Genomic DNA, 288358 nt, shown 5'->3' on the forward strand with positions numbered 1-288358 from the left:
TTGGAAAAGTGACGATTGGATAATGAACAATGGGTATGGAAAGTGTTTTTGGCCTTACGGCTCAAAAAACAACAACAAAAACAAAAACACATAAATGACAAGTTTGGACACAGATTATAGGTTTCCATTCAGAGATATTGAAGAGGAAGAATTTGATTATGAAAAGGACTGTCAAGGTGGTTATTTTGCCACACACGCTGAGAAAACGAACTTCAAAATGTTTAACTATGCAGAGCACAACATGCATGACCCTGAAAGTAACATTGACCCAGATACCCACTTCTACAATAACACCAATAATACTTGTGAGTACTATACGGATGACCAATTCAATATGAATATTAAAATGGCAAATGCATTGTCGGTCATACATTTCAATAGTAGAAGCCTGTATAAAAATTTTTCTAAAATTACAGAATGTTTAAGTAAGTTAAAAAAGTTTAATATAATTGCAATATCAGAAACATGGCTCGATAATGAGAAAATTAGTGAAATGGGACTGGAAGGATACGAATTATTTACAATGAACAGGGTGAATAAAAAAGGAGGCGGTGTTGCCTTATATGTAGATAAAGTTTTGAAATGTAGTCTGATTGAATGTATGTCAAGCACCATAGATAACGTATTGGAATGTGTCACTATTGAAATCCATGTTGAAAAAGCTAACAATATAATTATAAGTTGCATCTATAGGACACCAGGTTCATGCCTTGAGACATTCAATGAAAAACTTGCTGCTATGTTTAGCAACCTAAATGATAAAAAAGTGCAAATAATTTGTGGTGATTTTAATATAGATTTGCTAAACCCAAATGGACATCAGAAAACAACAGATTTCATAAATACAATGTATAGTAACTCCCTTTTCCCTGTAATTATAAAACCAAGTAGAATAACAATTGATACAGCTACATTGATAGATAATATATTCACAAATAAAATTGACCATGAAATAGTAGGTGGACTTCTTATAACTGATATAAGTGATCATCTTCCTGTTTTTGCAATTTTTCAAAATTATTTTGGGATTAAAACTAAACAAAAGAATCAAATATTTGATATGATACGACTTAGAACAACAGGAGCCATTGCTGCCCTCCAGGTGGACTTAAAGGAACACAATTGGAATGAGGTTTTTGCAAATGAAGATTCAAATAGTGCATATGATGCATTCTTATCAACTGTAATTTCACTATATGAAAAACATTGTCCTTTAATGAAAATCACTAGAAAGCATCACAGATCAAATAAGCCATGGATCACAAAGGGGATAGAAGATGCATGTAAAAAGAAAAATAATCTATATAAGAGATTCATAAAACAGAGGACAAAAGATGCTGAAATAAAGTACAAGTTATATAAAAATAGATTAGTAAATATTATAAGAACAAGTAAGAAAGAATATTACCACACATTATTGGAGCAAAGTAGAAGTAACACACAAGAAACATGGAGGATATTAAATAGTATAATCAAAAAGGGCTCAAAAAATAAGAATTATCCAGATTATTTTAAAAAAGATAAAGATATTGTGCTTGATAAAACTAAAGACATTGCAAATGAATTTAATGATTTCTTTGTAAATGTTGGCTTTAATTTAGCAAAAGAAATTCCAGAGTCAAGAAATAATAACGACCTAAATAAACATATTACTCAGAATGTGTCCTCCATGTTTATTGGTGCTGTAACTCATAGAGAAATAATTAATATTGTGAAGACATTTAAAAATAAAAAGTCCACTGACTGTTTTGGTATTGACATGATATTAGTTAAAAGTATTATAGAATATATAGTGCAACCTTTCGCATACATTTGTAATCTGTCCTTTCAAACTGGTGTATTTCCCTCACAAATGAAAATAGCAAAAGTTATTCCAATCCATAAAAACGGAGAGAGAAGTCAGTTTACCAATTACAGGCCAATATCACTGCTCCCACAGTTCTCAAAAATTTTAGAAAAGTTATTTGTTAATAGACTTGATAAATATATTGAGAAGCATAATCTCCTAAGTGATAACCAATATGGCTTTAGAGTGAAAAGGTCCACTTCGATGGCAGTGATGGAACTTGTAGAAGGGATATCTAATGCTATAGATAATAAGGAATATACTGTTGGTGTTTTTATAGACTTAAAAAAGGCGTTTGATACGATTGATCATTCTATATTAATGAATAAACTAGAGAGATATGGCATAAGAGGGTTAGCATACAAGTGGATGAAAAGTTACCTGGATGACAGATATCAATATGTCGAATTCAATAATGTAAAATCTAAGCAGTTGAAGGTAACTTGTGGTGTTCCTCAGGGCTCTGTGCTGGGCCCTAAATTATTTATATTATACATAAATGACATATGTAGCATTTCCAAACTGTTAAAATGTGTATTGTTTGCTGATGATACCACTCTGTATTGCTCAGGTAAAAACCTGGAACAGCTTCTGACTACAGCGGAAAAGGAGTTAAATATATTAAAAAACTGGTTTGATGTAAATAAGTTATCATTAAATATAAAGAAAACAAAATTGATTATTTTTGGCACTAGACAAATGAAAAATGTATCTAAAATCAGGGTTAATGGAATTGAAATTGAAAGAGTGTACGAAAATAAATTTCTTGGAGTGATAATTGATGATAAGCTGAGTTGGAAGTCTCATATAAACCATGTGAAAACAAAAATGTCAAAAACCATTGCTATTCTCTATAAAACAAAGCATGTCCTGAACAAAAAATCATTATACACACTCTATTGTACTCTGTTGCTTCCATATATGACTTACTGTCTGGAGATATGGGGTAATGCATATAAAACGAACACTCTTCCTATTTTCAAGTTGCAAAAAAGAGCTATAAGAATTATAAACCAATCAAACTATATAGAACCAACTAACATTTTGTTTATTAATCTGAATACCCTGAAATTTTATGATTTAGTTGAATATAAAATGGCACAGATAATGTATAAAGCACAAAATAGCTTGCTTTGCCCCAGTACTCAGAAGCTGTTCAAAGTCAGAGAGAGTCAATATGACTTAAGGGGAACAGATTTCTTTAAAAAAAACAAGATAAGGACAAATATAAAGCAGAGATGTGTTTCTGTTAGAGGAGTTAACCTGTGGAATAGTTATGACAGTGATTTAAAAAGGTGTAGTTCATTTTCCTTGTTTAAAAATATGTTTAAAAATAGAGTATTAGAAAAATATATATATCAAGAATGAAAAGAGCAAAAAAAAAAAAACAAAAAAAACAAAAACAAAAAACAGAAAACCTCTTGATTCTTTTGCTTTGATGTAGTTACTTACTAAGGTGGTGGTGTTTTTTCTTGTTTGTTTGTTTGTTTGTTTTGTTTTTGCCTTGTTTGCCTTCTCTCACCCCAACCGGTCGCAGCAGATGGCCGCCCCTCCCTGAGCCGGGTTCTGCCGGAGGTTTCTTCCTGTTAAAAGGGAGTTTTTCCTTCCCACTGTCGCCAAAGTGCTTGCTCATAGGGGGTCATATGATTGTTGGGCTTTTCTCTCTGTATCTATGAAGCGCCTTGAGGCGACATTTGTTGTGATTTGGCGCTATATAAATGAAATTGAATTGAATTGAATTTTATTATTTGCTTCGAGCCCTGTGTACAGGAGCTGCATGCTAAAAGATCTTTTGTTAAAAGGGTTGGCGTAATAAGCAAATGCTTCAGCCAATACCTTTTGATTAGCCTTGTCTCATGCTTTCTTGCTTTGTGGTAAATCTTTGTTCTGTCTTCACTGAGATATTTGAATGCTAATCAATAAACATATCAAACATATCCACTTCTACCAGAACACACCATCTTCATCCTGAAACTAAACGACGTGAAAAATACTACAAGTTTATTCATCGACTGATTTGGACCAGAGTAAATTAACCATAGGCATAAAAACACCCTTAGTTAAAGTGATGTAAACCATCTCATTGGTTTTATTTGAGGCTTACCTTGCCATATTTGGACCCAAGAGTTAACTGCCAAGTTATTTAGTTAAATCAGTATATCATCTGTAAACTGTAGGAGAGCAATGCAGAGGCACAGTAAAGACAATAAAATACAAGACAATCAGTCACTAAAACTCCACATGGATTTATACAAACATTCAACCATCTATAGATCCCAAAAATGTAAAGTCGGGAATGTTAACATGTGACTTTGTGGGGATTTACTCACTTTTGAAGGCAGACTCAAATGTCCCTTAGAAGAACTTTCTTTCTAATAACCTCGGCAGCCTACTTTTGGGATGCTGCCAAGACACTGAATCTTAAGATTTGCCAGTTGGATGTGAAGATAGGTATGAGGTGATGCGGGCTGGCATATGAGATCAGATGAAGTGCCAGGTTTTGCAGCTGAGCTCGACTTCATGACCTGTCTGAACTACAGCTGCTTGATTTTATAGACAGATTTTATTTCCCGTGTTTATTAGTTGCTTGTGCCAGACTTTCAAACAGGATCACATTCAGGATCAGTTTTATCTTCAAATAGCAAAACAGTGGAAAATTATTTCTCACAAGGGGCCTCAATTTTAATTGCATCACTTTGCAAACTGTACTGGTAAGCACAGGTGTTGCTCGTTTGGCCCCAATCGTGTGGAAATCTGGTTGTTGGCTCGTGTGTTTCTTCCCTCTGTAGGCTTTCTGAAGGCGCTGCAGTTTATCAGAAGGCTTATCAGTGCTGATAAACGATGGCCAAGTGACAAAAACAAGACGAAATTTGAAGTTATCCTTTAATATTACCATGAAAAAAAAAACAACTGGAGAAAGATATGGCATAATATTTATATAGATATATACAAAATAATACTGTACATGAGCACAAAAAGGAAGGAATAACAAGTTTTCTGATTTCTGAGTGTAAATATGAGCGAAATTCATGTACAGCATTCTGCATCATAAACATTGGAACGGTTGAAAACTATAGAAAAGCTTAAGAGCTGGACTCAATCTGGACTGTGCTCATAATATATATATATGTACTGCTGCATTCAACCACATTCTCTCTTTCTCTTCCTCTCTCTCTCTCTCACACACACACATTCACACACACACACACTCACACACACACACAAATACATTCACGATTGGGGTGAAATCCAGTCGCTCTGATTGCAACACAGGCACACCTGGACTGGCTAAGATTTAACCACCTGTAGTGGCTTGTATGGCTTGTTCAGCGTCACACTTCGCACATTGTGTCTGCAGCACACACACACTTGCTGCCTCTGTGAGTGTGTCCACTGTAAAAAACAAAACAAAAAAGGAAGGTTTTATGTGTGTGCGAGTTTGTATTATTAATGCTCCTCTGTTTGTGTGTCCATATTCCCTCCTTCTGTCCTTCTGAGGATAAAGTGCTGCAGAGGAGGAGAAAGTGTCGCTCAGTTCTCGGACATGCTGCTGAAATTCTTGAGCTGCAGCAGCGACAGCAAAGAAAACATTTTCTTGACTCCTATATGAGAATGCAAGAATTAGAGACAGATGCGAGATGGACGTGTCTTAATGAAATTGCGTCCTGTGTGCTTTTAGCTCGTGCAGTCTGCCACTAGCTTTGAGCTCTCGGCAGTGGAAACAGGCCGAGAGCTCAAAGTCCCCGTCCCTTAAAAACCTGCTCTCAGACCTGTGCGACCCAATAATCCACACCTAGAAGATGGGAAACCAACATCCGTCACGTCAGCTGTCCATCCGGTGCTGTTTTTCTAAATGACCCATCTACCAATTGCAGTCTTTCTTGAGTAAAGTGAGAACTTTGCGGCCCAAACTCGCTTTCCAAGGCTTGACAAAGCTCTTCATGTTGACCAGGAAGCGGCCCCGCTTACGATCCAAGTGGCCAGCCACCAGGTACTCCACGCCTGTGAGGAGAGGTTAGAGGGGTTAAGCACATTTTGGATGCTACCAATGAACAAAGTTGGATGTGCAATTCTTGCCTGGATTGAGGATAGGGCAAGTGCAGCCCCGTGCGGTCCAGGACTCGGGGTAAAGGGTGACGCGACCGCGCTGTATCTTCATTTTGGTGTTCTGACTGAGTACCTTCTGAACTTTGACCTCCACCTCAGCATGGGAGCCCTTATCGTGAGCTGCTAGCACTCTCACCTTCAGCACTGGAAGTCAGGGAGAAATGCAACAAGACCTTCAGAGCTGGAGTGTTGTTACACCAGAACAACTGCTTTCTGCATTAAATGCGACAAAACAATGTGATCCATGAAGGAGGCTGTCGTGGAAAGTTTGGTTACTGGATGAACTTCAAACAGTTTTAATCGGATCAGTTTGAAACTCAGATCAGGTTTTCTTTTCCCCCCGAGGGGCTGGAGCAGAATTAATCATTCCTCTGAATGCTGGGACTTTTTCAAGTAAAGAAAGTGAATTGTGATGCTTTCTTCAGACATCTTGACTTTTATTTTGTTTTTGTAATTTTTTAATGAACCATTTTATTACAGGTTCTGTTTAATGTTTTGGTTGCTGTAACATATTCATTTACCAACTTGTGGGATAAATAAAGTGCGTATAATTAAAATACAAAGACAGACTGAATCAATGAGCATGAGTATAACGATGTTAGACATAAATACAGTAAAATAGAGGATTTACATTTAAATGCATTAAACTAATCAGGTAAAGCCAGGCTTACATGAGTTACAGTGCATGTTTGGAGATGTTTGAATGCTTACCGTATGCATAATTCATGGTGCAAAAGAGTTTGCTGTTGGTCAGACTTTGCTCTTGGCACTCACACTTCTCTGCAGGGGGGACATGCAAGAACAGTTTCATATTTGTAGCATAAATAAATAACTTTTTCTCTATGTGTGTGTACGTGTTGCCTCAGATACTATATGTGATGTCCTAAGACTAATAATAAGTACAGTGTGTGGCGTCCAGTGAGGAATGTGCCAATAAAAGCTGGAGTTACAGTGTGGTGGTACTGAGGGTCTGCGAGAAGAGACCTCCACTTGGAAACTGTCCTTGCACACACACACACACACGCACGCACGCACGCACACACGCACAGAGTCATGTTTCCATCCTGGAATCTGCATACCTCAACTTTCAAGCATGTCTTCATACAGCAATGTAATGATTTAAATTACGGGGACTTGCCTTTTGTCCCTAATGTCCCCACAACATGAGTAAAACAAGCACACACTCACACACATGTTTGTTCAACGTCTTTCTGAGAGCGTAGCCAGACTTTCATTACTTAACCATTAACGCTTGGTCAGTGGACCGTGAAGGAGGATAAACCACACACACATGGACGCACGTACACACACACTCTCTGTATTGTACCTAAGTGAAGAGCAGAGAAGAGTTCGTCCGTTCTGAAGATTCTGACTGACTCACTGGCGTTTCTGTCCAGGTGGTACAACTCCAGATCAGAGCTGCAACACAACATCGGCATACATGTTATCATAAAACAGGAATTATAGCATCGAAATATACTTAAAGTCCTTAAAGTCAACATCTCTTTAAGCAGAAAAAAATTATATGTATATTTAAGGCTACGTATAATTACATGAAAAACATGTTTGACTATTTTAACAGAGCAGACATACTGTCGAGTGATGATACCATACTAACATATTCTCAGTCTCGACCTGCCTTTGTACTTGCTGTACAAAAACTGGGCAGATATTTGATAATATAAGGACACAAGGTCATGACTAAAAAAAGTTCAGTGCTTCTGTTTTTAGGCGCTACAGTTTTGTTATCAGGAGATAAAAGTTCTTACTCACCCAAACATGCAGTCTCCAGTAAACGGATCACAGTCTCCTGCACATTCACATGGACGGCATCCGTATTCATGAAAGCCCCAGTATCCCACCATGCACCTGTCGCAGTGGGCTCCACCGATGCCTGGTTTGCAGATGCAGTTCCCATTTGCGGGGTCACAGAGCGAGCCGTCTGCCAAGTGGAAGGGCATTGAGCCCATGGGGTGACAATTACATGCTGGGGAATAAAAAGGGTGAAATTAAATTAGATTGGAAGGTTTTTAATGGTAGATGATACCAAAACATCATCCTTGCACTATCTGAGAGGCGAGGTACATACTGGACATGTTGTCAGTTCATTACTGAATTCATAGTCATAAATTCTTATGTGCGTGGTATGTTGTTGATCTGAATAATTCAGAAACTGATTTTCCCACACAACCATAACTAGGGTTTATAGAAAATGGTTAGAAAAAAGAAAAATATCAATCATTAGTGATTCTCTGGGGTAAATATTTTTTGTTGGAGAATGGCCAGACCGCTTTGACCTGATAGAACTCAATTGATCACTTATTAGAGCCAAAAGATGCAGAAGAGCATCTCAAACCTTGAAGCAAATGAGCTACAGCAGCAGAAAACCACATTAAGTGCCACTTTATGAGGAATGTTTGCAGAATCTTATTGAATCAATGCTATGAAGAATTGAGGCAATTCTTAAGGCAAAAAGAGTGTCAAATCTGGTACCAGGTTTAGCTCAGTGTGTTGAGCAGGTGACCACATGCCATACGGCTGAGAGTGGCCGGCCTGGGTTCGAGTCGACCCGCTGTCCTTTGCGGCATGTCTTCCCCCCTCTCTCTGCCCCTGCTTTCCTGTCCTGTTTTCCCTGTGTCCATCAAATAAAGCTGAAAAAGGCCCCCCAAAAATCTGGTACCAACAAGGTGTACCTAATGAAATACCTGTTCAGAAATACTATACAAAAGACTAAAGAAAAGCAGTGAGCAGTGAGTCCAAAGGTCTGACAGTCTGCTGATTAGCAAATTACTATTTATCACCTGCACTTAAGTATTTCATCAATTGCTCTATCGTCTGCTTTTGTGGCAGCCACTTAAAACACAAAGGCGTCTCTGTTTTTTTAAATCACATGAAGACAGATGTTTAAACGTCTTTATTTGTGATTAGGTGATCCTAAGATCCTAAGCTTTTTCCCCGAAGTCGATCAATATGCTTTTAAGGTCTAAAACTCAAATTAATCCTCCTCACATGGATAGATGAACAAATGCATACAGTAAAACTCTCAGCCCTCTAATTGTGTACCGATAGGGTGTTTTCCAACAACCTCCAAAAACAATGAACACACCTTATTAAACACCCACCCATGTTTCCATTGGACGTCTGAGAAAACTGCTATCTGCTGGGACCCGGAGTTGTCAGGCCTCCCCCATAAATAAACCGCAGAGAGAAACAAAGAAGGGGTGTTGTTTGGAGTCATTTGTCTTGTGTTTAATGATGCTTGAATCCTTACTGCCAGTAAATGACTACTTACTGTACACCCAGAAGCTCCCTCAAGCTCCTTTTTCAAATAAATCATGGTGGAGAAAAAAGAAAAAAACAACAACTTTAAGCCAGAGGTCTGAATCAGGCAGTTTTCTCAAACCGAACTGAATGTGTTAAATTCACATCGACGACTATAAACAAATGAGATGGCGTGCTTTTAGAAACAAAGATTAGAGTTCATTCCTGACCTTAAAGCATGTTTGCCTTCAAAATGTTATCAGAGCACTTCACGGACTTTATTTGATAAATTGTTCCAAAATAGAAATACAACAGTCAACATGAAAAGTTTTTAAAGCTTATCAGTTTATATAGGCGTTTTCCCCACCTCAGCAGTGAAATGCACATGAATGCTTGAAGTTTGTAGATAAACAGAAGAACCACTGAGTTTTTATAATTAAACTGCAAAAACTCTGAGTGCTGGTATAGCTCGTGTGGGTTAAGGAGGCAACACATATGCTTTGCTATTGCAGAGTCTTGGGTTTGAATCTAATGTTGCCCTTTTGCTGCTACTCTCTCTCTCGTCTTTCTGTGCTATCAGAAGGTTAAAAAGCCTAAAAATGCAAAAAAACAACAACAAAAAAACAAAAAAACAAAAACAAACTGTATGCTAGTTAAAGTTTGAGATAAAATTTGTTTTTTTCTGCTCATCTGGGGCAAGGTCTCAGGGGCAGCAGCCTAAGCAGAGAAACCTAAACCTTCCTCTCCCCAGGTCTTAGGCTGGCTAAGACCTGAGGAGAGGAAGGTTTGGAAGATGTAATCTCCTAAGTTTGTCCTGGGTCTGGTTTGGGGCCTCCTCCCGTGAGGAAATGCCAAGACCATCTCACCCAGGAGCCACCCAGAAGGAATCCTAGTCAGCTGCCTCCTTTCGATGTGGAGTAGTAGCAGCTGTATTCCTAGCCCCTCCTGAATAATTGAATTCTTTATCCTACCACTAAATGTAACTGAGCCTCCGGGAGCTCCACAAATTATTTTTTTAAGCTCTTAACAAACACTCAAACAGAAACAAACCACAACAGTCACATAACTTACTTGGCAGAAACAATAAAGATAATCAATATCTATAACGTAAGCCATGTCCCAGCACACAGTTCTTTTCAGTTAGCTGCTCCCATTAACTGATCCATGTTGGGAGGTAAGCTAATGCCAGTTAAGATTAGTCACAAGAAATCCATTTTGTCTAAATAGTTTTATAAAAAGGAACACATCATGCCATGATCTAAAGAAACACCTGACAAACAAAGTCACAGACATCTATCAGTCTGGAAAGGGTTACAAAGCCATTTCTAAAGGTTCAGGCCTCCAAGGAACCATGGTGAGAGCCATTATACACAAATACAAACAACAGGAAACAGTGGTGAAGCGTCCCAGGAGTGACCGGCCAACCAGAAGTACTCCAAAAGTACAGTGGTGACTCCTCCAGGAAGTCATAAAAGACCCCAGAAAAACACTAAGGAACCACAGGCTTCACATGTCTCAGTTAATGTCATGAGTTCCGAATCCTGAATCCGACTGAGATCCTGTGGTATGCTCTTAAAAAGGCAGCTCATGCTTGAAAACCTTCCAATTGTGGCTGAATTACAACAATTCTGCAAAAGATGAGTGGGCAAAAAGTTCTCGACGGCGCTGTAAAATACTCATTACCAGTTACTGCAAATGCTTGTTTGCTGTTGTTGCTGCTAATAGGTGGACCAACCAGTTATTCGGTTTAGGGGGCAATCACTTTTTCGCACAGGGCCATGTAGGTTCCCCCTACCCTTAATAATAAACACCTTCATTTGAAAATGCATTTTGTGTTTACTTGTGTTATCTTTGTCTAATATTTAAATTTGTTTGATGATCTGAAACATTTAAGTGTGACTTGAATGCTAAAAAATAGAAATGAGGAAGTGGGCAAACACTTTTTCCACACCGCTGTAAATACAATAACAGGTGATGGGAGTTACATGACCCAAACTGTGCCTTTGACCCAAGAGAACGATGTCAACTGTCAAACCAAACAGTTTATCAGGCAACTCACCCACACAAAGATAAGATTGAACTCCATCAGAAGACCTAGCAATACAGTACCAATAAAATCATAAAGATATCACATTTATATCCTTTATAGATGTGGGCATGTAAAAAAGGCCATATCAGCACTCTTTCTTAGGAAGCATCCTGCACAGGTAAATAATTAATAGAGATCACAGTGCCACCTCAGCGCCATTTAAAACCAAGACACGTGTGACGGTGTGTTTGGCAAGCGTGTGAATTTTCATATTTGTGTGAAAATTTATGACCACTTGAAGGATTCACAATGCAACAACTCCTGTAAGCAAATATGTGCGTCTAAAAAACCTGTCAGCTGCAAGAGCTCTGACAATAAAGACTTTATGAGCGTGTGCTGAGACATGATACGACACCTGCCCGAACAACCACGAGAAAACCCACTACAGACATAAATCCCCACACACAAACACACACTGTAACTCTCCCTCCTGATAAACTGCTTTGGTGTGTACCAGCTTGCGTGAAGCTTGACAAGAGTGTTTTCTTTCGCGGGCCCCTCAGAGGCTGGAATGAAAAAAATGTTCCTCACAACGGAGGGAAATTCCTCCATTGTCAGCGAGCTGCTGCAGTGGGATTACACAACCTGAACCTTCATTTTAGGGGTTCTCCAAGCATGTTGTTGCTCCTTTTTTTCTAATCAATCAGCCTTCATTAGTTATTATCCCAGAGGTGAGTTTTTGGGTGTAAAGCTCCGAACCTAATGACTGAAATCACACCTGCTGTAAAGAAGGCATGCATCTGTTTCTGTGACCTTATCGGAGATGCAGAGATATGAGAAAACATCAGAAAATCTGGAAGGACAATAAATGAGGTTGCATAAGTCCATACAGTATGCAATTCATCAACTACTCACTGTTCCTGAACTGCCAGACAGAACAGCAAGAGACTTGGAACAACATTTATGCTAATGTTGCCATACGAGGCTAGAAGAGTTGACAAGCTTAAAAAGTTATGGAACATCACAGGTGGCATGGTCTCCATATTTCAGAAGCTGCTTGTCTACTGGAATTTTCCCAAACATCCATCTCTTGGGCAACAGTAACTCAAATAGCCACCTGCTACAAGCAAGGGATGCAGAAGAGCATCTCAGCCCTTAAAGCTGATGAGCTACATCAGCAGAAGACCACACCAGCTGCCAGTCCTGTAAGTTAAAAACAGGAAACTCAGGCTACAATCTGCATAGCCTTACTAAAACTGGACAATGGTCATATAATGAAATATATGGTGATATAATGGTGTTTGTTTAAACACCGCCTGAGCATTGTCGCTGACCATGTCCATCTCTTTATGACCACAGTGTTCCCATCTTTTGATGGCTGCTTCCAGCAGGATAACACAGGACAATGAGTTCACTGTACTCATATGGCCTCCACAGTCACCAGATCGCAGTCCAATAGCGCTCATTTAGGATGTAGCGGAACAGGTGATTTGCATCATGGATGTCAACATGGACCAAAATCTCTGAGGAATGTTTTCAGCAACTTGTTGAATCTGTGCCACAAAGAGTTAAGGCAGTTCACAGGGCAAAAAGGGGTTCAACTTGGTAGCAGGAAGTTGTACGTAACAAACTGGCCAATCAGTGTCTATAAAAAACAGACAAAGCCACTGTGACATCGCCCACTGGTTAGTGAATTCATACACAAGTGAAGCTTTGAGATGGGTTTCCACCATTGCTATTTTAGTGTACTGAAACCAGACATGACAAGTGGATCTGAAACCCAGAACACTGCACACTCATACAGTAACAATTTATCAACCATAAGGTGATGGAGAAGCGCACCCTGTTTTATCCTCCTGTTTGTCTCCAATTAGGAATATGTGTTTAATAAATGACTATAAATCCTGATGAATTAATCATCTGGAGCCCTAGTTTAAAGTTAATTTTAACTGTGTTTACTAAGGTCACAGATTCAGGGAGCTGAAGGGTTGCTTTTGATTTTTCTTGCAACCAGAGGAGTCCCCCCCTGCTGGCTGCTGGTTTCATGGCAGGACTTTCTTCTAGAATAACGCTGTTACGTTAACTAACAGCGACTCTAACTACAACTCTCTAACTACAAAGAAGTTATTTTTTAAACTTCATTGTTAATTTTCATTCTATTTTTTCTGCTCATGAACTTCTGTTTTGAAGTGTTGAGTTTGGCATTTTGCCTCAGCTATCTTAGTTTGGATAAGCGAGGTGTGGATCCTCCTGAACAACCTAGGACTCTGCACACTCATACAGTAATAACCCTTCTGTCACAAGGTTTCTCCAAATAATACTGTCGATTATCATTTATTTTACTCTAAATAGGATCATAATTTCCAAAACGCATAAGGCTGTGTAGTAAAAATAACTGTAAACTACTGAATTATATTATAAACTAAACTAATGTGTTAATGAGGTAATAAATCAGGGAAGAAATTGGATCATTTTGGATTCGAATGACCAAAATACTCCCCACCCCTCTGGTGGCCATTCATATACAGTCTGTCTTTTGTAGAGCAGAGCTGCAGACACTTTTTCTTGTTTTTCAGACATGATTTATTCATGCCCAGACACAGATTTGCTGCTGAGTATTTTACAGGTTCTTATAAATGTCTGCTTGTATTTATCTTGAAATGAATCTCTTGAATTATATAATGCACGATGAAATCAAACCCTGAGAGACGGCAAATTGGGCTGATAGCCAACATGTTCTTCCCTCTGTGTTTTTGAACGGTCTGCTGCTACTTGATAGTCTTTAGGTTTTAATGAGATTTGCTTGCTTGCGCACGCACGCACGCACGCACACGCGCGCGCACGCACGCGCACACGCGCACACACACACACTTTCCTTGGTGTTCATTTCCAGCATACCTGTGGGAATGAGTTCACAAATCTGACAGATAATCAGAGGGAGACTGTAGCCACCGGTCTGTGTTTATGGATGACTATCTCATGTTTACTTAAGACTCACCTCATCACAACCCCCCCACACACACACAGTGACGGAGAAAGGACCGTCACACATTCACAGCTAACAACCAAGCTCTGAGTCACATCTTAAAAATGGCAGAACAAACCGAGAAGGACAAGCAGGAGTTTTATGATGAGCTTTGAGTCAAGACGCAAGTATGCCTCCATCTGATGATTAACTATGGAGTAACTGGATGGAGAATGGGGCATCTGCTGCCTCTGACACACACACACACACACACACACACTGAGTGAGGACTGAGTGTTATGCAGCATGTTCCGGCTTGTGATCTCCGTCCTCTGCATTCCTGAGAAAAATCAAAGGGCTGTGCCAGTGTGGTGCATTTGTCACCACTGGTCTAATGCTGTGACTCCATACTGAATGTCGTGTGCCAGTGAAATTCCTATTATCATTCCAAATAGAAAGCAGTTTTATAAAATATACTGTAGAAAGTAAATGGACAGTCAAGAACACGGCTGAGCTTTTAGCTGCTCTTTCACATTTAAAAAATACTTCAGTAGAAAGCAACTTGATTACTCGTTTCATCCAAGGTATGGATGAAACGTTAGATGGGCTACTGCAGCAGAAGATCACACCAGGTGCCGCTCCCATTAACTAAGGCTAAAATTCACACCCGCTCTGACAAGACTCTGTTTCCGCTACAAGATTCAGATTGAAGGGTCAGAATTTGCCATGATTTTCACGTTAATATGGACTTCTGACCTCTATGAAAGCTCCGAGAAATGTTTCCAGCACCTTGGTGGATCTGTGACATGAAGATCTAAGACAGCTCTGAAGGACAAAGGGTCCAACCTGGCACCAGCAAAGTGTTACCAATGAGGGTATATAGACTTACATCAAGGGTGTCTAACATAGATTAATTCATGGGGCACATACAGTTCATTTTGTGGGCTTGTTCATTTTAAATTTACATCTGAAACATTTGACGATCTCTCTGAGCAAACATATCAGTTACAAACACTAAACAAGTTGATGCCACCAATTGTGCTCCTAGAAGTCTGCCTCCCACTGTAGTTTAGTAAAATGTGTGTGCAGCTTACGTTTGCAGGAGTCGGGGACGGCGTGTGGCCGGTTGGGATCTCTGTAAAAGCCTGGCTTGCATTTCTCACACTGTCGCCCTTCGGTGTTGTGCAGACAATCGCAGACGCCTCCGCTTCGCTGGCCAGACTCTCGCCACGCTATCCAATCAAAGCGGCAGTTCTGAGCGTGTCCGTTACACTTGCACTCTGGTGTGAGAAGAAGAAGATAGCCATCAAAAATGAAAATATCAAACTGGCAACTGGCTATATGTACAAATATTTCAGAGAGTATTTGGACGCTGTTAGTTCTGATATTTTAATAAAGTATGAAGATTTTAAATAACCTCCTGGATTTGTTCTAAAGGGCAAATATGGCCGATTATGAATAAAGACTGCTTTTAAACCATGTATTCTCTTCCCAGATACCTCAAGATGTTAACCTGAACTCAATGGCCCTGTTCACCTTTCTGACCTGATTTGCCGCTTCAGGTTTGAACACTGTGGACTCTTCCAGGGAAAACTGGTGTTCGCACTCATGGCCATAGCCAGAGGCCAAGTTGGGTCCATTTGCTCAGTTGTGAGTACGTGCAGGGAGGGTTTGAAACATAACAGGGGCGTCGGGACTGATGCATGGCTGCTCAAGGAGACAACCTTGAAGAGCCAGTTTTATATCAAATAAGGTTGTTGTTTTTTTTTTTTATATGGGAAAAGAACTTTTCGATTATTTATTATCAGCTGCATTTAACTTTGCTTTCACACATCACCAACAGGGTAAAACCAGCCTGTCTCACGATGGTCTAAACCCAGCTCACGTTCCCTATCACTGGGTGAACAACCCAGCACTTCACAATGATAGTAAGAGCCGACACCAAAGGATCAAAACGTTTTTCTACGGTAGCTTTTCTGACATGCCCTGCCTTGAAGCACCATGAGGTCCTGCTTTCAGCATCTGTATTCATACTTCAAATCAAGATGAGGGGAGCTCTTGCTTTTATGCTCAGGTTTCTGTCCTCTCTGAGCTCATTTTAGGACACCTGCATTACAGTTTGACAGGTGTAATGCCCCCCAACACCGAGATGGCGATTGTGAAAACACATCTCGAGGCTTTAAAACAGGAGTTCGCTAATCAGCGGGAGACACCACTGTAGTTTCAAACTCCACCTTTATATGGATAACATGTGACCCACACAATACTTGTGGGTAACCTGTGGCAAGCCCAGCTGTAACTGACCAACAAGCACTAAAGGTAGCCAGGATTAGACTCAAATGTTTGCCATTTGTGCCATCTAGGTGCTTGGATCTAGATTTAAGATTTACAGGCTAAGTTTTAATACAAGAGTCCTGTGGTGGAAAAAGGTGTGAACAATTTTGTTTGACTCACTCCGACATTCATGTGGCGCTCCCGTCAGTCCATCGGCAGGCTGCCATGGTCTGTCGTTGTACAGAGGAGCGCAGCGCTCGCAGTGATCACCTGCAGTGTTGTGTCTGCACACACACTTCCCATGGACCTGAGAGAGAGAGCTCATTAGCAACAAGCAGCATGATAGACGGAGGTAAAGATGGACGAATAGCAGGAACAAAGAGGTCAGTGTGATGGAAAGGACAAGCTTCTTCACTCTCTCTTAACCACTTCCTTTTTTAATCGCTCCTATTCTCTTGGTCCAAAATCAGTGAATGGAGATTTATTGTTTGGCTTCATTGCATAGAAACGGGAATGGGCCTCAGCTCTGAAAAGCCTGCGTGTGTTTATGAGTATGTGTGTACGAGTGCAAGTATGCAGCACTGAGAGCACAATAACAATCTCCTTGTCATTCCTGTGAGCTGGAATGCCATGCATGCTGGATAATGATTGAATGGGGGGGCAAAGCATCTGAGGAAGCTCTTTATTTGTTTGTGTTACACCGTGCAACCGCAATGTAGGACACAATTACACGGCAACTGCAGGGGTACACTCGCAATAATCAACGTGCACACAGGCGTGCAAAATAATTGCAAACGCACACCGATTCTTTGCACTCATTTCCCACGGTGTCATAATGCGTCATACTTTGTCCCCGGTTCAAAAATCCTATAGGAGCATGGCCACATGGAGCATGCCCTCTGCCTGAACTGACCCCAGATCAGCCCCGCAATGTCGAGGTGAACACGCACACACATGACTGGTTTCACACACCGGTTTTAATCACACTAATAGGAGGAGAAATTGCACAAATGAGAGGTCCGGGTAATCAGGAGACATGATTACAGCAAAGAGTAGTGATTAATATAAAATGTGCAAAGAAAGGAGGGGAAAGAGGAGAAGCGGAAAAAGCCAGGAAAAAACTCTGGCTTAAGTCCAGACGGCTGGTATTTCAACCCACATGTTTACCATACGGCGATATGCCATAGTTAACACACACCCAATGATGCAAACTCATCCAGACTGTGGACAAGGGGGGCTGGACTGTCTGTGCATTTATGCACTTTTACACAAAGACCATTACCGGTTCCCAAAAGTTCCCAAAGAAGTACAAATATTTTAGTATTTGCACGGCAGTTATAAGTAAATACCACAACTGTAGGTGTGCTTGATTTATCTCCGTAACAGCTCCACAAAAGCTTTGAGACAGATGAAAGCATTACAGGCTCATTAACTATTACCACTTTATAAAATGCCTTTTCTGAGTTCAGGTTTTACATAGCTGAGGTTTTCTCGTGTTAAATGTAACATAACAAATAAAGGCCTATTACACCTCTACCAGGGCCTGATGTGACACTGGACTGGTGGGCGTGTCTTGCACCTTAGGACTGTTGATTATACTCAAAACCTTAGGCTGCAGTCTCAAAGGCCTAGAGACAGGAAGTCGTCATCTTCTCTCTCACCGGAGCCTTTTGGTAATGGAGCAGTGAGTCACCCAGGCAGTAAATGGTGAGTGTAGCTGCCAGCAACCGCTCGCCAACCGGTCAGGAATACACATTCTTCCCCAGGGACCGGAGGTCACCAGCTGGTCTCTGGCTTGTGTTAATGAGGCCTGAGGTAGAGCGCTTGGCAGCTGACTCCAATCACCAATTAGCTGAGGAGCGCTGAGGCTCCAGGAAAGGACAGTGCCTTTGCAGGATTGTCACTGTGTGGTTTGTGATGGCATGCTGCTGCTCAGCATAGGCGACAGTGTTTTGATAATTTAACCTTTAAACGTATTATTTTGTTTAGCGATAGTAGCCGGTCTTTCTCCAAGTTTAATTAATGATAAAACCTTTGTTTGCTCTTCAGTTTCCCCCCTTCTTAACCCTAACCCTTACTTTACTTCTACAGAAACTGGAGGATGCTTGTAAGGCAAACAGGCAGTTATTTGGACTGTTATTTTTAAGCACCTATCTAAATAAATGATGTCACTGAGACATAGAGAATGCATAAAAATGCATAAATAAAAGGTTTAAAAGGCTTTTTTCTCCCTTCTTCTACTGCACATGTACAAAGTTACACAACATTTTGGCTTCATTTATAGCTTAATCCTGAGCCAGCATTGAGCAGTGTCTCTGGGTCCTCTCAGAAGAGGAAATTAAAAAAATATGAACGTTGAACTTTTAACCAAATAGTTATTATGTAATCTCACTGTTAATGCCATATATTTGTGCACATCTGTAACACTGATGGACATTGGCACAAAAGAAACCAGATAAATGCTGCAATGAGTGATACCCCTCTTGTATAAGGAGTTAGTGTGAAAGACAAACGAGGCAAAGATTTAAGTGAGAGAAATGAAAACAGTCGGATGGACAGGAGGATTGCTCATTAGTTAAAGTGAGTGTGGCCCCTGTAGTACTATTTGTTTAAGTAGGGGCAAGCACATCTGATCTGGCTTTGTATTGGTATTTATTTCTAATATTACTTAAAAATGGCAAGTTTACATTATAAGCTATAACCGAGCAAAGTGATCGAACATCAGACTGAATTTAAGGACATATACAGTCGTCGTCTCCATCGGCTCTTACACCCTGCTTTCAGCTTCTCCTTCCTTGACGCGTCTTCTCTGTTTTCACTCTTTCCAGTTTGATAGTTGTCCCCTCGCTTTCTCGCTCGTCGTCTCTCACATTTTCTCTGGCTAATTTTGAATCCTCCTGTTTTTCCTCACAGTTACCGTCAGTTACAGGTGTATCTGACAGCTCAGGTGAAAGCAGGATTCATACAGATGAGGGCTCGTTTAATTTAAATTATTCCACTGTGTATTATTGTTGTCGGGACATCATTCACTCCTTCACAGCCTCACTGGTTGCACTCGTCTCTGAGCTGCTCTCGGTAGGTAATTACTGAAATTAACTGTTATTAAATCACCTGAAGAACTTTGCACTCCTTTTTTTTTCATGTTCCCATGGCTCACTAAAAGCCTGGCCATTATTTATTTTATTTTATTTTTTTTTTCATTAACATTTAGGAATCACTGTACAGTACCATCAACTTCAGCAATTTGTTACTACACGCATTTTTCTTTTTTCTTTTTTTTTAACAACAAAAATATCCATACAAAAGGGAAAAAACAAAAAACCCACAGAACAACAACAACAAAACATGTGGAAAGTGAGATTTTATTACCCTTAATATAACTAATATATCCTCCAGTCTTCTAGTAGTTAACAAAGTCAAAATCAAAATCTGGCCTGCGTTTTACTTTGCACTCCTAGCAGTTTTTTTTAACACCAAAACAGGGTTTTGTGCCAGCATAGATCTCATAGTATGATATCTTTGCCACTTATTTTGTGTGCATAAAATGGCGTGAAAATGACAGAAAATTTCAACAACATAAGCTATATATTAGGGGTGCAACGATACTCGTATCGATATTGAACCGTTCGATACAGTGCTTTCGGTTCGGTACGCATATGTATCAAACAATACAATTTTATCAACTTTTCTTCTGACGATGCTGTCTGTGTTGAGCGTTCAGTGGATCTGCGTTCGACTACTCCGCCTAGGCTGCACTGTCGAGGGCAGATCCACTGAGCGCAGCGCAAGCTAGCAAGACAGAAGCTAAGCTCGTTGCAACATGGCAACTGCCTCAACGCTACCCGAAACTGAACCTCCCCCACCCTCATTCAGATCTGGCGTTTGAAACTATCTTGGTTTTCATGTGAAGCATGACCCTGATGGTAAGCGTGTCATGGACAAAAGTAAAACAATATGTCGTTGCTCAATGCTCAATTGGTGGGAACTAGTGCGTTAGCGCAGTTAGCTTGTTAACGTGTTGACGCCGTCCAGCCCTACTCACGAGGCGATCCGCGGTAACTTGTTAACGGAGATTTGCGGCATTATGGCGTTAATGTCATTTTAACGAGATTAACGCTGACAGCACTAGTGGGAACACAACGAATATGACTGCACATTTACACCGACATCATCCTAGCGCAAAGACAAGTGGAAGCAGACAAAAACAACAAGCACGCATGCTACAAACTTTACCCGAGTCATTTAGACAGCCGTTAGCACATGATTCTCCTTATGGGGACCTGATATGTTTAATATGCTGCTGAGAATATAGCCCAGAAGAAGCGTATAGTATAGCTTTTATTTTGGAAGAGCCATTTCTCTGTAATAAACTCTCTTTTCCAAAGATGAATGATTTCTCGATCAGATAGATTTATTTTATTTTATTACTTTGTTGTTTCAGCAACATTAAATTTAAAAACTGTACGTTTGAGTTAAAATATATATTTATAATTTTAATAAATGACAAATTAAAAAGGCATGAACATTTTTTTGTATCGAAAAAATATCGAACCGTGACACCAAAGTATCTAACCGAACCGTGAATTTTGTGTATCGTTGCACCCCTAATATATATATAAATATATTTTATAATCTTTCTTTGAAAAAAAAAAGTGGTGGAATGTTGCTTCCGTGCGTTTGAGCAGCTCTGCTCCTGTGGGTCCATAAATAAACTGTCTTATCTGTTTTATCCATGTTTTTAACTTCAGTTCCTGTCACCTGCATTTTGTCCCTCTCGGGATACAGCTTTATCTTTTAAAAAAAAATTTCAAGTTATTAACTGAAAAGATGACTCAGATTAAAATTACTCTTCCACCCTCTCATGTTTCTGAAGTGGTTCCACACTTTTAGCTTGTTTATTTCGGTCTGAATCAGATGATGAGTTTGCAAACTTGTGTTTTGGTTCCTTTCACAAACAGAAAACTCAAAGTGAACCAAAATGCATCACTAAGAACCTGAGTGCATCAGTCTGGGTTGGATTATGATTTGAATCACGTTCCCACCATAAATGAACTGTTCTGGAGATCATCTGCAGCCAAACTTAGAACTCCTTTTTAAAAGGTGCGGTTGTTTTTGGTCCCCACCAAAGTTCGCACTGTGTTCATGTTGGCAAAAAACAAACCCCATCAAGAGGCGGTGAAACCAGAGCTTGATTCAAATGGACTAAACAGCACGTGTGAAACAGGCCCTGCTCTTTATTGGATGACAGCTTTTTCTCATTCACTTGCATGCTTAATGGTCAGCAGCTACTCTGGAAGTGAAAACTCATCCCAGAGCTCAGGGTCACACTCAGAACACAGTGATCCCTGACAGAACTGATTTCCCCCTGACAGTTCAGTTGCAGGCACGGGATGCCATTAAATGTGCTTGTGTTAGCTTTGTGGCTAATCACGCTGAACTACAAAGCCCCCAGTGGGTGGACGGGAGGACAAAACCAACAAACAGAGCAACCCTTCAGTCTCTCAGTGACTATCAGAGCCACTTTCTCTGCTGATTACGCCAAACAGGCACACTTAGAGCAGACAAAACACTGCATGCCTGAGAAAACGTGCACACCTAACACACACACACACACACACACATACACACACACACACACACACACACACACACACAGCAAACCATGTGTGATAAAAGTACACATTTGGATAGAGAAGTGAATACTGCATTGTTTGCTTAGCATACAGAATGGCAAATTTAGAAGTTTGCACATGTTTACAGTATGAAGAACCCCAAAAATGCATAACAACACACACACACACGCACACATGCACGCACACACAAAGCTTTCTCAGAGCGATCACTAATCTCTGCCCTCATCTCCTGTCCTGTGCAGCACTGCTTGTTTGGGTTTTGTCAGAAACAGCAGCTCTGGTTTGAAACGGAGACATAAAACAAACTGCTGATAGGCGGGACAAAAAGGCGTTTATATAACCTCCCCTGTGTGTTTACCGAACGTTCCCGCATGGCACACAGTGCAACCACGCTCCAATGACCTGAGGTAATTTTGTGAGGACCGTTAAGGCAGATTTACACTTCGAACTGTAACGCTCACGTGCAGCTAGAATAATACTTGCTGTAAAAAAAAAAAAAGAAAGGAAAAGAAATTAAGTATTATTCTCCACAATTCTACATTCAAATGATTTATTGTAATTATCTTAGCATGCAGAGGAGGGTTTTTCTGCCCTGTCCTTTAAAGTCTGTTTCAGAGGATTTTTCATCCCACTGATGGAGGAAATCCTGATGAAAATACTCAGCGGACCTACTTGGAATTTCTTGGCATGCAAACAGTCAGATTAAAAGATTGAAAGAGCTGTGGTCAATAAATCGTTTATCACCAGCTTCATGGCAAAAATGCTCGTATCAGCAATAAAAACACGCTCGAACGACCTCATTCATTTATCACGCAGAATACTGAACACGCTCGCTGTTTCATATCAGTTTAAAAAATTAGCACTCTGGGTTTTTTCAGCTGCATGTCTCAAGGGGATATAACTTTATCATTTCATGCTCCGCTTGACTGATTAATTAAAAGGATAATACATGGACGCAGCAGTGCCCACTTCACTGGGGAGCAGCTGTTTCTTGGGGTCTTCTTTAACAGGATGGAAAGAGTGGAATGGGAGAGAACTTAAAGCGTAGCTGTGGATTTACCAGTCAATCTACGTTACTGCTATCACCTTTGACCACATGTTGTGGGTAGTGACAGAAAGAATTTGATTTTGGATAAAAGTGGTGGAAGTGAGGCTCATCTGAAGGCTTGAGCTCACCTTATCAGGTGGGGAGCTCAGTCATTCAGGAGGGAGTTTTTTGATCCACATAAAAAAAGCCAGCTGAGGTGGTTCCAGCATCTGGCTAGGATTGTCCAATTATAAGGACACAGTGGAGAGATTTTGCCTGCCAGGTGGTTTAAGAATGCCACCACGACCCCCCTGGAGAGCTGGTGGTTGGAGCCCACACCCGGATAAATAGATAGAAAAGGGAAAGATGGAACCATGTAAAGTAAAGAATGGTTTAGTTTTTCAGATTTCCTTTAAAAAGTTTTATCCTTTTGCACCTTTGGACCTCTTCTAGCACTGCTAATATCTTTAGATCAGTCCCCAAACACCTGCATGTGCACACGTGTGACGACTGTGGATCTCAAACTACTACAAAGAGGAAACCTTCTGTATCAGACTGGCCTAACTTTCACGTCACTGCTAATGAGAGCTTGGTTAGAATCCAGAGACCGAGTTTACAAAGGTTACAGTCTAAACCCTAAAAACTGAGCATCAGATCAGGGATGATGCTCACCTTTTCTGATATTCTGGTTGTGCACTAACAGAAAAACAAAAAACAAAACAGGAAGTAGAGCTTGAGGTGGAAGCTCTACTTCCATTTTCAAAGATGAAGATTATTACTAAGAAGACAATGAAGACGAATAAAATGAAGAAAAAGACAAAGAGTGTGAAGAAGACGAGGGTTATGCCCTGCTAGGGTCAGATTGTTAAAGAAGAGTTCTACTTAAAGTCCTGAGACGTGTCAAGGAAGCCGTTTGCCAGAATGATGGCATCGTATACCCAGCATGCTCATGAAAAATTCAGAAGGTTTCTGGGGTCAATCCAAGAATCTGCCCACCAGATTTGGCTTCCTACAAACTCATCTACTTCCTTTAAATGAAATTCAAGATGAGGGGTGGCGGTTTTGACGCACCACAAAGGGTTGCAAATACAGTGTAAGTGGTTTGTTGCAGTAAATTATAATTTGTTCTCTAATTTAATCATTTAAAGATCAAATGAACAAAATTTATCTCTTAAAATGATCCATTTAGTGAGAAGAAAATAAGTTTTTATTCATGTACGGGCTACAGCTTTGATGTAGTACCACTGTTTATCTGTGTAAATGTCTCTGCTCACAGGCTGCAAAGGAAACTCTCACTTTCCTGTCAGGCATGGCTGATTGCAGCAGAGCAGGCGCTCGGCTTCAAAGTCGTCCGGCTGTGTTTGTTTGTGGAGATGGCCGTCATAGGAACTTGGCTTTGAAATGCTTAAGGTTGATCTCCAGCAAAAACATTGTCACTTCACACCTTCATCGACACACTTGCTCGCATCAACACCACCATTAAACCACAGGTTGAACCGACATCTCCATCTCTTGCGTTTGTAATCACACAGAGAGCGGCAGCCGGAGTCAGGAGCAGAGGAAGCAGGAGGGAATGAACGTGACCCCTCCTTTAGTCTGTTTTCTTAACACGACTGCCAACATGATGGGAAACAAAGCTTGATTTCTCAAGAGCGAGTGAAAAACGAGCGCATGGCGTGTGACTACGTGGTCAGAAGAATCAAAACAAGTGAGACTAGCAACAGAAAAAAGATGTATGTGTGTGGAAAAAAAGAGAAGATGAATAGTGGTGTGATTAGCACTGGAATTGATAAAGGATTTAAAAACAACCAGAAACAGGCAGTAACCGGAGTTTGAGAACATTAACTTCTCTCCTCTTACCACGTGGTTGGTCCGGTCTCTGATGGGCTGGTATCCCGGCATGGGGACACACTGATCGGCGTGGCCGTTACAGAAGCAGCTCCCCTTCACTATCAGGTCGTAGATGGCGAAGTGTCGGGTGGGGAGGGGTTCGTGTGCGGAGGTGAGGTCTTTGGCCTGGCAGGGACACTTCTGATGCTTCAGCAGTCTGATCCGGATGTTGGTCACCTTCAGCTGCTGCTGGCCCTTCAGCCCGTAAGGATCCAGGGACTCCCACTTCGGAAGGGTTCGGTAGATCACCTGACATTTAGAAAGAGACAATCAAGGAAACAAAAAGAAAACAAAAATTAAATGAGCAAAACACCAAAAAATGGAAATTCCTCTATTTACCCAGCTCACTGTGATCTAATGGAACTAAAAAGTCATTTTGTAAGACACGCATCATTTAAATTACAGCAATGATTGACACGGGTTTACTTTTTTCATGCTACATCTAACTGGAGGAATGTGCTACTCATTGTCTGGGACGTCTTTCATGGAAAATGTCTTACAACTTATTTTACAGCTTCAATGGTATACTCTTCCTATTTTATTAACCACTACAAACACATTAGAACAGATTTTAGAATACATTTTTACAGGCGTTTGTAGATTTTCAGGGTTTGATTGATTGCCAGCTGCAACTTTGTCTCCTTCCTTAAAGTCATGCATGCTCTGCGGGTCTCATTAGGTGTACATACAGGAGAAGAATGTCAGTGATGACAGCCCCAAAGCATAATGCCACCACCATGCTTTACAGTTGCTACAGTGTTCTTGGTTTGAAAGCCTCGCCTTTACTCCTCCGAACATACTTGCAACTTGCTAAGGGGCATACTCGTGAGGGAGTATGTGTATATTTGTATTATTTGTGCATCTAATTGTTGTTTTCAGTTCAAAGACACCACTCAAAGCTCATAATTCCCATGAAAATGTATGCCCATGACGAGTGTATATAAATGTGGTTTTCAAGCCTCTTTGGTTCTTCAGGTGTATTTAGTTACAGAAGTGGATAAATTTATATCACTTATGTCACCACATCTGTTACATTAAAGGGGTTTGTTTTGGTTTCATTCATGTACCAAACTTTGACCTTACACCCGGCCATTATTGGTCATGTCCTCACTTGGTAATGTGGGTTCTGTGCACTGCACCCCTCCTTTTACACTCTCTCGTCCATGGACATCCTTCAAATTGAAGATCCCTTTATGGGCTGCCATCTCCATGGCTACTGCTGCCACTGGCAACCATCGCCGCTGCTGTCGTCGAGGTGAAAAAGTCGCTTTTGGCCCCGACTCTCACTATGAAAGCAGCGTGTGAGTTTGCAGTGTGCCGAGCTGTCACTGATATCATTGTGTGAGTGGTGTGTGTTTGTGTGCAGCTGAATGTTTTTCTTTGGTTCAAGAAAAACAACCCTGCTGCTTGCTGATTGGCTGGATGACTGGCGGAGAGTTTGATGGGAGGAGCACTATTAATTTCCCTGTTGTTGGAAAAGGTCACGAGGTCACAGCATTGTGGTCCGCAATTAAGAGAACACGACAAATAGGATGAGGGGCGCTGGTCCGCGGGAGAGCACGGAGAGCAGGGTCAGACAAAGGCGGGGATGGAGATGCAGCTCCACATAACTCAGAGCTGGACAAAAGCCTGCGACACCCTAGCGACACCACGGCAACACCAGCACACACACGCACCCACATCGACATGCACATAAACATACGCTGACAACACAAATCAGCGTCGCCTGGAGCTTTTACTACTGCTGCCCTGGAAAACAAATATTCACATTTATAGCTATGCTGATGACACCCATGTTTATCTTAATCCATGATACACACAGAGATGAAGCCACAGTCTCCTCAGGTTTGTGTTGAAGATACATCCTAGCAAGACAAAAAGGTTTGTTTTCAAGAACCCTTTCATATCATCCTTTATTGAGTGGAATACACGTGCCACTAGGCGACTCAAATTTGCAACCTCAAGCGCTGAACACAGCTCTGCCTCTGACATCTTATTACTGTTAAGTTAGCTGTTAAATTTGTTTCAGGCCCCAGTCATGCAGGCCTAGAGACTGGTTGGTTACCATTTGGCAAGACCCGGTTGATAGAAAAAACAAAATTATGTTTCTCAACCGGCTTGTGGGTGTTTACTTCCAGGTTTTGGTTACTAGTTGAATTAGGGAAGTGGCTTACTTACGGTAATGTTTTTGACTTGGGTTAATTGCTCACCTGTCAACTGTCATTTGGGTTTATACTTTGCTTTATCTTTTTTGGCTTACTTACACAGCACAGGGCCACCCATCCACATACTACATGAATGACCTATGAACATAATCAACCTTTTGTTTTTTAATAAATTTGCTTTGCATATATGAGCTGATACACGTTTTATTCATTTGAGGTCCACATAAGTACAGCTGGCAGAAATATGAGTTTTCAAATAGTCAAAAAGACCAGAATATATCATTAAACCATGAATGTCTCACAAGATTCCTGTATCCAATATGACAGATTTTGAGGATAAGAAATGTATTATTGAACTTGCATTTGTAGCAATGCATTTTAGAAAAAAAAATAAAACCAAAAAACCATCAGTGTAAATATGCCTGCACTGGCTGTTTTTGGTCGGGGGGGCAAACTGATGCGTAAATAACTTGGTTAGTCTGCATTAGTCTGCATGTAGACTGAGAGTCTTTGCACTTTGCAGGATATCAACTGTTAATACACTTATGGAAGCTGAAAGTCATGCTGAAACCTCATACCGCACTTGGGAAAGTTTTCCACCTGCCATTAAGCTATGTAACAAATTTCCGGCTCTGTGAGGCGGCAGGATCACTGAAAACCTTTCTTCCTGTTTCAGCCTGCAAAATAAAGTAAGCCTGCCTTTAACAGGCCTAATTCCATCAAAGCACTGTGGACTGTAATCTGGTAAACAGGCACAATGGGCATTGATGGAAGGAAAAAGACGGAGTAGGGGGGATGGGTGTCTAGCCAACAGTACCAACATCCATCAGAGCAACGGCACTTCCTTCCCAGCAGACAGAGGAGAGGGAGAGCCGACTGTAAGTGTTTATCTGAAAGGGCACGGATGAGTGTGTGTGCGCCCGTGCGTCGGCTGGTCTGCGTCCCTCTCTCTTCCCTAAGGAGGTCAGTCTGGACAACAAACACTCACATTCTTCCAGCCCAGCTGACCTCATAAATAAGACAAGCAGCCCTGAATACACACTCTCTCTCACACACACACACACACACACACACACACACACACACACACACACACACACACACACACACACACACACTACAGGTGAACACGAACAGCTTTCAACACATGAGATGACATGCTTTCATGTTTGCGGGTGAAAGAAGAGAAGAAGAGAGCTGAGCATACCTGCTGCCTGTAATCGCTCCCAGCTATGACCCCTCCTCCCCAAAATTCACCACAGCTCTCACTTATCTCATCACACAGCCTCAGACACTCACATGCAAGCAAAAGAAACACACCGCAATCACACACATGCATACAATCAAACATCACTCGGCTGATGCGTCTGCTATTCATCTTGCTTTATATTTTAGCGCGATGGCATTTTTTCATTGACTTTTCTGTTTCTGAAGGAGGGTCGGTACTCTGTGAAGCCAAAAAAGTTTCATTCTGCAGAAATAATCTAAAACAGCAGTGGAATATTAATTTCTTTTGTCAATTTAAGTGCATTAAGCGCAACCAGAGTCCAATATGACATCTAAAAAGCTCCATAAAAGACAAGCGATGGCATGTCTGTTCAGCGGTCACTGACGGTAAGTGAGTTTATGTAAAGTTGACTAAAAAGTCATTCAAGTTATTCATTTCTTTGTGATAACAGCCACAACATGCAGCTGGACCCTCCTTAAGCTCAAATTAAATAAAGGTGTTATTGAAGCCTTGGGAATTTACGTATAATCAGCAATGTGGTGTGGGCAAACCTTGGGGGTTCGGTCTATTCCAAAAAGTTCCCTTTGCCCCTCAGAGAGGCTGAGATGGTTTGGACATGTGCAGAGGGGGGGATAATGGATCTACTGGACAAAGGACGCAAAGCGGTTGACCTCAGAGGACATTCATGGACGTAGTAAAGGAGGACATGGAGAGGGTTGGTGTGACAGAGGAGGATGTGAGGGACAGGGTGAGAGATAGATGATCCACTGTGGTGTCCCCTAAAGAAGAAGGAGGTCAGGAATAAGTCACATCTTAGTGCATCCGTAGTGAAAGAGGACAAAACGATTCCCACACAAGCAAAGTGGCTGATGTTTTTCAAGCATACGTGAAAGTAGGACTTTTTGAAGAACCCTTCGTTATTAAAAAAGTAAAAGCAGAATTCGTTACCTTTTTCAAATCAAAACTGGAAAAGAAATCCAAATCCGAAACTCTGCACTCATAGTTAGTTAGTATTTATGAGACAACAAGTGAGATTAGCATGGAATAAAGCTCTATATTCGTACAGTACATACATAAATATGTCGTGACCTTGACTGTCAGTAGAGATGATGTAGAAGCAAAAACCAAAAGGTGCACAGACCGTGTGAGCAGCTGAGCAGCAGCAGCTGGTCCGTCAGTGCACTACTTAACCTCTTTTAACCCCAGGGTCACCAGTGGAGAGGTTAAAGGGCAAACAGGTCATGCTCCTAGCACAGGTGGCTCACCCAAACAAGCCGGAGAGAAGCAGGAGACGGAAAACAAGCTGCTATTTTCACACCTTCACGCACAAAAGGAGACGGAGAGGGGAAAAAAGACCTGAGCGCCTCACGGAAACACCTCAGAGTAGCAGGGAAGAGTCCACATTTCATATGAAAACGCCGCAGGGGAGCCCGGCACACCATCGGGTTTGGCATGTGCCTCAGCACACATCTGCAGAGCAGCTCCCGACACACACTGCTTCAATTAAACATCAATGGAGTGCAGGAAGCCCTCTCGTGCTACAGTCAAAGTACGCCTATTAAACACTCAATCATGCACTCGGGGAGCTTCCCCCACCTGGCTTTCCCTCTGCTCGGCGTGTTGTCTGTGCTGTGTGACTCTTGAATGTTGCGTGACTTACTGCAGAAAGATCTGACTTTGCTCCAACAGGAGGGGTTAAATGATGGAGAGGCTGCCCTTCAGGATTGGCTGTTAAGTAGCTCGCTTTACCTGTCACCCGTGGCATCATTAGCACTTCATTCATGGAGGAAGAAAAAAGCTGCTCGATGAGCAGGAAAGTCTGTCAGGCCTGCAGGTGTGCATCCGCGCTCCTTCCCACCTGCGCTAACCTGCTATCCGAGCAAGCTGGCCGTGTTTGGACTCTGAGGAAAGGTGGGAATTCGAGACCTGATACAAATCTGATCATCAAAACTGCTTCCAGAAAGAAAGCAGGCCAGTCGAACAGTAACAGTGCAGCCTTTAAACTTCAAACTGTTGCTGTTATCTACCTGTACCGTGCAGAATTTTACTTTTTTCTGCTTCAGGCTGTGCTTTCATGAGGTTTCCCTGATTGCTTATTTTCCTCTTGAGGCTGTAATCATTATGATTTCAGAAGGAAAGGATCTACTCTCTAGGTCACCTTTGTACCTGCTGTGTATAAATTGGAGAGACCACCAGGTTGCTTATTTGTCAGGAACAACCAACAAAGAAAACTTTGGGTTTAAAAATGTGTTGGATTGTGTGTTTTAAGAACCAGACAAGACCTTTTATCTGGTGCACAATGTCCAGAAAAAGCAAAAACAAAATTTAATTCCAGTGAGTCCCATCTGTGCTGCTGCAATCTGAAACATTAAATTTTATCCATCACAGAGACTGTAAATCCCTCTGAGATCTGCTATGAAAATAAACCTCACACAACCTTTATTTTGACATATACTCCCAAACTGGACCCCAACCAGGTTAATCCTTTAACCACTTTAAAAGATTCTGCAGTCTGCTAGAAATGTAGCCCTGTTAATGCGATACAGGTGCAGTTTATGTTTTTTCCAAAGATTTATTTACTAGAAGGTTGTGAGCAGTAGACCCAGGCTGATAAAACTAAGAAGACATGGTCAGAGAGTCATTTCAGGACTCGGTGACTGAATTAAGAAAAGCAGCTGCATGTGAAAGGCACAGAGGAACCTTGGGTGCTGGTATCGATGTTACTTTGACACATCCCATCCACCTAAACACTGCAGCTCCAATTGTAAGACACTTCCCACCAGAAGTGAGCACATAACACAAGAAAGAGCCCAGGCCTCCAAAATCCTCAGATCCCAATTCAATCAAGCATCTGCAGTATGCACCAGAACGAGCCCAATCAACAGCCCTGCCCCCAACGGGACTCCACTGCCAGCGCCTCAGTGCCAGACCCACAGGAAACCCCCAAAGGTCCATGCCCTGACGTTTCAGAGCCATTTTGGCAGCACCTAAGGGGATTTTTTTTTTCTATAAAAGCTCCAGTGTTAAGAGGAGATAAAAAAAAATACCCTGTCTTTGAATACTGTGTAAGAGATATGTTTGGCTTCTCTTCTTTCCATTGCCTTTATATGCTGGGATCCTGGATCTGGAGCATAGTCAGATGACACAGGAACCAGTATTTTGGGGGTTTCTGGGAGAGATCCAGGCCAAAATGTCCCATTTCATGCATTTGTTTAGAAAGCTAAACTGCAGTCAGATGATAGCTGATGGTTTGGAGATTCCCATTTGTCTCTAAACTGCTTTACTGATCCCTACAGATTCTGCATGCTCAAATTCAGAGATTATATGCAAATTAACCCTGCTCGTCTCCATGCTTTGTGGGAATATGGAGCTAGAGTTGATTTGAAATAGAATAATTCTTTATTCATGTTTAGTGTGACTGATGTCATGAAACCCCCTAAAGACTTGGAGCATCGCCTCACCTCTCCGCGGTTGCAGGGGTAGGCGCCTGAGTACTTGGACGTGCAGGTGGCGCCATCCTGGCCAATGCCTGCCTTTCCCTCTTCCAGCCTGAAGGCGGCGCTGCAGTTGGTGGCGTAGTACTGCATCATCCTCCAAGTTCTCCCGAAGTCCTGCGAGCGCTCCAGAGTCATGGCGGCAGGCCTAGGTGAGCGAAACACCAGGATGAGATGCGTGAAGTAGAACTCCGTCTCCAGGTCCAGCTGCACAGTCTCCGACTCCACCCCTCCAGCCGACTGCCACCAGGTGTTCGGGTGACGGAAGGAGGAGTCGGACATGGCCCCGGCCAGATGGGACAGGTGGGGCAGGCCGGCGTTGCATTTGGTGCACTTGGCGGGGCTGCAGGCCAGGTTGGCGTCGGGGTCGGAGTAGAAGCAGTGGAGCTCGCTGCCGTTGTTGCCACAGACGGTCTGCGTCAGCACCCTGCGACCCAAGGCGAGGTTCCCCATGCGGGGGTTGCAGGCGCGGTTCTCACAACGGGGGGCCACGCCCCCATTAAACACCACCTTAGACAGACCTGCAGGATGGAGAGAAGAAACTTTACTATGGACTCACATGACACCATCCTCAGTCACTTTAAGGAGTTACTCCACCCAAAAAAACCAACCCCAAAACAAAACACCGACCTTTACCAACACCTGGCCATGTAGATGGGATTATTTGACTAAAATATTAAAAATAATGGTTCTCACACCATCATTAAAAGTAAAATTTCTCTCCCGAGTCCAGTTTACTCTGCAGAAAAACAATATAAGCAGTTTCTTTGGGACTATTGGCAAAAGTAAAATGAGTTAAAGAGAAGGGGAATACTTTAAAGACCAGATTAAATCCAACCGAAATTATCTGCTTGGGTAGATATCACCCAATAAAGAGATATCAGTCCATCTACAAAATTGGCCCTATTAGTGTAAAAAACAAAACAAAAAAAACAAACAGAGCCTTGGATCATCTTGAAAGAAAATTAATATTTTTCTCAATTTTTCCAGTAAAACTAAACATTTTCCTATTATACTTAGATTTAAATATTCTGTTTGTCAAAAAGACACAATCTCTCTTTGTGGCAGTTTTTGTCCATTTGTGGTCTTTTTTTCTCACCACATTCTGGATGATTCGCAGCTCTTTCAGTGGTATATTTAACATCTTTGAGCCTCTTCTGTCTGTATTTCTACCTGTTTTGCATCTCTTCCTGGTTTTATTGGGTTACTTTCACTTTTCCTGGACTCTCATTCGAACAGAAACCAAATAAAAACATAAAGTGTGAAACTAAAGCTGGGCTAATGTTTTGTTTTCGGTGTCAGTGGACCAAAAATCAAACCAGCCAGAGAACAGCGAACAGACACACCTCATTCAGATATAGTCGAGTCTTAGAGTGAGTGGGGGAGCTGAGAAATGGGCTGTGTGTGTTTGTGTGTGTGTACACAAGTCAAGTGTTTTACCTCGATCGGAAATGTTATGCAAAAAGGATAATAGAGGCATTGTGCACCTGCCTGCTACGGAGCGCAGGCAGCGTGGACTCTGACACAGATAAAGTTTGGCAGCTCGGGGACGATGAGCAGCATTCAGACGCCTTCCAGACGCTCTACAACCCTAACCCTCCACCCACTCCACCCCTCCGGCCAAATGGTGTCATCCCCACTGTGGATTTATTACTTTAAAACCTGGAGCTCTCTGCTGCTTCTGTCATGTGCAAGACCTCACAGATAGGCTCACATTAAATTTTACAGGATGAATTATATTTGCACTTTTTATAGGTGGATTTTCTTTGTTAGGCGGTAGATCCATATGAATTATGTCACAGTGTTGATGGGGAGACAATAAATGGATGTAAAATAACAAAAAATCGCAGGTTTTACAGGAAATTGAATATGCTTTAATCAGAAATAATTCAATTATTCAACTATAAATAACAATATCTGCTCTTTGAAAGTGAAACACTGAGGATGGGACACATCCTCTATTGTTCTCTTCCTTCCTGGAGGTTAATGTGAAAGCTGATTATGATCATCTTTCAACATATGTGTGTTAATTATCTTAAACCCGAGAAGTGAGAGGTTAAATTGCCCCAAATTTCAAGGGAGTTCTGCATTGCTGCACTTGCCACGGAGACATTGTTGCCCCAGTGGCAACCCCCCTAATAAATTAAAAAAAAAAAAAAAACACACATCACACTGACCTGCATCTGAAAACACAGCCAGGCTGACCACGAACAAGAGAAACATGTCTCCTCTGCTGTGGGAATAGTCCAAGATATGTGGGGGAGAAAAGCGAGCCAGAAAATCCGCTGGAGTTACTCAGAAATCAGGGAGCTCATCCACAGTGGCAAAGTTTAAAAAAACAAGGCAAGTGCGCAGGGTTCAGCTCCAGTGTGGACTTTCTCTTTCACTCAGCTGCGATCCAACAGGGCGATGATAACTCAGCCGTATGAAGGAACAGCATGATCCCGGACGGTGTGAGGTGTCCCGTAGAGAAAGGAGGAGGGCCGAGGAGGAGGAAGAAAAGTGAACGGGTCTGCCCGGCTCGTCTGCTGCTCCGGGACCTGCGGCGTGGTTCATCTCCCTGCGGTGATCTGCCTCTGAGGGCGCACGGAGACGCAGAGGAGGTGCGGTGACAGCGCTGTGCGCCAGCTCCGCCTCTCCCTCCGCATTTTTCCGCGACTTAAAGGAACATTCCAGTTTGTGCTCCCAGCCTGATCTTCGCACCAGCGGGGTCCCGGCACGAGGGCCCGGGACCACGCGGGGGGGACTTTATGAGGAGTTCAGGGAGTCCAAACTTCCTTTAAAGGCGCATTTCCTCACTTCTTGTCATGCAAATTTGGATGCTCATATTAAATATATGACTTTCAATTAATGACTAGCATCTCAAATGCACTCCAACCTAAGAAAACACCAGCAAGTCGAAAAATAAAACACAACGGAAAAAGAAAAAAGTCACCAAGGCTAAGATGAAACAAAACTGAAGTGATTTAGTGATTGTGGAGAGACAACAACAACAAAACAACAACAACAAAAAAACGTGACTGACGCTGTGGAAGTTTCAAGCTAACTGTAAACGGCTAATAGCGAACGTACAGTATAACACGAGTCATGTGATGACAAAACACCTGCATCGTTTTTCATCGGGGGTGTTAATAACCTTTCGTAACAACTGTGCATTACAGTATGTAAAATATATCCTTGTGAGCCACCAGAGCTAAACCAGGGGTTCAAATATCTGGGCCAAACCCAACCTAGCAGAGGGTCCAGGATGCCCCAATAGATGACTGGAAGCTGAAAACTGCAGTAAACTAAAAAATATGTGGCTTCTTTTGTGTTTTATTTAGTTCATTGTTTCAGGTCAACTACCCAACAATGTATATTTTACAGTTTCAACCTCTGAAACTGTGTTTTCAGTGTTCACATCTCTTTATGAAGACCTACCTCACTACTTCCGTTGGTGGTGGTGTTGAGAGGGTATGTAGCACCCAAGTGCTGATCAAATGCACTTGATTAACCAATTGTCAAAAAATCTGAAAAGTCCTTCATAACAATGGAAGACAAAACAATTATTTCAAGTTATTGCTGCTAAAGGTGGTTCTACAAACAGCTGAATCATGGAATGTACTTATTTTCTCACAGGACTGTGATGGGGCAACAACTGCCAGTAAAAAAGGATTATATGTTCAAGAGAGCTAAAAGGAAAACAAATAGTTTTACATTTGGCAAGACTTACAAAATGACAGTGGGAAACTATTTGGGCACAGAGGGAATCACAACTAGAAGATCAGTCCAGGATCAAATTGTAGGCACAAAAAAGAAAAGCTTTCATATGCTGTAATTTGCTTTGAACAGTCACCATTCTGAAACAGAGTTAAGAAACGTGAAATTTTACCCAGAATGCAAAGTTCTCTATAGTGAATCATCAGAAATCAGATGAAAGTGGGGTGTTGCTGTGCATCACTGGCTTCAGACTGCAGGGATGTAAGACATGATCTGATTTTGGTTTGACGCTGTGACACTTTGAAGTGAGTTTGATGATTGCCCACCACTGGTCCTGACAGGGTTTGGACCCCCTGAGGGGACCACATAGACCCTGATGATGAACGGACCACATGAGTGCTCGTATCCACATTTCTGACTAATTGGCTTTGGATGCAGAAGCTGCGTGAGCTGCTGAGGCACTTCAAATTACACCCTCTGGTTGCTCTGCCGACCACGAGCCTTTGTAGACGACATCGCCAGTGTCCATAGAAAACCAGTGAAAGATCCAGTTAAATACTCATCCTGCTTTCCACATCATTGCTGCCCATAAAAAGAAGAGGGGAAAGCCCCCAGCATCCAGCCAGCAGGAGTGGCTTCAACAGCGTGCAGGCTGCAGGGCGCCTCCCTGTGTTCAGCGGAGGTAGAACCCCGATTTCCTCTCAGGCCCATTTGGCTTAAGCTCGACTGAACCCAGCACGGCTCTGGCTTCTCTGTCTGCGGTGTAATCGGACCGTGACCTGCTTTCTAAGCACCTGACCCTTGTCCAATAAGCAGTGAGCCAAGTTAAACTATCTCACCTGTTCACTTTGTTCTGCCTGTCCTGGTTCAGTCACCGCCCGCCTGGCTCTTTGTGGAGGAGAAAACTTTGTTCTTTTCTCACGGTTTTAAACAGTTTCCAGGATTTAGCTCCATAAAGACAAGAGAGGTGTTTTCATCTTCTCAGCTTTTTGACAGAAAAGTCAATGAACAAGTCTCCAATAATGCTCTGTGGTCTTCTTAAAGCTCTTTGTGGTCACTTTGCATCTATTTAGGGCAGTTTCTGTTTAAAGTCATTTTATCATCTCCATTGTTGTTTTCGGGTCAGTTTTGGAGCTCTTTGTGTTGGTTTTTCTTAGTTTGTGCTCATGTTTCACTCTTTTTGTTGTATTTCTGGGTGTCTTTCAGGTTATTTTTTAATCTAGTCATGTTGTGTGTCTTTCTAGTCTGTTTTCCACCACCAGCGCCACCAGTGACCAATGGATGTGTTGGTTACACTGGAGGAAGATCATAACTTAAATTATTTAAGGGTTTGACAATTTTATTTAAATAAAGCTAAATTTGTAAGAAACTGAAGTTTTGATAAATGTTTAAATTGCTGAGGCGCTTATAGGAGTGTCATTAGTGTCTGCAGGTATTCAGACACAAGCCAAAGTGTTTTAGTGTTGCCTCCTCCCTCGCCTCCATCTGTGAGCCCTTTACTGAGCCCCCACTCAGTGTTCACATTTGTCATCTTTTACTTATCATTTTTGATAGTTTGTAGTCTTATACTACTTTTCCATCTCTGTGGCACTTCAAAACCTTTATAGTCTCATTTGAATGCCTTTATCCATCCATTCATCCTCTTCCATTTAGCCTTATGATGATCACAGGGGGCTGGAGCCTATCCCAGCAACCATAGGGCAAGAGTTAGGGTACACCCTGGACAGGTCACCAGCCTGACGCAGTGTTAACACATCCCTTTTCACTAATTTTTCATGTTTTGTGGCAGTTTTGAACCTCTTTTGCTGCTTTGAAGTCATTATTTTAAATATCTTTGCAGTAAGGATGCAAAAAGCAGAGGTAATGAAGGCAGATGAGTCTAAATACCTGGGTTAAACCAGTGAAATCAACAGACAAGTGCACAAATAAGGTAAAGAAGAGAGTCCAGGCAGAGTGGAGTGGGTGGAGACGGGTGTCAGGGGTGATTTGTGATAGAAGGATTGCAACAAGTGTGAAAGGGAAGGTTTACAAGATAGTACAGATGCTACAATGTACAGTTTGGAAATGGTGGCCAAGCTGAAAATGTTACGGTTTGCTATGGGAGTGACCAGGATGGACAAGCTTTCCTATTTTAACATATTTTGCTAGTAATTTTTGGATTTCTAGCCATTTTTATTCTCTCTCTGCCACATATTTCCTTCATGCTATAAAACACACAGAAACTGACTGACGGGTCGGTTAATTACACAGAGGGCGGCTAATAGGCTAAAATGATGTAAGGACACGAGCATTTCAAATATGCAAATAAAGCTCTGCTGCAATTTCAGAGGAATTTCTGGACAATCACAGCCTCTAACAGCAGGAAGTCAGGTGTTAGTTTCATTCATCGCATCAGGTTTGAACTTGTCAGATACTTCAGAAACTGTTCAACGCTTCAGCGCAGAAAAAATGTGAGCGCGTCAGACTGTTTGTGCCTGGAGTGAAATTGCTGCTCAGACTTACAGCCGGCCGACTCGGTTATTACAGTTATTTAACTTTTCGCCCCCAAAGAGGCCACAGGGTTCAACTAGTGAGCAGTTTGTGAGTGAGGGGCATGTCAAAGTGACATAAGTAGAGCAGGTGTTGCACCTACAGGATATGTCATTATCCATCTGCCTTCAGTTCAGCTGAGGGCAGGTGGAGGCACCGACAGTGATGCATTTATTTCCTTTGAACAGTAATCAGATCACAATTTAACTTTTAAGTATATTATCACGAGGCAAAAATAACTTTAGTTGTCATTTTTATGTGTGTTTGGGATCGTTGTCATGTTGGAACGCTGAGTTATGTTTAATTTTCAATCATTTAGTTGTTAATTTGAGCTGAATTGAAGTTTATTGAGGTATTCATGCTAAATTACAATGTACCAGAACACTGGCAGCAAAACAGCCCCAGAGCATGATGCTACCACTGCCATGCCTGACAGCTGGTACAGGGTTCTTAGGTTTGATAGCCTGACCTTCACTCCTCCAAACATTCCTCTTGTCATTGTGGCCATTTAGCTTGATCTCTGTCTCATGTGACCATAAAACTTGCTTCAGAAGGCATTTGTCATGTCTGTGTGGACATCTGCATAATTTCATTCAAGCTTGAAGGTGTCAGTTTTGGAGGGGGGGACTTCTTTCTTGGTCGATAGCTATGTAAAACTGGCTTCACTGGCTTTGGGGAGGAACCGTGCCGTTCTCTGGCAGGAAGCACCATGCCCTCCTGTGTTTTAAATGCACTTTAGAACAGCACGCAGCAACACTACATATGAGCGGGTGGAGGGAGGTTTGAGGTCTTCACTCACCCCCGTTCTGTTAACCGTCGGGGCTGGGGGGCTGGGGGGCTGGGAGGAGGTGCTGGCCGTCGGATTGGGGTCTGGGATGCAGGGCCTCCCTGCTACTGCAGATAAGGAGGCGGCCTGCTTTCCTCCACCCCAGAGAGAAGGGTTACATCTCCTGATGATCCCATTGGTAAAGTAAATCCGCTTGGCATCTTTCTTGGCCTTCAGACAACAATCCTGATGGCTAAAGATCCAAACGGGACAGGCACAAAAAAACAAACAAAAACAAAAACAAAAAAATGGCTTCACTGTGGACAGAGATGCAGGTGTCGAAGTTTCTAGTTCATGGCAGGCTTGAGCCTTAGTGGTTCCTGGGTTGTTCCTGAATGTCCCGACCAATTTTCTCTCATCTGAGAATGACAGTTGGGGTCTTCTTCAAGACCTCAAAGTGTTGACACATCCAAATGACGCATGCAAACTGATGATCTTTGAATGTGCAGTTGTTTACAAATGGCTCTGAAAAACCTTTGTAAATTGGGTAAATCTTCAATCATCTTTCTTGGATCTTTACGGGGTTCCTTGGACTTTCCTATTATTCTGAATCAGAAACACTTATTAAAAGATTTAAGTTAATTTATATATTTGAGACAGTATGTATACTTTTGAAAATCCAAAATAAATTCAAACTTGCGCACCCAATTATTTTTTAAAGTCATTAAAGATGTATACTGTACAATCGTTCCACTCTAGAAAAACTAAAATTTAAAGAAATAATTAAAACCTCCAAATTATTGGGGGTCTGACCACACCTGTACCTATTTCTTATTTACCATGTTCTTTGCGCCACCTGCCTGCAGCTGATTGTATTGAAGATTATAAATGGTTGCTATCCTGTCACAAAACACTCCAGACACTCGTCTCCACCCGCTCCATCCCTCTTTTTCTCCTTTCTTGTGCGCTGTCCCTTGCTTTGATGGTTGACCCCCAGTTTGTTTTTCTCATGTTTCTCATGGTCTTAAATGTTTCTGTTCTGCTCATGATAACCAATAAAATAAATAAATAAATAAACAAATAAAATGAACAATACGGTTTGGGTGTGGTGAGAACCTCTGACCGCTAGGTCGCGGTGTGGAAAAACACGCAGACTCCTCAGGAAGTAAAGTGCAGGACTTCCGGTCGGCGGCAAAGCGTGTGCTGCTGTTAAGTGCAACGTTATTGTGACGAAAGGATACCAAACGTATACCTTAAAACGCACAGTGCTTATTTAATTTGAGCTAAAATGGTGAGTAAAGCTCGGAAAACATTACCTTTAGCTTCACCGGATGTTTTGGGGGATATTTTACTCAGAAGGGCGCGGGAATAGCGACTAGCCTGTTAGCTGGTTAGCATAGGCGAGGCTAGCGTCTCATTCATAATTGTAGAGATAATGAATGAATCCTCACACGGAAAGCAGCCTCACTTTTTCTGGTTATCTACGGAAACATAATTAGGCTGGTTTCAATGCTTCCTGTTTATTGGCTGTTTGTTTATTGGCGATTTTCTTCCTGCTTGAATCTGTGGAGAGCGTCGCACCAAACTTCATTCAGAAAACGTCTAATTTAACTGCCACACAAATATTTTGAAGCTTAATACTTATAATAACTTGATAATCATAAAATTCACGGTTTATTTTTTAATCGTCTCTGTCTTTGGAAAACTGTGCAAACTGAAAGGAAACGTGCAAGATCTCTTTTTAGAGACCTGATACCTATTATAAGATCACAGATCAGAATAAGTCACTGCATATGGTTTGGATTTGACATGTACGGGTATTACGATGCTAAACTGTAGCTGTTTGTTTCATTGGTGTCTGAATTTGATGTGTGTGTATTTATCTCTGATTGGTCTGCTTCTCCAGAGTTTACCTCTGAACCCGAAGCCCTTCCTGAACGGCCTGACAGGAAAACCAGTGATGGTGAAGCTGAAGTGGGGCATGGAATATAAGGGCTACCTCGTGTCTGTGGACGGGTACATGAATATGCAGGTGTGGATCATTTGCCTTGTTCAATTACCTAAAATTTGTTATACGGTCAAATTTTGCATTGTTTATAGACTAGGTATTATGGTAAGAGAAACTGAGACTCTATTTCAAAATAAAAGCATTTTTCAGCTAATGTGATTTTTAACATTGACAGGCGCATTCAGTTTGGCATTAATGCAACTGCTGTAGCATGACGTGGATTTATTTTTCTAAACTTGGTGTTATTCTGTATCCAAGTAAAAACAACTGTTAGCCCAGAGTAATGTGTTACCTTTGCCTCCTCTGCTTCTTTGTCGCTGTGTTGGAAGCAGCAAACAAAACTCTTCTCTTAGAAAGGTTGTTTTTACTGTTGCTTAATGCAACACAGAACTCCTCCAAGCTGTCAGTACACAGTTCCCCTGCATTACCCAGCAACAGAAAATTCTTTTGTGGGCAGGGATGGGGCAGGGATAGCTCAGTAGATAGCATGGTCGCCCCATGATCGGAAGGTCGGGGATTCGAATCCACTGAACGGCTACCCTGAGGTACCCTGAGCAAAGTACCTTCCCTACACACTGCTCCCCAGGCGCCTGATTAATGGTTGCCCACTGCTTCACTGAGTGAATGGGTTAAATGCAGAGAAAGTAATTTCCCCGTGGGGATCAAGTATACATTATTATTATTAAAACTCGAGCAATGTGTTCATGGGGTCACACAAGAACCTGTAGTATTTTCCTGTTGAAGGATAAAATGACATCATTGCAAGGAAGCATCATTCCACTGTTGGGTGGTACACCAGTGACCAGACAGTCACAGAAGAAGGGACTTGTGTTAACTCAACACTGTCCTCACTTGTAGTTCTAAACATACACCCTGATGAAAATACACACATATTAATATACTTAAGACAACATCAATAATCCAGCTCAGGGAAAACATCCTGATACTTGATAATTTGTGAAGTATGAACAGTTTCTACCCATTAAAAACGTCACATTTATAGAATTACACCACAGAATGGCATGCTAGGCTATGCTAAACTTAAAGTCAGAGTTTTCTGTATCACCAAAGTGGCTCTGTTTTTACCTGGTGAAATCAGGTGAAAACAGATTACATTTTTTTATTATTTTATTTAGCACATGTTTTAAGTATGAATTTGTGCAACTGTGGCGACTGATCATTGCCATTGTCACTAGTCTGTGCTGAATGTACAAGTCATTAAATCTAATTAAATTTTATTTAAAGTCCAATTCTGGTGATTTGGTGTCCTAAATATTTATTCAACTATCTGCCACCAGATGGAGCTGCAGCAACAAGATTTTTGTAGAAAAATGCCATAACTTCGCTAGTCTGGGCCTGATCGTATTGTTATGGCTCTTTTTAGTTATTTTGATAACTGAAAGGAGACAGTTGAGGAGGTCACCTCCTGTGTGAGGTGTTCTGGGTGGACACCATGGAAGCACCGGAGAGATTTTATCTGTCAGCTGGCCTGGGAACACCTCAGTGTTTCCCTGGATGAGCTGGAGGAGGTGGCTGGGATGAGGGAGGTCTTGGCTTCTCTGCCCCACCAATGATCTTACCTGACCTTTGAACTTTGTTTTATTTTTTTTATTTTTTTTACAGCTGGCAAACACAGAAGAGTATGTGGATGGAGCGTTGGCCGGACATCTCGGTGAGGTTCTCATCAGGTATGTGAATGACACTTTGTAACGCCACAGAGAGAAATCAGTGGGAGTCTGAACAGTTTGAAGTCATCAGACTTGACTAACTTGTGTTAATAATTAAGTGACTGGTGAAAGGAAACACTTTCTCATGCTGTGCTCGACCTCCACAGGTGCAATAATGTTTTGTACATCAGAGGTGTAGAAGAGGAGGAAGAGGACGGCGAGATGCGAGAGTGATGCTGGGCTGATGTGTGTTTGTGTTTTCACCGTGTGAAACAAATGAACGTTTGGGGTTATTTTTCAAGCAGCTTTGAATCTTTTTTTTTTTTTCCTACTGTATGTGAGACCAGTTTTATGTTGTGATACAGACACAATAAAGTGATCATTGTACCCTTTCTTAAAAAATATGTGTGTTTGTGTGTCGTTTGATTTTTTTATTTGTTTTTTTGGGGGGGGGGGGGGGTGCAGTAAGCCCCACCCCCCTCTGTGCACTTTAAACTCTGCTGTTTCTCTCCTGGGCAAATATTTGCCTGTTTCCTGAGTTGGCTTCAACACCCTCTCTCCTAAGGTTTGACTTCAAATGAGTCAAAATGTCCAGACCTTACAGACTGCTGGTTAAAAATGCCAAACAGCTAGTTTTGATCTGCAAAAACTCTGAGAAGTACCTGACCAAAGATGGGATGCAAAATCTGTGCGTGATTGAAAATGGGAGCGTTGTAATAGGAAGGTAAGTTTGTCACAAATTATGTATTTTATAGGCACATTTTCAGATCTCTAAGCTTTATAAAGGAGATGTCAAACATCTGGGTTGGGGGTCGAGGTGGGCACAAAGTGAACATTTTGCAAAAATGACTACTGCTTCTGGTGTGAGGATTTAAACACAGTAGAAGAAATCTATGCAAGGTTAGAAGCTTGTTAAAATCAAGATTTTTGAATTATAAAGAAAGTGGGATTGTTTGGGTCCCAAAATTTATACATGTGCATGCTTTGTGCTCTACAAAAGCACATAAACTGACAGGAAACTGAATAAATGAGGAAAATTAGGACCTGCTGTTGAAGCTGCACTTCCTTTTCCCTTTGACACCTTTTGCTTTACGCCATGTGATGGCAAAAGAAGACAGTACAGGGATTATTGAGTAAAAGATTAGGTTTTGACTGTCAAATGTTTACTGTCCTGTTAAGTAAAATAAAGAGTAGATTTTAAAGATGACTAAACTGGTGATAGTTTTTTATTGCACATGTAGCTGCACAAATGCAAAATTTTAAAGTCTCTTAAATGTTTGATTCAGAGCCTCTTCTACCATCTTGCCCTACAATTAGACAGGTTTGGTATTTTATTTATACACTTCTTCTTATTGTTGATATTTTCTAATATATCTCTAATTCACAGACCAAGCTGCTTTAGTGAGTGAAATGATGAGCATTCCCGTGTAATGTTAAATGCTTTTAAAAAATGGTTCTATTTGTATTTATCATATCTCTGTCTATCACAGATGCTCTGAAATGTTCTAATGCAACTTATTACTTTCAGTCATTTTAATGCAAAGAGTTCATCCAAAACACCGATGTAGGTCTGTTAGCTATATTACAATGCCAAACATCAAAATATAGCAAAAGTGGAAAACTACAATAGAATTACTGGTTCTAATGTTTAAAAAAACAGATCTGTTTTGGAGGTTGACAAATACATTAGAAAATGCTTAAAAATAACACAGGCACATGAATAAATATGACAGGAGTCATAAATAACCTCTGTTGAAGGTTAAGAAGCTTTATTAAAGTCTCAGATTTCATCAGAAAGATGGAAAATATCTCATGTAGCTACAGAAGTGAGCAGAGCTTGTTAGGAGCTGTGCTGTGCTTTTGAGCACCAGTTTCAGGTTATTTGAAAAGCGATTTCTTAACCTGACGACCAATGATACACATACCCCTACAGGCTCTACAGACTCATAACATGTCAGAGAACAAAGTCACTGTGGATGAATGTGTGCTTTTCCCTCACAGTGACGGGCTGATTAAAGCTGTAGGGCCTGCAGAAACCATCAGAGCTCAGTATGCAGAAGCTTTGTTTGACAAAGTGATCGATGCTGCAGGAATGTGCGTCCTGCCAGGTGAGCATCAGCTCTGTATCAGTTCTGTTGGCTTAAATATAAGCAGTCAGACGTGTGAATTGTTGAGAATTTCTTGCCTTAGTATAATGTAAAAAATACTTGATGTTCTAAAAAAAGGCTCCCAGACATTTATTTTGTTTGTTTTCTGTTTTCTCCCATTATCATCATCAAATTTAAAGACTAAAGATGCTAAATTTAAATGATTTGTTTGATATCAAGCTTGTCAATGTGAAAAATATGCAAAAAACTAAGAAATCAGGAAGGAGCCGAAGTCCAAAGTACTTTTAATGTTTTACCTTTTATTTCTGCCTCTTCTCGCAGTGATTAACTGCTGCAAACTTCTTGTTTCAGGCTTGGTTGATGCTCACACTCATCCAGTCTGGGCTGGGGACCGGGTGCATGAATTTGCAATGAAGGTAAATTATTCTGCTTAACTTCACTTCGCTTCACTTCGCATCTGAACTGTTGATGACATGCTCAGCGCTCCATCTGCAGCTGGCAGGTGCCACCTATATGGACGTGCACCGAGCAGGTGGAGGCATCCACTTCACGGTGGAGCACACTCGAGCCGCCCCCGCCTCGGACCTCCTGGCAACCCTCCGCAGCAGGTTGGTGCGGATGCAGCGAGCGGGCACCACCCTGGTGGAGTGTAAGAGCGGTTACGGCCTGGAGCTGCAGACCGAGCTGAAAATGCTGGAAGTGATCGAGGAGGCCCGGCGCTCCCTACCTATAAACATCTCTGCCACCTACTGCGGAGCTCACGCAGCGCCCAAGTAAGTATAACTATTTTTGCCTCATATTCCATATCTCCTCCTCCTCCACGTCTTCCTCCTCCTTCAGAGGGAAAACAGTGGCAGAAGCTACAGAGGACATTCTGAGAGTTCAGCTGCCTCGGCTGAAGGAAAGGATGTCTGCTGGGACTCTCAGAGTCGACAACATCGACGTGTTTTGTGAGCAGGGAGTGTTTGACCTCACCTCGAGCCGCTCCATCCTGCAGGCAGGCAAACAAATGGGCCTCAACATCAATTTCCATGGAGATGAGCTTCATCCCATGAACTCTGCTCAGGTATCTGCCGAAGCTTATGTATACACTGTAAGCTACAGCCTAAAGATGAATATTCACCTCTGAACCACATCATAACCTTCAGTTTCTGCTCACCGGATCAACAGTACTCATTTTAGTTTACACCAACTCCAAAGAAAAATATCAGCTAGTTTCCACCTTTGTGATGAAAGCTAGCATGCTTCATTACCATCTTTACTACCAAACCTACGCTCTTCTGCATCTGAATAGTCTCCAGATCCCCGTACAGATGTATTGAGAAAACAAATGTTCACAGAGTCATGTGAAGTAAAAATAGTAAGTATGATTGGGAGCTACAGTTCATTTTTGTGGCCTTATTAAACAGTTTCCATACACCCATATGTTCGTTTTCTAAGAACATATGGGTGTACAGAATATATGTTATTTCAGCTGCTGATAATCTTTGACTTTCAGAGTAATACAGTCTAACACATCCAAAAACATGTTCAGGAAGGCGAGGGAAATGTCACTATCGACAAAAAAAAGACACTAAAGGCGCATAAAATATAATTGATGATCCGGGGCCAAATGCAGATGAACTGCACGGAGACTTTTGGATATTTATCTGAAACCTAACTGTTTAATTGTTTATTAATAATCATCTGAGGCCCTGTCTTGTTAAACAGAGTGTGCATTTATTTCAGATGGGGGCGGAGCTTGGAGCCTTAGCCATCAGTCACCTGGAGGAGGTGACAGATGCAGGAATTGCTGCCATGGCCAAAGCAAAAACTGCCGCGGTCCTCCTGCCGACTACAGCTTATATTCTGCGGTACTGTAACACACACACACGTACACACACACGCACACCCTTTAACCAAGTTTTTTTTGATTAATACATTTATTGATGTTTAGGTTGCCCCAGCCTCGGGCCAGAGACATGCTGGACGCCGGAGTGATCGTGGCCCTCGGCAGCGACTTCAACCCCAACGCCTACTGTTGCTCTATGGTGAGTGCAGGATGTCTGACTCCTCCTTTGTCACAGCCACACTCTGTATATAAAGGATGGATGTAAGTACTGTGACATTACCCATGAAGCCTAAACATTACGTTTCCATTTTTCCTTAAGCAAGAATGATAAGTTATTAGCTTCCACTGAGGTGCAAACTGCTGCTGTAAGCATGTAAAGTTGGACATTTTAACATGGAAGTCTGGAGGGGTTGATTCACTTCAAGAGTCTGCCTCAAGTGGCCAATAGTGGAACTGCAGGCTCCCCTCTGCTTACATCCCCCTCTGTTCTTCTTTTTCTCTCCCTCAGCCGATAGTGATGCATCTGGCCTGCGTTAACATGAGGATGTCCATGCCAGAGGCTTTGGCCGCCGCCACCATCAACGCGGCCTACGCCCTCGGGCGCTCCCACACACATGGATCGCTGGAGGTCAACAAGCACGGAGACCTGCTGCTCCTCAACGCCACACGGTAAGCCCACCCACAGCAGAGAACACTTCAAAGACCAATTTCATGTTTTTATGGAGCTTAAAAAAGTTAAGGTAAAGTTTAAAGAAACAGCTGTGTGTTTCTATTGTGGAAATAGTGCAATTATTTACTCTGTGTGTTGCACTCAGTCACTCACTGCTTGCAGTTTAGTGCTGCCTTTAACTGTAATGTTATATTAATGCATGGTTTCATCATTTGAACCATTATTTTACCAGGTAGCTTTATTAATTTTTAGCAGTTTTAGTGATTCCTAATCAGAGGCAGAAACTTTGGTGTGTAGATGTTTAGATTTGGTGTTTTTCTGATACTTCTGATTTCTTCCTACATTGAAAATCTAATATTGTATCAGCTTTACATTAGAAATAAGAAATAAAAATAACAGAGCCTGTCCTCTGTGTCGTTCTGCAGGTGGGAGCACCTGATTTACCAGCTGGGAGGACATCAGGAGCTCATCCGGTATGTCATCATCAAAGGTGACGTCGTCTACGATAACAACAAAATCCTGGACTTGTAACTGTGGAACTAGGTTAACAGAGTGAAGTAAAACTATATAAAAATGTAAATGTGTGCTTAAGGAGCTAACTAAAATAAAGTTTTAGTCTCTTATCTCAGTGTGGTCACACCTGTCAGCCCAATAAGCACTGGGAGGCTTCGGTCCAGATGTTTATCTATGTTCATGTTGTGCTCTGTCCAAGCATGAAGCAGTGTTGGGACTAACGCGTTATTAAGTAGCGCGTTACAGTAACTACGTTATTATTGTGGTAACGAGCACGGTAACTAGTTATTATGCCAAAATCAGGAACGCGTTAGTCGTTACTGGGATTTAGATAGGGTCGTTACTTCGTGTGGTGGCTATCGCGGAGCTTCCACAGATTCAATAACATTAGCAAGTGTTGGAGGCAGCAGGTGGAAGAGAAGGAAAAGAGACCCGAGGCGGCCGCCGGTCCAAGTGTGAACTGAACTTCAGGTAAGAAGTTATGACCTGCAGTCTATCTGGGTCAGATATAAACCAAGTTTAGGTGGAGTTTATTTTCGTTATTCTGACTTTTTCCGTACTGCGTACTAGCTAGCATGACGGAGTTTCTATACAGCTGAGTGGGTGCTATGATGTTAACGATGTTAAACTTTATTTTGTTCATAAGTTATTAGAGTTGCCAACCGTCCCGTCTGGTATTCAGAGAAAATATTACGCGTTTCTTATTGAGGTGAAAAGGAACAGTTTGTCCCGTAATTCGGCTACATTGAAAAAGACACAAAGCTGGAGTTATTCTGTGTCTTTGCTGCACAGCTGCCTCTTCTTCTCTCATTCTCCCCCCTCCCTCTCCTGTTTCTACTTCAATCATGAAAACTGATCAATGATCAGCTGATCGGCTCTCTTGTTTGTTTATCGCCCACTTTGCGCCAGAAAGAGGAAACCAGCCGATGTCGCGTTAAACAACAGCAGCACGTTTAAGCTTGATCAGCTGTTGTTAGGATTTATTTAATATTAATTCCTAGTATCAGCTGATGTTTGCTGGAGCCACAGCTGCAAAAAAGCTGCTGGTCATGATGTCGGTTTGTTTATCTGGTGAGAGGGAAACATGAAACCAGGAGATGTCCTTACTGAATCATCAGAGCTGAACAGGTGATGGAGATACAGGTTTACCTTTTAGGTGACATAAATGAGTTGAAGGGAAGTTATGAACTGTTTCTGAGAGACAAATAACCCCAGGATCCTTTTTAGGTAGCTGACAGCTGGTAACTGTGCAGGAGCGGATCTAGCAAAGTTTTGCCAGGGGCGCCAGGTGGGGCATTAACAGGGAGAGGTGGGCACAAAGAAATACTTTTCTTTCTTATTCTCATTTAAAATGTCTAGCTTTTAAAAAATAATTATCTGAATCTTACAACAAACGATTGATGCATATATACCATCAAAACAGTGAACATCACTGTCACAACAGCGTTTGTTTTCATTCAAAGGCTTTATGATTTTTCCTATAATGGCCGGTCTCTAGTCAAAATGCCCGGGCTGATTTTTTGTCCCCGTCCAGCCCTGTATGCAGCTCATCTGCAGTCTGGTGTTACCTACATCTTCCTATTCAGAAGGCAGAATTTCCAAGTTCTGAGTACAATCGAAAGCACCACGACTGCAGTTTTTGTGTTGGATGTAAAAGGCGCACATGATGCTGTGACGTAGGCTAGAATCATGGCAGCAGTCAATGACGGTCCAGGCGTGGGATTTCTCTCGTGGAAATATGTATTATCTTTTCCTTTCTATTGGTAGGTGGCACAGTGCACTTGTGGCAAGTAAGCAAACTAGAAGACTGGCAAAGTTATGGAAGCAAGACATTAACAAGAGAATTCTGAGTAAAACCAAAGTTACTTTCCCTAGTAACTAGTTACTTTGAAAGTAACGAGTAACTTGAAGTAACTGAGTTACTTTTGATAGAAGTAACTAGTAATGTAACTAAGTTACTATTTTAAAGTAACTTACCCAACACTGGCATGAAGCCATATTATATCAAACAGCTCTCTCCTTTTATCACAGTCCCTACATTTAAAATCCTTCCACTCCTACATCTCCTTCTTTCACTGCCTCCTAATATGCCGTCCCCCTCTCCTCTTCCTTTGTCTTCAGGCAGCAGTGGTATTTTTGCCCTTCAGACCAACAGTGCCACCAGTCTGGGACTGTTAACAGAGGCCTCAAACAATCTGAAATCTCATGTTGATAACCATTGTTTAATCTTGATTTATTTATTTTTAAATCAAAGCCATAGAGAGCCACTGAAAGTGGGCAAAGGTTCATGACCTAGATCAGATCACTGCTGTTAGAAAAGCTGAGTCAGGAGAGAGAGCTTTCCCTCTCAGGTGATCAATCAGTTCACTGAATTACCTGATCTGACCTCTGTGAAGCCTGCAGAGGCCTGAAACTCTCTCTGCTTTTATCAGAGGATTGCAGCAACAAAAGCAAATTTCAGTAATCATCACCTGGAACAAAAAAATCTCTTCAAACCGCATTTCTGTAGAGTGCTCTTTATCTTTATTGAACATGTTAGTACACAACGCTTGCCTTATCTAAGCATTTTTCTCACACGCGTGGCTTTCAACGACTTGATAAATCATTCCCAGTCTTTCTTTCTGTTCTGATTTTTCTCGTGTTATCACTTTACATAAAAAAAAACACAATATATTGTGATTTTTATAAAAGCTAACTATAAAAAAAAAAAAAACAAACTAATTTAAATGCTATTCACAACAATAACTGGGTGCAGAGATGGAAAAAAGATATAGGTTTGTAGTGGTACACATAAGAACTGGCTTTTTAAAAACTATAACGATGATATAGCTCAGCTGTGTGAAACACCTCCATTAATCCCCTCAGGCTTCGTACTTCTTCCCTGCCCGGTGGATCTGCTGGTAAAGTGTCATGGAGAAAGCCATGCCGAGCAGCTGGAAACAGAAAAACACTCCAGTTAATAAAGAGCTGTGTTATGAGGCAGGATTTAGTGCTTAGCAAGTTAACTTTAGAAGGTGATTCCCTTCTTAACCAGCCCGAAACCGTTTCTGGAGCCTGATAAGAGATCAACATGATCAAATCAAGGCTTATTGGCCGATCAGTTCCCTGGAAAATTGTATCACAATTCCTGGAAGATAATAAGATGGTCTCTAGGGTTATGGGACAGTCTGAAGTTTTTGTTTTTTCTTTCATGAGTAAGAAAATAGATCCCTGGGGGAAGTTTATTTACTGTTGTTCTTTGAGCGTTAATATATTGAAACCGCCCTAAACTTTTGCCTCGTTTTACTCTTGTCAATACAGTCATGTTGGAAGCCCATGAAGACTTGCTGTAATGTGCCATATTAACACTCAGCAGCAACCTGCCAACCCCAGTAGCCTTAGACAGAACCTCCAGGTAGCCTGGGGTAGTATCTCACGGCTGTTAGGAAAAGGGTCCCTAACAAAGTCTTTAAAGGCACATGGCCTTAATTGGTAGTAAAATGTCTTAAATGAATTTTTATTTAGTTTTTTGTGATTCTGTAACCCTGAGAAAGTTAAGCAAATTACATCCTGGATATGTTGAACTTGCTTCACAGCACAGACCCTGTGAGTATTTAAAGTCTGGATGTGACCACCGGATAAAGTGCTGCTCACCTGTATGACCAACACACACATCGCAATAGTCCCCAGAAGGTGCTTGTTGTCGTCCAGCCACTCCTCAACCTTCTCATAACAGCCCTGAAAAGACGAAGGAAACCAGATCATCAGGAGACATCTGGTCACAAAAACGCTTTACACTGAGTTCACTCTGAACACTTTTCTCCTTTTGTTCCTGGTTACTAACATCTGTTGTTGTTTCTGACACATTCAAACACAACCTAATGCTTCTTTAAATTCAAATAAAACAAAAACAGTTTGGGATTAAGTTCGAGGTAAAGAAATAACAGGAAAACTGGAAAACAGGAAAAGAACTGTAACACCAACTCATTAACTATATGAGTCGTGGTTGTGCAGCTCATTTTAAACCAGACACCTCTTTTTAATTGTTTGAGCCAATAGGATCACAGTAACTGTGCCACGTTCACGTCACTTCAACCAATCAGAAGTTGCAATGCCAAAACCCACGTGGGCCCAAATTTACTGCATGTGGCCTCTGTCCAGTCACGTGTCTGTAGGTGAGTCTAAAATGGAAGTTGTTGACGGCTCTGATGTGGCTAGTTAGGCGTGGTAACTGCTGATAATCAGGTGGCTACCGGCAAAAAATGGGACGGTAAGTCAATTTCTGTCTTAGTGCATTTGCGCTGCTATGTGTTTTGTGGTCTTCTTTTGCGGCTCATTCAGTAAATTTTGGTCAGAGTGTGGTGAAACTTGATGTTTGGCATTGGTGATAGCTCCAGCCTTTCTTTAGCCGGAGTCTAAAGAATTTCTGGTGCGGTTTTGTTTGTTTAGCGAACTTGTGTGCATTTATGTAACTGCTTGTTTAATCATGGCTTGTAGAAATGGTTTATATGAGATTTTAACTGAGATTTAGAGGTTTCTGTGGATACCACACACGTCGGGACTTATATTTCTGACCCCGTGTTATAACCGATTAAACGTGATCTACTTCTTTTTGCCCCCGGTACCGGGGGCGTGGGGCTAAAGTGGTTAAATTTATTGGGCCTTGTTGACAAAAGAAGGAATAAAACAATCAGCAGATTGATAACTTCACTGACCCGTGTCCAGAACACATTGGAGGCGTTGCGTCCACAGTCCGGGTAAACCTGCTGGCAGCAGCGGTCAGGAACCACGTCATCATGGAACGCCGTGTGCCAGTCGCGGTGGTTCGTCACGCCGCAGCACTTCCACTAGTAAACAAGCAGGAGGGGAGGAAATGACAGTGCATCATTCACTCAACAAGCAGCTGGATTAAAGGGTTGTCTATAATGCATCTGCTCACCTCTCCCTGTATCGTGTTCCAAGCATCCCTCAGGCCGGCGTTGTTGTCCGTGTTGTACAGAACCAGGCCTTCTTTCAGGTCCTGACGGGCATTTTCACTCACCTGTTCACACGGAACCAGAGAGGTGGATCATGGGATATGAAGGCACACTCATCTGCAGCCTGGGAATGAGCATGATGGTGCTAGCGTTTTGCAGTTTTACCTTGTCGGTGTAGACAAAGAACAGGATGAGGAGGATAAGTTCAGCCAATAGGATGATCAGGAGAACGATGAAGAACTGAATAAAAGAAGAAAAGTGTCAACATAAGATGAACAAAAGTTCATTTATACCAAATACGGTAATACACTCACACTCAGCAGGAGGCACTTGTTCTCCTTGATGGCACCCAGGCAGCCCAGGAAACCCGTCACCATGACTACGGTGCCGAGGGTGATGATGAGGTTGGCAGCGGAGAGTGAGGGGAAGGAGGGAGAGAGAGTGGCAAAGCTGCCCTGAGAAACCGAGAGCCATACGCCGACACCCAGCAATCCACAGCCTCCCAGCTGAAACACACAGGAAACTCAGACACTTCCTGCTGATTCGGTGACGATAAATTGCTTTAATCTCTTACTGCCGAGTCGGTGTGTGTGGAAAAATTACCCAGAAGAGCAGGTTAAAGAGGAAGAGCATGTACTTCACACAGCAGATGCAGCCGCGAGCCATGACTGAACCAACAGGCACTGAATAAATGAATAAATAAATAAAGATTTTTTAATGGCAGATTTATAATAACAGTCTAAAAAAAAGTTACTAAAGCTTTGAAATAAACTGATCTCCAGAATACTACCCAAATTCCCCTTTAGGACACCACTGTTCCCACTGTGCGCTGATAAAGTTTCTTGAATTATTTTGGTCTGTGCAAAGATACAACCACCAGTATTTACTTAATTTAGCTCTAAAATGAACTTTTATTACGTAGAGCTGCACCTACATCATAGTCAGTGGCAATGTTTTGAATTTTTAAGGGAACAAAACATGATTCACTTGTTGTGCGTTGCTTGTTTGCACAGAAAAACCACAAGTCACAAGTTACAGTCTGCTTTGATGCACATTATGCAACACTGACTGTAAACAGTTTCCTCTGCAGGGACTCAAAGTACAACCACAGCACAGCAAAGAGGAGATGAACTCACCACTTTAACAAGCAGGAGAATGCAGAAGCTCTAGTGGTTTACCTGTGACACACAAACGTACACGAGCATTAACACGGCACCTACAGGTGTAAACAAGTTTTTAATACCACTTTAACTGATACTGAACTTACCACACAAACAAACTGTTGTCACTTTAAAATGAAGGGTATGGTAAAAACAAAAACAAATAACAAACAAGTATGTGGTTGAGTTTAGGAACATTTTTAAATGTGTTTTGTTTGGTAGCATTTAACCTGACAGCTCCACACATCCTTCACCTGTCCAAAGCGTGGGAGTGGTGAATTTGTCCTCTGCTTTTGTTATTTAAATAAAAACTTCAAGACAAGAAGGTCACATAAATAACAAAAATGACTGAACACTCAAAAATCCCAACTATGCCTCGCTTCTAAAACTATTTATACATAAGCTTATATTCCTGTTCTTACCATTTTAGAAATATTCAAAACAGCCTGAAACTGTTTTAGTCAAACTATAAAGGACAAACTGAGCAATTCAAAATTAATGATCCATATTAAATTTAGAGGCAGTGTAAATTTAAATTTAATGGAAATTTTCATGAGGTCCAGTCATAAAAAGTGTAATAGATTTTACTCTTACTTGTAAAATTGTATTTAGGATATTGTAAATTTTTTTAGGCACGTGCATTTACCCTGTAAACTGTAAAAGGTTCAATAAGTCGTAAGTGTGGTTAACAGATAACTGACTAATAATCAGTGTTGGGACTAACGCGTTATTAAGTAACGCGTTACAGTAACTACGTTATTATTGTGGTAACGAGCACGGTAACTAGTTATTATGCCAAAATCAGGAACGCGTTAGTCGTTACTGGGATTTAGATACGGTCGTTACTCGTTACTTTGTGTGGTGGCTATCCCGGAGCTTCCACAGATTCTGTAACATTAGCAAGTGGTGGAGGCAGCAGGTGGATGAGGGAAAGGGGACGCAGAAGGAAAAGAGACCCGAGGCGGCCGCCGGTCCAAGTGTGAACTGAACTTCAGGTAAGAAGTTATGACCTGCAGTCTATCTGGGTCAGATATAAACCAAGTTTAGGTGGAGTTTATTTTCGTTATTCTGACTTTTTCCGTACTGCGTACTAGCTAGCATGACGGAGTTTCTATACAGCTGGGTGGGTGCTATGAAGTTAATGATGTTGAACTTTATTTTGTTCATAAGTTATTAGAGTTGCCAACCGTCCCGTCTGGTATTCAGAGAAAATATTACGCGTTTCTTATTGAGGTGAAAAGGAACAATTTGTCCCGTAATTCAGCTACAATGAAAAAGGCACAAAGCTGGAGTTATTCTGTGTCTTTGCTGCACAGCTGCCTCTTCTTCTTTCATTCCCCTCCCTCTCCTGTTTCTACTTCAATCATGAAAACTGATCAATGATCAGCTGATCGGCTCTCTTGTTTGTTTATCGCCCACTTTGCGCCAGAAAGAGGAAACCAGCCGATGTCGCGCTAAACAACAGCAGCACGTTTAAGCTTGAGCAGCCGTTGTTAGAATTTATTTAATATTAATTTCTAGTATCAGCTGATGTTTGCTGGAGCCACAGCTGCAAAAAAGCTGCTGGTCATAATATCGGTTTGGTTATCTGGTGAGAGGGAAACATGAAGATGAAACCAGGAGATGTCCTTACTGAATCATCAGAGCTGAACAGGTGATGGAGAAACAGGTTTACCTTTTAGGTGACATGAATGAGTTGAAGGGAAGTTATGAACTGTTTCTGAGAGACAAATAACACCAGGATCCTTTTTAGGTAGCTGACAGCTGGTAACTGTGCAGGGGCGGGTCTAGCAAAGGTTTGCCAGGGGGGCCAGGTAGGGCATTAACAGGGAGAGGGGGGCACAAGGAAATACTTTTCTTTCTTATTCTCATTTAAAATGTCTGGCTTTTAAAAAATAATTATCTGAATCTTACAACAAACGATTGATAGATTGGTGCATATATACCATCAAAACAGTGAACATCACTGTCACAACAGCGTTTGTTTTCATTCAAAGGCTTTATGATTTTTCCTATAATGGCGGGCCAGTCTCAAGTCAAAATGCCCGGGCCAATTTTCTGTCCCAGTCCAGCTCTGTATGCAGCTCATCTGCAGTCTGGTGTTGCCTACATCTTCCTATTCAGAAGGCAGAATTTCCGAGTTCTGAGTACAATCAAAGCACCACGACTGCAGTTTTTGTGTTGGATGTAAAAGGCGCACATGACGCTGTGACGTAGGCTAGAATCATGGCATTCTCTCGTGGAAATATGCACATTATCTTTTCCTTTCTATTGGTAGGTGGCACAGTGCACTTGTGGCAAGTAAGCAAGCTAGAAGACTGGCAAAGTTATGGAAGCAACACATTAACAAGAGAATTCTGAGTAAAACCAAAGTTACTTTCCCTAGTAACTAGTTACTTTGAAAGTAACGAGTAACTTGAAGTAACTGAGTTACTTTTGATAGAAGTAACTAGTAATGTAACTAAGTTACTATTTTAAAGTAACTTACCCAACACTGCTAATAATACAACTACTCCAAGTCCAAATACTTTCCACATTATGTTTTAGGTGGTGTCTTTCTCGGTCTCCCCACCAAAAGTTAAAAATAGAAAACTGGAAAGACATTACTCACAGGAAATTAATTCATTTAAGGACCAGCAGACACAGACTGCACACTCTAATTTTAGCCGTATTGATATCGTCAGTAACGTTGGTAAACACAGAATTTAGCCTCCAAGTACAGACCCTAGTTTTTACATTTATTGAACCTTTTATGAAGACAAACTTGTCTTTTTAACAATGCATCTCCTTCAATTGTAAATGTGATTTGTTAAAATTGTGCGTTTTTAAAAAGGTTAACTGAGCCAAATGTGAGGAAAAGAGAAAAGAGATGGGTTGTTTTTGTATTTGTATTTACAGCACAGAACAAAATATCCACATTAAAAAAAAAAAAAAGACTAACTACACATAGCTATTGATTATTTTATTAATTCATTTATAAACATGTTAACTTTACAAATATCCCAATATCCAGGTAAACCTTTAAAAATGTGTATTTTGTCTGAACAATAGGGCTGCTACAAACAATTATTTTGATACTACTAGTCGCCAATTATTTTTGCGATTAGTCGACTAATCAGATCATGCACCCATTGGACGTAAAACGTACAGCTTATTGCACCAGCATGCATCTGCTCTTATATAACTATCATTAGCTTACAGCTTTAAGTGTTTAAGGTATGTGCTAACTAAAAATAAAGACAAAATGATAGTTTATTAAATTTTAATGACATTTACAGATTGTTTCGGTGAAGTTTAATAAACTCCTTGCTATCTAAAATATAACAGGACACCGGAGTAAATTCTCGAGCATCTCACACTTCTGATAATCAGTTGTCTGCTTGACGTTTATTCAGCTGTGTAAAAACTAAAACTTTAATCTCAGCCAAACCGATTTACTCAGGAACAAATAAAATACTAAAAAAAGCCAAACAATAACATTTTTAAGTTATTTAAGTGACTTATATATCATGTTTCACCTGAGTAGCAAGAGACGGCGGTGGGTTTGAAAACTATTTTCCGGGAGTCCGGTGTTCTCACGGGCTCTAGTGAGCCTTGCCCCCGGCTAGCTATCGAGCTAGTGGGTAACAGACGTCTCCGAAAACGTCGGAGCACTTTGGAAAATATGTGGTGTCTTGATAAACTGAGCAGATATTAGAAGTTTACACAGTTACATTCTTGCCTGAAAATATGTTAAACGTTTATTTTGTGACCCAGAAAGAATAATAAGAGTAATATTAAAACTAACTAGCTGCCGCCATTGTTGGAAACTGAGCAGGGCCGTGCTATGAATTCTGGGATAGGCTGGGCCACGAAGTATACACCCGACCCATCCTTCAAATCTGGGGAAATGAACGGCGCATTTGTCGGAGTCTTCGAATTTGGACAGTCTTCGTCGTGTTGCTGTAACGTAATTGGCCTACAAATGGGGGCAGGAGGATGCGGTTCCTGAATTTGTACACAGCTATGATACTGGACGCTGCTTCTTCTTCTTCTGGGTTTAACGGCAGCTGGCATCCTTGTACATGCAGTGCTGCCATCTTCTGTTTCAGTCTGTTATTACACTCTTAAATCCTACTACTTATTCCTGCGTCTTTTGGGATCTTACAAAGCTTCAAACGACGCGTCGACTATTCAAATCGTCGTCGACAATTTTGATAGTCGATGTAAACGTGACTAGTCAACTAATCATGGCAGCCCTACTGAACAACAACACAAACTCAGATTTTCTGTCAAGTATTTATTATTATTATTATTATGTTTATATATAAACATTTTTGACAAAATTTGATTTTTTTAACAGTTGTTTTTTAAATGTGGTCAAAGCATGTGACAATTATGGGAATAAAATATGACAAAGAATCTAAACAAACTGAAATAGTAGTACAATTTTAAATTCAATTAATCACTTTTGTGCGTGTGTGTTTCTCTACTACAACATTTAACGTCATACACACTATAGTAACACAGTAGCAACACAATAACAAAAACCTATCAACCAGAGACAATAACTTTCTGTTATTTTAAAATGACTAATAAGTAAGTAAAGAAAAAAAGAGCGTGGAAAGAAAGCGACAGGACTTTAAGTTTCCTGAAGATGTTTCACTTCTCATCCGAGAAACGTCTTCAGTTCTAAGACCAAATGGTGGAGAGTCCCAGGTATGTTCTTTTCTTTTCAAGAACAAATATCACAAAGTGATTTACAATACAAAATAAGACAACAATTAAACATTTCAAACAACATTCAGCATTTAGATGTTAATAATTTCAACAATTTTTCTGCACTGTGTTTTAATATCCACAGAAATTTAGAGACTTTTAAGATAAAAAGCAAAGATGGGTAGAAGAACAAAGACCCAATATCAGTGACTTGCTGAACATGGAAAGTAGAACGCCAGGGCCCATTATTTTTTCCTAATTATGTTAAAAAGATATTACGATGTGGCTGAATGCCATTATTAAAATATAACATTTAAAAAACATTTACTCTGAGCAATTCCTTAATATTTCTTACATTATTATCATTATTATTAATTTGTAACAGGATAACTACATCTATGCTGAGAGTCATACTCTCAGATAAATAATATGTTCATTATAGTGAGCCTGCAACAAACTAATGGTACTGTTACACACTGGTACACAGTTCAAATTCATTCAGCAGTGGTTAATGCTGTAACACAGTTTTCTGTTTGTTAGCATGATTAAATCAATATGTTATTTTTTATTTATTTATTTTTGAACACAGGTAAGATTTGAATCAGCTTACAAGTGATTAACTTTTGGAGTTGATCCAGATCTGGATAGGTCTCTTTATCATCAGTATTGGTGTCAAACACTCACCTCTTGTACTGTGACCTCACTAAAGGTAGCATGAGCACATTTTTAACTTTGCTTAGCTTAACAAATGCCATTAATTAATAATTATTTGATGACATTTTTAATTAATGTCATTAAAAAAGTATTTGCATACACTCCATCAGGGGAGACACGGCTCACTTTCCCATAACCCATCATACTACTGGAAGTCTTTTTGCAGCCAGAGAAGTCGCCCCCTTCTGGCCTTTGAAAATAATGACATCTTCCATCTTTTATATACAGTCCACACAATCACATTTTGAATGGGGCTTTCAGACGTGGACACTACAAAAGTACGTAATTAAATACATTTTAAACTTCACATTTATATTAAATCTGAATTTTAGCCCTGTAGTTTCTCCCAGACATTTTAACCGTAAGCCCGTATTTTTTCATGCCCTCTGGCTCATACCATCACAAACTATCCCAAAACATCGCCCAACGATACAGCAGCTTCCAAATTTAAAAACTAGTGCGTGCAATAAATCTCTGCCTCGACGTGTTTTGACTGAGAAAAGCCATTTTGTTTTTGTTTTTTTTTTAGACATATAGTGGGATCCTCGTCCCGTGGTGACGTCATCACCCAAACTTCAGTTTGCGGTCAACAGTTTGCGCTTTAAAAAAAAGGGGGGGAAGCGTAACTGTAGCGGTGTTATTTTTAAATTCACCAACTTTATACTTTAGCGATAAGAAAAAATGCTAATGTCTGCCTACACGAAGCTAGCCCACTTCGCCGCGGCTCGGGCCGTGATTCTTTCCATGTCCATGTCGGGTAAAAGAAGAGGAGGAGGATGAGGACAAAAATGGGAGATCACTTTCTTACCGCTGTCAATGAAATTGCGCTCATCTCCCCGCTAACTTCTGGAGGTCCGCATGGTGCTCTGCCTCACAGCATCAGCGGCTTTTAACGTACAAATCCCGCAGTTGGAAGCTACGAAGTCCGTTCGGAAGTTTCCTCTATGGCTGGAGGAGGAGGACGTTTTCTAGGGAGAAAGGCGGAGCACAGAACTGGAGGACTGGAGGCGTGACTTTCGGGGGAAGGGAAGATAGTGAGCCGGTCAAAGACCCCGGCTGGGTAAATATGAGTGTTAGAATAGTTCACATAGTTTCCTATCATGGCTCAATCCCCCGATTTTATCGACACAGTTGAAGCCCAAAAGAGCAATGATGACAGTTTTGTTTCACCTAGCGGTTAACAACGGTACTGCAACATACTAACAGCAAACAAGAGCATGAACGACCAGATATCAATTTTTTTTAAAAAAATATTTCCATACTGATTAACACTATTTAATAATGCAAGACGTTTATACTGAGTTAAGTTATACATACAGTTTAAAAAAATATTTATATATGTATGTATATAGCTACATAGGGTTTTGGACATGACTCACTCGTTGTTATTTCGCCTCTGTACACCACCACAATGGAATTTAAATGGTCATCAAACGCATCACAGTGAGTTTTGAAGTGCAAACATTCATCTTTAATTCAAAGGGTTTAACAGAAATATTGCACAGTCCCACATTTTCAAAAACATTTTAAAATATTTAATTTCTTTGCCCTGAGAAAGTCTTAGGTTGCTTTTGTAGTATGCTTTTGGTCTTTAATCACTTTCACTGTGAGGCACTGTCTAATCAGTTTAGCCCTGTACACTCCTATCAACAAGCACACCATCAAAACATGACGGATAATAATAATAATGAAGAAATTCGCACAGATTTTTAAAAAGTGTATTTTTTCTAACAGCCAAATGGAGGTGACTCCTCTGGCTGCAGAGACACTTCCTGCGATCAGCTGTCCTCACTCTGTGACATCAGTAACACTTCCTTGCTCATAGGGAGTTGCCTGATTGCTGGAGTTTTAACTGGATTATTTTAAGCTCTCTACCGTACAATAAAGCACCTTGAGGTGACTGCTGTCGTGATATAAATAACAGTGAACCGAAGAACACCAAGCTGGCTACATCCATCTTTATCATTTATAATACCCATGTACCAAGCTCACAATAAAAGTATGGCCTTAATTCAGGAATACAATAAAAACAAGCTTTTAACCTTCACTCACAATTACAAAGGTATACATGCAAATTACGTGTTAAAGGTGTTTGACCTCAGCCTACTTTAAAAATAACAGGTGTCTGTTAAGGAGGCAGAGTGGGTGGATGATGATGTCATATAATTAATGCTTGTATGTGAACCCCAAACATCCACACAGAAATCCCCAAAGCCAAAGAGAACTTTAATAAAGGTTTGACATCATAACATCAATATAAATACGTGACTCTTAACAGAAAATACCAAATTAAATTACAAAATATACAAAAAGCCCCAAACATTAAAAGCTTGTTTTCCTCTCTCTGTAACTGCTGTTGAGCATCCATGGTGATAAAGCAGGAGCTTCCTGTGTATTCCAGGGTGGAAGAGTTAAAGCCATTGTCCATACTGTCCACAAACTGGGGTGTGTAGAGGTGCCCCCACAATGAAGGAGGTTATAAGAGACACGTAGGGAGGTGGACAGTGAGACCATTGCTAACAGACTGTTCCTCTGTTGTGTCAGCCCAGCCTCGCTCTTCCTCTGTTGGCATCAGTTTAACCCAGGACCCATCGATCAGACTGTGAGGATTTCAACTGCACAGACTCGCTGCTCTCTCCATCCTCCTGCTGAGACGCACATATTAGAAATGTTACGTGTAAAATCAAAGAGACAGAGGAGAGGGTAAAAAATGACTTTAGCAACTGATACATCAAATTAAAAAAACATACATATGCACCAATGACTGCATTTTCTTATCTGCAGGGGTAATCGTGATATAAATTAAAATGCAGGGCAAATTGACATGCAGATGGTAAGTCTTTACACGTGAAGTAAAATTTACTTCATGCACACCTTGTTGGCAATGGCGCGCAGTTTCCCCAGCAGCGAGGGTTTCTGGGCATAGACCACGTCGTCATCGGGCTCCTCTCCTTCAGCCAGGCCACAGCTGTCTGCAGCTGGCAGCTCACACTCTTTGTTGGCAGACATTACCAGACGAGAGTACTTGTACTCCAGCCTGGCCACAGACCACAGGGTGTGAATCACAATCAGGCAGTGTATCATTTAACATCAGACAGCATCCGGTACGAGTGTATTTTTAACCAGGAATTCTTTCGATTGTCATGACTTATCTATTTGACTCAGCTTTCTGGAGAAAATCACGCCCCTTATGTACTCAGTCACCCCCTTCATGCCCGGTTACTCATCCCTCACAGAGCTGCTTTTCTTTTTTTACACTGATGTCAAATGATAATAATTTTCAAAGCCTAATATTAAGACAATTTCCTTTGTGGGATATTGTTGACACTTTTCCATATTTTTTCACCATATTCTCACTTAACTGAAAATATCTTCGTTCTTCTTTCTTTTGTTAAGTGTAATTTTTCTGGAGATATTTATGTGATTTTCCTTTTTCCTAACACTTTATAATAAATCCCTAAAAGTGCAAGTAATTTCCGTATATTCAATCTGAAATTGCAATGTAATTATATAGTCGTAGAAATACATAGCATTGGATACACTAGAATAAGGGAGTAATGCACAAATTATACTGTTAGTGATTTTAAGTAGCACATAATTTGGGCCTATGCCCTGCAGCGTTTGCTGGTGTTTATTTTTTCTTCTAAGCAGGAAGGGGAGACCAGCCCTTATTACATTTTTATATGTAATATAAGAGGACAATTCAATAGTGGAACTTCAATGATATACACTAATATAATGCATTAACAGTGTAAGATAGGGGAATTTGATTTGTTTTTCCACTAAAATATATTGGAATTATGCACTACTTAAAATTACTTAAACATTAGTTAAAGTTAATTAAACATTACTTAAAATTAGTTACACATTACTGAAAAGTATTTCCAGTGTAAATTTTAAACTGTGAAAGCTCTATCTACAAATGAATTCATGATGTAAGGTAAAATACACGAGGATCGCACCCTTGATTGGAGGCTGTGCTATAACTATAAATATTTGTCTTATGTCTAGAATAAAACTTCATTCAATTTCTTTATAAAAAAATCAATCACTGTTAAATCTACAGTCTTTCCCTCCACTAAATATTCTCACTTTTTCTTTGGTTTATCTACTTACAGTGACCTTAATCACATGATACACAAACATTTAGTGTGCTGTATTTGCACAGACAGATAGATACGAGAGGTCACAATTACGGTGATAATAAAGACAGATTATTTCTTTTCATACACAAGCATGTTCTCGATCCTGCTAGCCTTTAAAATACATTCAAGATGATAGTAATCATAAAGGGTTACAAACAGATTTTTGAGTTCACTCTGCAATATGTTTACGATTCACTGATTTGCAACGCTGGGCATTAAAACTGTCACCGGTGCCTTCAGGGTGAAGAATTTGCTGTCACAGACAAACATCTCTGACCACTAATAACAATTCGCTGTGATCTTAATGAGCACATTGGCCTGCTGTTAGGGTGCCTCTTATTACCTCTTGTTTTTCTTCCAGAAATAGCAGGTGAGGGAGATGAGCAGCACGGCCACAAAGGCCCCGCCTCCAACGCCGACCTTAAGCCACAGAGCGATGGCCTCACACGGGGAGGAGCTCCGAGGAGGCAGAGACACTCCTTTGGTGCACAATTTGGGCTCGTTCCACACATATAGAGTTTCCTGTTGACATGAGGGGATTTGCATTACTGATTAATGTGTTTTCTCAGGTTATAAATCAGTTTGTTCCATTAAAACATTATTAAACTGGTTTTGGCTAAACCATAAACGTTTAAATGTGTTTTGTTTTTATTTTTTCCTGCAAAAAATCATGTTGTACGTAGTGAGGGCTCAAAAATGCTGGAAAAGATGAGGCAAATTAAAAAAGTAACTTTGGGTCTTAAATTTGTCACAGATTCAAAGCAGATACTGCCTCACTGTGCGCGAGGCAGTATGAGAGGCTCCGGCTTTCTGTGAAGTAAATGAGGTATGGGGAAGGTGTGAGTTACCTGGATGCCTCCCTTGCATGCTCCCTCTATCCGGTGGTAGTCGTCCTCAGTGCAGCGTGGACAAGCGCTGGCACTCTCCCACAGGAAGTGAAACGTGCATCCATCACATGTTCCTGCTGGACATGAGCTGTCAAACACACAGATCAGTTATAGAGCTGCTAAGAGTAGTACATTTGTTACCTATTAGTTATTGAATGTTTTTGTTATCAAAGTATAAAAATATACATCAAATCTATACAGAAACTACACTTTAACTGACGTGCAACTACCTGGGTACGGAGAGCTCTCCTCGCTCAGACTTCTCTGGGTTACAGCGAACGGTGATGACTGAACTCCGACCCAGATCACATGATGCCGTCACCTGCGTTGAACTGAGGGAACACAAACACACATCTGGGACTTGAACACAACAAAAATATTTGACTGTTGCTTCCAGCTTTCTTTTTTCTTTTTACCTGTAGAAGAAATTGATGTCGGGAACATCCTGTGAGTTTTCCGGGAAAAGATCTGGTTCGGCATTGACACCATTGAGAACGGTGTCTACTGTCGCTCCTGAAAAAACAAAGGGGAGAGAGATCAAGGTGGTTTTTACCAGCTGATTATCACAAAACTGCATGACGCTATTCAACCAGCACCAATCTGGGTGATCCAACCCAATTAAAACTGTTCACCCAGGGGTACAGCAGGGGGCGCTCACGAGTCAGTCCCAAATAAATCTGTTTCACAAATTGTTTCCATTAGTTTTTCTTATAGTGAAACGTCAGAATTCTCTTAATCCAACCTGATTGGTCAGTTAAGGCTTTACAAATAGACACCCTCCACTGATGGGACTTGATTCCATATGATAACTAGACTTGAGAAATGTAATTAAACCCCAAGTGAAACTCCCAGGTATGTATATGAAGAAGCTTGGCGGTGGTTGAAAGTGAGGCCCTCAGGAAGTCCTGTTTAGGCCCTTACCAATAAAAGTGTCAGCAAGGCTGATGGATTGCGAGGAAATGGCCATTCTGAAGCCCCGCCCATCCGATGGGATGATGGTCGACTGACAGATAAAGCTGTCCACTGAGTTCACGAACTGAGCTGCGTCGCTCTGGTCGTCTTTGTTGGACACGTCTGTGACGTTATCGGTGCAGACAGCAGCTCTCTTTCCCTGCAGCCAGCGCCAAAATGAATCTGTCAGTGTATAATTTCTCTAATGTCAGATTATTTTCACATCTATTTTTCACCGCTTTACATCCTAACGAGATGTGGACACGAACATCTCATCTCACGGTCAAATATACAATATATCCACCATCCATTCGTTTCCGCTTATCCTTTTCAGGGTCGCGGGGGTGCTGGAGCCTATCCCAGCTGTCATAGGGCGAGAGGCCGGGTACACCCAGGACAGGTCGCCAGTCTGTCGCAGGGCTAACACACAGGGACAGACAACCATTCGCACTCACATTCACACCTATGGGCAATTTGGATTAATCAATTAACCTATCCCCACAAACTGCATGTCTTTGGACGGTGGGAGGAAGCCGGAGTACCCAGAGGGAACCCACGCAAACACGGGGAGAACATGCAAACTCCACACAGAAAGACCCCGGCCTGATGGTGGAATTGAACTCAGGACCTTCTTGCTGTGCGGCAACAGTGCTAACCACCGTGCTGCCTCAATATATCCACCATTAAAAAGTAATTCTCAGTATGTTTTTTAGATCACAAGAATTTAGGTGACTTTATACAACATAAGCAAACTCAGTTCTTATATCCCTTACACATAAAACATTCAATAAAAAACAGGTGAAAGATAAAAAGAACAAAAGAACATTTAAATGATTTTTAAATACGTTTGCTTCACAAGCTGATCTCTGAAGTGTTTTTGAGGCTGATGTAAGCAGAAAGCAGGTCAATTACCCCGTGGCCACACAGGCTAATGTTGAACAGATGAAGGTATTTTGTGCCTTTAGAGGTGAAACTTGGCCCGATGGTCAGCGAGGCCACATCGCTCAGGGCGCTGAGGTCAAAGGTCAGGGTACGGTTGTTCAGCGTGTGGGTGAAGGAGCAGTCGCTGTAGCACCGGGAGTGTTCCTGAAAGAAAAAGGAAAAACATGATCTCTTTTAACTGGATAAAAGTACTAAAACATGATGATCCAGAATGAGGTATCATGACTGCAGGTCTCTCACCTTGTTACTGATACTTCCTGGTCCACACGCGACACATGCGTCCTGGCCGTAGGTTTGTCGCCCAGCCAGGTGTGTGTTGGGGGGACACTCCTGGCATCGGTTGGTGTCTCTGTCGATGTAAAAACCAGCTGGGCAGGGAACGCAGGACGAGCCGGCACGCTGGGAGTTCTGAGGTACCAGAGCGCAGGCACGGCAAGCTGATGCCAACCCGTCAATCACGTTCGTCAAGTTGATGGAGTAGATCTTCACCGTGTCAGCAATGAAACGACGGACCTATAGACAAAAATATGCCACCGCAATTCCTTGTTGGATAACTTGATATTTGAGACAGCCTCACTCTCAGCAGAGCCTTAATAACGTTGCTTTAACAGCTGACGCCATGAATAAAAATCACACGACTGAAAATCACTCACATCTAGAGCATGGTTAGTCCTCTGGAAGGCCCACGTATACGTGACGGAGGCGTTTCTAGTCATGCTGTGCGAGTACGACTGTTTGCCCTTACTGCCCTCCCAGGACTCCACCACTGTGGTGCTCTTCCTGTTCACGTCCTGCAGGGGGCGTGCCAATAAAACACAAAAACAAAGGATTTGCTAACTGAGCAGTAACAGGCAGAACACCATTATAAACCAGACCTTGATGATGAGACGTGACCATTCTGACTCACTCAGTAAAGTTAGCCACCTAATTACCACCTTCTGCTGGAAATGAACACAAAGAGGCACACACCATCATGAAGTACAGCTCGCAGTCGGCTGAGCAGATGGTCTCGAACACAAAGGTTATCCGGCCAAACTCGCTGCCGGTCATCCCTGAAAGCGAGGCTGGGACCCTGTCAACAAACACAAACACAAACTCGCATTTAGTAACACACAGATCCTGTTTGTCATCATTAGGACAGGCTGGTTTCTTCTCTGTACATAAACACACACACAGAGACTTACTTGAAGCCGGGGACATGCAAGCTGAGGATAAGATAGTCATTATCCGAACTTCCCGCTCCGCTGCGAATGTGATCTCCCGCCACCTCCCATCCTGTGGAGCAAAAGGTGCGATGCACTAGTATTACACCTCTGTAATTCTCCATGACAGCATATGAGAGGTTGTTTTACAACATTATCCACAATTAGCACAGCAGTAATGGGTAAAAAGTGGTTGCAGGTGATTTCAGCTCGCAATTCAAGCTCAACACAAAGCCCATTTTCCACCCAGACGTGTTCATTCTGACTCATTTTAAACTGGATTTTTTTTGGAGCACTGTCAGCTCTGCATTTGCTCTTAGTGATTAGATTCATGGGGAATGGATAGTGTTGTAGTTTCCTTCACTGTGTTTACATTTTTCATGTAAATTTTACTGTAATTAACCGTAAAATTAATATTTTACATTTTCTGCTTTTACTTTTCTGTCAAAGTGCTTTGTAAAGTCTGCAGCTGGAGGTGTTACATAAACAAAGTATTGTTATAAATATATCTACTAACGTGTCAGGCATCCGTGTGCTCACCGTTCTTGTCGTCACATTTGGAATTGCCCACGTTGAAACAGGAAGTCTTCATGTTGGAAGGCAGCACGTTCCACCATTTATACTCGTAACCCAACACCGGCTCGGTACCTGCAGGGCACTGTGCACACGCTGGCACACACACACACACGCACACACACACGCAAAGATCACATAAAAGCTGTTTAGACACGACAATGACATTTACCTCCTGGGTACAAAATTGTGTTTGTACAATCTTTTCAGCCGGGTCGATCTTAAACAAATTCATCTCATAATGATGGACAGAGGTGATGATTATATAAGCAGATGGAGAGGCTTTTTAAAATGCTGGGAGGACGTTCAACCTTTGAATGGAGAATAATGAAGGAATTAAATGAACTTTGGTTTTTATTGGAAGAGAGTTCATTTGCAAGTACAGGCTCCAGCTTAAGTGTACAAGTTGTATGACTGTTGTAATTGTTTTTATTAGTTATAGTATGTTTGCAGCAGTTTGCAGCATGCCACATCTATTTACATGCATTTATTTATTGCTCTGTAAATGTTTATGTACTGCTTTAAACATATTTTTCATTTTTTACTTGTATTTTATTGTAATTTGAGTACTGCTTCTTTAAATTCTATATGTATTTATACCTTAAATGCTTTTCTAAAGCATTTATAAGTATCGCTAACCAGCTCTTGTATGAACACGAAGCAGTGGAAAAGATAAAGATGTTTAGTTTGATGAAAACAGATTTAAACTTTATCAACACCAGGGTGAGGCCGGTGAGGATAGGTGTGAGCAGGTTTACCATATGTGCCGTCCGAGTGCGTTCCAGGTGGGCAGGGCAGGCAGGTGGAGTCGTTGCTGTTGTAGTAGCCGGGGTTGCAGGGAGGGCAGGGCTCTCTCTGGCCTGTTGCCGGCAGCTCCACGGCTCCTGTGATGTTCTCCACGCAGATTTTTGGCTCCACCCAACGATATAGCACCTGTGTCTGTAACAAAGCAGGTTTAAAGCAGGAAATTCACTCTGCTCAAGCAAAAACAAACACCTTAAAAAAACAAAGGTGAGATTTTTTTTACTGCCCTGTAACACGGTGCACTTCTACAAAAGCCAGTCGGCATGCTGCCTCTCAGGCTGAGTTTTCATGGGTTGTTTATCACACTGAGAGACTTTACCTGCTTTTGCTACAACACTAAGTGAGCCATCGAACACTTTTAATGATACATTTTAATCACATCTGTCTTTCTGTGTGAAACGTTCACGGTTATATAAATTTTATACACGGTAGTGTATAAAATTTGAGTGCTGCACATATCACGTGACAGGCAGTGTCAGAAATATGTGACAAAGTAAATAAAAATAATAATAAATAATAAACAAGATGAGAGAGGAAACAAAAAGTAAGTAAAACATTTAAAAGGTGAAACCATTTTAGATACAGGAATATCAGCTGCACAAAAGGATTAAAAGTAAGGAATAAAGAAAGTTACTATTAAAGCAGTTCAATTAAAAACAAATATAAAATAAATATAAAAATGATCAGGCACAGAGGAAGCCAGCTTATAAAAATATTTAATTTAAAGGATGAAAGTGAGCTTGATGATCAGCACAAAAAACATAACAGCACAAATGTAGCAGGCGGTTTCTTCATTAATATATTTGGTCATTATATTAAATATGTTCAAAGAACCGAGCCTGGTTCTCCCAAAGGCTTCTTCCTGCTAAAAGGGAGTTTTTCCTTCCAACTGTCACCAAGCATATGGTTGTAGGGGTTTCTTTTTTTTTTTTAATGTTGTTGGGTCTTTACCTTACAATATAAAATGTCTACTGTTGTTATTTGGTGGTGCATAAATGCAATTAGAATTAAATATTAATAAATTAGTACGCCTTGCCGACAGGTGCTATGTGACAGAGGGATCTAAGTCTAGCACAAATTAATTATGCTTCACAAATAAAATGTTCTTGTGAATTCAGCGATTCGCTTTAACTTCTGAAAATGGATAATTATTGTACAAATATTAAACTGACAGTCGCAGTAACACACACACACACACACACTTGTTTTCATATGTTAGTGAGGACCTCTAAGTGACATAATGCTTTCCTTTAGCCGCTTAAAATAATACCTATCCCTAACCTTTAGCCTAAACCTAACATAACCTGATTATAACCCCGACACTAAAACCACATTTTGATTCTCAAAATTGTGGGGATGGGAATTTTTTCCCCATATGGAACTGATGGTCCCCACAAGTGTAGTAGCATTCCAATTTTTGGTCCCCACAAAGATATATAAACATGGTACACACACCCACACACACACACATATACACTCGCTCTGGTTTTCCTTGTTGACTTTGCATATGAGTGCGACACAGGGCGTGTTTATATGCATATCTGTCCTTGTGTATTTAAAAAGGTCATTGTGTGTGTGTGTGTGTGTGTGTGTGTGTGAGAGAGAGAGAGAAAGAAATATGAAACATGCAAGCGCTGCTGACCTTCCCCTCGCTGTCGCAGGCTGTGTGGATCTGGAAGTAATCCTTCTCCGAGCACGGCGGCCTCACCTTACATTCAGGCCATCCCTCGTCTGAGAGAGGACGCAAACACAGAGGCAGGGTGAGCATCAGCAGAGACCAACGAGGTGCCAGAACTAAATGAATCTATTATTATTATGAGGGAAGGTGTTTCCTAAGGTGAAGGACTTAGCCGTCTCCTCAGAGGAAATATGCAAGCTTATTATTACTGTAACTTCACCATGTCAAACATGAGAGAGAGAGCTTACACTGTTTATATTATGACTGAAATAATGTAAACACTGTTTGTTGTGGTGCTGTTGGGCGTCCTGTACGTACGTGAGTAGTGGTGTTCGGGGCAGGGCGTACAGGAGGACGCCCCTTTCACAGAGTAAGTGTTGCTGGGGCAGGGCTGGCAGGATGAGGAGCCGGGGGTCGGGCTGAACCAACCGGGTCGGCACGGGAAACACTCGGATGTGTAGGCGACACCTGGACAAAAGTGTGGCGATGCTTTAGGTATACACACACCTGCAAAAAGCATCCGACCGTGAGCTGGAGGTCAAGTTTTACCTTCTATTTGGATGTTCTTCAGCAGCACAGGCTTGACCATCTTCCCCCCCACCAGTATCCCAGTGGTTCTCCAGTACAGGATGTTGGTACCAGACTTCAGGCTCACCTGAGGCCAAGATGCACACAATGAGCCACACATCACATGATACTGCAGCAGCTTGTACACACAGAGGTAGAAACACATGCTCACCATGTGTGTGTCCCATTCTCCATTGTTGGTGACTTTTATCCATTTCTGATCGTCAGTCTGAGCCATTTCCTGGCATTGCTCATTCTGGACCTGAGAACAAGTTAACACAGAGCTTATTATCTACACAAACAAGCAAAAATGACTCTTCTTCAACATTACCTGCTATTAAATTCATTATGGATACGGACAAGCGCTACACCCAGAGTAAAACTTGAATAAACTTGCACAGCCTTGTGTTTGACTTTTTAAAGCACTACATTTCATCTGTATTAAATAGGCTTAAAAACAAGTCAAGCTCATACAAACTCAAAACTCATCAGCTAACAAATATCTGCAGTATGACTGTTTCTCTGTGCAAAGGTAAGCTCAGCCGCCTCCTGACTACCTTCATTATTCTTTAACCAGAAAAATAATTAAAAATGTCTTCTTTCATAGCAAGCTTTTAAAGGTCTTGCATGTAAGTTTTTTAATAGCATAAATAGAATGAATCATACTTATGTTTACATTTATTTATTTCTACTTTGTGGAGTGTATTCTATTATTGTGTAGTATTATTGTTATAGTTTAGTTTTATTGGTGCTCTATTCATTTTGATACTGTAATTATCATCTTATCTCATATTAAAAATGAGTGATTTGGACCAGATTTTTCACAACACTCTCAAGGATATAGTTTATGAGCAACACAAGTTACTCCCGTAATAAAACAACTTCAACCAAGCTGGGCAAGAGGCCGAGCACACTACAGACAGGTAGTCGTCTACAACCAATTTACAATCACTAATCATCTAAACTGCCAATAAATCAAGAAATAAAACACTCTTGGTTTTATTCACTATTGTAGTTACAGGTGCTTACATAGAACTCAAAGAAGATGTTGTTGTCGGGGTACTGATAGGTGAAGGAGACAGAGCCCTGTTTTTCCAGATGTACGGCATAAACCAGGGACACCGTGCACTCGTCACGGTTGGACTCCAGATACACGCCCTGCGGCGTCCACGATGAGCTGCAACGAGAGCAAAACACAGCGGCAGCATACTCCATCTTGTTATATATTCAATAATACATGAATACCCATCTCCATGGTAATGGTAATGCTGTGTGCGCCACCTTTTACAGGCCTGAATGTCCTCTCCATTCGGCCCGGTGTCGAGGAAGCTGGCTAAGCTGGTGAAGCCTGCAGGGATGGCATCCCATTGGTCAAAACGAAGGCCGCTGCCCAAAGAATAAGAACCAGCTGCACATGGCGTGCACTGCTGCGTGGACATCTCCAAAAACTTCCCAGCTGGGCATGAGAAGGCTGAGGGAACAGAGAGGTTGTGTTGGCACGTGCACACACACACACACACACACACACACACACACTGTGGTGGTACTCACAGCAGTCAGTGCCTCTGGTCGGAGGAGGAAGGTCTGAGCAGGAGCCTGGAGACCTAGGGATGGCGACCCTCCATCGTGCCCCTGTGCTGTCACACTCTGTGTACTGGTAGTAGTACTCTGACTGCACGATGAACACACACACAGACACGCAGATAGAAAGATCAATAAGGTATCCATTCATGGTTCCCAGGAGATGAGACTGTTTCACGTTGATGATTCCCTGACTCAAGGTTCATATTTGTGGGTTTGAGTTTGAGTTAGATTTTCCTCAGAGGGAATCCCAACACTGCTTGTGATACTCTGAGTTTTCATCTAGCATCGTCATCAGGTCGAGGTTGTTTGTACCTGCCAAACCTCATGTTTTTCCTGGTGAGGCTTGATGAAAGCCTGTGCCTTTCAGAGTCATCAAGAACTATACGGTAGACAACATTTTAAATACCATACGTGTGTGAGTAAAGAATGAAAGTCCTAATGGACGAAACAGCAAATCTGTAGATTGATGGATAGGTTGAACTGGACCAAAAATGACTGGTGGTTTCAAATTTTTCCCCTTAGCACTGTTTGCCTAATGTTGCCTAATTTGCCGGCACAGGCTACACACACATACAGTACAACATAGCTTCCCCAATAAGAGCCGACCCTGTGTAGCCTGACACTAACAACACTGCTCTGCTGCTGATTCCACATTCAACAAAAGCTGGTCGTACAAAGGAGAGCATGGAGACGTTTACAGGGTAAAAAGATGGCTGACCTCGATGTCCACAGCAACCATCCACCGGTCATCTAATGGTCCATTAAGAGCGTGTTAGCGGGTCATCTTATCAAAGGACTGCTGGCTGTGACCTCATGCTCATTGAGGGAACTCAATGTTCATCCACAGGCCCTCTTTTTTAGTGCCCTTTATTTTAAAGGGCACTAAAAGGTAAAGTAATAACGAAAAAAATGTCTTACATACTATTTATAATGTATCTATTTACAACCTCTGGTTGTATAAGAGCATATGGGGAACCTGAATTGATCTGTAGCTTCAAATAAAAACCTTCCCGGTGACTTTTTTGTGTCAGTCACTAGTTTTTTTCAAGTCGCACTGAATAAAATATGAAGTTCATTTAATATATGAAATCAGGTTTATCTTTGGCATGCTCATTTGTGTCTTTTATACCACCTATTAGTATTTCACAGCAGCTACTTTGATGTGAAATAGAAGGTAAACTTGGGTGTTACTAGTCACAGAAATTACACTTGATTAATGTAATTAGTAACACGTGTTTTCACCTGTTTTCCATTTCAGAAACAAGTCAAGTGTCCAGCCAGCTGTCCATGCATCAGCTGATATTGGACTTGTTGAGTGATACTAGCTTATAGTTTTGAATTTCACACATTATGGTGACCAATCCACAAATGAATCAGTGTGAAAACCATTAATAGTGGCGGCAGCACAACAAAACCCAAAGAAAAGCATTCTTTGTACTTTTAAAGCAACTTCCTCTGAGTCCAAAGCCTCGCTCTGGCAGATCTCCATCTCCTCCCCCGATCCTGCTGTTCAACTGGACAAACAAATCAGCTGAGCGCCGACTGACATCCGAGCAGCAGCTAATTAAACTGAAACAATCGCAGCGATAAACCTGACAGAGTAAATCGGTGCTAGAACGATGGCTTTCAGATGTCAGATGTGTGTGTGGTGCAGATAAGCCCGAGCTCTTTTAAATGACTAATCACCTCGCCGCAGCGACAAACGTGGCCATTCATGCCGCACCCCCTCCGACAAACACGCCAGCAAACATTCAAACTGAGGCTTTGCCGTGTGAGCAGCAGCATCACCTGCGCTCAGATTCACCTTTCTGTGTTTCTGCACACAAAGAGGGATAATGTGCTGACAGTGGGGGGAAAGGTTACACTGAGACACGGGCTAATGCCTTTCGCTGGTCTCCTGGGTGACTCACGCCGGTTGTCATGGAGACTGCTGGAAGGAAGCGAGCAGGGACGGGATAAAATTCAGTGCCTCTTTACAGCAGAGGTTTGAGGATTTGATAGGACCCTAATCTCTCTAACAATGTATTTTTTTAAGTGCAGAAAAAAACATCTGGAAACTTCTGAAGCTATATTAAGGTCATCTTTAGAAAACAGCACACAGCTGTTATATGACCGCTTACTGTTTATGCTTTTTCAGTCAAGTTTCCAACCATTTTCATCTGACTTACCCAGAAAGTCCATTCATGCGATGTAAAGACCCCTCAGTAACACCACTTCTCATGCTTTATTTTGATGTACATCTACACTCAGTGTTTAAACTAGGGGTGGGGGAAAAAATTGATACTGTGTAGTATCGTGATATTTTGTTTGCTAATAATGTATCGATACAGGGACAGCAGAAATCGATATTTTGTTACAAAAAAAGTTTTTGTGGACTGGAACATGCTCTGACTTCAGAGCATGTTGATCAGCTCCTTTTTCTGAGCAAGAATCCTGACATTCCTTCACTGTCCAAATGTGTTTAACTTTTTTTTTTGGCAGAAATAAACATGACAGTTTACTTATTTTAATTTAAGACATGTTTTATTTTAATTAAGTTTAAAACTTTTTTATTTAATGTAAAATTATATTTTGTTTTAATTTACTTTCAAATTCTTCAGTTGCTGAATGGGCTGCATAGTTTTCATAAATTTCATAGTTCAGAATAGCTATAATTGTACCAGATGGATGCATTCAGTTAAGTTGGACTAGACTGTAATACAAACCATTCAGTTTGTCAACAATAAAACTGACTGAAATGAGAGAAAGACTGAGTGTGAGACTTTGATATTAGATAAAATGAATAAAGTTTAACTTTATGTACAGAATCTGAATATCGCAAAATATTTTAAAAAATTGCAATAATATTGTATCGTGCGTTAAGTATTGTGATAATATCGTATCGTGGGATGTATGGTGATTCCCACCTCTAGTTTAAACCACCAGTAATTTTTATTTTTTCCCTGCCTAACATGATGTTTAGTCACCATTTTCAACAGTTTATCCCTTATTTCTGCTATTGTTGGTAAAATAAGGAATCAACTTGTCAGTGCCCACTTTTTTAATGGACCTGACTCCTGAAGTAAAATTCCCCATTCATTTTCTCCATGTCCAGATGATTTCCTGATGGTTTTGGTTGGTGGATCAAAATATGTCATCGTTGACATTTTTTTATACATTCAACTAAAGAAACTGGAACCAATATGTTTATATGACAGACTGTTGATAACAAAGTGCCTAAAGATAACATTTAAAGTTAGTTCTTTGTTGTCTGTTATGAGTAGACACCCCTACTCAAGGGGTGTTATGCTTCACCCCTTGAGTTTGGTGCCTTTTGTGTGCTTGAATGTTTCATAGGTCAGTGTTAACAGGTTCAAAAAACAAAAAAAAGGTCAGGCACAAGGACTGGACTGACAATGAGTGAAAAAGCAGCCAATGTACAAAGATGAATGTTGAAAAAGCTTAAAAAACAGGAGAACTGTTTCTCAACATTTCTTACACCTTAAAAAATTATAAGAAAGTCTGGTTCCTTGGAAACGGGGATCAAAACTTTCATGTATTAGACTAATGTTCATTTTGTACCATTGTTCAGACATTTCACACCTCTTTAAATGCTGTATTTCCATGTTTTGTGTGACAGCTATCAAGCTGAATCTCATCTAATCTAATAATGATAACTGCTCCCAATGGCTTAGTGGCTCCTTGATGCAGGGTGCGGTAGGTTTTATTGATTTTATAAACTGATGGCAGTAAATTGTTATTTAACAGAGGCTGGATCCTGTTTTATTAGCCAGAATTCAAACTCTGATGAGAAATTAGTTTTTTATTTATTGAGTTATATTAAGATGTGGAACATTTTTATTTACCATTTAGAGACATTTTCTTCTATGATTTTTTCCCAACAGTTAGACGAAAGGTTCACTAACACTCTTATATTGTGCATTTCAATAGGAAATTATAGTAAGTGGCCATTAAACTTAATTTGTGACCTCGAAAGTAATAGCACAGTTGAACTATGCTTGAATTTACATGCACACTGATCCGGTTAATGAGTAGTAGTAGTTGTTATTTCCTGTTTTAATCATATATATATATATATATATATATATATATATATATATATATATATATATATATATATATATATATATATATATTAGCTTTCAGAACATTTATAGTTTATTTATATTGTCTGACATTATATGGAGTTATGACTGCCACAGTGTTTGCTGTAACTGATAACTTAGTTATCTAGCTAACAGGATAATGTTAGCTTGGATTAGCTTAGTAGAAAACTATAAAATAAAAGTCATAAAAATGTTCTTTTTCTATTATTTTGATGCACTTTATTAACTTTTTTACTTTTATTTTCTTTTGTTTTCTGTTTTAAATACTCAAGTGGTTCATAACTAGCAGCTTTTCTCTGGACCAGGTAAAGGCAGGACATCATAAAATGCAGGAGTTTATTCACAGAGCAGGATATTAAATAAGTAACCCTGATTTAACAAACGAAATAAACTTTTTTTTTAACTCATATGAAATTTTTGTTGTCATATACATGTTATACAGAGTCTAATCTTCAATGATAAGGATATATATTTATCTGTGATAAATTTATGCTAACATTTTGCTGCGATCTGTTCCTGCTAAAAGAAAGTTCTTCCTCCCCCCTTTCACCATGTCCTTGCCCACAGGCTCATCATTCTCTCTTTAATATTGCAGGATATTTATCTTACAATATAAGGGACTTTTAGAGTTCGATCTGTTCAGTATTACAAAAAACTAGCAAATGAGTCCATAAATAATCGCTTTAAGTGTTTGCCGAGCGCAGGGATCACACATTTCTTCATAACTGGATTTCGATTTTCAATCACAGCTGTCGCCCCCTAGTGACCATAAGGATAATGCTATTTTTGTCATTTACAGAGTATCAGTCCTGAAAATCTCCCCATCTAGAGGGCAAAAAGCTTCTTCTTGTATTCCTTCAAGTCATCCTTACAGGGTTGAGAGCGAACCGTGCCAGCAGCCTTTCTCTGTCCTCCTCAGCGAGTAATCCCGGTCGGGCTGGCCGGCATGAGGCTGCTCTGAAGGGGATGAGAGAAGGATTCCAGCAGGGTGTTTATAGTCAACATGAACGGGATTTTAAGCCGATCAGCAACGCGAAGGACGAGGCGCACATACATCCGGACCCGAGCTGAGCCGAGCCAATGTAAAGCAGCAAACCGACTTGCAGCCCTTACATTGTTTTTATTTATTTTTGTATTTTTAATCCTTCTTCATTTTATTTTATTTTATCTTAATCTATTCTGCACATTTACTCGTGCACGCATGGCCATTTTGACTTGTTGCCCTGATCATTTATTCTAGGATAAAGAAAAAGCAAAGCGGAGCGGGATCTGTGTTTTAAAAAGCAGCAGATATTATAATTATAATAACGACGACAGCACAGGCGCTCACCTTATTACACGGCCGCAGGTCTCCGGCGCCTTTAACTGATGATGTATGAGCGGCGATGATGTTGATGATGGTGGTGGTGGTGATGATGCTGAGTAAAAAGCTGCAGCTTGGGGACGGGGAGGCCCACGCCTGCTCCCTCATCCTCAGTCCGGGTCACAGAGCGCCGGGTGTCCGCTGCCTGGAGCCGCGTACTCGAAGCGGGCCGCACAAGAAGAGTACCTGTCATTGATGCTCCCGCCTGCCTGTCTCACCCATTCTCCCCTCCTCCACCCACAACAGCGTCAACAAGCTGATAATAAAAATCGTTTCCGGTACAGGTTTTCAAATTAAAGCTGTCTTGTTACGTCCTATGAACCTCAGTTTTTATCACAACACCGTTATCCTGGGTTTATTCTCCAGGGTTTTACAATGTGTGGTTATTATTATTATTTTTTAATTAAAAATATATGCAGTGCACTGGTGTCCTTTCTCTCAGTAAAACTGTGTACGATCTTAAAATAAATGTCTCTGAATATTAGTGAAGAGAGTTAATCATTAATCTGAATAATGAGATCTGCATCTGATGGAAAAAGATTATAATTTAAAATACAATACATGTAAAAATATTTTTTTCTGTTAATGGTTAACGGCGGTGTTAGTTAGTTGTAACAGCTCTGTTGTGATTCATCATCAAGGTGACACCAGTGACAACTTCTAAAAAAAAAAGATTTCTAAACCTATAGTGCACCAAACCACATGTTGTCAGTCTTGTTTTTCTCACAAAATTTCTTTCTTCTTTATTTTTCAGTTCTCTAACAGTTCTCTAAGCTTCATATGAAATTATGATATAAAAAAGAAAAGGTCTGAAAAATGAAAAGAGATACTGGACTCGCCACACCAATTTTTTGCAGCGCTTCACGAAACATGTTACAGGAAGTCATTAGATGTCGGCACCACGGTGTTTTCCTTCAAAATAAAAGGCTCTTCTTAATCAGCAACGCCAGTGACACAACTCCAGGGTACCGTTACTTTGTTTAGATACTTCATAATATTTATTTGACATTTTATGTTTGTCATATATGTATTATTGCAAGACACAACATTGCTTTTTTTTAGTGCTCCATAGACTCAAGGGCTAGTGTTAAATGACCTAATAAGTGGAAATCATTCTTCTGTAAATATGTACAAGAACTGGACTGAAAATGATTAAAAAAGCAGCCAATGTCCAAAGAAAAACTTTGAAAGATATTCAGAAATCCTGGAGAACTGCTGCTCAAGCCCACTTTAAAAATGACAAGAAAGTCTGGTTCCTTGGAACCAAAATATGAAGGCGACCACAGCCAATAGCATCTCTGACAAAGCCCCAAATTAAATTTTATTTAATTAAAAAACCTAAATAAATAATAACAACTAACTAATCAAAATTAGCCAACCAAATAAAATAAGTAAATAGAAATAAATAAATAAACAATCACAAAAATCAAAAAGGGGATCAAATATTTAACATACTCTTATCATTTATTTAAACCATGTTATGTAATTCTAATAATGACCTGCTGAGGGCAGTAAGGTGTCTTCGATACGCCTAATCTGCCAATAATTCCAATGCAGGAAGAAGACGCACATGACGGGGTGCAGAATCAAAACAGTTAAATTTGACAGCTCGACATTGTCCCTCACAAGGAAAATGTTATGAAAACGTTCCTGGCAGGCTGAGAAACAAACCGTGATATTCAACCAACATTTTCAGAAAGTGGGGCCGAGTTGTGGAGGAATGCCATCGCGGGGAAAAGTTCTTTTGGCCGGTTTATCTGGGAGCGGTTGCAGCGCCTCTACAGCTAGCTGATTAGCTTCCCAGCTCCATGGCGATCTACGGGCTGAACATTACCATATATAGACCGGGCACGGAGCTCCCTGGCCGGTGAAATGTAAACGGCGACGGGCTCGGGAGACTGAGAAAGGGAAAGCAAAGACAAAACTCAGCTTGAGAGACCAAAACCACCATCTTCACCATGTCATCCGAGCAGATCATCGCCATCATCATGGATGACAAAACATACGAGGTGAATAAAAAGAAGCTGATCGAGAAGAGCGACTACTTCCGAGCTCTGTACAGCTCGGGGATGAGGGAGTCCACGGAGGACTCGGTGCAGCTGCAAGGACTCAGCGTCCTGGGCTTGGAGCTGGTCCTGGAGTTCATCAACACCTCCAAAGTCCAGGTAGTCAACGAGACTCTGGAGGACCTGATCGAGACCGCCTCCTTTCTCCAGGTCACCTCCATCCTTAAGCTCCTCACTTCGGAGATCCGGCTGGAGAACTGCGTGGAGCTGTACAGCCTCTCCGAGGTGTATGGGACTCACGACCTGCGTACTGCTTGCCTCAAATACATGACCTGCTACTACCACCCCATGCTGAGGCAGCCCGAGTTCAGCAGCTTGGCCTCTGCTGTCAGGGACCAAGTCAAGGAGATGCGCATGAATGGCACTGCCACCCTGGTGGCCATCGGAGACTTCACCAGCCTGTCCCTGGACGTTCCGGATCAGGATGAGCCCTGGTCCATGCTGAGGTATGGAGAGGTGGAGCAGCGCTGGAAGCCCCTCGCCAACAACCTCCCTCAAGATATGATCAACGTCAGGGGGTATGGGTCGGCCATCCTCGATAACTACTTGTTCATAGTTGGCGGGTACAGGATGACGAGTCAGGAGATCTCTGCTGTGCACTGCTACAACCCCTGCAGGAACGAGTGGAACCAGGTGGCGCCACTCAACCAGAAGAGGTAACACGAGTCCCCCCTTGGTCCCCATTGGTTGCCTTACATCGCGTTTCAATCAGTGATTCTTCTCATGCAGGTCCAACTTCAAGCTGCTGGCCGTACAGGGAAAGCTGTACGCTGTGGGAGGCCAGTGTCTGGGCACAGTGGAGTGTTACAGCCCTGAGCAGGACTGGTGGACCTGCGTCTCCTCGATGCCCGACCCGCTGGCTGAGTTCTCTGCCTGTGAGTGCCAGGGTATGATCTACGTCATGGGTGGATACACTGCGAGAGGTGTGTGTACAGGAGCTACAGCAGCATATACACTAACACGTCAACACAGTCTGACAACAGTTTGGAGAGTAACTGTGAATTTTCATCTAGTGAATCTTTCTCCTTGACATGAAGCCCACATTTAGAGGTTCAAGGTGACATGAATCAGTTCACAGCAGAAACCACAGTGCGAGATAACCTGAGTAAATACAAAATGTAGTCTTTAAAAGATAATTTCATTTATTAAGAGAAAAAAGTTATCCAAATCTACCTGCCCTGTGTGAAAAAGTAAATACTCCTCTTGTTAACTCATAGATTAATTGTGATTAACCACATTTTTTTTAGCCACACCCAATCCTGACTACTACTTTTTCATGGCACTTGTAGTTATAACTCCTCCAAAAAGCCTCTGAGAAATGAAGGGAAAAAACAGAACTTAATTCCACAGAGTAAAAACCTCCCTGATGGCTGTATGGTATTTTCAGCCTCTGGTTAGTCTCAACAGATGTTTGTATCTCACAGTGATTCTGTTGGAGAAGACTTCCTGTTAAAAGCAGTTCTTCCTCCCTGCTGTCGCCATGTGCTGCTCATAAGGGATCATCTGTTTTTTACTTTTAGTGTCAGGTAACTGTAACGCTCATATCAAGGCAGTTTATAGTGTAAAGACAGTAAACATTTTCCTGATACGTTTTACTGAAAACATCAAGATGTTTGTTTTGTTAAGTTTAATCGTCACAAGGGGAAAAAATTAGGCTTAAAATAAGAGAAGCGAGAGAAGAGGAACAAACAGAACACAGATACCCAGGACAGTGTCTTTTCCTTATACTGTGAGGTGACTAAGTAAAAGTGAGTTAAACTGAAAATGACTTTGTGTGAATTCAGATTTTCTTGTTGTATTGTTGCACTTCCTCTCAGTTGGCTGTGGTGTTTGGCACGTTGTCCTTGTGTTGTTTTGTCACTGTTGACAGTTTGAAGTAGATGTTTTACATACCGTTAATGCAGAAGTGCATCCATCCCTTTCTTTGTTTTCCGTTCCTCACCATAAAGGATTTGGGATTATCCAAATCTGATCGCGTTTCCACACTGCAGCTTCTTCTGGTGATTTGTTAATAACAAAGTCTGAAACATCCAGCTTCACCCTCCTCTTTGACTCTAATGGGACCACAGTTTACAAAACAAACATCATGTGCTTTGCAGCCATAAACTCATCAGCAAAGTGTTTACTGAGTTCATACTAAGAGGGAGCCGAGGACCTTTTCTCATGCACTTCTGTACAATGTAACCATCTGCCCCCTGCTGGCTGTTAGAGACGCAGGCTTTGCTACACCCACCAGACGTTTTTGGATCTTTCTTACCTACAGCTGTTTATATTCTCAGATTGAGTTCCTCTTGAGCTGCAGTTTACTTTTCTCAAACAAAATTAGATCACTTTTTTACCCCCTTTAAAAAAACCTACTCTAAAGGCATTCGTTAGAACCATTATGTCCATGTCACATTTTAGTGCCCAACGAGAATTTTAAGTAAAGTAAAAAAAATAAATAAATACAATAAGCAAAAAGACAAAAATATAACTGAAATGAGAAATCACACAAAAAGTTATTAAACTTTTAAAGTAAAAGCATGGACTGCTCATGCACCTTAAGGTAGTTACTACACACCCAGACTGATCTCTGAATTACTCATTATTTCTATATTGAGTCATTTATTTATTTATTTAAGATTTTGGTAGTTTGGATCCTTCATATTTGGGTCTACTGAGCTGCTCCTGCTTCTTATAATCCTATAAACTCTTCATTTTAATGTGTATTTATCCCTTTACCAGTCAGCAACATATCGTTTATAATCAGGACACCTTGTCCCGGATTATCTCTTATATAACCTTAATTATAAGGGATTTAGCACTGCTGGGTGAACAAGACGTTAAAGCGGTTATTGCTTCCATATTTGGGTTTTTGTTTAAATAAGATGAGCAACTTCAATGCATCTCCCAGGTTGTAGGAGATTTTATAAGATTTAAAAACTATTCTTTATTTTATTATCAGTTTGTTTATGTTGGAGCACATTCTTACATTTCTCTTTGTTAATTATTCAGTCATTCTGTGTTTTTTTAAATTTTATTTTATTTTGGGCTTTCTAATATTAAATATGTAACAATTACTCTCGTAAAGTTTTTTTTTTTTTTTGTTTCTTCTTCCCATTACACCGGACAGAGAGGAACACAAACATCCTCCGATACTGCCCCATCTCTGACACCTGGACAACGTTCCGATCCTGCCCGGCTCACATCCGGAAGCAGCAGATGCTCTCCGTGGAGGACACCATCTACCTGGTGGGTGGCTACACCCACGAGCTGGACACGGGGCTGTGGCGGCGACGTCCCAGCCAAACGGAGGACGTGCTGACGGTGCAGTCGTACAGCGTCACCACGGGGGAGTGGCTCCAGCTGAAGGAGAACACGTCCAAGTCGGGACTGAACCTGACGTGCACGCTGCACAACGACGGCATCTACATTATGAGCCGGGACGTCAGCCTGCCCACCAGCCTGGAACACCGCGTTTTTCTCAAATATAACATTTTCTCAGACGCTTGGGAGGCCTTCAGGCGCTTCCCGGCTCTGGGACAGAACATGCTGCTCTGCTCACTTTACCTTCCTAACGTGCTGTGACACGCAGAGCATCAGGAAAGCTCGAGCACTGTTAACAGACCAATTATTGTTGCACTCATTGGGGATCTGTGGCGTCAGGGTGTGGTTGACAGTTTGAACGCCTCGTGACCGCCGTGCCTCGGATTTAAAAACTTGAAAAACGTGCACTATGCTAAAGATACTGCTGTGGATGCAAATGGAAAAGCTATAATCACAAGTGTGGCCCAAAGCATCATCAGAGGTAGCACCAGTTTGTGCCTCTCATGTGTTAAAGTCAGCAGTCACCATTAAATAATCACCAGGTGAAGTTTAGAAAACACAGAACCAGCTGCTTTTGCCTTTTGAAGGCATTTCCACAACCCTCAAAAAGTCTCCTCTGACCATCTGGATGAGCACATGATGGTTGGATTGCAGATTTGAAAGGTGGAGGAACAGCATACATATGGTCAAAAGAGTCTTTTAGGGTCCTGGAAATGATGTTTGAGTGTTTCTCAACTTCATCCCTTTTCCCAAGATTAACTTTATCTTGAAGGCATGTCGAGTGCCAGTTGTCAGACTGAGACTGCAAAGCAACAATCTCAAAAAAAATCACAGGAAGTTCAGCCAAAGTCGCAAACTTTATTATCACACCTACTATTTAATTTTGATGCCGGCAGTTAGTTCGTCTTTGTTTTTGTTTTTTTTAAAGACATAAATGTCTCAAACGGATGGTGACTGTAAACCCCAGAATACACTGGTCAGGCCCGCCTGAGCAATGCTTGCACTTCTACCACACGTCAGACTCTTCGTCTAAAATCCCGCCAGTCTGTTCTATTGAAACCATCGAGAAACTGATCAGTTATTATTATTATTAGTTTATCACCAACATTTTATAAATATATTTCAGATGAGAAAAACATTTCCAATTCAAATAGTGTAAATTATATCACGTACAGAGCTTTAACAACATAACCTCTTTGTGTGACGCAGCATGTGAAAACCACTCTGAAGTCCAAATTTCAAAACTTCTAGTTTAACATGCAAAATATTCATTTTTGTTTCTATGAATTTCTTTCAGAGAGACTAAAAAGTCTGCAGCATCGCTGTGGGGATGAGGTTTCCCTATATTTGTAGACTGTGAAGTTAAAATAAATTTTTGAAAAACTGGAAATTAATTTTGCGCACAGCCTGGATCCTGCATATTTTTCACATGCTGTGTTACTCTTTAACCTTTACAGCGTGACATTTCTGTCCACACTCTTTCCAAAAATCATTTAACAAAAACACTGAGAAAATAAACTGAAAAAAAAAATTAAATACAGCTTAATTAAAAATTTGAATAATAAAAAATATACTAATTAGTTTTAATTCTTTTTTTTAGTTTAAATTTTTTTTTTCTTTCAGTTTTTCATGTTTTAATTTATTACTACATGGAGGATATTTAGCAGGTCCCAGGCTTAACAAAATTCAGAATAATCATTATAATAAAAACATTTTTTGGAACCAGCTGACTCAGTAAGCACAGACTGCAAACACTAAAACTACTGATAGTTTCTTTATATTTTTATTTTAGTTGATTTTTTTTAATTTACAAAAAACTTTTTATTCGTTTTATTTATTTTCTTTCTGTCTAGTTTATTTTATTGTATTTAACTAAAATATTTCAGCACCCAGAGTTTTCAGGCAATTTGAAAAACCCCTCCGCCTTTGAAATGAGACTTGACACTCCGAGTTAGGCTCTGTGCAGATCTCCTGCCTGCCACTGTTTTGCTTTAAGCAGACTTAAAACGCTAAAATCACACGCACTTTTCTACTTTTACATCCACGACCATACAAAACATGAGAGGCACTGACGAGGGCTGCATAACAGCGTGCTTTCAAATCTAACGGCCACGTTATGCCTGATGTTTACACTCCATTGGCATCAAAGTTTAACATAACACAGCAGCACAATACACTACAAACCTTAAAAAAATCTCAGAAACAACATGCATTAATGCTCTGCACATGGCAGGTAATAATAACGTGGCTTTGGTTTTACACTGCCAGTCGTACAAGGTTCAGAAGTTCTTTCAGAGGGAGCTTCATGTGTTGTATGAACACTTGCATAGTCTTACTCTTCAGAGAGACACTAAGAAAAGCTTAAAGCGCGATTCCATGAACTGATGCACACGTGCCTTCTGCAAGGATAAAAACAGAAACAAAGCACAAGATGCAACACACTGTTACATTTCCAGCAACTGACCAATATTGCTGTGTTTACTTTCTGATTTTTGCTGAAGCAGATTTTGTTTTCATTTCTGCGATGAATGGAGGGACGCGTGCAGGTTTGAGAAGTGAGTCTGAAACTGCTGCAGTGGTTGTTTGACAGTTTGGACAATTAAGTGATGACCAATAAAGGTGAAGTTCAGGTGTTTGTTCCAGTGTCTTCTCTTTGCTAAATGCTATCCTACTAATCAGATATATATATACACACACACACAAACAACGGAGAGTGTGGTTTGCACATTCACTGGTTTCATAACACTGGTTCCATTTCAGCCAGAGACACAAATCCCCAATCTGGCTATAAAATTCAGACATGCTGAGCTACCCGCTGTGGTGACCCATTGTGACTAGGGAACAGCCAAAAGTAGCTTATTTTCAACCAGCAGAAAGGACTGATTGTTTTTAACTCTGATAATCTATGATGTGACATCCTACCAAAATATCTTTTCCACTTTCCGGGAACATGACCCTGGAGAAAGTCCTGCCTCTGAGGGTCACCCTGCTCCATTCCTTCCCAGGAAAAGTTGGCACAAATGCCTGGCCTGCAAGTGCATTTGCTCCTAATTTGAGGCTTCATTCATGGTCCATGACTTAAGGGTTTCTGTGATATTATTTCCATCTTATATTAATTTGTTTACCCATTTGTGAAATATTAAATCTCAAATCAACAGAAAGATCATTTTTAGCTCACCTTTACTAGTATGTCTACTATCACAAGTCACCTATTTTGGCTTTTTCAATTAATTCAACAGTGTTTCTACAATTCTAACAAACTAGAAAGTCAATATTTGGTATGATCACCTATATTCTTCAACACAGCCTGAACTTTCTTGGCAACCTTTAAATTATTTCAATAGCCTTTCAGTATAAATCTCCTGGCTCCTTGAAGGACATTCAAAACTCTTCCTATGTTGGCTGCCTTTAGATAATTCCACACTGCTTTATAACGTTGAGGTCTGCGCTCTGGCGAGGCTAGTATAAGACTGATAGTGCTCCAATGTGTGTTTCTCTTTCCAGGTATGCTTTAAATGTATTGACAGCGTGCTTTAGATCATTGTCATGCTGAAAAATTAAGCCAGCGCCAATCAAAACCTTTCCCGGTGGTTTTATTTGGTGATGCAAACACTGTTGGTACTTTTCTGTGTTAATAATTCCATCAATTTTGACAAGATCCCCAACACCACCAGCTGAAATGCATCTCCAAACCATGACAGAGCCTCAATGTTTTACAGATGGCTCTAAAAACTCATTGTTACCTCTCTCCTAACCTCATCTGTACATACTGATAATGATTTGAACCAATTATACCTCAGACATTTCTCCCGGCAGTCACCCTTCCACCGAGGCCATTTCTGATGATGCTTCAGTGAACAGTGGCAACAGATGCAACTCTAATTTCATTGTCAGGTCTTTGATCTATTTTTTCATTTTGCTTAAGGACATGACTTTCAGTTACTGTTCATCTGCTGTGCCTTAAGATACAAAATTAATATTGGTTCTTCGCTAAGTTGTCCAACTGTAACACAGGACATGTACAGTACAAAGGAAAAAAAAACAGATTCTTTTGAATAATGGCTGGTTGTGCCTCAGCGCTTGTCTTGCATTGCCATTGTAATTGACCCAGAGATAACGTGGAAGGGCTTACGTGTTTTATGATTTAGGGGTTTCAAAACATTTCTTTACTGATACAAAAGATGCACGTTAGGCAGAAAAACTCAACCAGCAGGTGGCAGCACACAAACATCAAATCCCTCGGCAGTATTTTCCACTTCACCTTCACAAGGACTCCCTCTGCCAGATGAAAATTATACACTTTAAAAAAGCAGTCTATATGTATATATATATATATATATATATATATATATATATATATATATATATATATATATTAACACGCACCCTCTGCAAGGATACACTCATTAAACGCTGTGACTGATAAATGAGCAGCCATACTACACTTCAAAGAAACCCTCCACACCTCCAGGCCAAATCACCACTGCTGTATAAAAATGTGTCATCGCATAGAGGTCATGATGAACGGGATATTTATAGCTTTTGATGGTGTGGAAGGATGGAAAGGAGAAAATGGATTCTTTAATTCAGGCGGGAAGGAAATCAATTGTTGCCATTGGTGGTGCAGATTGATCCCCTGTTTGGGGTCGTACCACAGCGAGCTCTTGCACCTACACAGCGGGGGGCTACCGCTGTTGAGCTTGGGGGGACTGATGCTGCAAACTGTATCGGGCTCAGAAGCAACACACAGGAGTGACAGACTGTGCGTGTGGGTGGCTGTGCCAGTTTAAAAGACTAGACGAGGCAGAGAAATGCTTACTGCGATGGTTAAGAATGTGGTTACAGATTAGCAGGGGAGCGGTGAGGTCTGATGTACAAAGAGTCAGCTGGGAAAATATGCTCAGTGGAAAGAGGAAGGCTGAGAGGAGAGAGAGAGAAACACTACCGAAGGCAGAGAAGTATATGTGTGAGAGAGAGAGAGCGATACAAGGACAGACAGCTCTGAGGGGAGGGGAGGAAACACTTACACAGACTCTGTCACACCTTCCACACAGCCTCGCAGCCTCTGTGAGAGACTCAGCAGATCTTGACGTTGTGAGGAAAGATGCACATGAGAGGAGCAGGACAATAGCTCCTGGGAGAAATACATGCTCAGGACTATACAGCAGCATTTCAGAGAGGGCAAAAGAGGCAACGTTTAGAGGTTTATTCTGCTGCTGAGGACCTTAAAGAGGACAAGAGCTTTACGTTCTTTGGAGGGGTTTCTCCTCTTCTGCTGCCGCCGTGAGGTTACAGTCTCCGTGCTCCCGTGCACAGCATCAGAAAGAACTGGTTTTAATAGCCTGAGACAATGAGCGAGGCGAAAAAAGGAGAGATAGCAATCCGGGATAAAGCCATCCTGCACCAGCAGAGGCGTCTGAAGCAGGCCACCCAGTTCACACACAAGGACTCTGCTGACCTCCTGCCCCTGGATGGTCTGAAGAGACTGGGCACATCTAAAGACTTGGTGAGTGAGCTGCATGAGTGTCTAAACTCAATTGGAGAGGCGGTGATGTGCATGCAGGTGCTTGGCAGCTGTCAAAGGTCTGCAGTGAGCAGATTCATTTGCCATAACCTGCTGCTCACCTAACCCACACTTTGACTCAGCTGCAACAGTTTGGGTTGGGATTTTGTGATGTAATGTGACTATGTTGTTTGTGTTCTGTGTTCGACTTGAATACAGCTTCCCTTGTCAATTATGGCCAATGATTGTTGTGTAATTTGTTGGCATTTCATTGGCTGGAAACAAACCTACAGGCCTACGATGGCTGTACCAACAACACTATATGGTGTAGAAGGGTGTGCTGAGACACCCAAGAGCTGAAAGAGTCGGTGGAAGTTTAAGGATGTTGTAGATAGAGCTGGTGAAATAAAGAAATCGTTTGAAGGTTGCCAGGCTATTCCTTGCTTTGCACAAAAAAATTGTACAGTAAGCAAAGAATTGCTTACTGTAAGCAAAGAAGCCCCCCTGGTCTGAAGACGTGGTTCTGAAGACGGGGCGATCGTGGCTCAAGAGTTGGGAGTTCGCCTTGTAACCGGAAGGTTGCCGGTTCGAGCCCCGGCTCGGACAGTCTCGGTCGTTGTGTCCTTGGGCAAGACACTTCACCTACCGCCTACTGGTGTTGGCCAGAAGGGCCGATGGCGTGATATGGCAGCCTCGCTTCTGTCAGTCTGCCCCAGGGCAGCTGTGGCTACAACTGTAGCTTGTCTCCACCAGTGTGTGAATGTGTGTGTGAATGGGTGGATGACTGGGTGTGTAAAGCGCTTTGGGGTCCCTAGGCGGGACTAGTAAAAGCGCTATACAAATACAGGCCATTTACCATTTACCATTTCTCTGACGGGAAACGGTGGAACGCTCCATCGTGGTTGGGGGTGAGAGACTCCCCCAGCTCTGTTTAGCCTTAGGGGTACAGTGGTACAGGGGTACAGTTTATGTTAAGGAGCCAGTTGAGGTGGTTGGTGCATCTGGTTAGAGGAAGGATTCCTCCCTTTGGAGGTTTTCTGGGCATGCACAACTGGGAAGAAAACCCCAGGGTAGAATCAGAATGCGCCGGAGAGATTATATGTCTCATCTGTCCTGGGAACACCTCAGGATCTCCCAGTAGGAAGTGGAAAGTGCGGCTGCTTAGCCTCCTGCCTCACAATGGAAGACGATGGATGGATATCGAGTTTGCTGTCAAGTAGAACGTACAGCTACACTCACCATGTAAGACAGTGAGGCTCTCTGACCGCAGTGATTTCACAGCCAAATGAAATAACAGTAAGAGGTTTTACTGGAAAAAACAAAGATAATTTTGCTGCTTTAATTTTTAAGTACCACCTTAACTGCACTGTAACTAGACTCTAACTTATCAGAATTAAATGACAAAAAAGTAACAGCCAGAAAACATCAGATATAATTTACCATTGTAGATACAGGATGGATTCATCCAGTCATCCTGAATCAAACATGCACATGTTTGTGCCTTCCGGAGGATCCCTAATTGAATTATCTAAATAATCTAATAGCTTGCAGTGAGGTATAACCTGTCTAAGAAACTTGGGCTTGAGTTTTGGTGAATGTAATTTTAGTATTCTGAAGACTGCACCCATGCTAGCACTCACTCTTTTCCAAATATGGCATCTTCTGGCTGTGAAACACAATACTCAAAACAATACTTCACTGAGGCTTTGCAATTTGGAGTCCATGGCCAGTCGGTCTTGGCATGGTCGTAATGTCCATCTTTTATTTACAGCCTTTGTATGCCACCTTGTTCACATTTTGCTCGCTCTGCAAACACTAAAGCCTGCATTTAACATTTTTAACGTATGCAGCAGTTTTTCTTAAGACCCGATGGAGCTAATCACTTCACTGCCACTTTGACAGCCATTATTCTCTCCACTGTTGATTATCCGATTATTAATCCAATTATTTGGATTAACTGTGAAAAAAGTTAAATTTCCATCCCTGAATCCAAAATTACATCCTTTTTTATAATATCAGACCAGCCTCCAAAACCACTTTATAACAATATAAAATGGAGAAAAGCTGCAAATCCTCTTGTTACTGCATGGCCATTAAGTGTAACCTCTAAAATAAAGATTCATAAAACATTCACAGTCATGCACTCTCCATACAGAGAGAGAAACGTCTTGTAAAAGGAGTTTACAGTTCACCGAGCAGGCCTCTCAAATAGAGACTGAAGTTAGTGCAAACTTGGAAACAGACACACACTTTAAGGGTTGACATAGAGGATGAAAGACAGCCCTGCAAGTAAAGTGGGGCAAGTCTGACCTGCTCACTTCCTCTTCCCCCAGAAACCTCACTAAACTGAAGTTGTTATGTACACTCTGGAGGAACTCCTTGTAATAATCTCAGCAATTTATTACTCAAGCTCTCCTCTGACACAGTTCTGGTTTGATGGCGGCAGCTTCGCAGATTCCCCAGAGCTCTCTGAGAACCTGAGCACAGTCACACTGGCACAGGAAAGCAGCTCTGGCAGCGCTCTGTGATCTGCGGATATCACGCTGCGATGCATTTACGTCTGCCAGATTTTAATACCAACATTTGCTGCTAGAAAAACATTCCTTCCCCCTTCTCCTCTGTCTCCACTGAGCTGCTTCATTGCAATCCAGTGATGTAGATGTGTTTCCACTCGCCTTCTTTCTTTCTTCACCCAGTGTCTGAGAAATACACATCATTTCAATGAACTACAATAACAAATACTGGAAGGACGCATGCTGTGATTTTATTTATTTACTGACAGATTACTAACATTTAGCTTTTCTTCAGCTAGCTCAAAAACCGTTGATCCCATTCGCTTCAAACCTGGCGGATATTTAGCTAAGGACTAGAGTAAGTGCATAGTTAAGTTTGAGTTCATTTGCACAAACGGTGCTCATATTTTGGCTAAACATTGCTCTTTGTTACACTGGCTGCTGCCTGCTCCACTCTGTTTGTAGAGCGTGCTGCACACATACATACAGAGTCTTGTTAATTTGGCTTTTTGAGGATATTTATTTACATCAATGCATTCCCAATCTTCTTAACCACAAATTTAAGTCCCAAACTCTAGCCTAGAACCACCTAGATCCACCTTTAACCCTCCAACCAGGCCTTCAAAAGCGAAAAAAGCCATCCAAGATGTTTTCGATTTTACAAAATATAATCACCCAGATGGTCTAAAACTCTCTTAAAGACAGCTGGACATGTCTCCAACTTATTTTATTCTGTGTCAGGACCATATGACTAATAGTATGATCTCAGATGACCAATCTGTGTGCATCATCACCTCTGTTTGTAGATACTGTGATGGTCTATAAGGTCCCATTTTAAAGCCTCAAGATAAGCTTTTTTCCCCCAGATGTGGTAATGAGTGGCAGATGTGACAATGAATGGATAATTCTCATTTCTTAAATTTAGAATAACCAAAATTTACAAAGTGGACTAAATATATTATTCATTATGATCCAAAAAATTAGTGACTGAGCCCATAAACTAATCAAGTGTTCACCAGCAGATGTCTATATGAGCATAAGATATTTTTGCAACTCCAGCTATATTTAAAATAGAAAGCAAGCTTAAAGCACTTCTATGTAGACTTCTGTAATGAAACTCCTCTTTTATCTACACATGTATAAAAAGGTCTTCTTCCTGTCCTTATCATATACCCTGCACGACTGCTGCTTAGGCCTCAGCCACACAGGCTCAGAGACTGGTTGGCAACTTCACAACAACTTCCAATTGCTAAGAAAAAGCATAAAACATGATATAGTAATTAAATAGTTTTCTCTAACCAAACGGTGAGTGGTTGCTGGTTGTTGCTGGGTGAAATTGGTCACAAAGAGCGTGCTGCACCAAAAACCTCCTTGTGATTGCTTTGGTTCCTAAAAAGTTCCCTGTAGTCTGCATAGAAGATGTGAAGATGAGCATGCAAACACTTGCTAACTAGTAGCCACCACGAGGTAGTAAAACCTGAAAAGGTTTGATGCAAACCAGAAACGCAGCCGCCTCCCATGCAAATGACAGATGATTGCGGAAATCTTTTAGTGACCAAAGTAATCACGAGGTGGTTTTCAGTGTGGCACCGTGTATCAGCCAGCCAGCAACCACTCACTTAATGGTCAGAAAATTCAGATTTTCCCTAGCAACTAGAGGTTGCCAGGTGGTTGACATAGTCCAAAAAGAAGTGAAGAGAGCGGTCATAGAGGAACTCAAGTTTAATAGTCAAATCAAAGATGACTTCTTCATAGAAGCAGTAACAAACATAACAAAGAGAAGTGTATATTTCTCTGATAGTGATTGTAAACATACACGGCAGACTCAGTGGCATTTTGATCATCTTTATTTTACCGGTTGCCGTACACACACACACACAGAGCTGCAGCTCTCCCGCTGCCAGCTCAACATAACAACAACCACATTCGCCAAAAACTCTAAACTTTTAGAGTTTTTAAACTTTGATTGCAGGTGGGTCAATCGCACCTGCAGCAGCACCGCAAACCATGCCCCGCCACAGTGATGTAAACACAAATGTCATGCTGCAATAGTTCAATATTTTTAATCCAGCATCAGCTATGATTCCTTTGAAACTATAGCAGTGACAAGCTTTTCCGTACATGTGTAGATTTAACTGGGTTTCTGGCTCGGATCATTCACACAGGTGCTTGGCCTAACATTCACACACACTCTGCACACCAAAGATAGTGGACTGATGGTTCGAACCACCAACCTTCTGATTATTAGATGACCCACTCGAAATGTTACCGTTTTTTCTTTTTGTAACAAAAATGGCAAAATTGGGGTCCGTCGCTGTGTGAGCTGTTTTTCACATTCATGTGCCCACTTTGGCCACAGTAATTCATCTGCTTATAAAAAGCCAGATCCTGAGTTCCTCATAAATGCTGTCTTCATCATATAGATTAAATATTAACTAAAGAGCATGATTTTTTCCCTCCACATCCCCAAGTATTTGTCATGTAATCTAGGATGATGAACACAGCAAACATTGACATATTAACTTTGTCATTGTGAACATGCTGACATTAGCATTCAGGTCAAAGCCTTGCTGTGCTTCACTGAGCTTCTAGGCTCACTGTTCCAGAGCCTCTTTGGCAGCTGAAAAGAGTCCATTACAAGCATGCATCTGAACATTATAAAAGATAAAATCAGAAAAACAAAAACTCTATAAAACACTATTAGAATTTAATGAGCAAGTTATCCATTTGCAGCCTGTGATTCCACATCTGCAGGGGCCTGAAAACACTCTTATCACAATACCAATTATCTTCTCCTTAAAGACAGAACCAAGCTCATCTCAACACTTATCCGAAATGCAATCTGTAGCACAGACATGGCCAGGGGGGACCACGCTGCAATTAGCATGACATCTAAGTGATTTCTGATGTGAGAGTAGCTCCAGGAAAACTGAGGAGGGAGCTGAAATTGCCAGCAGTCCTCCACCGTGCCTGTACATCCTCCCCGCTCACTCAGGCTCCGAATGAACGCACTATAAATAAATTAAAAGGAAGGCATGATGTGTTTCTGAGGACAAAAAGATGAGGTCATGTGGGTTCAGCTGTCAGATCTGCTTGTTTGTCTGCAAAGCTGTCTACCTTTTCCCTTTTCCAGACTTTATATACAACATATTTATTGTTCCTTCTCTGGAAAATTCTAATAAAAAAAAAGATTAATTTTTCAATTAGACTTAAACATGAAGTGAGAATAGTTTTGATAATACCAGAACATTTATGAAAAAATCCTGTTTCTACTCATTTTCACAATTATTTTTTTATTTTGTATAATTTGAAGGTGTCACCTTTTTTGGACATTTTGTAAACTAACAAGTGAATACCCAGAGAAATATGAAAACAGCCATTACCTGTATAGCCCTAACCATGTTCCTGTTGTTTAAATTAATATTATGACAGTGTGGAAATGCTTTTATTAACATTTTTAGGTCAGAAGATTGATAGAAATCATTGAAATTACTGAAATCTGAAAAACAGTTATTTTGTCTGAGATTTCATATGGGAGCTATTTCTTAACATAAAGCCCACAGCGCTACATCCAGAAAAGGAAGTTTGAAATTGAAACAAGATTCCACAGCTTAGCTGTCTTTTATTTATTTAGCTTTTTGCGCCGCATACACTGTTTTGATTTTGTTGTACATCGTTATAGAAACATTGTACTTGTCTATACACTGTCAAGTTTTCATGTACTTACTGTATATATAGTAACCAGTTAACAATCTATTATTTATTTCATAACTTATTCCAACATCTTCACATTTCATATTAGGGCTGTCACAAACGATTATTTTGATAGTCGACTAGTCACCGATTATTTTTGCGATTAGTTGACTAATCAGATCATCATCCATTGGACGTCAGTGTTGGGACTAACGCGTTATTAAGTAACGCGTTACAGTAACTACGTTATTATTGTGGTAACGAGCACGGTAACTAGTTATTATGCCAAAATCAGGAACGCGTTAGTTATTACTGGGATTTAGATAGGGTCGTTACTCGTTACTTCGTGTGGTGGCTATCGCGGAGCTTCCACAGATTCAATAACATTAGCAAGTGGTGGAGGCAGCAGGTGGATGAGGGAAAGGGGACGCAGAAGGAAAAGAGACCCGAGGCGGCCGCCGGTCCAAGTGTGAACTGAACTTCAGGTAAGAAGTTATGACCTGCAGTCTATCTGTGTCAGATATAAACCAAGTTTAGGTGGAGTTTATTTTCGTTATTCTGACTTTTTCCGTACTGCGTACTAGCTAGCATGACGGAGTTTCTATACAGCTGGGTGGGTGCTATGAAGTTAATGATGTTGAACTTTATTTTGTTCATAAGTTATTAAAGTTGCCAACCGTCCCGTCTGGTATTCAGAGAAAATATTACGCGTTTCTTATTGAGGTGAAAAGGAACAGTTTGTCCCGGACTTCAGCTACAATGAAAAAGACACAAAGCTGGAGTTATTCTGTGTCTTTGCTGCACAGCTGCCTCTTCTTCTCTCATTCTTCCCCTCCCTCTCCCGTTTCTACTTCAATCATGAAAACTGATCAATGATCAGCTGATCGGCTTTTCTCTCTTGTTTGTTTATCGCCCACTTTGCGCCAGAAACAGGAAACCAGCCGATGTCGCGTTAAACAACAGCAGCACGTTTAAGCTTGATCAGCTGTTGTTAGAATTTATTTAATATTAATTTCTAGTATCAGCTGATGTTTGCTGGAGCCACAGCTGCAAAAAAGCTGCTGGTCATGATATCGGTTTGGTTATCTGGTGAGAGGGAAACATGAAGATGAAACCAGGAGATGTCCTTACTGAATCATCAGAGCTGAACAGGTGATGGAGAAACAGGTTTACCTTTTAGGTGACATGAATGAGTTGAAGGGAAGTTATGAACTGTTTCTGAGAGACAGATAACCCCAGGATCCTTTTTAGGTAGCTGACAGCTGGTAACTGTGCAGGTGCGGATCTAGCAAAGTTTTGCCAGGGGGGCCAGGTAGGGCATTAAAAGGGAGAGGGGGGCACAAAGAAATACTTTTCTTTCTTATTCTCATTTAAAATGTCTAGCTTTTAAAAAATAATTATCTGAATCTTACAACAAAGGATTGATAGATTGATGCATATATACCATCAAAACAGTGTACATCACTGTCACAACAGTGTTTGTTTTCATTCAAAGGCTTTATGATTTTTCCTATAATGGTGGGCCAGTCTCTAGTCAAAATGCCCGGGCCGATTTTTTGTCCCAGTCCAGCCCTGTATGCAGCTCATCTGCAGCCTGGTGTTACCTACATCTTCCTATTCAGAAGGCAGAATTTCTGAGTTCTGAGTACAATCAAAGCACCACGACTGCAGTTTTTGTGTTGGATGTAAAAGGCGCACATGACGCTGTGACGTAGGCTAGAATCATGGCAGCAGTCAATGACGGTCCAGGCGTGGGATTTCTCTCGTGGAAATATGCACATTATCTTTTCCTTTCTATTGGTAGGTGGCACAGTGCACTTGTGGCAAGTAAGCAAGCTAGAAGACTGGCAAAGTTGTGGAAGCAACACATTAACAAGAGAATTCTGAGTAAAACCAAAGTTACTTTCCCTAGTAACTAGTTACTTTGAAAGTAACGAGTAACTTGAAGTAACTGAGTTACTTTTGATAGAAGTAACTAGTAATGTAACTAAGTTACTATTTTAAAGTAACTTACCCAACACTGTTGGATGTACAGTGTACAGCTTATTGCACCAGCATGCATCTGCTCTTATATAACTATCATTAGCTTACAGCTTTAAGTGTTTAAGGTATGTGCTAACTAAAAGTAAGGACAAGATGATAGTTTATTAAATTTTAATGGAATTTGCAGATTGTTTCGGTGAAGTTTAATAAACTCCTTGCTATCTAAAATATAACGGGACATCTCACACTTCTGATAATCAGTTGTCGGCTTGATGTTTATTCAGCTGTGTAAAAACTAAAACTTTAATCTCAGCCAAACCGTTTTACTCAGGAACAAATAAAATACTGAAAAAAAGCCAAACAATAACATTTTTAAGTTATCTAAGTGACTTATATATGTTTAACCTGAGTATCGAAAGACGGCGGTGGGTTTGAAAATGATTTGCCGGGAGTCCGATGTTCTCACGGCTCTAGTGAACCTTGCCCCCGGCTAGCTATCAAGCTAGTGGGTAACAGACGTCTCCGAAAACGTCGGAGCGCTTTTGAAAATATGTGGTGTCTTGATAAACTGAGCAGATATTTGAGGTTTACACAGCTACATTCTTGCCTAAAAATATGTTAAACGTTTATTTTGTGACCCAGAAAGAATAATAAGAGTAATATTAAAACTAACTAGCTGCTGCCATTGTTGGAAACTGAGCTGGGCTGGACTATGAATTCTGGGACAGAGCTACTTCTTCTTCTTCGGGGTTTAACGGCAGCTGGCATCCTTGTACATGCAGTGCTGCCATCTTCTGTTTCAGTCTGTCATTACACTCTTAAATCCTACTACTTATTCCTGTGTCTTTTGGAATCTTACAAAGCTTCAAACGACGCGTCGACTATTCAATCAGTCGTCGACGATTTTGATAGTCGACGTAATCGTGACTAGTCGACTAATCGTGGCAGCCCTATTTCACATATAAATATAACAATAACTATGCAGTACGTTTTGCTACTGTATTGTCTTGTCTTGTTGCCTCTTCTGTTCCCTACACTGAGAGCTGTAAAGCTATTTTGACTCTTAGACATTTGTTTTTGACCTTCAGGGGTCCTTTTTTAAAATTTTGGACAGAGCCAGACTGGTCGTATCCTCTTGCTTTTCTTGGTTCTGCTATATTATGCAATGCTTAAGCTACTCATGAGATGAAATTTCAGGATATTCCTGCTCGTTGTTTTGTGTCTTATCATTAGACGAGTGGGTGGATACCAATCTCATATCTGTGGGATGAATTTGAAGCTGCAGCCACTTAGGTCACCTTACATTACAGCATATTTACGGGATGTGTGATGGAAGCTAATGTAGATGTAAATGTCGATTAAGATGAACTGTTAGCTTTCTAACACTTAACAGCAAATTACAATGATGTCATCATAAGCAGGGTGGTTTTCATCGTCCATGCTTCTGTTTGAAGCTAAATCTAAGCATCCTGGTGTAATTTAAAAAGTATTTTTTGCAGAAACACTTAAGATACAGAAATATCATGAAAGTATACCAACAGATTACATAATTTTAAAAATGTACACACATATTTCACACAACTTATCATTATTTTTGCTACACCAAGAGTCTAACTCCAGTAAAACAAAACAGAAAAGAAAAGAAAAGTTACATGTAGTTTGACAAATTAATAGTAGGAAGCTTTTCTTTCTTTTTCTTCTTCTTCTTCTTTTTTTTTTACGATTATAAGTATCGCAACATCTGCAGGGCTTTTCCCGGCTCGGACACAACACAATCAGCATTGAGTCTGTGCTGCATTATCTGACAGAAACCGTTGCATTTCCTGGTGATTTGTGAGTATTACCAGATAGATGATGCATAAATCCTACATGATAAAACACAGTGAGCTGTGGTCTATAGGGTGAAAATAAACAGCTGCACAACTGCGTTTACAAAGTTTAAAGGGAAGATTTAGGAGGCATCTGATTGATGCCCCTTTACAGATCCATCATTTTCTTTTTGGGGGGTCTGTTTGAATAACTCTGTCTTAAAACACACAGATATTTATACTGTACTTTGCTCCAGGATGTCCTTTCACCCTGTGTCTGAAACTCTGAGCTCCGAAACGTTGGTTAAAGATATAACCCGTGTAGACCTCTAATAAGCTTTTGACTATGAGGAGAAAGTTTTAGCCTCATGAAATTTCAGGCTGAGTGGTGAGTTTGCGTGTGCATATAGCAAAAAACAGAACAGCTGAGACTTTAACAAACAGGAAATTTATAACATCGGAACTTTAGCAGTATGGGATTATAAAATGGGTCGGGTTTGTGTCATTATTTCATCCCAGACTTTTTGGTCTTTTACACTTCTGTGGGAAAACAACGTTATGATTTGGCCTCTGTAAACACTTTCTTGAAGAGTTTATGGGCTCAGTCATTTGATTTTAAATCTTTGGAAATCTAAAGTTCTGGTAGGAAACATGCTCGCTGGCTAAGGAGTTGTCAATCACAAGTCTTTAGCCAACAAGTGCACAGTTTCATGATCTGACCCACAAATCCACTTGAAGGTCAAACATTGCAATGGCCAGAGAAACTGCAAAAAAACCCAGGAGCTACATTTCAGACTTTACAGGCCTCAGCATGTTAAATGTTCAAATTCATGAGTTCACATTCACAGTACAATTAGAAATAGACTGATGTAGTTTGAATTGTTTGGAAAGGTTTCAAGGAAAAAAACATGGTAGCATGGGTTATGTTTGCAAAAATACATCTGAACAAACCAAAAGACTTTGAACAGATAATCAGACATTTGGCCATAATGTACATCTCCATTTCAGCAGAAACACAACATACAAAGAGTGTGGCACGGGGGTAGAGGGGTGATGATTTGGGCTTGTTCTGCAGCCACAGCACCTGGGCACCATAAACTGCTCTGTATACCAAAGTATACTGGAGTAGGATGTTTAGAGACAGCTAAAGCTTGGCTGAAAGTGGGTCATGCAACAGGACAATGATGTCAAACACAGCAGCCAATATGGAACAGAAAGGCTGAAAAACGAAAGAATTGAAGTGTTGCAATGAGCCCATGAATGCAAAAAACTGTAAAGAACTGTGGACCAAAACTCCCCCATAACAATGTAAGAGACTGATACATACAGAAAACAGTTACTTCAAGGTTGTTGCACAAGCTATTTAATCTTGAGGTCATAACCTGGCCATTTGAAGGTTAATTATGATAATGAAAAAATATGATGCTACATAATCCTCTTACTTAAAATCAATAAAAAATGTTCACAAGCTTGCTTTTATTTATTTATTTTTTGCTGTAGCATCGTCTCCTTCCAGTTAATTTGAACTTGCTGGCCTGTCCTGTGCAGTGAGTAATTCAGCAGCACAGCAGAGCCCGTTATGTAAGAGTGAATTTGTTTTGCTGCTCTTTTGCCTGAGGTCATTTCACTTTCAGCAGCAGCAGCAGCAGCAGCAGCATCACTCCAGCCATGTTTGGATGTGGAGTCAGGGGAGCATTGAGCTTGAAAAGGGCAAAATCCACCTCTCGAACACAAGAGCGGCAGAGGGGAAGGAAAGAGACAGCTGGAGGTGGAGTCAGGTGGAGGCGCAGTTTAGTGGGGCCGTTTTATGCAACACAATACAAACCTCTGAGCAGGCATATGAAAATGTAAGAAGAGTAAACAGGAGAGGATGAGTGTTTGTGTTGGGCTGGAAACATCAACACCTGAGCTCAGCATAGAGCGAGTTATTGTGTAACCACTGTAACCGCAATGCTTTCCACTGTACACACTCAACATGTGCTCACCAAAGCTGCTCCAGCCTGAGAGACATGACAAATGTAGAAGACTCTGTGAGGTCTAAACCATCATGGGATTAGCACCAGGTCTAAGTCTAGTCCTAAAAATCAGGGGTAACCCATAAGCATAAACCACACCCAGTGTAGTTTGGACAATGGGAAATCCATCCATCCATCCATTCGCTTCCGCTTATCCTTTTCAGGGTCGCGGGGGGCGCTGGAGCCTATCCCAGCTGTCATAGGCATATTTTAATGCGAGTTAGACAGAAGGATGTTTTTTGTTTTAGAAGAACAATTTTCAAAAGCCAAAAATCACACATACACACAGCTTTAGGTTAGGGTTAGAAGTTGAACAAGGTGCAAGAAACATGCGTGAGGTGAATCTCCTGTTCCACCACATACCAATGGGGCTCTATTGGAATGTGATCGAGTGATTATGGAGTTCATTTGAGTACAGTGAGCTCACTGTCAGGTTCCAAAATTCAGTTTGAGATGATTTGAGCTTGACATGGTGTGTGATGCTGCTGGAAGCAGCTGTCAGAGGATGCCACCGTGGACATAAAGGGATGGACATGGCCAGTAATGATACTCAGAAAGGCTGTGACGTGTAATCCCAGCATTTAATCACAACCACGAAATGTTCAAAATCATCTTTGTCCACATTCTGATGCCCTGTTTGAACTTCAACAGGTCGTCTTGGTCATGTCTGCATGCTTAAATTCACGGATTTGCCACCATGTCATTAAGTGATAGATATTTGTATTAATGGGCAGTGGTCCTTATCAGCAGAGTTCATTCAGTTATTATAAATATACTCACCATTACTTTGTCCACAGTATGTGAAATGTTAAATATTTGTATCTGTCAGTAGCAGTGATGGGAATAACGGCATTACAAGTAACGGTGTTACTAACGGCATTACTTTTTTCAGTAACGAGTAATCTAACTAATTACTATTTTTATCGTTACAACGCCGTTACCGTTACTAACAAGAAAATGCGGTGTGGTCGCGTTACTATTTTTAGATAAACAGACGGTTGAAGCTGTCTTCAGCTTACTGCGTTTTATATCAGTTGCACGGAAGTAGCTGTAAGTAATCTGGGCGCTACAACTTTAAGCAGCTGCGCGCGCTCCCATCGGACGGCAATCACTTTCTGCCCGATGATCACTTTTTGGCACAACACCTGGAGCTAAGGGGCAAAACAATCGCATGAGTGCTGCAGTTTGACTGAGGAAGAATAAAGTAGTCGTGGTAAGCCAATCACATGACCACTTTAAGATTACAAAGCAACAAGGTGATATATATATATATATCAGTTTTTAAATTGTGTTGATAGGCCACGCAAAAACCAGAGTCATGATAAACAATATACACAGTGTTTTTCCTCAATAGTTTCGTCACGTTTACCGTCTAAGGACAGAGCTAGCAAGCACTCTCTGCTTATGACCAAAAAAATAAAAAAAAACAAAAACAAAAAACTGCCCTTTCGTGTTGGTGGAAAAATGCACCACGTCAACCAATCAAAAAATGATATGGCGACATGACATTTGGTTGTTTAGGAAGAGGGGGAAGTTGTTGGAGTGACGGCGAGAGAGAGGGAGCAGAAAGAGAGAGAGAGCGAGTTTTGAGATGTGAGAGATTTGTGACGTTTAGCGTGTTTGGAGTTTGTAGTTAATGTGTTGTCTTGTGTAGTTAGTGTGTAGTGTTGTGGATAGATTTGTGTTGTGTGTCAGAACAATGAGGCGACTGCTGTCTCCAGGTAGAAAACAGGAGTGATACACCCGCTGCTGTCAGACCTGCAGGTATCAGGCTGTGATGTTCTCCTTTATAGTGGACAGAAATTTTTGGAATGGCACAAATAATTTGTGTGGCATCTTATTGAATGCAAAACACCTGATTGTTGTGTACATAAAAATGATCAAATCAGCTATTTTGAACAAATTTCACAGTTTTGAAAAAACTTTTCTCCTAAAGTATTGCACTACTTAAGCTTTGAAATGAAATCTCCTAGTGGTGTTACTTTTGCTGCACAGTTTGCTCATTCCTCACCCTGCAGCTTAGCTGTCGGTTTGATCTCTTACAGACGAGTGAGTCAGAAGCCCGAGTGTGTGTGTGTGTGTGTGTTTGTAGGCCTGTCTAATCAAGAGATCTGGAGTCTCCAGGTACATCTGAGGATGATCAAAAGCTACAGAACTGGACTTGGATGTAAAACGGTGGCACAGAAGGAGCTTATAGAGGGTGAAAAAAGTGAGCTTTACTTTAAATAAAACTAAGCATTGTGTCCAATTTAAACCAATAAACCCCGATCATCTATTTAAAGGTACAGTTCATCCTGAAAATAAAAATATCTTTACTTTTGCCTGTAGTGCCCTCTGTCCCTTACTTTTTAGCTACTGTTGTTTAAAAATATTTTGCTTTAGTGCAAATTTTAGTTTTCTCTGTTATATAGATACCGTGGTTGTATTTGTCAGGTGCATCAGATCCGACAAACAGTCATATGGACATACAGTTAGGTCTGTAAATTACAGTTTCTGTAGTTTTGCCTCTGTACTCCACCACAATGGAGTGGACAAATCAGCAATCTGGTACATTATTAAAAAAGAATGAATGCACTAACCATGGTATTATTTCCATGGTTAATAAAACAATTTTACAACATCTAACCAAGTCACAAAAACTCCCGAATAGGAAGGTGTAGCATTGCCACAGTTTACAAGAGATGTCTTCATGAATGTAAATACGGATGTTTACAGCAAGGTGCAAACCCCTGTTTACACTTAAGAACAAGAAGGCCAAATTAGACTTTGCCAGAAACCATCTAAAGAGCCTGCACAGGTCTTAAAAAAATTCTTTGGACACATGAGACCAAGATTAACTTATACCAGAAAACAAGTGAAACAGCTCATGATCCAAAGTATATCACATCATCTGTCAAACATGGTAGAAACAGTATTACGGCATGGGCATATATGGCTACCAGTGGAACTGTGTCATTATTGTTTTTTGATGATGTGATTACTGATAGATGAAGCAAGATCTCTGCTCAGACTCAGCCAAATATTGGAAAACTGATCAGATGATGGTTCACAGTGCAAATAGATAATCACCCAAAGCACAGCGCAAAAGCAACCCAAGAGTTCTTCAGTGGCCAAGTGCGTCAACTCATCTTAATCCAACAGCAGCTTTTCAGTTAGTGAAAACAAAACTGAGGGCAGAGAGACCCACAAACATGTAGCAACTGAAGGCAGCTGCAGTAAAGAACTGGCAGAACATCTCAAGTGAACAAACAGCATTTGTCTATTTGATTTAAACCCTGGCGTTGAAGCTGAAAGCCTGCAAGCTGAGCAGCTAAGAAGTGATGCCATGAAAGTTTGCATTCCGTCCTGCTGTCACAAGAATGTGTCTCATTATTGGGAGATGGAGGCATTCTTTGATGTCAAATGTAGTTTAGAAGAAATACATTTGATTTGTGGATTTTACTTGAGCAACTGATTTTTGGGAAAGTGAGATGTACACCGAGTTTATGCCAGGCAAATGGCAAGTGGTTCTATTTTATTATCTCTAAGTATCTCCAAAACTGGGCAGCTGACTCCAAAACAATCTTGATGTATAAAATGACACTGAGTAAACTGTGCCTTTTAAAGACAGGAAAACATCAGGGTAGGGATGTGCACACCTCATCCTCCATCAGCTTTTAATTTTCATTCATATCCACTCTGTGAACTGAATTGTTTGTATTCCCCAGAGGGCGAAGCAGCACTTCAGAGCAACAATGACAGGGTCACAGATCTCCCGGATCTCTAGAGAGTTTGCCTGCTACATCGGTTAGCGCTTTATTATTAGCTCCAGGACAATTAGGTGGGCTGGAGAGGGGTTAGCGTGAACACTTCTCTCTCTGTCATCCAGAGCTTTGGATGGGCGGTAACACTCCCTCAGCTGCTCCCTCGATGCCATAGAGGAAGACAAGGGGCTAAAAATACCAGACAAAAACAAAAACGACACAACAACCCACACAGCAGAGCAGAGGAAGCAAGAGAAAGGGACAGAGATGTTGGCACCGTGTGAGAAACGAGACCTCCTGATCCAACTTTTGTTTTGGTGTTTGTGATCTTTACAACTGGAAGAAAAAAACTTTATGACTAGTTAATTCACTGGTTATTTATGCCTATAAAATGCCCAAAAGAGTTAAACATGGCACCCAGAGCCCAGTGCTGTATGTTCAGTTGGTTGTTTTCTAGGAATGAACAACAGCCCCAAACTGAAACTGTAAAAAAAAAAAAGAAAAAAGATTTACATAAAAAAAATGTGGTCAAAATAATTCATTTGGGTTTTTAAAAAAACATTTTTTACTTTTTCAGTATCAAATTTTTTAGGGTTTCGGTATCAAATCACTTTTTCAAAGGTATACAACTTTTGACTGCGATTTAGCTACATCGTTTTTAAATTCTTCTTTTTTTCTCATTAGTTCCCATGATGACAGAATTTCAAGAATCTTTTACTAAAAACATAAAAACTACAGTTTAAAAAGAGTGAAGAGGAGTCTGAATACTTTCTGAAGCCACTGTATGTACTTTAGCTTTCATGTGAAGACGACAGACAAAGCAGGACAGCAATTGTTGTACAGCTGAATAACTGTTATTTGAACATTCATTCATCTACATGTCATGTTATGGTTCTTAAATGAACGTTGTGCATGGTACTACCTGAATGTGTCATAAAGTGCAGGAAGACTGGGGATAAATGCAGACTGCAGAGACAAGCTAGCAGTTTAAAACAAAAGAAACAAGCCTTTATTGTGGCATATAATCTCCAAAAAATCAAAAGACACTGGAGAAACCACGTGGAATATAGTAAAAGTTAATGAGGCAGGAAACCAGGCAAACTATAAATACACATGAGATAACGAGGGAAGCGGAAACAGGAGGGAACCTAAACACAGCTGAACATAATTCAGGTAAATGACATACAGTAAGTAAAGCAAGACAATATACAAGGGAGACAAGCAAGTAAAACAGGAAGTAGCTCAGCACGGACAGCAGACCTACACAGCAAATGTGTACAAGAATACTAGTGGAGGCTGCAGTAACATTAATCAAAATACAAAGAATCAGATATAAATGATGTATAGACACAAACAGAAACTATATTTTAAAAGAAACCAGCCAAGAAATGCCTACACAATATACTTAACACATAAATAAAGATAGAAAACTAAAAAGCACGTCCAAACTCTGAAAGGCAACTGCTGTGTGCTCACAGCCAAACACACTGTCAGTTAATCATTGTTCTATTAAAAAAAACAGACATGAATTTCTTTTGTTTGCTTTTGCTACAGTGACAAAGCAATTAAGCTGGGATTAAACCTACACCGTTACCAGCTGTTTCACAGTGGAAAATTCACATCAGGAGTAGCTGAATTCGTTATTTTCCCTGTGTTATTAGCCTGTGGCGCTCAGCCTCAGCACACACTTCACTCAAGCTTTTATTTTGTGAGCTTAGACACAAAATTAGCATCCTGAACCATCCTGCTGGAGTCTCTGCTGTGCAGCAGCATGTTCTTCGGCGCTTCACTCAGCATTGGACACGGTTTGACGTCTCCAGCTGCAGCCATTAACTGCCACACCTGCAGCCAGTCGGAGTGGGAGGGTATAAATAATTTTTTTTCTGAAACAAGCTGCCGGAGGGCAGAAGGAAAATTTGGGAGCAAAGAAAGCCGGCAAAGAAATACAACAACTTTTGGTCAATAAAATATCCGACACAGGTCTGGAAATGAGTCGGAAATACTCTACAAGAAAGCAAATAACCACAATTCTAAAAAGTCCATTTTGTGAAAAGCTCAGTTTAAATCACGGCTACATCATTAATCCTAATCAGTGGATCAATTGAGTCTTCCTAAATGAGATCAAATCATCAAATAGACCCTCAGTAGCGCCATTAGTCGCCACATCTGTTCTTCATTCAGTCACTGAGGTTTTTCTGCAACTCCACTGAGGTTTATTGGACTTAATGAAGAGAAGGAGAGTAGTGTAATACAGGCGAAAGCGTAGAGGCGGGTGGGTGGGCAGCAGATGTGAAGCTGCTGGAGCCTACCGGTCGCTGCGACAGGAAGTCAGCAGCTGGAGACGTCCATCAGAGTGAGGGAGAGGGCATTAGTGAGGTCACATGACTGGCTGGATGAGGGCGAGGCGAGCCTGTTTGCAGAGATAATTAGTCCACATGGCATTCAGCCTCTAATCTGACTCACAGAGGGAGAAACTCAAAGGAAGAGAAACTGAGAAAAACAGAGAGTCGAGGTCTAAAGTCAAACATGAACAGTTGTCTGACCTACTGGAGGGAGACCGGTTAGTGTTCAGGGGTCACCGCAGGACCCACATCAGCAAAATCAGCAACAGGCCACGTATGAATGAGCACAAAGGAACATGATGCCTGCGGGACAGTTGACCAGTTTTGGCTTGAATTGTGCCCACGCTGCGAAAACACTCCTCCTGGTTATTCCTCTGACTGCATGTGAAAAACAAAAAAATCTTGTTTTTAGACAATAAGACAGAAAAGTACAACATTATAAACCTTTAATATTGGCTGAGATGATGGGAGGTTTTAATGCAAACCTCAAGTGACTGAGTAGGATCATTAACAACCCCAAAGGAAAGTGTTTTATGCCTCTTTGTGTTTTTCATAAATCTGTGGTCAGAAGTTACAACCACTCATCAGTGGCTTAGTCTGCATAGCTGGCAATAAGCTGGACTTGTTCCCGGTGGGTGATGGACTCTGCCAGGGCTGCCCTTTGTCACGATTCAATTCATAACTTTTACCGACAGAATTTCTAGGCGTAGCCAAGTGGCAGAAGGCTTTCACCTGGGTGGTCTCAGGATCTCATCTCTGCTTTTTGCGGATGATGTGGTTCTGTTGGCTTCATCGGGTGATGGCCTCCAGCTTGCCTTGGAATGGTTCGCAGCCGAGTGTGAAGCGGCACCTCCAAATCTGAGACCATGGTCCTCAGCCGAAAAAAGGGTGGAGTGCCCACTCCAGGTCAGGGACGAGTTTCTGCCCCAAGTGGAGGAGTTTAAGTATCTCGGGGTCTTTTTCACAAGTGACGGGAGAAGGGAGGGGAAACAGACAGACGGATTGGTGCTGTGATGTGGACGCTGTACGTGCAGTGGTGAAGAGAGAGCTGAGTGAAAAAGCCAAGCTTTCAGTTTACCAGTTGATCTACATCCCTATCCTCACCTATAGCCATGAGGTGTTTGTAGTGACCGAAAGAACGAGATTTAGCCATAATTGGAGGCAGACCCAGGACATGCTGGAGAGATTATATTCTCCAGCTTGTCCGGGGGAATACTGGGAGAGAGAGGTCATGGTTTCTCTGCTTAGGCTGCTGCCCCCGCGACCCAGCCCCGGATAAGCGGAGGAAGATGAATGGATTTGATCTAATTCACATCTCCACTAATATTTGGATAAATGTCCTTTAGCCAGTTGCACACTGAGTGGACACTTTTGGTATCCATCAACAAACTTCTGGCATAACTTTTGCTCACATTTGACCAATCCTCTCTGGAGAATTGGTACTTGTTTGGACTGATCAATACCATTGTTCTGAGTACTGAGTGCTGTCAAACAAATCTTTTTTATGTTGGCAAAGAGAAACTACCAATTGTAGTCTGGACCATCAAGACTAACAAAAAGTTAATGGGTTATGTCCTTTGTAGAACCTTCAGCACCACAGAATTTTTAAGTGACTGCATGTATATATTTAAGCCTGTATGCATACTTTTGACCCTGTATGGATTAGAGAAAATCCAATATAAATTGAAACGTACCTAACTCTTGTTTTTTTAAAGTTATTAAAGATGCTGTGCAATTATTCCACATTAAAAAGACTGCCACGACATTCATGTTTGAAATTTCTGAGCACAACTGTAGCTGTACTGTTTCTTTTATCTGTGACTGATATTTTAAACTTATTATCCTCATGGGATTAATTATGGCTTTTAAACAGTTATATGGATGAGGCATTCATGAAGCATCTGCCTCACGGCTAATTTCTAACCAAGTAAGAACAATGCCAATAAATGCCTTTTAATTATGATCTGAAGATAGAATAAACAGTAAAAACTTCATACGGTTGCCACAATATCTATTACACATTTTACAGTTAAGAAAATGTTCACAAACACGTCCAAAATCTCCCTTCACAAAACAAACAGACTTCACTTCAGCTGTTCCAGCAATGAAAAACACTCGCTGTCACACGAGGCAGAGCAGCAGGCTGCATCGTGTATGATGGACCGACTCTTTATGGGATTCTGAAGCCTGCTGTCTTCATTGGATTAGATGACATTAAATCCAGAAACATGCCAATTCACATACTCGCAGTCTGTTAACAAGCAATCGGTGGATCGAGATGAGAAGCGTGTTGAGAGCACAACGGAGGAAATTTGGCTCACGTAGCATTTTTCTGAAGACATAGCACAGCACAGCAATACACAGTGTGTACTTAATGAGCTGTTCAAAGTCTGACACAACGTGCCCTTAAGATAGAAATGTTAAAAAAGGTATTAGTGTTACTTTATTTTGGGATGATGATCCATTGGATGATGCTGCCCTTGATGTTTGGCAAATGTAAACAGAAATCCAGGAACTAATTGTAATAAGTCAGTATTTTTAGTCTATATTTGGCCAAATAAAGCCATTGCAACTCAATTAGCAGCTCCCGTTTGTAATTATGGGATATACAGGCTACAACTAAACATTTATTTAATGGGACATGTACTTATCTGTCTGATTCTCCTGAATGGTAAATGGTAAATGGTCTGTATTTATATAGCGCTTTACTAGTCCCTAAGGACCCCAAAGCGCTTTACATATCCAGTCATCCACCCATTCACACACACATTCACACACTGGTGATGGCAAGCTACATTGTAGCCACAGCCACCCTGGGGCGCACTGACAGAGGCGAGGCTGCCGGACACTGGCGCCACCGGGCCCTCTGACCACCACCAGTAGGCAACGGGTGAAGTGTCTTGCCCAAGGACACAACGACCGAGACTGTCCAAGCCGGGGCTCGAACCGGCAACCTTCCGATTACAGGGCGAACTCCCAACTCTTGGGCCACGATCTTCATGATAGAAGTGTTTTACTGCTGGCTTTTGTTCTTGTTTTTTGAGTCTTACTCACTAAAGCGTTCAAAGCTCACACACATTCGTACAGCGCTTTATCGCACACACACTTCATTTTTTTCTGCAGCAGCTGTGTTGCTTTTAGTTTGTATTACCTGCTTAACCTCCACATATTTTCCTAATATTATACTTTTATCTTGATTTTGTAAATTCCAGTGCTTTGCTGGCAGCAGACCTGTCTGTGCTTGTGATTGGGAAGATGCTGCCAGTGTCACCTCTTTGCTGTAAACACCTGTGGATTAGGAAAGTCTGGGTTAACTTATTGAGTTGATAAGCACTTCTGTGGTGAGCCTGATTGGTGAAGACAGATAAGAAAAATATATCCCTGATGTGTTGAACTTGCTTTGAATGCACTGCTAACTAACCACTGCTGTAGTAAAGCTTTAACCCAAGTGCAGTTGCGAAAACCATCAAGCGCTACGATGAAATTGGCTCACACAAGGAAAGAAGGAAGAAGGAACTCCAAGAGTCACCTCTGCTGCTGAGGTTAAATTTATCTGAGTCACCAGCCTCAATCACAACTTAAAAGCACCTCAGATCAGAGCCCAGATAAGTGGCACACAGAGTTCCAGCAGAAGACACATCTCTGCATCAACTGTTCAGTGGAGACTGCAAAAATCAGGCCTTTATGTTCACACAGCTGCTAAGAAACCACTACTAAGAAAAAGCAACAAGCAGAAGAAATTTGTTTGGGCCAAGAAACACAAGGAATAAACATTGGACCAGCTGAAGTCTGTGCTTTGGTCTGATGAGTCCAAATTTGAAATACAACAACCGCCCTGTCTTTGTGCATCACAGAAAAGGTGAACAGATGGTTCCCACCGTGAAGCATGGAGGAAGAAGTGTGATGGTGTGGGGGTGCTTTGCTGGTGACACTGCTGAGGATTTATTCGAAACTGAAGGCACACTGAACCAGCACGGCTACCACAGCATCCTGCAGCGACATGCCATCCCATCCGGTTCGCGTTTAGTTAGACCAACATTTATTTTTCAACAGGACAATGACCCCGAACACACCACTAGGCCGTGTAAGGGCTATTTGACCAAGAAAGAGAGTGATGGAGTGCTTCGCCAGATGGCCTGGCCTCCACAGTCACCTGACCTAAACTCAATCGGGATGATTTGGGATGAGGTGAACCACAGAGTGAAGGCAAAAGGGCCAACAAGTGCTCAGCATCTCTGGGAACTCCTTTAAGACTGGTGGAAAACCATTTCAGGTGACGACCTCACGAAGCTCATTGAGAGAAAGCCAAGAGTGTGCAAAGCAGTAATCAAAGCAAACGGTGGCTATTTTAAAGAATCTAAATTATAAAACATGTTTTTAGTTATTTCACACTTTTTTGTTTGCTAAATAATTCCATATGTGTTCATTCATAGTTTTGATGCCTTTAGGGAGAATCTACAATTTAAATAGTCATAAAGAAAAATCATTCAATGAGACAGTGTGTCAAAACTTTAGAGTGGTAGAAAGTGTGTCCTGCAATGTAAAATGTAGCATTTACCCTAAACTGTAAAACAGCAAATGCAGATTGCTGGTAGCATCCTGCTGCAAAATGTGATTTACTTAAACTAGCTGACCCCAGAGCAGTCAGAGAGTCAACAGACATCAACCATCAAAGGACATATGGAGAAGCTAATCGCTAAAATTAGATTGTGTTCAGTGTTTCTGTGAGTCAGTCCGAAGAGAGCGCCGAAGATCTTAACAAATGAACCTTTAACCAAACTCCGACTGTCTTCTGCAAACTGCTGGAGTCTGAAATTTAAGTCTTTTTCTTTGTGTGCTGAATAAAAATATTCTGGTATGCCACCAGACTTAATAATAAATTTAATTAAAATACAATTTTTGTTATCCTCCACATGCCATTTCTATCCATTTAACAAGCTATGTGTGTCATATTTGTCAAAGAGTATAATTGCCACAATTAATGATTTATGGAACAACAAACACAGAAAGAGAAAACCAAAGTTAGCATTGGAGAACTAAAAACAATTACAGAGCAAGTCCAATGTGAATAACCCTGTTTTATGAGACATAAAGAAGAGTGGGGAGATTATGTCATGCCCAGAGTTAGATGCCCACAGAAGAGTTTCATTTCTAATGAAAATGAAAGAGGAAAGAGAAGAGGTTAGGGAAGAAAAGAAAATTGAAAGCAAATAGTCAAAAAGGTAATGGAAGAAAACAGGAGCTGGGATGAGGAGAGAGAGTGGGATAAATGGAAAGATAATGGAAAATGAAAGGAATATACTGTATAAGATATGATTACATGTAAGGAAAAGGATAAAAAGAAACAGGAGATGTACAGTAAAGAGAGAAAAGGACAACAGTAAGACGAGGGAGGGAACAGAAAGAAAGGAAAGGATGAGAGATAAGGGAAGGAAAGATGAGAGAAAAGAGAAAAAAAAAGAGAAAAGGGAGATGAGAGGAAATGAAAGGGGGGAACAACAAGGAGGAGACATTTAAAGAGGAGCTGCTCAGCCACAGCTGGAGCTCAGCGAGGAATGAATGGGCTAGATTGAACTCGGTGACACGAGTAGTGATTACTAGTTTGAAGTGTGCTGTTTTTGCAGCTCGGCAGTGAAGCCCAGCAGGCTGAGACCAATCTATGGACACAACAAAACACAGAAAACTTGTTTTTTTTTAAAGTATGTGCAGATGCTCGCTGAGCTCTTAGAGCTGACAGGCAGGCAAACAGACTCCTGGATGGTCCGCAGAGGCGATGGACTGAAGTGCCACTCAAACGTGATGGCAGATCAAACAGAGTGAGACCACAGACATGTCCAAACATGAGACGACATTATTACTGCTGTGTTAAGGTTAGACAGCCGCCTCTCCGGGGCCCCAAAGCCTCCTCTTATTTGTTTTTAGTTGTCGTGTTTTCATCTGTCCTCTTCTTGCTTTGCAATCCAGAAAATCGTCCTTGTCTTCATTTATATGCTCAGGAATACTTTAACAGCAGAGATGGTGTGTGCATGTTCATCAGAGCAGAACATCAAATAATACCCAGTAATGTGGAAAATAAACAGGCAAGCGAATAGCAGCGTCATAACTCCTGTGTCATAGCAGGAGTGAAACGGAGACAATCGCAGCGGCTGGATGGCGTTTCTTCACAGAAACAAGGTCAGCTTTTGCTGCTGATCGCTCGTACATGTTCCAAAACAAATCATACATCCAGTTCTTGTTTATTTTCTTGAACTGTATAGTTCATTTCAATTTATTCTCCAGCTCCTCGTTTGAAATTTAAACTTTAATCTGGGTTCGGTCCCAGACAGAAGAATGGCTGATTGTTTAGGTGATCGTTTGTCCATTTTGTTCAATTATCCAGTCGATCTGTTTCAAAGACAATCACAGGTGAAAATGTTCACTTTAAATGCGTCAGAATACCTTCGATACCAACAAGTGAATCTCTGACAGCCCCAGCCGTTGGATGATCACATATTATCATCTTATCAGGGTTTTTCCTTGCCAAGGATCTGGGAGGTGGACTACACATGACTTGTAACAGAGGAAAACGTGTCAGTGACTCATTGTTTGATGGCTGTTATTGAATCACTTACGTAGACGTTGATGAGTTTTATAGATCGTGCCGTTGATTGATCACAAGAGAAAGGAGGCTGATTATATAAATTCTCACTGGTAGAACACAAAGTTGTTAATGTTGACCTCGCAGTCATTTAGATGTTACCGACTAAATCTGAGGATTTTTGTTAAAGAGCAGCGGAGAACTTGAGAAGTTAATGTGCTGTGTTAACCTAATCTGCCACTTGTAGTCACGTTATTTTGAAGTTACGTATTTGGCAATGACATTGTTTTTTTTTCTTTTGTCATTTTTGTTCTATACAACACTAGAGAGGACATTAAATCAAACAAATAATTTTAATTTGCAGGATTTAGCCAAAGTTTTGCATTACATACATTTTTCATTTCTATACAGTCCCTATCTTCAGAGACTTCAAGATAACTGGGCAAACTAACATATATGCTTTCTAAATATAAGGATCGTTTTTTTAAATACTTGGATTCAATGACTGGACTTCACCAAATGCCATGTCTCCTCCCTTGAGATGCTCTGCCAGGCCTTTGTTTCCGCCACGTTCAGCTGCTGCTTGTTTGTGGGTGTCTCTGCCTTCAGTTTTGTCTTCAGTGGCTGAAAAGCTGCTCTGCTGGGCTGAGATCAGGTGACCAACTTAGCCATTGAAGAATATCCCACTTCTTTGCCGTGAGAAACTCTCGGGTTGCTTTTGCAGTTTTGCAGCATTTGGCTGAATCTGAGCCAAGAGTATCAGCAGTCACATCATTATTAAACACTCGTGAGTCGGTTCCACTGACAGCGATGTCATAACGTTGGCTCCACCGTGTTTGACAGATAATGTTGTAGGCTTCAGATCATGAGCTGCTTCTCTCCGTCTCGTTCCGCATTTTTCTCTCTCTATTATTCTGGTACAAGTTAATCTTGGTTTCAGGTTTTCAAAGAATGTTTTTCAGAGCTGCACTGGCTCTTTTAAATGCTTTCTGGCAAAGTCTAATCTGGCCTTTCTGTCCTTGAGCATAACCAGTGTTTATGTGCATTTGTTGCAAACCTTCTTATAGATATTTTAAAAATTGCTTAATTTGTCAGGACGTGAGCTAAGAAATTACACCGCATCCCACAAGATGAATCGCCTGTGCAGGAGTGACTGAAGTTGCCAAACATCACTTCCTATAAAGGTTCAATGCCTGCAGGTCTGTTAACCGCATTAAGAATGAAGTACAAGATACAAGATGCAAGATGGTGTGTGTGACAGGTTGTAGAGGTCCCAGGTTGTTTGACAGAGTATTACAATGCTTTTGATAACAGCAGAGAGACAGCTGGCAATGTGCTTTATAGTCTTGGCATTTACCCAGAATGCTCAAACTGTGACTTTACGGCTCGACAGATGCCACTGCTGGTTGGCGAGACAGTTATCCAGTCAGTCTGTTTCAGTGGCAATCTGATGACTTTTCACGGGTCCAAATGTCCACTTCAAATGCTTCAGGATGCCTACGATACCAGTGACTGAATCCCCAACAGTCCCAGCTGTTAGGTGCTAATAGCATGTTAGCAGGCCAAATATTCTTTTTATTTTGGTCATACAATATTATCTTTTTTGTTTTTTTTTCCCTAGCCGAGCAGCAAAAACAGTCCACATACAGTAAAAGCAACAAGTCTGTACATTTTCCTCTAATTTCTCATCATTTCATTAGCAACATTTCTATGAAACCCAAATGATTAACAAATTATTCTATTACAGCCTGGCCAGAGGTTTGTTTTTATTGTTGCTGTTGTTTTTTCATTACTTGTGATTAGAACATTATTGGAACATCTCTTAATATCCTGCTGATTTTAGTGTTCCTTCGAATCCTTTGTGTTTTATTAATGCAGTGACTCTGCTGGTGTTAAGTGACCTGCTCTTTTAAAAGCGTACTTTCTGGAAGTCTGTACCCAGGCTCTGTACTGCTTGAAGAACAATGTGATTATGGAGTAACAGGCAGCTTAAATAGAATTTTCTCCTCATGTGATCCAGAAAAAAACAGCCACATGTTGTGTTTCTAAAGCAACAGAAATCAGGCTTTTCAATATCCATCTGTGGAGGCTGTGTTTTAAAATGCTGATTAAAATGCAGTTTCAAACATGAGGAACTTTTTCAGAACATTTTCTTTTATTAAGATTACTTAGTGTTTATTAGATGAAAAAAAAGGCCACTGGGTTTGTGTATCAAATAAAAGCCTCTTGCATTAAGCCTTTTATGTCTGCAGACAGTGATGACTCGAAAGCATTAGCATCCTCCTTGAATTGCCTTTCATGTCTTAATAATATGACCTTCATCTCAGCTAGTTGGGATAGCGTTTCACTTTTTCACTGAAGATAAAGTTTTATTCTCCCATGTGAGGAGGAGGATGAGGATGGAAGGTGACTCTAAAATGGCCTGTAGCTTCTTCTTTAGGGCTTTAACTCTCAAACCTCTAAGAACTCAACCCTAACCACAACCATAACTCTAGGTAAACATAATATGTCATTTTTGTTTTTATTAAACTGTTCTCTCAGACACAAAGAAAACAATCATTTTAACAGCTCCAGATTCAAAAGGACTTCATTTTCCAAATTCATTTTCCAAATGAAGTCTGTTTTCCTTTTTAAAATTTGGGTTAGGGTTGAGTTCTTAAGCCTCTGAGGGTTAACCTTTTTGTGGATGGCACAGTGATTTCTGGAAGTGTTCTTGAGGTCATGCAGTTATTTCCATGACTGTTTTTAATGCGGTGCTGCTTTTAATCAACATTCATAACAAAAGAAATAGTGGATCAATAAAAGTCCACAGGTAAAGTCTGATAATACCGGACTTAAAAATTATTCCTGTGACTCATCTACTGGGAACAAAACCCCTTCATGTTATATCCACGTGGGCCAAACCATGAGAGTTGGATTATTTTATAACTCATATTTAAAGCTTAAAGATAGAGGTGAGGCCACTTTGATTTAAGACTGTTTAGCTTTCAAACAGATAGCTGTTTTCAGCATGTGTCCCTCTGCATTGTAACTATGAAGTATGAGGACAGTCAGCTGTAAACGGTGATGCTTGTAGATGACGTAGATATTAGCTGCGTGCACTTCTCAAGGAAGTTAAAATAAGTCAGATATCAACAGTATAACTTTCATTTAGTTTTGATATTGACATGCACTGATTAACCAGAAATGAAACTCTTTTTGCATGCTGCATTCTGATGTACATTGTGGGATATTTTGGGTTGTGGTTATGAAATCTGAGCTCTGTTTTAACAAAGGCTCCAGAGTGTGAACCATCAGTATGCAAACATGCATGTGAAATATTTGGATGAACTATCAGTGGGCAAAAGTGATTCATTTCATGAGCATAAATTACTCATTTGCAATGCAAAATATTAAAAAGCAGCCTGTTTCATATGCACAAGTGATCTCTTTCTTGGCTCTTTTCTGGAGGCATCAGAAGAAGTCGTGTTTCAGTTTCTGATCTGAACAACACCTCATATATATACTAATTCACACATCAGCAGCTGTACATCTCTGGCTCATCTTGTTCTTTTCTTCTTGCCTAAGCAGGAAGCAGGCCTATTTTTTCCTAACACATATATTTTAAACTACATACATTATATACTAGCTGTTTGCACTAACGCTCAGTACACAGTGGTCTGACTAATTTATTTGTAGAGTTACAGGGTGTTTTTCTTTCTCCTTATATGCACACTACACACTATGTGCAATTTTCAAAAAGTCTGTACTGAGAAAAACTCCTGTCTAAGTCCTATCTGTCCTCTGCATTTCTTTCTAGCAACCTCACAGCATCGTGCAGCGTCGCCTGCTGGAGGGAAACATCACGCGACTCAGAGGTGAGGGCCGGGACCTCAGCTCCAGGGTTCGCTCCCCACTGGCCGACACCAAGGACGGACTTGCTGACACCGAGGAGAGGAGCGAGAGCACGGCTGACGACTCCACAGAGGAGAGAGAGTCTTTGGAGGAAAGCGAAAGGAGCCTACGGTCGGATGAGGAGGACGACAGCAGTGAGGCCGGAGCCAGACAGACAGCTGAGAAGCCTGAGGGCGGGGAGAGCTCACCTGTCCTAACTGCTCTCATCATTCAGTGCAAGGTACTGAACCCTGCGTACTCAATCTACGCTCACCCACATTCGGTGCTCTGCTGAAACAAACCGAAAACAAAAGAGGAGACAAAGACCACACTACTCTGCTCCCATGACTCATCATTCAAAGCCTTCATTTACTTTCTCTTTACAACATATCAAAAGCTCTGCAGGACTACAGACACCACTGAGTCACAGTGATTAAATAAGTCCAACCTGGTCAACACATCTGTATGCGCCCAAAACAGATTCAGCATATAAAAGAAAAAGTGTGCAGGGGCTTAAAACTGTGGAGGATAAAATGATGAAGAGAAAGACAAAAAATGGTATAAAATCTTCAGCAGCAGGTTACCCAAACTTGTGTTTAACCAACATGGTAAGAAACAGATAACTCTCCACCTGGGGGCTAGTTGTGGGGCCACTTGTACCCAACACTGGCCCTTGTAAAGCATAATTTGTAGTCCTAGGTTGAGTCATCAAAGAGCCTATGGCACTGTTTCATTTATACTCTCATATTTCAGTGGTTCAATGGTGGGTCTACAGTGCTTTCAGGAGGAAAACTGAGGTCATTGTGTTGAGCAATCTTGAACAACAGTCACTTTCACTGAAATACAGAAAAGACCTAATAAAATAAGCAAAACTAGGTCTAATACTACCTACATCATTAACATAGTTGATAAGCTAGATACTATTAGATTTTAACTCACTAGACGAGAAGCTTTCGCTAATCAGTATTTGGTGTTCACATGACAGATTACTGCAAATAGGATGTGCATTTATCTGCAAGGACATCATTTTTAAATAACTACATCTCACGTTATTATGTACAGCTGTGGACAGAATTTAGCATCAACTCATCATGGACATTATTATTAGAAGGCACAGCATACATTTTCATTGCTATGCAGATGATACCCAGCTTTATCATGGAGCCAGATGACACACACTGATTAGTTAAACTCCAGGAATGTCTTAAAGACATAAAGGGCTGGATGGCGTCTAATTTCCTGTTTCTGAATTCAGATAAAACTGAGTTTGCTGCACTCAGCCCTATAAATCCTAACATCTTATTTACTTCCAGGCTTGAAAACTGTATATCGACATGTCTTAATAACTCCCTGAAAAACTTACAGTTGATCCAAAAGTACTGAAAGAGACTAGAACGAGAGATGTCAAGTATGATGCTACCACTACCATGCATGATAGTCGTTCTGCTGTTTTTAGGTTTGAAAGCCTCACCATTACTCTAACAATAAGACTTTTCTCCAGAAGGTATTTTGCTTGTCCAAATGGGCTGCAGCAAATTTCAGTAAAGCTTGAATGTGTTGATTTTGGAGCAGGGACCTGCAAACCTGAATTACTTGTACTGTACACTTGGAATCTACAGTTGTTTACAAATGGCTTCCTGAGACCATCTTAGCTTATGTAAATCTACAATTCTCCTTCTTAGATCTTCACTGAGTTCCTTGGAGTTGCCCATTGTACTGAGTATTGGTCAATCCAATGAGTGCTGTCAAACAAATACTTTTTATGCTGGCAAAGAGAAACTATCAGCTGTAGTCAATTGTAATCAGTAAGAAGACATTAACAGACATTGGCCTTGTTAAGTTAAAAGACACTGTAGAACCTTCACCACCACTTATTAAGAGATTTAAGCAAGTAAATGTATATATTTGTATACTTTTGACCCTGTGTGAATGAGAGAAAGTCTAATATAAATTCAAAGTTGTGCTAGTAACTCTACTTTTTTGAAGCCATTAAACATGTATGCTGTACAATGATTTCACCCTGGATAAAGAACAGTTCAAAGAAATCATTAAAAGCCCCAAATTACCAAGACATCAGTCCTCTTTGAAGATTCATGATCACTACAAAGCTACAGTATTTGAGACACACGAGCAACAGTCAAAGAATATTTGCTGAAACCAGTATTTACTCCTATACCTCCCTCACTCACCCAAGTTAAGTCCTACACATTATCACACTTCATTTCTATTATTTTTAATACCTTTTAAAATAATAATAATACATTACTTTTTAAGATCAGGCATTGGAACTACAGTGTCAGGTTTATTGAAACAATTTGCACTTCTTGGTCCATGAACATCAACACAGATTGTTTATTTTCTATTTCATGTGATAGAATATATATACAACTTTGTATCCACACTTTTCTTAGATATATTTTCTGAAGCATATTAGGGATTAACTGTAGTCTGGTAGTCTGGGGTCACTGATCACATATAAGGACAAATATCTGCAGAAAGGTTTCATAGAATTAGTAATACTGACTTTTCAGAATATCTGCTTGAACTGACCCTGCAGACAAAAATGATAAGCAGGTGCAGGCATTTCACAGGCAAAATGATTCATTTAGTCTGTAAGTTAATCAAAAAAAAAAAAACAAATGAGACTTTAGTCGGCTTAATTGCATCCCTTACTACTGCATCAAAACCCTTTAGGTGTTGTTTTATTGCAATTACAGGACTTAGCTATTTCATCCAGTTTAATACCTAATGATTGATTTGGTGGTATTCTTGACAACCCATTGCTGTGTATTCAAAAACTCACCTCTCATCTTTCTTTGTGTTTAAAATTCACGTCTAAACTAAGCGATGAACAATAAACCAGCAAACTCGAAATTTCCAAAAGCCTCAAGGACAGGATAAGAAAATACCCTCCCACTATGAATCACTCACATCTGGATACAGATGAGTCTGTGTACTGTGCAGTTAACACTAGTCTTGAGCCGTCCCTCATTTCTTTGTATTTTGCCAGAAAAATTAGAAATGCGTGCAGCGATTTCTTTGAAATGTGCAAACAAAAATGGAAACATAGAATACAAGACAAACGAGTTAGTGCCAATATAATGAGTTTGAAAGTCAATATTTTGGTTAAACCACCTTTATTCTTCAGCCTGAACTCTTTCAGGCAGCTTTACTCTCATTTTTTAAGTGGTCTTCAGTTATAGTTCTCCAGGCTATGACTTCAGATAATCCCACACTGCTTCAATAATACCAAGGACGACGCTCTGATTGAGGCTACTCCATGACTTTGTTCCATTGTGTTTTTTTCTATCCATGTTTGTTTTTACTGCATTGGCAGTGTGTTTGGGATCCTTTGTCACGTGGAAAAATGATCAAAACTTAAAATAGATACGTTTTTTGTTATATATATATACATGTATACACAACAGTGGTTTACCTTGAGTTAGGTGCATTTTTTAAAATTCTTTTTTAGACCAAGTAAAATTAATCTGGTCAGGTACAAGGACTGGACTGAAAATTAGTGAAAGACCCTGAGAAAGCCTGAAGAACTGTTGCTCAAGACCACTTAAAGAAATTACAAGAAAGTCTGGCTCGTTTAGAAGCAAAACATAAAGAAAGAGCGGCTTCTCAAAACTTTTACAGTGTCTTCTAGCTTGAGTGCCATAGCCATCATAGACTGGAAACAACTGAAAGGCACAGTAACACACTACGGGATTTATTGTTCTTTATAGTTTAATTGTAGTAACACATGCGGCAGAATATTTCATACTTTGTCTATAACCGTTGGCTTGATACTATAAAATTTTGCCCTTTTGAATTTGAATTTTGGAGAATTGTGGCCATGCATAACACCAAGGACATAACTGTATTTTATCCTTTGAAAGAAATCAATACAGAGATAGAACAGCTTCTCATCCCTGTGGGATTTGGAGAATATCACACAGTTTCTCTAAGTCCACTTTTTCAGTGGATTCAGCGTTTTCACCCATTACTCAGTGTGCGTTTGCTGGGTTTTATCATCAACTTATTAAATGCAAAGTGTTCTTTAGTTACTTGTTTGGCAGCTATTTTTAAACCTCAGGGATGGGGAGGGATTATTGCACCACCGGCCTGAGACAAAAGAGCAGGTTTGTGGGTCTGCTGATAAGCCAGTGAGGACAAAGAAGCCTGGCTCAGTCAGCTCAGTCTGCATAGACTGAGACGGATCAAAACAAGGTAAATGGAAAAACAACGTGTTTACTTCCAAGTGGGGGAATATCCTCGGGTCAAGTAGATAAGGTATTGACTTATAAAGGAGATAACGAGGAGAGAAGGACAAGCAGACACTAGATGTTTGAAAATATGTCCAATATCTGAAACAGAAAGACTCTCTTTTCATGACATTAAAATACCGACTCCTTATTTCTAAGATACAATTTAAAAAATGCAGGATTTTGTGTTTCTGTCAACTCATACTGAGAATTTTTAGCTGTACTTTTATGTAAAACATCAGCAAATTATATAAACTAACCATTCGAGTGTTTTTAAATGCCTTATTTTGTCAAGCTAACTGTCCTAGATTTGTAAGAGAGATGAAACAGATGACTATATTTCTTATTGTTGATGACTACTTACTGGAAATTACCCAAAGATTCTGCTACTGAGGCTTTACTTGATCTGAAAGTAAATCTGTTTATAAATACACAGAGAATCTGCATCTTATGGTGGAAAATACCTAAAAAGAGCCTGATGCTCACTTATGGGGGTGGTGCCAGCACACTGCTTCTGACATGCATGCAGAGCTGCCATATGTTCTGTATGTACCTCATTATTCCAGTACTTTGCTTTCTTTCCACAAACATGGACATGTTGCATGAAATCACCTCAGAGGATGCTGAATGGGAAGAGGCCTTTGCAGACAGCAGTTCCAATAAACCATTACAATCTGCTGACAAAGGATGAAACATGTCTTTGTGACATGAGGCGCCCCGCAGGCAGCAGAGCACCCATGAGATAAAGAAAAGTAAAAATGTCAGTGGAAATTGGGCCAAAAGACGCCTGCTTGCATTGCTACTGTAAAACTGGATTTAAAATCAGATAAGGAAATGTACTTAAATGCCCTTTTTGGTGGGTATAGGATGCAACTTTGTTCATATAAATCTATGTAATAATATAAATCTATCACCAGGCGAGTTAGGTTAGCATAAATACTACAAGATAATACAAAAAAAGTGCTTAAAGTGGACTACAAGCAGCTGAGAAAATATGAGATAAAACAGGCTGTCAATGTTAGTTAGGGCAAACCTCACATTAGCATGTACCATGTACTTTCAGGACAAAAGTTTGATGATTAAAAGACTATATTGATACATTGGGAATTCACTCATTTGCATTTTTGTTGGGCACATAATAACATGATATTTTTCTTATTTTATTCTTGCATGTATAAACATTTATGCGTAGAAGCTTCAGATGTGTTAGCTGACCCAAGCTGCTAAGCTAGCTACCGTTAAGCTACAGTAGCCTTTTTAACTGCTGGCTTATTACACCATTGCAAAAAGTAAGTCTGTGAAATTTCTTCCCTCCTGGATATTCCACCATCAACTTTAAATGGTATTGTTGCAAAGTAGCACCTCAGTAATTAATCAGTAGATCATGTACAGTAAGGTGTTTCACAGTGTTGAGGTGCACACAGTGTATAAAAGCCACCCACATTCTGCCTACTCAGTAACTGCAAACTTTCTGTGGCATTAATATCAGCATAAAGAATTGTGCTGGCAGCGTCTTGACATGGGTTTCCATTGTAAGGCAGCGCATGCAGGTGCAATGTATAGGAGACCCAGTACTTTTGTCCATATAGAGTAACTCAAACAATAGAACAACACTATATTTTTTAACCATCTTAAAGAATTGGCGCAACAGCTGGAGCAGTTAGGTTCAAATTCTAATCAAATGATCCTATTTCCCAAATTGGGAAATTGTCCTTCTGACTTTGGTGGGTCCATGTGCTTTTAAAGTGGCATATGTACTGAAAAAAATTTAGGGCCCCTAGGAAAAAAAAACTGGGGGCCATGACTTGTTTTTTGGAATTCTGAGAACAAAAAGAATTATGATATTAAAATGAATAATTATTTTAATAATTATTATTTTCATATTGTTGTTCTAACTTGAAGGATATTAGTTTGTGAACTCTATATTTTCCCCCACATCACATACTTTGCACTCCACACAGAGAGGCATGTGTTAAATCTGCACTCCATGCATGTTTCTAAAAAAATCATTGTCCAAACTGAGGAACCGAGATCTTTTGTCAGCAATTTGAGTCTAATATAGAGCTAATGGTTAACACCTCAAGACCTGTAATGGAGGTAATGAAGAATAATCTGGGTGGTTTATTTTTAACTGTATGAAAAAGATAAACACCTGCAGCAACGGAGAGTCAGTACAAATCAAGCTAAGCAGACAAAATAGCAAAAAACAAGAGTCGAGTTAGAAATACTCCACTACTGGGATATTTGTTTTGTTTGCACAACCCAACCTGATTGAGAGTTGAAAGTATTTTTTCAGTTTGGCAGTCGTGAGCATATGGCAGCCAAAAAGATTTATTCAAAACAGGAGAGATCAGCGTTCTTTATACGCTCTCCATAGTTAATGTGCTAATGTGCTGTTCATGCGGCTGGCTGGTTTCCTTGCATGCACTGGTCCCAAAATGAAGCAGTAAAAAATAACACTGTGACACCAAAAATCACCCCTCTGTCTCCCCACAGTGCTGCGAGACTGAAGTCAAGGCATCCATCAACACCGGCAGCCAACACAACCACATCTCCACCTCCTGCTGTCAGAGGCTGGGGTAAGAAACACCCGGCTCTATACACTCACTGCACATGCACCTAATATTAGCATCTTAATTTATTCTGAGAAACACATCAGCTCAGTACAAATACTGAAGTGATTAAAAAAGTAATCAAGGATAGAAGAAAGGACACTTCACAGAAGAAGTGGATTTAAATAAATGAGTTTTAAAGAGAAATCTGAATGACAACATAAAGCTCATAAGTTTCTCCAGATTGTTAAAGATGTGATCAGGAGACAGTTCTATGACAAAGTTACATTTTATCCCTATATTGTGCAGCTATTTACACCATGATTTTGCCAAATGTGGATAAAGTTCAGGTTAATACCCGCATGCCTGTGTAGAATGCGGTTAGCACTGAGAGACAGTGCCCGTTTAAAAAAACAAAAAGCACATACTCAGATTCTTTTGTTGGGCCATCTTTAGCTTTAACGACGGCGTAATTCTCCATGGCATTGCTTTAATGGGCCTTTTCAATGTCGCAACATTTATTTCTGTCAGAGTTTAATTAATTTTTTTTACCAAGCTCTTGCATTAATAATGGGCGAGTTGGACCTCAATGCAAAGACTTCTCCATCCCAAAGACTTAGTGAGGTTATGGTCCAGTGCTCCCTGAACTACTCATTCATAATTGGAGCCAGGTGAATTCTTGCATTGTTATAGGAATAAGGGAAGAAAAAAAATCAGTTGATGGAAGAACATGGTCATACATTTATTCAGGTAGTTAGATCGCTGAACCTAAACCTGATCAACTGAAGCAACCTCAGATCATAACACTGCTCCCACAGGCTTGTTCATTAAGCATTAGGCATGATGGGAGCATCATGTCATCGACTTCTCTTCTTTCCCTGATGAGCCAATCACTCTGGAACAGGGTAAAAGTTATGTTCCCTAAGAATCTGAAGCCTTTTTTTTCTGATTAGCCTCACTGATGAGCGGTTTTCTTAAGGCTACATATTTTAGTCCCAATCCTCTGACTTGTCTTTGCATTACACATGTGGAAATCCTCTTACATTCACTCTTAAACACAACTGTTAGTGCTTCTCTTGATTTTATGTATTGGAATTATATTTGTGTCAAAAGTATTGCTGATATTGTACAACAGACTGAAGGAGTGCAGAGGCTACAGAACCTCCCTCTGGATCCTCTCGATTGAAGATGTTTTTTCAGCATTAATGTAATTCAGTGATAGTTTTCAGTACTTCCACTGCTACACAGGAAAAAAACGTTTGATCGTTAATTCGGCAAACTTCATTTTCCAAATCGTAAACAAGTGTTTGTCTGCCAGTACGTGAATGTGATGCAGAGCACTCTTGTGCACTTGGCTGTTGAGTTCTACGTGTGAGCACCTTTAACATGAAATTATCAGCTCATGATTACAGTTTGTCTCGCTCGCCAAATATAATTCGATAACAAAGTTTCACCACCGTCGTTGCAGGTTTTAATAACAACATGGACAGTTTTAGTGGTTTCTGTAATCTCCTCATTCTTTTTCTTTGCTTGATGCGGGCCAAGACTTTGACCCTTCTTAAACAGAGTAACAGCTTTTCCAGTGCAGTTGTTTAAGAAAAGAGAAGCTCACCACTCGGCACACCATCAGTGAGGGTTTAATAACCTGTTGCCCGAAGAAACACATTAATCACTGCAGCGGTTACCCAATGGAAGCCGTTCATTTCATACTGCCGAGCAGTGTTGGTTTGAGCAGGCATCATCTTGCCCATGCTGTTCTTGTTTATGAGATGGATAGTTGCTCCTGCTTGCAGTCATCCGTGGCTGTATTTTTGAGCACTAGTCAGCTAGTTGTATATTTGTTAACATCTAAATCTGGAGGTAGCTGATTAAAAGTAAAATCTGCTCCTCTGTTGCTTTTTATGATCCTAGTTAATAAAATCCCAGCAGCACCAACGTTTGATTGACATTTTAATAAAAATCCGATGCACTTTGTTTTTGTGAGGTGAAGCTGCTGTAGGTAGGTGTACTGACATGATACACCCACGAAGGCTGTTTTTGGACTGATGAAGATATTCTTCATTGTCGTCTCGTGTGTGCGTGTCTCTGTGTGTGTGTTGCTAGACTGGTGCCCAGACAGGCCAGTTCACCATGCGACGTGAACAGCTCGGTGACGGAGCTGCAGCTGCAGCTGGGAACACAGAGAGTCCAGTGTTCAGCTCACATTAAAGGTAAAAATATCACAGTGAAATCATAAATACCATTTCAAGATTTTTAAAGTGCACCGGTGACTTAAACTGGATAACATTAGCTGTGTATGAACTCTTGATGCCAATAAATGAGAACTGAAGGTCTCACATGTGTGGGTGGAGGTAAGTGTGGAGCAAATTTCACCAAAATCTATTAAACTTTTGTCACGATGGTTTTTAAGGAATAGAAATGCCGTGTTGCCACGGCTTTTATATCCCTTACAAATGTTCCCAATAACTCTTACCAAAAAAATTGCAAAAGAAATTGAAAAGATCTGTCAAGGTTTATTTGGAGGGGTAAGAAACCCAGATTATGTATGAAAACGTTACAGCTGCCCAAAGATAAAGGGGGTCTTGCCTTTCCTAACATTTTGCTGTATAACTGGTCATGTCATAGTAGAGTTATACATGAATGGATCCACGCATATCTAAAAGAGACAGAGAATCCCCTTGAAGCCTGGACATGTTCGCCATTTAATCTCCTAAGCGAACTAGTGAGTAAATATATTAAAAAACATAACAAAGTAATGATTGATACTTACTTAAACACATGGCGTGATATGAATAAATACACTGAAAGTAATCCTATACTGATCTATACTTATCTAACACCTTTTATAAATAAATGGCACTTTACACCGGGAATGAAAAGTGTAATATTTCAGAGATGGTTTGGTGCAGGAATACGTGTGGGGGGTGATCTGTTTAATGGGAATGTTTGTATGTCTTTTGAGCAGGTCCAAGAGAAATATGGAATATATCAAATGGATTTTTTTGCATTTTTACAGGCTCGTCACCTAATTACTTCAAGTTTTGATACTTTGCACAATACAATGCAACTAGGACCCATGGAAAATTTCTTTTTACACTTAAATGCAGATAATAGTACTATAAGACAGTTTTACAATACACTACAAGGTTATAACAAACATAATATTGGAAAACTGATTAGGAGTTGGGAGGGTGACCTCCAGTGTCATTGTGATGATCATGCCTGGAGTGAGTGCATACAATCTGTGCATTCTTTATTTCTTAGTAACAGATTTAAAGAAATACAATATAAAATTTTACATAGACAGTATAGAACGCCTATTTTTCTGAATAAAATTGATCCGAGCAGGTCTGCACAATGTATTAAATGTAAATCTGCGGCCGGGTCCTATTTGCACTGTCTTTGGACTTGCTCAAAAATCTCAAAATTCTGGTTCTGTGTAACAAAAGAATTAAAAGGTATATTTAAAAGCAGAATACAAAAAGATCCAGCTCAGTATTTATTGGGGCTGTCAATTAGAACAAATTTCCAGATAAAAACAAATATATACTACTATGTAAATTATTGTTTTTGGCAAGAAAATGTATTCTTTTCAATTGGATTAATGAAAAACCACCAACAATAACTCATTGGTATAAAGAAATCTTTAGAGTTTTACCAATGGAAAGACTGAGTGCAAAATTAAGTGCCAATGATGATATTTTTTTGGATATATGGCGCCCGCTATTGGATTACTTACCTGATGATCTGAAGAAAACCATAGTGAGAGCGGCAGCCCCACTCCAATGGCGGGTTGAGTTTGTCAGGACAAATGTGTAAATGAGTGGTAGACCAAATTATATATACTGTATTAGTTTTCCGTTTACATGTCTCAGACTGCTTATTGTGTTTGTTTGTTTTTTGTTTTTTTCTCTCTGTTGTTGTTGTCGTAGTTGTTTTTGTCTTTTTTTTTTTTTTTTTTTTGTTCTATTTTGTATAAAGGAAAAAGTAAATAAAAATATGATGATTAAAAAAAATATGATGATTAAGGAATAGAAATGCCAAAATTCAGGTTTAATGGTTTAAAAGTGAAAACTGTGAAAGGAATTTTCCTGAAAACCATAAATATTTACTGAGCTTTACTGGGTTGTGTGAAAAAAAGCAAAATATTGTGATTGCTTTACGTGCCTTTTATAACTTTATATATTATTATATTACATAACTATATTATATATAACATTAACAGTATAGCTATATTATATATAACATTAAATAAATACGTTACCAAGATTTTAAAATAAATCGAGATGGGTAGACCTTGTGGTGTTTACATTTGCACCCTGGTACCAGAAAAAATGTATTTCCTTCACATTTCAGCTTCCTGGATCCTTATACCTGCAAACGATTTGATGGCAGTCACAGTAATGAGCACTGCTGCTCTCAACTCATTATGGCTCAGATTAAAAATAGAATTGCAGCCTCTTTGTATTTTCTTTGGGAACAAGTTCCTCCATGTTTGTGTTCTAAATGCGCAAATCAGTCCGTGCATGATTACTCCGCCCATCAAAGAGTCACCTGCGTGAATATATTGCCTGTCGTCATTTATTGGACTGATGAAGGTTGGTTGGAAAAAATGTACATATTGCCCAACCTTGCTCCAAATATTTGCGGTCGGACTCTTTGTGGCTGCAATCAATCTCAAAAAGACTTGTGAAGGTTTGCAAAAGACTGCGTGTCCATCCATCCATTCTCTTCTGCTTATCCTTATGAGTGTCACAGGGGGGCTGGAGCCTATCCCAACTACCATAGGGCAAGAGGGGGAACACCCTGGATAGATTGCCAGTCTGTCAGACAGATTGCCCAAACATTGCAACCCTGGGCTGATGAGTGCAACTCATCTGTCAAACATCTCCCTGCTTGTACTCTGGTTTCCTTCTTCAAAAGGTTGTCAAGTACATGTTCAAAGAAGTGAGAAAAAACCCATCTTACTCACTGTTCTCCTCTGGTAGCAGAAATCAGAGGTTATCTTTGTCATTAAAAAGGCTGCTTTCCTTTTAGGGATCGATCCAGCGTAGTCCTTGAAATTCGTGGTTGCCCATGATACTAAAAACAATAGTGATTAAGTGCCCAGCACATTTGTTATTTCCTGCAGCACTTATGTAAATGCATTAGCTTCTCAAAACAGCTTCAACAGTTTCCTTAGTGTAGCTTTGTATTTAACATACAGACTGACATGAATCCTAACCTTGTTCCTAACTTTGCCATTGTTGCAAAGTAGCTTGCGTGGAAAACTTGCCTGCAAACACATTTCGCTTCCTGTGACTGGGGTCTAAGATAACCTTAAATAAACCCTGTTACAAGCTTAGCCTACAGCTAAGTAGTAGTAGTAAGTAGTAACTAAGTAGTAGTTACTTTTATTTAATTTTTTTTTATTTATAAAAGGTTCAGAGGTGGGTTTTAGGTGGATTTTGTTACCTTTGGACAGAGCTATGCTAAATCTAAAACTAAAAATGCTGCTTCCAACATCCAACTATTAGTCTTCTCATCTGAGTCCCTGCAAGGAGCTATAATCTGTTTTTTAAATGCGGAAATGTTCCTTTAAAGTTAATCTAGAGCCCTTAAGTCATGCAATTGCCCTTACTTTACTTACCTTTCCCTTGCTGTGAAAACATTCAGTCCTCACACAAACAAAAAAAAAAGACCGCTTGCTGTTATTGTTGTATTTTTTGTGGACTTTCTCCACCGACTCTAAATCCCTTATACCTGCATCCAGGGTCCTTCGTGCGCATTAAATTCTCACGTTGCCACCACCCACACAAGTACATATGCTTAACAGCGCTCATTAACACGGATGAATATGGAGTGTGCTGATGACTTAACCTGGATTCAGGCTAATGAATGCATTTTCAGATGAGGTGTTAAGAAATGGAAGCAGCTTACAAAATGCACTGAAATGCAGTTTATGTATTTCTCTTCCCTCTGCCCTTATCTCTCCCCTCCTTTTCCTCCCTTTCAGAGGACGAGGCGTTCGAGCTGTGCCTGGGTCTGCAGACTCTTTTGGAACTTAAAGTAAGATCCTCATTTCATTTTCTCATATTTTGTGAGCCTTATTGCATCTTTTGATGTGTGCGTGGCCTTTTACAGACTCAGCTAAGCTGTAATGGTCACAAAGCTTTAAATAACCAAAAAGGGGAGAAGAAGAAATACTCTCATAGAACTGAACATGTAAGGGGGAAATATGCCGGTTCTTATTGCATAAGGGTCGTGTTGTTTTTATAGCACAGCATTTAATCGGGCACCCGCTGTGCAGATAAATCCCACATGAGGAGATTCTGGACATTCTGTGATGTGAAATGTTTAATATTCACATTTGAAATATGACATCTAAATCCAATCACAAGACAAGCTGGCAGTTTGAGAGTAGTCCTTCGTTTATTTCAGCTTTACATAATCAGGCAACTAGTTATCTCCTGGAAGATCTAATTAAAGTGAGACTTCAGGGTGTGAAAAGAACATGAGCTCCTATTTTGTAGATCAGCCCTGAAGGACTGTGTGAGGTAAGATGAACATTTTAGCTCCGAGCTCATTCCGGTGTTTAGCTTTCCCTGCAAATATTCATAAGCGGTGTTAGTAATTGTGATTAACAGTGTTGGGTAAGTTACTTTAAAATAGTAACTTAGTTACATTACTAGTTACTTCTATCAAAAGTAACTCAGTTACTTCAAGTTACTCGTTACTTTCAAAGTAACTAGTTACTAGGGAAAGTAACTTTGGTTTTACTCAGAATTCTCTTGTTAATGTCTTGCTTCCATAACTTTGCCAGTCTTCTAGTTTGCTTACTTGCCACAAGTGCACTGTGCCACCTACCAATAGAAAGGAAAAGATAATACATATTTCCACGAGAGAAATCCCACGCCTGGACTGTCATTGACTGCTGCCATGATTCTAGCCTACGTCACAGCATCATGTGCGCCTTTTACATCCAACACAAAAACTGCAGTCGTGGTGCTTTCAATTGTACTCAGAACTTGGAAATTCTGCCTTCTGAATAGGAAGATGTAGGTAACACCAGACTGCAGATGAGCTGCATACAGGGCTGGACGGGGACAAATAATCAGCCCGGGCATTTTGACTAGAGACCGGCCATTATAGGAAAAATCATAAAGCCTTTGAATGAAAACAAACGCTGTTGTGACAGTGATGTTCACTGTTTTGATGGTATATATGCATCAATCGTTTTGTTGTAAGATTCAGATAATTATTTTTTAAAAGCTAGGACATTTTAAATGAGAATAAGAAAGAAAAGTATTTCTTTGTGCCCACCTCTCCCTGTTAATGCCCCACCTGGCGCCCCTGGCAAAACTTTGCTAGATCTGCTCCTGCACAGTTACCAGCTGTCAGCTACCTAAAAAGGATCCTGGGTTATTTGTCTCTCAGAAACAGTTCATAACTTCCCTTCAACTCATTTATGTCACCTAAAAGGTAACCTGTATCTCCATCACCTGTTCAGCTCTGATGATTCAGTAAGGACATCTCCTGGTTTCATGTTTCCCTCTCACCAGATAAACAAACCGACATCATGACCAGCAGCTTTTTGCAGCTGTGGCTCCAGCAAACATCAGCTGATACTAGGCATTACTATTAAATAAATCCTAACAACAGCTGATCAAGCTTAAACGTGCTGCTGTTGTTTAACGCGACATCGGCTGGTTTCCTCTTTCTGGCGCAAAGTGGGCGATAAACAAACAAGAGAGTCCGATCAGCTGATCATTGATCAGTTTTCATGATTGAAGTAGAAGAACAGGAGAGGGAGGGGGGAGAATGAGAGAAGAAGAGGCAGCTGTGCAGCAAAGACACAGAATAACTCCAGCTTTGTGTCTTTTTCAATGTAGCCGAATTACGGGACAAACTGTTCCTTTTCACCTCAATAAGAAACGCGTAATATTTTCTCTGAATACCAGACGGGACGGTTGGCAACTCTAATAACTTATGAACAAAATAAAGTTTAACATCGTTAACATCATAGCACCCACTCAGCTGTATAGAAACTCCGTCATGCTAGCTAGTACGCAGTACGGAAAAAGTCAGAATAACGAAAATAAACTCCACCTAAACTTGGTTTATATCTGACCCAGATAGACTGCAGGTCATAACTTCTTACCTGAAGTTCAGTTCACACTTGGACCGGCGGCCGCCTCGGGTCTCTTTTCCTTCTCTTCCACCTGCTGGCCTCCAACACTTGCTAATGTTATTGAATCTGTGGAAGCTCCGCGATAGCCACCACACGAAGTAACGAGTAATGACCCTATCTAAATCCCAGTAACGACTAACGCGTTCCTGATTTTGGCATAATAACTAGTTACCGTGCTCGTTACCACAATAATAACGTAGTTACTGTAACGCGTTACTTAATAACGCGTTAGTCCCAACACTGGTGATTAATGACCTGCACCAGCACAAATGTAATATAAAAGCTGCTTAACAGAAGGATGAAGAATAAAACATCCCTGCTTTCATAAATCAATGTTCCAAGTCTTTTTGTTTTCATAGAGAAAGTGTTAGACTGCGCTTTAAATTTCAATTCATTATCATTCATTTTTCAACCTTTAAAAAGGTGCAACTTTTACTTTAGAGATGGTCACATATCTTCCATGTGACCTACAGGCTGCAGCATTCTGTTAGGAACCAAAGCAATTAATGAGATTTCTTTTTATGCAGCACTCTGTATCTCTTTGTGACCAGCTTCACCTAGCAACTGCTGGCAACCTCCAGCAATGACTTGTCAACTGGTTGGGGAATAAGCATTGTTTCCATGGTGACCAGTGGTTGCCATGGGGTTCCAAGCTTGTTTCTAAGACTCACAGCCCTGGCTTTGAGTTCAGAAGCCACAACACCGACTTTGCTTCTGATCACAAGAAAACTGGCGTATAGGGAGAGGGAAGGGACCTACAGCTGCTTTTTTCAGAAGCTGATTATTTTGGATATGAGTCATGCAAAACTACTCTAGCAGAATTTAAGAATACAGACAATTTTCCATCTTAGATTATTAAATTGAAATATATCTGGAGGTATTAAGTGCAATAAACTATCCAACTTTTCATGTGTATTGTGAAACAAGATTGGCCACCTGTGATTAAATATTTAGCGTACTAATTATGTCTCCCCATGTGACTCCTCTCATAGTGCTGTTTGGATCTGAGCAGTCGGGTCCTGAAGCTGCAGGGCTGCGGCGAGGATCTGCCCTTCCTGAACCCCTTGACCGACAGCCAGTGCCAACACGACACCAACGAGAACCTGTGAGATCGACTCCGCAGCAGGGACCACGTCCTTCTAAAGCCTATTCGGTTGCAGCAATGCGGCACAATGCTGTTCATGTCTGGGCTGTGGGGTCACCGTGTCTCTCACTGCCAGAACATGGATGAGCATTCGCATCAGTTGTGCTTGAGTTTACATCTTTGTGTTGGTAGAATTAAAACATTCACCATGATTATCTCTTATATAAAACTAGTCTAGTAAACAGAGGGAAATCCAGTCTTGTAAGTTTAATCATTCTTTGTGATTAGACTATATATTCAAACCAATTCGTCTGCTGACCTGCTCAAATACACCAATGCACTAAAAGGGAAAACCATAATAATCCTTAAAGTGATTTTTTGTGGAATATTTTGTGATTTAACTGTAAAAATACTTTGAGTCATAGAGTGAATGAAAAAATGAAGTTAATTGTGAAGTTAAACAACTTCACTTAAGATGTTCTTAAAGGAATAATTTTATATTTCGAAATGTTTAGCAACAACATTAGCCTATCAGCACCATTAAAACTCACTATTTAACATATTACAGCTAATTTCTGAAGACCATACGAACACTAAATGTACAAAATAAAAGTTGTACATAATATAAAGGCTGAGAAAAACTAATATAAGCATATTTTTTTTTTTTTTGAAAATATTTTTATTGAAAAAAGAAAACAACAGTACTTGCAGTTACCGAAATACAATCAACCTTTCTTCATTTTTCTAAGTAAATAAACATTATATATATATATATATAATATATATATATATATATATATATATGAAAAAAAACAACGCATTCTAAAAGAAAGACACCCCCCCCCGTCCCCCCCGTCCCACACAGATCAACACAACCATCAAACATATTAGAGGAATATAACAGTAGCAGAAGTACATTTAAACAGGCAATACCTCTAGACTAGCAAATAAGAGATAAAGGGTTGCCACTTGTGAAAAATTTGGCTGTGCAAACCTCTCAACGTATATTAATTTTTTCAAGTTTTAAAAAAACATGACATCTTTAAGCCACCGAGTAATAGTAGGATACTTAACAGACTTCCAATGCAACAATATTAGACGTCTGGCTAATAGGGATGTGAAGGCTATAATATCCTTTTGTGTGGAATCAAGTGTAAGTGAGCGAACAGGAATCCCAAATACAGCAATCAGAGGACAAGGACGAAGAGTTACCCCAAGAACAGTTGACATAATAGCAAAATACCCTGTCCAGAAACCTTGTAGCTCAGGACATAGAAAAAACATGTGGCTAAGGTGACAAGGAGAACCATGGCATTTATCACATTTATTTTCCACTTCTGGATACAATTCAGAAAGTCTAGACTTAGAGAAATGCACCCTGTGTATGACCTTAAATTGAATAAGTCCAAGACGAGCACAAGAGGTGGAAGATCGTACCCTCGCTATAGCCTGTTCCCAAGACTCCTCATGTATTTGAATTCCTAGTTCTCCTTCCCACGTACACTTAAGCTTAACATTAGAGTGGTTACTAAAAGTCAGAATAGCATCATAGAGTTCGAAATGGTTCCTCTGTGATGAGGAATAAATGATAACGTAGTTTCCCACTGCTGTCTCTGGAGGTAAAGAGGGGAAATTTGGGAAACACTTGGCAACAAAATTTCGAATTTGAAAATAGCGAAACAAAGGGTAATAGGGAGATTATAACGAGAGGACAAGTTGGGAAAAACTATCGAAACACCATCCACATATAATGTTTGAACTGTTTTATACCCTTGTCACACCACACTGAGAATGTCGAGTCCAAAAGTGAAGGGGGAAACAAATGGTTGTCGCTTAGAGGACCCGAGGAAGACGGCATTACAAAATTAAAGTGACGTCTAAACTGAAACCAGATTTTGAGTGTGTTAAGAACCACCTGATTATCAGTGTACAGAGAGGGTTTTACGGGTAAAGAGGAATAGAGCAAAGCCGGTAAAGAAGAGCCCTTACATGATGATAGCTCCAATTTACACCACGAGGAACCAGAAGATTTTAGCCAGTAGCAAAGTTTATGGATGTGAGCGGCCCAGTAGTAGGCTAAAAAATTAGGTAATGCAAGTCCTCCACTAAATCTGCATCACTGCAGCAAAGTTTTAGAAATCCTAGGTGGCTTCCCTCCCCAAATGAAAGAACCAATAATCTTGTCCAGTGAAACAAAAAAATGTTTCGGCAAAAATAAGGGAATTGACTGAAATAAAAATAAAAATTTTGGTAAGATGTTCATTTTAACAACATTAATCTTAACGATTAAGAAAGGGGGGAGATTACCCCATCTTTGAATATCAGATGTGATCCTTGATATAAGAGGAGACAAATTTGCTGATTTAAGGCCAGCTAGAGAGCGAGTCACGTTAATCCCTAAGTACTTAAACCCAGATGGACTGAGACGAAAGGGTAGATCGGACTGTTGAAGTCGACGTGCTGCCGTATTAACAGGAAAACACTCACTTTTCCCCAAATTTAATTTATAACCTGAAAACGAACTGAAGTTCTCCAGAATGCTTAAAACAGCAGGGATGGAGCATGCAGGGTCAAATATAAGCATATTAAAGTTTTTTAAAGCTTTTTATAGATGAAACCAGATTGTTAATTCAACCTAACTTTCTTCTAGCAAATACTTTAGCAACTGATCCAAAACATTAGTCATACTCTAGTATTTATCAACTATGTGTGTTGACCATTTATTTGAAAAGCTATTAAGACTGATCCACTTAGACAGGTGTCCACCGCTTACACCATCTGTGACGTTAGAAACATCAAACCATTCTTTCATTTCCCAATAAATTTGGCAAAATAATGATTGTGTTTTTCAACCACTCCAAGTTTTAGCTCTTTATGTATAACTTTCTCCTATTTTGATTATTTTGTCTGGCAGCTTTTAGCTACTCTGTTTTCACTCTTTAGCTATGATCTTTAGCCATCAGTGTCAACTGTTCATTCATAGCTGTGGCCAGCAGCTGAATGTTTTTCCCAGACATTTATCTGTTGCTTCAACTTTAATTCACGTGTCCGTGATTTAAGTTATCATATTTACTCCATGCTATTTCCAACCTAACTTTCAGTTTATAAAGTTAATGTTTATTTTAAAGTTGTTGTTTTTTTAAGTTCAATTCTTTACCTAAATATTTGATTTAATAACAGTAACTTTACCTGGTTATGTATAACTTAAAGCTATTGGCTTTGAATTGCTATGTATCTGTTTCAGGTATTATCAATTTATTTTATCAGTTTTGCTAACAAATAATCACAGTTGTGCACAAAAACAGTATTTCCATTGTTTGTTATCTTAACTGTCTGCAAATATAAAAAAATAGTATACCGAACAGTTTCTGATGCATAAACAGCAATTAAACAGCATAATATTTTTCCCCAAATCCTCCTCCAGCAAAACTTTCACCTGCAAGGGGAAAACCCCTGCTCCCTCAATGATTTAATAATTTCCGTGTATCTACCTAAATTGAATGGTTACTGAACCATAGTCATTCAAAAGACACAAAGAGTTTGACACGTTCAAGAGATAAAGTCATAGAAAACAGAGAAATACAAACTGATTATTGCATGTTAATCTCAAAATTTTCAAATTTTAGGAAACAAAAGTAAAAAATGAAAATTTAGGAATTTTGCATATTGTGTCACATTTATCCTCAACTGTAATAATTACATAAACGCTTTATTTCCACTCTTTAGCGATTTTTTTTTACCAGTTATTCCACAGCTGTATCTACATAGTTTTCCTCCATCTATCCCTAACTTGTACCCATCTGTTTGCTCATTATTTTTAACTAACAGTTTCCAATAGTTACGCATGTATTCAGCAAAGTGCACATTTATTTCCACTTATTTTTAATCTTTATCTGCACTCCTTAAACTCTATTGGATGATATAGCTTGATTCTTTCAGATGGTCCTGTGCGTAAGAAGAGCATCAAGCTAACAAACGTCCTCTCCTATCTTACCTCGTACCCCTGGAATCAGTGGATTTAACATATTGCCTTAACATGTTCATTAGTGAGGCTTTAATTGGTGCTGGAAGGCTTCTTTTTCTCACCTTTGGACCAAGCCAGGCTGGATTTTTTAAATCAACATTTCCTGCCTTATATTTATCAGACAGAGTGGTGTCAGATTTCTCGCTGTCATCAGTATGCTGTATGAAGCTGTATTAAGCACATTTCCCAAACTACATTTAAGACACGACACGCCTCATATAAAACAAGAGAGTCTTCAAGCTATTTCCTGAGTGTTAAAAGAAAATGCTGAGAAGCTTAGGATTCTAGTGTAATTAAGTGTGGATCAGGCTACCTGCTTAAAAGACACGGACTGGTTCTTATAGAGAATTTCAAGAGATCTAAGGAAACATTTCTTAAGTAGATATATTTAGCTTTGTAAAGTCCCTTCATTCTTTTTTTCCCTCATAAAGAGACTGATTTGGTTATGTTTTCCAAGAGCACACTTTCCAGCCCATCACGATGGCCTAGACTGAGTTATGGTTAGTTCCCTATAAATCCCCTCATATAAAAATAGACTTAAGGCCAGCCGGTTAAATATATCAAGAGTCAGAAATATCAAAACATTCCATCTGCATGACTTTGTAAAGTTCTGCCTTTGTATAAGTCTGCATGTTTATGTACTAGTCTGATTGTGTCATGTTGAAAGTCTGAAGGGGCTGGATGTGTGTGTGTTATAAGCCCAGCAGGGTTTTCTGCCATCTTATAACAGCAGCTCCTGTTTCACGTGGGAAAAAAGTGGAACAGGTCCCATCACCCCCAAACTGGTACAGCAAGCTCCGGTCAGAACAAGCTGCCAAAAGCCGACCCCCGCTGCCTTCCCTTTCTGACTCTTTCAGGAGATTTTAACCACTCGCCTAAGGCTGCACTTGTGCCAAGGCACCTCTTCAAGCTTATCTTCATTTAGGCAACTGATCTTCTTTGTGTATTTGCCACCATTTTTTGGCTGATGTTATTCACTCTTGATGCCTCATGTTTGCTGATTTGCCTCCCCACTACAGTGCCACCTGCCTCTCTTGTATGTGTTTTCATAGTGTGGAGAGTAAGGAAGCTGCCTCAGATGTGCTCACCGAAAGCACCATCATGCTCTGCTTTAACAACACTCGAGCTGCGCCACGCTTTTTGACCGTGCTACAGCAACCATCTAGCCTATTCTTGGTGGTCATGAACGTGCAGATTGGAAATATTTGTTTCTCTTTGTTGTATTAGTGACCTTCCTATGACGTGTGAGAGGAATCGATGTATGACAGAAATTTATTTTTGGTGTTTTTCTTCTTCTGGACAGTATTTTCTCTGCCTAATAAAGTATGTATTCTGGCTAGCTTGGCATTCATAATTTTATGACAAGGAGACACAACACAGAGGAGTGATGAGCCTATTTGGAAAAATGGAGCATCGGGGCATTAATTTAAAATCTCAGCAGACTGGCTGTGGGAGCCAGTCTGACAGACCAGCCTGCACATTGATTCCCATGTTCTGCAGTAGCTAGACACCCATGTATGTGCCCTTCACTGCAACATCTTGCTATATAAAGAAGCATGTCATGTTAGAATAGAGGAAGCAGATGTTCCCACAGCACCAGGGGCCTTTGACAGTTGATTGACCTGAGCATTGAAGGTTCCCATCTTGCTGTACTGCTCCTTTTTTCCATGACAGAGACCCAAGCCAATTCCCATTGAATATGTAGTAAGATCAAGTCCTTTTAGCTCTATAGCACGAGACAAAACATTTCAAGTGTTTTTAAAGAAAACCAGAAGAAAGACAGAAGTCTTTATATCTGAACTGAGAGCTGTGTCTCTGGTGTTTTATAGATTTTTTTTTTTTTTTAGAAATTCTTTCAAAGGAACACACCAATAACCAATCTTGATTGGTCAAGCATGATTAATGATTCATGAGTCACAGAATGATTAAATGTGTTAACATGTTAATGTGGTGTTTTTATATGCTATATACAGTAGCTATCAAATGTATACCATAGGCCAAGTCAGATATATATATATAGTATAACGTGGAGTGGAAAACAAATTTGCCACTTCCTCATTTCTTAATTTGTTGCACATTTGTCACACTTTTGGGAAAATATTCTGTGGAGTGACGAGACAAAAGCTGGATTCTTTTGAAAAGGTCCTACTACATCAGGAGTAAAACTAACACAACACTTCATAAAATGAACATCATAGGAACAGTCAAACATGGTCTGGGCTTGAGTTTGATTGAGATGCTTTGGCATGACCTTAAAAAGGCTGTTCATGCTCATAAACCCTCCAAATGTAGCTGAATTAAAAAAGGTTCTGCATTGAAGAGTGGGCTAAAATTCATCCACGGTCATCTCAAACATGACGGTTGTAATGTAATGGTCTCGGGCTGCTTTGCTGCTTCAGGACGACTTGCTGTAATTGATGGAACCATCCATCCATTTGGAGTGACCAACACCAAGTGTAAATCTGATTGAGATGTTTTGGCATGACATTAAAAAGACGGTTCTTGCTGGAAAATCCTCCAGTGTAGCTGAATTAAACAATTCTTTAAAGCAGTGGGACAAAATCCCTCCACAGTGACGTGATTGTAAATACCACAAACGCTTGATTGCAGTTCTTGCTCCCAAGGATGGCAAAGCAAGGAGGTTTGGATAACTTGTTTCTATACTAAGTGAAATCATCATTTACAAACTGCATTTAGTACTTATTCAGCTTATCTTCGCCTAATATTCAAAATTTGTGTGACAAAACTGTGACAAATATGTAAAAAAATAGGGGGGCAAATGCTGTTTCACTGCACTGTACAGCAGCACAAAAACCAATTAATACTCAGCATGAAAAAAACCTATTTACATTCCTTACCTCACCTATGAGATAGCAGATAGGCTGGGCTTTTATTTCATTTAAGAACAAAACAAGGAGCTCGATTATTCAGAAAGGCTTCGTAGTAGAGCCACTACTCCTCTACATGGAAAGAAGCCAGCTAAGCTAGTTCAGGCCTCTGACTAGGAAGCCTGCTGGGTGTTTTGACCACGTACTACTGGGAGAAGGGCTATACTCAGGACATGCTGGGAAGATTATATCGCTGGCTTGGGAATGCCTTGGTGTTGCCTGAAGGAGCTGGAGGAGGTGACCAGGAAGGTGAACTGTGACCAGACCAGATACACAGCAGATAATGGTTGGATGGGTGATGGATGTTAATGAGGTTGTGTTGTGGGGCAGGTCTACATGTGCCTTGGCATTTATTATTGCAACACACAAATCATGAGAACATTACTCTAAAAATACTTTGTAGACTCTCATTGACCAACATGGAGGCAAATTTTATATCCTAAAAAAATGTCTTAAAAGCCTGTGTTTAAGGTAACCAGCTGCCCAGTTGCATAGTAAACCATAACTAGTATGGACCACCATGTAAGGAGAAGAGAAACTGTTGTTAAAGGCCCTCAGCCTGAACGTACTCATGCTAACATGGTGGTACAGGAAGTTGCATATAACTTGGCCTTACTCTTTAGACTGTTGAATCTGAGCCGAACCCTTTTCTAGACTTCGTGAAAGTATCTGATAAGGCCATGGGACAAGCTACATGCTAGTGGAGCTTACTCCAAAGAAAAGAAAAAAAGCTTGGTCCCTCCATCTGATGATACAATTAAAAGAAGAGCTGATAACATGTCAGATATCACAGAGGGTTTTTTTTTTCACAGGTGTGCCTGTGGGTTCATGCCCTGATGAATCTCTCCTTACATACTTTTTCTTACAGATGAAGCACAGGGTTCCAAATATGGACTAGCTCTGTCTTCCTCTAGAAAAAGAGGTAGATGCAGAAAGAGAATTGATAGAAAGAGGCTATGGAGGGAGCCTCAGGGCCATCTGCAGGCAAGCAGCTGAGGGCTGGTGCAGGGACTGATGGCCTCCAGTAGCACTGTGAGGGAGTCTTTTTTGACAAGCATGTGTATTTCAGTGGCCATATTAAACAAATATGTAGGACAGATTTTTTGCATTTGTGCAACAGCTCTAAAATGAGAACCATCCTATCTCAGAGTGATGACTAAAAACCTGTTCATGCATTTATTACTTATAGGCTGGACTAGAATTAATAAATGAAATGAAATAGTAATTCGTTATTATTAGGATGTCCTAAAACCTCGCAGAAAAGCCTTCAGTTGATCCAAAATGCTGCAGCTAGAGTACTGACAACACTGGGAAGAGAGAGCATATTTCTCCCAATAACGTCTTATCTTCATTCTCCCTTTATTGTTCACGTTCCCTGTTAAACCTAGAATCGAATGTAACCCTCTACTGTACACATTTTAATAATACATACTAAAAATTACTTAACATCATTTACTGACTCGCTTTGGGCCATTTTATTGACAAAAACCAATTTTATATTTCAGACACCCCCTCCCCAAAATATTTTTGTTGCCTAGGGGCAACATTGTGCAATACAAGAAAATGATCAGTTCAACAAATTTTCTTCCCACTAAGGCCAAAACACTTACTCATAGTGGGTCATATGATTGTTGGGTTTTCTCTGTTTTCTTTGTATTATTGCAGGGTCTTTACTTTACAATATAAAGTGCCTTGAGGCAACTGTTGTTTTGATTTGGTGCTCTATAAATAAAACTGAATTGAATTGGACTCTGGTGTTAGTTTCCTGGTCTTTGTGAACCCACTGTTGAAGGCAAGTGTCAAGTGAAGTCCTTATTTTTGCATCTATCCCTTTGGTATAACTAAAAAACAAAGACCCATAATACTGCGTGTTACAGATGTCAGTGTGACAAGCACAGGAAAAAACTGCATCATGTAAAAGAAACTAATGGCACCTGGGAAACCTAGAGGTGCACAGCCCAGAAAATCTGTCAAAACACTGTTTTTGTTCAGGGACACATCTGCATTAGGCGGGTGCCTCATTTCTGGCTGTTTTCTCACAAAGCAAACTGCATTGATATTGTGAGAGCTGTCACACGAAGTGTAACAAAAATAAAGCTTTGTGTGACAGCTCCTCGCTCCGCTCAGCCGGGGAACACAGTTGGGGAAAGGACATTACATGAACCCAAAATTACTACAAACCTTCTTAAAGAAAACCTCCCTCAGTCCACCCCCTCCCCTGTTTTGAGTCAGTTTGCACACCACATCCTGTCAACACTGAGCTGCTAACACCTCCAGTAGGAAAGTACCAGAAGTCAAGTATTGTTACCGAAAAGGCAATGCAGTGTCTCAGTTGCAGCAGATGCTTTGAACATAAACCACAAACTGATCACTGGCTCATGGTAGAGAGGACACATCAAAGGGTCTGCTCTGACTTCATGTTCTTTAAGATAAGCTTTATGCATCGGTGACTCTGCCAGCAGCAGAAGTGCTGCATAAAACAATGTCTCATCTTCCCATACAATATGCATATTTACCATTCAGAGGGCAGCTTTCGACTGGGGATTACAGCAGAGGGGGCGCACCAATCTACACAAGAGAATGACTAATATAAATCTCCACCCAGAGGACTGAAAGCACGCATATAATAACACGGTGTTTCAAAGTGATTGCTCGCTATTCATCACCAGTGAATTCTCTGAGGCTCTAAAGCCATCATAAACTTACAGTAACTACTCTTTTAGCTCACCCACCTCTGTAATTGCTTTGATAGAAAATTACTGGAAAGTGAGCTCAGGTATAGGATCAGCACACATACAGTAACAACAGATAAATCTTGGCCTCTGCCTGCCTCCAGCAATAACTGCAGAGATGTGATTAAACAGATAAACCAAGTTTAACCTTTGGTCCTTTCAAGATTATAGACTTAAATGATGAGACTTCTAACGTTACTTATTCTGGAAACACCACAGTGAATCAAATAAAAACTGCAATCAAGCCTTTGTAAGTCTTTAACATCACTGTGGAGGAATTTTGTCCTGCTTTTCTTTAAAAAATAGTTTTAATTCAGCTACTGTTACGGGCCTGTCTATATTTTGAATCAAGGTGTCTGGATTTTGCTGCATATGTGTGTTCTGTGCCTTTAAGGTCCTCTTTCTGATTGGAGAGCTGGTAGCTGCTGATTGGTTCCCATTATCAAGTGGCCGGTTTAAAAACCCTCTCCAGCAGTTGTTCCCTTGGCAGAAACTGATAGCAACAGCAGACCTGTCCGTGGCCTCCAAAACCCTCAGTGACAAAATTTTTGCACATGTCTCCTGGTACTGGGACGTAACAGCTACACTGGAGGGTTTTCCAGCAAGAACAGTCTGTTTGTCATGCTAAACAATCTCAATCAAGTTTAGGTTTGGAGTTGACCACTCCAAAACCTTTATTTTGTCTTTGAGCCATTCAGACATGGACCTGGTCTACCCAAGTGAGCTTAAGCTTCACAAAACAAACTGATGGTTGAACATGCTCCTTCGGGATTTTCTGGTAGAGAGCAGAATTGATGGTTCCATCAATTACAGCAAGTCATTCTGAAGCAGCAAAGCAGCCCCAGACCATCACACTGCCACCACAATCTTTGACTGTTGCTGTGATGTTCTTTTGATCAAATACTGTTAGTTTAATGTCACATGTAACAGGACACCAACCTTCTAAAAAGTTCACCTTTTGTCTCATCAGTCCACAGAATATTTTCCCAAAAGTCTTGGGGATCATCAAGATGTTTTTTTGGAAAATGAATGATTAGCTTCTCTGTTCTTTTGAGTCAGCAGTGGTTTTCTCCTTGAACTCTCCCATGGATGCCATTTTTGCCCAGTCTCTGTCTTATTGTTAAATCATGAACTGAAACAAGTGAGGCCTGCAGTTCTTTAGATGTTGTTCTGGGTTCTTTAGTGACCTCTTCTTTAGTAGGCCAGCCACTCCTGGGAAGGTTCACCACTGTTCCAAGTTTTCTACATCTGCAGATGTTGACTCTCAACGTGGTTCATTGGAGTCACAAATCCTTAGAAATGTCTTTGTAACCCTTTCTACAGTGATGGAGGTCAGATCATGGCATGATGTGTTGCTTTTTAAACTCTTTTAGTCTACTTCACTTTGTCAGACAGGTTGTATTTAATGATTTCTTGATTCAACAGGTCTGGCAGTAATCAGGTCTGGATGTGGCTGAACTAAACAGAACTCAGCTTTCCAAAAATGTGGCTAATCACATTTGATTATTTGTTAAACAAGCAGAAACAAATACTTTTTCACATACGATTGAAGAATAGGTTTAGATAACTTTTTTCAAGTATTACATTTAAAAAATTAAAACATTAATAAAATAAAAAAATTTAATTTGAAAACTGCATTTTGTATCTTTGCCTAAAATGTAAAATTGTTTTGGATGAGGAGAAACATGTGTGACAAATATGCAAAAAAGTAAAAAAAACAAAAACAAAAACAAAACAAAAAAAAAACAAAAAAAAAAACAAGGAAAGGAAAATATAAAGTTTTTCAGAAGCGAATCAATATACATGTAGAGCAGTAGGTATTTAGTGCAACAGGTCTCACCTGGGGTGTGGGGTTTGGGTCATTAACATTGGAAAATGCTCGTTATCCCTTCCTGTTAGTGCATAATTAGTCATTAGCCAGAGTAATCTGGACCTTAGAAAGGAGGCGGATGAATTGAATTGATTTAAGTTTTTTGTTTGTGCTCATGTACTGTTCAAAAACTTGTAGAAAGCACTTAAATCATTAATCGGGTATTGATAAATGAACTACTCAAGTTGAAAAACTCTTATTGACATGCACTGGCAGTCACACAGGCGTAGAGACTGGTCGGCCATCCGCTGCCACCCATCCGCCTTTTAAGTCTGACGTCATTAGCTGTTTCCGTCCAAACTCCTAATACTGTGGCATCACTGAGAGTTAAAGCTGTCTAAATTTTTTTTTCATTTCATTTTTAATAAAATGATCAGTTTGGCTGCTCTCTCCTAGTGTAACAATAAAGTTTAACATGCAGGAATCCATGAAAAACAGGATTTATGAAGTTCAATGGAGTAAAAAGTTAGCAGGGAGTTCGCTCGCTAGTTTCCATCTAAAGATGACATACCATGTTCTGACTAAAGGATTTCTGGAAAACTTGCGTGGCAGGAAAAACATGCTGAAAACAGACCAAACTTCAGTCTGGAGATAATCCATTGTGGAATTATATAGCATTATATAGCTTTTTTAGCATTATACTTTTTATCATTGTACTGTTTAAACATTATACTTTTAAGCAGGCCCCTGTGTGACCTTAGGAGCAAGAATAGTTGAAGTAACATCACAGGAAAAAGATGCATGGGTGAGATACTAAGAAATAGTACAGAAGTTACAGTAGAGAACAGTCGAACACCTTGGATAAGTATAGACTAGAAAAGCAGAACTAAGGAGGAGAGCGTAAACTCCCGGCGCAACACACTTGACACCTACAAAGCACACACTCATGACACTTGACATGACCTGCACACACACACATTGCACATAGAAACATGTACATCACACACACACATAAACAATTAAGACATGCATTTAAGAAAGAGGTTAAAGATGCAAGACCTTAAAGGGAAAGGTAGAAGAATATAGATGAGGAAGAAGTTGTTTTGATCAAAACTGTGTATGACGTATAGGCGAACGTGATATCAGAATAATAGGGAAGGTGGGAGGTAGATAAGGAACTTTGGAACAATATAAATGTAACAGTTCGAAGGACTGCCCTTCGAATCTGCAAGAGGCTTTATGCTGAGCTGATTCCCTCCTGCACAGGGGTTGAAATAAAGAAGTTGATTGAATTGAAGAAGTCTGTCTCAAGTCGTTCGTTTTGGTTTTTCACCAGGTCAGAAAAAAAGGATCGGGAGCGGCATCAGCACGCTGACACCATCTACAATATGAGGATGGTCATTAATATACTGCTGCATGGTTTAGATTACTCGTCATGAAAAATTCCTGATCCGCAGATTCATGCACCCATTCAAATTTTGTTAGCCGCAGAGTGATTCTTTTCTGACCTGATCAAATATTTGGTGCCTGGCAAACCGTGAGCCGATGGGCTGTAGTTAGGTTTTAAAAACTGAGCTTTAAAAAGTGCTGCCGATGAATAGTGGTAATAAAAACCCAGAATAAAAGACAACAGCCTTAATGAACGCAGTGTAGTTTGGACCCGGAAGCAGGTTTCATAGGTCATCACTTAAACAACCGGATAGGTTGCTACAGAAAAATAGGTATTCCCTTCACGGTTGGCGACCACTTGTTTGAGGTTGCTGACTGTTGCTAAGTGAACCTGGTTGTAAATAGGTAGGTTAGGTTGCCATGGTCACCTGTAGTTTGCACAGAAGATGATCGTTAGTGAAACTGTGACGCAAAGTAGAAACAGAGGCCGTTTGTTTTCAAAATAAAAGTTGCAACTTAGCATTGTATTGGTTGCAGCAGTAAGGCAGATCTTTTACAATGAAGACGACTGTTTTATTGTGTTATAGTGTAAGGTTATCGAAACAATGCCAAGGTGAAGCCATGCTACCATTACAGTCAAAGTGTGCGACTTATCTTTTGCCCAGACATGGTATCGAGTTTTTTTATCTCATATAAACACACTTTTTGATTTCTGCTCCTCTTCACATGATTAGAAACTATGGAAGGTTAGAGTGGGCAGGAGGGCTTTGCTTTTGTCGCAGACCTTTGATAAAGGCTGACAGCCCACTCCTCCAGCCAGACCATCATCCTCATCACAGACTGTTCACTCCCACACCAGCAGCAAGACTACTGCAGAAAAGAAAACATTATTTACTTTGCCCGCAACAAGAAATAGCTTTCTCCATCATGTTTTCTTCATCTCTATTAATAGCATCTCTTCCCGCTTTATATCATCCCCTCCATCTGGTGAGGGGATGAAAACACATCCCTGCAGGCTCTAGTAGCACAGCAGGAATGACCCACAAGTATTTACTTCACAGAGCGAAGCAGGGATGTTAATCAAACCAAGTCATCAGTGGTGAGGCAGCATGTTCTGTAAATCCAAATCCACGGAGTGGGAGATTCTCCAGAGTATTTCAAACAAGACCGATGATTAAACTACCAGAAAATTAAAATGCAAACCGAGAAACATTTAACAATTTTCCAAGATAAAGGATATATGATTTGGGTAAATAAAAAAGAAATACCCAGCAAAAGTCCAGTAAGTATACACAAATGCATATGGTTCTGCAAAAGAACAATTCCTCTCATTCTGTCAGGGGACCACCTCAGACGGGACTCCGATTGGGCTTAAATGCCTGCGAATCTCCATCGAATCTGAAGAAGCTCATTGGATAAAAGGGGAAACATCTTCACAAACTGAAAAGAAGTCCATTTGCCTCCAATGACAGCACTTGATGGTAGTCGTTTTGCAGCATACAGACAACAACTACCATCAAGCTGATGTGATGAAAATACGTTGTTTGTTTTTTTTACACGAAAATCAGTTTATGTCAGTGAATTCTACTTAAATCTGCTTCTCTACAGAATTGTGTGAAATCTTGATGAATAAACTTATGATACTGAACAGCTTCAAACCGCATTAATGCCTGACTTTTGGGGGGAACACCGAGCCCATGCCAGAAACTCAAATATTAGCTGTGTCTCATCAGTTAATTTCACATTAATCCCCTCTGCCACATTATTCCTTCAAAAGTGGTAAAACATTTTATTAGAAATATTGTGACCACCTAGGAAGCTAAGTGCTTGTGTATTTCCAGACTCACAATTATATACCTATAGATGACTGTCTGCTCCTGATATAAGGCATATCTGATATGTGAACATTAAATTTGTCATTTGGTCTTTGCATTCTTCAGTGTTAACTCTGTGCAACATACAGTAGCTGTTAATCTACATGTTAATCTGAACCTTTCTTTTGTTCACGTGGACTTGATGAAAGGGGGGAGTTGCTAAGTTATCTAGCATCTTTGTTACCAAGCTGCATTCATTGAGTTTACAGGTGCAATGCAGAGACGTACATATCTGCTACTCAGGGGCTGAGTAAAAGACTAATCAAATATTAGAATTGACTTACCAAAATGAAGCAAAAACTTTGATGATCTGTACCACACAGCAAACCATATTCTTTGTCAGATGAGGCATTAAGAATGCCTCCAAATGGCTCCAAAAGCACAGACATAGTGAGGAGGTCCAGTTAATGACTCGAAGCAGTGGGATGAGGCATACCAGATACCGACATCCTTGACTCAATTATTCAGTTGGATAGGTTAGGAAAAAAGTTCACCCCACTCAGAGTTGTTATAAATGTGGAAACTATCCAAAAAGGCCACCCTGCAGTTTCTGAACTCTTTTTCAGTTCTGTCACGCCTTGATTTGGACATAAGGTAGAACTGGAATTTACCAGCTAATGCTAGCCCCAACTAGCTAGCTTGGTTAGTAAAGGGCATCTTTTGCAGAAATGTGATCACTAACCACGCAATGTTAACTTGTTTGCCATAGTAGATGTGTAACAATCAGGGTGACAGTGTCAATCAGGTGAATTAGAACCCAGTCACACCGGCCTCCCACAGGGCAGTTTCAGGAAAAGTGATTTCCAAATGATTTATAAACCATGCCAACAGACTTGTCACAGTGACCCTCTGGTAATCACCTGTCGCTAGGGAAAAACCTATTCTTCAGGTGTTTGGCAAATGTTTCTTGGAAATTGCTTGTTTTTTCTCTGTCAGCTGGTAAAAACTTTTTTGTGTCACTAGAATATTGCTACGGTCGTAGTTTGAATGAAAGTGACGGACTTCTCTACAAACACTGTACAGATACTCCCCAAGCTGTACTGAAACTGTTAAATATGCAACACAAACTGGAAATGGAGAAGGTTTGCCTTTTCCGGCTGTAGCACTGATGTAAAACAATAGTTTGCGTCGTACATTGTCATGTTGAATTGCCGCTTGGCTTGTAGCTACCAAGGATTTGCAGACATGCATGTAAAATAGAAGGAAGCAATGGAGGATTTTGGTGAAGTACATTTTTGCAACTGATTTGAGCAAAAGTCAGCAAGCTCCAGGAACCACTTGACTTGTTGGCTCAGGGGTACACATTTTCCCCCAGCAACCAGAGGTTGTATTATGATATGGCTGACAAGACTAAGTTTGGCAAGAAAAAATTGGCTCAAAATGTACAATAACCAAAACAAAAAAACCCAAAACAGGAGAATTGACCCCTTACCATGTTTTTGATTGGCCTGTCACTGAACAAGACAAAACAGCTTACATCTTTTACTAAAATTATACCACCTATAATGCACAACTTGAAGCCCTAATGAAGTTTACCCTCTACTCTTAAGTTAGATTTAGCTACCAAATTTATCTCACCCACAGGTGTTATGTTAGCTATGTATACTAAAACAATTTTTAGCACTGGGCTGCAAACATGCTGAAATCTGCTCATCATTACAGAGCACAAAACAGATTTGTACATTTTTCAGGTGCACTTTACATGCTAATATGTTAATGCTATCGTCGTTGTATTAGCATGTCATTTAGCATGTCAATCAGTCACGTCCACTAATAAAAATCAGAGATGCATTTAAAGTGTCAGATTTAGTAGTTTTATAATTGATTGTAAAATTTGGGTTTTGCTATTTAGGTTTTAAATTTTGTTCAACATGCTAATGCAAGAATGTTAAACAAGCTAGGATGCTAACACAAGTTGCCCTAAGTAGAGTAAAACCATTTATTCTTAAACTATCAAAACCGTGTAAAGTAATACGTCATTTTAAATAAATCTGTACCTATCCAGTATAGTTTTATAGTTATATTTAGTATATTTTTTTATACTTGCCATATTACTGAAGTAAATGTGTTTTATTATATATTTTATGTATTGGTATAAAGAATTACAAGTAAAGTTTAATTGTTATTTTAAAGATGTTGAAATGCAGCATTACATTTTTTTAAATGTTACATTCTCTTTGTTCATAAAAGTATGAAAAAATTATAAAATAATAATAATAACAACAATAAGACCCTCTGACTGGAGATTGTGTACAAAGTTAATTATGTAGAATATTTATTTATGACATAAAATCCTTTTTAAAGTACCAGCATTCTCTCTTAACGTCCACTGTCACAATGACTGCATTTTCAGAAAGGCACTCCAACATAAATTCCCTCCAGGAAAATTGTCTGTCTTTTCTTTTCTTCCCTCAAAGTGACACTGAATCAAAAATAAGCATTATCCTGTCACATCTGCAGCACATTGTTCCAATGATCAAAACGCTGTTAGCATGAGTGGCTATAAAATTCATTGCATAAAAAACTCCTGTTGTTCACTGAAACAAAGAAATGTTGTAGAATTAAGCCAGAAGTGTGCTGTTAATCACAAGTGTGGTTACCATCAGTGGCTTGGGGCTGTTGATGGGACATGGCAGAGCTTACGTTAAGTGCTCTCACTCTTTGAGTGGTTAAGCTTATCAAGATTATCCATCTACCCATCCATCCATCTTCTTTCATTGATCCAATTCAGTCAAATCTAAAAGAACTTTGGTGAGATAAATGCAGTGGAGAGAAAATATATCTCAAAAATGTTGTGTACTCGAAGTATAAAGTGGCATTCAAACTACCCAAAGCTTGCACCTTGAGTAAAGTAAACAATATCACCTGAATTGCATTTCAGCTGTTCTTGTGATTTTCTTCACCTCCTGCGGGGCTCCACAGTCTGAAGATGAGCTGGCCTTTCAAAGACAGCCTCTGCATAATTATCCTCATGTATTCCTGCAAACACGGCTGTCCCAACCATTTGTGACTCAACAGCATTGTATTCAAGCCGTACGAGACGTGTAAATAGGATCTCTGTGAGCGCATTAATCAGCAGTCGTCTCAACCTGTTTCAGCCTCGGTTATGCAATCAAATATAATAGCTGCACTCATTTTACTGGATTGATTTTCAGCACATTCAGGTAAAGGAGTGCAGCAAATTAGACCCTGTGGTCAGAAAGTGTTTTCACTGATTAGAATCCTAACTGTTTTGTAAATGGCAGGAATTATCAGAAAGCTGTAAAACATATTTAAATGCTAAATAAAGGCATGTTAAGATGCAAAAACATAGGGTCTATTTTAAAGCAGTAATTCAAACATTTGCTTGTAACATATTCAATATGAACTCCCAAGGTTTGGGTGAAAGAAAGAGAATTAAAGGGAAAAAAGATAAGAGCAAGAAATTAAAATGTACAGACGGTTTGACTCAGCATGGCTTGTTACTGCAGAGCTTTTGTACTGAGAAAAACCAGTACGTTTACCTAATTGTGGTTAATGTAAATATGGGAAATATCAGCTTTATCAGCAAAATAAGTTACCTAAGTTAAAGACGTCCTCGTGTAAATTGGGAATTATTTTGAGGATTCTGTTTTTTTTTCTGGTTTTTGATTCTAATCTAATCACAGAATCATATAGTGGTTTCAGAAATCAAATAAAGACTTGATCCAATGAGTAGCAAAGCTTTACAGACAGATTACACAAAAACCTCAGACTTGCATTTCATGAAACTTGATAAGAAGGCGAGCATACGCAAAGGGAATTAAGTGTCTCTATTTCTTTAAAACTGTGAGAGATGGCATTGGCTTTGGTGACAGCATAGTGTCTTAAACCTGCGTTGTTTTTAATGTCAGCAGGAGTCGACTCCTCTGGTCTCCAAAAGGAGAAAATTGTTTACCAAAGTCAAGTCCAGTGGTTGTTTCACTGAAAGTCTTTTTGCATCAAAGACTTTCACCTCCTGTGTGTCGTTAAAACACAATGGCAGGTTTAAAAGAGTCAGGCTTCAGATTCACCTTTCTATGCTGATGAGATAGTAACATAAATTATTAGAACACACACGCACACATACATACACACACACACACACACATACATACACACACACACACACACATACATATATATATATATATATATATATATATATATATATACACACATACATATATATATATATATATATATATATATATACACACACACACATACACACATATACATATATATATATATACATATATATATATATACACATATACACATACATATATATATACACATATACATATATATATATATATACACATACATATATATATATATATATACATACATATATATATATATATATACATACATATATATATATATACATACATACATATATATACATACATACATATATATACATATATATATACATATATATATACATATACATATACATATACATATACATATACATACACATACATATATATATATACATATACATGTATATGTATATATTGTATATTGGGCCTCAGGTTTGATACTACTACACTAGAATAACTCATTTATTATATACTGCTGTAGTACTCACACAAAATAATTAATAACATCTTATATTGGCAAAATAAATGAAGCAGTAATTATGACAATCAACTGTTTATTTGAGTAGATTTTTAATCAAAAATGCCAAACACATACCACCTGAAACGTAAAAAAGGGACGATCTGCTGAATACCTTTATATGGAAGTAATTTCATGTAAATAACCAGCAGTTGCAGCTCTGTCCAACTTCCAGAGAATATTTGCCTATAAATGAGCAAAATTTGTAGTAAACTGTGGTTATTTTTAGCAGAAATTGGTCTCCATCAGCGGAGTTGACCTTGTGGGAACAGAGACAGCACATCAACATCTCTTCCCCTGATTTGTGGGTGTTCCTACTTTCTCACAGGAACAAGAGGCTGTCCGAGTGCCAGCAGTCATATATATTTACAGACCTGACAGCGGCTGCCTGACGATACTGTGACCTGACGCTAAAGGCTGTGGAGGGGGGGAGGGAAGATTCAGTGTATGCTTTGTGCCAGGCTGGACTGTCGGGTTGTGTTCAGCTCACTGTGGAGGCTTTTCTTCATGCTGAACAGCTATATATTTTTTTTAGCAGATTAAGCTTTCAAGGCATTAGAAAGGAAGTTTTTTAAGTGCCTTTAAAAGTTAGATTAAGTTCTTATAAATATTATACATTCAGCTCATCAAAATGTTCTTAAAAAAATCCCAAGCATAAAATCTTGAGCTTAATTTTTAATCATGTATGACAAATTTTAGTTCATTTACCTGTGGTGTTTTTGCCCAGCTGTAAATATCATGTTTTTATTGTAAAATGAACTCACTGGCCACTTTATTAATTACACTTGTTCAACTGCTTGTTATCTAAAAAAAAATCAAATCAGCCAATCACATGGCAGCAATTCATGTAAACATGGTTGAGACAACCTGCTGAAGTCCAAACTAAGTCCAGACTTGGGAAATAGCTGTTTAACTGACTTTGAATGTGGCATGGCTGTTGGTCTGAGTATTTCAGAAACTGCAGATGTGCTGGGATTATCCCACACAACCATCTCTGTGGTTTGCAGAGAATAGTCCAAAAAAGATAAAAACATCCAGTGAGTGGCAGCTGAAAATGTCCAGGAATAGCCAGAGCTGAGAGTAAGGCGACAGTAATTCAAATAATCACTTGTTACAACCAAGGTATGCAGAAGAGCATGTCTGAATGCACAGCCTTCAGGTAGATGGGATACAAAGGCAGAAGAGCCACACCTGATGCCACTCCTGCCAGCTAAGCACAGGAAACTGAGGCTACCGTTCACATGGGCTCACGGACAGATTACAAAAACGCTGCCTGACCTGATGAGTCTCGATTTCTGCTGCAATATTCAGATTGTAGGGTCAGAATTTAATGAACATGAAAGCACAGATCCATCCTGTCTTTTCTCAGTGGTTCAGGATGCTGGTGGTGATGTAAAGTCCACTTTGGGTCCTTTAGTACCAACTGAGCATCATTTAAACACCACAGCCTACTGAGTATTGTCGCATGCCTTTATAAGCATAACATACTGAACTCCTGTTTGTTGCTTCCAGTGCGGTAAGGCAACGAGTTAAAAGTTCAAATCATCTCAAACTGGTTTCTTGAACATGACAGTGAGTTCACTGTACTCAAATGATCTCCACAGCCACCAGAACTCAATACCAGTAGAGTGGCTTTGGCATGTTGTTAAACAGGACGTTCACATCATGAATGGAGCTGACAAATTTGCGGCAACTGTGGGATGCTATCATCCAACATGGAGAGAAATCTCAGACGAATGTTTCCAGCACCTTGTAAAATCTGTGACAGGAAGAATTAATGTGGCTCTGAAGGCAGTGTGGTGCTAGAAAGCTGTATCTAATGAAATGTCCAATGAAGGCAAGCAACACATTTTTACAATATTAACAAATGAGGCAGGCAGTGTACAGAGAGTGGCTTAAATGGACTGTGGCTGCATGCCATGGCATGCCAGCTTCTATAGACCGACTCCTTATGATGGGTTTGAGAGTCAATTAAATGTGTCAGAGTAGAGGTGCGTCATGGGCATTATAGTCACAGTATACTGTATGCTCACATCTCAATGATTTTAGCCTGTGATCTTCCAAAACAAGTCATGTCTCACACTGGAGGTGTCAAATATTTTAAAAAGCCAGCATTTAGGATTTATAACAGTAATAATATAAATCTCCACATTAATGACCTAAAATGTGTAATAAAAATATATTTTTTAAAATGAACAAAACATAATTAAATTTAGCATACATTTTTTAAAGATTAAAATCTGCATAGTAACTATATGATATTTAAAAATCAGTCATACGGACATAATGTAAACCAAACTTTTCAGTGAGATGAGGGTTAAAACAGTCATCTGATGAAAACAGTTACTCAAAAAAATCCTAAACCTGAACATTTTTTTCCTCTAATAATCCTCAAAGGTGATCCGGATTCACATTAATAAAAAGCCAGATTGCAATTTTCCATGTGAAATGTGTTCAAGTGAAAACAGGGACACGAAGACAACACTGCTCACATTGTTCCACACTATATAACAACAAAATCCCTACACTAGATATCCCCTGTGGCCTATCAACAATTTCCTACTAAACAAAACAAACTTGGCTTCAACTCGAGTAAGTCCATGAAATGATGTGGCTAAAATAGCAGATAAATCCATATATACACACAGGCGGTCAGAGACATCATGGCAAGGCTATTAGCCCTGCATGGTGATGTCACAGGGTCAGATGTCTGAGATGTGTTTTACGTCCAGCTTGCCTGCTCGGGAAAAATATCAGAGCAAAAGTCACGGCCGAGCACAGGAATCATTGCTGGAAAGCAGGCAGGGCTCCGCATGCTAAACAGGCTGACAATTTGCCTGGGAAATCCGAATGGAAACAGGAGTCCCATACTCTGTTTCAACACAAACCAGCTTAAATCCATGCTTATCTGATGGGATACATAAACACAACAGCATAACAAATGAGCTGGGCCCTGCTTGACCTTTGATGGTCATAAAGATGAGGCAGTGTGAACTTACTGGACTCATTTAAAAGACCAGGCTGTAACTGAACCAAGGACTGTGATATGACTGCAACTGCTGCAATTATCTTTACAGCTGGGGTTAACTTAATAATGACTCATCTACTCACACAGCTATCAGCATACATTTTGGCCACTTGCCCTTTTCATGACGTACAAACTGATGAGGTAAATATAGTTAAGTACATTTATTATTTTTTTAATCCTTTATTTATCCAGGTAAAAAATCTCATTGAGATTAAAAATCTCATTTCCAAGAGAGACCTGGCATAAAAGATACCAATCGTAACAGGTACTTTTAGGATTCAGAACAACTGTGATGTAAACAAAATATTTGCAATTTAAAGTAAAAGTTTTTAGGAAATAGTCCCCTGAACAGCCCTATTTTCGTAGTGGATATGGTTGTGGTTAAAAGTTTATGTACACTCATTGTGGGCATGGATGCCGTGGTAATTTAGGGCTTTTAATGATTTTTTTTAAACTGTTCTTTTCCAGGGTGAAATGATTTGTACAGCATCTTTAATGACATTAAAAACTGCATCATTACGTCCACATTTTTTAGCCTTTTGATGTTCTTCTATCAAACCCAGCATTATTATTAGCTTTTAACCAGGAAATCCCGGCCAAGAGAGACCTGGCCAAGGTCAGAAAAAATGTTTTTCTTAGAGTAAAGAAAGAACAAATGCAGTCTAAAGCTCTTGTACTACAAAGGGAATTTAAATAACTTCATCTGCATGAACATGCTTCAATAAAAACAGAAAATAAAACACGTCCTAAAAGGGAGCCCTGTGGGACACCTTTAATTTTCCCAATAAAATCATAATTATGACTCCTGCATTTCATTACTCATCCAAGTGACTACTTCAATCTCAGCTGAATGCAGGTTTCTGCATCCTTGTAAATTGTACAACTCCATTTCTAATGGTGGTGTCTAAATATTATGGTGTCAAAATAATTTACATTATATTTATTTACCTTTAAGCTATCAAATAGAGATGCAGCACAAAAACAATTTTCTTGTCGTGCATCACTTTGTTGCTTGTGGATAGTCTTGGTTGTGATTTTTTAAGAAAACCCTCTGATATAAGCCCCACACACTTCACATTGCTAACAGTTATTTTGCCTATAATCACTACAATTTTATGAAACTGATTGTCATCCCATCAGTGCATTAAGATTAATGAACTTCAATCTTACTCAAGATGCCTTGCTTTGTGGTCATTTTCAGGTTCACCAACAACCCAGTGACACGTTTTGACTTCCTGAAACCTTTCTCCTCCTCTCTTCAGCCTGGAAGTCAGCAAATTTGTGCAAGAGTCTGCTGCTCTGCTTTCAAACTCACACACACAATGTGGAAATAGCAGTCCTTATCAGTAATTAGCTGGAAAAAATCTGGGAACCCATGCACTCAGACTCTCATTCTAGTAGAACCAATAGATATATACACAACTGGTCAACAGCAATCAAGCTACATTTAAGAGCTAGCATTGTTTGGTCAGTGCTGAAGTCCTTATTCTCATCATCTGTGAGCTAACAGCTCCTCTGGGGCAGGCGCTAAGTGAGGCTGCTGCATTAGTGGTTTTATCATTGATTTGTTGGTTCGCTGATGCAGAAGAGGTTTGTTTCCAGTAATCCAGATTAGAGCAAACAAAGTCTCTGTAAACTGTCATATCCATGGTTTACCATCGTCAACCTCTTTAGGCTTAGTGCTTACCCAAAGAATTGATGGCAAAATTATCCATCTTCTTGATCACTCGTCCCATTTAGGGTTGCAGCTAAACTGGAGAGGTGGGATTCACCGAGGACTGGTCACTTGGCTGACAGAGAAGCAGACAACCACACTCTCATCTCCACAGAGTTGTTATGTCTCCAGACCACAGGAGGAAAACAACTAAAGTATAGAATATTAATTTTTACTGCAGTGAGACTTGCTTCTGCATACATTTTTATGTTTTTTAAATGGAAAATAAATAATAATAAGTTCAATTCCATTCAGCATCAAAATCTTAGTAAAGCCCACAAAGAATACATCATCCTACAAACAATTAGAGAACAGATTATGCATTTCTGTGTCCCACATTGCTATAATTGCCTCCAAACTTGCCACCAGAATGATCCACTGGGCTGTTTTGCACATTCCTTTATATGCGTGTGTGACAAAGTGGCTAGGACAGAATTCATTTGCCATTTGTCACTTATATCTATATTGTTATTCTGTGTTCTGTTATCCTATAGTCTATCATAATGCTTTAATGTAAACACAGCACATGTAACCTTGGCTCTACATACTATCCCGGGTCTGTTTGTGGTAGCATTGGTTATATTCATTTCATCTGTGCAAATGTACTTAAAGCTAAATGTCACTTCATCATTAATTGATTTGAATCTTTCATTTGTTTATGTAGTTTGGTTATACTTACCATTGTGTGTTCCTTTGAACAGGTCCTATGTGTAAAACAGGTATGTGGGAATGGCCGCCCCAGTACTTCCTGATTTTATAGGATATGATGCCACTGATCATGTCAATTGGGTGTAACCAAATGAAGGGGTGTTTCTTTTGTGTAAAATTGTTTATTTCATTTAAAATAACCCCATGAGTCAGAGTAAGTGAAGAGATTGACTTTTCAAACTGTTTAGTTGGGTGAATGAGTTTGTTAAGTGGAAAAATGATTTTATTCCTGTTTCTTTGTCTAGACTGTGTTATTTAGTCTACCTTGTTTTCCCAATGGTGGAGGTTAATGAGATCCAGGTGTGAGTGGAATTCTATATAAAGCAGGTGGGATTTTGACTGAGAGGTTCTTATGTTTTTGTGAAATAATTGTTGAAAGGCAACGCCAGAAAATAAAGAACACTTAAAAGAAACTTGAACAGTCTGCAGATGCTGTCTTCCTATCACCTTCCATGCTGCTTATGTCATGCTACCTCACAGTGTGATCATTTCTTTTCCTTTTTAAGAGTGGATTAAGAAGAAATTATAACTGCTGGATTTTTCTTAGATGGGATGCAAACAAAACAAGACTAAGAAAAAGAGTTCATGGACTTGGCCTCAAAGGAAAGCCTTCTTTTTGTAGGTCTCTAAAGGGCAGGAGAGATAAGAGGCTACCAGGACACCTGAGCCACATGCTCATCTTATTAATATTGCATGGGAAAGACAGAGGCAGTCGACACAGGTGGTAATAGGATCCTCCCATTGGGAACAGTGGGAGATTCCCCCAGTCCTTCCCATCATCACTTCAACACTACTCACTCACTGCTAGTCAAATGTCCTCATGAAGTAATCGTGTTATGCATAATCAGAAGCGCTTCATGTATGAGATGATACACTGGATAGGAGAATTTTCTCAGACACTACAGGGAATGAATAATAGGAAGGCACTGCTGTTTGATTGGGGAGCTCTTTTCAGCCGCTTGTCACCACTGACTGACGGCCACATAAAGCTTCTGCTAATCCCCTGCCCTCCCCTTGCTCCCAGATCCACAGTCACCGGTGAAAACAGCAGGTTAAACAGTGCAGCATTTCCCCTGCATTATGTCTCATTGCTCTCATCCTCTGCCCGCCTTGTAAAAGCAACCTGGGTGGACAGAATACCAATGACAGAGGCAGCATGCAGGTCTGAGATAACAGCCAGTGGCGAGCCGATCAGGAACCCAAACCCCAACATCTATCTGCTGGGAGCACAAGTAACAAGAGCAGCAGCACAGAAGACGGTCTGTCAGTGTTTATTTACAGAGTATTTACAGTCAGGGGGAAAACAGAGAAGGCAGCGTGGTGATGCATGTCACCGAGCTACGTTTGCGCATCTTTGTAGAGAACATCTGCCACCAGGGCTCGCACTGCGGCCGGATCATCAGCATCTGTGGAGGCATAACGCAATGTGACGGTTACCGCTGAAACCGGAGTACTGACATGTGACCAGATTAACATGACTTCACAGGAAATTACTCCACAAACGTTCGTCAGATTACACAATTAGGAAAGCCATACATTATGGCCGTGACTGATTACATGTTGGAGATCGACCAATCACAGCTCGCAGCCTTTCACAACCTGTTGATGTCATCGGGATTAAACAGGAATTTACACAAACAAAGGCGCAGATCATATCGACTGTTTCAAGCTCAAATGGAAAAATTTTTAGCTTGTATCTCCTATCGGGTAATCGTAAGAAGTCTTACAATGGGAAAAAGGCTAAAAAACAAACAAACTAAATTTCAGCCTTTTTGTGGAAGTAATAATCAATCATTGTGCACATTACATTCATAATGCAAATATTTTAGTTTATACTCAAGAATATTTGCTTTAAACCTTTAATTTGTGTTATTATTTGGCAGACTTTCAAATATAAACCTACTAATCAAACCAGCACATTATTGTTTTTGGAGACACTAAGATGCTAAATTGCATTAGTTTTCCTAAACAGAAGAATTAGTTTTAGTGGTTGATTATTATTTATTCCTGATTCATTTCTGACTTCTCCGAGAAGTATTACATTCATTAAGTAGTTTTGCATTTGGCTAGAGTCAGTGTTACAGCACAGTCTCAAGAGTCTAAACAGTCTTTACAGGGCCGTAGAAGGCCTTAACACATCAGCAGGACAGGTAGCTGCTCCTTTGTGCAACAAAGAATAGGATGAGTACTGTCAGGGCTAGAATATAACCTCCACAAGGCCACAAGTGTGAATGTCTGACCAAACAATCAGTGGGCGCTGTGCTCGCTGCCCGGCACCATTGAGCCTGATTGGCATTTGCCATCGAATACCAGAATTGTAAGTATAGATGTAAATACTTGGGAGAACAAGGAGACGTGACTAAGATCTTCTGCACTTTTTAAAATGATCCTTAATATTTTCCAGTGTGTAATGCTTCCAGTATTTCTTTTACACATAGGATATGAAGGTGAAGTCATAGCATTGAATTTGAGTGCAGGATTTTAAGCTGCAGTGCTCTAAATAGGTACAAATCATTATTCCAATTGTCCTCTCACATACTTTCTGTGATCTCAATTCCCTCTCTCAGGTCTGTCCCAGTTTAGGATCACTAATCCCGCAACACCCACTGAAAATTTACACAGCATGCTTTTAAATGTCAGAGTACTTAACATTTTTAATACAGTTGTTTACATAGTCTGTTATCTGTCTCCAGAAGAAAAAATACCCTTCATATTGAATCCAGGCTGTTAACTGGGGTGAAAGTAGATGCTATTTCAGCTTTCCCTCCAATGCATTGCACTGCCCTCCAGGCCTCGATTGCGAAAGAAATAGAAATCAGATTTGAAAGAGGTCTTAAGCATCCACTCATTGTATTTATTTCAGATCACTTATGTTGGTTCCCTGTAGGCCGACGACTTTGTTGTTGGTTGCGCATCATTGAAAAAGTCCTGGAAACGGTCACACTACATCGTAAAAGGAATTTTTTTTAAATCCCAGTGAATCTTTAAGAGACGGCACTGTGCTGAGGTATTCTGTGTGTGACTATCAGACACTATTGTTGGGAGTATCTGCCCCTAAATTTCAGAACCTTCTGGGAAACAGCTGCAGATTAAGTGAGTTAATACATCAATGAGCAGCTATATTTAGTCCTGAACTGCACACTGGATAAATATGACTTTTTGTTGGCACAAACACCTAACTTCACAGTCAGCCTCCCACCTTCATCTCTACTTTGATGTCAGGTGTGCGCCGCTTACCTTGCACCGCTCAGCAAACATAGCTGACACTTTACAAGCTGATGTTTGAACTCGTCCGTCACAAATTTGAAAATGACCACGTAGGAGCAGCTGATTTAGAAACCTTCCCCTCTTTGTGATGGAGAACTGGCAAACTCATAATCAGCGCTTGGCTAAAGGGAGCTTATTATGGTGAAAAAGCAGCAGGGGAGCGCCTCAGAGCTGCTGCTGACATTTCAAGGAGGTCAGGGTGAGGCAGCTAAAACCATCGACACCTACAGAACAGTTTACCTTCTTTCCTTCAAACTACTGGAAATTGTAGATGGCAGATGGACAGCAACGATTAAAGGCACATTTTTACACTAATAATGAGTCCTTCCTTCTTCATTCTTCACATCACACATTTTCCACAGTGGGTTTGGCAACTGTTGTGAAATCAGTCAAAAGAAAGACCACAGGCCCAGAGGCTGAATTATTAACACAGGCAGCAGGAAGCACTGCTAACAAAACCACTGATAAAAAATAAACTGGAATGTGCGTTTTCACCTGCAGTCGTGACACTGTAGTAAAGCTCTTACAGAGATTTCTGACGTGAAGCTTTTGACAGGTTGGTCATCCATGCAGACCAACCAGCATGAGCTCAGCTGTGATTTAATCACTTCCCTCCTCCCTGACACGAAGCTCAGTGACTAGATTTATGTTCTAATAGCAAAAGGCCTTTGACAAAGGAAATTAACAGGAAATAAATAACCACTGCGTGCATCCACAAATGATTAACCTGAATCGAGTTAAGCATCACATTTGGCAGGAGGATGACATGGAAATGCACAAAGACCCTTTTTCAGAAAGAGGAGGATCATCTGTGGGCTCTTGGAGTCCACCGCTCTAAAAATACTTGAGTCTTTTCAGCTCGGAGGACTCAGAGCGTGTGTTTACATTCGGATGTAGAGAGAAGAGTTTCTCCTATATCCCGAACGGGTAAAAAGGAGAAGGTTGATACTCTCTGATGTATCGGCTGAATATAAAGTTGCCACCAGCAGCTGCTTAGCATGAAGTCCTGTTCTGACCCCTCGCAGCGAGGTTAGAGTGGAAGAGTCTCTGAGCTTGAAGGCAACACAACAGATAAGGAAGACGACTGGAAGCGCAAGCAGGACCACAGTCATTTACTTCTCCCCATATTTACAGTATTTTGCACCGTGATTGTGTACTCTGCACCAACTTGAGGCCTCTAATGGAGAACACTGGGCAGAAAAAAACTCAGATGCATACATCACATTTTAACCACATACTCTGTAGATGGTAACTGTTCTTTAATTTCAGCTATATTTGCATGTAAATGGCCTGTAAATGGCCTGTATTTATATAGCGCTTTACTAGTCCCTAAGGACCCCAAAGCGCTTTACATATCCAGTCATCCACCCATTCACACACACATTCACACACTGTATGTAAAGCGAGCAGTCAAAGGGAAAGGCTGGGTAATAAACAACCAGTTTTTATAATACAGCCAGAAGCAGCTAAAGTGTGTGCCTGCAGGAGGAGAGCATAAACTGATACTAGGGGGCGGGAAAGACAGCTACGTGTAGAAAAAGCCACAAGACTTGAATTAACACTCAATTAATACCAAACGTTACATCTAACCAGTTTACAATATCCTAGTTATATTTGTTTGGTGATCAATAGGAATCCTTGCAGAGACTGTGCTGCAAACTGTTTCTTTAAAGAAGAGTAAGAACTTGCTGGCAGAGCCTTGTTAGTTGTAAAGTCTGTAATGGTGGGGTCATTTTCTTCCTTCCTCCTCATCAGTATTCAGATCAGAGCCCCAGTTGGGCTCTTATTCACCCTCAAACTGAGGAGGTTGTGTGCTTGACTCCGAACGCTGAGCTGCCGACATACTTACCGACTCCCAGTATCTTCAGGTGGCTTTTAAAGCCGGGCTTTTCCTCCAGCACTCGCAGCAGGTTGGTGGATTCCATGCGCTCCAGCTCCACCTTCCAGTAGATGTAGATTTTGTGGTTGAAGCTGACATAGACGAGGCAGGGGCCGTTTTTTCCCTCCTTACATGTGTACTGACCTGCAACCAGAGAAAACCTGAGAATCTTACACACAGTTTTTACTCAACAGGTGGTGGCAGTGATATGAGGGACCGTGTTATGTGAATACAAATAAACAGATCAGCAATCCTCCGCTGCTGGGCTACTCTAGCCTCCACACAACAAGTCTGATCTGTCTGAGGAGCTGAGAGCAAAGGGGAGTGAGGCCTGAACACCTCATTTAAACTCAGCAGGTGGAAAGCAGCAAACATGGCTGGAATCAGAGATCTCACGAGTCTTTTGTCTCTTTCTTTAATCCACTTAAAACCGCACATGTCACACTAGGCGCCTCAGATTAACTGTCCAAACACTGCAGAGAGATCTTACAGCACAGATAAGAAAGACAGAGAGAGGAGAGGAGGAAGAGCTCAAAGCAAGGCGAGGCTAAAGTTCTATGCTGCCATCTGGTGGTGCAGGTTTGAAATTCCACCTTTGTTTGAGGTTACAAACGCCTGGACTAAGGTAAGAAATCAGGTTGTAGAGAGCACGAAAACTGCAGTGAGGCCACGGGAGTGAAAATATATGAAAAGTCCAGAGGATTACCAGATCTTGTTGGAATTGTTAGTGTATTAAATATCATCGTCGCTTAGCTACAAAAATGATTTTCCACTAACCTGCAAAATGTAATGTAACGTGTGGGAAAGCTGAGATATACTGATGACAATGCAGTCATTTAATTTGAGAACCTTCAGTTTTCTGGTTATTATTAAGGGTGTGGGGTAAAGAGCTGTCCTTCACCTGAGCTCACGGTTTTAGCTTGTTATCTTAGCTTGTTGTTATCTTGGCTCTGGCCCAGTACGCACATGTTTGTGGCCCATGAACTAAAAGGAGTTTGAAGCTAGAGCCTGGGAGGAGTTGTAGCTGAGGTGTTGTCAAACATTTAGGTACCTTAACCTCAAATCCAGAGGTGTAAAGCAGATCATTTCCTGCTGAGAGAGGAAAACAGTGGAAAATATTCCAAACACCTTCTCCTCAAACAGTCAGAACCTCAAGTGAAAAATGGTTTCATCTGCATTAATCTGGAGCTGTGTGGACAGCCTGAGGGAAATATCTGTGTCTTCAGCTGCTGAAAGCTCCGCTGCGAGAGGCTCAGAGACACATTAAGCAGAATCAACAGATTTATGGATGTTCAGCAAGTCTGCTAATCCAGTGGATTAGAGGACTCCGGGTGGATTTACCTGCAAACATGTGTAAATGATTTATAGAGCACAGATCTGAGCATACACATGTCTGTTTATTATTTATTCTCTTTGCCTTAAACTCACCATCAATACTGAGCTGATGTGTGAGTTAACGTGAAAGCCAAAAACGCCCCAGCAGCTTGTTTTTAAGTGTGTCACATTCAACAGTGAGCTGAAACTCGCATTATAAGTTGGACAAAGCTGCAGATTTAGATCTACTGTTGGAAAGTTCCGGTGGCGCGTCGTCGCATTAGCCGAAAACTTGACGAGTGTCGTGACTGTCACAGAAAAACGACGGCGGAGCAAAAACAAGGAGGAGGCGGTGTGATGTCCCTCACCTGCACAGAAGGCGTTGACATTCTCATCGAACTGGAACCTCACCACGGTCCGATTGTGGTCGATGATGTAGGTTTGACCGTCCCAAGCACACGCCACCACCTCCTCTCTGCCGTCCCCCTGGAAGAAGACACAAACACAGACGCACACAGGGTTGCTGCATAGCTGAGCGCACACACGAAGGCAAACACACATTTCTGAATTAATTCAGCATGTAATCGAGTAGCCGATGGACAACAAACTAAACTGGGACTAATTAGACCAGCCTGCATGTGATTTTTAGGTAATTATGGAGGAAATGCCACAAAGTCACTCAAATTCATGCATCTGAAACTTTCAGTGAAGTCCTTAACTCCTCTAGTTTTTAGTATAAGACAAGATGGGAAATGAAAAGTACTTCCAGAGTGTTTCCATACATGACCTGTACCTGCTGATGATACACCAGTCAGGCTGTTCATTACATGAGGAAAATAACCGAACAGGAAACAGTTGTCTGGTAAAAGTTTTTAAGTGAGCAGGGTAAAGGGTAAAAATCTGAATTTGGTCGGGTGTTGTTCTTGCTGTGGTGGCTTAATGGAGATCAAACTGGTATAGTATAAACTAAAGTGACTAACTTGAAATACCCATGAGTGCCGAGAAGAACAGAGAGACTTTCTCAACAGCGGCTGCATGACTGCAATGTCACGTGTAGCCTACACGGGGGGGTTTTATTTTGAAAACTAAATGGCTTCTCTGTGCTGTTGTTACGTCTGACTTTCTGCCAGCTTTATCTGCATTTTAAGTTAAATGTTAGTTAAATGAGTCCCATCAGCTCCAACAATTTCTAATAACACACGTAAGAACATTAAAAACAGACGAGTTAGCAAAACATCTGTTTTTCACTGGAAACGAAAAAAACAAAAACAAACAACAGGTTTATATTTGCTAAAAGTTGAAAGCGTCCACGAGTGTCGGCCTGTCGCAGAGACTCACTGTGACGTCGAGCTTCTGCAGGGCAAACAGCTGATGATCCACCTGCACCGACCACAACAACTGCTCAGAACTGTTCATCAGCTTCAGCGTCCCTGTGACACGAGGAGGCAGAAAACAGGTCGGCCTTAAAAATGGTCAAAAATAAATCAACACGACTAAAGACTGCTGTTGTGTACAGACTGTCACTGTCATATGCATTTTAGCAAAGAAATTAAAAAACTCTTTCTCCTGCTTAACCAGCTTGTTCTAGTTGATAGAAAAGCACAGACTTCTCCACAGAGATGTGGAGATGAGAATTTTAAGTGTTTAAAATTCCCATCTTACCATCTAAAGTACAGAGAGCAAACAGTCCACACGTTGACGACTCTTCCTTGGATCCTGTAAAAAAACAAATAAACACACACACAAAAAAACTGAATTCTTCTATTAAAATGCATTCAGCCATTTTTTGCGAGTTTTTTAAAACCATATCAAATGCACTTTTATATGTTTTTACTGTCACACCGATCGCAGTATGAGAGGAAATCATTTGCATCATCTGTGTTTCTGCATCTCAGCAGGATGATGAGAAGAGGAGACTTATAGAAATTGTACAATTACAACACACCTAAAGAAACCCACTGAGACGAGACTCAGCTGCAGTTTAAGAGTGTTTCCAGGTGAGCGACAGGGCCCGGGTTTACCTGCACACGCCTGCTGTCCCCACATTATTTACCTCATCAGCGACCCAGTAAACAAGCGTAGGTGCGAGTGTAAAACGAGTCGGCTGGTAAGAGCGTCTACCTTTGCTAATGCTGCCGATGAGGTGAGTGGAAACGTTCTTGTTGTGTATCCGCCCGGTGGTCAGATGGAGAACTACATCTCTGGAGGGCCCCTCGCTGTGAGGAGGGAAATCACGCTAAATTAATCCAGTCCATCAATCACTTTAACCGACACTCACATTATAATGGAGGAGGCGTCTACCTTCCAGGCGTGGTGGGGGTGTCGTCGCCAGAGTCGGAGGAGTCCTGTTGCGTCCAGGAGCAGAGCAGGATGGCGTAGCCGCAGCCTGGCTGAGACACCATCAGCTCAGGTAACCCCTCTGGACCCGGGTTCACTGACAGACTGTCCACCTGCAGAACAGCCAATACCTGATTATTTATTCAGCTAGGTCTCATCTATGGGGGGCCTTGAGTGCCCAAACGCCCTTTTCTATCAGTACCTACTAGAGCTGGGCGATATGACCCAAAATTCATATCTCGATATTTTTTACCTGGACGGCGATATAAGATATATATCTCGATATTTTTTAAGCCATAAAGTAAGAACAAAAAGAGAGTTCTTAGTCAAAGCTGTGTCCCAGATGTCACACAGGCACGTTTATTAACATAGAGCATAGATGTACATAAAATTTACTCAAAAATAAATTATGAGCATTTATTAAATAATAATGTTGCATAAATAAAAGAAAACAATGTTGTTTTTGTGCATAACAAAAAGCTCACAATTGTGCAGTCAAAATGTAAACTAAAAGACGCAGAGCATAGTAACAAAGACAGATTTCACAGCTGCTCCGTTCCCAACTTCTACTGTGTGACTGACAGCATTGAGTTTGAAATCCTCTTCGTAACCACGTCTCTTAACAGGTGCCATTTATGGTCCTTATACACAGTAGGGTAATATTACGTTGAAGCACAGTACGTATCACTCCGCGAGGCTCCTCGGTCGCCGTAATGCTCTGACAATCCATCAACCGGTGCAGCACCGTAGCTTACCAAAGTCGTATTAAAACATTTTTTGACAGATTGCTGAGCGCTGTGTACCACATAAAATCGGTTCGCGGCCATCAAGCACAACCAGAATTCATACATAAGGCGCGCTGTCAACTTTTGAGAAAATGAAAGGATTTTAGGCTGTGCAGCGCCTCTGGGCTGCATGGCGTTAGCGTGGTTAGCTCGTTAGCGTGGTTAGCTAGCTAACACGTTGACGGCGTCCAGCCCCACCCCACGCACGGGGCAATGCGCAGTAACTCGTTAACGGAGATTTGCCGTGTCCATCTTGTCGCTTCCTGCAGGTGAAGCGATGGGGAAGGAGGGGCGAGGCCGAGTAATGTTGCATAAAGACAAAAGTGGACGAAAGAGAGGCAAACTTGCGGCTCCACAAGTATAGTTATAACGTAACATAGACTATATCGATATAAAGGATATTGTCACATCTTATATCTCGTATAAAAATATATCGATATTTTTTAAAAACTCGATATATCGCCCAGCTCTAGTACCTACTAGGGTCAGCTCGCCATGGTTTTATGGGTTTTCTGTCAGGTCATTGCACCTGTACCAGGTACTTTTTTTAGTACCTGCTCAACCGAGGTTCCAAACGATCCAAGGCCAAAATGTGACGTCAACAGACTGCACTCCACCAATTGGCTGGCCAGTGGGATCACTCGATGAGTAAAGAAGGTGTCTCCTTCACAAAAATCAAAACTGCCGTTTTTGAAACCCGGCAACGGGGGAAACGTTCACAAAAAACAACGATGTGGTCCCCGAGTCTCGCCAAAAAGCCACAGACCGAGCAGCAGGTATATCGCTGCCTTGTTGTAGCGTTCATGTCACACACTATCTATGTCATGGGACGCTTGGACACATTGCTAAAAAGACCCCACGCACATTAGGTGGTACTCGATTTTTAATGGAAAATGAGTCGCGTCAAGCCGATCTGAGTGTGCAGTTTGTGTTTGCATATTGTGTTATGTTAGCGTCTCCTCAGGATTTGTACTGCACTCATGCTGCTTTTCCACTTAACTGGTTTGTTCTGGTAGGAAGAAGATGACAGACTGTGCAGCCATCGAAATATTCAGTTATTTTGACGTTTTCATAGTGGTAATACACTACTGGACTACGCTAAAATAATTTGGTAAAATGCTGCCACCTAGTGGTGAAAGTTTTCATTAAAGTTTGCTGAGAAAATATAAAGTAGTTGATTTATAAGGTGCACCTTACTGGCACTAGACTGCACCCTCTTTTGCGTTCAGAAGTGCTTTAATTCTTTGTGGAACAGATTTAAAAAGGTCCTGGAAACATTCCTCAGAGATTTTGGTCCATACTGACATGATAAGATCACACAGTAGCTGCAGATTTGTTGGCTGCACATCCATGACGCAAATCTCCCTCTGCACCATATCCCAAAGGTGCTCTATTGTACTGAGATCTGATGACAGCCTGTGAAGTACAGAGTACACGAGGAGATGTGTACACTGTGATCCAAGGGATAGACGTGGTCTGGAACAACACTCGGGTAGACCGTGGGGTTTAAATGATGCTCAGTTTGTACAACGGGGTCCAAAGTGTGCCAAGAAAATACACCCCGCATCAAATCAAGTTTAGTGATTTCACATGCTGGTAAGAAACAACACCTGAGCTCACCTGTCCCTCCAGAAGCCATTTCTTCAACAGAATCAGCTGACCAGGCCCTGCATCAGAGCTGTCAGACGGCTCCTCCCAGCGAAAGGCTCGCACCACTCGGTCTGTATATCCCACCACCAGCTCGCAGCGCCCATCTCCATCTGCAGACACGCACACGCTGCACTCAAAAATCACAAAAATCCATATTTATCACAGAAGAATTTAGCCAGAATTTACCAATATCACTGATGAGGATGACTTTGGTGTTGGCGGGAATGTGCTGGGTGAGGAAGGGCTTCTGGTCATCAGGTGACTGAAACTCGTGCTGGCTGGATGAGTCTGCCTTGCTCGCGGCGGCAGCTGTGAGGTCGAAGAGGTGAAACCAGCCCTCTGCGCCCACGGCAACCACAAAGTTCTGACACACAGAAAAAATAAAAACACGCCGTCACATCAAATCCTAAACTTTAAGACAATAAGTAGCTTCTGACTTCTCTGTGCTCACCTTTCCTTTGTTGCACACATCTCCAACAGCAACGCAGGTCAGCTGGGAAAGCACAACACACCACATGAGCCACAGATCACATGACACAAAAGGATTTTTCTAGCACCTGCACTGACCATGCCCACGCAGGACCTCGTGATCCAAGGTTTGGAGTCATCGTTCTTGTAAACAAGCAGCTTTCCATTGGTGTCTCCTACGACCAGCTCGTTCAGCTGCAGAGATGGGAGACAGCCGTGTTAGTGGAGCAGTTGAACAATCAGGTAACACAGGTCATAAAAAAAATAGTTTTACTCTTTTTGATCAAGACAAATTCTAAAATGAGAAGCTAAAAAGTCATTAATTGTGAGACAAAACATCATTATATTTTGCTAGGAAAATGGGGAATAGATGTGTTTGTGTTTGGAATCACTGTCATGCTGATAAACAGAGCCACTGCCAATCAGATGTTTTCCAGGTAATTTGGCACACATCAGCAATAATGGATCAAAATGTGACTTCTCTAGCACGACACTGGCTGAAACCATAAGTTGTCATGTGCAGACACAGCACTGATTCATCCCTTTAGTGTGGTGCCTTTTTTAATTGTTTTTTCAGTCAGCTAAAAATGAAAAAGATCAGAAAGCAAACAGCACTCAACTGAAAATAAGTTAAAAAAAAAAAAAAAAAAAAAGCAGCCAGTGTCCGAACAACCCAGGAGAACTTGAAAAAATTATAAGTATAAAAAGTTCTTCCTCTTTGAAAGCAAGACGGAGAAAGAAATGAGCGGTGACTCAAGACTTATTATAATAAGAACAGACTGCAAAAAGTCTAGTTATCAAACCATGAATAAATATATTACTAAATATATTTAGAATTTAATTTAAACATTTAAAAGTATGCATTCAAGAGGTCTGAGAAGACAAAACAAACATTAACGATAACAATAATAAACAAAAGTTAGCTTAGCTTCCGTACCGAATCGTTGTCTGCGTCTCCCAGACAGATGGCGTGAGGAAACAGAGTCCCTGTGAAGTCTAAGCTAACCCGGTGAACATAGTTCAGAGAGCGCATAGCTGATAGCCTTTGTATTCCCTTTACGGCCGCTGATTTACCGATACTGCTCTGGCTACCTCATTCACGCGCTCACCGCCTCCTCCTAGTAAACAAAACCACGTGACCTAATATCTACGGGATCGTAGCAGAGACAGAAAAGGTGATCCGCAAACCAAAGCACTGATCTGCCTGGTCGTGTTCCTGTTTCCATATATATATATATTAGTAGTAGTAGTGAAAACATGTACGCACGTGTGTATGTTTGTAGAAAGAGAGCTTTTAAAACTTAGCTAGTTTAAGTTTGTCCGTTAATACGCTGTGAAATATTGACACCTGGCGGTCAATGAGCGTAAGTACATACTTTCAAATAGTTTGATTTTCGTTCTTGCCTCTGTTCTTTCTTTGCTGGGCCCCCATAACAGCAAAGAAAATTACATTATGTACCCAGACCATGCACCTGGTGATCTATTGAATCTTCCCCAAATTGGTGAAAAAACAAAGTAAATCTCATCGTTATCTTATTAATTTAAACATTTTGCAAACAAACACGATATTAAAACATATTAAAGCGTGAAAAGCACCAAAACGAACACTCAAAGTGAAGAAAACTAGCTATTACACATAAACATAAGCTAAAATTAGAAAAAAAGTTATTTAAACTTGCAGATGTTCTTAGATCATAGTCCACATATTATTCATTAATGCAATTTGCACTTCTCTCTTACACAGTGTCAGTCCTTTTAACTAAATTCGGGTTTGTTTTTTTTTATTTTTATTTTAACAGTGTTGCTTATTTAACACAACAATTTCTCTTGTGGAATCTATCTATCAATCTGAAACAGGGCAGGATGGGAGGATTTACTTCTCGGTGATAACGTCCACTGCTGTCCTCTAGAGGGCGCCGGTCAATTACAACTTTACCTGTAAAGCAATAAACGACGACTTTGTCAGCCATAATTATATTTCAGTGTAAAAAACAAACAAACAAACAAAAAACAAAAATAAATGATATGATACTATGATAAATTACATTTATTTTTGTAGAGCTGACGTGTTTATCGGTCTTTCTGGGTGACTGAGCCTGCCACAAAACAAACTGAGAGATAATCCTTCGCACCCCCCCCCCCCCCCCCCCCCCCCCACACACACACACACACACGCACACACCAACACCAAAGAAAAGAGGGAAAAATACAGAAAGTGGTTAAAGAGGGAACTCGGGTAGACAGATGTCATATTAATTATTACACCCAGCTTTGAGTGGAAGGCCCCTCGAGTAAAGTGAGTGCCCTCCCAGCCTCTGGACTACGAGCAGCACCAGCAGCGGAGAGAGAGAGGGAGAGAGAGAGAGAGAGAGAGAGTCCTCACAAAACGCTAATTGGACTGTGGAAGCCCACTAACACCGTGGATATATGTTTCAGAAAGATCAGGCAGGGCGGAGGGGCGCAGGGGGGACGCTGAATAGGACCCACGCCTCTTTTCTAAACTCTCCGGCTGGGCTTTGAAGGAGAAAGTGGAGGTGGTGTGTGTGTGTGTGTGTGTGTGTGTGTGTGTGTGTGTGTGTGTGTGTGTGTGCGTGCGTGTATCTGTGTGTGTGTGCCTGAATGTGAATGCCACAGAAAATTTGAACTATTTATGGCAATCCGCTCAAGGCGCGCGTGCACGGGTGCCCAGAATAAGGGGGAAGAGAAAAGAGTGCGCGCACACACACGCAAGAAGTTCACCCGCAAAAACTGAACCCCAAATCAATCCTAATTCTGTTTAGTTCACAAAGTTGTGCGTGCATGCGCAAAGACGCGAGAGAGCGTGTTGGAGTTTGTGCATGTTTTCTTGTTGTGCACCTCTTAGTGCCGCATAGAGAGTCCAGTTACGCGCACAGACCGAGGATTTGCGCCTCCTCGTTCCGCTTGTGCGGCCGATGATGCGCGCAAAGTGGAACATTTTACAAAGTCCCGCAAACGAGCGGCTGTGTGTAAAGAAATGGCACAGACAGGGACCAGAATCAGGATCGGGCAGAGAGAACGTCGCACACTTCACTTTGTGAATAGATTTTATGCACAGTTTGTGTTTTCTCTCGGTCTTCTTTATTTTGGCTGACCTGTAAAAAAAAACAAACCCAAAACAAAACGCGTGACTATCCACCTGGAAATGCGTCAGATTGAGTTCGGTGTGGACTTCTATGAGTCTGTTTCACCATCTCGTAAAAAAAACCCTCTCCTCTCACTGTTTGTTTAGTGCTTCAAGTGGCACGCGTCAGGCGCGCGGCTCACCGGTACCGGGGCAGGAGCCCAAGGTGTATCCACGCGACCAGAGGGCGTGGCCAGCCCCTCAGCCAGCCGTGTTGAAAAGCAGTGGCGTCTTTCTCCGAGAGCTCAGAGCAGCTTTGAGGAGCGCGAGGCAGCATCAGCGGAGCTGGGACTGCCCCCCTAACCAATAGTAGCACCCCCCCTCCACACTGGAGCAAGTGCGCGACCAGCGGCCACAGCACGTGAACGGCACGAGCGGGACGCGCTCCCGGAATCTCTGCGATTCTCTAAAACTTCTGGGGTTTTTCCCACACGCGCATACGGACCTCACGACCAAAATGGAAATTAACGCGAGTCAGCAGCAGCAGCTGATGCCGCCCGCGTGCTTCTTCTCCGCGCAGAGCGTCCAGCTGAGCGCGAGCGGCGGCGGGAAGTCCGCGAGCAAGCAACCGAAGCGTCCGCGCTCCTCCTCCCCGGAGCTGCTGCGCTGCAAGCGGCGGTTGAACTTCGCGGGTTTCGGCTACAGCCTGCCGCAGCAGCAGCCGCACGCGGTGGCGCGCAGGAACGAGCGCGAGCGCAACCGCGTGAAGCTGGTCAACAACGGCTTCGCCACGCTGCGGGAGCACGTGCCAAACGGCGCCGCCAACAAGAAGATGAGCAAAGTGGAGACACTGCGCTCCGCCGTGGAGTACATCCGCGCGCTGCAGCAGCTGCTGGACGAGCACGACGCCGTGAGCGCGGCGTTCCAGGCGGGCGTGCTGTCGCCCGGCATGTCGCAGGGATACTCCGCGGACATGAACTCCATGGCAGGCTCCCCCGTGTCCTCCTACTCATCCGACGAGGGCTCATATGACCCCCTAAGTCCGGAGGAGCAGGAGCTGCTGGACTTCACAAACTGGTTCTGAAGAGCATCCGTGCGAGGTAAGCGCACACGTCACCACGCTCGTTCTAGGCACCATCGTCATTTAACTCCCGACAAACCTAACTTCCCGTTTCTCCTCCTCCTCGCAGAAATATGGATCAGCTCACTTTATTGCTCTCCTGGGCTTGGGATGGTCCCGAGGAGGAGAAGAACAAGATGGTCCTCCCCAGTCCACCTGACAGACTCAGCAGGGTCCCGGAGCCTTAACTGAATATCAGGCCGGAGATCAGCGCCAAAGGATTAAAGGAAGACGGGTCTCCCACATGCAGCGTGGGAATCCAAACTTTCTGTGTGTCCCCTTGATAAAAAACAAACAAACAAACAAAACAAAAACAAAAGAAAATGACCCTAAAGCGATTCACGCTCTCAGCACATTAAAAACTCTCTATGCCAACCCCATCACAGCAGCACCAACTCTCTCTCAGACACTGACTTCAGAAAAAATGCTTCCAAGTCACGGATTTATTCTATAAAATTCTATATCAAACGCTCTTTTTTAAGATATATTAAGATATTTTTGTATGTAAGAGATTTATAGATGTTTTGTACACATCCTTTTGTATATATTTTGTCTATATATTTGCGAAGTCGCTTCTATACCTCCTGCCTATGTAGACGTGTAGTCTATTATTCTCTGGCTGTCGTGTTCACGAGGTTTCCAGAGGGGGTTTGATACTCCGATGTTTTATCCTATAGCACCGATGTGTCTTATTTAATAGCAGAACCACGTTATTGCATTATGTCATGTCACAATGATCAAAAACTTATGCAGCTATTGTCCAAACAGAGTGCAATAGCCACGCATTGTCTCTTTATACTGCCAGCTCTATATCCTTTCCACATAAGCGGAAAATAAGAAGTCTTATAACCATATTTTCTACACTCTAGTCTAAAAATAAAATGAGATGCTACTGAATTACTGTTCATGTCTTAATTTTAAAGTGTGTGTGGTGTGTGTGGTGGTGTGTGTGTGTCGGGGGGGGGGGGGACTGGGTACAGTTTTCCTTGTGTGGCCATTAAAACCAACATAAGTAGATGGAATACGTCGAGATAAAAGGGGAGGAACGCACGTTTTACGCACGATGCATTTTTTCCTTTTTTTTGTTTGAAGCTGAGCGCAGAGTGGCTCAACTAATTCTGTAGGCTCAGGTCTTTTACTAGAGAACTCCCACACTGCTATCTCTTTCTCCTTTGTAATACCAGCTAGCACCTTCAACCCAACATACGCATTTTTTCACACTCGCAAAACGTGCGTAAAACTCCACTTTGTCCCCATTTTAAAAACACACATACACCTCCTCCACCACATAGATGTCGTGAAAAATAAAAATACTGCTGTGATATTTCTCTTAACAGCACGACCTTAAAATGAACACACCTCTGCAGTTAATGAAGCAACGAGTGAGCTTTTCAAGCTAGTCTTCCTTAGCGTCTGTGCGCACGAAGCGGCTGGAAGGTGGATCACCCAAGTTGTAGGATTACAATGACGCTATTTTCCCCAATTCAACTCACACCGAGAAATATAATTCAAGTAAACAGGAGGCTTTAAAATTTGCAGATGGAGGCGTGAGATTGTGAACTAGAGCTCTGAGGTTTCTGCACAACTGAGTTTGACAGGTAGGGCGGAGGCTGCAGCCGGACGCGTGTCTGGTTTAATGAGTGAATGGGGTCTGAATGGTGGTCGAGTGGAGACACGGAGCTGAATTGGCTGATGGCGTGTGCCTCCTGACAGCAGCATGCCGCTGAACACACAACCACCACCCGGGAGGGGAAAAACATCCGTCAGAGTGTCTGGGGTTCAACGTGTTGGTGTTAATGTGGGTGTTTATGCAGAAATGGCGTTAAATACATAAATAAGACACATTTTAGTGAAATTCTATGGAAAAACTCGTTTTTATTGTAAATATGAGCGCACAAAGGAGAGTTCGTGGACCACCAGGGTACCTGAGAGAGAGGCAGAGGGTCCTCCTGGCTCATTCAAAAACACAAGTTATTAGAAAACTGTCTGAGTTTAGCATTAACTTGCAGACACTTCATTGTTTGTACAATAATTAATAAACAATTATAATATCTATTCACTTAATCTATTTATTAGAAGCACAGAAACAAACAGGTTTCCCCACCTCAAACAACACTGCAACACTTCAGATCAAACAGACGATGCCTCCAAATTCTGTATATATTTTCTGATGTGAGTAAAATTTTCTGCCAGCTTGGAATAACTTTCTATCAGAATAACACACGAGAAAGGTTTGATCCCACTCTTGTATGTGCAAATACATCTCTAATTTCCTCACCTCTTTCAATTTACTTCAAGACCTTCTATTTTGAAAGGCATCTTGAACTTCATTAAAAATTAGATGTGATTTTTTTTTTTAAAGTTTTCAAATTTAACTTTAATTCAGTGTCTAAAAAAGTGAAGTAAGAGGCACGGCAGCCTCCAGCCAAGCACCATCACAGTTTAACAAGTAAACGATTATGATGACTGGATTAAAATAAAAAAAATAAAATAAAATAGAATAAATAAAAAAGACCTCCAACACACAACCAACAGTGAGAGGTCCCCAGACTTTGTCATGGGGCTCAGCAGTGGGGGGAAAGCCACACAGTGGTACTTTATGACTCAAGGAACCTATGGAGTGAGGAACTTTGTTTCTCTAAAATCAATGTTTTTGATCGTTTTAAAAATATAAAACGCCAACTTATGGCAAGTAGGGCAAGCCCAGAGAGTGTACACAAAATACATGTTTATTATTATAGACTGTGAATAAAAGATGCATATAACCTTATAGATTCTATATAAAAGATGTATTTAGGCTTATGGACTTGTTGAGTGTTTTAAAACCAGTCTATATGGATCTGAGCTCCAGATCCATATAGACTGGGTCACTGACTAATGACCCAGTCACATGATGAACTATACTCTATGTTAACAACCTTCTGGAATCTGAGGAGGACCAAAATTACAAAATGAAAATCAAGTTGTTTTAAGTATGACAAAACAAGTGACTGAGCCCAGAAAGTCCGCAGGAAAGTGTTTATTGGAGGGAAGGGGAGGATGCTGAAAGTTAATGTTTACTTTTTTATTATTTAGCTGTATTTATTTAGCAGGAACAATGGACAGTACATAATACAAGGCTTATTTCCTCCTGTAGTCTCTGGTAAGAAGACCCTAAGCTCACCTGCAGCCACATTTTAAACTAGATGGAGTTCAAAAAATGCATCTAAAGAGTCACAATAAAAGCAGTTTTGACTGTTTTCTCTGGTGACATAGAGCTTACAAAGGTTTGCTGCCTGTCACAGCTCATTATGTTTCCCTCAGCGGCAGTCTGTCAAGCGTGCACAAGCGGCAGGAGAGCGCGGCCATATCTAATTGGCAAAGCTTAGGCAAAACAAAGGCTCAAACCACATCAGTTGAGTATCTTAGCGAACATCATTCATCAGTGTTGATTAAGTTGGACTGAACTGGACGGTAGCCAATAGCTCTGCTGCGCTGCTGCATTTTTCTCAAATGTTTTTGTGTCTTTTTTTTTTAATAAACTCCACAACAATGAGCACTTGTTACATGAATCAGAGCGTCAGACTCTGAAACTACAGCAGCCACAGAAGATTTCAGGACCACAGACAGCACTTTACTGCTCTGTGACGTGATCCACATGCCTCAGAGAAACGACAGCAGCTGGAAACAGAACATACTCAGCACACGTGTGACGTAAAGGACATACGCACAAGGAAGAGACCAGCAGCAATGTGACCACCTGAGACTGTGCGATGCCAATAAAATTCAGCCACTCGTACAGATGAGAGATGGAGTGGGAAGTGCAGAGTAAATTCATTTCTATTTTCAGGGAATTGAAATGACTGCTAAAGGGAGCGCAGTGCAAACAAAGTGTAAAATGTAACGTGGATATAAACAAACACACACACACACACACACACACACACACACATGCTGCAGAGCGTTTACATTATTAATGCAGAAAAAAATAAAGGAGACAATAAAAATCTGAATCCTTGACAGAAGATAACTGATGGTTTCACGACTGTATTTCCATGGTTTATTCATTAATTGAACTATAAAAGGTCAAAAACATTTTGGCTTCCAAAATCTTGACTCTTGTTTATATTCAAAGTATTCATATGGAAATATGTGTTTACACAGCTGTTGAGGAGAGAGATTGTTTGAACATTACCCTACAGAAGTCCTTAAGGGATCGTCAGTCTAATGATCAACTTATCTTTTATCAGTGTGTCATAAACATCCAGTGTAGCTTCTGTTATTTTTTAACGTCCAACAACAAACACTTGTCTCTGATAGTCTGTTAAATTACTAAACATCCTGTATTCATAGTTTTTATCATTAGAATGTGAAAGCATTCTTTCAGCGAGTTCGTCTTTAAGATCTAAATATCTAATTGCATGAATATTAGTGATTATTTATATATATACATTTTATGAAACCCAAACTAATGCTGAATGTATAATTTAGAGCAATTTAAAATGAAAGAAATAAGTTTCAGGTGCAGCGGAGATAGCAAGGTATAATGGTTTCTTCCACTCTAAACTCAGTCTTGCTGGTTGTTACCAGCAAATTTAAAGGTTAAAGCTAGAAGAAAAATGCAACAAAGTTGCATAATTTAAAAGAAATACTTTGTATCTCCACCACAAATGTCCTTTTTAAAATCATTTTTCTGTTTGTCACATGTCGTCTTTTCATACAAGCAGACGTGGCTCAGCTGAGATGTCAGCCAATGCTGAGGTCAAAGGTTGCTGGAGTCATCAAAAGGGTTGGAAATCACCGACTTGTGAATGAGCATGAAGAGGGGCAGGTAGGCTAAGAAGTCCAGCAGGTCCAGAGGAGGAATGTGCTGCAGCTCCAGTCTGACGGCCACCTCCTGATCCAGGTGGATGCCCCCGGCCTTCAGCTCCAGCAGCAGCTGCTCTGCGCTGATGAAGCCCTTCTGAGCACCTGCATCGCCCTGCTGGTCCTCCAAGAGGAACAGGAAAAGTTGCTGCAGGAGTTAATAACAATCATAGTTTTTGACATGACCTCAAACATGGAAAACTTGCTCTGGTCTTGCTCTTTGAACCGCTTGTGTGTTGTTATTGTGTGTGTGCTCTTTAGGGAAGCCTCAGATTACCACAGGCTGTTTCTAGTCTTTTTTGAGTGCACCTGTTTGCACAGTTAATGCAGTCAAGGTACTAATTGTCAGACACGGAGGCGGAGTAGGGGTGGGAGGGTTATAATCCCTCTGGCAAACACCCCATTGCTGCTGCCCCCCCCCCAAACTTCTCCAGTTAACAACCCTATCCCTAACAGCTCTGTAATTACGAAGCCTCCCCTACCTGGCCAGGGGCTCAGTTTCCAAACCCATGGCTGCAGGCTTTCATGTTCCTCCTGCCTTTCTATTGCTCAGTACTTCTTTCTGTGACTGAGTACTGGGCCAGCTGGTAGATCCATCCTGGTCCATCTAAGATGAGCCGTGTGTCTCAGGCTGATTACAGGGCTGGGCGGAGTGGACGGCATGTTCACTGCTGGGCACTTTAATGAGATTAAGGCTGTGCTAATCTATGAAAAGGGAAAGGCACCCCTCTCTTTCTCTCCCTGACTTGCTTCCCTCATTTCTATGCATGAGGGGTGAGTGCCTCTCATAAAAAAAAGCTTGCTGTATAAAGGATGCCTTGGAATTACTCTTCAAAGTGTTTGCCAGCATTTATTTCATTATAATTATACCAGCGAGGCCATGAAAAGAGGCGGGGACGGCGTGTGTGGAATAAATGTGACTAATGTGTGAGTTAATCTGATGTTGCATTGAGGACACATCATGAAAACAAACTCCAGAGTGTAAACATGAGGCAAAGGAAGCTTTCACTGCACCTTAGCTTTGAAGAGTCTCACTTCCAAGGATCGGAAGTCCATGCTGCTGATTAGCGATCGCATAAACTCGCTGAAAGGAAAAAGCAAAAATAAGAACATGAGCTGAAAACTTTTCAAGGTTTAATTCTGCCTGTAAACTCATGTATCCAAGTCCAAAGTGAGATTACCCCGATGATGTAATCAGGGTATTTTTCAGGCTTTGGGAAACTCCTGAAAGAGAGGAGCTACGTTTATATCTTTATCTTTATAAAGCTATAAAGTGAAATCACAATGGATCTGAGAGCTGCTTTGAAATAAGGCTTTACTGCCAGTCAGATAAATTCACAATTAAAATGTGATTTCTTAAACGTTACTTGTCTTAAAAGTAGTGCAGTACGTTACTTAATTACTCACCGGAAAAAGTAATTGTTGCATTACTTTGGCATTATCCTATAATATGACCTGAAATACATTGCTACACAATTACCAGCTAACAATATAAAGCTGAGGCTACAGTCCCACATACTAACATAAATCCCTATCATAGTGAGGACACACAAGATCCAATGCAAAGCTGGAAACGAGCCCAAAGAGCCACAGTGATTCTAGCCGGTTCCAGAGAACAGGAGCTGGCAAAAACTCAGTGTTGAGTAAATGTAACACGAGTAACAACACAATTAACCGTAATGTAATTAATGAAGTTAGTACAATTTAGCTACATTACTACATTACTGACAAATGTAATGTGATTACAGTAACATGTTAGTTTGGAATGTGTTACACCCAGCACTGGTTACAACACTGCAGATCATTAAAACAAAATGTTTGTAACAGAAATGTTTGTAATGTTTAATGCCCAACGTGTGCTGTTTGTGTCTATAGAATTGTTTATTATTCTTTTTAAATAAGAGGGGAAAAAACACAAGTAGTTTATTGGCCTAAAGATTAAAAACATAAAAAAGACCCTAAATAATCCCATACACAATACAAGCTACCAAATTGTATGACACACACTTGTACAACGTGTGGATGCACATCATTTAGTTCATAGAACATCTGCTTTTTTAGAGCTATTTATAACCTTATTTTCATTTTTTTAAATTTATTGTTCAAATGCATTTATTTATTTGTTTGTCAAGTCATTTGTATTTCTGTAGCCCAAAATCCCATGTAAAGGTTTCATGGTTTTCAGAGACACATGTTTAACTGTTTAACATTGAGTGTATAATATCTGATACGTGAGGTTTATTTTGGCATTTTGGCATCCTCTCGCCCTGTGGTAGCTGGGATGGACTCCAAACCCCCCGATTCTGATAAGGTTCAGAGAATGGATGGATGGATGACAGTTATTTCATGGTTCAGGCTTTACAGAGTTAAAAAGAGACACATTAAAAACTCTCTAATGTTTTGAAACACATAAAAACAACATATTAATTTTAAATTTGGAAGATTCTTACATCTAACCAAACCAAATAGTGTCTGAAATATGTTTTTCCAACAGAGCTTATTTTTTGCAATAACTGGGAAAAAAATGAAGAAATATGATCAACTTTTTGCAGAGGAAACCAGATTAGGGTTAAGTTTATTTACACATTTCCACTTTGTATAGTTTTGCTATTTGATTGCAAACCTGTTCTGATTTCATAATACAGACACAAAGTGGCTCCATGAGCCTCCAGAGCACGCTGCACTAATTCTTTTATTGACTAAGTCATGAAGTGTAAAAGAAGAGAGCAGCTGGCCTTTAAGGAGGGAAACATTTGGACAAACGGGGTTGTTGTGAATACAAATAATTGTGGTCATGTAATCGCTCCAAAAATAGGAAAAACTTTGGCGGCATTTTTTGGCGGGTTTGTCCTGTGCGACGTCGTGTTTACAGGAGACGTGATGGTAAAATGTTCTGAGTCCATTGTGGTTGTTCACAGTAGCCAAACAATGCGTGGGCAAACGGGGACACCCCGCCACAGTAACGGATAAAACTGCTCTGGTTTTGAGTCCGTGTGGAGGTTTCGGGAGGGGTGTCAGCGACCGGACGCACACTCTGCAGCAATGTGACAACTCGCAGACCGGCACAATCTAGGTCTGCTCGGATAATTAGAGGGAGACTGGTCCGATTATGTGGGCACAGGCCTCTCCTGTCCAGCGTGTGGCACAGCGACGGCCGTCCCTTCTCTAACGAGCGCCCAGTGTTAATGAGCCCCTCCTTGCCGAGCGCTCAATGGCCTGTTAGACCAAAGAATGGCTGAGCACCAGGCCATCGAGTGCAGTGCACGCCTGAGTGCTCCCAGCTCCATGATTGGCTCTTGTCCTCCAACCACGGTTCAGGCAGGGGCTTGATGGGGATGAAGAGAGACAGGGCAGCTAATGATTATTAATTGCACTTGGTTTGCAGTAAAAGAGTCCAAACGCTGGTGCGCTAAGGACACTGGCGTGATAATGGCTCGCGTAAATGAAGGGCGAGGGGACCGATGATGGACTGCAGGGAGGATAATAGCAGCCTAACCCATTTTCTTTTGTCGGACCTCCTCCGGCACCCCGCTGTGGCCAGCACAGCAGACTTCTCGCTTGCGTAATACTCCCCAAATTTTGGCGGTCCCCTCGGTGGGGAGCCAGCGAAGCAGGAGGTGAAGGGATGCAAACATATCCTGACCTAGTTCGACTTGACAGAGTTGAGGGTTGTTTTGGGATATTCTGAGCAGGCTGACGGGTGATGGGAAACTCTATCAGACAGTTTACGTAGCGGGGAGATCGTCAGCGTGAGCTTCCAGCGAAAGCACGAGGGTGAGCCGGCTCTGCTCGATGCCGTTTGGGAATTTTGCATGGTAATGTGCTTCCCGTCAGACCACGTGATGCTGCCTGAGGGAATGTGGCGCTGTGTGAGGTGGACTTGTGAGGAAGCACAATGCCACACAGGGACAGATGGCCTGAGTCAAGGGCCAAAACAGGAGAGCACAGAGAGGGTGAGAGGGAGGCAAAAAGAGAGCCGGAGAGACGAGAGACACGAGAGGGGAGGACAGTTAAAGATGAAAAGAAAAGAGGAGAGCAAACGGGGGAGGAGGGTGTAATTACTGTGCCGTTAAACTGCAAGAAACATCTATGAACATGAGGTAGCCACCTCCTCTAAGCCCTTCATGATCAGAAAGGCTGATTGTGTAACTACTGCTGCAGCTCATTTCAAAGCTAGGATTACAGACAACAGGATTAAGTGAAACAGGTAAGAGGATCAGCTGAGTTCAGTTGGGATGAGACGGCAGAAGGATGCTATTGTTTTCTCCTTGTTTAGGAGGTGGCGATAGGAGCGCTGATCTCCTCTATTCTTATCATTTAAATCGCAGAAAGGAGTTCTGTGAAAAGAGGTTTAATATGGACATTCATTATCATTACTATAATTGCCTCTATAGAGCGCAGACACCCTGAGCTTTCTGTGCCAGCGAGGCAGCCAGTCTACAGGCCTCCTCTAATGCACCACACAAAGGGGCTGGCCGTAAATCAGAGGACCCGTGACCCTGGCCCCGTACTTGCTGAGAGGGAGCTCTCACTCTGGGGTGAAGGTTTTGGGTGCAGGCCTTGACCCTCGGGGACCTCTGGTGCTGGCTTGGCTCCACACTCTCCTGTGTGTAGGAAGCTATAGAGCCCGGGGCAGCAAAAGATCGCTGTGTGTGGGAATCTGCGACATATGGGGCACAATGCAGAGACACAAGGACGTGGAGGCCGACTGCCGCCCGAGCAGGGTTCAGGGTTCGGTTATTTTCGCGATCTGTTCGCCTGCAAATTCTTTTTTCTCCCATTTACGCCGTGAAAAGTGAGAAAGAAGTGAAAACACCTGATATATGAAGAAAAACACTGAATACTTTTTTTCTTTTTACCTAAAACACAGACACACAGTGAGCAGCCCCCTGGATTGTAGATCGTTTGATATGAGGAGAATTTTTTTGTTTTGTTTTGTTTCAGGGTTGTTTTAAATAAATTAATTAATAAATTGTTGCATTTTTTTTAATGTATTAATTGCAGACCAGCAGTTAGACAAACTACAATAAATACATTATAATGTATCAATTTTAATGATTTTTATATATAATAACTACAGGTATATTTACCAAAAGCAATAATACTGTTATTTGAGGGTCGAAAGTGATTATCCTCATTACCGGCTAATTATTTAATGTACAGTAAAGTTCCTACAGACATTATCTCTTTATTTTATATATAATTATATATAATCCTTTCATCCATCCTGTTCACTGCAGTCTGTTTATCAATACAAATAAAGATACTGCCCATAAATAAACACACAGATGCTACTGGCAGCGGGGCCACAGTGGAGCTCTATAGGAACGGGAGAAGCACGAAAAAACATCAGAGATCCAAAAAGCAGCATGAGAAGCGCAGAAAGTGTCTGAAGTGGACACCTTCAAGCACCAACAACAGCGCACGTGAGAGTAACACACAGAACGGTCGTTTGTGACACAGTAGTCGACGGTCCATGTAGGCAACGACCCCAGAGTGAGTGTATGAAGACCCCTCTTACGAGAAAAGAGCCAAAGCTTGAGTTTCGAAAGCTAAAACCAGTTGAGCAGACTTGCTTCATGGCCACAGTGCAGTCAGTGTTTTGACTGCACTGTGCACAGTGCAGACAGGGATTTGTGTCACGGTGTGGCTGTAATGTTAGTTTTATACTGTTTATTTGGTAATTATATAACTTTTACTCTCTTTAAGGAGGCAATGCATTACTTTTTAAAAGTAATACAACACAGCTCTTTAAATAAAGTTTTTAACTCTTTTACAGCTTTTGCATCATTTTTCTAGCTGTTTTCTTCCAAATTAATGGACATATATGATGTCCAACTTTTTCATGGTAAGATAAGTTTGAATTAAGTCAAATTCTGGTGACTATTCAACATTGGTTTCAGCCATTAAGGGCAAAGTGCACAGTTATCACATCCAGACTCGAAACCTTGACCTCTAAAGTCGTATAAAACATTTCTAAAAAGGCAAAGTGGATCAAAGAGAGTCCCACACACGATGGCAAAATCACTGGAACAAACTTGCATACACAGTCTTATTCTTATTTATGGGAGGTCAGCGACTCCTCCTCCGGCTTCTCTGAGGGGTGTGTTAGTTGGTCACTTACTCCATGGATGCAATTTTCTGTGCCAGGCTTGCAATTACAGCAAACAGCCTCAGGTCCACAAGCCCATCTGTCACTCTGAAGTCCACCATCTCCAGGATCTGAAAAAAAGAAAGAAAAGAAATCCAAAAAGCAAACCCATGCAACTGTTAAAGCGTCGTGGATGCGTGATGTGAGCGTGTGCAGGCAAAGGGAAGACCCACCCTGTAGACGTAGATCTCTTCCTCTTCGGACAGCAGCTCAGGAGGGATGATGTTTTTAAGAGCGAGGAGGACCTGCAGACAGGAGATGTAGCCATCACCGTCACTGTCCTCCTGCAAAAGAAGACTGCCATTACCATCTTTAACTTAAAGGATTAAACAGGGAAAGATGCTGGGTACTATATAAAGAAACAACAGAAAGTTGTGATAGATGATTAAAATCTGTAGCTTGACCTTTACTTTCTTTATTACCTTTGGAAATAAATCCATCCAGTTTGAGGTGATTGGATTAACTGATTAATTAAAAGCCAACTTATTGTCAACCTTACTACCATCAGTGGGAAAAATTACATCATTTCTAAAAGGAAGTTCAGCAAATTACAGTGAAAGAAAGAGAATATACTAAAGAATAAAGGTGAATATAAAACCCGAATCACGCAGGACTAGAGACCGGTCACTAGAGGAAAACGTGTATTCCCCAACTAGTTGGAGAGTGGTTGCTCGAGGTTACACCACCAGATTGGTTGGTAGCAGATTGCCTCTAGTTTGCATGAATGATGCCAACTTGTCGTCTTTTCAGTAGTGAAACTTCAAAACATAAACTAGAAACAGAAACATTTTGCCTTCAAACTAAAAACTGCGCTTTTTAAAACATGTTGGTTGTGGCGGTAAGGTGGAACTTTTAGTTTGAAGGGAAAAAGACTCCAGGTTGCCTCAAACTTTTTCGCATTTCACTACTGCTTGGCGAGTAGTTGTCAACTGTTTGCAGACAAGTCGCCGTCTTCCATGCTAACCACCAAAGCAATCACTAGCATAGAAGGCTTTTGGTGCTTTCACCTAGTAACAACCAGCAAAATCCAGCAACCACTCGGCAACCAGTTGCAGAGCATAGTGGTTAAAGTGGAAAAACGTTAAATATTTTACAAAAAAGCAAAAAAACCCTCAAAACTTGAGATTTAAAGTTGTTTCTTTTGACTTTTCGTTATGACCCTTGGAAATATTTTAGGAATCCAACCAAGGTGTGAATTATCACATTAATTAACTAGCAGAATCTTTTCTTAAGGCTGAAATGTTCGCTGATCTTAAATAATCAGGCCCCATCTTATCTTAATGACCTTGTAGTACCATATCACCCTATTAGAGCACTTCGCTCCCGCTCTGCAGGCCTACTTGTTGTTCCTAGAGTATTTAAAAGTAGAATGGGAGGGAGAGCCTTCAGTTTTCAGGCCCCTCTTCTGTGGAACCAGCTTCCAGTTTGGATTCAGGAGACAGACACTATCTCTACTTTTAAGATTAGGCTTAAAACCTTCCTTTTTGCTAAAGCATATAGTTAGGGCTGGACCAGGTGACCCTGAATCCTCCCTTAGTTATGCTGCAATAGATGTAGGCTGCCGGGGGATTCCCATGATGCATTGAGTTTTTCCTTTCCAGTCACCTTTCTCACTCACTATGTATTAACTGACCTCTCTGTATTGAATCGTATCTGTTATTAATCTCTGTCTCTCTTCCACAGCATGTCTTTATCCTGTCTTCCTTCTCTCACCCCAACCGGTCGCAGCAGATGGCCGCCCCTCCCTGAGCCTGGTTCTGCCGGAGGTTTCTTCCTGTTAAAAGGGAGTTTTTCCTTTCCACTGTCGCCAAAGTGCTTGCTCATAGGGGGTCATATGATTGTTGGGCTTTTCTCTGTATCTATGAAGCGCCTTGAGGCGACATTTGTTGTGATTTGGCGCTATATAAATAAAATTGAATTGAATTGAATTGAATTGAATTGAATTGAATTGAATTGAATTGAATTGAATTGAATTGATTGCGAACTGGAAAAAAGTGATTTTTCTTAAATTCTGAGATAAACATTTTTACTGTTTTCCTAAATTTTGCAAGCCATTGCTACTGTCAGGAGAAAAAAAATCCTTATTTCTGGGAGGGAGAGCAGTAAATTACAGTGAGTGAAACAGAATATCCTAAAAGAAAAAGGGGAATATAAAGGGTTTAAATCCCTTTTCACTTACTGCTTCAAAAGCCCTTTTGTACTCGGCCAACTTCTCCTGACTGAAAATGCAGTACTTTGCCAAAAAGTCGACTGGAAAGAGAAGAAAACAAAGGCAAAAGTTGAGAGCTAGGGGAAGCCATGTTAACTGTACTCTTAGACAAACTAAATTTCAGACGGTGAATTCATCATCTTTATGTGTGATAGTCAAAAGAAACATGCAGCTCGAGTAACAACGTCAGGCTTCTCACGGTGTGTGCATGTGTGTGTGTGCAGAGTGGATTAGGGCAATATTTCTCTCCTCTGGTCGCACCGGGGTCAGGGAGGGGGGACAATACGGGGCGAGAGGTTCACAGGACGTCCAGTTGACCAAGATCGGGGAGGAGGGAGCGAAGGAGGGGAGGAAGGGGGTCAGAGTGGCACTTGGCTGCTGGGTCTTTATATGAAGACAGAAAGTGAGATGAATAGATGCAGCGGCCAAGGCCTTGAAATGAACGGCACTGCTGTGGTTGAATAGGGAAAAGGTTTTTCCTGAGTTTGAGTATATTAGAGGGAAATATTAGCATTTGTATTAAATCATTTCTGCATAGGAAAAACACTGAAAAGTGCCTAGACCCTAAACCCTAGGGGTTCGGGGAGTCGGTCTCAGGGGTTCGGTAGAGCCTCCGCTGTGACATGCACGGCTCATTTTGTGCACCAGTAAAAAACATATCTATGTCTTGAATTTGAAAAAAATCACATTTTATTTTTCACTAAAGAGGGGTTCTGTGAATGAACTGGTGGGCTTCAGTACCCCCAACAAGGTTAAGAACCACTTTTCTGAGGTTTCTGTGATAGCAAACTTTTTCTACTTTCTATTTTTAAATTTTTCTATTTTCAGGACTTAAAAAAATAAAAAAAACACTGTTTCCAGATGTGTTCAAAGATCAAAGGCATAACATTTAACTCTGGTGATGTCAACTTGTGTTGTTTACAACTTCAGTTCTATTTCTTCATTTTAAAAAATTAATCGCTTTAACAAAATTCTATGGCCTACATACTGAACTTAGATAGAAACAAAGTTTCGACCCTCGCTCTAGTATCAACCCAATAACGATATGCTTCCCTGTACTGACAGCAGTTTGTCCACATGTGGGTCTACTGGGAGGGAGGTTTCCATGCAAACTCTACAGTGGAACTACACGGATATAATAGGAAAGCTTTTCAGAGGCTCAGCTATTTTTATATATTGACTTTAGTATATTTAATGAAGCCAGACAAAATGTTACCTTCAGTTTTTTTGAGTTATAGACCATCGAACTGCATTGTTGTGGAAACAAAGCCTTTTCTGATAACTTGCTGTGCATTTTTTTGGCACATTTGGGGTAAATGTTCCAGCTGTTTGATCACCATATGGAATTTGTGGCTGGTCAAAACAACTTCTGGCATATGAACGGTCTTCTTTTTATTTTAAAACCAGGCTAATCTTCTAGGCATCACTTTTGCCCTTCTAGAAGAGTTTTTAAAAAAACATGTATTTTTTTTATGGGGCATTAATTAAACTGTCGATTTACAAGTTTCCCAAGATACCAAGTATATCAAGCCGGAGTTTATTTACAAGATGTACAAAAAATAAATAAATTCTTTTTAGGAGTTGATTTTCAAAAGAGAAAGTTGTAGCTTGTGAGTGAGAATCCTTATTATAACAATGTAAAGCTACCCAAAGGAAACAAAAGGGAGATAAGCATGCCAGCAGATTACAATACAGTCCTTTTGCATGCAAAAAAGCAAAGTACAGAAACAGTATCTGCTCAATTCAATTCTGTATTGTTTTAAGTGATGTTTTTATGCCGCTTTCATGTAAAGACTCCTTTTAAACATACTCTATTAGGAGAAAAAAATGAGCTTATTTCCCTGATTCAGTGCAAAAATCCCAAATGTAAAAGCGATGATTACACGAGGGGCACAAACTGAGACAAATCACACCCATGAATATTTCAGCAGGCAAATTTGTTAGGGAGAGCGACTCCGTATAAAAAGCGAGAAGGGGGGTTAGACAACGGGGCTTTTAAGCTGCTGCCACTTCAATTTAGGAGATGCGAATGAGTCTACTGAATAATGGATCTATTCATTGGTGTGAAGAAGAAAGAGAAGCAACAGAGTTGATATCAGTCTGGACTTAAACCTCTGGACCTCTGGGGTTTCTCTCCAATGGCAGGGGGGGCCTGTTTGAATCTGCCATTTATCAGCTTAGGCCTAATCAAAACCAGGCCTCCTCTTTTCACATGCTAAATGTTACATTCGCATCCAGTCAACTTGACTTGTTAAAGCTTGATTAATCAAAAAAAGCAAGGCGGCCTGCCTTCTTCGCATCTGTTTGCAAATATCTGCGATGAGACGAGGGTGCGGGACGAGGATCTGGAGGGACACATGCGTGCAGCCGCAGCTCGGCCTGCAGCGGGCCCGGGCGGGGATTTAAAGGCTTTCCTCATCCTCCTCGGTGGCTGCATCAGTGCACCGGTCAATCTGCTAAAGTGAACTGGCACCTTGTGTGACACAGTGAATGGATCCTCCTCCTCTTTTTTCTGAGGAGGCTGAGGTTCACTGACCATCTGGAGGAGAGTGAGCAGCTGACCTGTGCTGACGTCTGTGAGTCCACAATGACAATATGAGGTTACACACACACACACACACACACACACACACACACTGATACCGCTAATAATAAAAACCATCCAGGCGTATATAAGGTGCATTTTTAAAAGAATTTTTCCGATCATTTACTCAGGCAGGATCTTTTTTTTCTTTTTCTTTTTTTTTAATTTTTGCACTCCATTAGACTTTATATTTTGAGACTTTACCCCAGAAATATATGACAACACAGCTAATACAGGAAGCCACAATCTACCTTTAAAAAAAAATCTCCACTGAATACTCCCCCCCCCCCCCCCCCCCCCCCTCTTTTTAGCAAAGGAAATTACACTCAATATAAATTTCTGTTCACTATTCAATTTGGTTTCATTTATATAGCACCAAATTACAACAGCAGTCACTTCGAGGTGCTTTATATTTTATTAAACTATTAGACGACCCCTTATGAGCAAGCACTTGGCACTTGAGGTAAAAATTTTCTTTTAACAGGAAAAACATTTCCAGCAGAACCAGGCTCAGGAAGGGACGGGACAATATATATTATATTCAGTGTATGCATGGACAGTTTTCAGGGTGAGAATGTCAGAGGTCACACGAGAGTGGCCAGACTGCTTTAAGTTGACAGAAAGGCTAAAGTATGTAAAACAAAACTCGCTACATCAAGGTTTGCAGAAGAGCATCTCTGAAAGCACAACCCTGAAGCAGACAGGCTCCAGCAGCAGAAGACCACGCCAGGTGCTATTCCACTACAGGCTACAATTCACATGCTCTCAGAAGATGGGAAACATTGCCTGGTCTAATGATACACATTAGTTAAGCTACAAACATGTTTGCAGTCTTATAACTTAAACTTAAAACAATATGGCACATTTGTGCACAAATATTCAAGCATGTTAACCGATACTCTAAATCTGAGACATTAAGTTGATGAAGTTTTGCTACTGAAACTCTGCTATATCCCATGATGTTAATGCATCTGACGTTTTATGTAACAAAGCAAGATTTTGGTCTTAGATCAAGACCTGCTGTTTTTAACAACAGTATATTATATATACGTTTTGCCTCATAAACATATATTAATGTTACAATACAAAAACAAAATGAATGAATAAATCATTTGATTCTGATGGTGTCAGGTAGGAACTTTTCTCAGCTTTCACCAGAGCCAATGGTTCACATAAATAAAATCTGGGGCCAAACTGTCCTCTAAGCACTGCTTCCGGATGAAAACTGCACTTTATTTTCCACTTGTTTTTGTGAAACACGCTGAACGAGGCTTGTTCTGAGAGTTAAAGTCGTTTGCTGGGGCTTCACCTTCAACATCAGCCTCGCCTTCTCTTTCAGCTGCTGTTTGCAGCGCTCAGGCTCACAGTGCAGTGGTGCTGGAGGAGGTTGGGGGGTCTGAGAAGCGCGTACTGTCAGGGAATCAGCTGGACAAAAGGTGCAGTGGAGTGAGAGATTGAGGGAGGAAGCGAGGCCGGGTGGAGGAGCGGGACAAAGCCGAGGCAGTAAAGCCTCCTGCCTGATAGCCTTATCTGATTCTACTCCAGCGCTTGATGGCTTTTTTTTCACCCTGCCTTTAAAGCACACAGGTTGTGCCTTTGGTGTGAAGCCTAGCAGAAAATGTTAATCAAGAGAGGGACTGTGTGGAGAAAGGCGAGAGAAAGGGGAGAGTCACTCTGTTGAGGCCATAATCTGTAATGAGACCGAGGCGATTCAGTTGCAATTGAGAGAGGAAGAATGGGGCCATGATGATGATGATGAGCAGGGAGGTTCACTCTTTTACCGGCGTTTGTTTTTCTGTTTTGTTCCTTTTCTCTCGTGGAGTCAGTGCTCTTGCACCGGCACACAGCCGCGGGTCACAGCTCATTTAATACACACCCTCGGACATTGTTTCCAACGTCTGCAGCTGACAGATGAAAAATACTTCTGACTGCTCCACTGACCGTTATCAGTCTGCGTATGATTTATGTTTCCCTCTATGGCAAATATTGATGCTGTTTCTAGTAATCACAGTTCTGAATAACGGCTGATGCAACCCTCATTAATTATTCGCTTGTTTCTTGCAGTCTGTAGTAAATACAGAGGTTGTCTCAGGAAGTGGACAATGCTTGTGCCGCACTCGGCAGTGAAACGTTTCACTCGCGTGTGCAACTAGAAGTAGATGGACTGTAATGAAGGAAACAAACATGTAATAAAGTCACCATGACCAAGTCATGCCCAGCAGCATCTGTTTCATGGTGGATTTAAAGCCCAGCCTCTTTGCTGCGACCAAGAAAGTGAATCCAGGTGGAGTGAAAGAAAGCATATTTTCCAGAGTTGACGACATCTTTTTAATCATGTTTGTTATCAAAAGCTTTGAGGTAAGCCAATAAAAGTTAATTATCTGACCTCCTCTTCAAAATGTTAAAACCACCGGAGGTTTGTTTTAAATAGGCACAAAGCACCTGAATCAACAACAACAACAAAAAAATAAATACGTGTTTGTATGCAGATAGACTGCTTCTCTAGTTCCCTTACCTCTTTATATTTGGCAGGTTTCTGATAAATCCTACTGCAGGGTGGCAGCAGCAGGGCCATGAATGTTAACTTCCTAAGACCCAAACTCTTTCATGGCATGTATTTTTAATTTCTTTTTGCTATTTGGGCCGATTGGGACCTGATGAATGTAAAAACAAAGAATGACATGATTTTTTTTTTTGTTTCTGAGAAAAATAAGATCCACATATAAGGACATTCTCTTTAAATTTTGATAGAACAGTGGCAGTATAATGTCCTCTTTAGTGGATATCAGGCCTTTGTAGAGCAAAATTTAGTATTTTGGTCTAGACAATCCAAAATGTGATGTCCACACATGTGAGCGCCAGGTCCTAAGATGTTAAAGATTTTAGTTACCAATTACTCTGCATATTAACAGTGTTAATAAACCATTAATAAAGCTACTTTCAGCAGCTCCTATATTCATTTGATTTAGCTGTGTTTTGCCCCTCCCGAGTCTCAATATCTGCTATTAATAACTTCTGCTCTTAAGGGTACCAGTCCTTTATAATTTAACCACCAAAGTGTTTTAAATTAACGCTTTGGTGGAATTTGTGCTCGATAATGGGGTTAATTAGTTTTTCCACAAATTCTAAGCTAGTTACCTTTTTTTCCTTAGCTTTCACTTGTTGAATAGAAACAGCAAAACGGTCCGGTCTTGTAACTGAACAGCATGCTAGAGACACATATACATGTAAAATCAGACAAATCTGCAAAACGTTACCACCTGACTCCTGGATTAAAAACATAGTTTTTCTATGGTAATTTGAGTATATTTAATGAAATAAATGAAAGAGTGACAAGCCCTCAAAGTGCATGGGGGAGGGTTGAAATATCCCCCCCCCCTCAAATCTGAGCATGTAACAAGATATATCATAGTTTCAGCAGGAAAACTGCACTTGGTTAAAGTGAGTGCTGTATTTACAAAAAAAAATCCGGTAAATTTTAGGGTTAAGCATAACCCACAAACTTTACTCCCACTTTTTTCTGGGAGTAAAAGTGAAATATGTAAAAACAGATCATCTCACCCAGTTCTGACTGTTTTGATGCCATAAGTTTAAAATACAGGCCACACTCAATTTGTGCATACCTACTCAAAAACACCTCTGTAAAACAATGTAAGGCTGTGATGTATAACACACGGGCACACAGAGGGGTTCATTGTGTTTGTAATGTGTCCACTTGTTTGTTGCTCTCTTTCCCGCTTAATCCCAGACTTTTGTTTCTGCTCATCATCACACTGTATGCTGTGCCCCATAATTCCTTCAACAAAGGTCACATTCAGCTGCAGAGAGGAGGTGACCTCGTTTTTAACAGCAGGAAGATGTCAGGGTGAAACATGCCCCACATATATGGGACTAAAATATGTGATTAAGAGCACAGATTTAGAACAAAGTGCGTTCATACAGAAGCAGATAAACATGTTTTGACACAATAAAATCTATGAAAAATGGGTCCTTAAAAATGAGATGATTCTGTAAAAGTGATGAGATCCTATGTGTTAAGCAGGTGAGAGGAATGAGCTTTGAGCGTGTCATTGCACAATAATATTGAATATATAGAATATAGATGAGGTGGAGATGTCAGCCTCCACATGAAAGATAGAAGTCTTAACAGATCAAGGTTAAACACCAGACTATAATACACCAGCAGGAGGTGCAGTCTATACTGAACACATAGAGTCAAATGTATGAGTAAGTTGTGCAACAGCAATAACGTTCCCCCTGTACATGTACATTTTTCATGAAACCTACCTGAGTTCAGAGTTACAACAGACAACTCAGCCTGCAAAGGATTAATATTAAAGAATAAACAGCTAACCTGTTATCTTTGTACTCACAAATTCAATGCATGTCACATTACGCATTAAATTAATTACATTTATTAGTTGATATTAAGTCCACAAAATACAAACTGCAGGTGTAGACACGAGGGAACAGCACAGGAGATCACATCGGGAGTAAAGGGGGAACATCGCAGGTACATTTTTGGTGGTTCAGAGTCTTTTTGAGGTGGTTCTGTGTCTCCTTATGTCAGTTCAAAGCCTACATCACATTTAGAAATGGCCTAATAGAATATATTGTTTAAGAGGAACTGTAGCCCACCGTTCACTCACAGTCCAGAAAGACTAAATTACAACAAGAAACTAAGTTACAGGCAGGCAATTGTATCACTGGATGGAAAACATTTATGGAGTTTAAAAACACCTTCAGAATGCTGACTTATTTTCTATACTAGCAGGTAAATAAGGAGCTTAGAAAACAGAAAACGAGAAATGAGGTAGAATTTTGTCATATCAGTGACTGTGGTGAAAAACTACATTATAATCATAACTGTTGCAAACATGGGAAATGCAAGAACTTTAAATGCAACTGTTTTTTTTAAAGGTCACCAGTGTTCAAAACACAGTGTAGCAGAATTAGGTACTACCGTGCTAGGTGACGGTACAGCAGCATTATCCTTCAGCCTCTGTTGTTTCTACATGGACACATGACTCCACCCCTCACTTTCTCCAAAAAGACTGTGTTTGTGTGTGTGTGTGTTGAAGGGGGGGTTAAAGCTCTGGTAGGAAAACAAACAAAGACGCACGTAGCGGCCACACTCCTGATTCTGGCTGCACGCCATCGGCCTCACCACAAACCACAACTTACGCTTTCCACATGCACACACGCCTACGACCAATCAGCTCCTGCCGCAGATCCTCCTGATATGCTCCCAAGAGTCCAAATCATCTGCTTTGCTGCAATACCTGATCTCCAGAGATAACCTTACAAAGACAAATCATTTGCTATTATTGCCCTGCCGCTCCTTGACATTGTGCCATTAATAAGGCCATTGTCGAGGGCACTCTCTGTTTGGACACCATATAATAGATGCTTTGACAGATTTACTTTGCTCTCTCCCTCTACCCCTTCTTCTTTTTTCTCTCTTATGAATACAGCGGGCATATTCCACGCTCCTGCTCATCAATAGACAAGCTGTTTGTTTGCCTAGTCATTCTGGACTGATGATAAATACATAGAGGTATGCCACACCAAAGGCTGAACAAAAGGGCTTACATAAAAGCACTGTACCTGAACGCACACTATGGACATCCCCCTGCAAACACGTAACTATTTCTATGACCTCTTGTTACCTGCTCTTTAAGCAACTGGTCTTTCTTGTTCACTTTCTCTTTAATTCACTGTTTGGACCCAACAATTAGACATCAACCCACAGGTAGAAAACAGTAACGTGGGCTGGTGGTGGTGGTGTTACTGGGTGGGGTCAAAGTGAGGCTGGTTTCAAGGCTGGCAGGTGTTCCATATCAACAATGGCATTCATCAGAGACCCACAGGGTCCCTTCCACCACAGCCAGCCGCTGGCTAACAGGCACGCTTTAGCAACACAAAGGAAACCACAACTACTTGACATCCGCTTGGGTTGTCCAAGTCCAAGATACAGGTGAATGGAGCCCAAAGTGGCTTTTAGAAGTCCAGAAACGCATTAGCACTACAACTTTGTCAGCTAGACTCTTTGACACAGTTCAAGTCACAGCTGAAAACCAGCTTTCATCTGAATATCAGCTATAACCTTCCTGTTTTACATCCTTATTATTCTTATTTTTTGTGCTGTTCTTGTTGTTTTGTGTTGCAAGGTGATTCTGAGAGTAAATAGTTTTTTATTTTTGAGAAAGTAAATATTTCTCATTAATTTTATTCCATTTCTACATATGTTGTTTTATATTTGTTCATTTGAAACAGTTTTTGGAACTGGAGTTCAAGGCTTTCAGTACCCACGGTGAATTAGAACTGACATGAACCCTAAAGTGGAGGCCTTTAAAAGGTCTCTTAGGGTCCTTATCATTAGTGAGAGGAGATTTACTAGTCCATCTACGTTCATACAAGCGGTGTTTAATGCCCAAAAGAATGACATCATAAATACAAGCAGTGAAAAGGAGATTCTTCTCAGTCAGGAGTCCTTCTTTTTGACCCCCTTCTTCACCTCCTCCCTCTCATTCTCAGGTGTGACATGATGGAGTAAGTAATGGGAAAGGTTATCCTGTTCCTATTTAAGGGAGGTTGGAAACGAAGCCTGTCTCCTAGATCAGACAGCTGCTACATGCTAAGCCTGTATGTTTTGATAGACTTCTGAGTATATATTCTTTGTGTTTCCTGTTCTCGTAGTTTTGATTAATTTTTAGTTTTTAACTGGTTTAGGGAGGAATTTTTTTTTGGCTTATTTGCATTACCTCATTTTGTTCCTTTTGCGCCTCTTGTAGCTTAGTTTATGTTTGCTTTCAAGTAAAAATAATATGAATCTGGGGTGTGGCATCCTCTTTCTGCATGCTGTGGTCACAGAGCTTAGATGAGTTTTTCTTTACCTGCTCGTGTCCATAACAATAAGGTCATTTACCCAGCCATGGCATGCCCAAAAAGTACACACAGTACTTTTAAAAAGCTTTGCAAAGCTTTCAGGGAATCAGGAGCCATAATAGCTTATTTCAGGAAAAAAAAGATTCTCTTTAGTGGAGTCCCAGCATAAAAAAGGGCACATGAAGCATATGAAGCCCAATTTAGGTGCCACTTATTCTATAAAAAGGGGGCACAGAAGATTAAAGGTGAAAAAGGTTTTACTTTTTTTTCTGTTGTGTAAGAAACCAACAGCTCATCACATGAAATCTTCTCTTTGTGCCTGTGTACATACTGTCTCTGCTTTGACTTATCTCTGCAGAATGACTCCAGACACGAGGCGCACGGCAGCGATTGCTGACTGATGACAACCTGGAGTGTCACGGGACTGAATGGACAAAAACATTACAGGTGTAGGGGTGGGGGTGGATTTTGGGAATCCCTTGGCAAGGGCTCGGTGCCGAACAAAACAAGAACAATTATGTCCTTTTTAGAGACTAATGAGGGGCCACAGTTACAAGAATGAACCAGAGCGAGTTCACAGACATACAGATACAAGCCACACACGAGGACAAACACGAGAAAACAAAAGGACCCTTGGCAGACAAAAATACAAAAATGAGCCAGGAGAGAAAACACAGCAGCCAATCACACAAGCACAGTCACTGAGTGCCTTCATAATTTCAACATGTTTCAGTGTTAATTTAATTTTCAATGCTAATAATTTTGTGTTAATTCTAACCAAAACTGTTTTTCTAAACCTGAAAAATAAAGAAAGAATCCTTCATATTGCATCAATACAAGGAGTCTTTTCCACTTTTTATACAGAAGACAAATGATTTCAAAACTAACTAGATTTATTTGATGTTCATAATATGGAGAGAAAAATCTCATGGTTTTTTTTTTTCACCCCTTGAGAGTCTTGTTACTTTATTAATGTACATACATTTTTTATTAGAATTACTTTTATAATAAAAACTGTATTAAAGGAACATATTCACAGCCTGGTACAACAACAGGTTTGGTCTCTGCGGACAGGAAGTCCTTTAATTTTAGCATTTTATAATTCTTTATTTATTTAAAAGGGACAGTGAAGCTTAACATAGTCCAAATATAAAATATCAAATGATGTACTGCACATAGGTTTATAGCTATTGCACACTTCCAGCCATTGCCCCGTGTTGGGCTTACATTCACAATACACAAAGTTACACCATTCACTTTTTTTAATCACCTGTTTGGATGTAATCGAGGCGTTATGTTGGGAGTGGGGCTAATTTGATTGACAGGTGTGCATGCGATGCTTTCTAGACAAATTTAATGGAATTATCTCACTAGTGTTACAGAATCCAGAGCATTTGTGCTTTCTATTGTTAGCAAATAAGTGTATAAGTGTTGGTATATTTAAATATAGTAAATGTGATAAATCTAGCTTTAAAAACCTCCAACATGCATCAAAATATAGAGAAACCAATGGGCTATGTCAAGGTAGAGGATAGCTGGACTAGTTTGCATTTCTTTCCTAGTCTAATTGACCACAAGGGCACATTCATAAAGCATCTGATGCTACAGACATTGGTGGATCAACTGAGTGAAATTTGGGGTTGAGTATTTAGTTGAGCAAAGGTATTTTGAATGTTATCATTTGTTTTTGAGATTTATATTTAGCCTTATTAGATTGCAAGAGGGGAATATAGTGAGAGAGTGGAGAGGGTTTGAAATAAATGGTCTGAGGCAGAATCTGAGAACGCAGTCTGTGGTTAGGGCATAGCAATCAGTCAATAGTCACTCTCTTTTCTCTCCATTTTTGTCTCCACCAAGCCCTGACACCCGTTTATTGTTTGATAATGAGGTAATGAGAAAATTCAGTTCACAGAGTGTTTTAGGAGCATTTCTCTGAAAACAGATGTCATGCACCAGTCAAAAATAAACAGTGACAGTAGACACACACACTCACGCATGCACGCACGCACGCACGCACGCACGCACGCACGCACGCACGCACGCACGCACGCACGCACACAGTAACCACAGTGCACACTCCTGTAACAACACAAAGGCTTTCCATTAGTAATAACCTTTCTGCAAAGTAGCGAGGCCAGCTGCTGGGTTCTCCATCCTGCTTGATTACTCTCTGAACAAACCTGTCCAATCAGTCCTATTCATGGGTGCCAACACTCACATGCCAACTCTGACCTGACTGACCTCCACAGAGGGCTAGCCCCTTCAGACTTGACCTTAGGTGTAGATGCTTATTGTCGGAGCTGCTGTCCCCAGCGCTCTTACAAAGGCTCGGATGCCAGAAATTAGGCACTTGAGGGAAACTCGAGAACTCCTGGCTAAAACTCCTGCTTGCAGAAAAAAGGCAATTGTAAAAATCAAGTGCTGTAATTGAGGGTAAATTTTTGGAGTCGAGAGGAGTGTTGGTAAATGCGTTTGTGTTTTTTATGCATCGTCTATGAAGTGAGGCAAAGAAGAGGGTTGGCAAACAGACAGATTCAGCGTTCAAATATTGCTAATTGCTAACAGTTAAGAATAACACTTAACATTTTCAACCAGGCTGATGTCTGTCTGTGTTTATTTTTCAGTTCAGACTGAAAACGCTTTACACTGGGTGTATAGAATTTAAAATGCAAATGGACGCAACAACATGACACAATCAGAGGAATACCAAAATGCTTACCAGACACCAGCTTTATGTGCACCTCCAACTTAACTGTATATAAAAGATGGATGTAACCACTAGGGCATCACCCATTAACCCTTTTGGTCTAATGGGAGGCAGATAGCTACAGCTCCCTGCGCATGCACACCCATCAGTCTAGGTGCCACACTTCATAACTTCAAGCTTTAATGGTATCCAAATGCAGTGGTTGTACACACAGCTGTTAGGCAGCTTTAAGTGGCCATTGAAGAAACAGAAATGAGTTGTGTGATCAATGAGATGTTAGGACAACAATGAACAGCTCATTTCAGGTCAAGTTCAATCTACACGATGGGAAATAGAGATATTTATGGCTGTTATTTCAAGTACTGTTTTGTAATTAGCTTCTGCAGAATTAATATAAACTTTTAGGTAGTTTTGAATGTTTAACTTCTGATATATATAGATTTCCTAGTGTTGGGAAGGTTACTTTTAAAATATATTCCACTACAGATTACAGTAGTAATCTGTAGTGGAATACTACAGATTACTACATGCCCCAAAATGTATTTTGTAACGTATTCCGTTACGTTACTCCATGACAGTAACGTATTCTCAATACTTTGGATTACCTATTATATTATCATGCTTTTTTACAACTACATGAATGTACTATTACTTTGTGATTTATTACTATTACCGAAGGTTACTTGCCATACCAATACCAACTAGATTTTTAAATCTTAATATAAAATGAGTAACAGTAGGGTGGACATTAGGTAAGGCTGCACTTTTTGCACCGATCTTGTATAGAAAACTGTTTCACGCATATATAAAACAGGTCCGCGACTCCAAACCGTAGTAAAGAGACCTCTGGCTAATACGTCAGGTTCGTGTCGGGCTCGTAGCCGAAAACTAGCTTTACTTTGTTGTCTGGGTCAACTTTGCTAGCGAGAGACAGAGATAGGCGTTGAAAGGCTGCTCCAACGGGACTTATTGTTTCAGAGGAAAATACGAAAAAAGTGTACAGTCGAGTCTTAATAGTTTACTTACAACTGGGCTGGTCAAGCACTCTTTTTGGCTGCAGTGGTTATTATTATATTTACATGCTTCCAGCTCCCGTTTCTGCTCGATGATAACTCGTAATTTTCCACTCTCCTTTTTTCCCTCCTCGCGCTCACAGACACATAACGGGTATGGCAGTCCATTCTCCCTGCAGCACGGACTACACTGCCCATGATGCTACATTCTTTAGGACGATGCCTGTAGCATTCTGCCTATTGCCTTCATAATAAATCATTTTTGTGAATAAGTTTTTAAAATATTTCTTCACGTCATTATGTGGGCCGCAAGTAGGGGTGACATGGCCGCGAAGATTGAGGACCCAGGCATTACTGCCTCTTAATGCGTGTTTTGTTTGGGGCGTGGAAACCAAAAATAGAGAGGGCATAGCCGAACATATGAAACAGGAAAATACTGCCGTGTATATCCTTTATTATCAGCAAAGCAACTGTATTCTAAATACCACCTTTTTAAACGGCAACTGTAACGGAATACAGTTACTCGTATTTTGTATTTTAAATACGTAACGGTGGTAAATGTATTCCATTACTCCCCAACACTGTATACAGAGGCTTGTGCTCTTAACTAGGATTCATACTCCTGCATTAAATATATTCTGTAGTTACATCATACACGCAAAAATGTCAGAAACTGTATGCCATGAGCAAAAGCCACGCGCCTCCCCATAAATCTAACTACAGGTTTTGTCAAAGGCTTGTGGTAGGTTTAGTTCTCTTGTAGCACTTGTGAAAGAAACTCCAGAGCCAGCTAGTGTTTAAATGCAGACAATGGTATCGGCTCTATAGCTCTATATATTTTAAATTGTGGGCCCACTTTAATCTGAAACTTGCCTTTCTGGCAGTGTACACAAGTTTAACTGGACATGTAATCGCTGAGATATCGCAAGATTACAAAAAAGAAGTCCAGATTCACAATACAGTTTTTTCTACATGATAATGAGAAATGCTGCTGTAGTAACAGAAAGAAATCTGTCACTACCACTCTTGGTAAGAGTTTTGTTAGCTCATTGTTTCAGACTGTCCTGTATAAACTGAAGAATTCATTTTCTTATTTTGGTTAATTCTTTTCTACTGTGGATCTAGTGTAAAATTTCTGTAATAGATTTTCCAAACCATTCTGGGGGGGGGGGGGTTGGAGTCTTTGTCGGGCCAATTTTGGCCTCTGGGCCTTAAGTTTTTTATGTTGAGCTGATATCTCTTCGATACAACACACAAATGTTTTGGAAATACATCGCATTGATGTATTTAGTTCATTCTGCAGATTTGAAAACTGTTTTGTCATGGTCTGGGTGAGTGGCTGGGGAAACTTCCACTAGGTTCCTGAACTTCCCTGGTCTCCGCCCATGGGCAGGGCCACCACATCCTCTACCACCTGGAGCTGACTGAGCTAATTAGGCTGGGAGATTTAAGCTCTGTGCTGACATCTCTTCTCCACCAGTTCATCGACTACCCTGCTGCTCCCAGACACTCCACGGCTTTAAACCGCACAGCCTTTGGACTTTGGATTTTCCTCTCCGTTTCCTGGGATTCACTCCTCTGCCTCACCTGCCTGCCCTCCTGCCGTCCCTCAGTCTTGGAACCACAAGGAACTCAGCTCAGCCACATCCACATCATCAACTCACCAGGACCTATGCTGCCTCTCCTTCAACACATCCATCTCTCACCTGCAAATGTGACTGTTCCCGCTCCAGTTTCCTTCTCAGTCATGCCCCTTGGTTTTGCCCCAGCCACATTGCCACGCCACCCAAATCCTGTACCGTTTGTCATTACCACATATGATCCTTGGTGTGATCAATAAAACTCTGTTAAACCTTTTCTCTGCCTCCGCTCTGGGTACTGCGCTTGGGTTTCAGTTCCAGTTACCGGTCTCTGCCTTTTGTGACATGCTTTTACAAACAATACTTTAAGTACCGTTTAAGGGAGTAAGGTCCCCTCCTCCCTTAAAGTTAAGGGAGGGGACCTAATTTTCCAAACAATTATTTCAAGTGCTTATGGTGAGAAAAACGGTCTTCTTCAAGGTTTTATTTACATTTGACCCCATTTTGGTCAAAGACAGAGCATGACACCATAGAGATTGCCGATGTTTTGAAATAATACAGAGGTCGTGGGGGGGGAAAGAAGCTGTTCCCTGAGGGTGTTTTTCCATTGAGATGCCATCGCCACAGAGATTTATAAGACTCACATGGAAAAATCTCTCCCAGGACACAACCTAAAAATACTTTAACCATTCTGAGATTTGTTTTATAAACTCACAATCTTCGAAGTTTGAGTGGCCTTTGCTGCTTTTGCTCTGTTGAGGCGTTTCGTCCTGCAGTTTGGAAAGCACGTTCAGCACCTTTGTTTTCCTCTCCTCCATCTTGCTTTCCTTATCCTCGAGACTCCCAGGACTTCTCCCTCCAGCCAGGGACTCAGCTTGGTCCCTCCATCCTGGATAATTGGATTCCTCCTCATATGGGCCCCCTTCGCCTGTGTGGGAACCTGGAGTGAAGGCATACAACATGAAATATACATTTAAAAAGAAAGACCTGGCTCTACCATGCTAACTCTCTACATTTTAACTCTTTAATCATCACAGTGCTGCAAAAGAAACACATTTGTATTCATGATTCTCGAGGAAGGAGCCACTTAGAAGAAAGCACTAAAACCCATTTCCAGGCTGTTAATAGCTAACACTAATTCTCATCAAATTGTTCTTTCGAATGCTGCAGTCACATCTCCTTCAGTCCTTTCAGTGCCGCACTAAAGAGCCAGACTTAAACAGCCATCTATTTTGTCACTGACCAGCCAATTACGAGTCCCATTATCTCCAAATACAAAGTCCACAGAATACACTTCTTGGTGTAGAAGCGTAGAGACAAAGAGCGCCATCAATGCAGACTTGAGCTTAAAGGAGCCTCAAATTGTCTTTTGCGACAGTTTCCATTAGAGTTTCAGACTCTTTTCTTCGTGCTACTTTTGCAAACACGAGTGTTTCTTGTGTTAGCACATGAGCGATAAATCAAAATGTGATACATCGGGAGACGGGTCCATTCATTAAGAGGAGAAAGCTCGACCGGTTGAGTAGATGATGGACATTGGATTCAATAAGCCTCACGAACGTGGTGGTGGCGAGCGTTCATTTATCCTGCCGGTGAGCGTGCAGAGGTCAGCAGCTCAGATTGATGGAGCCATGTCTCATTTGACAGGCTGTCTTCCACCACAGTGCACACAATCACACGCCTCCACGTCCTTCTGAAGCCCCAATGTCATCAAAACGGATGAAAGACGGAGAAATGTATTCATCTTCAGAGCAAAAAATGTATCATTCTGTTTCATATGCAACAAAAAACTTCAACAGTGACACAATGACAAAAGAGATGAGAAGGAGCACGATTTCAAAAGGAAAACAAAAGCTTTGTTTAAAAAAGAGCCAGATTTAATTTTATCAATCATCTTGATTCATTAATTATGAAATGACAAATTTGACTCAAAACTTTATACAGCCCTCATAAGAACAAAAGAAACATCAAAACAGACATGATTAACCAGACTCATCTGTTTTCGTCTGCCTAAAATCAATAATTCATTTCTTATTTAGTGTTTATGGTCAACTCCAAACATCTTCCATCGCTCTCCTTTAAAGTCCAGGGCCCATATTCACAGTTTCCCAGTCTTTCCTGTCTCTGGTCGCCATGCCACTGCAAATCACTTTCAGTGTGGATAGAATAGAATAGAATAGAATAGAATTCAAATTTATTGTCATTGCACATGCACATGTACAGGGCAACGAAATGCAGTTTGCATCCATCCAGAAGTGCTTTAGCCATGATATAGATATATTACAATATATATTAGCAATAATATAGATATGTAAGTATATGGCATATGGCGCCTTACTTAAGGGAGTCAAAGCATTAAATAAAACTTTATCTTTAATTTTACTAGCCATGAAATGGAAGATTTATTTTTTCCTAATTACAAAAATGTGTATTTTTTTTTTCTCATATGTTGCACTAATTACAAAAAAAAATTACATTCCCCTTAGCAAATAGACTTTGGGCATCAAAACAGCTCAGCTGTATAGGCAGGAAAACTATGTAACATATGCTGCCTGGGAGAAGGCCTGTGTTTGAGCCCCAAATCATTCCCAGAGAGATAAACATGGAGATGCAGCTGTCCCGAAACAATATGGCGGCTGCTAAGTGTTTAATTCTGATGACTGTAGAAGAAGTCGCAGACTTCTATTGTTTTAAGTGTGCACAGCAAAGGAGTTAGTGAACGGTAGGTGGTGGACCAAACTACTGTGATGCATATGAACGGGGGTGTCCATTTGTCAAAACTTTAAAACTGATTGCTCTAAAATATAAAGACGACATTAAAATCACCTTCATCTTTATGTATCCCCTTCATACCGTGGTTTATGAGGTGTTTATATATATATTTTATTCTGACTGATTCCAAACCTGCACAATCTTTATATCAGGGTGAAAGGATTCAGTATTCAGTTTATTCGTTTTGAAGCCCTAACCTCCAGTGGCCTAATCCATGAATGCACAGCCGTGATTACTGGTTAGTTCAGGCTGAAAACAACAGCCCATCTAAAACACACAGAGCAGGTTACCATACCAACCGCAGCATCTGAGCACAACAGATAGCTGGATTTGGCTGCGAGTGGCCAAGTCAAATCCCCTCGCTGATTTAGAAAAAAGGCCACACACCGCCTGCCCTTTGCCATGCAGCGCACCAGCCAGAGGCAATAAGGTTGGACTTGTATCTCTTTCTTTGCATGTTTGAGAAAGGGATGAGCATCAACGAGACAATCAACGTGCCGAGGCCATTCACTGATGCCACCCGGAGCCTTCACTCCTCTATGTCTTGAATGAATGGCAGAATAGGAGCAGGGTGGAATAAAAAAGAAAATCCTTCTCAAATTATTATTCATGGGGAGGGGATTTTCCTTTCAGGCCTCCTTTATCGATGCCTTTCCCAACACGTCACCCTCTCTATCTGCCCTGACAAGTGCCAATCAATGGGCTTGAGTCCAGGTTTTTGGGAAACGCCAGAGGATTTCAGAGACAATAGCCAATGAGTCCACAGTGATGGTGGCTCAGAGACAATAGTGACATGGCTACACTGTTAGTGTGTGGTCCATAGGGGGTGAAACGATCCTTGCTTAGTACATGACTAATCTCTGGCTGCATCACCTCTGTCTTTCTGCAGCCTAATCTGTCCCGTAGTTTCCTCAACTTCCCTGAACCAATCCACTGGGGTCAGTTCAGATTAGTGCTCTTTGTGGCCCCGTACATCGCTACATTCATTTGGACACTTACATCTTTAGTTGCAGCTGAATGCTAAACTCTGAGGGTGAACACAGAGTGACCGAGCAGCAGAGAAACAGCCATGAAACAATTACGAGGGAAGGGATTATTCTACCTATGAATTCCAAATGAGCAAAGATGGACAAAGGTCTTATCGCAGGCCTCACTGGGGAGCCAGGGCATCTTGTAGCAGCTGATTTCTGGGTCTGGCTTAATCTCTAAATCATTCAACCATTTTCAATCGATCCAAAGGGATGGGTGACTCATTGATGTGGGGATCTGGGGTGGCGCTTTCTAGAGATTACAAATTGGTTATTTTATTCAATTCTATTACAGGAAATTCATGATATCAGTACTCATGGAGCTTGGCCAGAACAAAGTAGAAGGTGCAGAAGATTTTTTTTATGTATTTAACTCTTTTTTTTTTTCTTGGTATTGAGCTTATTGCCTCAATGCCTCACTTTTGATAATCACCACCTAAAATCTCTATATAAGAACAAAATAACTTAAAAAGAATGTAAATTGTATAATTATGTAAATAGCTTATTTCAGCTCATATTTTTTGATTTTTGATTTTATTATGTTATATTATATTATGCATTTATTTCTACTGTATTTCTCATATGCTGCTTTTATAATTGTTTCTGTTGTTTTAAATGATCATTGGATTCTTTTCTGTTGTGAACTGCAATGGAATTATTTAATTGTACAGGGAACTATGTTTTTTTTTACTGTGTATATGACAATAACACTTGAACTTGAAATGAATTATGTGCTTTAAATTTAATTTCATTAGCATTATCACTATTAGGAATGAACTAGCTAAAATTAGTCAGCTAGCTGTAATGTTTGGGTAACGAGCAATTTGTGCATTAAGCCCCGTCACATGTTAATAATAATATCATTATTATCTTTATTATTATAAAGTTCTGTTTGATTCAGTTTTATTCGTATAGTGATGATGTTATTATTCTTAAACTATGGTTTGCAGTATTTTGGCTGGGCTCTCAGTCATGGTACAATAACGTACCATATATACAACAATCATAATAATAATAAACATAATTAATAAATAAAAATAATAGGGCAGGACATATGTCTTTTCACTGCTTTAGTCAATGTTAGCCTGCATATAGATGTGCTGCTTGGAAACACCAGTAACAATTTAACGATTGCAGTTCCATGGGTCCAATGAATAACAATGGATGGCTTTATGGTTTGGTTGTATGGCTTTATGGACGATACAATCCATAAAACCTTTGTTATTAATAAAAGTGATGGACATACTATAATTGTAGGGTTTGGATCTGTGACTTCTACAAATGTAGGGAAGTTCATTCAGGATGGAAATCTGACATAATCTTCAAATCCATTCTGAGAAGTTGTACATCACACTAAACCTACAAAAGGGATACCCATATTCTCATGGAGTCAAATTGGGGTCATTCCCTCCATTAGGGGCTTAAATGAAAGGTTGAACTGCTCGCACGTCCAGGGTAGCCAAATCTCACCTATCCACACAAAGACATGCCACACACTGGGCATCTTTTAGAGGCGCCGTAACCTCCAGCGCGACCTCTCCACGGCCCGCTAATGACCCCTTCCCTCTGAGGGTGACCGTGTCTTTGGCCTCTAAAAGGTCAAAGCACACAAGCCATCACCAGGATCCTCTGCATAACATCTTTTTCATGTTTGCCCAAGTTTTACAGGGTAGTTAAACAAGCAAAGACTTGTTCTAAAATCTGTCAGGAACCAAAAAAGGAGCATTTTACAGCTTAATGGAATTTACCTTATTGTGTAACTAGACAATGGATATACATTGTATACCTTCTACAAGCTTATAAATCAATCAGTCTTTGTAAAAATGCCTTTAAAGAGTTATAAAATGCTCTTAACTTGTGTGGTCACTTCTTACAGTCAGAAACAGAGGAGGTAAATAAACATGTTACACAGTAAAGTCAACCTTTAGGAAAGACCTGTAAAACACAGAGAAGAGGTTCTGGGTGTCCTCACAAACTCTTTTTAGGAGACCCTCTCTAAGTTTCAATCACTTCCGTACCTCGTTGAAACTAAAATTTATCTTCATAACAAGAGTTTTGAGTTTGTATGTTCATGTTTGCAGAAAAGGTCTTCATCCATAAAGAGACTGGATCTGAATGTACAAAGGTGTCCCAAAGGTTCTGACACCTGATCAGAAAATCTTGAGTGACTAAACTGAAGCAAACACGTATCTCTTCAAAAACACAATTACACTATGATGCAAAACAGCAGAACTTGAGCTTGGATGTCCAGGTTGCATCCTTGGCTGCCTGGATGTTCAAGGGCATTTTAATTATTGTCTTTGATATAAAAAGAGAACTTTTGGTGACACAAGATGTTATCCACGTTTGCATATTTGCCCATCTTAGTTATTGGCTGTTTTATTTATTTATATATTATTAACTTTATTAGGAATTCATATTGGTTTGCTTTGTTTTTATCCTCTCTTCAGCTCTAAAATCAAAAGGTGGAAAGTCACAGCTTTTTAACCCCAGTAGGTGGTTGTCCTGCAGGAGGGTAGGTGACGCACTATTAATCAAGTGTGTCATCACATGAGTCAAGGTGTGCAAATAGGCATGGGGTCAATACCACAAGAGGTTTGTCCCACCCTATCATGTGACCTATTGAGGTATGACATTTTTGGGACACCCCCACACGCAGTCCATATCACACACGCTGATGAATTTATATAAGAATGTACAGTATATTTATTAAACCCTGAAGCACTTTGCCAACATGTGCTTTGAAAAGTGACATATGCCAAATCCTTCACATGGAGACTTTCTGTAACTAAACAAGTGTTTCATTGTTTTTCATGACTGATACCTCATATCAAGATTTAGAAATACTTTTTATTTTAATGCCTCTGCAATGCTGACATGATCGTAAAAGGAAAAGCAGTGCATTATATTAGAAAACTATTTATCCAATTAATGTAATTGAACACTTAATATATATATATATATATATATATAAAAAGTCATTATGTTAATTATGTCAATCAGCCGACAGTGGCATCAGACATGTTGGATTTGGTAGACACAACGCTGCGCCCTGCAGCTCAGCCTTCGGATGCATCAATCTCAGCTGTGATGGATGCATTTGTAACTTCCTCTAGCAATACAGCAGGCCATGGACCATTAGTGTTATAGCACAATGACGGATAATGGATAAGTAAGACACCAGCGAAAAAGAAAGAAAATGATCACAGTCTGACTGATGTGGTCAAATGAAGGTGGGAGGAAAAAGAGCGAGCTATTACTTCAAGGGTGGCTCTCCATTTCCACTGTGCTGACAACACTCCTGCCTGTTTTCTGGCCTTTTGCTGCCAGCTCTCTAGTGTTTGTGGTCCATACAGTAAAGCACTGCCCCTAAACCATAACTCATGAATGTGCACAAGCTGGCCCTACAGGTGAAGGTGATACTGCAGGCCAGCTGGCCCTAGCGAGGATTAACAGGCTTAAGTGTACCGGAGGCAAGGGAACGCCAAACACAGCGCTGACAGTGAGGAGACAATGGCCTCTAATAAAGCAGAGCCGACAGGGACTGAGTGGGCTTTTACTGGATCAAGCGCTAATGGTGAAGATGGGCTCTCGTATTGATTAAGTATTGTTGTAGTAGGCTCTTAGTTTTGAAACAGAGGTGGTATGTAATGACAGCGCAGACAGAGCCTGAAAAAAATGTGTTCTGAGTAAATCTAATGGATAACATACTGTGGCTGGACTGGGAGGGAGAATGGGAGGATCTGCACATGTCGAATGATGGACTTGGGTCTATGATCCATGACGATGGCGACCCTGAACCTCCTTCGGACTGATCCTGCACGGAAACAGAAAGGAAAAAAATCAGTTAGTCTGCTTTTCAGCAGAAACATGAAGGAGCTATTTTAGGTTAAGGTTCTGGTGACCTGCGTAATGTAATATGCGGTTCTTTGAGTACAAGTCTGCGATAGCCACCATATCTGGAAATTTCAACATGCACATGGATCTTTCTTCTTGTTCTATTTGTTGCCATGTCTAACAAATTGAGGTGTAAACAGCAATTTTATATGTAAATGATTAAATAATGTACCTAGCTATAGATGGGGTGGAAATTACACGCACGATGTCCCCCTTTTTCAAATTCCCTAACTGACTCTGGGAGTTCTCAGCTATATGGACATCCTGAGGCTTTGCTTGTTTCTCTATTAGTTCCATGGTGATTTTTCCAGCATGGTTGGGCTCAGGTAGTATAGCAGTACTTCTAATAATGGGAAAGATGTTGGTTTGATCCTTCCTTGTAGTAAGAAAGCACTTTTAGTGCTCAAATTGAGGTATATGAAGTATTTACCATTTATTGTGGGAAGCTGCTGCCACCGGGGAGTGTCTTTGCAAAGACTGCTTTAACAGTTTTTTGTTGGGCATTACGTGAAGATTGGTGTTATTCACTTTAACTGTCTGTGTTTTTAATATTGTGGCTGATCTGTGTATCATTACAAAAACTGAGATTAAAATTCTGTTTCATTATTAAGTGTAGATTTTTGTTGAGGACGCAGATGGCTCGTTCCTGTGTAAGCTGCCACTCGCTGCCTAATTTTTGTGTTTCCATCTTTATAAAAAACAATTTTTTATCATACATTGATGCAAAAAAGGACCCCTCCTTCCCCCACCACCAATACTGAAAACCAACACCTAGTACATGCACTTCCTTTTTTTCTTTAAAGACACAGCAGAGTAATCAAAATGAGCAAGTAGGGAAGTGGGTTCAAAACTTTTAATAACGTCAGGTTTGCCTCTGAAGAAGCACGTGAGGAAGAACTTGCAGTACGGCTTCTATCTTGAAAAACCTACTAACGGTTTATGAGTTTCTCATCATTGTAAATAATCCTGTGGGTGGATACTTGGTTTCAGTGAGGTGAATTATGCAAATGTTTGTATGAATCCTGCTCTGAGCACTCCAGCTAGACCCCCATCGTGGTCAGGCATAATTGTGGGGGGCTTATGGCTCTCATTCATGCTTTTCAGGGGCTCCCTCTCATCTGTCATAAAGAGGAGATTAATCGTAGATCACGTGGAGCACCTGCATCCATTCCACTGCAGCCCAGCATGCAAAAGCCCTGTTTACCCTCCCGACCCCTCACCCCATCAAACCCTGTCTGATCCTGGTGGTGGCGCATCCTCCAAAAGAATCCTATCGTGTCAAGCTCTACCCCACCACCACAGCGACACTCCAATGAGGTGGTGTAAAAGCCTACCATACAGTCGGGCCTCCCCCTTCTCCTGCAGCGCGTGACTGATTAACCACACACCTGCTGCACGCCGCGTGCCCTCTGTTATATTGTGTCTCAATTATCATCAACAATTTGGCTTGTCTTACTGACATGACAGTTATAAATGCATGCTGGTTCAAGTTTGTAAAAGGGTGTCTTTGTGTGGGATGTGTGCACTGCTTGGGGCTGTTGTGCGATAGTAGCTGATTCCTCAAGGTCTAGTGTTTGTTGACAACAAAGCACAGTCCTGCTTTTGAAGGAAATCTGATAGATGAACGAAGGAGGGGTGAGTGTGTGTGTGTGTGTGTTTGGGTGTGTGTGTGAGAGAACCAAAACTGGTTTCACAAGGGGCAGCGGCACTCACCGATTTGTTTTCTTGGACTTTCCCTGCAGAGTTGAACCTTTCAGAGACGCTGCCAGCTGTGAGCGGCCTCGAAACACCTGACGAAACCAGCAAAGAACACAGCGTCAGGCAGGAGGGAGAGGAAGCGATTGTGTGTTAGCAGTTGTGTTCATGCATCTGTGTACATAAGTGCTGGCCTCTGGCACACACTTCTATGCGTTTGTCTTTTTGTACTTGAGTGTGTGTGCTCAGATATGAGTAATGTTGTGTAGTAGTTCCAATTATGGCTCCTAATCTCTGAGCAAATAATGGCATAAAATGGAGCAACAAAACCCCAGAGAAGCACCTGTCTGCAGAAGCGTGCCAGGTGTAAACATTGTTCTGCAGACACAGAGAGAGGAAAGACAGGCTTTCAGAAAACTCAGACAGATTTTGTCTTTTTGTAAACATCGGAGGCATGGATGCATGAATGCATGAATGCATGAATGCTAACAACACCGTGGTGATTCTATTTCTTTTTATGCTGGGCACGAGCCAGATAAATATGGTTTTATTCAGCCCAGTTTGGAGATTTCCACTGATAAGACAATTTAAAGGAATTCCAGAGAAATTTTGTTTCTGATTAAATAAATAAGCCACAAACCGTTACAGTTTAAAACGTATGAGGTCAAAGGTATAATTACAAGAAGACCAAACTGACTGACTAACTCTGACTGACCCCCAAATGAAGAGCAAAAACACTGCCATCATACCAATAATGATGATGCAAGTCTCCACAAGATCCATCGTTTTCAAGCTTCCCACTCACTGTCTTTTATTTACCTTTTGCAAATCAGGGGGTCTGCAACTGGGCACCTCAGGATGCATGAGAAAACCTGCAAAACTAACTGTTTATTACCAAACTGAAGACAAAATTCATTTAATTTAGCAAGTTAGAAACTCAGAGTTCTTCCTTCCCACCATCACAGGTTCTTGCTCACAGGAGGTTGCAGGAGATTGTTGGGATTTTCACTCTGTTGAGTCTTTATCTAATGCCAGATTGAGGCGACTGTTGTTGTTATTTGCCATTGTACAGATAACTGAATTAAACTAAATGTCTTGAATGTTTTTAGAAGAATATTTTGGCAACAAAATAAGAAGACAGATCATCATAAATTGTGACGCTGTCAAGTGGATCACCCAGTAAATGCTTGGAAGTCATGTGACATCCTATCCTTGAGCTCCTGACCTTGAGGTTGGGGTCGCTGAGATTCAAACTTGCCAAGCACTTTGGATGATAATACCCTTTCAGCGTTTTACGGCTGAAGGATAAAATGACAGCGGGTCGAGCTGAAGATGCTGAGATTTTCACTGGGAGGGACCAGAATGGACAGGATTAAAAGTGAATACATCAGAGGGTCAGCTCAGGTCTAGTTTAGAAGTTTAGAAACAAGGTTAAAGAGGCAAGATTGAGATGGTTTGGACAGAGCAGGGATTTGGGATATTATGGATGTTCAAGATGGAGCTGCCAGGGAGGAAGAAAAGAGGAAGACCACAGAGAAGCTTGTAGTATAGTGAAAGAGAAGGTGCAGAGGGTTGGTGTGACTGAGGAGGATGTTAGGGAAGCAGACAATCTGATTTTTGTACAGATAAAACATGATTCCCAGTCTCTTCTTCACAATAAAGTACACAGCTTATTAATTCATTAATACTATTAAGCCAAGGTCTGTTTAAACAGGTCTGTGTTTGAACAAAGAAAAAAACTGTCTGTCACAACCTAGTAGACAGACCTGTGGTATCAATTTGAAAAACCTACATCCCCTCATTCTCCAAGTTGCGTGCCCATGCTGCCTGCCTGGTTGCTCAGCGGGCTGACAACAATACCCCAAGCCTTTGAAGCTAAGGGGTAAAAAAGCCCCACTAGGGACAAAAGTTGGAAGCACATCAGTTTAATGCTTGCCATTATATTTATTCATTTCAGTTTTATTTATATGGTACCAAATCACAACAACACTTGCCTCGGGGTGCTTTATATTGTAAGAAAAAGATCCTCTAATCATAAAGAGAAAACCACAACAATCAGACAACCTGTTATGAGAAATCACTTAGTGTCAGTGGGAAGGAAAAACAGCAAGAAACGTTCTGGAGAATCAGACTCAGGCAGAGGCTGTGAGAGACAAAGACACGCTTCATTTATTATAAAAAATTTACCATCTGAGGTCTAAATTACCATCAGAGATTATCATCTTAACACTAAAATATCAGAATATGTCACTTTCACAGTGTTCGTGTCTAAAAGACATGAACAGAATTAACTCAAACATGAGGTTATGTGAAAAAATCTTCCAGTAGTAGATACGTGACAGATGATGAAGTGATGAAGAGCGAAGCTCTCTTGATCTTTAGTGTTTTTGAACAGATGCAAAAATCTCAGAGTCGAGTTAAAATGAGAGATGTTTCTTCATGATTGGGTTGAACTGACCTCTTAAACATCCACAGTGTTTATCTCCCTCTCTGGTGCCTTATCGGTCTATAATCAGCAGGGGTTTTCTGCACACACTCTTCTCAGTTTCTTATCCTGTGTTATGTATCAGTGTTGTTTCGAAGTGTGTTTGGCTATCTTAGTCGGACTTTCCCAGTTAATGATCCACTCTAGCGGTTTGATCTTTATTAATATGGCACATCCTGATATCCCTATAAACCTTTTTCTGCCTCACCACACCTTGAGGGAAAAGCAGTTAAGAGCTCGCAGCGGCATGCCTGGGAGCAGATGAGAGTCGATATTACAGCTTGTTAAAGAAAGGGGAAAAAAAGGGGGGGGGGGATTTACACCATAAATGCATTGCTTACTCTCAAGGCCAGTCGTAGATGGAGAAAACACACCTTCAGGGTCATATTTTCCCCCCATGTAAGGTCTTATGTGTTTTCTCCAGACATACACACACACACACACACAGGCACACCTGTCCGGCTGCTGCCTGTTATTACAGTGACGGTTTTTGCTTATCAAACAATCTCACTCAAACCGTCAGAGCAGGAGGTTTACGCTCGGTCAACTCTGATTTGCCTTTAAGTCACAACAAACATGCAAAACCAGAAATAAAATCAGAAGCAATTCACTTTCTCACTCTTACACAAACGATCCAGACTGTTCAGAAACATCTTAACTGAAATAACGGGTGTTAGTCAGAGTTTGTTCTTTGGGTCTGAACTTCCTCTTTTGGCTCAGTGTCCCCTGATCATTAACAAGCTACAAGCTACACGTGTATCTGCATGTTTGTGCAGGTTTGTGTTAAATCCATGGCTTATGTTGCAATCTCCCAAACTACCCACCAACCCCTCTTCCCTCCATTCATAACATTTAAGGTCTTTACATTTCCGCTCAGCTTGGATTTTTAGCTTTTGCGTGCTTAATATTGCTGATGTTTTACCTGCTGAATCATACTGCATCGTCAGATCGGACCTCGGGGACACCTCCTCCTCCAGCTCAAAGGGACTCAAAAGAGTCTCAGGCGCCGGTCGGTCCAGGAGGAGCAGCTGAACCCGGGACAGGGAGCCCAGATTTCCAGAGTCGCAGCCCATTGTGAGTGCTGCGAGGCCGGGGGACAGCTCTGCTGGGGGAGGCAGCAAATGTTACACCAGAAAAACAAGATTGAATCGTTCAGAGAGCTCTGATATTCTGCAGTGAAGATTAGACAAACAGACCAGTTAGCCAGGCAGTTATTATTTCAAATATTCATCAGAAAAATAAACTTTAAAGCTCCAGACATGTTGGAGCCGTTTAAAATTAATACATCTACATGTAAAATGTTAATTTAGATAGGATAGAAAAGATCCTATAACAGTATAATAACACAAGCTATTATAAATATGAATAATGGTGGATACACATATTAAACATGGCCAAAGTTCTAATAATGGAGGTCATCTTATATAAAAGTAACACCTGTGGAACAAAATCTAAACAAATGTCAGTAGGAGTGAATTTCCTTATATGGTTGTCATAGAAGCGAGCAGCACGGTGGTTAGCACTGTTGCCTCACTTCAAGTGTACCTGATAACAATAAGAGAATATCAGAAAATATCCAGTTGGGCCGACAAAACCACACACCACACCCCAATCTGAGCCTATTCAACATCATTTATGAGTTCTTTTTAAGTCATATAAATGTTGCCATTAGGTACCCTTAAATAATAAAAGTACTCATTTATTTACTTAATTAACCAACCCTGAACTTTCTGGTATTGTATAGGTGCTTAAATCTAACCAAACAGTAAGGGAAACAAAGAGGTCAAAAAAAACTTTAACCCCTATTGCTACCATTGAAGAAATCACTCCTGCCCATTACTTCCATTCAGCAGGGTGGACTAATAACCACCCAATGAAGTAAAACTACATACTACACTCCCACACATAGAGGTGCAGCATATGTGTGCTGTCAATTAGTAAAATATAAATATATGAACAAAGTTTTACTGTTTCATTTAAATAAAAAGCATTGCCATGTATATCAGCTGTGCAGGTCTGCTGAGTGGTCAGTAAGTAAAAAGAATAGATCAAAATACCAGCCAACGTCTAAGTGTACAAATGAATAAATTAGTAATAAAATGCCTAAGACAAATTAATAAATTAGTACAAAAGTTCATCTTTTAGAAAAAGTTACAAAATTCCCTACCCATTAATTAAGGTATTAATGGGTATATTTTAAAAGGTAGACAATAGCAACAAGTACCATTTCAAGGGCAGAACAACAGGGCCTTAGATCACATCAACCTGGGCTGGATTATCCAATGAACAGTCTGGGTACAGGCCCAGAGACCCACCCACAGCTGAGAGTCCACCCAAGAAACAAAACAAAACAAAACAAACAAGAAAAAAACAAAAACATGACCACAATATTTCTTATTCTTATTCATAAATCTTCTCATACATCTTCCAATTTTTAAAGGTTTTATACTGGCTTCCTGTCAGGTCAAAATCTGGGTTCTTACTTTTATGGCCCAACAAGGTGAGTGTCCCCCACCTATATTGTCGACCTACTCCACTAGGGCAGGGCGATATGGCCAAAAATATTTATCATGATATATATTTGAAAATTTGCGATAACGATATATTTGACGATATAATTTCTGCAAGACAAAATACAACTCCACAACTTTACTAGCGCAAAAAAAAAACCCATCCATTTATTTTCACTTAAACAAGCAGCTGTATTTTTATGTGCATTAAAGCTATATAAACATTTAACAGTGCAAATGCAAATTCCTTGCTGAAAGTTTAACCAAAAGGCATTTCCAGTAGAAATGGGCTGACATATCCTGAGCATAACCATGTATAATATCCACTGAAGTTAAAAAGAGATGCTTTGCTACATTAAACTGCAGTGTGCCAAATAAAAAAGTAAAATATGTATTTTTCGGACCATAAGATGCACGGGATTATAAGGCAACAAAGCAGTCAGATAAATCAAACTTTATTCAACTCATTCTTCTTGCTTCTTCCACTTTTGTACCATTGATTCGTTAATGCTGTATTCTGTCACAGCTGCTCTATTCCCATGTTGTTGCACTATATTAATCACTAACCTTCTATTGTGGATGGATTATCTCAGTTGTTCTCCTGACTGAAGTTTGGTCCGTTTACAGCATCCTGCCATGCGATTGTATTTGTCTCTAACCATCAGGAACCTTCACGTTAACTTTTATCAAGTGGAAAAGTGTTCTCCAGCTTCACTGTTTATGTTATGCTAACACAGCTGTGTCGCTAGAGATCACGTAGCACACCATTAAATACCAGCTAGCCCAACTTCAGTAACCCTACAAACGGTACTGCTGTTTAGTTTCCTGTCTTCATTTATGTTGGAAGTGATAGCAGAGCTGTACGTTTGATTTTTTTCAGAAATCTTTCAGTCAGAACATGCTATATCATGCTTAGGTAACTAGCGAAACTAGCGAGCTAACTTCTGCTAACTTCCTGCTAACTTCTAACTCCGTTAAATGTAACGGATGCCTGGATGTTAAACATCATAGTTATACCTGGTAAAGCAGCAACGCTGATCGTTTTATTAAAGATGGAAGAATTTAGACAGTTTTTAACTCTCAGTGATGTTCGTTTGACTTCGGGACCTTAAAGGACGGAGTTTAGGACCCAGATTACTCCCAGATTTACGAGCATCTTAGTCCGACAAATACAGCGGCCGCTTGCATGTTCTACAAAAAATGTGCTTTGTTGTGTATCTGACGGGTAAACACCAAACCAGTTGGGTTGCACCATTTTTACAAACTAATTCTGGTTTATCCGTTTCACTCAACAATCTGCTTTTCCCATTCTCATTCTCTGTTACTGCCGCGCTTTTTTGGCACTGCGCATGCGCGTTTTACCCATATTCTATCGTGATATTTCATTTTCTTATCGTTGCCTAGCATTGTACCGGTATTACCGTCAACGGTATAATATGGCCCAGCCCTATACTCCACCTTTATTCTCCAAGTCGGGTCCCTAGGTCTGCAGATTTGGGTCTTCTTGTGCTCCTACTTACCCGTCTGAAAACTAAAAGGGACTTTGAATTTCATTCCTTAGTTATAAAACTTTGCAACTCTGTAATAGCCTTAAAAAAAGCTTAAAACTGTTCTGGGTTGTTTTATTGGTTCAAGTATGTTTGTTATATTTTACTGACACCTCTGTAAAGCACTGTGTCACTGCTTTCTTGTCTTGACACTTTTTACTTACTTAAATAGATACAAGTTTCAACAGGTGACAGTTGATTGGCTCAAGAAATCAGGATGAAAACATTGCAGTGAATATTAGAATTGCTGAGAAAATATTCACCTCAGTCATGCTAATAAGACATTTCTGAATGCAGATATTTTAAAGCTTTTGGGATAGCTTTATTTTAGTAAGATAAAGCACTCTATGAAATGATTTAGAACCAATATGTGAATATACACTGGAAGGTCTAATTACTAAAGAAGCAAATAAAGCCTGACCATTACCATCAAGTTACGGCCATCGGTTTGTGCTTTGCACATCTGGGGATGGAACCAACGCCATGTACTATAATAAGGTGTTTTATATTCTGGGAATGAGTTACGCAGGAAGCCATCTTATGACATCATCTTAATGAGCTGGTAAAAGTAAATTAGGTAAAACATAATATGCATTCAAAGACTTTTGTTAGTATACAACACATTATAGTCTTGAAAGAGCAGAACACAGTCTAATATTTGTATTACAACCATAAAGATGTTGGAAAAATGAATAATCTGCTGAAAACAAATGGATTCAACTGAATTATTAAATTACTGTAAATTATACAGCACAGCACCTCAAGCACACCACCCTAGATCTACCCCACCTTACACCCACACCCACACACACACACACACACACACACACACACACACACAATTCCCCCCTCAGACTCCAAAGTTCTCGCCGTCACACCCAATTAAAAGCGGATCAGTGACAGTGTGGCTCACTGCCCATGCAAATCCCCGGTGTGGAGCTACCATTCCTATCTGAGGGGATTTCACACATTACGCTCTGCTGCATGGACACAAACGCGCGCACGCACACACACACACACACACACACACACACACACACACACTAGCACTCCCAGCAGCATCCCAGCAGTGCTAGAAAAGAGAATCAGAGAAAGTTTTGCGCTTGCATCCACACAGAGCACATTCATCTGTTAAGTGTTTTCAGTTGGGAACTGGTAAAGTAATCCCTCAGGTGAGAAAACTGGAACTGTTGCTTCTGCTGCTGATAAATTAAGAAGTCGTTGAGAGGAAATCCCTGGGATAACTGTGGCTGTAACATAATGTGGCGGGAAGCACTTTCAGTTAGGTCGGGTATTAATCTATCGTTAGCCACAAGCTGCCCAAAGACTGAGCAACACTCAGCAAACACAGTGGCAGATAACAAATGACTAATCCTGTGATTAAGGTGTTGGACACTGTGGTTGCCACCCACTCAGTGTCACAGTGACACGCTCCTGAATGAACTGCTGTACGGTTTCTTCAAAGCGCTGATCAGAAGTGATGTTGTGCAACATCAGTAAAGGTCATGAGTAATGACAGAGGTTTTTAAAAGAGGTTCATGTCAGAGTTCAAGTCCTACAAAGTCATTAAAGAGGACAAATTAAAACACATGCAGCAAAGTCTCTCATCTGAAGCTGCAATTTGCTCACCATTATTTTCTTTTGGGGTTTTCTCGGTCCAGGCCTGAGTTCCTTTGGTCTGTTTTGAAATAAAAGGCTGTTTTTGAGTCTGCTTTATGCAGTTTAGCCTGATTAAATATCTGTATTTTTTTAAAATCCTGTATATCCTATACAAATGTAAATTATGCTTCACGTCAGCCTGATAACAATCAGTCTGGAGCATTAGCTTGCATTTGCCAGAGCTTCTGGACTGAGCCCTGTGTTGATTTTATCAAACTGGTTGCCGTGGTTGCGGCTGCGCTGATCCTTTCACATCCTCAGGGCAAAGGTCGTGGAGGTCAGACAGAGGTTCGGGTCAAGCAAGCAGGTTAAACACCTTGTCAGGGATTAGCAGGCTATGAGGGACGTGGAGGAAGTCTTCATTGGCTAATGTTTCTCTCCGCATCTCACTCAACCACCTCCAGGACACACATGCTATCTAATACAGGCATGCACACACACACAAATCACATTTACTCCGCCTTTGTTGGCCAGTGTGGGCCAATGCAAGGACCTGACAGAGTGAGTGGTCAGATAAGCTCATCTCTGCTGGTAACAAGGCAGATGTCAGAGAGAAAGGAGAGCATGTCTAATTGAGAAATGAATGGGAGCCACGCATAGATGGAAGCAACAATAAACAAACTTAGCTTTCTTTGAATTTGAATCACAGAGAGAGAAAGAGAAGCCAAAGTAAAGCCTGACCAAATTTCCAAATGCTGATAACCTGTGAACCGCAAAAACGCAACATGCGTATGTATTATAGTAGGGTCTACCTTACAATATAAAGCACCTTGAGATGACTGTTATTGTGATTTGATCTATATAAATTAAATTGAAATTAAATTGAAAAAAGCAAAAACAAAAACACACAATAATAAGGGGATACTTTTGTTTTAAATTATGAATTAATTACTAAATAAATCAGTAAGCTGAACGATCAAAAACACATCAGACAGACCCTCAAAGATGAGAATTAATTACCTTTCAATATTTGTACATTTGTTAGTTGTGTATTTATGCCTGATGACCTGTTGCTTCTTAAAACTGTCCACTGTCCTCGCCGTGTGACCTGCAATGGTTGTGTATTGTGTGATGTCCCTCATTTCCCCTTATATTTGTGTGTGTATGTGTTTCTGTGCGTCAGTGTCCTGGTTTTCCTGGGATTCCAGGCCTGAAGACTGTTTTTTCCACCGTGAGACCTAAAGCGTAATCGCATGCACCTGCTGCTGATCAGCCTCGTCTAGGGAGTTATTTAACAGAGTGGCTGAGCTGTGAGATTGTTTGAGTGTTTGAGTTTGCCACCGATATGGATGTTACTAACCGCTGCCTCTGTGATTTCCAGGAGTATTGCAGAAACAAGAGGAAAAACTGCATGCACTGTATACAGACACAAAGGGAATGGAAACACGGGCCATGGACACTGGGAGAAATGTTCAACGTAGAGAGTCCTGCCTTTGGGTCCTACATTCTCTGAAAAAAAAAACATACTATTTGAAGATATCATATTAACCACTTGATTGGTAATTGGTCCTTTATTGTCAGACTTCTATATTAACCTTATGATGTCTGCAAAAAAAATTAATGGCAAGCCATCAAAAAGCTGTCGACTAAAACCATGAAATTTCAATGTCATGGTAATAAGAGTGAGAATGTCAGTAGGTTATATCATCTGTGGATCACAAAAGTATCTACAAAATTTCAGGACAATCCAAGACCTAAGTAGGGGTGGGTTTAAAAAAATCGATTTTTCCAGTTCAAATCAATTTTAGTTTGAATAATTTGATATCGATTCATTAAATCCTGAATTGATTTTTAAATATAAATGTATTTGCCAGAAATCTCAGGTTAAAGCTCAGAAAACTATTTCAACAACCGCAAAACAGCTAAAACTGCAAACGATTAAAGAGCAGGTAAATGGAAAAAGATGTAAACACGTAGATCTCTTCACGTTTGAAAAACATTGTAATGAGCTCCTTCTTACTTTTGCTGTTCTGCTTCCACCACAATTAAATCACACTTCCTGCACAGGTCTCTCTCAGTGTATTTCAAGACCAGTTTACCATCACAAATCTCTCTTTTCTCCATTATTCGGTTACTTATTGCACACCAGTCTACCATTGTGCACAGTGCTGTCTACTGCTGTTTTTTTTTTTTTTAAATGACCTCCAACTGCTGGTCAGCACCAAAGACATTTAAACTCACAAATTATGTCAAACGACAAAACGCTTGGCTGTGTCTAATAAACCTCTGTAACTTTGCGCTGCTTCACTTCAGCAGCATCAGGTAATGTTCATCTGCTGATTCATGGTTTTCTTCCATTTTTGGTCTACTGCAGAATATTTTTAAGGGGGTTATTTGTTATAAAAGACCAGGCCAGAAAAATCTCCTTCATGTTTTTCTTTGTTTTATCCTCAGTTACTTTGACACAAAGGCAGCTGCTGTGATGCTTACACCTCTGATGAAGTCAAATATAATTGTAATTTTGTATTTTTGGGGGTTTTATATTTGTATAAAACCAAGTGTCCGTTTTGTTTTTATACATAGATATAAAAATATGGATGTGTACTGATAAATGATAGTCATTTTGATATTTCTGATTGTCTGAGTCAAATCAGTCAATCAAATCAAATCAGTTATGGAAATCAAAATCGATACGCAGCCCTAGACCTAAGTGCTTGGACCAAAGTTGTGGAAAAAGCAGGAAACACTGTAATTATTAAGCTGTATCATTAGCTGAAGCTGTTTAAGTGCTGAACGTGTTACCTGTTTCAGGTGAAGGGCAGCCTGATGAGTCAGATGGCTGGTCCAAAGACAAACAGGAAGTTGACAGTGGCGCAATGGCCTCCAGTTCATCAAACACACGAGACTGACTGCAGCTGATCTCAGAGCAGCGAGATGCTGCTGAGCGCCCTGCAACAGCACAGAGTGGGTGTTTAATATTATGGCGATAATACAGATGATGATGATAATGATGAAGCTGAGGATAAGGATTAAATGTATTTTTAATGATATGTGTGGGCACAGTGGATTGTTGCATTTGAAAAGTATTAGGACACAGTACAGTGCATGAAAACAATAGAAAATGTAAGCGCCAAATAACATGACTGCATATTATTTTTATTTTAACATGTTTCAATTTACATTTCCTTACTCTGTGAAACAACTTTTTGAAGTAAAATGTTTTGATTTTTCCAAGGCAGTAGTTAAATCTATATTTATGTTCTGCTGCTAGAAGATTTTTCTTTAATTACTTAAGCTATGTCCATTAGCTATATATAAAGCTACAGTTAGCTCAGCTTGCTAGTGTGGCACATAATAACCCATACAACTGTTTTTGTATGGGCACGACATTTTTTTACACTTATATCATAGCTATATTGTGTACATTAAACAAGGTGTAATGTGCAATTGAATGCACTCTAGAGCACTAGCAGGCACACTAGATAGGGCTAGGTTAGCTGTTTTATGCTAGCTAACTTCTGATTATTAGAAAACTCTCCTGATTACCAAGTGGTTGTTGGAAGTTGCAAGGTGAAATTGGTAGTAGTGGTATATAACCAGCTGTAGCTAAGTAGTAGTGAAACTGAGACCATGTCCCCTCAAAGTAAAAGGTGAGTTGCAGTGTAATGCAAACTTTTCGTTTGTAGGTGAACGGTGTCCGTTTACAGTCTGGTTTGTAATTTTTCGAGACAAAATATAGTCCATGCAAACTATGGGCAAAGCAGTAATCTGCCAGCGACAAGAGCAATTGTTGGGCTCAACTTCACCTACCAAAAGCCAGCAACCACTTACTAAGCAGTTGAAGCAGATACATTTCAATGGGTCACTGGCTGGTCTCGAGGCCTTTGTGACTGGAACATTAAATGTACCTTAGATTTTTTCATTAGTACTTTAAAAAAAAATGACTGATTCCCACATAAACTATCACAAAATCCTTTAAATATTAATAAAAGATTGCTATATAATTTAATAATAACGAGAACACCAAAGAGAAAGGAAAACAAAAGTCAGACTACATAGCTTTTCTTGGCTGGATAAAGTCAGGTATATTGATGCTCACCCCTTCAAGGAGGGGGACTCTGACAAGTGGGCAAAACACAATACAGGACATCCACAAGTGAAGGCCCTCAGGTGAGTCTTCAGGGTAAAAGTACTCTCAACTCACCTACACTAAACAGAGCAGGAAAATCTTCCCTTAAGCCCACAGAGCCCACTTTGAGGAATGTTAAAAACGGTCAGGCTCGTCATCAAAACTGTTTCACTCTGCCTGGTTTAAAACTCAGAGGATTAGTGAGAGAAACTGTTTCACTGGGCGATGTGTTTTGTCATTGCCATGAAAGAAGCTTGTCGAGGCTTTTCTCACATTAGAAATGCAGAACAGCTTGGCCTGGACAAAAGGATAATATATACAGAGGCTCTAAAAGGAAAAGGCAAACTCAGCTCCTTCACCACACAGACGAGTATAAATGTACACATGAAGCCACCCTCACGCAGTCAAGTAAGTGAACAACGCCACGCACACACCACTGCACTATTGTGCACTTGAGCGGCTTGGCGCTCTACTCAGAGAGACAATGGAAGGACTTGACTTGACACTTCAAAGCATATTGCTGCTGTCAACTCAGCTGTCATTCTCAGTCGATGAGGGCTCTACTGAGTCAGGGCGAGTTTTTCGGGGAGGTTAAGGGTGGCTGTGGGGGGTCAGTGGGTTTGATTTGACAGAGTTGGATAAAAACAACGACTCTTCTGTGTGCCTGTGGCCTTCTTTTCCTGGTCACAGCGCCATGCTGAAAGGCCCTAAGTGGAGAGGCCAGGCCAGGCCAGGACAGTGCCCTGCTTCATTGTCAGGGACAGTTGAACTCTGGAGATGTTGCTCAAAACAGGTCAGTCTGGGGTCACTGTATGGACTGATGGGATATGAGAAAGCCATGCTGGGGGGCACAAAGGGCTGAGTGAGACAAGGAGAGTGTCTGCTGCCAAATGCAGTACCACACTGGGGCTGTTGCTGTAGATACAAACCATTTCATCCCTTCCAAAGCCATACCTCTTAGCTCTTAGCTACTCTTAAGCTATAAATTAGCTTTTTAAATGACAACTCCAGCTTATGACAAACTTAATTTGAGCATTTTTTAAAAACGTGACTTTGCAGACACAGATTTAAGAAGGCTAATTTTTTTGACCATCTGGTGTAAAGTTGGTAATACAAATCCGTCAGACCTTCAGACTTCAGCTGTCTGAGTGAGACATATAAAAGTTACAGTCTGTTGTGTCTAAAGTGACTTGAGCTGGAATGTGATCTTCTGCTGATTTTAAGTAAATGATGAACTGCTGACACGTGACCATAACGTGGTGGAAATCTGTCCATAGAACTTAATTTGCCTGATTTAAATTTGACTGATTTTCTGGTTTCAACAGAACTCCAAGGTGAAGTTTTTATAAGAGGAGAAGCATTTAGTAGCACAAAGAGCGGATCTTGTACAGAGAAAAGCTGTGACTTTCCAAAATAACTACAGGTTTACCTTTCTCAGACTACTTTATAAGTTTAAAAAGGAATCTGGGCACTACTGTAGCTCAAAAGCAGCAAAAAAAAAAATTTCTGGCACAACTTCACCTGCTTCCAAGGTGCATGGAGAGGATGAAAGAATTCACAAAGCCGGAACTCCAGAAACACTTGAGGGAAGATGAACAACTTTAATAATTGTTCATCGAGTTTCGGCTTGTGGCCTTCATCAGGGTCAACTGATGAAGGCCACAAGCCGAAACACTTTGGTCAATTATTAAAGTTGTTCATCTTCCCACTACTGTAGCTCACCTGACTGAGTAGATGACCCGTATGGTATAGGGTACTGCAAGACCATGGGTTTGATGCCACTGGACCACATTTCCTGTGTGTCATTTCATAACAATGCTTCCTAGCAATAAATCTTATATCATTGGCAAGCCCATTTGTTTCTTCTTAAATTTGTAGGTTGAGCAGTAGAGTTGAGTATGTAGGTACATCCATGAAAATCTTGCCAAATTCTCTATGCTAATGCCAAACAGCGTACTCTGCTATTCACTCTTGTTTGGCGTCATTAATGTATTGGATGATTGAAGTCTAAAGAAAGAAGACATTTACCAATGTATTCATCTGACAAACAGAGGCCTCAGTGGATGGATCATACACAGCTACAGCAGCCTGGCACCTCCTCCTGATGCTGGTCACCAGCTTGGTTACACACTACTATTTTTCAACCAGTAATTTCCACAAGTGAGCCAATCTGGTTGTGTTGGTCACTATGGCAGCACTCCCAAGCTGATCCCACAAGTGTTCATTGAGGTTGAGGTCAGGACTGCAGGCAGGCCATTCCATCCCCTCTACTCCCAAATTCTGGAGTCAGTTTCTTATAAGCCGTGCTGTGTGGGGGCAATTTTAGGTGACAGAGTTTGGTACCAGACCAGTGAAGATATGGGAGAATCCAGTATGTTTTCTTTCTTCAGACTTCAATCATTCAATACATTAATGAAGGGCTGTTGGGCATTGGCAAAGAAGACTGGGCATGCTTTTCAGGAACAACAGTGTAAGATTTCCAACAGTGTAAGATTTATTGCCAAGAAGCATTGTTAATAAAAAGACATAAACACAAATTTCCTTACTTTTTGTGTTTCCTTAAAGGAGCAGCTCCTTGTACTTGCTCTGTACTGCTGAGAACATCAGACTTTGACGTGTTGAGTTTTGCATTTTTCTGTTTATTTTGCTTTATTCTTGTAGTTATCATAGTTTTTTTTTTTTTTTTTACCTCCTGCCTGGATCACATATTTAAGTTTTGGCCTCCTCTTCGTGTTTCACAGATTGTTTGTCATTCAGTTTCACCTCAAAGCCTGATAGTTTTGCCTCTCATGTCATCTTGCGTTTTAATAAAAATCCCTTTTTGTTGTGCATCCAGTTTATGTTCTTGTATTGTTATAGGCTGTGTGTGAAGGACGGGAATATCCTTACTTTTGAAATAAATAAAAGAATTCTCACCTTATCATATCTAGATGTAATAAACAGTTTAATAGCTGTACTGAATGTTGAGCAAGGTTTAGCTTATTCTAAAAACGATAAATTGAACTGTAGTGAAAAGCTGTAATTTCTTACGAAATGCTCCCGGGAAAGTCATTTTATTTGGGAAAGAACTGGAAGGGAACTGGCCTACTGAGGGCTGAATTACTGTTGCTGCCTTCACTTCCATTTAAATCAATAGGATGTAATTAAGTTGATCAAGCCCAACTGTGGACCTGTCCGTTGGTTTTTGTCTGTCTTTTATAAATGCTGCCATGTACCTTTGCGACTTTGGCAAGAACAGTAAACATAATAATTCATGTAAACCTGAACAAACAAGACTGAAGGTTGTAATAAACTGGAATTATCTTGCAAGCGTCAAACTGAGCCGCACTGAGGCTGCATTGAACTTGAATTGCCTCCATCTGCGAGGAAATAAATGAACCAGTGACACGCTCTCTGTGTCTGCCGTGAAGAGAACAGCGTGCTCCGATACAGCATGGGCCCCCCCTGCAGCACAGCACCACACAGAGAACAGTAGATGTCTCTGATAGAAAGGAGAAAATCCCTACACAATTTCCACATTGTTTGCTTTCTTTCATAAAGTTCCTGGAGAAGTCAGATGTCAGTGGCATGTCCTTTATGCTTGGGAACGGTAAATTAGCGGGCCACAGGAAAGCCATAGAGGTATTCTATTGTGGCGTTTCTCCTCAGTGTTCTGCCGTCAGCGAGCGGTGGTCAGTGTGGATTTATGACCATCAGCTACACGTTTCCCTCTCAGAGCCCAGAAGCCATGAGGGGGGGGGGGGGGGGGGGGGGGGGCTGAGACTGAGAGGCACGGCACACGAGGTAGGCACCCCGACTTCTATTGTTGGGGCCTCACGGCTTTGAGCAGCGACTCAAACGGTACCAGCTTTTCATCAAAAGCCCTCCTTTCTATTGCTGATTTAGAGGAAAAAGAAAAGCTTTATGTGTTATTTATTATGTGGTGGGAGGAGGTGAGAAAAAACAGGCTGACAGCAGAGCTTTCACAATGTGCTGATGGGGGCAGGAGCATCTGAAGGCCTCACTGTGGAAGTAGGCTTTGATTTCTCTGTCTGACCAGATCTCTTTGTCTCGGGGTGGATGTCCACCCTTGTTCAGGACAATCGGGGCCCTCAGAAAGTGGGTAGGAGTGTAGTGTTGGGCAGGGAGGAGGCTGTGAACGGCACATATGTGGCCAAGCTCATTTCTCACCTCTGACAGGGGAGATTGGAGGCAGGACCGGCCAGCGATGAGACTCCAGCCGAGACATTGGAGGAGAAGGGGTCAGCTTTGCCAGTGACCCTGAGTGGGGAGTGGTCCTCTGTGGACTTGGGCAGGAGGACCAAGTAGTGGAGGGAAAAGCCAGAGTGGCACCTTGATCGGAGTCCAAGGATGTGTTGAGATCGGCAGGAGCTACAAATGCTTCTAAGTGGATATTTTGTGGTATTTTTGTGCTTCTCTTGCTGCTCTGAGGTTTCTCTGAATTACAGTGGACGGCTGGTATTGGGCGAGGTGAGAAGGGTTTGGTTTGGCCGAAGAGTGGCTCGTAGAACACAGGGGTAGCGGTGCTGTCGGCGGTGGTGTTTTTCTTGAAGGATTGATGATGGTCTGATTCCTCTGGAGGGGAAGAAGCTAGGGGTAACTGCATCAGAGGGGAAGGATGGGATGGGGATAAAGAAACATATCCTTCTTGATCTGCTGAGACCATCAAATCTGCTGCTGAAAGAAAAAATAATTTGATCAGAAGTTTGAGTCTAAACTGCTGCTCGCAGTTTCCAGAATGACATCACTTTCTCTCCTGTTAATTCTGACACGTTTCACTAATCAAAAAAGGGGGAAAAAGCCATATTTTTGGGACAGAAATGAACCCTTGCAAATATCCTTCTTCATCAGCTGAAACTCGTCAGAAACACCAGATGGAAATTTAATCTTTAACATCAAAAGTTTTTAAAAGTTATGTTTCTGTTTTTTTGTGTTTTTGCTTTTTTAACCTTTTCTAAGATCTGGTTTACTTACATGTAGACTTGACCAAAATTTGAATGTGAATGTCAAGATTAGCATATATCTTTCTGTGATGATGTCATGAAGCTCATGAGCTTTTTAACAAAATTACATAAGAAAATCCCATTCTTTACTCAATTTCTATTACATTTTTGTATTTGTTAAAGAAAAATTGTTTAAATTCAGCAAAAACATCATCTTAATCTGTTTTATTCACACTAGATATTCTATGTTTCTGAATTCATGTATAAGGTATGATGATATTAATCCATCAAGGGAAACTGGAGTTCAATATATTGCCCAAGAACACCTTTGCAACCTGAGCTACAACTCCCTCAATGTATCTCTTCTTGAGAAATAAAATTTCTCACATTTTGGAGTATTGACAGGTTTATTTCTACTATACTATACCATTTATATCAGTTTGTAGCAAATATATTTGGGGTTTGGGTGTTTGAACACATCATTTAAATCAGCCTGAAGTACTTGATTAGTAAATATAAGTTATAATTCATACAAGTCTTAAAGGTGTCATGAAAAAGGCTAACTGAGATTTTTACCAGATGTTTTGTCACAGAGGACGCTGCTCCTGCCACTGCTGAGGTCGGCGCTCCGACTGAATAAACTGGAAGGTGGACGGCTTAAATCTGAAAAAGACCCCCGGGAGAGGGAGCTGGGTGGTGGTGAGAGGGTTGATCCAGCAGATCTGAGGTCGGGCTCCAGCACTGCGGGTAGGGACACCTTTTCCCTCTCAAGCTGTTTCTCCTTCACAGGAGGAAGAGGATGAGGAGATGCTGGAGTGGGGTTTGAGTTGTTCTCCTGTCTTTCGGAGTCAGGGTGAGGCGTGTTGTTGTAGGGTGGTGTTGGTTTAAGGCTGGGTGGAGCAGCAGGGAGCTGGGCACAGGGAATGACTATAGCAGAGCGACTTCCTGCAATCAGACCAACGTTCTGCACGAAGCCCGCTCTTCTGATGGAACTATGATGGAAGTGTCCTTCTATAAAAAAACAAATAAATATCAGTAAAGATTCACATCAGCCACAGAGCTGACTTTAAATATGGGTCTGAATCAAGGGAATAAGTCCACTCTTCTATTCCTCAAAGGTCAACACATTGTGGTTCATTTTTAAAACTTCCAGAGTCTGCTCGTGACAGTTTTGTTCCCACTTTCCTCAGTCCTGGAGCAGACACTTGTTTCCCTGCTGAGTGGATCGGCCTGCTAACAAAGGCTGCAAGAAATCACCCCACTGGAGCAGCTGCCTGTTTCCCAACTCCATATTCACAACAAGCATCAGACCTGAGGGCAGGGGACCTTTTATCTAAACACTTACAACAGTATACACTGGAGGCGTCCTGCAAGCTGTTTGTGGCAACAAGTGTGTGGAAAACATCACAAGCTCTGTTTGTTTCTGTAAGAACTGAGAGATTCAGATATCACTCTGCTTTTACAATAACATTAAAGATATATATAAAATGAAAGAGAGAAGGGTCGGTTCAAAAAGTGGCATATGAATCAGATATGAAAGATGAAAAGAAAAGAATAAAACTTAAATGTACAGAAGATTACTTAAAGATAAACAAAAATACCAACTTTCTGGAACCAATTAAAAGTTTGAATGTTTCTTTTTCAAAGTATGATGAAGAAAGACGCACAGAAAAAAGAAGACAAATGAATCAAACCTGCAACTGCATGTACAGCTGTGTGCAGTATATGTGCACGGTATATCAATAAGAAACACTAAGCAGCGCTTAAAGGTGACAGACTCAAATAAATGACACACAATTTAAATAAGTAAATTAAAAAAACATATCTGTCAGGTGGAATTAGTGTCACGGACCCGGCTCTGGGGACTCTGGGTCCGTGGGCAGTGGGGACTAGGATTATCATTATTGTTATTGTTATTTGGTGTGTTGTCTGCACTGCCCCTGTGCACATCTGTATGTAGGCAGGTGGCTGTGTTGCCTTTCTTCCGTGGCCAAGTTACAGGCACCTTCAGCCCTGGGGGCGTGGCCTGACTTGAGGCCTGGCCACACCCGAAGTCCTTGCCGCACACCTGCTCCTCATCTGGGCTCGTCGGTGGAGCTATTTAGAAGAGTGATGGAGCTTCCACCGACGCTGGATTATTACGTTTGACTACACGTCAGTCTTCGAGCATAGTCAAGTGTTAGTGTATGCCTGCATGGATACAGTGTGTAATGGCTGCCTCTATTGTTTTCCCCTCAGGAGGAGTGTGGGACGAGAAGGAGCAGTGAGCACGGGGAGTGCAGGGACACTGGGGCAGAGAGCACTACACGGGGACTTTTAGGAAGAAGACACTACACGGGAGTCTGGGAAACTGGGGATTTATTGTTGTTTATTTCACCACCTTGTAAATAAACACTGTTGCACTGAAGAGTCCGGCATTTGGGTCCTATTTCCCCATCTCCCCACGGTCTGCCCCACAGACCGTGACAATTAGTGAGTACACCCCTACTGCTTTCACAGTTTAAAATCTCACACCATCCTGTCGTGGTCCTTGGTGTATTACAATTTACTATTATGTATTTTTCCCATCCATCGCCCTTCTTTCGCTTATTTGGGAACCATATGCACAAACCACCCCAACTAGCTCCTTTTGATGTGGAAGAGTAGCGGCTTTAGACTGTTTTTTTTTATTTTTATTTTTTTTATTTTTTTTGTAATCTTTGAATGTTGATGTTTGTGTGATAAGTTTATATCTTTCAGAGTTTTCTTTACTTTCTTCTCAAGTATGAGATAGGCATAGAGTTTAACTTGAAACACAAACCCCGCCATTCCTAATGATAATTAACTTATAATTGATAATGGTGATAGAGAATTACTAACACTTTACAAAATGCTACAAATGAAGAGATTGGTTCACAGCAAAACGGATGGTGAGCAACAGGATGAATCGTCCTGTTGCTGAAGGCATTTCAGCTCGAAATATATTTTGTCTCAGCAGCACATTTGCTCAGACAAAACAGGAACATGTCGTCATGTCAGTTTGGCCAGCCGTAGCTTTAGGTTCAATCAAAGAGACATGAGCCCACTCCTGAAGAGCTTCTATGACTCTGTGGTGGCGGCAGCGATCTTTTACGTTGTGGTCTGCTGGGCCAGCAGCATCTCTGCTGGGGACAGAAAGAGACCCAACAGGCTGATCCGGAGGGCCAATATATTGGATTTTTTTCTTTTTTTGATGCAACATGTGCAATTTTGACATACTATTTTATTTCATTCTATTTTGTTTTATTCTATTGTATTTCTTAATTTTTGCTGCTTTCAACTTACTGTCCACTTTCTGCTATGACCAACCAAATTTCCCACTTGTGGGACTAATAAAGGGTCATCTTATCTTATCTTATCTTATCACACACAAACCCCTCTAAAAAACAACTGGCTTCATTTTCTACATATCTTCAATAATCATACAATACAATCAAACATATATTTACACATATACAAATATGCACATATTAGAAATACCTTGACTAAACTACACTAACTTGTCAGCTCTCAAGCAGCTGCTAACAACAAAGAAAAGGCGAGAACCTAAATTCAGACACAGAATTTACAAGACAAATAGTTATACGTTTTGAAAAGTTCTGATTCTTTCGAACAGAGGTAGGTCCATCTTTAATCCTTCATCTTCCATAATCTGTCAACTAAACTCCATAAAGAAACAATAAATGTGTCTGCCTTTTCATTTAGCTTAATAATTAGTCTGGTCTACATCGCCCAACAAAAAAAAGGATTAAAAAGAAGTCTTAACAGTTGACCTTTAACTAAACCAAACCTTTCTTTAATTAATATCATAATAAAAAAAATAAAGCTCTAGACAGTCAGTAAATTTCAGTGTTACTATCTTAGCTGAACAGCAGCTCTGAACAGAGTAACACTAATATCACAAAACGTCACCCAGTCCATTAAAATGCAAATGATGTGTGAAAATCTGTGACATATATGAGCCGAACTTTGATCTCTGATGTGAGCGGCGCAGAGGTTTGATCCCCGATCCCCCGCTAAGCCCTTAAGCACCGAATATGGATGTTATGTTTGAAATCTTCATTTTTAAGTACAGAGACATAGTGAATACACAAGACTGGAAGTAAACATAAATTCTCTCTTGTCATAAGGGCTAAAGAAGTAAAATGAACTTGTGTAAGTAAAACTGTTAATGGGAGTCAACCTGAGGATGAAAACGAACACAGTAAATCACAGAAAACACGAAAAACAAGATTCACTTGTTTTAACCAACAAACAAGATAATAAACTAAATGAGGCGGTTTTGTGAACTTTGTGGCATCGGATAAATTACTATGTTTCACTGTGACACTTAATATCCACAAAATGTGTTTTAATGCCCACATTCAGTCCAAACCTGAACCCACTTCCTTTCTTTTTCTGCCACAGCTATTATCCCCTCTCTCCGGCTCTTCTTTCCACATTTCCTTTCATAGCTCCAAGATTCTCTTCCACAAACTTCAAATCCATACAACACCGCCCATTTCCTCTCACTCCTCCTATTTTTTTGTTGACTGCTGTGAGGGTGTGTGTGTAGTAGTAGTAGTGGTGGTGGTGGCGCTGCAGGGGTGGAGGGTGTCAGACAATCTGCTCTTGTTTCCTGGGGGTCTGTCGCCAAGAGGAGTCAGCACAGGGGGATAAAGAGAACGCGCTGGAAAGCACATTTCTGCACTGCCTCCTCTTACAATGCCCTGCCATTCCCATCTGTTACACACACACACGCGTGCACATGAACTGGTGTGTACGTGCGTGTGTTGATGTGCATATGAATGACATGTGTCAGAGTGCAAAGCCATGGCATTGGGCGCAGCACGTTTCTTCAGAGAGGAGGGTTAAGGACGATTGTGAGGGAGCCGACCACCATATGGCAGAATAATTAGTATTAGACCCCGATCCTAAGAAATGCCCCCCTCCTCTGCTGTACACACACATTCACACACATTCAGCTGAGCATTCTGGGAGCGGTGCCCTGCTGAGGTGTGTGGTGGGAGAAATGCCTTCACATCAGAGGCTGGGCTCTGAAAGGAGTGGTAGGTCTCCCAGCACCAGGCTTTTCACTCCAGGAGAACACCAGAAGGGCGGCGCTGTGGGCACATCCTCGCTAGAGAGGATAGATTTGTAGTTAAGCAAACACAACTACACACACAGCTAACGACAAGCTTGATGGCTGCTAGCTTTTGCTACTGAGCAGGCCTGTGGAGATAAAGAAGTCAGCAGTGAAAGGTCCAGATGTTTCATTAATAACCCCTCACCCTGAAGCATTTGGCTCTTTGGGGCTGTGGAAGTGTGTGTGTTCTGGACCTTTCCGTGAGAAGGAGGACGCTGCTGTGTGAACTTGGAGCTCCGGTAATAGGGAGGACGGAAGTCTTTAGGACGAGCCTTCATGTGAGACAGGAAGCGTGGACACAGAGAGGTGCAGAAAGCTGGACGACCGTGGGCCTGCAGGAGGAAACAAAACAAACAAACAAACAAACAAAAAACATTTGAAATGCTCTTATTCTTAAAATAAATGTAAAAACTGAATAAATAAAGTGAAAAATCAACTCTATCTATAAGTGAATTTTGAAGATGAGGTAAATGGAGAACCAACAAATAAAAAATAAAGCAAAAAGATACAACAACAATGTAAAATAACTGTAATTTTTTAAAGTATATTGAATGGTGTAAATACATCCTATTGAATAAAAATAATAAAAGTAATAAAATATAATAAAAAAATGAAAATAAACTAAAAAATAACATATGTAAACAACATAAATAATAAAAAAGAAGGGAAAATGCTTAAAACATTAAGCACTCAACACAATAAAAAGCACAATACAGATGATTAAAAAATGACTAAAACAAAAAATGTTATATTATTTGATCAAATTAAAATCAAATCAAATTAACTAAATAAAGGTGGATATTTAAAAGCACATACTACTTAAAGTTGGAAAATAAAAAATATACTAATTCAAATAAAATGAACTAATATCTAAACATTGTGTAAAAGCATAAATAACATGATTAAAAAATAATTTTGAGGAAATAATAAATAAAATTAAAAGATTAAAAAAGAAAAGATAATAGACAAACAAATGTATTACATTTCAAAAATATTAAACTTATAACTTTAAAAGAAAATACCCATCATATTTAAATATATAACCTCATTGAAAAACATAAATTATTATATTTATTAAAAACATATATTTGTATATTAATAATCTAATAAGGTACCAATTTATAAAAAATATGCACAAAAATTCTGATTTAATAAATAAAATAATATTTTCCTTCAACTTTATTTGGTACAACAACTATTATTTGTCACTAAACTAGCAGCAAATGTATCAGTATACAAACTTTAAGCTGTTACAAAATAAAAGCCTGGAAGAGAAAACCTGCTGTAGGGTGTGCTGTATATGGAGATGGGGAGATTCAAATGATGCACGGTACCACCACTGCCCCCTTGTGTTGACAAAACAGATCAGCACAAAAAGCAACTCCTGCTTCCTCCTCTTTACCCGGCTCTTTCATGACAGAGAGGAGACAGAAAATTATGGCGAAGGTGATAAAACTCTAGAGTAAACTGTTAGGGAGACACGGGAGATAAAAGCCGGTCAATATTGAAGGAGGGACGGCACGCCAACCACAGAAATCCAAGCCCAGCATACAGCCGTGGTGCCAGTGAGTCATTCAGTCGCTCTCCGGCCCTCAGAGAGCAAACAGTCGTAATAAATGGCCCGTGGGCTTTTATTTGACTTGGATTTCAGCTCCTTCTGCAACAAAGTGCAGCTCCTTACTCTTTTATTATAGAATAAAAATAGTAAATGTACAGATCCAACATCTGTCTGAAAACAATAGCTCACACAGAAAGAGAAAGAGGGTGAAAGGTGGGGGCACTGACTCACACAGGGAGGATCAGCTTTTTAAATCCCTTTCTCTCAGATGCACAGGCTTTAAAGATTTACATTCTTGTGATGTAAAGAAGGCAAAGTGAGGTAGAAATGGCAGGACAAGAGGTGGCGATGGGGGCTGCTCTCCTCCACACTGCTTTTCCACCCTTTTGGCCTCCTTAATACCTGAAACTCAAGCCCTCAAAAGGCTGCGGAGGGCTTTCTTTGTAGGGCTGGTGTCATCAGGCTTGTGACCTTCTGTGGGACAGGTCGGGGCATGTAAGTCTACACCACCGCAGTCCACTCAAAAACTATATTAATGCAGCCAAATATTCAAAAACACTTCTATTTAAATCCTACCTCATCACACCAATGCAGGAAGTCTAAATACTCAGTCCTCTACTTCTTTAGTTATCTATGGACTGGATTTATATGATGGACTAAGGTCTTTCTACAACTTCCTGATATCCTTATAATGACACCCACTGGTTTGTTGACATTTTCACCAAGGTAAATGTGTTAATGGAGTGCTAAGTTATGTGATAATGCTAACTATCATTACTGGTTAGTCACACAGCGGGTAGGTTTCACTGTGGGTCAGCTGAATGAACTTGAATGATGGGATGAGCATCTGTAAAACATGGTCAAGTCTCAGTCATGGTTTGAGGCAACATTAACCCAGAATCACGTCAAGGATCCATCCAACGCACAAAACGATCTGGAAAAAAACATCCTAATGGCAAAAGCTTCATTATTCAGCATGACAGTGAGCCAAAACACACGGTATGCAGTGAAGGCATACCTGGATAGAAGAATTGGAGCAGTATCAGGCATGGATTGGCGTTCCCAGAGCCTCAACCTCAATGTTATTGAAGCAGTGTGGGATCATCTAAAGAGCTCTGAGTGTCCTTCAAGAAGCTTGAGAACTATTCCTGAGGACTACCTAAAGAAATTCCAAGAAAACTGCCTAAGATAGTTCAGGCTGTGTTGAAAAATAAAGGTGGTCATACCAAATATTGACTTTCAAGCTTGTTAGAATAGTTCAACTCTGCACCTGTTTCCCATTTTCCAAAATATAAAGAAATGAATAATGACTCAAGACTGTGGACAGCATTATATGATTTATGGCATTTAATATTTGGTTTATAGGTTCCCTGTCCCATGTCACAGAGGAAGGCATTTCCAACAGTGACAGTAGGTAGGACTGTAGTTTTTGCAGATGCCCATAACACATGTGTGGGCTCCATCAGGGGCCCTACAGGCCCCCAGGAAACAGGCTAACCTCCTGGCGTCAGGCAACCCACACGCTGTCCTCACACAGCCAGAGCTGGCTAATGTCATTACAGGCCTGTTTGCGGTCAACAGCTACATGATTGAGGTGCACAAGTAGCGCTTCTAGATGAATGTAGGAAGTCTATTAGTTAGTCAGAGTCCCAGATGGCCTGCAGAGGACAGCGTTGCGTGTGCTCCTTCACCCCCCCCCCCCCCACCTCTAAACACACACACGCACACACACATATGTACACAGCATACAAGCATACATAAGCAGTTGTGCAGACACACATCCACGCACACACTTAATTATGCTGCCTCTGAGTGAACCCTCTTACAGGCGGACGACTACGAGCAAAGACAGAAGTGTGTCTGTGTCCCAGCGTCTGCAGGAACAGAGAATTCTTCACAGAGCTGAAGCACAAGAAAGCCAGGCTTAGGCCCTAACAAGGTTAAACCCCTGAAAAAGAGTGACTTTTTAAATCATGGAGATTTGTGTTTCTGCGGGGTGTAATTAGCTTTGCTGTGGGGGAGGAGGGGAGAGGGTCGGGACTCTGGCAAGGGGGCCGGCGAGAGGCAAAGTGAGGGACGACGACAGTGGGGCACATTGTGGAGTCCGGCGGATTCTGGGGAGTAAATCTGATTATCAACTCGTGTCAGAAGCCAGACTCAGATGCAGCTTAGCATTCAGAGCAACTTTCTACTTTCGATGGTGAGACAATGACCCCGATTTACGGGCCCACGCAGCCCCAGAGGGTCCAGCAGCTTTTACCCCGAAAACGCACAGATCCCAAAACAACTCAGCACAGCAAGGATGTGACGATACTGCCGCACAGTTTGTGCTCAGAGTCCTCTAAGGCCCTTGAAGGTCAGGTATGAGTGAACAAAATTTTTGGAACCATTTTTTACATCAGGGATTTATTAATTTGTTTTTCCTTCCTCTGATGTACAGTCACCAAAATGACTTAACACAGAGTAATTAATGATGAACGGTGATATGAACATTAATAGTAGTAGTAGTAGTATTTCCTCATAATCTTCTTTTATCTGTCTATTTTTAATATCTGTCTACCTTTAATATTACAATAATGGACTTTACAGAGTTTGGGGAAAAATTAATTAACAGCATGTGCCTCAAAGTTTAGTAAGTGACTCCTACTTCCTTTATGGCCATGTGCTGACACAACTCCGACATTTTGGTGAAATTGTTTGGAAGCAGGTGTTGTTGAACTAATAAAGTTTCAGATGAACTAAATATGGTAAATTCTTTCTAACAATATTGCTCCTAAACTAAAAAACAAACAAACATACCACATTTTTATGTAAAAACCCTGTTATATATGAGTGCTCTGCCTCCATGTTTGGGCACCTGTGCAGCCCGACCTGCATCTCGTATCCTGGGTGAGAGTAGAGGAGCATCAATGCCTGGGTCAACAGCCTCTCTGTCTCTCTGCTTAGCTACCCTTGTTGTAAAAGTTGTCCCCCTGTATGACAGCGGGCAGTTGTTACCATCACAATGCCCTCGTGATTTATTAGATATAACCAGAGCGGGCGCAGGAGATTGGAGAATGGCAGTGGGTGATGCCAGGCCTGATGAACTCTGTGAATGCAGAAGCTGTGAAAGTGGTTGAGGATGTAAATGAGGCTGTAAGGACCAGCGGGCCCCTTTGTCCGACGACTTTACTTGTTTGTTTAACCAGAGGCCGAGACAGGAAGCCAGCCCACACAACTGTGCTGTCCCCATGGCAACTCCACTGTTAATTGTGGCACATCCACTCCCGGACGCTATTCAGCAGAGGGGAGAGGTGGGGAATCGTGAGTGTTGAAGAGAAAGAAGATGAAGAAGAAGAAGAATATGTGTGTGTGTGTGTGTGTGTGTGTGTGTGTGTGTGTGTGTGTCTTTTATGTTGCTTGTTAGAGGAAAAGCAACGGTTCAAATTATGAAAAGCTTTCAGGAATTTGAAAAATTAAAATCGCCCTGTTCTCTCAGTGAAAACAGAGCTAAAACTTTAACATTTATTTGCTGGATGATCCTCCATGCTCCATGTCGAATACCCCTTATGTCAGAGGCATACTCATTAATGGACTTTGGTATCTGTACCAAAGTATAGATTCTGGATCCTGTACATTAACTTGCAATATTTTTTTGTCTCTGAGCAACATTTTTCATCTGATCTGTCTCAGATGTCACGATTCATGTCTTTGTACAAACATTGAATACTGTACCATGACTTGATTTGAGTGAGCCATCACTTTGGTGCTGACAGTTGGTTGCAAGCAGACATTGCTGACTCTGGTTGCCAAGAACCCTTCGAAATCTATTCACTACCTTTGTTTTGAAGTTAAGAAATCTTTAACTCGGGACCCTTGTGACTCCTAGCATCTATTTCACTGGAAGTTCCTGAATGTCACTGATTTTCTGAGGACTCTTGCTGCCACCTCACCACCGTCTGGACGCCCCATTAGGCAGAGAAAAACCATGGTGCATCACGATGGTGCATCCCTGCTATGCCTGAGCAAAATACGTGCTGCAGACATGAAATATACTTCCTGTTATGCTATGACACATTAGATTCTGCTGTGAGCCATGGCAAAACCTAACCTTTTAACATTATCTGATATCTTTTAGGGCACCTGTAGTTAATTTGTTCTGGTCCAAATCAGTTGATGAGTTTGTAAACTTGCAGCTTTTCACCATGATTTGGATTCTTTTGGATTCTCTGTGTGAATCCAAATCACCATGATTTGGATTCACACAGAGAAAAATCCAAGTGAACTAAAATGTATCAGTACAAACCACGTCACAATGTCTAGTCCGCTCAGATATGTAACAACAAAATTAAAAACAGAAAGAAGATGCTGTCTTCCTAACTGTTGGAGAACGGAGACTTTATGTTCATTTCCTGGCTAGTTGCTAGCCTGTACAGACTTTTGTGCATCCATTGTTCCATACAAAGCATACAGGAAGTTTCTTAGCTCAAACTTGTAATGTACACCTGGTACTATGATCATATCGAGGTCAGATCATGTTGAAAACAAGTGCAATTACTGTGTTCACATCTGCATAAACAAACTGCTCCAAGGAGGGAAAATGAAGTTTGATTTAAATGGATTAAACAATTCAGGGGTTGAAACACCCTTAATCTAGTCTCACAAGAGCTAGAAGGATCACTTGTACAATCTCACAAAAACAACAGGCTGTAAGAATACCAAAATCTTCATGGCAAAGCCTGCTGTTCAGGTTCTTTGTGGCTACGAAGTGTAAAATTGGGCACTCACAGTGTAGTGGCAGACTCCTCTGTCCCACAGGATAGCCTTGCTGACAAAAGAGACATAAATGGGTCTCTGCAAGAAAAAGAAAATAAGTCACATTTAACAGTATTGATTGCAGAAAGGCGGCTTATTTAAGTACAGATCTATCAGATTGAGATCGATCAGTTGAAAGAGTTGAAATGCTTTTAACTCCACAGGCCTTGGGACTGAGAACAATGACTGAAGCATTTGAAAACACACATAATGCCACACAGGGAGTGGGCTCTCTGGAGATATTTAAACCCCCTCTGTCTTGATTATTGAGCTGCTGTGAAACACCTCCAGGAGAAGCTGAGGACTCTGTGATGAAGTCTTCTCTCCCACACAACCAGCTTTCCAACATCTGCTCAGTGTACAGAACGTCTGCTCCTCATTTCTTCCAACATAAAGCTTCCTTGGGACAGTACGGTGGTCCTGTGGTCCCGATGTGTCGGTTTGACCCATGGAGCAAGAGGCACTGTGTTAACTCATCAATCACCCGGAGACACAACACCAGCCAATTCCCAGCAGCTCATCCATCTCTCTTTGCAGGTCCTGGCAGCTCCCAGAAGCACTGAGTCAGCTCCAGAGTTGATCCACTGCAGGGAGCAGGAGAGCAGACCCTCCCAAGATTCACCCTTCATTCATGGGCTGTAACCCCAGACCAGAGTAGGTGACATGGGGGAAGAGTGGCACACAGAGCAGGAAGACAATGGAGGTTGATGCGTGTTTCCATTTCCTCTGCTGTGGAGCTCTCAAACAGCTTCAGTGCCACCATGAGAGGCTAGAGGGCAGCATCAGGTCTGGCCCATTTTACCTCCTTTGTCTACCTACCTGTTATATGCAACAAAGCACATTATGTATGATTACACACATTATGCCAGAAATACCTCACGAGCTCTTCGTCCTTAATAGACGCCTTAATTGCTGCCAAATAATGAACGGACGGGGAAAACAACCGTTTTTTTTCAGTAAATCACGGCACTTGTGGCCCAGTGACCTCATTGTCGCTAATTACGTTGAATGTGAAATCAAGTACATCATTTTCAGACAGCAGAGGATGGAGTGGCTGGGGGCTGGGGTGGCCTGTAATTAAAACGTAGAGAAATCAAATGAGCCGAAAGAGAAAACTGGGCAAAACAAAAAAGAGGCTGCAGTCACATAGCAGAAAAAAACACCGTGTTCAGTTTTTATTATTCAATAAATGCAATTAGAAAAAGATTTTAATCTCGGAATTGTTCGTTTTTATAAAAATATGCGTCTCATTATGGATTTAACATTTTTTGCCAATGCTAACTCTGGATATGAACAGTGCTTGGAGGGTTTGTGAAATAAGCCTATCTACAAAGCTGTGGTTTAACTAATGAACACATGAGAATAGGGGAAATGCAGTAAGAGGGTTAATTTGTTGAGAGTCCCCAGCAGGAAGAGACAAATGCTATCAGATGACACCTCTGAGATGAAGCCATCCACAACATGGGGTTAGTCATAAATATGTTCTTGTGTGGTTTGGACTAACCATGGTGAAAAAGTCCAGATCCTAAGCTCGGCCTGAGAGTGTCATTTAAAAGCAACTACAGATAAACACACCACCAGCAGATACAACATACAAATTTGACTTGTGCTTCGCTCGAGGCATGTTGGCATATGACAGGAGGGGCAAACAGTTGCTACCTTCCTGTCTTAGTTCCCATAGCAAAGGTAACACCTTTTTCAAGTAGGTGTTGGACAGTCACATCAGCCGGTGGGGTTTTCCTCACTCTTGGAAGTCTTATTGCTGCTCAGTTTGGGGCTTTCACTGTAGTATAAGCTCTCTCTTTTACGTGTAGCATAACCCCAGAGGTCTCAGGTAGATCTAGTGAAGTCTCCAAAGTTTGGATAACTTCCAGGCTGGGAAGCTTCCCATCGACATGACAAATAGAATCTTTTTTCTTAAAGATGACTGACAGTGGCCCTACTCCCTTTGATGCTGTATGATGTATGAGCGCGTTTTCACGGGTAGCGTGGTTTCATGGGCAGCATGGTTTCGCGGTTACTGCAGTGTCACAGGTAGCGCGGTTTGTCACTCCCGTGAAACTGTGCTGTCTATGAAGGGGTATGTTGTTCGTGTGAACTGACCATGTCAGATCCTCCGCCAGATGTACAGCTAGGAAACAGAAGCTGCTCCCTCTTTACACAGCAGTGCCGTTGATGGTGATTGGGGTATGTGCTCTTCTACACCTCCAGAAGTCCACCATCATTTCTTCTGGTTTTGTAATATTGAGGGTGAGTTGTAGTCTTAGCACTGGAGTAAAAAGGCACTGACATCCTCCTTGTAAACTGTCACCCACCATTGCTGTGTCATCTGCAAACTTGAGAATGAAATTGTAGATTCTAGTGGCCGTGCAGGCGTAGGTGTAGAGTGAGGACAGGAGAGAGTTCAGTATACGCCCAGTTTACACTGCGCTGCCGTCATACCCGTCATACCAGTTGCACCTTGCTGCTGTCTGCGAAGGTTGTATGACATCACATCAGTCACACAGATTAGAAATGCGCTGCCGTCACACTGCCCGTCATGCAGTGCTGCCTGCGGGGTTTAGTTGGCAGCGCGGCTTAACGGGTATCACGGTTTCATGGGTAGAGCGTTTTCATGGGCAGCATGGTTTCACAGGTACCGCAGTGTCACGGGCAGCGCAGTGTCACTCCCGTCAAACTGTGCTGTCTATGAAGGGGTATGTTGTTCGTGTGAACTGACCATGTGAGATCCTCCGCCAGATGTACAGCTAGGAAACGGAAGCTGTTCACTCTTTCCACAGCAGCGCCATTGATGGTGATCGAGGTATCTGCTTTACTACACCTCTAGAAGTCCACTATCATCTCTTCTGTTTTTGTGACATTGAAGGTGAGATGGTTCTCTTAGCAATACAGTTTAAAGGCACTGGGATCCTCCTTCACAATGAAATAAGAGATACTACTGGCCATGCAGTCGTAGGTGTAGAGTGAGGACAGGAGAGAGTTCAGTATACACCCCTCACGTAACACCGCGCTGCCTTGTGCAAAGGCTGTATGACGTAACACCGCGCTGCCCTCAGCTAAAGCTGCATGACTTCGCACCCGTCAAACCACGCTGCAGGACGTACACAAGTTCAGTATACACCTTTGACGCAACACCACTCTGCCATCTGGGAAGGCAGCATGATGTTACACCACAAAACAGCATTCACACTGGTCACCCAGTTCACACTGTGCTGCCTGCACGTTTTAACTGGCAGCTCGGTTTAACAGGTATCACAGTTTCACGGGTAGCACGTTTTCATGGGTAGCGCATTTTCACGGGTATCACAGTTTCACGGGTAGCACGTTTTCATGGGTAGCGCATTTTCACGGGCAGCACGGTTTCACGGGTAGCGCGGTTTCACGGGTACCGCGGTGTCACGGGTACCGCGGTGTCACGGGTACCGCGGTTTCACGGGTAGCGCGGTTTCACGGGTAGCGCGGTTTGTCACACCCGTCAAACTGCGTAGTCTATGAAGGGGTATGTTGTTCGTGTGAACTGACCATGTGAGATCCTCCGCCAGATGTACAGCTAGGAAACGGAAGTTGTTCAATCTTTCCACAGCAGCGCCGTTGATGGTGTTCGGGGTTATGCTTTACTACACCTCTAGAAGTCCAGTACCATCTCTTCTGTTTTTGTGACATTGAGGGTGAGATGGTACACCCCTGACATAACACCGCACTGCCGTCTGCAAAGGCTGAATGACTTAACACCACGCCGCCTTCTGTGAAGGCTGCGTGACTTCGCACCGGTCACACCGGTCACACCACTCAGCGTGACGTAACAAGGTGCTGCTGTCTGCGAAGGTTGCATGACGTCACATCGGTCATACAGATTAGAAACACCCTGCCGTCACACCCGACACACTGTCCGTCACATCCATCACACCGTGCTGCCTGCGCGGTTCGACTGGCAGCGCGGTTTAAGGGAGAACAGACGCTTTTTGAGGAAAACAAATTTCTAGTGCTTGTGTTCACAATCTCATTCTTTGAGTCACTACCCATTAGTTGAGTGTAGGACCAAAACAGACCCGTTAAGCATCTGGACTAATCTGTCAATCTCATGCTCCACTCTTGCCTGATCCAGAAAGAAACATGGTCTGAGATTTGTAGGTGCTAATTATCATCCTCTGCAGTCATCAGCTCCAAACAGCAGACATAAGACCCACTGACAGTAACAGCTGCCACCCCTTGGCTGCACGTAGAAATTCTATCCATGAAAGTTTTGAACATAATCTTTGACAAAAGACAGCCCTGGTGGAGACTAACACAAGGAACGAGTTTTGCTGGCAATATTAATCAACCTCTCACTGTGGTTGCACATTGAATGGAAACAATCAAAAGCAACTACAGATAAACACACCACCAGCAGATACAACATACAAATTTGACTTGTGCTTCGCTCGAGGCATGTTGGCATATGACAGGAGGGGCAAACAGTTGCTACCTTCCTGTCTTAGTTCCCATAGCAAAGGTAACACCTTTTTCAAGTAGGTGTTGGACAGTCACATCAGCCGGTGGGGTTTTCCTCACTCTTGGAAGTCTCATTGCTTCTCAGTTTGGGGCTTTCACTGTAGTATAAGCTCTCTCTTTTACGTGTAGCATAACCCCAGAGGTCTCAGGTAGAGAGAAGCTGTTCTCTCTTTCCACAGCACATCGGGGTATGTGCTTTACAACACCTCTAGAAGTCCACGATCATCTCTTCTGTTTTTGTGATATTGAGGGTGAGATGGTTCTCTTAGCAATAAAGTTTAAAGGCACTGAGATCCTCCTTGTAACCGTCACCAACCACTGTTGTGTCATCCACAAACTTCACAATGAATTAGGAGATATTAGTGGCCGTGCAGTCGTAGGTATAGAGTGAGTACATGAGAGTTCAGTATCCACCCCTGACGTAACACCAAGCTACCGTCTGCGAAGGGTGCATGACATTACACCGGTCAAACCGCGCTGCTGTCACACCAGTCACATCCGGGATTAACTTTTGGTGATAAGACCTACCATTGTTGTATGGTCCGCAAACTTGACAATGAAATTGGAGATACTAGTGGCCGTGCAGTTGCAGGTGTAGAGTGAGGAAAGGAGAGACTGCGCACTGCCCTCTGCGTTAGCTGCGTGACGTCACACCAGTCACACCGCGCTGCCATTGCCCCGGTTACACCCATCACACTGCGCTCTGTGACGTAACACTGTGCTGTCTATGAAGGCGTATGCTATTTGTGTGAACTGACCATGTGTTCACACCGTTCACACCAGTGACCCAGTTCACACCAGTCGCACCTTGATGCCGTCTGCAAAAATTGTATGACATCACATCAGTCACACAGATTATAAATGCGCTTCCATCACACCGGTCACACTGCCCGTCACGCAGCGCTGCCTGCGCGGCTTAGTTGGCTTAGGGGGCGACCGTGGCTCAGGGGGTTGGGAAGCGAATCTGTAACCGGAAGGTTGCAGGTTCAATCCCCGGGCTCTCTGTCCTGGTCGTTGTGTCCTTGGGCAAGACACTTTACCCTACCGCCTACTGGTGTTGGCCAGAGGGGCCGATATAGCAGCCTCGCTTCTGTCAGTCTGCCCCAGGGAAGCTGTGGCTACAACCGTAGCTTGCCTCCACCAGTGTGTGAATGTGAGAGTGAATGAATAGTGGCATTGTAAAGCGCTTTGGGTGCCTTGAAAAGCGCTATATAAATCCAGTCATTATTATTATTATTATTGTTGGCAGCGCAGCTTAAAAGGTATGTGAGAGGAAGAATAATTTGCAGACACAAATGATTATACGGAAGTAAAACTTGACACAGAGAGTAACACTCACCAAAACTAAACAGGAAGAGAGACACAACTGAACAGGAACAAGAAAGACAAAAAGACCTGCACAAAGACGAGGCTGAAGGAACAGAATGGGAACGCTAAAGGGAACCAATAAACCTAGAGTTACCTTTAACTAAAGTAAGATCTAGAGAAAATAAGGAAACATTACAAAGCACCAGAAAATAACAAAACTCGCGAGCACAAGGAAATGCAAAATAGCCCTATAACAGAAACTATGAAATGATAGAGAACATGAACTTCAGCACTTCTCAAAATCCAAAAGGAAACAATGAACTAACACAGAACACAATGAACACACAAAACACACAAAATGAAAGATGATTCTTCTCTGAAGCCCATGTCCCTTGAAAGGCTAATTAAATCCTGCTATCCTGGTATATAAATGAGCTGTTAGTTAAATGTGCATTTGTCACATAAAGAAAACTTTAAATTATAAATGTCAAGACAATGATCATACTAAAGTTGACTATTAGGCTTTTCCTCATGATCATATACTGTTTCAGTGTTCAGTCCAAATATTGGAAAAACCAATCCTAGCAAGAGAGGAGCGGAGGCGCTGCACCAAACCCTCAGCAAGATAAAGAAGCTTCTTTTTTTAACTGTGAGTCATGTAAAGCTGCTCTAGCCAACAATAAAAATATGGATATCTCATTTAAGGATAAGCCCTCACTCTGATATCATAATTAATGTTTTCTGCTGCCAGGTAAACAATCAAGCCTGGCCAAGAAAGGCAAATGTCATCAGATTACTGTTGCAAGTCTGAGGTAAAGACTACTTTTCAAATTTACAGATAAAAGTTATGGATTTATAATTACTCAGCATTTTATCTTATAGCTCCATTTGCCCATAAATCACTTTTTTTAACATCTCTGACATGTGTTTTCCTGAAAGGTTTAAAAAATTCTGGAAATCACTTCCCAAACTCATCGATGAAAACATTTAGTCTTCATGTTATTCATTCCAAACAAAGAAGCAAACTCGTGACAAAAGAAAAAAAAGAAAGCCAGTGCTCTATTAGCTCAAACAGAATTTCATTACTCGGGGTCCTCGCTCTGCCTTTGATGTCACCGTTTGACCCATCATCACATAATCCCAACAGAGGGTTTGTCTAAAGTGATTGCTGCTCCTCTTTTCCTTGTTCAGTTCAGATGATGAGATTAGGGAGATTCCTGGCAGATGGGATTTCCACTGTGCGTGTGTCGACGCTGCACCTCACGGCACTTCCTGTCAGAACTGCTGAGCGTAGGGTGGCGTGGGCTGGCAAGTGGACAGGAAGTGTTGTGCTGTCGGTCTGAGCCAGCAGGGGGAAATATGGTCAAATATGGTCTGTCTTATCAATAATGAGTAGGTGGAAGTGGTTAGATCAAATTACCAATTTAGAACTAATCACCAAAGTGGTGGCTGGTATTTGCTTTATCCCCTCTCCCACTCTGCTTTGTCCTCTCTCTGGTGGTTCCTGTCGCCATCTGTCTGTCTTTCTCAGGGGAGCTCTTCCTTTTCTCCCCAGCACCACACTGGATGTTTTATTAACTCTGTTTTACCTGATTACACCCCGTCTGCGAGTCAGTGTGCATTAATAGGCATTTAATCAGCGTTTAATTAAGGGAGCAGGAATCTAACAGTGAGCTGGGCGCTCGTGAGGTCAGCACCAAGGACACAAATTACCCAGAACAATCCAGGTATCTTACGGAGGTAAACAAGCAACCATTAGGGTGGTGGTACATGAACAAACCTTAGAATAAAAATCAGACTAAAGGTTTCTGGCACAATTTCTAGTAATATATTAGAAGTGTTGAAGGGTATTTTTCATGACAATCGTCTTTTTTACATATGCAGAAATACTTTATGGTGTCAAGCTTTCAGTTTGGTATCAGTCTTTTCCTTTTCACACAGACTGCTAAAGCATGACTGGTCAATAACTTGAAGGCTACAAGTGGATGTCCAGATGAACAGAATCGACCTTTTGGCAGAAAGCTTCCAGTACAAAAAGTCTTTATACAGATTCTGTATATTCATATTGAGTAATTGAGTAATAGGAAAAAGAAAGTAGGCTTTAGGGATCAGGGCATGATAAAAAAATAATCTGGTCCTCAGCAGGCCTTATAATTAATTAAATACACCCTCAAATGAGTATAAATCTAAGTATACCCTAACTGCTTCCACTGGAATAATCTGATCTGAATAACTGATCATCAGCAAGTGTGAGCACTAGGGATGGGTACCGGTATCCGGTGCCATGATGGCACCGGTTCTGACATAAACGGTAGTAACCAGACCGAAAAGCAGCGCACATTTCGGTGCTTTATTTCGGTGCTTTTTTTTCCTGAGATGTGATACACTTTGAATTCTAGCCAATCATTTTATGTTTCCGGGGATAGTAGGCGGGTCCAGGTACGTACGTACTTTTAGAGCAGAGCTACAGGTTAAAAATGCCCAAGGCGAAGCGGTCAAAAGTCTTGCTGTACTTCACAGCAAAAGATGCAAACTCAGCAGCCTGCAACAAGTGCTTTAAGGTGATGCTGTGGAAAGGAGGTAACACCTGAAATCCGATGAAACACCTGGCAACGCATAGCGTTTTTTTTAAAAGCCGAAAAATGCGCTGTATTTGATAGCTTGCTGCGAGACCTCACACCGAGCACATCTACTGCAGGTGTGGTGCCTGTTATTGGACGAAGAGTTAGCAACATCCCCCAAAAAGCTGAAGAGTAGAGTCCTGGCCCCTAGCCCTGCCAGTGTAGCAGAAATGATGAGTATGATGATGGCAGCAGCAGCCGTTCTTCTCTGTGTAAGTAGCTTAATGTTGTTCGTGTATAATTTACGTTGAGTAGGCTAACCACGTTATTACATTAATGTATGTAAGGTGAACTAGCAAACATCATCATAGCTACATGCGGCTGTCTTCTTGTTTGATGGCAGATACTCCCTTCACCCTGGCCAAAAAGGCTAAAATGACCAAATAAAAAGTGGGAAACAGTTAAACATGAGAGGTTTTTGGACAAAGTTTTTGTTTTTTCCATTGTTTAAGCACTGCTTCCAGCCAAGAGTGATACCATATATGCCCTATAGCTGCAGAAAAGGCTACTATTGTTATCTTTTTACAAAAAAAAACAGCTGAACATGAGAGGTTTTTGGACCAATTTTGTGTTCTCCATTCTTTAAGCACCGGTTTGAGCACCGTTTAAGCACCGGCACCGTTTCAAAAGTACCGGTTTGGCACCGGTATCAGATAAAACCTAAACGATACCCATCCCTAGTGAGCACCTCACATTTTGGCAGTTTTCTGGTGTGCATTAACACAATATCATGGAGACATCAGCAATGCTCTTAGGGAACTGTTGCTGCCCATTATAAATAATTGGGAAAGGTTATAACGTCATTTAAAAACAATCTGAAGTCCATCATTCTTCAATTAAAAAGATTATTCACAAGTGGAAAACATGACAGTTTCCAATCTTTCCAGGAAATTCACCCCAGGCTTAGAGCCTGAGTAACGCTCATAGAAACTGCAAAAAGCCCAAGAGCTACAACTCAGACTACACAAGCCTCAGTTAACATGTTAAAGGTTAAAGTTTATGACAGCACAATTAGAAAAAGACTGGACAAATATGGTTTGTTTGGTCTCCAGGAGATAGTGTCTTCTCTTGAAAAAGAACACGGCAACATGACGCAGGTTTGCAAATCTTCAGCTTTCAGCAACAACACAAGACATACTGCACAGCTCCATATCAACACACAACTAAGTATACCCCAACTGCTTCCATGGGATTTAAGAAGCCAAACACCTCATACCGGCCGTCAGCATTGTGTTTTGCAAACACAGAACCTCGGCACCTTGCAGTCAATGAGTCACCATGAACTCTTCTGTAGTCAGATGTGAGTCCGTCTGTCAGCAGCTAAAGTTTGGTTAAAATCAGAATCAGAACACTTTATTGAACTCAGAGGAAAATATGTTTGTAAAACAGGGTCATGTAACAAGTTCGTGATCCGAAGCACTGCAGCAACAACAGAATAAAGGTGTTGCAATGGCCCAGTCCAAGTCCAGATCTAAACCTGATTAAAACTGCTTTAGCGGGACCCTGGATAGAGCTGTGTATAAACAAATGCCCTCAAAACCTCAATGAACTGAAATAAAGTTGTAAAAAAAAAGTAATATTGGGCAGTCTCGGTTCATTCGACCTGTCTATGCATAAACTGCAAACCCAGACAGTCTTACTGTATTGTATTTTAACTTAAACAATACTGCTGTTTGTAGCATTATGAGCATTACAAGCAATTTGTTTCATATTACTGCACTGTTTTCATGTTTGAATCATATTCCTCTTGTTAGTCACAATGCTTTTCCTGTTCTCACTCTTCATAAATAATGCTGTTTAAACCAGTTCAGTAGTAACATGACACGTATTTTCTTGCCTGTCCGTCCTAATCTTGGCTACAGAAACATTTTTCTTCTTAAAGCCAGAACATTTTAAGACTTGGTGATGTAACAATTACACATACTACTCTTATCTGTCAGAGAAGTCTGCTGACCATAAGAGCAGCCCAGTCATATGACCCTCTCTCCTTTCAGTGTATATGCTCCATCACAGGAATGGTGAGATGGATTTGTCTATAAACCAAGAAACACTGAGACAAAAGAGCTGCACAGTCCCTAAACTTAAAAAGCACAGCGAGGAACTCGACAAAGCAAACACAACGGATGAGGCAATCCAGTACTAGAAGACAATCAAGTTAACGGCTGAGCTATCAATGCAAACAAAGGCGAGAGTGACCACCTCAGCTATGGCTTTGGCCAGGTTAGGAGCCAGAATAGAAAAGACGAGCAGCACACTGAAAGGAGAAATAGCCCGGGGGTCAGCTATAATGAGCTGTGAATGTGAGCATCTGACCAATCCTGTTTAATGGACTTCATCCCTGGGAAAGGTTTCTATCCTGCCCTGCACCGGTGTTTTCGTGTGTTCACTTAGGGTCTGGGGTCAGGAGGCTTGAGAGGACTCTGTGACCTGAAATGAGCTCTCGAAGTCAGCGGAGGACCCCTGCTGATAGGACAGACCTCCCTTTTATACTTTAATCTGCCAGCACGAGGGATCATATGGTGACTATTGGTTTCAGGATTGTGTGCAGAGGAGTAAGGTGGTTGAGCCATTTTAGACGTATCACGGGGGGTTGGCGCACATGACAAAAGCAACAAGCCCGCTGCCACCACTGGCCACAATGACCGGTGGGACACTGGCACACCAGCAGCTAACCTACTTAACATTCATTAGTGTCAGAGAGGTGGACAGATGTGCCGGGTGTTATGGATCTCCCTCTCATGTTCTCGCCATGGGCTCATTCAGCAGCATTTGACGTGTCTTTTCATTGGGATTTGTGTTGTGGGTGGTAGGCGGCAGTAGGACACTACTGCTGGGTGGGCATGCATGGACTCACCCCATATGGAGCCATCAGGCGGCCAGGTGCTCGTAGCAGAGTACAGGATGCCTGGCAGAACCAGTGGCCTCATGGATGCTTGAAATCCCGATTTGGAAGGTCTAATTTCACCCAGCGAGCCTCGAAACGTCTCTCCTCTCCACAGCAGACATGTCCAGGGAACTCTAGGCTTTCAGTTTACTCAATTTTCTCTTAAAAGGAGCCTGAAAACGTCTCCACTCGCCAGCAGAAGGTGTTTTATGCTTTACCTTTGCAGTCAGAGCCTCCCTCTCTGTGGGAGGCTGAAAAATGCAGCCTATTCAAATAGCTTATGGCTGTTAATAATTACCATCCAGCTAAACTAGTGCAACTCTCTCAGGCATGCTTCCTTGGGTGAACACAATAACAGAGTGACACTGGCACAAAGAGGCTATCTCCCTTCTCAGCTCACTACAAATTTTCAGGCAAATAATGTGACACAAAAACAGGCCTATAATAAACCAAAGCTTTCAATTAGGAGGTGAACTGCACTGTGGCTGCACACACTGACAGAGGCCAGAGCAGAAACCAGGACCAGCTGGACAGAGAGGCAGCTTTTCAGTCCGACTCCAGACACAACACGGATCAGGTTCTGGGCTGCTACAAAGCAGCATAAAATCTCCTGGCCTTAATTGGCATTACAGGGCATATAGTGGAAAGCACTGTGGAAACAATGGACCCTATCAATTCCACAAATAAGAGTTCACCAGTGTGTGTGTGTGTGTGTGTGTGTGTGTGTGTGTGTGTGTGTGTGTGTGTGTGTTTGTAAGTCCGGAACAGCCTTCTATCTGTATTTGCAATCAAAGCTCATTATGTAGAGTGCGTCTTGTGCTTCGGGCTTTTCATCTTCAGGTTTGTTGTGCAGGAAAATCCTAGTAAACAATTTCTTGGTGTAATATTAACAAGGGGATGTGGCCAAGGGAGAAGTAGTGAGTGTTTTCCATGGTGACCGGACCAAACATTTACAATAGTGACACCATCAGCCACCTCTGCACAACCAGTTTCTGCTGAAATAAAATAAATAAGTACGTAAAAAGAACAGCTTTTACACCTGTTTTAGTTCCTCATTTTGTGACATTTGTTCTTTCATTCAGGGAGTAAAATGAGTGCTTTATTTAAATGTTTTCAGAATAAGGATTTTGCTGTAACATAGTCTGAGCACAACTTGTAATATGAGCTAAAGCTTCTTGAGACCATCCGAGATCAAGACCTCTCCTTTACATTTCCCTTCATAAAGCAGCGCCTCCCTGAGATCCCTCTCTGTTCAGCCCTGTGGGGAACCTGCAGTGCACTTTGGGTAATCCACATCCCACAATACCAGCTGCTAAGACACTGTAATAAAATTAGTCGTGTCATGAGGAAGCTGTAAGTATTTTTGTGGAATGTGTGGCTTTTCAACTAAAAGAAACTGCACATAAAACTGGTATTCTCATATTTTGTGATCTGCTGTTTCATCTCTTTTCTCTCCTACAGACTTTATACAAGATGTTTTTATATATAATTCAATGGTGAATATGATAATCAGTTATGTAAAACTACTTGTCCACTACTGAAAATGTAAATATTCTTCCATTCATCATTTTGGCCCACTTGAAAATTCTTTACAGAATTGTTTGAATTCAGACACATGAGAGGGTTTTCAAACATGAACGGCCTGTTTGAGGTCATGCCAAAAGATCTTGATCTGACTTAAGTCCATACCTTGACTAGGCCACTCCAAAACCTTTGGGTTTTTTGAGACATTCACCAGTGGACTTGCTGGTGTTTTTCAGATCGTTGTTCTGGTAGATAACCAAAGCTTCATGGCATGAACTCATGGTCGAATGTTCACCTTAAGAATTTTCTTGTTGAGAGCAGAATTCATGGTTTCATCAATTACAGCAAGTCGTCCTAAAGCAGCAAAGCAAAAAGTTCAGCTTTTGTCTCATCAGTCCATAGACTATGTTTTTGGCAAAACTGGGACAAGCCTTTATGTTCCTTTTGCTTAGCAGTGGTTTTCGTCATGGATCGCATTTTGCAGAGTGTCTTTCTTATTGTTGAATCATGAACTCTGACCTTAGCTGAGGCAAGTGAGGCCTTAAGTTCTTTAGATGTTGTTCTGGGTTCTTTTGTGACCTCCTAGATGAGTTGTTGATGAGCTCTTGGAGTAATTTTGGTAGGCACTCCTACGAAAGTTCGCCACTGTTCCAATTTTTCTCCATTTGTGGATAAAGGCTCTCAGCGTGGTTCACTGGAGGCCCAAAGCCTTAGAAATGTCTTTGTAAGCCTTTCAAGACTGATAGATGTCAATGACTTTGTTTTACAGCTTTTGCTTGATCTGCCAATGATTTTCAGGATTCAGTAAGTGGTTTGTCTCTCTGGTGGCAACCATACAGTAGAAGGAAGCCTACTGACTTAGGCTACGTCCACACGTACCCGGGTATTTTTGAAAACGCAGATTTTTCTATGTGTTTGTACCTTTCGCCCACACGTAAACGGCGTTTTCGGTCACTGAAAACGGAGATTTTTAAAACTCCGGCCAGGGTGGATATTTTTGAAAACTCCGTTTTTGCATTTACGTGTGGACGAGAAAAACAGAGAAAACGGAGAAAACGCAGCGTCAAAGGTGTGCGCCTTTTTTGACGTCACACTGTGCGCCACGTTATTGTTTCGGTGAAATGAATTTCTACAATACTGTTACTGTTAATTGTACTCTCTGCAGTGTTTAAATGCTTACATATACACACACAGTTACTGTCCCTCCACACATACTACTCGGTTCTGCTTCTATGCCCCAGCTTTGTTTACTTTTTCCCACCAAGGTTTCTAGACTTCTGATTGGCCAACATTTCTGCACGCTTAGGAATATATCGCCACCTGTTGCTTTGGCATGTTCCTAGCAGCGTTTTCCTTCATTTCTGCGTTTACGTGTGGACGGGATTATTTTTTAAAACGAAAACGGAGAATCTCCGTTTTCAAAAATACCCGTGTACGTGTGGACATAGCCTTAATAAATAAAGCATCTGACTGCCCAAAATGTATTAGTTTTCTGGTATCTGACAATTAGGTGAAATATCTCACATTTTATCCAAATGCGACTCTACTTCCCAGAGCTACATGGAGCTACTGTAGCTAATTATAAATGCCTGCCATGTGGTGTTTGTTAAGTATATCATACTGTAGGATTTTAGAGCTTTTGATTTGCTGAAACCAGCTGGTCCCGGTCCAAAATATATGCTCTGACAATGAAGCAAAACACTAAGCTGAAAAGAATAGTCATGTTTTCCACTAATAACATAAAAGTAATTTTTCTTTCTAGTATACTAAATAAAACTTAAAAGAAACGTGGGACTCTTAGGCTTTTAGAAGTACACACTTGACTTAACTTGGATTTTGCAGGACTGCAAAGGCATACATACACTCACACAAATAAACACATACATCAGCACACAAAGGCTGACAAAGACTCTCACAAAACACATAAAAATACCATTACAAGGGGCTTTCATGCTGTTCTAAGGAAAGCAGCCCTGCCTACTGCGTGCTGCCCTTTGTGGGCTGTGGGACCCAGAATCAAAGAGCGGTGACCTGCACAGGCTGTGGCCCGCAGGCCTGCAGGGAGTCCTGCACTGACTCCAAACCCTGGTTGCCACACCATGCTGAGATCCTCCTCTCCTCTCCCTCCCTCCCTCCCCCCTGGTTGGCTCCGTTATTTCCTCATCTCATCAATCTGTCAGCTAAGCCCTTTGACACCACAAAACAATATGGTCCCAGTATTTTTTAGTGTGTGCCCTCTCTTTCAATATGGTCCCAGTATTTCAAGATTAGTCAGCTCACCCACGAGGTCTGCTCCCCAGTGCCTCGGGATCCAGGGTGAGTCGGCATGACGGCCTGAAAAGCAGTTTGAATTTTCCAATTTTTCCTGCAAAACCAACACATTTGCAAGTTCCAAACAGATGATGGGCTCTGTCCTAATATGGAATGCATACATTTTATAGCCTTGTTTAAGCTGGCTCATGTTTGCGTTCTGAACACTGGTGTGTTTGAAGCTTTGTGCAGATATGGCACCCCTGCAAACTGATTTATGCAAATATAATTCGATTCACATAAGAAAAACTGCAATTGCAGAAAGATCAACTAAAACATAACGAGACATGTAGTGATCAAGTAGCTGGCAACAGTGGGGAGGAAGAAACCTCCAGCAGCACCAGTGAGGGAGGGCATCTGCCTCAACCAGGCGAGGTTAAACCAAAAACAGTAATAAGAGTAACCAGAAATCAGGACGGGGGAGAGGACAGACAGGAAGAAGCACAGAACCACAGAAAAAAGGTTCACATTTTTTGCACGTAAAACATTTTAGTTGCACTTTCTTAAAAAACTTAAACAACAGCTTAAGTTTTAAACATTCATTGTATGGGTGGGTTTAGGGATTTGACTGCTAGAAAGTTCAACCGAGTTGGCCCCAGAAATGCTAATTAGTTAAACAAATTATTAATATTTTATTAATGTACAACAGCAGTTAAACGTACCCTCTCATAGCACCGGCATTTCCAGCTCGAGAATGTTTCCCCCGATTTCAGTAAGATGAGTAAGATGACTTTGTGTTTTTGCTTTTGGGATATCTGCCTTCAACCAAATAAACAGCCTGTTTTCCATTACCTCTACCTGCCTTTGCATCCTAGATTTGGGTCCCCAGGCTCAACTCATAACAATCAGAGCCTATAACTACAACAAAAGTACAGCACAACAAATTATATTTGAAAATTATGGGGGAAAAAAAGGAAAAAGACAAGAGACAAGACAAAGTAAATTACATTGAGAGACAGTTAAGTAGATAAGACTAAGAAGTAATAAGCGAGACTTCTTTTCTGGCTACTCCCTTTAGGGGTCGCCACAGCATATCATCTTCTTCCATCTCACTCTATTCCTGACATCCTCCTCTGTCACACCAACCCTCTGTATCTCCTTCATCTCTACATCCATTAACCTCCCCTGTGGTCTTCCGCTTTTCCTCCTGCCTGGCAGCTCGATTTTCATCCACCATCCCTACTCTGCACACATCCAAACCATCTCATCTTTCCTTTTCTAACTTTAATCCTCAAATCAATAAGCCAAAACAATCAAAAAGAATAAAACTAAACATTTGTTTGCTCAGGAGGTAGCCTCTGATGCATCCATCAGGGTATGAATGTGTGCGAATGCTAGCTAGTAAGCACTTAAAAGCATTGAAGTATACAAGAATCAGTTAATTTACCAAATGAAAAATATGGTAAGTAACGGGCTCCAGTTCCAGGGAGCTCCAGTGGATTTTGAAAGCCTAAAATACATTCAGTGAAGAGAGGTTTCACATTTACATTTAAAACTTCTTGATCAGGGGAAGCTCAAACAAACTCCCCTGATCTCTGCTTTCCACAAACTTTATTTCTAAAAGTCTAAAGCATGAATCTGATTAGGAAAATATACAGTGAAAGACTTATTGGTCACCTGTGCATGTGGCTAACAGTTTTATGAAATAAGAGAGCCCAGTTTTGAGATCGGACTATACTCACTCGAGAACAGACCATTCAGTTTATTTTCAAGTAAGGATGAAAGGACGACTCCAAACTATGCATGTCGCCTATTCACTGGTGATGCTTTTTAAAGGAAAAAGAAAAAAAAAAGACAGCAGAAAGAGTTGGAAAAGGGTGGCGGGGTGGAGCGCTGCATACATTTTACATACACAAGGCAGCAGACAAAGTGATTGTTGCTTCCCTGAAACTTTTTTTTCACCCCTTCAGAAAACACTTTCCCTGCTGAATAGGCACCTATTAGTGACTCCATTATGGGCACAGGGCTCTTGAATGGCTCCTCACTGTGCGTCTTTATCATAGTCAGGCTGTGAATACAGCTGGCCCCCTCCTCCTGCGGTCCAACCAAGCTCCTTACAGCCTGTATTGATAGGTGCTGCCGTGCTGGTGATGATGGGTGAGGCAGCCATTCTCGCCCCTGTTGTGAGCTCCAGGTGTGGTGGTTAAGCGTATTGTGCTGCAGACGTTTTTTCTTTACCACTTGCTCCAATAAAAAAAGAGAGAGGAAAAAATGGATGCAATGTTTTACATGTATTAGCTGATCTCCATAATGCCATTCCACCGCCGGCCCCTCCCCTCCTACCGCTGCACCCCAAAACAAGTCAGGCCTCTGGCGAATCGCTGCACACCGCCTCAGAGCCCTGTATTGTTGCTGGATTATTGAGGAGTAAGCTGAAAGAAAGAGGCAGCAAGAGTGGGGTGTTTGTACTTTATCTCCAGGGGAGACAGGGGCTAAAGAAGGAGCTTCTTTAGAGGAGTGAGTTACTGCGGCAAAAAGCCCAACAACACCTGCAGGAGACAAGCACAGGAAGGTCGAGGCAAGAAAAAAATGTTTGCCTTCTTGCCTCCTCTCTGAGATACTGTAAACCATCCCCCTCTGAATGGAGGCCCTTTCATTTATTGAGCCCTGTCACAACATTTTCACCTTGCTCGGTCTCCGCAAACGCTGGCGGATATGTGTGTCACCCAACTTTGAAGTTATGTGTACGCATGTACTCAAAGGAGGGAGACGCCGAGAGTTAGCAGGACTTTATGATGAATATGGAAGCATTGTTCAGCCATGCTTACCTCCGCAGGGAACCATCTGCTCCCTGTCAATGCATCACCTGCTCGTCTGAGCCATCTCCAGGGCAACGAGGGGTGGGGGGGGTGGGGATTAGGAGAGGTTATGGCTTTGATAGGAGGGGCCGTCGATGGGGACGAGGAGGAGGAGGTCACTGGTGAGGTGGGGGCCAATTGGAAAGAGGTAACTCGGCGAATGTCGTCCTCTGCTGGAGGTGAGTGTTAGAGCAGGGGGTTTACAGTACTGCACATGGACTGCAGAGACAAACCACGAGCTGAAACACTTGTTGAATGTATTATTTAAAAGACAAAAAAAGTCCTGGAGCATTTATGAAGCTGACAGAAAAGCTCAGGTCCATTAAAATGAGGAAAAAAAGCAAAGGTTTATGTTTCTCAGTTTGCAGGCTTTTGCTCAGAGCAGCTCTGCATGATTTACAGCTCAAAAATAATTCTTATTTATCAGTTTATCATGTGCTGAGCTGTGCTACAGCCCTCTTAGCACACCCTCTCTGACCTCTTTTAGTTTTATGTCAACTTTCTTCTCATTGGCTTCCCATCACAAACAGAAGGTTTGAAGAGCAGGTGGGTGGGGCTTCTGTCATTATAGTTATAGCTGTGTAACCTCAGACAAACTGACATGAATTTGTGCAACAGAGGCGAATCTGTATTTATGCAAGTTAAATGTATCGAATTCGGGAAAACGTTTTTATACACATATCATCAGGATTTGTCTGAAAATGAAAAACAAGCTAAGTGACGCTGTGTGAGAGCAGCTGGGGCTGTAGGGTTCAACTTCTCTTATATATAAAGATAAGGAGATGTAATTGCAAATGTAGGACTTCGGTTCTCTAAAATAATGTGCAAATTTTAGTATCGATCTGATAGTTAAATACAGGGCCAGTATTGCAGACACCAATACAATACTGATACTAGTATCAATGTGTATCGATAACCGCATTGGTATCAATACTATCGATATCACTCAGCGCTTTGAAGCTTATGGATGGTTGCTTGTGGGCGTTCCAACATCAAGTTACCTAGGTAACCAACTAATATATTCACTCAACACGTCACGTTCTCACTCCCAAAGGGTAACATATTACGCTATGTGACGAATCGTCATTATGTTACGCTTTCGGCCACCCAACACGTTCCTATGTTACACGTTCGGAAACAGGAGAACCATTTGGACTGAATCTACACATGTACATTTATTTTACTTTCTCATCACGAGCTTTGAAAAATACTTACATGTGTTGCCGCTGGGAGCGTCATTCTATTGGATTCCATCCACAATCGCACACGTATCACAGTTATCTTTTGCATTCCCATGGGATGCCTCAGGATGTGACAAATCGTCGGTATGTTAGAATGCTCTGCAACACTAGCTTTGCCAATAAACAGTATCCTGCACTCTCACTGGCAGTCACTTTAGTTGCAATCCTGGAAGGTAAGACAGTTTCATCTGCTCTCTGGTTGACACGTCGCTTCCACTGAGGATGCAGTGCAAGTTCTGAAAACAAGTTACAGTAACTTGACTCAAGCTCTCGGTACTTCCCCTCCTCGTGGCATTGGCTGTTACTGCCAAGTATTCATATATTTCCAAAAAGACTGCATTCACGTGTTTGATGTGAACGTACAGACTGAAAAGGGTTAAAAAGACTGAAGCCGAGCATTTAGATCTAGATGAAGTCTGAGCATTTGGTTCACAGGGATTACTTGTACATATTCTGATGTCATTATTTGAAACTCAGTTAATCCGAGTACCTGTTCTACCAGTGCAACAATATAAATATATGATGGGAGTTATGGAAAAGCTAAGTAGATACCATTTAATTCTTACTTTTATCGTACATTACGCTACATCACTTATTTTTTCTTTGAAAACTGAATAAATTTAGAGAGAAGTTAATGAGATTTAGGTGAGTATGTTGGATGTCTTCAGAGATCTTCAAGTCCCACAAAGTGAAGTTATCTCTAAAAGTCATAAATGGGCTATATAATGCATTAATTTCTGCAGCAGATAATTGCCGCTGATGACAGTTATTAATGATTTTTGTTAATTAAAAATGTCATATTATGATGTTTCAAGGTGAAACTGTAACTCGAATAGCTGAGCTCTTCATTGTAACGGTGACTGTGATATTCAGAGACAGTAAATAATATTTGGATTTGCAAGTGCTTTTTATTCTTTCTTGGGGCACATGTAAAGTTGGTGGGCTGTCATGTTTTGGTTTATTTAGAGGACCAACGTGTTGATTGTTGGGGGGGGGGGGAAAGCATAACTTTAAAAAGTACTGATTTGGTTAACAGAAAAACATTTCCTTTTATTTCATAAGTTTACATACATATTCTTAATATGAATAGCAAACTGTCAAATTAAAGTATCCTACATCTTGCACGATTCACATCCCACTTTCTGTTCATAAAAATCCCAGTATCAATCCACAGGAAATGTTCCATTTTAACTGATGGTTAAAGGTGCACTAGGCAGTACGGATTTAGAGTCTTGATAAAGAATATTTTGGAGTCTGAACAGCAGCCTCTTTTCCATTAAGGTTACACAATCATTATCATCACAATGATCTATTAATATCAAGTGACACCAGGTCCCAAATAGTCACAAAGGTTACTGTATAAGTATTACTATTATTGGCGAAAATAAATAATAATTTATTTTCATAATAAATTATTATTTCTTTTAATAATTTAAAATAAATAATTTCTGAATAATGTGGCAAATATTAGACATTTTTGCTTATAATCAACAAGTGTTTATGTTGTGATGTCTCTGAAAGAAGGCGCTCTGATACCTACATTTGTTGCTCGATTAAGTGTGGACACTTATACTTTATTTAATATGTGTAATGTAAACAACATCTTTTCACTTCCATCTCTTTAAAAAAATCATACCATACATCATACAGAGTGAGGAAATTACTTGTCATACGTGAGCCTGATTAGCAGCTGCAGAGTGACTTTCCCTTTGTGTGTGTTGATGCAGGTATTATGACAGGCTGCATGAATGCAGATCAATCACAGGTTTCTCATTTAAACCACTGTCACCCGCCAAGTACAGCACGCTGCTGGCTCTGCCCGTGACGGCTGGGTAAACACAGACCTGAGGGCACCTCGAAAGGCAAACATGTAAGAGCTGATGCCTGGCTGATGAACGCGTCAGCCAGCAGTACTTGGAAACGTTTGGGACGTCACATTTGGGACTGTAATATGAACCTTAGGTCAGATAGTTAAGCACTTTAGAGTGTTTTTATTACAGGAAACCTACGCCAAGGAAATCTAAAATCCCCTGACAGATATCTATTTACTCAATCCATTGTTCAGGATTCATTTAAACACTATGGATTTAGGGACATCTGATTACTCCAGGGGATTAAATTACATTATGAAAATATGCCTGTTGAGACTGAGAGAACATATGTACAGACCTGTTTGAACATGAAAAAATCCACTCTTACTGTCACTGTTTCATTTACTTGTCTAGCAGTCTATTTAAATATTACTCCTTTTCTAACTTAAATTTGAGGTTATGTCTGAGTACCTATCATTTAGACTTACATCATTAATCAGGATTTTTAATGGCTATAAAGAGGGACTATGTATGTAAGTGTGATTGGTCTATGAGTCTGATGAACCTTACTTAAAGTCTCTGTAGTTTGTCATTTTCAAGAATTTAAAAGAATTGTGAAAAACCTCTTATTTACTTCTCAGCTATATTGTTCAGCCTGCCTTTGCACAGGTGGAGACATAATATTATCATATTTTTACTAAAAGTCATCATAAAGCTTGTGTTTGCTTTGTTGATTTCTGATGGTCATATTAAACGTTTTGATGCAAACTAAGCAGAAAGCGCTGTAAGTGCTGTGATGAGATTGAGAGCTGTTATTCGTCTTCCCCCCTCCTATAGGTTATGATCTGCATGTTGACCTATGGCTTCTGGTGGTATCTTCTTTGGCGTAACAAACTGAGAACCATTAAAAAGAGGAGTACAGAGGTCCACATTTGAGTGGTTTTATTGTCTGGGTCAGTGACCCAGAGTTTTGTGTTATTTTGTATTGTTGATTTCTTACTTTGTATTACTTATGAGATAACGTTAAGTTCTAGTATTATTATTAGTCTTGGTTTAGTTTTAGTCTGGTTTATGTTTTTCTATGCTTCCTTGTCTATGTAGGTTGCTCTTGTATCTCTGTCCTCTGTGTCCCTCTCCTTCTCTCGCTCCCACTGTCTCTTGTGTCAAGCTTGTCCCACTTCATGCCTCTCCATGCTTCATGTTTTATTTTGAAAGTCTTGTTTATATGTTTCTAAGTTCATTGTGCTTGGTTCTACTTTTCCCTGTGATGTCATGATTATTTGAGCCAGCTGTTTCTCCAAGTTCATGTTTCTTTGTTTTTGCATTCATGCAATCAGGATAAAGGATCACCTTTTGTTTAAACCTCAGTTCATCTTCTCCTGTGTCTGCACTTGGGTCCATTTCATAAATACACTGGTGTGTCCCGCCGTGACACTTTGACACTTTAGACAAGTTTTAATTTGGTCCAGAGGCAACTATTTACAGATTATGGACTTGGAATGACAAGGCACGCAGATGTTTTGATGTTTTTTCTCAATCTTGTGATTGTTTGCAATGCTAAGGATTTTCCTTTGGCTTCGGCTGAAACCTCTTTGGAGGACAGCAGATATTCATGTATGGAGATATAACCTTCATTAGTTTTGCTGCGTGCTAATCATAAATTAAAGAGCTTGAAAAATAAAAACTGCCTTATGATTTGCTAAGAAAACTTCGAGGCTCTTCATACCTGTGTGGATTGATGCACGGAGAAGCTAAAGTCTGAAATCCAGAATTTAGCTTCAACTGATCATGTTTTGATCCACTTAGGATAACATCAGGACTCTTTGTGCAACCAACTCTCTTAATAACCTAACTACATCCTTCCAACATCATTCCAACTGCTATCGTGGCACAAATGTATAACAATAAACCACTAAGAATCAGTTTTAAGTTGATAAACCTGGGTTTGTGCCTGGGACTCCCAGGTGACGTGAGGAGAGGACAGGAGCTATTATCCACGCTTGAATGCTCACATGGAGCCACCCTCCCTGGACGCTGGTTCACTCAGAGAGAGTCTGAGTGACAGGTGAAAGTGACCACAACTGACAGAAGGAAACCACCTTTTGTGTTTGGTCACAGAGCCAGGGGAAGGCGGTGACCCGGGTCCCCCTCCCAACTTGCTTATCAGCCTAAGGCTAAGGAGGAAGGGTCTGGATGGATCACTCTTCACAACAGGCACCTCAGGTCTGCTCCTTAAAACAAAAAACCTAATCTAATCTCAATCTTTACTATATTTGTTAAACAAGATGGCTAAAAAAGCCATTACAACACAGCAGCCACCTGTAGGTAATATTATCCCTCTCTGTTTTCTGCTGCATGTTCTGCAGAGGTGACAAAACAGTTGTCAAGCCCATTATAAGCTTTGTCAGCACAGATATTGGTAGACTCAAGAATAAAGTGATAAGGTTTACAATATATCTTTTAGCCTCAATTTCACTTGGTATACACAGATGAATTGCAAAGCAGAAGATGTCACTAAAGAGAAGCAGATGAGTCAGGTTGGCATTTTGCAGCCAACACGCATACATACATTATGCAACAATACTTTCTAGTCAATATCAAAAAGATGTTCCTATTTTTTGATCATGAGAAGACAGCACACTCAGCCTGAAAATGCTGCAATGCTAATGCCAAGCAAAGGCCTGTTTTAACAAACCGAGGTCTACTTTGACTTACCCCAACATCAGCAATCAGGCTAAGCAGTCACAAATGAGCATTAACGTGAAAGAAACAGTAGTGACTGTTGAAGTTTCTGATTGGTCAGACAGCCAAACTGCAATATTATAAAAATACATACAACACTGGCTAAAAGCAGCAGAGTGTAACTGGTGAAGATCATCACACATACAGCAAGTATCAGCATCTATAGGTTTTTAAGAAAATTCTTTTGAGTTTCATATCCACTACGTTCATTTCATCGTCCCCCAGCAAATGTAATGTTGTATTCATTGTTTGCGTTTGTTTCACGTGTCATGTTCATTGTGCATCGACCGCACAAAAATGTGTATCCTCAATGGAATTTTACTTTACTCACCTGTAAAGTCAGGCAGTACAAACACGTGCTCTGGATTATATTTTCATGGTTGTTCTAAACTTGGTTGCTTAGTTCTCGACTGATGTTTATCAGGGAAAGACAAACCTATACACACTCCTGCTACCTATGCACTAAGGTCAACAGGCTTTTCCCATGAGTTTTCAGAGAACTGATTGGTCAGTATGTGTTTATCTTTTATATCTGAAACATAACCTGCTGCAAAATGGGTTAGGTTTTCCAGTATAAGTTAATATGGTGATTGACCCACGAACTTGATAATAATGACTTCCTAGAGATAAACCTTATCTTATAGGTTATGTTACAGAAGGCAGCAGTGTGAAGCCAAGGTACGCCAATGAAACTGGATGCTGTACACTGACAGATGTTAATGTTGTTTCTTAAAGAAAGAAGAAGAAATATTAATCACTTTATTGCAATAAAGAAAGTAATTGAAAATGACTTTGTTATTTTATGTTTTGTTTTCTTGTTCAAATAATCTGGTCACTAAATGGTGATCAGACACCCACATAGGAACAGGCCAATTCTGTAATTCTCAGTAATTCTCAGTAATTCTGAGCCTATTTTTTCTTCTTTTTTAAATATAATAGTTTAGATTTTTTTTATATATAAAATTACATTTCTGTCACTTAGATTTCTTCTTGTGCAAATTTTGTATAATTCTTTTTGTTGCACTGTGAACTTTCTTCTCTGGACCAGCATGACCTTTGATGCATTATAACCCCGTAGTGTGGTTAGCCCAGTGTCTCGATCAGTTAGCTCCCACACATGTGCATGTGCATTATACACACCAAAAATATGCCGTCTCTGACATCTCCTGTCTCGCAGGTCAAAGTCCTTCACTTAACCTATTGTGTCACCACTGCTTACTTACTACATGGCCTTTTTTGCTCTTTGTACTACTTCTCCTGCTCACCTCATGACTTAAACAGACCTGAGATTGGCCCCATCATGGTCTAGACTTTCTAAAACACTGTGAGGCGGCACTGGAGTGAGGCCTCTTCAAGTATAATATGCTGAAGAGTTACAATGGATTTGTTTGCCCAAGATGGCGAGAAACAGGTTGCCTACCATGGTTTTAAATGGTCACCAAACTTACAAGTCAGTCTGTCAACCATGCAAGAAGTGTCCCAAATACACAGTGATATCAGCTATTTGTTTCTACCGACTGTAACACACAAGTCCCCTTCCAAAAGGTGACAAAATCTGCATTAGGAACTAAGCTGGGTTGGAGGGAATACAAAGACTGAGTCTCACCTGAATCTATTTTTAAATTTAGTTCATTTTAGGTACCACACCCACTTGTTCAGAGATAGTTTGTCTTAGAGTCTTTTCCAACATTAAACACATTAGAAAGCTCAGTTTCAAAGTTTTCAGTTCTGCCTCATCTAAAGGTAACGCCAGCTCCTGGAACTTGTTCACACTGGCACCAAGGGTCTGAAACATACACTATGAACTGTTATAACCACTTATAGTTAAGGGGCTGTTAGAAATAAGCTAAAAGTACCACCACTCAATTGACCATTTATTTCACTTAAAACTACCAAATTTCATGGCAATCCAGCTAATAGTATTTGGGATTTTTCAGCTGTCCACTGAATCACACTGCTAACTTGCCTCTCAGAATATTCATCAGACTTTCTCATTGGATAAAACGTTGATCCTGGGAGAGTTCCTGTCAGGGCCACGTGTAACAGGGGACATGACCAGGGAAAGGGATGACTTTCTTGGGTGTAAAATTCAATTATCCAGCGGGTGAGCGTGGCTGAGCGTGTCTGTTGTGAGCGGCGGGCGGACGGCTGCCTGTTCCCAGCGTGCGACAAGGGGGTTAAGAGCCACAGAAAGGCTCCCATTATTCCGAGTGAGAACTGCCCATGTGGCTGGCTGCACGGCCCCTGCTCTCATTCACTCTCCTTTACAACAGCGCTGCCGAAAGCCTCCAAGTTTCATTCTCTTTTCCCTGCTCCCACTCCTTTTCCCCCCTCCCCTCCCTCTCTAGCTCTCCTCCTCTCAGAAAAGAGTCTCCACAATGCTGCTGGAAGGCTGAAGTGGATTCTTCAGCACCCCTGTGGACTGTGCACATGTGGACAACATTCACAGGATGTCTGTCAACTAGTCCATTAATCAGCAACGTCTTATGAAAGCACAATTAGGAGCCTCACAACTCTATAACCGATTATCATCTCTAAGCACCCCTGCTACTCCTCCTGCACAGCAATGCTTTGTGCTGAAGTCGGCCTTCCTTGTTTAACTGCACTTTTCCACTGCAACACTTGTGAAAAAATCTGGAGTTGTATAATCAGGAGAAAAACTCAAATTATTATTATTTTTTTAGAGTGTAGACAGCTGCAGCATGTTCAGAAGCTCATTCCTAACATGTTAAACCTATCACACATTAACTCTGACTTGCCTCTGTCTAATCATCAGTGTGAGAATGGATCTTCAGTGTGTGAATAAAGCTGAGGCCCTATGGAGAAGGCCATTGTAGACACACACTGCACCACTTCTTGTGATAAATGAGCAATTGTGTCCATCACCATTAATGACAGTAAATGACGCAGTAGGGAGCTCTCCATCTACTGTACAGTGTGAGGACAACACTGAGAAACCTTTTGGATTTTATGTGACATCACGTCCCAGATGGGTTCATCGGCAAATTGCTAACCAGAGGAGACAAGCACATACAGAGGTCCATTGTGGGTCCTAATTGGCAGAGAAACTGTATGTTGATGTGCATTTAAATGAGGCTAGTAGGGTGTGCAAAAAAAAAAAAAAAAAAGCATATTCAAAGCCTTGTTTGGCCTTGACTGATAAAATTGCTTAGTACATGAAGTTTAAACGTCTGCTGAAAGTTCATATTTAGTTCAATTCAATTTTATTTATATAGCGCCAAATCACAACAGTTGCCTCAAGGCTCTTTATATAGTAAGGTAAAGACTCTACAATAATACATTTACAACATTAGCTTCTCTTAAACATTCTCTAGTGGTTTTAGCGTCTTCTGGAAATGTACTATTTACTAGGGCTGAGCCATATCATACCGTTCACAGTAATAGAATATAGGTAAAATGCGCATGCGCAGTGCCTTTGTTTTCATACGCACATGGCGGAAAAAGCATGGCGGCGACGGAGAACGAGGAGGGCGAAAGTGGATCGCTGTATGAAACGGATGAACCAGAATTGGTTTGTAAAAATGCTGCAACTTCAGTGGTGTGGAACTGGTTTAGCTTTCGTCTGTCAGATACACAACAAAGCACTATTTTTGGTAGAGCATGCTAGCGGGCCGTCGTTATTACCGTATTTTTTGTTAAATACGGCACACTTAAAATCAATCCTTTGATTTTTCTGAAAATCGACAGTGCCCCTTATAATCCCGTGTGCCTTATGTATGAATTCTGGTTGTGTTTACTGACCTCGAAATGATTTTATGTGGTACACGGCGCTCGAAAATCTGTCAAATGTTTTAGTACGACTTTGCTAAGCTACGAAGCCGCACCGCTTGATGGATTGTCGGAGCATTACGGCTATCGTAGGCAGGAGCCTCGCGGAGTGATACGTACTGTGCTTCAACATAATATTACCGTATTGTGTGTGTATAACCTCTTCTTAAGTTTTGTGGAGATTATACATGGTTATGCTGAGGATATGTCGGCCAATTTCCACTGGAAATACCTTTTGGTTAAACTGTCAGCAAGGATTTGCATTTGCACTGTAAAATTTTTATAAAGCCTTAATGCACATAAAAAACAGCTGCTTGTTCAAGTGAAAATACATTGATGGGTTTTTTTTCACTAATAAAGTTATGGAGTTGTAAAGTGATTTGTCTAGTGTCAATTATATCATCAGTTACATCGTTATCGCAAATTTTCGAATGTATATCGTAATAAATATTTTTGGTCATATCGCCCTGCTCTACTATTTACTTTTTTTAGATGTCACAGCAGAACTTCAGAAGAAAGGGTTAGGTTTAGGGAATGTCATACAACGATCACAGCACCAGCAATGGCCTGCCGGACCATGTAAAGAACATCCAGGTCTATTTGAATCTACTGTTGAGGAGAAATCACTCAAAGGCTAAGATCTGACAGACTTGGGAAAAACCCTCATCCAAGGACCCTTCCAAGGGAAAAAAATGGCTTGGACTGGGAATACCTTTTTAGTCCCTACATATAAACCATATTGGTTGAACCAGGCTGGTTTCCTGCTCGCTTTCTCTGTAGGGAGTTACCGCATCAAAAAAAGAGAATATAACTATTATACAACAGAAAAAATCAGGTCTGCAGATGTTTTTTGGGGGAGGGGTCAGACTTACAACACCAAATCCAAGTTGAGGAGGATCAATTTGAATACCATAATGATTCAATATTTTTTTAACTCCAAATTGAAATTTATTCAAAGAGGCTTTCAGAGGCAACATCAATGCTGAAAACAGAATGAAAAAAAAATTATCTGACCTTTGAGTTTTCCATATCGGTGGAGGTTGATTGCTCTTTTGTTACATTATACCGAAATTGTGGTGAAATCCCAGGCCAGCTAACGGCTCAGGATGAATATTTATCAGTTTAAACTACTTTTGGCTGTGAGGTAAGACAGCCATTGAGTGGAAAAAGCTGCAGCTAACCCTGCAACAAAGGTAGACTAGATTGTAAAGGTCAATTAAATAAACTCAATGGAGAATCTGACCTTTACCTCAAGACTGCAATATGATTAAGATATAATACTGGGCACTTTATATAGCACATGGAACTGACAATCTCTTTTGTCCTTGAATTTAAGTGTTGCTCACGTCTCTTTTTGCTTTTATGTGTCAAAAAAAGCAAATTTCAGTTTTATTTTATGTGAACTGATGTAAGCATTTAGTTCAAAGCTCTTCTGCCGCAGTTTGGGCCTCTGATGGATAAGGAATATTTTACATAACAAATGGAGAAAGTACTGAATGGGACTAACAGGCAAGTAAAAATTAACAGTCAGTCACATGACTACAAAAATGCTGCAGAAATACACACAAATGTACATGAGAAATGGAAAATCAGGGTATTTTTCTGCACTGAGAAAAATTTCAGTGCCATCAGATGATCGAATGGATAGATTTATGTGAAATAAGGTGTCACAGATTCATTGCCTTTACTCTGCACGGACCAACTGTGCCCATAGTTTCCCTCCAAAGAAGCAATTTAAGCCATACAATCTCCTGAAATTTGCAATAAGTGACAATAAAATGACAGTAAAACACAATACATGCCAATAGGCTGGCTGCAAAACATGAGAGAGCAGCCTTTTTAATTATAACTTAAACAACTGTAATCTCAGAGATCAAAGTCACATCTGCAGAATACGAGCTAACATATGGAAAGTTAGTCTATCAATTTCTATCTACAGTAGAGGGAAGATCCACAAAAGTGCTTTAATCTTTGAGATACCCATACTGGCCGTATGGTTTGGAGGTAAAACAAAGTTTAAGACTGCACCAACCTAGGTTGACTCTTCTGGCTCATGGGAATGGGTCAAATTATGACTTGGCAGTTAATCAAATTACCCTCTGCCAATCAGGCTCAGTCAGCTGATCTATTATAGCCTACAGAATGAAGAGACGCAGCTTTGTAAAGTTGTTTTGCCAATATTATTTGAAGGTAACTGAGAACGTAAGCATTATTTGACTAAAATATATTTTGCTCAAGAAACATTTAATTTAAATATCAGAGGGTAGTTAATTAGCACCCCTTTCACACCTCCTTATTTTACTTGGTTCATGTTCTAAAATTTTGTATGTAAAGCACTGAAACAGTCACAGATTACAGTGTTGTCCCAAAACCTTTAAAGACTCAGTCTTTAAAGGTCTACTGTCACAGTTTTGGGATAGATCAGAAATTCCATTTTGAAATTCCATGGAATTAGTGCTAAAACAAACACAAGACACTTTAGATGAAGATTGTGTATCTTAGAGACTGAACTTAAATGACAACATTTAAGAGCTTCAGTTTGAAATATTACACATAAAAACTATTACTCCTTGTGTTACTGGTATCCTGCACACATTACCAAACCTATACTGCCCTCATGTGGTACCTGTGGATCACCTCAGCATCAGGTGTGATGGTGTGACCAGCTATTCATTACAGTTTGTAGATTAGAGCGTGTAATCTATAGTGGATTACATGTACATCTCAGTACTAATATGTACAATTGAAAGGCTATCTGCACCAGGGCATTGGAAACACGGGCCTGCATGTTTTGAATAGCTTCATTTATAAAAAATAATACGTATAAAATTATTTTATCTTAAGGCATTGATTAATCTAATTTTTAAAAAGTGTATTATGATATTTACCTCTGTTCTTTAACCTGAAAGAGCATCCTTCCCTGTAAGACCTAGCTGAAGTCATTACTGTAGACAAAGCTTCTTAAGATCCGATGATGTTGTTTTTCAAGCTTCCAACAGCAGCCAGCATTTGTCTTCTCCTGAGTGTTCTCCTCATGACGGAACAGAAGTAAAAGAGGCTTATTTTTAATTCAGATCTAACTTAAACGAATTACTGTAAAATAGTGCAAATGTTTACAATTTAACATTATAAAATGCAAAAGTATCAGTTATAAAGGATCACTTTTATTAAGTATCAATTGAGAGATCTCCGTCTTTGGAATACTTAGAATGTATAAGCAATTTGCAGTTTTGTGAAAAAGAATTTACCTCTTTCCTGATGTATTAGTTTTTCATATTTGTTATTTAAACCTACCTGGTCCTGTGTGAAAAAACAATTTCCTTTTTTACACTAGCCACAACCAGGTCTGATTACTGCCAGACACAGAGACTGTATGACTAATCCAGAGAGTTCCTGGATAAATAATTTTAACAATTACCTTAATTTCTTCACAATGTCCATTAATCTAAAAGCACAGCCCCTGCATGGCAGTAGATCAGACCACATGAGGGAGTTCTCCCCTTGCAAATGTTTGAGTTGTTTGGCCTCGAGGGTCACAAAGAGCAATATGGTAAATGGCCTGTATTTGTATAGCGCTTTTACTAGTCCCTAAGGACCCTAAAGCGCTTTACACAACCAGTCATCCACCCATTCACACTGGTGATGGCAAGCTACATCGTAGCCACAGCCACCACTGGGGCGCACTGACAGAGGCAAGGCTGCCAGACACTGGCGCCACCGGGCCCTCTGATCACCACCAGTAGGCAACAGGTGAAGTGTGTCACCCAAGGACACAATGAACGAGACTGTCCAAGCTGGGGCTCGAACCGGCAACCTTCCAATTACAAGGCGAACGCCCAACTCTTGAGCCACAATCGCCCCAACAAAAAGCCAGACAGAGCCAAAAAGGCTATGTTCAAAAGAAGGATGTTGGAGGAAGATGTTGCTAAATGTGCTAAGTTAACTAACCTAACTAACAGCAGTCAGACCCCAGGTGCAGACCGTCAAGAGAGAATGTGGATGAAACTTTCTATTGTCACCATAGACTACAAAGGTAGCACAACATTTGATATAAAACCAATTATACCCGAAGTTATTAGTCCAGCTTGTTTTGTACAGACCAATACTTCCACAATGAATCACAATTATCCTACCATTTTAAGAGGCCCATCAAAATACTCCAAGAGCTCATGAAAAAGTCATCCAGGAGGACACAGAAACAAAGAATACACTAAAGCTGAGCTTTTTGGAAAGTTTGAGTCCTGTTAGATCTGGTATATATCTAACACAGCATTTCATAAACGAACATCACACCAACAGCCAACCGTGGTGGTGGTAGTGTTATGATCTGGGGCTGCTTTGTTGGACCTGGAACTGGATTATCTGCCATAATTGATGGAAACAAGAATTTTGATTTCTGTCGATAAATCATAAAGGACAATGTCCACCCATCAGTTCATGCCCTGAAGCTCAATTTCAGTTATCTAGAGGGAGATCCAAAAGACACCAGCAAGTCCACCTCTGAATGCGTAAAACAAAAACAAAATTAAGGTTTTGGAGTGGCCTAGTCAAAGTCTGAGTTTCTATCACTTTGGAATGAAAATTGGGATCTTAAACAGGCCATTTATGCTTGAAAACCATCCAGTGTGGCTGAGTTACCACAATTCTGTAAAGAAGAGTGGATCAAAATTCCTCCACAACGATATGAAAGATTTATAGCCAGTTATCATAAACGATTGATTGCAATTCAAGTTGCCAAGTTTTTATCCTAGTTATTAGTTCATACAGTGCCATATGGCAGGAGCACTAATCCCTTATCAGTCATGAGGTTAGTTTCCACTGCAGTTCACATCCTCAGTGTTTGCACTGTGCAGTTACACAAATTACACCTTACACAGTCGTGTTTGTAAAGATATTTCTTCTAAAAGATTCTATTCAGAATTATATCTTAAGTGTGGAGGTTTGGGAACGGCCCCATTAAGACATTCACACCATGCCTTGAAAAATATATCAGCACCATTTTTCCCTTTAACATAACTACGATTACATAATGTGTCTAAATGTATAAAAGCAAGTTTTTCACTGGTTATTTCTACCTTTTCTCAAAACGACCAGGCTACGCAGAAACTGACAAAGTTGCTGCACAAAAACCAGCAAACTCTGCCCACAGGCACACAACAAGAACCAGATGTGCCACTTTAGTTCTGTTTCACAACAACCGTCCCATGACATATCGATGCAGAGGGGGTGTGGTGTCACGTGGACCGGTGTTAACCAGGAGTGGTTTTTAAAGGAGAGCTCACAGAGGAGCTTTCCCGAGATCTCAGCCCAGCATCAGCATACACACAACTACACACTTCCTACCTGGAGGACGGAGAGGATGGATGCTGCATACAAGAGGGTTAATGGAAACTACAGCCCAGAGGCAGAAACAGGGGACCAAGTCCCAAGGGTAAATCTGACTTATAGCTGACTTAAAAGCCATTTGTGTTTTCTTTCTTTTAGCACTACATTCAATTTCGTCTGTTTATTTGTGTTCTTTTTGTGGAGGTTATGCAAAACAAACAGCCTTAAATAGCGATTCAAACCAGTGTGTTTTTATTAAAACAACAGTATAGCTGGGCAGAGCTAGAAAATTCGGGGTACAAGAGCAAACAAAGCAGAGAATTACAGTGAATAGAGGTGAAAAACAGCTGACGATAATGGAAAAAGTCAGAGTGCTAAACAAATGCAAGAAATGTCCCTACTCTGCAGGCTTCTGTTTTTGTTTGTGAATGACAAAAGCACCCTTTAAGTACTTTTTTATGATCAAATAATTAAAGCTACAGGTAACTTTTTGCCAGATAGACCACAAAGTTGATATCTTTAATGTCAGTTTGAGCTCTGTGTATCCATTTATTTAATTGACATCAGATTTCATAAGGAACATATTAGAAATCTTTAACTGGAGCCTGAATAAAAGCCATACAAAAGATGTAGAAATTCAGTCATTTGTTGAACTCTTGCAGTCAAAACTGTCCTTTAAAAGTTTGATTTTATGTGGGTTCCTTTTAAAAAAGCATGGGGCATGTTCAGTTTAATAAATAATTAACTAAGTTGTTATTTCTTCATCTGTATTTACTCATCTGTAAATCATCTGTAGAAGAAATGAGGGGATGTGTTGGGTTTTTGTGTGTGTTTATCTGAAACCCTCTTTGAATATGGCTGTGTGAAGGCTTTGAACTTTACGTGCTGCCCTGGATGGCTTTAAACTACATAACATGCTCTCTTACTGCATATGGCAGGCAGACAAAAGGAGAGCCAAACACTATTCTAACAATTTTTAAATTCATGATTCACATCCCTGCACTAAAAGTGAATCTGTTGCATTTTTGTAATAGCTTTGCATTAACAACACTGTATGCACGACTTCATCCATGTTGTATTTTTATATAAAATCTGTATATTTATCTTAAATACGTCTCTCAGCAGAAGAGAAGGGGCTCCATGTACCTGGAGGAGGAGACCAACAATAAGTCAGAGGTGATCTCCTGCATCTTCTCCTTAAAAGAAGAGGTCGGAGCTTTAGCCAAAGCCCTGAGGCTCTTTGAGGTAAACTTTTTATATCAGTGGACAGCCCTGGGTCCGAATGGGGTCCCAGTGACAAACTGAATGCTAATGATATTCATGTACCTTTCAATATCATTAGGATTTCTAACTTGTTCATTTAGTCATGGAAAGCAAAATTACAAGCAGCTCTTCCAGTAATAAACAATAGGTTGTTAAATTAATGTGTGAATGGTTCAGTATATTAATCTTTATTTATGACAGTGTCTGACTTTTGTGAAATGCATTCAAGAAGAATAATTTATTTAAATTAATATTAAAATGTGTTTAGCATTGTCAGTACTTTGAACATTGTGCCTCTTGGCTTTCTTGCAGAAAATTAGATTCATAGGGGACCATTAAATGCAGAGCTATAGCCAGGCACTGGATGCTGGTTAGGTTCCGAAGAGCGGTTCTGACTGGACTAGATATAAATAAAATGCTTCAAGCAGCAGCTATAATCTCACTAAATAACATTTCATCCATACATACATCCATATCCCTCATTTCTGGTTTTTATATCTCACATTTATATCTTATTTGTTTCATCTACACTGTAAAATCGAATTAGTTCCCAGAACTCAAAAAAATTGAGGAAACTTGTTGCCTCAAAAAAATTGAGTAAAGCTTAGCTAAAAATGACTAAATTAGGATAACTTATTTATTTTGAGTACTCTGTACAAGCTCATTTGTTCCCAGAACTCAAGAAAATTGGATCAAGTTTACGTAAGATGACCAAGTTAGGGCAACTTACTCATTTTGAGTACACTGTACAGCCTTGTTAGTTCCCAGAACTCAAAAAAATTGAGGAAACTTGTTGCCTCAAAAAAACTAAGTAAAGCTTACTTAAGATGACTGTTAGGACAACAGCCATCATTGCAAGTCTGCAGTATTAAGAATAACTTGATATTTCTGACTGTACAATACTAATTGTTTACTTACTGACAAACATTTCAAGTTCAACTAAATGAAAAAACAATTTGTGGTAACCTGAATATGATTAAAAATAGTTAACAACACTTTTTGTAATGATGTTAAAATCAGCCCAACTTTTATTTTCAAACACAGCAAAGTATAACAGCCAACATACTGGACACTGTTCTGCTGAACAACAAACAATTATATTGCCATCACTGTTATAATCTCACAATGAAACAAAGTCTCAGATGTAATTTTTCTGAAAATAAGTTTAGGCCTACCACAAGTTTGTTTTGTACTTACATTACTTATATAATCAAAATAAAATATTTGTTGTTCTGTCACAAGTGCAGTCTCTAATTTAAACAACACATTTGTTTTGCATTCCAACACATGAGCTGGAATGTTGTAATGTTTTAAGGATGGCTTGTTTCCAGTCCAGGCATTACTGCCTGAATGACTGTCATGGATCGAGGTGATCCAAATGTAGGTGCAGAAGAAAGTCTTTTACTTCCCTTAAGTATAGTGGCAGTGGATGTGGGTTGGAGATGCAATGAGCTTGAACCTGCAGGCGACCATCTTCACTGACCACACCATCTGTGACGGAGGACTCATCTCTCCTGTTGTCCTGCAAGCAAACAATCATATTTTTTGGAACATGAACTGAATTGCTTTCTTAAAACATTTTTTTTCTGCATTTGGTATAAAACAGACTCCAATTTACACAATCTCAGGCTCCCTCCCCACCAGAGAGGTGACATTCAATGTCCTGCTGTCAGTCTGGATAGCCGTGACCACCACCCAACACACAATAATGTCATGAAAGCATCATTTTAAAAAGGGCTATGCAAACATGGCCAATAACTTTCATTCTAATGATGTGCAAAATGATTTGGGCACAAAACAAATTTTGTTGTTAGAAAACTTGCAGACTTCACTATATACAGTGTAGACCCTCTAAACTAGGGGGATGTGATCTTTCAAGAAATGCAGACAAACTGTTGTTGTTTGTTTACTTACACAGCATGTCTTGTAGAATTAACTGGAGTCACCAGCAACAGCATAGTGCAGTCATATCTCAAGTCTAATAACAGAAGACAGGAAAAGATCAGTACAGAAACAGCTTCCCCAAACCAAAGCACACATAAAACAATAAGTAAAACAGGCTGATCTAAAGTATGATTAAAGTTCAGCCTGATTAATATAAATGTCACTGACAGTTGCTAATATATTGGAAAACCAAAATACTTACTGATGTATTTTTGTCCAACAACAGGAGTGCTGGTCCCGAGTAGGGGTGGGCGATATAAATGATATACGATAGAAACTATATAAATTTGGCCAACGATAGAGATTTTGACTATATCGCTCCATCGCGATAGCGCATGTTGATGATGTCGTCAAGCTGCGCCTGTTTTGGTCGAAAGCATCGCAGCGGCTAAAACCATTATCATCTGCAAATTATGCCGGGCGACAGTCATAGCAAAGAGATGAAGCACTTTTGAAATATGGGGAAAGCCAAAAACTGCGCTTCCTCCACTTCCGTAACATTGATTCATTAATGCTGAATTCTCTCGCAGCTGTTCTATTCCCATGTTGTTGCAGTATATTAATAACTAACCTCGTATTGTGGATGAATAATCTCAGTTGTTCTCCTGACTGAAGTTTGGCCCGTGTATAGCATCCTGCTATGCGATTGCATTTGTCCCTAACCACCAGAATCCCTCACGTTAACTTTTATCAGTGGAAAAAAGTTGGGGTTCATCCTCCAGCTTCACTGTGCTAATGTTATGCTAACATAGCTGTGTCGCTAGCAATCACGTAGCACAACATTATATACCAGGTAGTCCAACTTCAGTAACCCTGCAAACGCCACTGCTGTTTAGTTTTTCTCTCTTCAGTTATGTTGGAAGTGGTAGCAGAGCTGTACGTTTTAATTAGTTTCAAAAATCTCTCAGTCAGAACATGGTATGAAATGTTTAGGTGTAAACTAGCAAGCTAACTTCCTGTTAACTTCTAACTCCGTTAAATTTAATAAATTTAGTTTTCATGGATGCATGGATGTTAAACTTAATTGTTACACCCAATAAAGCAGCAATGCTGATGATTTCATTAAAGATGAAAGAATTTAGATCGTTTTTAATTCTTAGTGTCTTTGGGACCTGAATCTGACGGAGTTTTGGACCCAGATTACTCCGTGAAGCTCCTCACTACGGCAGCTGTAATGCTCTGACAATCCATCAAGCAGTGCAGCTTACCAAAGTTGTACTAAAACATTTTTTAACAGATTTCTGCACGCCAAAATCAGTTCGAGGTCAGTAAGCACAACCAGAATTCATACATAAGGCACACTCTTGATTTTTGAGAAAATTAAAAGATTTTAAGTGTGCCTTATAGTGTGGAAAATACGTTATACAGAAGAAAAGAATATATCGTGATATATATCGTTACCGCACATGCTTCAAATTATATCGCGATATGAATTTTAGGCCATATTGCCCAGCCCTAGTCCTGAGCCTCAAAGACAGTAAGAAGCAAGCAGAGGGAGAAAAAACAGAACATTTTTCAGAAACTGATTTGATCATTAATGGCTGTGCAATTATTGTAACATAGAGTTTGCTTATGTTGTTAAATAAAGTCTAGATTTGACATTAATAGATGCCATAGATGTTCAAAAGCTGCCACAAAGCATGAAAAAAAATGGACGTCTCTGAAAACGTTGGAGCATTTTTGCAAATATGTGATGTCTTGATAAATTGAGCAAATATTTGAACTTTACACAACTACATTGTCGCCTGAAAATATCTTACAAGTTTATTTTGTGACCCAGAAAGTTTTTTAGCCGCGCTCCTCCGCCATTGCCGCGCAAGTACGCACAGGCTCCGACAACCAGCCAACAAATGCGATCCTCCTTTTCCCCAGACTACCCTTTCTGGGTCACAAAATAACCTTTTAAGATATTTTCAGGTGAGAATGTAGCTGTGTAATGCTCAAATATCTACTTAATTTATCAAAATATCACATATTTGTAAAAGTGCTTCCATGTTTTGGGAGAGCTCTGTTATCCACCAGCGCTATAGCTGACCGGGAGGTCAAGGCTCGATAGAGTCCGCGAGCACAGCTAACTCCTGGCGTAATCCCCCTGCACTCTTTTGCTACTCAGGTTAAACATGATATATATATAATTAGTTAGTTAGTTAGTTATGGCTATGGATTGAAAATACCTCAATACCTAACACTAACTAGCTAGCAAGATTATAAACCTGGTGCTAAACTAAGAGAAGCCACAAAATCAGTTTGAATAAAAGTAAACATTTACTCACCAAGTCAGTGTATCAGGTAAAGATTCACAGCAATGAAAACAATAATATCCTGAGCTAACGCTTTTCCAGGTTTGCTCAACATATTCCATAACCAGTGTTGGGACTAACGCGTTATTAAGTAACGCGTTACAGTAACTACGTTATTATTGTGGTAACGAGCACGGTAACTAGTTATTATGCCAAAATCAGGAACGCGTTAGTCGTTACTGGGATTTAGATAGGGTCGTTACTCGTTACTTCGTGTGGTGGCTATCGCCGAGCTTCCACAGATTCAATAACATTAGCAAGTGTTGGAGGCCAGCAGGTGGAAGAGAAGGAAAAGAGACCCGAGGCGGCCGCCGGTCCAAGTGTGAACTGAACTTCAGGTAAGAAGTTATGACCTGCAGTCTATCTGGGTCAGATATAAACCAAGTTTAGGTGGAGTTTATTTTCGTTATTCTGACTTTTTCCGTACTGCGTACTAGCTAGCATGACGGAGTTTCTATACAGCTGAGTGGGTGCTATGATGTTAACGATGTTAAACTTTATTTTGTTCATAAGTTATTAGAGTTGCCAATCGTCCCGTCTGGTATTCAGAGAAAATATTACGCGTTTCTTATTGAGGTGAAAAGGAACAGTTTGTCCCGTAATTCTGCTACATTGAAAAAGACACAAAGCTGGAGTTATTCTGTGTCTTTGCTGCACAGCTGCCTCTTCTTCTCTCATTCTCCCCCCTCCCTCTCCTGTTTCTACTTCAATCATGAAAACTGATCAATGATCAGCTGATCGGCTCTCTTGTTTGTTTATCGCCCACTTTGCGCCAGAAAGAGGAAACCAGCCGATGTCGCGTTAAACAACAGCAGCACGTTTAAGCTTGATCAGCTGTTGTTAGGATTTATTTAATATTAATTCCTAGTATCAGCTGATGTTTGCTGGAGCCACAGCTGCAAAAAAGCTGCTGGTCATGATGTCGGTTTGTTTATCTGGTGAGAGGGAAACATGAAACCAGGAGATGTCCTTACTGAATCATCAGAGCTGAACAGGTGATGGAGATACAGGTTTACCTTTTAGGTGACATAAATGAGTTGAAGGGAAGTTATGAACTGTTTCTGAGCGACAAATAACCCCAGGATCCTTTTTAGGTAGCTGACAGCTGGTAACTGTGCAGGAGCGGATCTAGCAAAGTTTTGCCAGGGGCGCCAGGTGGGGCATTAACAGGGAGAGGTGGGCACAAAGAAATACTTTTCTTTCTTATTCTCATTTAAAATGTCTAGCTTTTAAAAAATAATTATCTGAATCTTACAACAAACGATTGATGCATATATACCATCAAAACAGTGAACATCACTGTCACAACAGCGTTTGTTTTCATTCAAAGGCTTTATGATTTTTCCTATAATGGCCGGTCTCTAGTCAAAATGCCCGGGCTGATTTTTTGTCCCCGTCCAGCCCTGTATGCAGCTCATCTGCAGTCTGGTGTTACCTACATCTTCCTATTCAGAAGGCAGAATTTCCAAGTTCTGAGTACAATCGAAAGCACCACGACTGCAGTTTTTGTGTTGGATGTAAAAGGCGCACATGATGCTGTGACGTAGGCTAGAATCATGGCAGCAGTCAATGACGGTCCAGGCGTGGGATTTCTCTCGTGGAAATATGTATTATCTTTTCCTTTCTATTGGTAGGTGGCACAGTGCACTTGTGGCAAGTAAGCAAACTAGAAGACTGGCAAAGTTATGGAAGCAAGACATTAACAAGAGAATTCTGAGTAAAACCAAAGTTACTTTCCCTAGTAACTAGTTACTTTGAAAGTAACGAGTAACTTGAAGTAACTGAGTTACTTTTGATAGAAGTAACTAGTAATGTAACTAAGTTACTATTTTAAAGTAACTTACCCAACACTGTCCATAACAAATGCTGGCACCATGAACATGCAGACTGATCCAAGAGGGAGGAGGACGTAGTGACGGGGCATTTTCAAAACACATCTTTCATCCTTCTGCACTGAGAAGCAAAACTTCCATCGTACTTAGTTTCTCTAAGTTAAGACAACTCAAATAAATTGAGTTTATCAGCATTTTTGCATAAAAAGTACTGGTAACTTATTTAAATCGAGTTCTGATAACAAATTGATAAAAACTGAGTTCAGCCAATTTAATATTTTTAATTAAACACAATATTACATTTTACAGTGTGTGTCACCTTAATTCCAGTGTTTCTAAGAAGCTAAGCTTCAGTGTGTGCTTTAATCTTACTAATTAGCATTTTATATTTCATTTGTATTTTCTATAGCACCTTAATTCAAAGTTTTTGTGAGAAGCTAAGATAATATAATAGTATATAATATAATACAACAGTTCTGATCTCACTAACAATTTATACTATTTGTTTAATCTATATTACTTGATTCCACTCTTTGTGGCTGTGAGCTGGCTAAGCTAAGTCTAAGCTAAGCTATAACCATAAGCTACTTACCTTGTTAGACTAACAGGAACACACCCTGAATGCAGCCCACACAGGAACACCCCCAATCTCTCTAAGTAACATTTTACCATCAAATGTGTGTCTCCTGATTCAAGTTTTTGTAAACAGCTAAACATATGGTAAGCTAAGGTACATCCAGTAGATAGTTTGTGTTAGGTAGAAACTATTTGGCTGGTCTAACTAAAACAAACTAATAATGAAACTGATTGAAATAAATTCACATTTCTATATTATATTTGTTAAATTTTAAATTTTTATTTTTAAGCTAAGATTTATCATATAGGAAAGTACAGTGCAAAGTGGGGGGAGCTAAGCTACCTTGTAAAATGCTAACTCATGCGACGGCTAGGCTAATGCTTAGCTAAACTACATTCACTATTTAGTTAGCTTATTTTAGCATTAGAGTAATCAGTTTAGCTTAATCGAACAAAGTCATGCTAGTAATACCTACAATCTCACCACATTAAAATTCTATGTCTGATATATTTAATCTATATGATTCAATTTCTAGTCTTTGTAAGAATGTAAGCTAAGTGACAGGTAAACTAATCCTGTACTAAGCTACCTTGTAAGATGCTAAGCTATGGCAGAGCTTAGCTAAGTTACAACCAACAGTTCATTAACTTATGTTATAAGTTTATAAGAAACAGTAATGACTTGCCTAATGACCACTAATCTCTCTAAATAACATATGAAATCCCATTTGGTTAATGTATATCCCCTGACTGCACTCTGTGTGAGAAGCTAATCTGGCATAGTTTTGGAAGGCTGATTTTGCTTAATAGAAATTACTACTGACTGTTACAAATGATATATATGAAAAGGTTATTGATCAAATGTAAAAATATTATACTCTTGTACTTTATATAGAAGGCAGTTTTGTGGTTGAGAACTACAGACAGACAAATTAAAATGTTTCTGGCAAGGATCCTTTTCTTTTTACACTTTGGCCTGTGCAGATAAAACAAATAAGAAACAGCTGGCTTCAGTGAGATTGGAATCTGTCCATCTTACTTCCTTTAAAAAAATGGTTCATGACAAAGCAGTTATGTTACCATAAGTTACTGATTAACATTAAACAAAACAAGCCACATGAGGAGACACTAAAAATCCTGGGAATGTTCCACTGACTCTTTAAAGGAGGAAACTAAACAAACAGAGCTTATCTCACATGTTTCTATATCAGTGGTTTGCAAACATGGCAGGTGCATCATTGATCTCAGCTGGGGGTAGTGATAAAGAACCAGGCAAATGCTGCTAGAAAATTCTCCATTCTTACACGCTGTGAACTGATTGCTGTGCTGTACCTATGTGAAAGTAAAGTAGTTTATAACATACTATGTTGATGACTAACAGGTATTTTTATCTATAAATTCTCCTTTATGTTTTGTTAGGAAAATGGGAAAACGGTAGAGCAGTTTCTTGAAACATGTATGAAAATATAATGAGCTTAAATTTTCTATGACGATCTTTATTCTTCAAACCACCTGAAATCTCTTAGGTAAAGTCTTTATGTAGTCTTCAGGGATAGTTCTCCAGGCTTCTTGAAGGACATTCAAAGCTCTTATTTGGATGTTGGTTGCCTTTAGATGAGCTCACACTGCTTTAACAATGCTCTAAATCACTGATAGTGCTCCATTGTGTTTTTCTGTCCAGGTTTGGTTTTACAGCATTGACATTTTTGGGATCATTGTCACGCTGAAAAATGAATGGATCGTGAATGGATGAGAGTTCAAAATCTGATTGTATATTTCTAGGTTCATAATCACATTTACAGTTTTGACAGGATCTCCACCACCAAAGCTTGAAATCTAGCCCCAAACCATGACTGAGCCTCCATCGTGTTTTACAGATGGCTGTAGACACTCATTGTTGGACCTCTCTCCTGGTGTTCTCTTTCATAATAACTACAGTTTGCATTTTGACACAATTTGAACCCAAAATTTCAAATTTCATCACTCCATCAGACCTGTTGCCAGTGATTTTTAGACCAGGTTTTGTTTAATATTGAATACCTCACCCTTTTTTCCAAGTTTCTCTTCCTTAAGAAGGTCTTCTTGACGGTCACCCTTCCACTGTGACCATTTCTGATGAGGCTTCAGTGAACATTAAATGATCAACTGAAAGACCAGGTGGATCTCTCAGGTCCTGTATACAGGACATCTGTTTCAGATACTGTCCTGTTGTAGATTTGTTTTAACACATTAATTTGATAAACAGAATATGTTGTGGAATCTGTGCATACAATGGTACTTAATGGTTTGTTGTACTTTTGCACATTTACCAAAGAAAATCAGTTTGATGTGTTATTACACAACATATTATTGCTTAATCCTTCAAATCCCAACAACATCAGTGGGTCATTGTGTTGTTTTTTCTTCTCATATCGATCTAAATTGCCTCTGCGTAGGTGACTACGTGCTCGTGGTAAATAGCGACTGGCAGCACCTTCATTGTTTAATCTTTAAATCTGACCTTCTTTCATGTATCAAGTTTTAATTTTTTTTAATACATTTTGTATTAAAACACTATCATAACATATAAAACCAGCCATGAAAATTATGTTTTCAGTTCATGAAAAGCATTTTTGTGAAGAAAATGTTTTCTTTGTTTAATTTAATTTTCCACATTTTTGTGGGTGGAGATGTGGCTGTGTTGACTCTGATCAATACCAAGTATGTGCCAAATGCTTGTCTCAAATGCAGCTGTAAACATCAGGATCCCCTTTGAGCCTATGAGCTCCCACTCTGCCGATCCTCCCCCTGCTCCACCCCTCATCCTCCCACTCCCCTTAACGTGTCAGTAAAACATGCCAAACGACCCCCAAACTATCAACAGACCCCATTCTTGCCCAGCTGTGATGTAACACATGCTGAGTCCAAGTAAATGATGCTGTAAAAAAACAAAGCTTCAAGAGTTTGTGCTCCAGGACTTCCTTTTTCTCTCCTGTTGTGTGTGTGTGTGTTTTTGGTTTTTACCGTTATATTGAAAACGACTGAGCCATGTGCTAACGTTTAGCCACACAGCATGGACAGCCATCACGTGTTCATTCAGAGAGCCGCTCATAAAAACTGCCGGACTGCTTATCCACCCGGGTTTCAGCGCACATGTGACACAGCGGCATGGCTTTCTTGTGAGTCATGCTACCGACTGACCTTGACCTCAGCTGGGGTTATTGTCACCGGCATCACGGTGAAGGGACGGCTCGGAGGGGTACAGAAATGTGGCAGATTTGCCGCTGCACCATATTCGCTTCAGGACTTGGAATGGTTATGTTAAGCTGGACCAGGCTGCCAGTGGCACGCACGTTGAATTATTTCTCTTTGTAGTCATGGACGGATTAATTATGATGACAGGGACACAGTTCTCAATCCCAAACTAATTAAAAATCAGAAAGTACATCTGTCAGCTACATATACATATCATATTTTCTGTGGTGGCCTCACGAATGATTTGATGTATCACATTTTTTTTAATTTATTAACAAAAATTTAAGTAATAATATACAGTAATATTGGGTTTTTAATTGAAAAACACAGTTTTAAATCTCTTCAAACAAATGAAATTCAAAAAATGCCATCGTGGTCTCATCTTTGGTCGTGTCTGTAGCGACTCTTTGGGGTGATGCAGAACCACATGACCCGTAAAAAAAGCCGAATAGGATCCAGATGGGAGAAAACGTGATGTTGGGTTGCTTACGCCCTCCTCTGCAGCCTATAGCAGACCAAACAAATAACACACTCCCTCCAAAAAGTTACATAAACGTGTACAAAAACAAAAGCACATTTAGGTGAAAATTACCACATTAAATTCATTCACATACAAGCCAGAACTATTTTGCATGTTAAGATCAAGTACAGTTCTTGAATTTCAACCATAAAACTCTGGAAGGCTTCCCAATATGTCCCACACGTCTTTACTAAGAGAATGCATCCAGTGTCTGGCTCAGCGAGTTCCAGGCAGCTGACCTGTGGTCTTCACAAAGTCTGATAGAGCGCACTCTAGTAGTTTACTAACAGCACACCACCCTCTAGTGATAGCATAAAGGCAGTGCTGCAGGACAATTTTCCACCTTGTTTTTTATTAGAAATCCCTCTCAAACAAATTTAACACTTCCGTATACAAAATACATGCGTGGATGAGCGTAAACATAAAGACATAAACAGCTGACACCCGCATGCCAACATCTTTCTTTTTGCAGGAGAAAGGCATTAACCTGACACACATCGAGTCCCGTCCATCGCGCATGAACAATGAGCAGTATGAGTTCTTCATCAGCGTAGACTCCACCTGCTCTCAGGCCCTGGATGAGGTCATTGACTGCCTGCGCACACAAATCAGCGGCCATGTGCACGAGCTAACACGCAGCAAAGAGAAGGACACAGGTTAGTGAGGATGTCCACTGAACAAGAGCACGTGAATCAGCAACATGATGAAATTATTAAATGTGAATGTATGTCGCATGTGAATGTCAACTTACAGATATATTCTCGTGTTTAATATGCCAGTCATTTCAGCCTTTAAGTGCTAAACAAGCAATGCAATGAAGTTTTAGACTCATAAATCAAAATCTGAGTCGCTTTTATTTTTAGCCAAAGGATGGCACTACGTCTCCAAAATGATTACAAGAGGCACGTGAATACCTGCAAATTATTAATTACAAGCAATTTGATATTAAACAAGGTCATTCATTGCAAAATAACAAAAAATGTAGCACAATAGGGATTATCTTCTGGGGATCATAAATGCTTTTTGTCAAAGAGCTTTTTTCTTCTAAGTCTTCGTCTATGTAATTTTTAAGTTCATTCTGGTCAGGGTATACTCTGGAAATTATCAACATTGGTACCAGATGTACTAGATTATGTAGCAGACCATCGAGTTGACATTAAATAATTGATATTTTTGTACAAAACACAGTAAACCTCTATGTAGATGCTTTGTCGAGCCTCTGGGGAACCTTGATGTCTGTACCAAATTTCATTGCGATAGACACCAGTGATCATCCTCTGGGGAAATGTCATTACTGCATTATTGCTTCATGTTAAGCCACCCAAGAGCTGTAAATACGTTTCACTACATATACATACCTTTCAGCTGATTCTGATGCCAAAGGAAAATATGGGTGTATCCTCTGGGGACCCCTGATATCTGTACCAACCTTCATAGCAGTATATTTGAATTCAACACATAAATGAAAATGAAAAGACAGCAACAACAACCTATCCAGTAATAATAGAGGTAGTAGTGGTAATATTGTGCTATGTAAATTAAAGATTTTGGTAATAGAGGGAAATTTAGGGTATATTCTCTGAGAACCAGAAACAGCTGTGGTTAAAAAAATAAATAAATCTAAAAAGCTGACACCACTACAGCTGAAATGATCCATTTATCAACCGGGCCTGGTGCTGGGTGTTGAGCTACGCCAGACTTAGTAATGGACAGCCAGTGTCGCCCATGAGAATGATGGCCCACTGCCCCTTTTATTAGTTGTTTCCAGAATGACATTAGTTTAGCTACTGAGGACCAACAGGCCCGGCAGGAACAGAAGAGTTTAGTGTCTCCGCCCCAGACTAACCCAAGGACAGAGAACATGCCAAGGTCACGGCAGGCTGAGACAGACAGGGCCACCATGGATCCCCCTCTGACCTCGGCATAGACTCTGTGGTGTACTGGTCAGGGTCAAGTGGACAAGGAGGATATTTATGGCCAGTTTTGGAGACAGCCTAAACAGCTTTATTGTCTCTGCAGGGGCCTCAGGCTGGACCACACTGCCCAAATGCAGATTAATGATTGGGCCTCACTGTTGTTTGAGTGTCATAAATCCATATGAATAAGCAGATGCCCCCCTCGTGTACAGCTCTGTTGAGTGTCAAAATGCCACAGCACTGAAAAAAAAATTGCAGGCAAAACGCACACAAGACTGTGTAACAATCATCAATATTAATGTGAACTGCAGCCATTTATATAAGTCAGGAATAAAAAAAAATATTCAGGCTTCAACTGATGATCATTTCCTTAAATGAAAGTTTTTTATTAAGCACTTTATACAGACAGCCACAAAGCGCTGTACGCAAAAAGTAAAATAAATATGAGCATTAAGTGCCATAATAGTCAATGAAGAAAGATACAATAAGAAACAATAAAATAAACAAGTTGTTTTAAAATAAATAAATAATCTTAGGGTCATTTTTGAGCGATATATAGCCATATACTACACAGATTTTCTGCAGAATCTCTGAGGCAGACACTTAACGCACAAAGTGTGGCGCAGATATGTTGGTTGACTCCTTTGAGCGTAGTGGGTATAATAAACACAAATACAGTCATTAAAAAAGTATTCCTGTATTAATATGACCCCGCTTGGTTATTGTAGTTGCTGAAATAGCTTAGCCACTAGATTTATCTCTGCATAATATGACAATAAAAGGGCACACAGATAGCCTTTAACCCTTTACCTAACACTGAATATTTCTTATGTTTTTAAAATATTTTCCCCTTCAGACACTGCACGACTGGTTTGTTTGATCCGATGTTGACTTAAAACATAAATTATAAGTACTTAATGACTGCTGTTATCCTCTAGTGCCATGGTTCCCCAATGACATCCAGGACTTGGACCGTTTTGCCAACCAGATCCTCAGTTATGGTTCCGAGCTGGATGCTGATCACCCGGTAAGGACCGACTCATCCACCGCCACATCTTGCCTCTGCATGCGCACGTGAATGCATGTCCACTCACGCCCACTCACGCCCACTCACGCCCACGCGCTTGCTTATGAAAAGCAGCGGAGATGACAAGGCCGCACTCCGCCATCCATTCTAATGGAAACTATCTACACACACAAATTGATGTCAGTGCTTTAATTGAGCCCCTGTAATTATAGATAATTGCTCCCTTTTGCCACTGACATTAAAGCAGAATGCGTTCATCATAAGCTGAAAAACACTCTACAAAGGCTTCATTTGAATATGTATGTGCGTTTGGCCTTCCCAAAGGATTTCCACCTTTGATTTAGCTCTGAGTGGCTCGGCTGCAATCATGAGATCTAACATGGCTTTTATTCGTGTGTGTGTGTGTGTGTGTGTGTGTTCTCAGGGCTTCACAGATCCAGTATACCGAGCTCGCAGGAAGGAGTTTGCAGACATCGCCTACAACTACAGACAGTAACTACTCCTACTTAATATATTTATGCTCATAGAGATGTTATGGAATGAGTTTGAGTAGTAGTGGTTAAAGGATCACCTACTCAGGAAGTCTTATTCACATGTTGGTCAAATGCTG

At 40.7% G+C, this 288358-nt stretch overlaps 11 protein-coding genes and 3 long non-coding RNA genes across 18 annotated transcripts in view; 8 read left to right on the top strand and 6 right to left on the bottom strand.

Moving 5' to 3' along the window:
* Positions 1 to 2350: 2350 nt before the first annotated feature.
* ntn4 (netrin 4) lies at positions 2351 to 34517 on the bottom strand. Its single transcript, XM_085138620.1, has 10 exons — positions 34097 to 34517; positions 31887 to 32440; positions 25003 to 25281; positions 16663 to 16789; positions 15303 to 15488; positions 7727 to 7940; positions 7281 to 7372; positions 6665 to 6733; positions 5924 to 6097; positions 2351 to 5848 (listed from the first exon to the last, which is right to left on the bottom strand). The coding sequence occupies exons 1-10, from the start codon at positions 34140 to 34142 to the stop codon at positions 5709 to 5711; spliced, it is 1881 nt and encodes a 626-aa protein (XP_084994746.1). The 5' UTR covers positions 34143 to 34517; the 3' UTR covers positions 2351 to 5708.
* A 5535-nt stretch (positions 34518 to 40052) lies between these two features.
* Positions 40053 to 42973, top strand: snrpf (small nuclear ribonucleoprotein polypeptide F). Its single transcript, XM_085137252.1, has 4 exons — positions 40053 to 40204; positions 40820 to 40945; positions 42545 to 42609; positions 42756 to 42973. Exons 1-4 carry the CDS (start codon positions 40202 to 40204, stop codon positions 42820 to 42822), a joined length of 261 nt encoding a protein of 86 aa, XP_084993378.1. The 5' UTR covers positions 40053 to 40201; the 3' UTR covers positions 42823 to 42973.
* Positions 42974 to 43050: 77 nt separating this feature from the next.
* amdhd1 (amidohydrolase domain containing 1) lies at positions 43051 to 47820 on the top strand. Its single transcript, XM_085138624.1, has 9 exons — positions 43051 to 43312; positions 44590 to 44696; positions 45048 to 45112; positions 45192 to 45469; positions 45537 to 45762; positions 46425 to 46549; positions 46633 to 46726; positions 47036 to 47196; positions 47623 to 47820. Exons 1-9 carry the CDS (start codon positions 43176 to 43178, stop codon positions 47726 to 47728), a joined length of 1299 nt encoding a protein of 432 aa, XP_084994750.1. The 5' UTR covers positions 43051 to 43175; the 3' UTR covers positions 47729 to 47820.
* A 2390-nt stretch (positions 47821 to 50210) lies between these two features.
* Positions 50211 to 60184, bottom strand: LOC146499355 (tetraspanin-9). Its single transcript, XM_085138627.1, has 9 exons — positions 60046 to 60184; positions 53802 to 53843; positions 53269 to 53348; positions 52980 to 53171; positions 52831 to 52905; positions 52629 to 52730; positions 52405 to 52536; positions 51344 to 51427; positions 50211 to 50643 (listed from the first exon to the last, which is right to left on the bottom strand). Exons 3-9 carry the CDS (start codon positions 53329 to 53331, stop codon positions 50572 to 50574), a joined length of 720 nt encoding a protein of 239 aa, XP_084994753.1. The 5' UTR covers positions 53332 to 53348; positions 53802 to 53843; positions 60046 to 60184; the 3' UTR covers positions 50211 to 50571.
* LOC146499356 (uncharacterized) lies at positions 60182 to 64783 on the top strand. The gene is made up of 2 exons (XR_014870097.1): positions 60182 to 60297; positions 63744 to 64783. It is a non-coding gene; the product is annotated as an uncharacterized LOC146499356 (long non-coding RNA).
* On the bottom strand, positions 61443 to 78297 carry LOC146499357 (endosome/lysosome-associated apoptosis and autophagy regulator family member 2-like). Of its 2 annotated transcripts, none has more exons than XM_085138616.1 (22): positions 78007 to 78297; positions 72538 to 72658; positions 72268 to 72457; positions 72016 to 72163; positions 71159 to 71248; positions 70969 to 71074; positions 70738 to 70887; positions 70384 to 70472; positions 68696 to 68876; positions 67905 to 68033; positions 67347 to 67437; positions 67132 to 67234; positions 66816 to 66953; positions 66403 to 66675; positions 66133 to 66306; positions 65191 to 65380; positions 64686 to 64782; positions 64500 to 64601; positions 64231 to 64357; positions 63726 to 63904; positions 62112 to 62274; positions 61443 to 61882 (listed from the first exon to the last, which is right to left on the bottom strand). In XM_085138616.1, exons 1-22 carry the CDS (start codon positions 78145 to 78147, stop codon positions 61814 to 61816), a joined length of 3051 nt encoding a protein of 1016 aa, XP_084994742.1. In that variant the 5' UTR covers positions 78148 to 78297; the 3' UTR covers positions 61443 to 61813. The 2 variants fall into 2 exon arrangements, with proteins under 2 accessions (XP_084994742.1, XP_084994741.1); XM_085138615.1 differs by having other exon boundaries at positions 61443 to 61885; positions 78007 to 78296.
* A 1285-nt stretch (positions 78298 to 79582) lies between these two features.
* Positions 79583 to 86042, top strand: klhl42 (kelch-like family, member 42). Its single transcript, XM_085138830.1, has 3 exons — positions 79583 to 80761; positions 80835 to 81028; positions 83218 to 86042. The coding sequence occupies exons 1-3, from the start codon at positions 79998 to 80000 to the stop codon at positions 83670 to 83672; spliced, it is 1413 nt and encodes a 470-aa protein (XP_084994956.1). The 5' UTR covers positions 79583 to 79997; the 3' UTR covers positions 83673 to 86042.
* Positions 86043 to 87957: 1915 nt separating this feature from the next.
* Positions 87958 to 133570, top strand: nrip2 (nuclear receptor interacting protein 2). Its single transcript, XM_085137790.1, has 6 exons — positions 87958 to 88917; positions 117388 to 117702; positions 124208 to 124290; positions 126367 to 126473; positions 130259 to 130311; positions 133426 to 133570. The coding sequence occupies exons 1-6, from the start codon at positions 88762 to 88764 to the stop codon at positions 133540 to 133542; spliced, it is 831 nt and encodes a 276-aa protein (XP_084993916.1). The 5' UTR covers positions 87958 to 88761; the 3' UTR covers positions 133543 to 133570.
* A 25423-nt stretch (positions 133571 to 158993) lies between these two features.
* Positions 158994 to 171208, bottom strand: itfg2 (integrin alpha FG-GAP repeat containing 2). 2 transcript variants are annotated; one of them, XM_085137164.1, is made up of 12 exons: positions 170951 to 171205; positions 170113 to 170208; positions 169997 to 170038; positions 169732 to 169909; positions 169516 to 169655; positions 167075 to 167223; positions 166895 to 166989; positions 166436 to 166489; positions 166112 to 166203; positions 165142 to 165259; positions 163430 to 163603; positions 158994 to 159719 (listed from the first exon to the last, which is right to left on the bottom strand). In XM_085137164.1, exons 1-12 carry the CDS (start codon positions 171044 to 171046, stop codon positions 159652 to 159654), a joined length of 1302 nt encoding a protein of 433 aa, XP_084993290.1. In that variant the 5' UTR covers positions 171047 to 171205; the 3' UTR covers positions 158994 to 159651. The 2 variants fall into 2 exon arrangements, with proteins under 2 accessions (XP_084993290.1, XP_084993291.1); XM_085137165.1 differs by lacking the exon at positions 166436 to 166489 and having other exon boundaries at positions 170951 to 171208.
* A 786-nt stretch (positions 171209 to 171994) lies between these two features.
* ascl1a (achaete-scute family bHLH transcription factor 1a) lies at positions 171995 to 175135 on the top strand. Its single transcript, XM_085137171.1, has 2 exons — positions 171995 to 174195; positions 174286 to 175135. The coding sequence occupies exon 1, from the start codon at positions 173613 to 173615 to the stop codon at positions 174177 to 174179; it is 567 nt and encodes a 188-aa protein (XP_084993297.1). The 5' UTR covers positions 171995 to 173612; the 3' UTR covers positions 174180 to 174195; positions 174286 to 175135.
* Positions 175136 to 175182: 47 nt separating this feature from the next.
* LOC146499362 (uncharacterized) lies at positions 175183 to 240352 on the bottom strand (the record flags this gene model as incomplete). Its single annotated transcript, XM_085138302.1, has 14 exons — positions 175183 to 179208; positions 180075 to 180144; positions 185185 to 185282; positions 185385 to 185495; positions 187391 to 187461; positions 202908 to 203132; positions 209704 to 209809; positions 211603 to 211679; positions 214992 to 215171; positions 222528 to 222674; positions 228025 to 228531; positions 229374 to 229808; positions 234086 to 234272; positions 240266 to 240352. Coding segments are annotated over 14 exons (2553 nt in total), but the record flags the coding sequence as incomplete, so codon positions are not given.
* A 32734-nt stretch (positions 240353 to 273086) lies between these two features.
* The window catches only part of pah (phenylalanine hydroxylase), a 21515-nt gene continuing 6243 nt past the window's right edge, over positions 273087 to 288358 (top strand). Inside the window, exons 1-5 of one of the 2 annotated variants that reach the window (XM_085137160.1) lie at positions 273087 to 273242; positions 274259 to 274381; positions 285278 to 285461; positions 287660 to 287748; positions 288173 to 288240. In XM_085137160.1, the coding sequence (XP_084993286.1) occupies positions 273171 to 273242; positions 274259 to 274381; positions 285278 to 285461; positions 287660 to 287748; positions 288173 to 288240 (536 nt within the window). In that variant the 5' untranslated portion in view covers positions 273087 to 273170. The remainder of the gene's footprint in view (positions 273243 to 274258; positions 274382 to 285277; positions 285462 to 287659; positions 287749 to 288172; positions 288241 to 288358) is intronic. The other variant, XM_085137161.1, reaches the window with a different exon arrangement.
* Positions 274641 to 278708, bottom strand: LOC146499364 (uncharacterized). 2 transcript variants are annotated; one of them, XR_014870077.1, is made up of 3 exons: positions 278617 to 278708; positions 276314 to 276377; positions 274641 to 275921 (listed from the first exon to the last, which is right to left on the bottom strand). It is a non-coding gene; the product is annotated as an uncharacterized LOC146499364 (long non-coding RNA). The 2 variants fall into 2 exon arrangements; XR_014870076.1 differs by lacking the exon at positions 278617 to 278708 and having other exon boundaries at positions 276314 to 277214.
* LOC146499365 (uncharacterized) lies at positions 275915 to 283801 on the top strand. The gene is made up of 2 exons (XR_014870078.1): positions 275915 to 276071; positions 277213 to 283801. It is a non-coding gene; the product is annotated as an uncharacterized LOC146499365 (long non-coding RNA).

This window comes from Neolamprologus multifasciatus, chromosome 17, assembly GCF_963576455.1.
Source record: "Neolamprologus multifasciatus chromosome 17, fNeoMul1.2, whole genome shotgun sequence".
NCBI classification, from domain to species: domain Eukaryota; kingdom Metazoa; phylum Chordata; class Actinopteri; order Cichliformes; family Cichlidae; genus Neolamprologus; species Neolamprologus multifasciatus.

Bases quoted from the DNA above. Each gene is read 5' to 3' on its own strand.
- itfg2 (XM_085137164.1), bottom strand. From the start codon at position 171,046: ATGCGCTCTCTGAACTATGTTCACCGGGTTAGCTTAGACTTCACAGGG. The intron at 167,224-169,515 runs GTGAGCTCAGGT...GCTGTTCTGCAG, and splicing joins AATGGCTTCTGGAGGGACAG to GTGGACAGTCTGTCAGTGAA. The intron at 163,604-165,141 runs GTGAGGGACATC...CTCTGGTTGCAG, and splicing joins TGTCAACGCCTTCTGTGCAG to GTCAGTACACATGTAAGGAG.
- snrpf (XM_085137252.1), top strand. The intron at 40,946-42,544 runs GTGTGGATCATT...TTTTTTTTACAG, and splicing joins ACGGGTACATGAATATGCAG to CTGGCAAACACAGAAGAGTA. The intron at 42,610-42,755 runs GTATGTGAATGA...CGACCTCCACAG, and splicing joins CTCGGTGAGGTTCTCATCAG to GTGCAATAATGTTTTGTACA.
- amdhd1 (XM_085138624.1), top strand. From the start codon at position 43,176: ATGTCCAGACCTTACAGACTGCTGGTTAAAAATGCCAAACAGCTAGTT. The intron at 45,470-45,536 runs GTAAGTATAACT...CTCCTCCTTCAG, and splicing joins GGAGCTCACGCAGCGCCCAA to AGGGAAAACAGTGGCAGAAG. The intron at 46,550-46,632 runs GTACTGTAACAC...ATTGATGTTTAG, and splicing joins ACTACAGCTTATATTCTGCG to GTTGCCCCAGCCTCGGGCCA.
- LOC146499357 (XM_085138615.1), bottom strand. From the start codon at position 78,147: ATGAGGGAGCAGGCGTGGGCCTCCCCGTCCCCAAGCTGCAGCTTTTTA. The intron at 67,438-67,904 runs GTGAGCACACGG...TTTGCTCCACAG, and splicing joins CAAATGTGACGACAAGAACG to GATGGGAGGTGGCGGGAGAT. The intron at 66,954-67,131 runs GTGTGTGCCTCT...CGCCCCCTGCAG, and splicing joins GCGAGCTGTACTTCATGATG to GACGTGAACAGGAAGAGCAC.
- klhl42 (XM_085138830.1), top strand. From the start codon at position 79,998: ATGTCATCCGAGCAGATCATCGCCATCATCATGGATGACAAAACATAC. The intron at 80,762-80,834 runs GTAACACGAGTC...CTTCTCATGCAG, and splicing joins GCGCCACTCAACCAGAAGAG to GTCCAACTTCAAGCTGCTGG. The intron at 81,029-83,217 runs GTGTGTGTACAG...TACACCGGACAG, and splicing joins GGGTGGATACACTGCGAGAG to AGAGGAACACAAACATCCTC.
- ascl1a (XM_085137171.1), top strand. From the start codon at position 173,613: ATGGAAATTAACGCGAGTCAGCAGCAGCAGCTGATGCCGCCCGCGTGC.
- LOC146499355 (XM_085138627.1), bottom strand. From the start codon at position 53,331: ATGGCTCGCGGCTGCATCTGCTGTGTGAAGTACATGCTCTTCCTCTTT. The intron at 52,537-52,628 runs GTGAGCAGATGC...CTTGTTTACTAG, and splicing joins GGAACACGATACAGGGAGAG to TGGAAGTGCTGCGGCGTGAC. The intron at 50,644-51,343 runs GTGAGCAGCACT...TTCTGTTTCCAG, and splicing joins TGTGTGTGTTGGTCATACAG to CTGCTCGGCATGGCTTTCTC.
- ntn4 (XM_085138620.1), bottom strand. From the start codon at position 34,142: ATGTTTCTCTTGTTCGTGGTCAGCCTGGCTGTGTTTTCAGATGCAG. The intron at 32,441-34,096 runs GTCAGTGTGATG...TCCATCCTGCAG, and splicing joins GGCTGTGTTTTCAGATGCAG to GTCTGTCTAAGGTGGTGTTT. The intron at 16,790-25,002 runs GTAAGAGGAGAG...TCTCTCTCTCAG, and splicing joins GAGACCGGACCAACCACGTG to GTCCATGGGAAGTGTGTGTG.
- nrip2 (XM_085137790.1), top strand. From the start codon at position 88,762: ATGAGCGAGGCGAAAAAAGGAGAGATAGCAATCCGGGATAAAGCCATC. The intron at 88,918-117,387 runs GTGAGTGAGCTG...ATTTCTTTCTAG, and splicing joins TGGGCACATCTAAAGACTTG to CAACCTCACAGCATCGTGCA. The intron at 130,312-133,425 runs GTAAGATCCTCA...CTCCTCTCATAG, and splicing joins AGACTCTTTTGGAACTTAAA to TGCTGTTTGGATCTGAGCAG.